This window comes from Canis lupus, chromosome 15, assembly GCF_048164855.1.
Source record: "Canis lupus baileyi chromosome 15, mCanLup2.hap1, whole genome shotgun sequence".
NCBI lineage: Eukaryota > Metazoa > Chordata > Mammalia > Carnivora > Canidae > Canis > Canis lupus.
The window spans coordinates 57,282,513-57,570,870 of record NC_132852.1 but is presented as its reverse complement, the minus strand read 5'-3'; the positions used below and the strand labels follow the sequence as shown (position 1 = coordinate 57,570,870).

Below are 288,358 nucleotides of genomic sequence, written 5' to 3'. Positions count from 1 at the left end.
TCATAGGCTGGGGTGGGGGGGAATATTTCAGAGTTGAGGCAGAACATGAACAAACTTTCCAAAAGTAGGGATGATGAGAGTTAAAGTATAAACAAAATTTAAGTGCCTATTTTTGTACTTACCAAAGGATATTTTTGTTATATTAAAAGTCAAAATGAAATTCACTGACATTCCATACCAACTTTGACAAAATCAACTAATATGCTAAGATTATTATACACTAAATATATGTAATTATCAACTTTCTCCACTACTACCTCTATCATTTACAAGATTTTTTGACATCTTAAGCACTCTATTTCAAGTACCTGTTAGGTACAATAATTATTTTGTTGGCATCTGTCTTTGATTTGCATGCAGATTACAGGTATTTCTTTGAAACAATGTGTTTTGAAAAGGGCAGTCAGGCTTGGCTTCTAAGGAGTCTGACCAATGATATGGCTTAAGTGAAGTACAGAAAATGCTACAAAATAGAGCCATGCAGGAAAAAGGTTGAAGAAATTATAGAGCTTTCATGGCACAATTTCATTATTTCCCTTGAAACAATTGATTAATATTCATGTATAAATGATGGTAAGTATCTGTGTTTTAACCTTTAAAAATAGATGTTTTGCCTTCCTTCCACTGGCAGTATCTCCGGATAATTTCTCACTCTATCATCAAATAATTGAAGATGACTTGCATTTATTTGTCATCATGCCTTGTCAGTCCAAATAGAAAAAAAGAAAACTTATTATTTTCCTATAGTTATGCCTTTGATGAGACCAAATCACCAAAGGGAGGTGATAGCATCAAGAGGCTCCAGAGTTCTGAGACTTGGACCATAAATGAGTTTCCTCTAAATCAGCATAGCTAAAATAGGAAAAGTATTTCAGAAGGAGAGAATAGAAGTGAGGGCACACAAGAGAAACCTGATTGGAAACAGTACATTGTACAGGAGGAACTGCAAGGGGTTCAGTGTGGTGATGTCATGAGGTACACATGGCGAACCAGGGGAGATGACATCAAAGAGGCAAGAACCAGGAAAGCAGACTATTATGACAAGATGTATGTCATCCATGGTCAACTAGAGGAGAAGGATTGGAAGCAAGGAGGCATCCTGGGAGGTCACGAAACTTAATGTGTGGAGGAAACACTGAAAATCTTCACAAGAGCTGTGGTGTATTATATAACAACAGTTATATAATACATAGGTATCATCATTAAAACTTAGTAATGGAAATAATATTGATTCTTTTGGATACAGATGGCAAAATTTCCTTAGAACCAGTTGAAAAAAGCTTTTATTCATATCTGATAAAGCATTTCAACAAATACTTTACATAGCTTTAAATAAATATTTTTACCATACAACTAATAATGTATGCAATCTGTACCCAAAAGACAAAATCACATTGTAATTTCACTTTATTATGAATATGGAGAACATAAATGACATTGTATGTATTATTAATGTTATTATCAGTGAAACATTACGATAACAGGTTTTTCCCACTATAACTCTACACAAGCAGTTAATTAACCTTAAAATGTTGCCTAGATGCAAGCTGAAACTCAATATGAGTCAGAGAACTGGAAGTCAATGGCACAGTATTTCTCGCTCAGCTTGCGGTGCCATGGTCAAGAGCACCGACTCAAAGGATAGATCATACCGGTGGCCTGGCAAGTTGCTTAACTTTTCTGTCTGTGCACTTTTCTTATTTGCCAATTGGAGCACCATTCTGAGGACTAAAAGAGTGAATGCATCTAAAGAGTAGTGCCTGACCTGAAGTCAACACTCAATATTGTTCATATCAATGGGCAAAATATTGTTAAAGTATAACAATGTCTATTGATGCCAGGAGTTCTAGAAAAGGACGCTCGTTCATCAGTGGTGAAAACACAAGTTATTGCAAATTTGTGGAGCCCAGTCAGGAAATGTTCATTAAAGAAAAGTTATATAAACCCTTTGATCCCAGTCTTTGACGTAGATCCCACACAAATGAACACATCAGTGTATAAATATCCGAATGAAGCTGTTTATTTTTGCATCCTTAATAGAAGTAATGTAAATACCCACGGCACATTGATATCTTTGACACAGTATTATGCTTGTCAAATGACATAATAAAACGGTTATTCTCGATCCCATACTCCAGACAGCCAAAAAACTTAATTCACAATACTAGCATCTTCTTTATTTTTATTATTTTTTTTTTAGCATCTGCTTTAAACTAGCCATGAGATACTTACATGCTTACATTAAGGTATCTAAATAAAATTTACATATACTACAGATACACATGAGGCATGATGAAATTTTTGGAAATCTTATCATTAAAAAGTTCTGCTATGAGGCAGGTATAACTTTGCATAAATATTCTTTTCATAGGAGAGCATTTAATATTAATCAAGTGATTTAACTGAAAAATGTGTTTTAGTATTAACAAAAGCTGAAAATTTCTGTTGATGGTATATATAACATGAGTACAAAATAACGTTTTATTTTATAGAGCAAATCTCATGAGATTATCCATAGTTGTATTGCAGAAAATATGATTTTATGGCCATATTCAGATTCACTGAGAAAAAAAATGCCATGATAGATTAACAACATTTGCCTTGATGGTGGCATCAGACTCATGCGTTGTTGTGCCTGTGGGCACATTGAAAGAAAAAAAAAAAAAAAGGGGATCATATGTTCTTAGATTGGTTGACATTAAAATCATTAACCTAATAGCATATTCATTTAATCATCTGAGAAAAATTAATATTCACACATGATTTTGCAGACATACTAATTTTTGTTTGATCCAAAAATGTTTCATATATATGACATAAGTCAATAAATTTTAAGCTAAAATTAGCAATTAAGTAATTTAATGCAGAATAGGCCTTTGTTAATGTGTAATCAAAAATGTTTAAACAAATGATATTCTTAAAATATGCTTTTTGCCATGTGACATACTTAGGCTGAAATTTTTTCATGCAGTTCTTCTGTTCACATATTTTGCCCAATATCTGAAAAAATATATAAAATATATGAAGGTAAATATCTACTTGTAAAGTAGCTTACTAATTTGATTCTCATTAAGAGGTGGCTTCCTAGTAAAATGAGTTAACAAAGCAATGCAATTTAGTCAACATATGTTTTATGGTAGTTCAACATAACCATTTGAGTCCATACAATTTACCAGTAAAAACAAACACCCTCTATCTTAAGAGAATATTCTTAGAGGTAAATGTATTATTTCCTCTGGCAAATCATGGTATTTTACCACGGAATATACTGTTTTATTAATTCAGCATATATATATTATTTGAAAGAATATTATAGTTGAGTAGGTAAAAAGAAAAAATTGAGTGGTAACATCTTAATAGTAGTTAGAAAATCAGAAGTCAAAGCAGATTTTTTTCTTTTTACCTACTTTTTGCAACATGACATCTAATGCATAGAACTGAGCAATTCCTTGCTGAATTTAGTTAAACTCTATAGAACCTGATTCCAGTGTAGATGCCCCCCCACACAATACAGATTCCGGGGACCCAGTGTGTGAAAGTCATACCTCCACCACCGCTTCCTATAATACACGTTCCCAGGCTGCTTAAGACCACCATGCTAGTGCAAACTAAGGAGGGGGTGAATGTATTTGAAAAGGGAAGGAGAACCTTATGTGCGTTTGAGGGTAATTTTTCTTGGTAAAAGTATTCTCAGAAACTAGTTTTACCTCCTTCCTAAACATGAAAACATTAAAGGATATATCAGCATGCATGTTTATGAAGATATTTTAGACAAACTTAAATCATAAGTAAAAATGCAGAATATGGCCCTTAGGAGCTCTGCTGTACTCCTTCAGCACTTTTACTGTATACCAAAAATATGATATCTTCCGCAAGCAAACTCAGAGCCAATGAGTACATCTTTATTTCCAGATTTCCTACTATCATGGGAGGTTTTAAAATCTGGAGTGCTATAAAAAAATCAGTTACTTCAAGCTGTTATTGTGAATAGTCTACCCCCAAAATGAATAATGAATTAAATAAGAGTTTAACAGGCTTTTTATCAAAATTTACAGTTGAGGAAATTATCAGCTTCATTTGCAAAGTGCAAATGACTTTTTTTTTTTTTAGAATAACTGACCCAAAATACCTAACTCTTCATAATTGTGCTGAAGGAACCTGGACATAAAGTAGCTACCAACTCAAGGAATGTCAATTCACCTGATACTTTAAATAGGTAAGATTTAGTTAAATATGTAGCCAGTAAAGTCTATAAACAAGATGCGTTTAAAATGGCAATATTATTGAGCCATTGGTAAAGAAATGGTATTCCAAATATCTTTCTAAAATAAATATCATAAATAACAGAAATATGAATGAGTGAATGAACAAATAGGCAAGCTCTATGGGTCATGGTCAGAATAAATGCCACTGTCCAACTCAACATCAAAGGGGAAAATGAGTCTTATTTCATTGCTGGTTTTTAAAACATGCAAAAATATTCTCATGTTCATTTAGTTCATTACTAAATAAGCTTATTACTGACATCTTAATATCTTTGGGTTTGACAGGGTCCAATAAATAGCATTCTCTTATCTGCCTGAGTTCTAGGTTAGAATAGGAGTCACAGGGTGGAGAGCCAAGTATCACCCTTTACATAATAATTGCTGAATAGGGTTTAGCTGTGTGGCAACAATGGGATGCATTAACCTTAATTCTGAAATTAAACTTTCTAGCCATAGGAAGAACCAAAACACCCATATGGCTTTTCATTTATCAAACATTTTATTGCGGAGGCATAGCCTACTCTCCCATATCTTTCAGCTAGAATCTATACCTTCTGCAGGTAGCCTAGAAGGAAGAAGGAGGGGCTCAGCTATGCTAGGTCCTTAATCCAAAGTCTCCTGGCAGGTTAGTCCCTCTACTTCTTATATAGGAAGGAACGAGTGAACTGGAGAGACAGAGGCTAAGAATGTCACAAGTGAACTTTCCTCCACATAAAAGGAAAAATTAGCATGGAGAAAGAGGTAGCACCTCCACATCCCAACATCTTTAGTTGGTTAGAACTAAAACATCCAAGTTCTACAGATAACAGAACATGGGGAGATCCAATGTTTGAACTGATAATTTTGTTCGGATTCTCTTTTAAGTTTCGCATTTGAAATGTTCTCTTTATGAAGATCATTTCATCACTATTTGTACATATTAAGATGGCAAAAATAAACACATAATTTTAGTATGTGTGCTGCCGAAGCGAGCACAAATAAACACATAATTTCTTCCAATGGCCACATATTACATGATTATATAAATGTCTTATTTTTCTAATAGCTACTTATCCTAAGTATTTCTGTAGAAATACTGACAACATTCAATTTCAGATACTGTTATACATAGGACTATGGCATTCACTTTACTTCAATAACATTATAGTTTTGAGATTTAAATTACGTACTCTGTTCTTTAACTTTGCAAGTAGCAATAAATGACAAAAGAAAGCACTTCTCAAATCAATTAGATATAGGAAAATTTTGAAATTACATGTTTTATTTCTTCATCCCTTAACATCAATCACCATGCAAACACGCAGAAGTTTAATACTCCTAAAATAATCATCCACTAGATATGATGAGTTAAGAATTTCTGAGCCTAGAATCTCTCCTTATTCTATACGTTATTTTCAACAAATAAGATTTCTTTTAAGTCTTAAAAGAGTAGCAAGACAAAGGGATGTATATCAAATTCCTTTTATGTTTCAATGATAAAAAGGATACATCCGACAAGAAGACTTATTGGTTCACTTTTAAAGACTTAAGATTCTCTAGAAGAATTTATAATTAAGACAAGTGATTTAAAATCTTAAAAGAAGTTACAGAAGTTGAAACATCCTCCAAATCAGAATAAAAATAAAATTAGAAATGTGATTTTTAAAATATAATGCACATCAAACAACTTCAGTGTTACTTACCTCAAAACGATATGTGTTATGTTTATAACTATATAGAAGTTAATAAAAACCTACATTGAAATCGGGGATTCCTTTCTTTAGCCAATTTTACCATACATCAATGTTAATGGAGAAAATTAAGATTCCTGCCAAAGATTCCTGTTGCCTAAATATCAGTGTCTACAATAAAATCAGGATTATGCAGTTCTCTTCTATGAGTAAATAACACTTTCTTATTAACAGTTTAAATTAATAGTGTACTACCTCTTATCAGCCAATGATTTTTGCTGGCCTAAAGCATTTTTTAATTTAAATTCATTTTATTAAGACAAGCTCGTTATTATATTTAAGCTCAGTGTAGACTAATAGTATTTGCTTTCATATTCATTTATATATTTTACATTCACTTCAATTATTTCAAAGATGACGTTTTAGAGTGGTATATGAATTGGAAAAGAAAGTAGATCAATATACTGTTGTTTTGATATTGTTGCATTACTTACTTGAAATAATTGCTCGTGAAAAGATCTATCTATAAAATTTTAAGTGGGTTTAATCCCTTGAAAGATACATTAGAAGATATATAAATATATACATATATTACATACAATATATAATACACTATATTAATAATATATATCTATATATTATATAACATGTATTCAAAGGGTTTCACCAAATATATGTGTATATATTTATATGCATTTGTGTTTAACTATGCTTATATATGTAAAAACATATTTGTCAGAAAGTATTTGATCAGTTGAAAACACATTTCTCAAATGTGACAGTGAAATTATAGCTTAATGGATATACAAAATAATGTAAAGTGAAGTTTATCAGAAAGCACTAAGTCAAAATTTAGTATACTTTAAGATAAATTCATTAAACACTAGCTCAAACTCCTCATCATTTAGAACTGCCCTGTCAGCGTCTTTCCAGTATGTTCAAATAAGTGCAACTCCCTAAGAGAAAAATATACTCTTTACATATGCGTCCTGTATCTGCACATTTGCAAGAAGAGAGGTGGTATGATTCCATCAGCTCAGCAGCAGCTCATCTGCACTGTCAAGCAATTAGATTCTATTTCTCCTTAATCCTAGAAATGAGCTTTTTAAATTTATTTTAGTCCAGCTATAGAAAACATAGTATTAGCAGTAACACCATTTTTATATGTATTTCAATAATAGAGAAAAAGAAATAAGCCAGAAGCAAATATATATTTAAAATGGTACTGTTGCCAAATGAAAAATATTAACTGCATTTTCTAGAAACGTCCATCATGTTAAAAAGTTATCAAGGGACAGAAAGTTTTAGCACTGTCATATTTTTAAAAATGAGTAGCAAATAAAAACATTACGTTTGGATTTTCATGCTACTTTTTGTCTTGTGATGACCTCTCCTGGTTGAGTTGTTCATTATCTTAGATTCATGTAGTTACCAATTTTTTTCTCCTTTGAGCGTTTTCAGTATTAAGAATATAACTCTCCCTCTTTCTCAGAGTTGTATAAATATAAATACAAATTGTCATTAAGTGTCAAATTATAATTTAAAGTACTGAATTTGTGAAGCTCACTCTAGTCAACAAAGTCCACATCATTCTTATCATTTAATTGATTTCCAGGATGCGGGGCAACTTTGGGTTTTAGTCAGACAATTTAAATTCAAAGGAAACAAAAAGTCATCTCAATTAAGCCATTTTACATATTTAAACAATAAAGAATAAGAGCTAATAAATACATCTTAATCAGACATAAGTGTCAACTACCTTAAAAGTAATACTCTCTGCTCTTCCCCAACATCTAATTCTAACTAAGTTGTAAAAGCTAGGAATATATCTCGGCAACAACTTTTCTATTCTTAAAAAACATTAACCCCGTGGCTGCATGTGTGCCATTCATTCTTGATACATGGCAAATGTTTCAGAGGGATCCATCACATTAATGTATACATAAAGATGCAATATAAAACTCAGGAAAAATCCTGGATATGAGAGCCATTAATCAGTGAATATAATTAATTTATAATCGATTTAATTTCTGAAAAAAAGCGGCAGTTAGTTCTATATGACCAGATCTTGAAATGGAAATCGAAATTTCATCAGATTACTTTTCTCCGGATGTAGTCACATATTTACATAAATATTAATACTGAGCACTGTCTTCAAAATTTGTTTAAATATATAAAACCGGAATACATATGTTAATAATGTATCACTTATTTGAGGTTCAGTCCGTTTGTGAAAAAGCTACAAAAATGTTTTTCAAGTCCATTACACACTGCCACTTAGTGACTTCCTATACTGCAAGAAAAGAGAAGCAAATACAATACTTGGGAAAACATGTCAAAACTGCAATAGCGGTTCATCACATGACATTATTGTGGGGTAGATTCTTTAGCACAACTTATCAAGTCCTTTTTCAACGGTTATTCTTATTAATATGTATACCCCGGAACAAGAACATTAATATTAATGTATAGATAAAGATGCATCAATGCATCCCAAGACCTCATCAGCGGAGATAGGACCACACATACAATGAATTCTGGAAAACACTAAACTTTTTTTTTTTTCTAAATGGAAAACACTTCAAACTAAAATCTCCATCGTTATTCTTTAATAAGTAGCTCATTCTCACAGACCAGCACTATGTGCCTGAGATTCCCACGGGCAAGCTCTCTAGGGTTTAACTCTTTCTGAATCAAAGGAGCGATCATGCGTCTCCTCTCTAGATGCACAGGATGCACTTCTGAAGCAACTCAGAAGATGGGCTGGAATCTTCTATTCCTTTCTACTCTTGCTAACCGCATGAAAACATGAGCAACCTTTTCTTTAAAAAGAAAAGGGGGGGGGGGAGCCTGCTGGAACACAAAGACTTGAATATATTGAACAGCATCCTTTCCCCGAGAACTCTTTAGGGATGCCTTCATGACTACATCCATTCCCCACGGCCTGTTTGCCCTGCCTGCCCCGAGTCCTAGGCTGTGTCACCCCCAAAGTGCCAAAAATCAAAGCAATTTCAGCCAGCACGCTGCATTCACTGTCTTCCCCTTCCAAGAAGCAAGTACTAAGTGGTCATTAACTTTTTGGGGGTGGGCGGGTAAGGGAAGTCCGCGGTGCCCCAACTGCTCCAAATGGTCTCCTCTTGCACCCCCACCCCCGCAACCCGTGCGTCTTGAAGTCAAAACCATATGCAAAAACAAGAAACTTTTTTTTTTTTTTTGCCCCAGCCTTCACTTTCTTGCAGCGACCTACCCGAGCCCAAAGCCCCGAACTCCCTCCAACAACAAACACCCCGAAGTGGAGGAGTAACTCCTAAGAAGCTGTCGCCCGGCCTCGTCACTCCAACCAAGCAGTTGCCAACCCCCCCTTGCACGGCCGGGGACAACTTTCCAGAAGCATCAGCAGCCTCCAGAGCCCTCGCGCCACCGCCCCCCCCCCCATCCATCCATCCCCGCCCTGCAAGCCCCCCAGCGCCCCGGGGCGCCCCGGGCTTCGGAGCTCCCTGCGGCAGCGGCTGCGAGACGCCGGCGCACGCAGGTGGCGGGCCCGGGAGGACCCCGACGCGGCCCCGGGCGGGCTGGGCGCTCGCGGGGGCTACTTACGGGACGCGGCCGGGGCGGTCCAGGCTCTGCAGAGGATGCTGCCGACGATCCAGAGCGGCAGCGCCGCCCCGCAGCCGGCTCGCGGGCCCGCCGGCATCCTCGGCGGCCGGCGCGCGGCACTCGGGGAGCTCGCTGGGCTCGCTGCGGAGGCGCCGGCCGTGCCCCCGGGGGCTGCTCCGGGCGCTGCTCCGGGGCGGGCCGGGCGACGGCAGGGCCCCTCCCGCGGCGTCCTCTTCCCCCCGCGCCCCTGCAGGCTCCAGCTCGGCCCGGGCCGGGAGCCCGGGGAGGCGCAGGCTGCCTCTTGCCTCCGCGCGGCTGCTGCCTCTCGCTCCGGGAGCCAGTGAAATGCCAGGGGGAAGAAATTCAAACCGCGAAGGGAAGGGAGGGGGAGCGGAGGAGGGGACCTACCCCGCCCTCCCTCCCTCTCTCTCTTGCAGGAGAGAAAAAAATAAAAAATAAAAAATCAGCACAGGACGCGGAGGCAGAGCAGAGGAGCTGGGGATGATGCAGCGGCGCAGGGCGGGCGGGCGGGTCTGAGGGGCTTCCCGGCGCCCCGGGCTCGCACTCGGCACTCGGCGCTCGGGAGCCGGTGCGCGGGGGGCACGCAGCCCCGCGGGCGGGAGGGGGGAGGCGCAGGGAGGAGGGACGGAGGGCGCACGCTCGGCCTCAGCGCGGCGGCATCGCCCCGGCGCCCGGGCAGCGCAGCAGCGGCCGGAGACGGAGCTGCACACCGAGCTGCAGACGGAGCTGCAGACGGAGCTGGAGAGCGAGCTGCACACCGAGCTGCACACCGAGCTGCACACCGAATTGCACACCGAGCTGCAGACGGAGCTGGAGACCGAGCTGCACACCGAGCTGCACACCGAGCTGCAGACGGAGCTGCAGACCGAGCTGGAGACGCCGCCGCCAGCAGCGCCTGCACAGCCGGGCGGCGGGCGAGGCGGGGAAGCCCTCCCTCCTCGCCCCCTCCAAGTCCCCACCCCGGCTCCTCCTCCTCCTCCCCCTCCTCCTCCTCCTCGCCGTACCCCTCCGGCTGTCACCACCCCTCTGCCCTGCGCTCGCGAGCGGGAGCCAGAAGGCACCCACGGGCCCGCGTCCGTGCGCCGGGGCGGGGGGGGGGGGGGCGCCGAGCCAGGGGGCGCGCGCCTCGCCCCGGGCGGGGGGCGGTGCTGAAGTTGGGAATTTGCGGGGTGATCTTGGAGCCCGGCTCCAACCCCGGCCGCCCTCTCCTCACCCCCACCCCCACCCAGCTGCGGGGAAACCGAACCCCTGGGCTCGGAGGCCTGCTCTTTCCCTCCTCCCCTCCCCTGCAGAGGGAGATGGTACAGGCTCCCGGAGCTCGGCCTGCCCCCCGGGAACCAGCACCGGGCGCCCGACAGCAGGTCTTCCGAGTGGTCCTAACACCAAGGGACCGAGCTGAGCATCCCGACCCGAGCGGCGGGGACTGCGGACGCCGCTAATGCAGATGTTTTCAATGTGCAATTAATTCACACTCATGCGTATATGCACACGCACACCAAACACACGCTGCCGCCAGCAAAACTACATCCAGGCAAACACGCTCATCCACACACACAAACACAAAACTGAAATACATAAGCAGGCGAACGGATAAGTACTTCAGGGTGGCTGATGCATTACAAGGACTAAGAATTGCGAATATCTAGAGAGACCCAGGTTTTCTTTTCACATTTACACAGTTTCGATAATAAATCTCCAGCTCTCCCTCCACACACGCACCCCCCCACCCCCTGCTCTCCAGCTCACACCTCTCCAAACAGGTTCCTTCCATCCAGGCTACATAAAGTACTTGGATCCTCATCTCTCTGCAGAACCAATCCTTTTACTGACTTTACAGACACAGTTAAGAATTATTGGTCATCTAACTATCTAACGATGTTTAGGGAGGGCAAAGTAGGAGTAACCGTGTCTTTCAATGTTGTGCAGTGAATAAGCATTTGCCTTTCAAGATAAATAAACATTTTTTTATGGAGATTTGCCTACTCCTGGAATAGAGTTTAATGTTACGGTTGGGTCGTGGAAAGGTCCACTGTAAACAGTACTGTGTGATGGCTGCATAAATTAGTATAGTGGGAAGGGGCCTGATTCAGCATTCTTTATTAGAGCTTTGTTTCTTATTGATTTAAAGGGGTGTTTTGTCCTAGTAAGAACTGCAGATTGGGTACGATCTGGAAAATGAAGAAGCACACAGATGACTAACGGCGGAAACACTGCATACTCATGCTATAAAATTCACCTCCTATAAAATGATACAGTAAATGCATTCTTATGGGTTATAAAACGCCCCCTCTCTGAATTCCCACAGACCGTCAAAAGTCAATGAACACTTGCAAAAACTCTGTGGTAGAGAACTGCCATCATCAATTCGTAAGCGTTTGAAGAAATCAGTCGCCAGGGGGGAAAAATATTGTGAGGTAACACAACTTTTCAGAAGTCAGTTTTTTTACTGTGTCTGTTTTAACCATTGCACTAAACTCCACTAAAGTGGTATTTAAAAGTTTTATTAAAAGAATAGAAGGAAAACAATTGAAAATGTTACCATTTCCATATCTCAATAGAGGCCTTTCAGAAGTATCTATCTCAAACAGATTGAACTGATTCCATTTCTTAGGGTACCAAACAGAAAGAGCCTGCACTAAGTGTCTATTTCATTGTTTCATAACAGAAAATAATATACCTGAGGGGTTTTTTTTCCTCCAAAAAAGCATCCTGACTAGTTTGTAATTATTCCTCTTAATGAATAAAAACAAGCAAAACATAACCTCATTTTAATGACACATTTATAACTGCCCTGCATCACCACTGTGATACAGTGTGAGCTAAGAACCTGCCTTCATCTGTTTTCAATGCACTTCTCCTCATCTGAAAGTAAATGATGTCACCTGCTTTGTAATACAACTACCTTTAAGTATATAATTTGATGCACACATTGGAATTCACGGTATACTTACAGAAATAGGACTTGGTACTTTCAGGATCAGACATTCCTTAGATTCTAATTCTAGATTTTTCCCTGTCCAATCCATCATTTTCATCATTACATGTTAAAATTAAACTTCCTTTTTACTTCAGTTATGACTATAATTATTCATTAGAAGGTAGGAACTAGTAAAGCCTGTTTGGCTTGGTCAACCTTCAAGTTCCCAGTAAACTGTGGTGCCAATCTATGGACTCAGTTCCATGAGCTGTCTATTAGCCATGGCAAACATGAACCATCTTGTTCTAAAGATCCGTTATCCATATGTGCATTACCTCCTATTGGCAAATACTGTAATTGAAGATAGGACATGACGATCTTATATATGCTTCTTTGGTTAGTTATAAGGTTAATCAAAGCTTGAGAATAGTAAAAGTCAATGGACCAAAAGCACACAAAGAATAAAACAGAAGCTTGTTGTGGAAAGAAAGGCAAGTTGCATTATTTTGGATGTGGAGTAATATAAATTAAGAAAGGTTAGGGGCACCTGGGTGGCTCAGTCGGTTAAGTGTCTGCCTTCAGCTCAGGTCATGATCCCAGGGTCCTGGGATCGAGTCCCACTACTATTGCTGGCATCCAGGGCTCCTCGGTCTGTGGGGAGCATGTGTCTCTCTCTCCCTCTGCCTGTCACTTCCCCTGCTTATGCTCTCTCTCTGTCAAATAAATAAATAAGATCTTAAAAAAAAGAGAAAGGTTAGACATTCCCTGTTTCCTACTGCTCACATCCTCTTCTTCAACAGCAATTATTGGCCTCTATTTTTTAAATGTTAAAATGACCCCATATTTGGGAACAAGTTATTGCTTCACTAGAAATATATCCATCATTCATTTATATCATAAATATTTGTTGCATATCTGCCTATTATTGAGCTGTACATTGTGCTAGATACTAGGATTTTACGTCTAAGCAGGAGAGACAACACTTTTGACCTCAGAGTTGGTGGCCAGTGGTTGAATAAAGAGATCAACATAAGTCTGCATCACTTTGATACTAACATCTATTCAAGTAAATGTTGACTAGGTAATTATTCTGCCATCTTCATACATTCTTCAGAAATTAATAAGATCAAAAATAGAAAATATCAGTGGCATCATTATCATTCCAAAGATCTGTAAATAATCTGTTGCATGGCAAATTATCTCAAAAGTCCTCCCCAAATTTTGGAACTAAAATGGCAAAAAGAGTCAAAATATTTTTGTTTTAATGACAGTTTGAAGTGACTAACTGTTGAATAAAGCACTGAGAAAATTCAGGACTTTTCAATAGGAAAAACATTGGTGCATCTCTAGGTGAGGTCCTCGGAGTGTAATTTCCTTCCGGAAAGCAAGCTGATCAACTGTGCCCAGAATTCAGTGAATTCCCACAGGGGGGAGAAGGTGTCTAGAATAGAAACACTTGCCAGTCTGATTGCACACTCCAGGAAGAATTTAGCACCTGTTTCTCTGGATGTATAGGATCTGTCTGGGACGCATCCTCTACTCAGAAAGAACAGAATGAGGTTTAGTCTAATGGGAAAGCTTCTGGTGTAGAGAAAAGCCACCTAGAGTCTGGGCTTTTGGCAAAGCTAATTGACCCTGGGCACAATGAGATACTTCACATCATACTCAAATGTTAATTGTATGAAAGCCTGATTGAGGAAGATGGCATGAGATAAATTTGACCTCCACAGCCCCAGTCTACTTGAAAGTTTTCAGGGAAATATATGGCAATTAGTGTTATTTGGACTAAACCCTCTGAAGACATTTGTTTAGAAACAAGTCATGTTTATATCATTTAACATTAATGGAAATGGTATAGTTAGAAAGAGGTGTTCTTTAATGCATCTTTGAAATGAATAATCACATTGAGCAAACAAGAAGGAGGATAGCTAAACAAATTTGTAATATTCCGAACATGGAACCTGGCCTTCATCTTTATGACATTTTTCACTTTCTGGAAACCCAACTTTCCTTTAACTATACTCTTTCTTTTAGACTATAGTTAAATCATATAACTCAGAATAAATGTTCTTCCAGAATTGCAGTTAAAAACTACCTTCCATTGTGACATTGCACAGCTTTGGCTCTGACAAATCTAACCTACAATTTATATAGTGATTATTTCCAAAAATATTCCATTATTTATCTCACAGATTAAGGAAAATACAATTTCAAATGAGTGTCTCCACAGGAAAAAAAAATGCCATAACTTCAAAAACATAAAATATACTATCTATCTTTTGGACAAGGAATTAATATAGTATTTGAATAAAATGCATATACTTTGAATATCAAAGTGTGTAGTAATTTCCTATTAATACTATGGGTTTAAAGGGGGAGGGAGAACACTCTTAGTTTTGATTTACATTTGTACTGGCTTATCATTTTTCCTTAAAGTGTTGCTATATTAAATCACAAATCTAGAGAAGAAAGGGAACAATCAAGAAAAATAGTGAATAGGCCAAAAAAAAAAAAAAAAAAAAAAAAGGCCAGAAGAAAGGTTTAGTGCATACCTATGAATTCCTAGTTGTAAACTCTTATGAAAATACTCAATTACATAAAAGGACAATAGCTAAAGTATAATCACTTAGCAGTTTGCATGCCTTTTAGGTTTTTGAAAATTCAAGTAACTTTTTAGTAGGCTTAATGTTTGTAAAGTCTGTTTGATTTATAAAATAAAATTTTATTTACACAAGAGATTAAACTACTTAGAAATGGATTGCAAAAAAAGAATGTCAAGAAATAAGTTATACCCAAGGAATGAGAAAATTTCAAAAAAATCCACGATGATATTATGTGGATTGCTTTTGAGTGCTATAAGCGTATAGAATTTAGGAAAAATTAGATGAGCATACAGGAAACAGTTTAGAATGGATGTTGAGTCTGGTCTCTGGGATCTATGTATTGGATCTCTATAACCCCCTCTGTAATGCCTTAATTTCCTTATATATGAGATCAGAGTAATATTTATATCCACGCAATTAGATAATTTTGAGATTTAAAAATAATTTATACATCTGGTACATACAAGTGCTATTATTATTATTATTATTATTGATATAAATGAACATACCAAAATTCTAAACTAAAGTCCCAGAATTTCAAGTTCATGTTTCAACATATGCACATTCCAAAATCATTTGGACGTTTCTAGATTAAAAAAAAAAAGCTTCTATCAAAAAATATTTGAGACCGAACATATAGAAGAACAATGTATTAATTGGTGCTACAACTGTGGGAAAAAATAAAATGCATATTGAAATAAAATTTTAGATATTTCTTTTGAATTTGAGAGGACTATGAAAAAGTGGGATTATGGAAGTATAGGGCAAGACGTGGGGCATGTGAACTGAAGTGCATATTTGCCAACATCAGAGCCCTTTTTAAGATTGAGAAAAGTACCATTATTTTAATTAAAAGAGTAAAACACTGTTGTTTTCAATAATTCCAAGCATTAAGGTGATAGGACCCTAATAAGACTAGAAAAGATATAGAAGTAGAGATTTTCCTTAGCAACAATGGGGACCCATTTTCAAAGCAATAGTTCGAGGAGAGAGAGGAGACAAAAGAAGAAAATTTCACAAGTATAGATAGGCTGGTCACAGAAAGTAGAAAATTCAATTAGAGTGGTGATGGTCAAAGGAAATTTGGAAGAAGTCAGTTCAGCTAGAAGAATTTGCAGACTGTCCCCCCCCCCCCCCCCCACACACACACACACTGGGTTGGTCAAAGTTTTTCAGTCTGTCTCATCCTCAAGGTCTTTCGGGGCCATTATCTACTATAGCATCTCCAGTTGCTTGAAGAAGAGAAAATCCTTCCACTAAGAATCGTTTAGTGTCAGTGAAGGAAGAACCATATACTCAAGCCAGAGTGCTTCACACTCTCTCCAAATAAGAATGAACTCTTTTCTGAGTCATGGAGTCCGTAATGATCTTGGGTAGTCCCGCTTTCCTCTGTCTTTCTAGACATCTTTCTAGACACTTAGCAGATTAATGAGCATACAGTAATAGTGGGGATCCTGTGAAATGCAAAACTGGACTTTTCAGTAGCAGCAACAAGATCAACAATAAATTGAGGTTAAGAAAACTCGCCAGGTAGCACATATAAATTATAAACATTTAACCCAATTTGGGAGATAGTTTCCATGTTAAATTACATCTTTACATGCTGTAATAATACATGACGCCTGCATGTTGAATGCTCCCAAACTAAGATCCTCAAAGTTTTCCTTAAGTGCTTCTTAGACTTCATCTTTCAGTTTCTTCTTACTAGAGTTTGATAATACCAGACCTACTGACAAAGCTGAATGGCATCAGGTGGCATCCAAAACCCTATCCAGGTATTAGATTGAACTAGTAGCCAGCTTGGACCGGGGCATTTTATACTGAGGAATCTGTGCATTTTAAGAACAAACAAGCAGAATGACAGAGACATTCATTGTTCACACTGAATTGACATTTCTGATTTGAAACTAAAGATTGCTAAGAATATTATTTTTACTGTTCAGGCTTTCTGTTCTGGGAACTGGGTTGATTTAAACCTCTCTACCATTCATTTATGTCCTCAGTTTGCAGTGGTGAAGATATTAAGTGGAGCAGGCTTGGAGGTAATGAACACTGTCCATACAGTTTAAGCTAGTTTGCATAGTTGCTGCCAAAACATTTAAAGCTAGATTCCATAGTTCATAGCGTCCCTAAATTCCTGTGGGGATGCAATGCCTCATTCGGCAGTAGGAAATGATAAAAGTCCTCTTTAACTTTTTCGGAGTTGAAGAAAATTATGGAACTGATAGCTATCTTTTATATCATTTGCATAAAACCAAGAATAAATTCTATTTGAGTTTGTTCCATATGATAAGCTGAATTTTAGAGATAGTATTAACTACATGCGTCAGTATAACATGGTTAATTCTTCTTTAAAAAATGTTTTTTATTTGATTATGTAAATATTAAAGTTCTATTATGACAATTCTAACATACAAATATCTCTGGTGTGTAGTTTAATGATACTCAAGCTAGCTCAAGTGTTAATATAATAATTAATGATCTCTGGGTCTATTGAACTTTCTACTTGATTATTATTTAGTCAGGAATGAGGAGGAGAGAGGGAAACCTAGTTTTGCCAGCTATATCTTGTTTCCCAATATTTCTAATATATATTAGCACACATACCTGCTTTGGTATGTTGAGTAGAGTGACATAATTGAATCCTTCTTTGATAATTCATGAAATTGATAATGTTACCCTTCATTTTAATTGCATATACTGTAATTGAGGGTATGAGATTAAAATTCTTCTGATTTCAGAGTTAGTGTGACATTCTTTTAAATTTGCTTTTCCTGATCTTTTGTTCATCCTCTTAAACACCTGAGTGCCCACACATGAAGTTGAGACTGAAATTTCTTACTATTTTGAAGGCAACTCTCTACTCACTTAAGAGAGATGGGAGTGAGGTTGTGTCTAAGGGCCAAAATGTATACAGGTGGATGATCTTCGAGATAGGCTGATCTCTTAATTTATGTCAGCATTTTGTGACGCTTCTTTCTTTCTTTCTTTCTTTCTTTCTTTCTTTCTTTCTTTCTTTCTTTCTTTCTTTCTTTCTTTCTTTCTTTCTTTCTTTCTTTCTTTCTTTCTTTCTTTCTTTCTTTCTTTCTTTCTTTCTTTCTTTCTTTCTTTCTTTCTTTCTTTCTTTCTTTCTTTCTTTCTTTCTTTCTTTCTTTCTTTCTTTCTTTCTGAGTGATCCAATTCCATGGACCAAGAAGTAGTATTCAATGGTATTCAATGGTAGAAAACGACTATTTGACTATTTAGTGTTATTTCTGCTTTGGAACCATGGTTGTAGATAATTGTGGAAGATTCTATCTCTTTCACAGGTAACTTCAAGTCATTGGCATAATAGATGTGCCAATTTTCATATTTTCAATTTAGATCGTTTTCTTAAATGCCAAATACAGAAGACAATGCTGGTTTCTTTTGAGTTCCAGTCACTGACTTAAGCTAATAATTAGTTGTTACTACACAGATTGTGGGCTTAACTGTTTGTATTTTTTTTTCTCAGAAGGTTCTGTAACCTTTTGTTCATGAAATTGACAGTGGAGAATAAAAACCATTTACGGGCCCCGCCTCCACCCCAGCCGGAATAAAATGTTCATTTTATTTTATAAAAAATAAAAAAATAAAAACCATTTACAGATTTCCATGTTGGGAGTCACTGGAATGAATTAGCTAAAAAACTTTTATTTCCTGAGGTGATTTAAATTGTGTGTGTGTGTATGTGTGTGTGTAAAAGAAGGGCAAAATGCACGTGTGTTGAATTCTTATAAGGCTATGCATTTTCTCATTTTATATGGAATCTTTATAAATATCTGTTACATTTAATAAATAATAAGTAATTTTATATGACAACATGAAAGTACTCTCCAATGTATACCATACTTTTCACGGTTATGTAATTTGAGAGTAAAAATCACTGTTATTTATTTTTAACACATTTGAAATGTGACTGGTCATTTTTATAATTTCTAATATCTGTAGTTAGTGAGAAGAGCTTTCATCACATTACTTTTTAAATTCATGTGCTGTGGAAGTGTTGTTGTTCACTTTCACTTTGGCATAAATAACCAGAAAGACAGGCTCAAAGGAGACTTTCCTGTTTTCTCTTCTGCTAGAGTCCATTACTTAAATTCCACCAGATGTTGAAAGGGATGATTTGGGTTGGGAATGCCTTAAGCTAACAGGTAGTAGACTCTCAGTATTCTCGATTTATTAAAATGTAGCTTTTGTTCCAACTCATTAGAGTTATTAGTTCACATATGCAATCAAAACAACCTAATGGGGTGCCGGGGTGGCTCAGTCATGAAGTGTCTGCCTTGGGCTCAGGTCATGATCTTGAGGTCCTGGGATCAAGCCCCACACTGGGCTCCCTGCTCTCCTGGGGAGCGTGCTTCTCCCTCTCCCTCTGCCCCTCCCTCTGCTTTGTTGTCTCTCTCTCTCTCTCTCAAATAAATAAATAAAATCTAAAAAAAAAAAACAGTTTAATAGAATTCTCTCAGTTTTATTGATGAAGAAACTGTGCGGACATTTTTAGCATTTGTACTCCTTTTTTTTTTTTTAAGATTTTATTTATTTATTCATGAGAGACACAGAGAGAACCAGAGAGGCTGAGACATAGGCAGAGGGAGAGGCAGGCTCCATGCGGGGAGCCCCACGCAGGACTCGATCCCAGGTCCCCAGGATAATGCCCTGGGCTGAAGGCGGCACCAAACTACCAAGCCACCCAGGCTGCCCTTTACTCCTTTTTAATGTTGGCTTTCTGACAGGAAAAATCAGAAGGTAACTTCCGCTAAGATTGTCAAACTTCACCCTAAAAAGATCAACTTGGCCAAGGTAGTCAACTCTAATGATTGTCCAGTGCCTCCTTAAAGAAGATGAGCACACAGAAAATTAAACTGAACTAGTCACAAGATGTCTGGTGACATCACAAATATGTTTGAAAAAAACCAAAACTGTCCTATGAATAAGTCGGTGACCCATGCTCCTCCTCCCAACCTTTGCTCTCAGGTTACCATCATTGCATCAGACACCTCATCTGACTTGGTGTCTCTTATCAGAATTTGCTTGGAATTTATGACTCATGAGAGATACAATAAGGACAAGCGGAGAAGTGAATAAAAAAGACAAATCGCACGTAGGAGGTCTGTCCTAGGGAAATGGCATTGACACCATTCCCTAAACTATGAATTGGGATTTGAATTTTATCATATAACAGACACACAAAAATACAGGCTTTTGCATAGTTCCTGAGACTTCTGGACAGAATGCTTCCAAAGTGCCCATTTGAAAATGAAGTGGGATTTCATAAACCTAAACTCCAGTTTCAAATCTGAATCATACTTGACTGCCTTCAGTGGAAGAAATCAATAATGCAGTTGAATTTCCCTTACAATTTGGTGAGAACCTTTTATAATAAATATTTAGTTAAAGCATTTACTTCCTAGATTCATTCTGTGTAAATCCCTCGGTGTAAAGCATTCTTGTTAATTCATTTATCAAATTTTAGTTTCTCGACTGAATTCCATTTCTCTAATCATTGCACTTGAAGATTACTTAAGACCTGATAATATTGTTTTATGATAATTAGCAAACTAATTATCTTCTGGAGACTACTCTGGAAAGAATGTAGAGAGAAATTAAATAAACTTTTTCCCTTATTTGACTTTAAATTTCGACATGATCCTTATTTTCAGAAAGGAAAAAATAACCACAGCATAGATGTTTTAGTTTGTCTAAGCAAAGTGAAGAAAGAAGATACCCAGATGATCTCAACCATCATATATTCTTTGCTCATTTATCGCTGCTAAAGGCCATCATCTGAGTGACACTCACTTCCGCCACAGTCTAGGAATTGCTTAAAGTACAAAGAAGTCAAATCAAAGGAAGATGACCATACCCTAGTTCTAATACTTGAATAAACCTCAATAATGAAAACAAAAACAAAAACTGTGTTAACAGAATATTATCAGAGTGTAAAATAGTTTGTAAAGATCTAAGGCTTAAAATTTCTACTCCTGAATTCAGAGCATTAGCTTATATTCCATGGTGTCTGCAACATCAAGTACATAATACCAATGGACAAAAACTGGGTGAAGGAAAAAGAACTTTAATACTGGTTTCTGTGGATTTCAAAAAATAACAATATTAATTTTAAACATAACTTGAAAGACATAAAATCCAAATATTACCTCAACCTTTGTACTATTTTACTTTTCACATAGTTCTGTGAATACGGAGCGATCAGTTAACTTTTATGTAACATTCATTAAAACATTAGAAAGGATTTCAAAGATTTTAATATTTAAATTAATCACCAAATTATTAGTTTGGAATAGCACTTAGGATTTTCGTAAAGCATATCCTTAGAGAGGGAATCAGAGGAAGAAAAGAAATTAAATTTAAAACACATATAAAAAGCAACTTATGGTTCATAGTCTTATAGCAGGCAGAGAAAAAATTAAGACCACAGTGAAAAGATTGGTTTTAGGGGAAAAAAGTAGAGGTAACTCTTCCTTTGCTCCAACAGGAAATACGACTAATGAACATGGATATTCCAAAATACCAAGGAAAGAAAATAATGTATGATTTGTCTAAAATACATCATTAATCCATTATTCTGTCAAATTCCGGTTCCTCTGTTTCATGAGCAAATAATCTCCGCCATACACCCCCTCACACCAGAGACAATAAAAATATTTTTGTTGCATTATTTACATTCAAAATAAAAATATATTGAATTAATGTGAAGAAAATAATTTTATGATTCAGATAACATTTATTGAATAGAATTCATTAGGAAAACTGGCACTTCCTAAATGTTAATATCTGGGCTTTTTAAGAACTGGCAACATGGAGACTATTTCCTTTTTTTTTTTTTTTTCTATTTCCTTTTTTTAACAAGAACATTCACATAGCATTTCAAAGTTCATAAAATACATTTAAATCACTCTCATTTCAAACTTAAAACATTATTTTCATTTCCATTCAACTGTTTGGGGAAAATATATCAGATAAATAAATGATGCAAATATCTCATACAAGGATTCATTCATCCATTGATTCATTTCATTCCACAATTTCACAAGGATTAGTGACTTCCTTCCATGATTTAGACATTGTTTTAGGTATTGAATATAGTGTAATGACAGAACCATTCAGATGCCTGATTCCTATATGTTATATCATAATGGGGTGGGATGAAATACTATGCATAAATCCCCTAATAAATGATTGATTAACATTAAAATTAAAGTGATTCAAAGCCTAGTGGGCTACCAGAGATTGAATGATTTATAAGGACTTCTACTGGAGGTTTTTGCGTTTTCTCAAGCTGAAACTCAAAGAGCAAGAAGGAATTAATCATGTGAAGATGCTTCTTCTTTCTTTTTTTTTTTTTTAAGGATTTTATTTATCGATTTGAGACAGAGAAACAGACATCACAACAGAGATAGAGAAATAGTAAGAGCAGGGAGGAGAGGGAGAAGCAGGCTTCCTGCTGAGCAGGGAGCCTGACTTGGGGCTTCATCCTAGGACCCTGGGATCATGACCTGAGTTGAAGGCAGATGCGTAACCGACTGAATCATAAAGGTGCCCTGGTTCTTTTCTTTCTCTCCCTTCCTTCCTTCCTTCCTTCCTTCCTTCCTTCCTTCCTTCCTTCCTTCCTTCCTTCCCTCCCTTCCAACCTTCCTTCCTTCCTTCCTTGAAATACCTGTGCAAGCCTCTAAATTGGAAACATATATGTATAATTGTTAGAGACCAATGAGCAAGCAGGAAAGGAGTAGGTGATGAGGTATTCAAGAGAGACAGAAGTCAGGTGGAGTTACCAGAGTAGGAAGAAGATAAATCAGAAAGCGACTGTAAAGTCCAACAAGATAGTGATACCTTGAACTGCTCCAATCCTAATGGAGATGGGGAAAAATGGATGAAGCTAAGGTCATAGGATCTACTAATGGATTCAATATGAACAGAAGAGGAAATCAAGTATGCCTGCCATTTTTATGCATTTATGTATTTATTTTTAATTTTTTATTAAGTAACTGAATGCCTAATGATATGACTTACTGAGATGAGGAGGACTGGGGCAACAATTGTAGTGAAAACAATTATTCTCTTTTGGACAATGAAAATTTGTAATGCCTATGAGAAATGCAAGTTTGGATGTCAGATATGTAGATAATGTAGATAAATGTCTGGTCTGGAGTTTCAGATAGAAATTAAGGGTGGAAATAAATTACATAGAATTGCGTCTATGAAGACTGTGAAAATTGAGAAAGGAATTCATGTAGGAATAGAGTCTTAGAGCACTTCAATATATATATATATATATAAGCTAAACTGGATGGTAGGAGGAAGCAAAGGTAGTTGAGGAAGAGTGGCCAGTGACTAGGAAGAGAACCAGAAGAAGCTGTGTTATGAAAATGAAGAAAAGAACGAGTTTTGAAAATTGAGGTAGGATGAATTAAATTTTCTTAATTTATTTCCCAGTTATTTCAACATTTATGAGGCCTGTTTTATTAACCTTCTTCTCCCTCCTTCACCTGGATGCAACCCTGCCATTCTTCAACTTGTACTAGTCTTTCCATGCTTCAACAGTGAACAGAGAAGCTGCCTTTACAAGGGCTTTTAGGGAGACATCTCTCCACCAGCCCCAAATGTGCGCAGGGAGAGCGTAATAAGAAAAGATGGGCTTCTTTGTTTATTTTCTGACATACCATGTGAACATCAGCATGAATTTTTTAAATGGTGGGGGTGCACTCAGGTGGAGGGGAGATGCCATCCTCAATGCCCTGGTCTGTATATTTATCTCTTCAGACTCAGTCTGCTTCTGACCCCAGGGGAAGATAACCCATGGGTTGTGGGAGTCAGCATTCAGGTTGCAGGACAAGAAGCAACATGGAATCTCAGAATAGCTCCTATTGCCTTTCTAGGTAGCAGAGGCATATTGTTGGAGAACTTTGCTTTATTTACTGTCTCAGATAGTTCTTATTATGCTCCTTAATGATCTTTTATAGCAATCACAGGTAGGTAGTGCTGTGGGTTAAATTGTGTTTACCCTCAAAACTCATATATTGAAGTCTTCCCCGTAGCCCCTACAAATGTGACTGGATTAAGATGTAGAGTCTTTAAAGAATTAACTTTAATTGAATTAAAGTTTTAATTAACATAAAGTAAGGCCAAGAGTGTGAGCCCTAATCCAACACGATTGACGTTCTCACAAGAAGAGGAAATGTGGGCACAGAAAGGTCCAGAAAAAGACCACCTGAAGATGGTCACCTACAAGCCAAGAAGAGAGTCCTTAGGAGAAATGAACTCTATCAGCCTTGATCTCAGACACCTAGTCTTCAGGGCCCCAAGGAAATGCATTTCTGTTCTTTACGCTGCCCAGTCTCTGGTACCGTATCATGGCAAGTCTAGCAGACGAAGACTGGGAGAAAGTGTTCTGTCTGCATGCAGTTCCCGTAAAGAATTACACAAGTTCAATCCCGAGCCCTAAAGACAACTTCCTATTTCTCTTGATGTATAAGGATGAGAATTGAATGAAACAAGAACTAGGCTATGTCACTTAGTTGAGTAGTCAGGCATGGCATCCACGGTCAGGAGCTCCACTGCCTTTCCTGCAATACGTCATATTTGGTTAAGTGTTCAGTGAAGCTGGTCTTTATGATAGATTGCACCAGACTGCTAGGGTAGAAGTATGGAAATGAAGTCAACCCATCTGTAGTCGCTAGAGTCCGTTGTCGAGCCCCAGCAACAGGAGGAAGCCCTTCGCTGTATGACAGTCATCTTTAAAAACAGATCAATAGCAAGTTTCTTCCTCCCTTCAGAAAGTTAAACTATTCTCAGTTTCAACAGTCAACTATTTCCTTTTTAAATTTCTAATATAAACCTTTTTTAAAGTGAGGGCTTATTATATAAATGGGGACTTTTCCTGCCGTGAAAATGCATCATCTATATAACTGTATACTTTTTCACTTTAAATATATATATATATATATATATATATATATATTTGAGTTCGATTTGCCAACATATAGTATAACACCCAGTGCTCATCCCGTCAAGTGCCCCCCTCAGTGTCCGTCACCCAGTCACCCTATCTCACCTCCCCTTACACTACTGTTTGTTCATTTCCCAGAGTTAGGAGTCTCTCATGTTTTATCACCCTCTCTAATTTTTCCCACTCATTTTCTCTTCTTTCCCCTATAATTCTTCACTATTTTTTTATATTCCCTATATGAGTGAAACCATATAATGTTTGTCCTTCTCCAATTGACTTACTTCACTCAACATAATACCCTCCAGTTCTATCCATGTCGAAGCAAATGGTGGGTATTTTGTCATTTCTAACGGCTGAGGAATATTCCATTGTATACAGAGACCACATCTTCTTTATCCATTCATCTGTCGATGGACACCGAGGCCCCTTCCAGAGTTTGGCTGTTGTGGACATTACTGCTATAAACATCGGGGTGCAGGTGTCTCAGCGTTTCACTACATCTGTATCTTTGGGATAAATCCCCAGTAGTGCAACTGCTGGGTCATAGGGCAGGTCTATTTTTAACTCTTTGAGGAACCTCCACACAGTTTTCCAGAGTGGCTGCACCAGTTCACATTCCCACCAACAGTGCAAGAGGGTTCCCCTTGCTCCACATCCTCTCCAACATTTGTGGTTTCCTGTCTTGTTAATTTTCCCCATTCTCACTGGTGTGAGATGGGATTTCATTGTGGTTTTGATTTGTATTTCCCTGATGGCCAGTGATGCGGAGCATGTTCTCATGTGCTTGTTGGCCATGTCTATGTCTTCCTCTGTGAGATCTCTGTTCATGTCTTTTGCCCATTTCATGATTGGATTGTTTCTTTGCTGTTGAGTTTAATAAATTCTTTATAGATCTTGGAAACTAGCCCTTTATCTGATATGTCATTTCCAAATATCTTTTCCCATTTTGTAGGTTGTCTTTTAGGTTTTTTTTACTGTTTCCTTTACTATGCAGAAGCTTTTTTATCTTGATTAAGTCCCAGTAGTTCATTTTTGCTTTTGTTTCCCTTGCCTTCATAGATGTATCTTGCAAGAAGTTGCTGTGGCCAAGTTCAAAAAGAGTGTTGCCTGTGTTCTCCTCTAGGATTTGGATGGATTCTTGTCTCACATTTAGATCTTTCATCCATTTTGAGTTTATCTTTGTGCACGGTGTAAGAGAGTGGTCTAGTTTCATTCTTCTGCATGAGGATGTCCAATATTGCCAGCACTATTTATTGAAGAGACTGTTCTTTTCCCAGTGGATAGTCTTTCCTGCTTTGTTGAATATTAGTTGACTAGAGTTGAGGGTCCATTTATGGGTTCTCTCTTCTGTTCCATTGATCTATATGTCTGTTTCTGTGCCAGTACCACACTGTCTTGATGATCACAGCTTTGTAGCACAACCTGAAATCCGGCATTGTGATGCTGTAGTCTTTGGTTTTCTTTTTCAATATTCCCCTGGCTATTAGGGGTCTTTTCTGATTCCACACAAATCTTAAGATGATTTGTTCCAACTCTCTGAAGAAAGTCCATGGTCATTTGATAGGGATTGCATTGAACATGTACATTGTCCTGGGTAGCATAGATATTTTCACAATATTAATTCTTCCAGTCCACGAGCATGAAATATTTTTCCATCTCTTTGTGTTGTCCTCAATTTCTTTCAGAAGTATTCTGTAGTTTTTAGGGTATATACCCTTTACCTCTTTGGTTAGGTTTATTCCTAGGTATCTTATGCTTCTGGGTGCAATAGTAAATGGAATTGACTCCTTAATTTCTCTTTCTTCAGTTTCATTGTTAGTGTATAGAAATGCCACTGATTTCTGGGCATTGATTTTGTATCCTGCCACACCACCAAATTACTATATGAGTTCTAGGAATCTTGGAGTGGAGTCTTTGGGTTTTCTATGCACAGTATCATGTCATCTGCAAAGAGGGAGAGTTTGACTTCTTTGCCAATTTGAATGCCTTTTATTTATTTATTTTTGTTGTTGTCTGATTGCTGAGGCTAGGACTTCTAGTACTATGTTGAATAGCAGTGGTGAGAGTAAGCATCCATGCCGTGTTCCTGATCTTAGGGGAAAGGCTCTCAATTGAGAGCCATTCTCCATTGAGAATGATATTTGCTGTGGGATTTTCATAGATGGCTTTTAAGATGCTGAGGGATGTTCCCTCTATCCCTATACACCGAAGAGTTTTGATTGGAAATGGATGCTGTATTTTGTCAAATGCTTTCTCTGCATCTATTGAGAAGATCATATGGTTCTTGTTTTTTCTTTTGTTGATATGATCTATCACATTGATTGCTTTATGAGTGTTGAACCAACCTTACATCCCAGGGATAAATCCCACATGGTCGTGAATAATCTTCTGAATGTACTGTTGGATCCTATTGGCTAGTATCGTATTGAGAATTTTTGCATCTGTGTTCATTAGGGATAGTGGTGTATAATTCTCCTTTTTGGTGGGGTCTTTGGTTTTGGAATTAAGGTGATGTTGGCTTCATAAAATGAGTTTGGAAGTATTCCGTCCCTTTCTATCCTTCAGAACAGCTTTAATAGAATAGGCATTATTTCTTCTTTAAACGTTTGATAGAATTCTCCTGGGAAGCCATCTGGCCCTGGACTTTTGTGTCTTGGGAAGTTTTTGATGACTGCTTCAATTTCCTTGCTGGTTCCTCCTGTTCAGGTTTTCTATTTCTTCCTGTTCCAGTTCTGGTAATTTGATGTTTTCCAGAAATGCATCCATTTCTTCTGGATTGCCTAATTTATTGGTGTATAGCTGCCCATAATACGTTTTTAAAATCCTTTGTATTTCCTTGGTATTGGTTGTGATCTCTCCTCTTTCATTCATGATTTTATTACTTTGAGTCTTTTTTTTCTTTTTAATAAGGCTGGCTAGTGATTTATCTATCTAATTAGTTCTTTCAAAAAACCATCTCCTGATTTTGTTCATCTGTTCTACAGTTCTTCTAGTCTCTATTTCATTGAGTTCTGCTCAAAGCTTTATTATCTCTCTTCTGCTTGGTGTAGGTTTTAATTGCTATTCTTTCTCCAATTCCTTTAGGTGTGAGGTTAGCTTGTGTATTTGAATTTTAACCAAGTTTTTGAGGGATGCTTGTATTGTGATGTATTTCCCTCTTAGGATTGCTTTTGCTGTATCCCAAAGATTCTGTATGGTTCTTTCTTCATTGTCATTAGTTTCCATGAATCTTTTTAATTCTTCTCTAATTCTCTGGTTAGCCCATTCATCTTTTAGTAGGATGCTCTTTAACCTCCATATGTTTGAGTGTCTTCCAAATTTCTTCTTGTGATTGAGTTCTAGTTTCAAAGCACTGTGGTCTGAAAATATGCAGGGGACAATCCCAATTTTTTGGTAATGGTGGAGACCTGATTTGTGACCCAGTATGTGGTCTATTCTGGAGAAAGTTCCATGCACACTTGAGAAGAATGTGTGTTCAGTTGCATTTGGAAGGAAAGTTCTGTATATATCTGTGAAATCCATCTGGTCCAGTGTATCATTTAAGGCCCTTTTTTCTTTGGTGATGTTGTGCTTAGAAGATCTGTCATTTGCTGAAAGTGTCGTGTTAAAATCTCCTACCATTAGTGTATTATTATCTGAATGTCTCTTTACTTTGGTTATTAATTGACTGATATACTTGGCAGCTCCCACATTAGAAGCATAAATATTCATGACTGTTAGGTGTTCTTGTTGGAACGACCCTTTAAGTATGATATAGTGTCCCTCTTCATCTCTTACTACAGTCTTTGGGATAAACTTTAATTTATCTGATATGAGGATTGCTACCCCAGCTTTCTTTTGAGGACCATTTGAATGGTAAATGGTTCTCCAACCTTCTATTTTCAGGCCTGAGGTGTTTTTAGGTCTCTTGTAGACAGCAAATAGATGGGTCTTGCTTTTTTATCCAGTCCAATACCCTGGGCCAGATGGGATCATTTGGCCCATTCACATTCAGAGTAACTGTTGAAAGATATGAATTTTTTGTCACTGTATTACCAATTCATTCCCTGTTTTGTGGTTTATTTCTTTGGGCATCCTCTTTCTTTTACAGGGTCCCCCTTAATATTTCATGCAGAGCTGGTTTGGTGGTCACATATTCTTTCAGTTTCTGCCTATCTTGGAAGCTCTTTATTTCTCCTTCAATTCTGAATGAGAACCTTGCTGGATAAAGTATTCTTGGCTATGTGTTCTTCTCATTTAGTACCCTGCATATGCCATTCCAGCCCTTTCTGGCCTGCCAGGTCTCTGTGGAGAGGTCTGCTGTTCATCTGATATTTCTCCCTATATAAGTTAAGACTCTCTTGTCTCTCACTGCTTTAAGGATTTTTTCTTTATCTTTAGAATTTGCAAGTTTCACTATTAAATGTCAAGATGTTGAATGGTTTTTATTGATTTTCAGGGGGGACCTCTCTATCTCCTGGATATGAATTCCTGTTTCCCTCCCCAAATTAGGGAAGTTCTCAGCTATGATTTGTTCAAATATACTTTCTGGCCCTCTGGCCCTCTCGGCATTTTCTGAAATCCCAATTATACGTAGATTCTTTCTTCTGAGGCTATCATTTATTTCCCTTAACCTTTCTTCATGATCTCTTAATTGTTCTCTTTTTTTTTCCTCAGTTTCCTTCCTTACCATCAACTTGTCTTCTATGTCACTCTTTCTTTCATCTCATTAACCCTAGTTAGGACCTCCAGTTTGGAATGCATCTCATTTAATTTATTTTTAATTTCGGCCTGATTTGGTCTAAATTCTGCAGTAACAAAGTCTCTAGAGTCCTTTATGCTTTTTTTCCAGAGGCAGCAGTAGCTTTATAATTGTGCTTCTGAATTGGCTTTCCAACATGGAATTGTAATCCATATTCTGTAACTCTGTGGGAGAGTACTGTTTCTGCTTCTTTCTTTTGTGGTGAATTCTTCCTTCTAGTCATTTTGCTCAGTGCAGAGTGGCTATATGAGCAGGCTGAATCAAGAATATCAACCATGACTGAAGAAAATTTCACCCTAGATGATTCTGACGAGGTCAGAGACCAGAAAATGAAAACAAAGATCAGAACAAAATAAAATAAAAGGACCACTAAAGTGAAAAACAAATTTTAAAACAAAGTAGTAAAAAATAAAAGGCCCAAAATCCCAAAGAAGAAGAAAAAAAAAGAAAGAAAAAGAACGAAAAGAAAAAAACAAAAGAGAAAAAAAAAAGAAAAAAAGAGAAGAAAAAAAAGGAGGGAATGGGAAATGGTGGTGAAGAAGTTGTAGTGGAGGGAGAATGTAGTCTACCTGAGGGGTCCTAGAGGGTGATTCTCTTGGCTCTGAGTGTATTAAGTTCTATATGTTAGAAGATGCTCAGTCCCAAATTTATATACACAAGCAATACTTGTTGAAAGCCCCAACATTGACCACCAAAACATAAACAAGATAAAAGAGGAGGGCAGAATGGGAAGGAAGAGAGAATATAATTTCACAGAATGAACCAGCATGGTATTCCACTTGGTTTTGGGTCCATGCTGGTCATATTTTAGAAGGTATTAACTCCTGCCATTGTAGAACAAAATGAGGCAGAGAAACAAAACAAAACAAACCAAACAGACAAAAAACCATATCTCATATATCTCCCAAAGATAAATTGAGTATGTTAAAGGGAATATAGAAGTGGAAAAAAATTTCTAAGAAATGTAATTATAGAAATATGGACGTCAGAAAGGAAGAAACTTAAAAATGAAGAGGTGGTAAAATATTGTAGTTAAGGTAGGAAAAGAGAAAAAATATTGGAAATGTTTAGTCTGATATAAAAACGAGTTGTAATGGAAAAAGGAGAAAACTAGAGGGGGACTCTCTGGTTCTATATGCTATATTGCCTTGATTTCCTCTTGGTCCTGGAGCTTCCAGCGCTGCTCAGTCCAGAACTTGCTCTTCCCCTGTCCTTCCAGCTAGTCTTCTGGGGGAGGGGCTGCTGTGCTGATTCTCTGCCCACCTGGGGGGAGCGCAGGATCCTGGGCTGTACCCCCTGAGCCCTGGGATCTGGGGCCTGCGCTGCTGGAATCGTGTTTATTTTTTATTTATTTATTTATTTATTTATTTATTTATTTATTTATTCACATTTTTAAAGTTTCTGCATCTTCCGGGGCTGGGCTTTCCTGTCCCCCAGGCTGTCCCCGCACCCTTAGCCTGGCTCCTCGCAGGGCCCCTCCCCCACAAGAATCTTTCTTATTTATTTATTTTTTTCCATCTTCCTTCCTTGATAGAAGTGCAAACCCTTCTCTCTGTAGCATTCCAGCTGTTCTCTCTTTAAATCTCAGGTCGAATTCATAGGTGTTCAGTCTGGTTTGCAAGTTACCTAGGTGAACTGGTGGGGACAGGTGACTTGGGGACCCTACTCCTTTGCCATCTGGCCCCACCTCCAGTTTCATTTTTTAAAGATGTACTTCAGTAAAAAGTTCACATCTTTACTCAAATCCCAGAGTCTAAAGCCATGGTTTCTAGTAATAGAGATACTACTTCAAGGGAGGATTTTCAACCACTGAAATACTCTGTTGCTCATGATACCGTAAAGGGGTTTTGCACATATTGAATGCAGCATGCTAGGCACTGTGCATTGTGCATTTACAGCTGGACATTGGTTTATAATTGCTGAGTCCAGAGCCCAAGTTGGTTTTGCAATAAATTCAAGTAACTTTCTGTACACTTTAAAATACTCTGAATTTTCTCAAAATACAACCACAGTGTAAATTGAGAGAAAATTTTAGTTTGTCTTCTTCCCCTAGAACTTATCATTATTCATCATTTCACAAAATCAGGTTACTCATGGGAACACCACTTATGGGACTAATAGCTGACCACTAGGAGGATCTCTATCTTCACCACATGTGCAATCCACACAATCATGGAGACTCTGAATACAGCAGAGGCTCTGCAAACTTCATAATGTTTTCCAATCTCAATGTCCTTGAGTATTAATAAATAGAAATTCATGTCACTTATTATAAATTACACTTTTATAATAATTATAAAATAAAAATATTTTCTATAACTTTTATATTTATAAAAATAATTATAATTTTATAATGTAATTTTTATAACTATGTACAGAAAAGATTTTTATATAGTTAATATAGAGAGAGTAAGCAAGAGAGCACAAGCAGGGAGAGCAGTAGGCAGGGGGAGAGAGAAGAAGCCCTATCCCAGGACCTCAAGATCATGACCTGAGCTGAAGGCAGGCACAACTGACTGAGCCACCCAGGCACCCTATAAATTATTCTTTTATACTTTTACATTAGAGTTAAGGCATTATTTTGATTGTAGTAAGTTGCATAATCTATGAACTTTCTTTCAGAAAGTGTTATGATATTTTGCGTTTAAAGTAGCATTTCACTGGCTGAGGTTGACCTGATTCTTATCATCATGATATTGGGGTTTGCATTAAACTTAAGTCTTCTTGTAGCCAGGTACCTCCAAATCGCTAGACCAGAAAAACAGATCTCTTGTTATTTATACGTATTTTTTTTAAATTTATTTATTCAGAGAGAGAGAGAGAGAGAGATTGAGAGGCAGAGACACAGGCAGAGGGAGAAACAGGCTCCATGCAGGGAGCCCGACACGGGACTTGATCCTGGGTCTCCAGGATCAGACCCAGGGCTGTAGGCGGCGCTAAACCGCTGCGCCACCGGGGGTGCCCTCTTGTTATTTAAATCTCTACTTAGTTTTCAACTTAAACTCATTGGAAAGGAAGAAAATATTTATTAAAGGTCTGCAAAAATGACCATTTTTATTCGTATGTGCAACCACTTGAAGAGTTTTGAAGAATGGAAGGAAGGTCATTATTTCAGTGATGTGACTCTAGATATACTCTCATTAGCAAGCATATTTTTTCATTGTTTCAGCCTTAGACCTAAAACAGCATAATTAGTGGTATCTATTTTGGCTGGTCAGAAGCTGGTTCATTACCTAGCTAAATTCCATGGAGTTAATAAGTTTTTTGATTCATTATTTAGCAGATACATATAGCATTTCCCAAGTGTCAGGAGCCATTCTAAAACTTCACAGATACTAGCTCATTTTAGCTTTACAACAACTACCTTATTATCCCCATTACACAGAAGAAACTGAGGAACTGACAGGTTGATTTTCTCAAGGTCAGTGATATCCAATAAGTTGCAGAGCCTGGATCCAGGCGATTTGACTCTAGAGGCTATGGGCTTGCCTTTACATTGCCTTCTAAAATTGCCATGCAGCAAATGAGAAAAAAAAAATCACATAAAAAAAGCTAATGAGCAATCTGTTAGGCTATATTGGTTTTTATGTTAAGGGATCCTTAAGTCTCCACATACATTACATAAAATTGATCATCTTTTATCAGGTATGTATAATTAATTGAAAATCATATTCAAATAAATATCAATTTAACTGTTTTGAATAAATGGAAAATCAGATAAAAGTTTTGAAGGAGGGGTGCCTGGGTGGCTCACTGGTTAAGCATCTGCCTTTGACTCAGATCGTGATCCTAGTGTCCTGGGATCGAGTCCCACATCAGGCTTCCCACCGGGAGCCTACTTCTCCCTCCGCCTGTGTCTCTACTTCTCTCTCTGTCTCTCATGAATAAATAAATAAAATCTTAAAAAAAAAGTTTTGAAGGAAATTTCCCTGCAACGGTAAAGGAGGAAATAAAAAACATGATAGGTATCATTAATTAGACTTATGACAATTTGCAAAATGAGGAGAGAGTGGGAGGGAGAGAGAGAGTATGTAGGGTAAAACAGAAGAAACCATGTGAGGAGAGCAATGATGAGAGGCAAATCTATTTCTTGTCCACCTGGTCCTGGCAAATTTCCAGTGTTTGACATTCTTTTCTTTTCCCATCCAAAGATTTGTTAAAAATGGCATCTTGTTTTGGAACGTTTATCTTCAACCTCCTCTGTTTCCAGGATTCTACACCCTAGTATATGGTATACCATGTGTATACTTGTATACACATATATACGTATATTTCATTGTAAAACAGTTAAAGCTTTGTTCACAAGGCTCCTATTTTCTATATATGCACGTAATATTCTAATTTGATTTGATCACGAAATTATGTAACCACTTAAGAAAAAGATCTGGAATCTGTGTATTGGTTGCTTATGAATGGAAGTTAGTTGTTGTTGGGACATTGCTAGGGAAAGCAAGCTACTTGAATATATCAATTAAAATCATTGTGAGAACAGTCTAGTGAAGCAGCAATGATGGAAGGTGAAAAATAAAAAAAGAAACTTTCTACCAGATGGAAACATTGTCTTTATTGTTGTAATTGATTTTGTTGCTCTTTCTAAGTTTCCTTTGCTTTTATTTTTTAAAAATTGTCAAGCTTTGCTTAGCCTATTATCCTTTGTTGACTTCCAAAGGCATCATTTGGTCATTATTTATATTTTGATGTCATTTTTCTTTCACTTTACAACAATCCCTTTTGGATATGACAGCCATATAGTTTTGCTTGATTTATCTGAGAGCTTAGAATTTGGGGTCTGTATCTCATAATTTTCTTTTTTTCTTTTTCTTTTAGATTTTATTTATTTATTCATGAGAGACACAGAGGAGGGAGCCCGATGTAGGACTTGATCCCAGGACCCTGGGATCACGACCTTGAGCTGAAGGCCGACGCTCAACCACTGAGCCACCCAGGTGCCTCCTCAGAATTTTCCAATATTATTATAGTACAGCTTTGGTATTTTTTTCCATCGTTCTCACCAATATTTCTTATACTTTTTTAAAACTCTAAACAAGATTGTCATGAGTCTCAGATGGAAATAGTCACAGGTTCTACCAATCAAGATAATATGAAGTAATATAGTAAGTCTACTTTCTTAGGCTAGGCAAAATAATACATTTCTCACATTTTTCATTGTTAAACCCAGATGAATATTTAGCCAAAGAAATTGATCCCCGAAGAATAAACACCTATCTACACATGAGGATCTTTGAATATTTAAGTAATGAAATGTCCCAGGTACTTATATGATGACATTCCATTGTAGAGAATGTGTATTGTTTTCACTACATCATCACCTAGTATCCTACTAGTTTCATTATAGTTATCAGCTGAAAAAAATTACAAAATGTTTTTCAACTAAAATTTGTACAGGTAGGAAAAATAGGGCAGATAAAAATCAGGAGCTATAGATACCAGTGTATTATAATGACAAGTAATCATAAATCTGGATCGCAAGATGTCCATTTGTTTTAACTGATTTTATGTGATGATGGTCAACAATTTACATTTTTTATAACCTGTTTTCTAAGCTCAAAGATACATTAAAACTGGGACTATTAGTCAAATATTTCTCTACCATCTGACCTAGATCTAGAGGACATCCATACTTTACTCAATTGCTTTAAGTTTGTTCTTATATGAAAAAGAAAATGCATTCAATGTTCATGAAATCATAATGTCGATCCATTTCAACACAAAGGCCCTAGCCCCCTCTGCCCCATGATTCTATTTGATTTTGAAAGAGAATAAATAATACTTACAATTCCTTAAGGATGAATGTCACTCTCATAAGTAGATTGACCCTAATTCCAACCTAATTTAAATCCTTCATTGTAGGCCTGGCAAATCAATTTAGTTTTAATATAAGCATTACTGTAAGTGTGTAGTTATACATATATATTTCTATTTACACAGAGGTATACATATATAAACATGTACATATTTTATAGCTTTCTCATTTTAACAATCTATGAATATGCCCATTTGCATTTGAACACCCATTCTTTATACCGTGCTTTTAAAGTCATCCCCCAATTTTCAGTTGAAAAGTTATGGGTCACATAAAAAAATTGACTTTTCTAGTATCATGCCACTGATTCCATCATTTCCCATATTTACATTTATAAATAATGCTGCCACTAACATTTTGTGCCTACACTTTTGTACAAAGTTCAGCTTCTTTGTTTAGAAATGACTTGGGAAATGGGTTGATTATTCTGTTTCATATTCTCCTAGGATCCGTCTGCTTTCCTTCTCCGTCATGTATGGTGCCCAGGGAGGGCACTGTGAGAAGCCTCATCTCTTAGGACTTTGGCTTTCCATTGGTTTTGTGCAATGGGAAAGCATTGACACAGGCAGATTAGCAGGTGGGAGAAGAAAGAACTGGGGACATTTATCCTACCCTGCTCCCACCTCCTACTGACTGGACATGGGGCTGACAGTGACTGCATCCTGTGGTGCACTCTCTTTCCCTTCTTCATGTGTGAGTACCTTCATTCACCGCTTAAACCTCTTTGTCAGAGAGGTGGGAATGCCTTCCCCATGCTGTAAGTCTATAAATGCCTTACAGTGTTTGGGTTCTCTTCCCCATGACCACACCCCTGTAAGGAGCACAGTCCTTAGTCTGTCTTCATTTATACTCTTTGAGTGAATCATCTATTTTCTGTCTGGACCTGCTCAAATAGGCAAAGGGATATAGTCATAGTCTTTGTGCGTTTGAAATATATTGTCACTTTTTTTCACAATTCAAATGTACCACGAGTGATGTATAAGAAATCAAATATCTCTATGACGTTTTGACTCTGGATTTTATGTTTAATTATTGTCATGAAGATATGTGAAATAGAAAATAATAAACAGCATCTTTTTTTTTTTTTTAATTGGAGAGAGAGAAAGAGAGCGAGCGCAAGCGGGGTGGAGGCAGAGGGAGAGGCAGAGGGAGAAACAGACTCCCCAGCTGAGCAGGCAGCCAGAGGTGGGGCTCTATCCAGGACCCTGGGATCATAACCTGAGCCTAAGGCAGATGCTTAACTGACTGAGCCACCCAGGTGCCCCACATAGCATCTTTTGATGATGAAAGAGGATAAATGTTAAGAGTGTGTGTGTGTGTGTGTGTGCATGCACACACATTTACAGATCAAATTACTAGATAGTAAAGTGTCTAAAAAGCCCTAGCTGTAGACTAGTGTTCAAATATCAGCTCAAGCACAAACCAGCTATGTGAATTCAGGTAAGATCTATCCCCTCTTCTTTTGAAACATCTCTAAGCCTTCTTTATTTTTTTGTTTTGTTCTGTTTTTAAATTACATGTGAGGTAGAGACAACAATGATATTTGAAGCAAAGTGTTTCGATTAGACCTCTCCTTTGAACCTTATACCTGTGATCTTATATCTCTGCCAGTAACACCAGGACAGAAAGAAACGTTGTATAATTTGATAATGCATGACTGATAAAGGAAACTCTACCCCCTGTTTTGAGTTGCTGAGGCACTTATACGGCAATTTTTTTCACTTTATTCCTCCAAAGAGTGATAAATATTAGAATATTCTTTACAATGCCAAACGAAGCCAACCTAACACTTTTCTACATTTTAAAGTCCTATTCTGTTAACCAAAAGCAGGCATGCCAATAAGAGAAATGGAATCCCATATCCCCATTGATTCACATTTACTTATTTATTGCTTTTCCTGAACTCCTTTGTCAGCCCATTTTGTTTTGCTATCCTTAAGTTATCCAGAAAGGGCTAGAAATGCCACCTGAAATTATATACCTCACTTAATATCACACAATAGGTCACATTATTTCTTTCAGCAAAGGGAACTTTAGAGGAGTTTAGAAAGGCTAGGGGTCTTGAGGCACAGAGAGGAAATGGAATATTTCTTGGAAGATGAGAAGCATGAACCTCAGAGGTAGCTCATTTGTACTCGAGGTAATGGTGTGAGAGAAAGGTAATGCTAGAGACTTTGAGAGTTTCAATGAAGTGGAAAAGGTGGATAGAGGGCGTGCAGCATTTTCTGCAAATGTATAAAATTTTCAACATAAGGACAAGGGCTGGTAAGAACCCCCAGCATGTAATGTACTTGCTTTGCATATAGGTGTGGTGTTATTGACTCACCTTCAACAGGTCTTGCGCTTTAAGTTGTTGTGTGATGGATTTGCCCTGCTGTTCTGCCCATTGTCCATGAGCAGAGCATGGGTTTGTGAGACATCTGTGCGGGGTTAGGAGGGCAGCTGAAAGCTGTTGAACAGAATGGAACTAACAGGCTTCTGCACAAATTAAACTTGTAAGTGTAGTGCCATCAGGGCTCTGCTGAAATGCTGAGCAACCAGAGCTGAGAAAGGAAGAGAAAAGTCTTCAGCGAGATGATTGGGAGGATTAATGACTATTTCTTGTCTGGATGGGAAATCTACTAATAATATGTCTGTGCATTATTTGCAAGAAAAATAACGTACTGAAATATCACAGCACATTTCAAAAGGACACGTGGATGTTTGGAAACATACCTGGGCTCCTATATTTAGGAAACTTAATTTTAAATGTTGCTTCTGACACTTAGAGGATCTGTCTTCAGGATGAACTATTATTGAGAGAACAAAATTCCCCTCCGCCCTCCAAAATAAAAAGTGCAAGGGGTCCCCAGCAGGAGCCTCAGGTGAGCAGGTGAGGGGAAGAGGAGGCCAAAGAACAGGCCCTGTGCTGGGTGGCAGCCAGCCAACTTGGCCAGAATTGGCCAGGGATCCATCCGTGACCCTTTGGGTCTCTTGGGAGAGTGTAAAGCTCAGTCAGCTCATCCATTCGGATAATTAGCAAAAAGATATTATTTCCCCGCTCCATCTGCTTGCATTTTTGCTGATAATTGGAACGCTGAATAATGTTCCCGAGTCCTTCAGCTCTCTGCCACTACCACTGAGCACATCTCTGGGGGAAGGCCAGGGACACAGAACACTCAGGCTCCTTAGTCCTCTTGGGTAAGGACAGCCATCAACCCCAAGACCAGCTTCTAATCTAAAGGCAAGTCAGGGCTCACTGGTCAAGGAGTTTAATGAGGCCAGGGTGGCAGAGACATTTCATCCTGCCAGCCACAGCTTGTCCCCTTAGCCACGGGCAGCTGCCTTGCACGGAGGGAGCTTCGTGAGTGTAACATGTACAAAAGGGAACGTGTAAAATCATTTAATCCATCAGAGATCAACTTTAAGAAATCGTATTATCGTGGTGGGCTGGAAGTGTACACTATTTTTAGAAATCCTGTAGCAGCCCTCTTGTGGGTATTAGATTACGGATTTCTCCAGACAGGGACCTCGCCTCCTCCTTCACTCTGCATGGTAACTCGTGCAACTCAATGCACAATGGCACACTCAATTAAGTCCAGTTGGCTTGCTGAAAGCACTTCAAACCAGCGAGGAACAGACTGAATAGAAGCAGAAAGAACATACTTTTGCATTTTGAAATGAATGTTAAATAATCTTTTCAACTCTGAAGCTCCTCTCACGTTTTCTTTCTTTTTTTTTTTTTTTTCACTTGAGGCAGTGAGCTGAATCTCAATTGAAGAAAATGCTTCACACCGGCCTAAGCATTTGCTCATGCTGTGTGTTTTATTGAGTGTCTACTATGTGCCAGGGTCGGGTGCTGGAGATGTCTGATGGACTCCCATCGCTGCAAGGCAGGAAAATAGTGATTTTTTTTTTTTTTTTTTGCAGGGTCAAGGGCTCTAGTGTGTTACCAGTATAGATACATTGAAAAATAAGTTAGTAGTAATTACCATTTGCTGCTGTTTCCCATGACATTTAGAAGATTTCATTACTAATGAATTATGAGAGGAAGTGGTTATTAAAAAAAAGCCAAATTCATTCTCCTGATCATACATGTTTTTACTGAAAATTCATTCTACTAAAGATACATGATTTTTTTCTTTCTTCAAAGGGCTAATAAGTGATAAAACAGGGACTGGAACATAGGACTTTACTTTTCATGACATCAGATAGTGTTACTGTTTGTACTCCTTTTATTTGTCTTAAAAGAGCCATTCAATTTTTAAAAATGATTCTCTTAAACAGTGTTTTCATGTTGCAGTTAAGAAGTAATAAGCACTAGAATAGAAAGGTCTTTATATTGCAAAGCAAAGTTGCTTTGTGTCTATAGCAGAGAGATATGAAATCAAACATCACAAATGAATTTCAGTGGTCGATTTAAATACTACAGTACATTTACATAATGTTTAATAAGTTTGAACTACTAGTGGAAAAATATCACTTGTAGGTTTGTACTTTGAGTTTCAACATCTCTAAAAATTACAATGCCACAGAACAAGTGAATTTTCATGAGATCATAAAATTAATCAGATAGACAAACTTAGTTATGTTCTTCACAAAATAGAATCTATTGGTTGATCAATTTACCCAGATTTTTTCCTTAAACATCCCTTTTTAAAAATAAAACTCTTGACAATGAAGTTAACACAATATTAAGATAAACTGTATGCCTTTCTTTTTTTATGTCTTTCCGTTAGAGTGTTAAAGTGGTGTCCCTGCTTTATGTTACATTTCTGTCCATCAGGCAACTGAGTTGGATTTATTTTAAAACTTGATGTTTTATAATGCTTTCAATACTTCTTTGGAGATGAGTATAATGTGGCTTAAAACAGTAAAAAAACTGGCCTATATTACAGAGATAGGTCTGAGCTGGGGTCTTACAGACCCATGTTACAGTTTATCTGCTGATATCCAGGTAGTTGTTTGGCAACCAGCTTTCTGGAGAAAAAACCTTGAATTGTAGCACATGCTGATTTCCATGGTATATGTGATTTTGACCATGGCTAATTTCAAGATACCAACATGATTCTGAATGAGGAGCTGCAAAGTGATGTGTAGTAGCTCACCATTTTGCATTATTCCTAAAGTATGAATTTGTGTCCATATTTTTGTATTTATGATAAAATACAGAGAAAACAAGTAAATAACTTGAAACATGGATAACAATGCAACATATTAAACTAATTAGGAATTGAGTATTTATTGCTTTTGTTTTCAATATATTTATTTAACTGAGAATTGATGTAATTTAACATTAATAATGGTTTTGTTTAATAACCAGTCACTGAATTGCTAAATATTTTTCTTTTTAAAGGTATGTCTGCAACTGTTTGTTATCTTTTTTTTTTTTTTTAAGATTTTATTTATTTATTCATGAGAGACACAGAGGGAGAGAGAGAGAGAGGCAGAGACACAGGCAGAGGGAGAAGCAGGCTCCAATCAGGGAGCCCGACGTGGGACTTGATCCTGGGTCTCCAGGACCACACCCTGGGCTGAAGGCAGCGCTAAACCACTGAGCCACCCGGGCTGCCCAGGAATTGCTAAATATTTAACAGTTAGCTCAGTTGGCTCTTTCAAACTGGTACAAGCCAGCCCTAGCACTGGATGACAAGAGCATGATAAGTCATTTTGGTTGGTTGAAAATGTTTCTGATGTGCTCTCCACCCTTTTTTGCAGTATATGTGGTTGTATATGTGTGTGTGTGTGTGTGTAGTGTGTATGGTATATGTGTGGTGTGTTTGTGGTATATTTGCATGATGTGTGTATTGTGTGGTGTAGTGTGTGTGTTTGTGGTATCTGTGTGGTACATGTATGTGTGTGATGTGTATGTGAGTGTGGGGTGTGTGTGCATGTGTGGCATGTATATATGTGTCTGTGCATGGTGTGTGTGATGTGTGTGTGATAGTATATGTCATAAAAAAATCATTTCATACATATATCAAATCTGGTACAAGTGATGGCATGAATTTCAAGATTATAAATGCTTACATTGCACATCATTGATTAAAGTTTCTGAAAAATAATACATCTTAAAAATTTTTTATTTAAGTTAAAGTTAGTTAACATATAGTATACTATTAGTTTCAGAGGTAGGATTTAGTGATTCATCAGTTAGTTGCATGTAACAGCCAGTGTTTTTGATCACGTTCTCTCCTTAATGCCCATCACCCAGTTACCCCCTCCCTACAGCCCCCTCCCCTCCAGCAACGCTCAGTTCATTTCTTAGAGTTAAGAATTTCTTGTGGTTTGTCTCCCTCTGTGCTTTCATCTTATTGTATTTTTCCTTCTATGTTCATCTGTTTTGTTTCTTAAATTCCACATGAGTGAGCTCATACGGTATTTGTCTTTCTCTGAATGACTTATTTCGCTTAGCATAATACCCTCTAGTTCCATCCACCTTGTTGCAAATAACCCATGTACTTTTAGAATAGTAAATATGCCATTTCATGCTCTTCTGTCTTGGCTCTCTGGAGATTCTCAACCCTGTTTAGTCCAAATACGCATTTGCTATGATTCAATCCTAGATTTTTCACAGAAAAACTTTTATCAACTAAATATAACATTTATACCACAGAATTATTGCCACACCAGCATGTCCAAGAGAACTTTAATTGGTTACGTTTAATAGTAAACCTGTAACCATATTGTCATTGTTTTAGTTACATATTAATAACATTGCATTTTATGAACTACATCATTTTTCCAGATTCTATTTCATTGTGACCGTTTTGTGCTGAGTGAAATTGTTTATGATATGAGTTGATGTTTGATTTATGTGGTTAAAATTCATACTAAGTAAGCAGATAATAGTGTAGGGGAATTGATACAAGTATTAGGATCAAAACAGAAGAGAAATTTGGAGTGATGAAAAAAAGTCCTTATAAGAATGATTGTAGCAACAACTAAGCCACTCATTAATAACAGGCCTCAAATACAGGTACATAGTAAGGGCTTTTATGGAGGGATGTAGAGTGTTTATATAACATATACAAAGCATACATGTGGGAACTTCTAGGTAACTTGCTGTGCATAGTATGGGACAGTTAACAGTCAATGAAGAACTATATGTCATGGATAGCTGGTATTCTAAGGGTAAAGCAGAAAAAGTTTCATCATCAGATATGACGCTTGTTGAGTTGACAAGTGTATCAAGCATTGTGGAGACTGGTAGCAGACATAATCCAGCTGCAAAATCCGTTACAATTCTCCAACTCTAATTTCACTATATTGATGTTGGGATGGTGATTACTATCTGGGGAGGCAGTCCTGATGTGCCAGATGGTAGCATGAAACTCCATGGCCACGAGTAGCATTGCAGAAAAGCAGATTGGCAGCCCTCCTGGGATCTGATAGGTGTCCGGAAGGCCTGCAAACCCTAACAGCTGGTCTCTGGTCTGCCATCATGCTTACATTCCAAACATTAGAGATATATTTCTTTGGGCCTTGAAAGACTGCCTGGATAAAGAGGTAACATAGTGGGAGGAAGCGTGGAAAAGAAAAATACAAAACTGCATTAGTTATTCTCGACTAATAGCAGAGTGGTAGTTTTTCTTCAAGTCAAGACAGTTGAATGAAAGAATGCAAACTCCACTCCCAACCCATGTGGGATGCCGCCTTGAAACCCAACGAATGCACAAGTGTGAACAGTGCATTTTAAGCCGCCGCAGGGATAGGCAATGGCCATAAAGAGAAGGAAGAAGGACTAGCAGTAGAAACTTTTACAACGGCTGGTTCTCTATACAGAACTTGATTAGTTTGACCTCTTCACAGAGGTTATATTAATTTGCTTAGGAGGCCTTTCTTTTCACATGTTGTGAACTATTTAGATTGTAAAATACATGTTAGAAACCACTTGGCCATAGTTTCAAGAAGCACATACAACGCACCCTTTCGTTTAGTATTTTGAAATGTAGGATTCGTTTAGTATTTTGAAATGTAGGATTCATTTAGTATTTTGAAATGTAGGATTTCTATGCATCCTAGAAAAAAAAAGACTGATGCAAAATAAAGAGAAAAATTACAAGGATTACAAGGAATATCCACTAGGTGGCGAGTGTGCTATGTAGTGTCCAGGTCACCTAGGTAAGGTTGGGGCTGTTTCATCTTGTGCATCAACGAATCATACCAGATTATTCTGTGGCCAAACAGATGTCTGAAATAGATTTTTAGAAGCCAGATAAAAGTTTACAATTATTAGAAAGCGACTCACTTTGTGAATTAGATGCCTTCCCCAAGTATTAAGCAGTATGATGAACTACATATTAGATCATATATGTTTTAATGCCACTGGTCACTGCTAGGTTGCTTTCCATCTGAATTCTCTGTTCTGGTTACACTTTTAATACCATGAAATCTGGAGGTAAAAGCTCCTTGTTGGGCTACAGTTTCTTTCCTGTAATTTTCCTATGTACTATGCACTGTTAACCAAATAGACCTGAGATGCTCTTCCTTTTGTACTTTACAAGTCTTTGTTCTCTCTTTACAGTCCTCTTATGTGAAGTACCACATTTTAAGCACTACACACAGAGGACTAATAATTGCGGGGTTGGAAGATAAGATCGGCTGACATGGGCAAGTGCACAGCCAAAGTTACTCTGCGATGAGGCTTCTTCCTTAGAAAACCTGTCATTTCTGAACCTTTTTTGGGGGATGGGGCATAATTAATTTGATGAACCAATTAGGCCAATTTTAAGAGTGATCTTTAGACTCTCTAAAGTACATTTTCTTCTAATTTGACTTAATAAGAAGTATTTTCTGTCTTACAATGAATTCTAATTAATCTTATATTCTTAATTTTTTACTGTTTTGATTTATTAATGTTTGATAATAGAAAAAGTACAAAACCAATATAATTCTCCCTTTTTAAAGTTCATTAAGAAAAAAAAGTTCATTAAGATTTTTGCCTATTGTGATTTCTGAGGACTTTAATTTGTGCAAAACATTATAGAAAAGTCCAAACATAAGGAAAAAGTTCATTAGGAAAATCAAGGTAGAAAAATATTCATAATCTTGGGGATCCCTGGGTGGCGCAGCGGTTTGGCGCCTGCCTTTGGCCCAGGGCGCGATCCTGGAGACCCGGGATCGAATCCCACGTCGGGCTCCCGTTGCATGGAGCCTGCTTCTCCCTCTGCCTATGTCTCTGCCTCTCTCTCTCTCTCTCTCTCTCTCTCTGTGTGACTATCATAAATAAATAAAATTATTAAAAAAAAGAAAAATATTCATAGTCTTACATGAGTCAATCATTAGATTGAGATTTTGTCCACGTAAATATCATGATCGATGAATAGACGTAAAAGAGAATTTTTAGTCTTAAAATCTATTCCCCTAAAATGCCACTTTTTCCTTGTAAGTGCTCTGATTTACTTGCCTTTCCTCCTTTGACAACGTCTTCACTTTCACAAGGATCTTGACAGATTTTGTCACTTAGAAAGCAATGTGTTAATTCACATTATTAGTAACTCATAAACTCCTATTTTATCCTCAGGAGGACTGACTTAGCAATAAAGAAATACCTTAGCCCAAAGGAGGAATTTTCAGCAATAATTTCTCAGACAATAGAGTATTTTTCCACATTCCAGGCTCATCAATGTTGGCAGGCCCCCAGTCAGATATACTCTCAGGATGTTCTCATTAACAGGAAGCTTAGAGAACTTTGGCCAGAGAAAGTCAGCCAGTTAGAACCTCGGCTGTATTGCTTGGCAGAGTGGTTGTGCGCACTACCCTTAAACTCTCTGAACCTCTGCTTCCTGCTCTATTAAAAGATGGGTGGTGATGCTAAGGAAATAACAATAATTAATCCATAGGATTGATGGGGGGTTAAATGAGATGATACCTGCATTTAATATGTTGCTTGGTACAGAGTAAGTTCTGAAGCAGTAGTTGAATTATTAGCTGCATTATTTTGCTAGTATGATGGATTAGATAAATTTCTAAGAGGCAAGATTATCACCTTGTAATGTACCAATTTTTTTCAAGGAAAATAAATTTGAAACATTTTTAAAACTCTATTTTTAAAGTAATACATGTTGCAAAGTACATAATTTTGTATGTTTTTTAAAAATTTCAAATGATCAGAAAAGGTTTTGATCAAGCCATCTGATATTTGAAGACTGTTCTTAAAACTTATTTAGATACAATTAATTGTCCCAGTATCCCCCACACTTGAGTCATTTGCTTCTCTATGTCAAAAACAATATGAAGAGAATATAACTTAAATATCAATTGAATATGTTTGAAGAAATATATAAGATATAGTTTAACGTTAGCTTTGAAAAAAAGAAAATGTTTTGATTGTGGTATCATTGTTGGAGAAAACCTCACTTAAAAAAAAACTTTTAAAGAGATAAAAGTTAATAAAATAATTTAAACAGTTAATAAAAGATAATCAACTAACATTGAATAGATAGTTGAAAACAGACTTTATATTTTCATAATAGAAACTGTGAAAACATAACCATTTGATAAATAGGATTTATTAGAGGGTAAACATATCTAGAGACACATTCCAGAGACAAAGAATTCTAGCCAATAAAATCATCATTAAGTGCATTGTCTAAGAAAAGTGCATTAAGTGATTACAATTTTATAATGATTGTGATTCATTCAGATTTGCCTTTCTAGGAACATAAAAAAGAATTTTTCTCTTGAAATCTAGCAACAGCCTACTACAAGAATGCTACTTAAAATGCAACAAAATGCCATATTTTGTTTTAAAAATTCTTTCAATGGTATTTTCATATTTTAACAATATTTTACTTAAAAGCATCACAAATTATTATGAAAACATGTTTGAAAACATATAGTTCAAATATCTTTAAAAAGCTAACTTGGAAAAAAAAGCTAACTTGGCATATTGAACTTTGTATTTTTATTAAATTTTTTCATTGGAACATTTGTAAGGTTACAAAGAAATTTTATCTGGTATATATATTCATAATTAAAAATAAAAACAGATTTATATATCTCATCCATGGGCTTCTGTATCTACTTGACTTTTCTAGGATCTGTTTACACATTTGCTTACCTGTCTGTTTCTCTCTAGTGATATGGGTATTATATGCCACGTGACTTCTGTGATGAATTATATGCATCGCTATAATCTAGATTTATATCCATCTGATGACCATAGCAGAATGCTCACTTGAAATGCCAATATCCATAATAAGATACTTTAATATTTATAGACATGCACCCCAAAACACACACAGTGTAATGTAAAGTCATATGGCATGAGTCTTGGACAGTGATGTTTGGCCCATAGACAGAGAAGGGAAGCAAACACTGTATGCTAAGAGGAAAAAAGTGAAGACAATGGGCCAAGAAAGAAAAGCTTCCATTCCTGATAGCTTTTATAATCTTATTTCCAGGCTTCCTGAAACTGGCTATATTTTCCTTCGTCTTAGATTCCATGAATACTCAAAATATCCCAATAGCATATTTGTATATTTTTGCTTCAGCTAACTTAAGTGGGTTTCTTATACATGTATCTAACTAAGCAGTTTTTCTTAGGAATATATAATGGCATTAGAAATACATAGTATCTCTAAAATAAACAATTATAAACTATAGAATTATTATTTTAATTATATATTTATATATAAAAGTATGTTACAAATACATATTTACATTTTTGTATATAATTATGTGTATAATTTATAATTTTTTTTAGAGATAATGTGCATATTGTGTATTTCACTAAGCTCATGATAGGTCAAACCCCTTAAAAAATGATGCCATTTTGAGACTGAAAATAAATTTCCTTACGCATCAAAACTATATAACTACAACTCTCCTTTTTTCCCCCATGTAATGATGTACTGCAAAAAAATATAGCACAAATCACTGCTGGAAGAATTATTTAGTGAATAAAAAGCAAACTAGCCTAAAGCAATGAGTTGGTTTAGGTCCTCCTGAAGAATTAGGTACTTATTTTTTTTATAAACATATGTTATCTTTTATTAAATCCATAGCAGAATAAATAAAGATTTATGAAAGGCTGATGCTTAATGTAACTTATTAAATGATAGATGCTTTTATTGGGCACACTGGATATTGAGATTCATATATAAACATTGTTATAGAAAAGGAATAAAAATCAGAACTGTTATTAAATATTATTTTTTTACATGATTCCTGAAAAGGAAGAGGGACGGATTAATTTTCACTCACTAATATGGCCCAGAGTTTTGGAATCAAAGTGGAAGAATCACTAAGAACAAAAAAAAAAAAGGGAAAGAAACACCAAGAAAATCTTGGATATATTGCGGATAGGAACAAATTTGGAGATGATGAGAAGATAATGTATCTAAGAAATTAATAATAATGTGATTGTTTTTTCAGATTTTCTCATTCGAACTAGGTTTAGAAATTTTGAAAGTTAGTTTTAAGATTTTTGGAGTAACACTTAAGCATTTATTTATCGAATTACTTACAGAGACAATTTTCTTCTATGGTCAAACTCTGACTTTGTATCTGTTGGCCATCTGTATGTCTTCCTTGGGGAAATGTCTATTCATGTCTTCTATCCATTTTTTAGCTGGATTGTTTTCTGGGTATTGAGTGTTATAAGTCTTTTGTATATTTTGGATACTGATCCTTTATCAATTATGTAATTTGCAAATATCTTCTCCCATTCTGAATGTTTGTTGCCTTTTAGTTTTGTTGTTTCCTTCTCAAAATCAGTCTTTGTCAGGGAAATACAAATCAAAACTACAATGAGATGTCACCTCACACCTATTGGAGTGGCTAGAATTAACAACACAAGAATCAATAGATGTTGGAGAGGATGTGGAGAGAGGGGAACCCTCTTACACTGTTGGTGGGAATGTGAACTGGTGCAGCCATTCTGGAAAATAGTATGAAGGTTCCCCAAAAAGTTAAAAATAGAACTACTCTACCATCTAGGAATTGCACTACTAGGTATTTACTCAAAGAATATAAAAATACTGATTTGAAGGGATATATGCACCCTGATGTCTATAGCAGCATTATCAACAATAGCCAAATTATGGAAAGAGCCCAAATGTCCATTGACTCATGAATGGACATATATGATTTATATATATATGACTTCTTTATCCATATATACAGGAATATTATATATGACTTCTTTATCATTATATATGACTTCTATATCTATATCTATATCTATATCTAGGAATATTATTCAACAACCAAAAAAAGAATGAAACCTTGCCATTTGCAAGGACATAAATGGAGCTAGAACATATTTTGCTAAGTGAAATAAGTCAATCAGAGAAAGACAAATATATAACTTTATGTATACGTGGAATTTAAGAAGTGAAACAGATGAACATAAGGGGATAAACAAGAAAGAGGCAAACCATAAAAAGACTTAACTATAGAGAACAAACTGAGGATTGCTGGAGGGGAGTTAGGGGTGAGGAGATGGAGTAACTGGGTGATGGGCCTTAAGGAGGGCACTTACTGTGATGAGTACTGGGTGTTGTATGTAAGTGACGAATCACTAAATTCTACACCTAAAACTAATATTACATTGTATGCTAACTGGAGTTTAAGAAAAAACTTGAAAAAGGAAAACAAAAAAAAAAAACCAAAAAACTGTGACTTTGGGAAAATATGCTGCTACACAAGTAAATTTAAACAAATAAGAGAATATATTCATATGACATGGAGCAGAGGGTGGCTTAAGCATACAAAGTTGCCATTTTTTTGTAGGTAAAAATGGCAAGGTCCTTTTGTGCAGGTGAGAATTATTTATATATATGAAAATCATTTGTATATGATTATAACAACACGTGTGAATAGAGACAAGTTCTGGACATCAATTTGAAAAAAAAACAAAAATAGATATATTTCACATGTAGAAGCATCAATGATTTAGAAAACGGCTTTCAAGATTTATTTAACCTCATAGATATGTCATATATATCTCTTAAGAGTATATATTTTAGTTGAATTTTTGATAACTTTTGCCCAACCATCATTCTAAAAGGCTTCTTACTATTATTTGATAATCTGCTATTATGAAGCTGACTTGAAGTCTCTGAGTCAGAGTAGATAGTAACTTTGATATATGATAGTTTGTGTGCTTGCAGAGCATTGTTTTAATGGAATCTAGATTACTTATAAGGAACGAACTTAAAATTGCAGGTAGGAGATTCAGAAATTTGTTAATCTATATTTATTTAAACAAATACCAATTTATTTTTAAATCCTAACAAACAAACCCCTTCAGAAGCTTAGAACATTTCAGCAGTTTGTTATTGCAGAGATGCTACATCTGGTATAAATGATTATTAGTGGTTGGCAGAAATGCATTATTAATTTGGTGGATCGTACTTTTCAATATTAATTATCCGTGGCAGGGTTTTTCAGATCACTTCTCATTAATCATAAGCCCTAGGCCAGTATGCTAATTTGAAGTCTATGAAAAGATTAGTAAATATTTGTTCCTTGGCTATACAGTGATAAAACTATGAACTAATGTATATCATGTCCAAGGACCGTTGCTGAGAGGGTCATATATTGAATAACCCTAGCCAACTTGAAAAAAATCTTTATTTTTCCGTAGGGCCTCTAATAGCCTAATAGCTTGGAACTAATAAATTAGATTATTAATACGAATCAGAGAGCGATCTCCTGGGTTTGTTCTTGTGTGTTCTCTTTCTTGCTTATCGCTCTTATAGTCCAACAGTATTACTCAATTAATTCTCGATTCATCTACAATTTGAAATATGAAATATAATGAGCATTATGTGAGCCAGGATCTTAGTTAAGGAAGAATCACTCTTAATTACAAGGATATGTACAAGGAATCTTCCCTGACCTGTTTAGTTGACTGTTATGTTATAAATAACTGATACATTCCCTAGAAATTTTTGAAGATGCTATGTAAGGAACTGGCTCTTGGGACATAGGCATAAAGGATAGTCAGGTCATCATTCTTCATGAATGCTTTTCCCATATAAATCTGAAAACTGTCTCTGAAGAACGGTTTTTCATTTCTTCCTCATCATCCAAGGAAGTTTTTGTTCATTTTAGTTTTGACAAACTAGACTGTGCTGGTTGTTAGGAGTAGGCTAATACGTTATCCCTCCAAGATGTCTTATTTGCAAACTAGCCATGCTATAACTCAAAGAAGTGATTCCGGTTGAGATTTTAAGCTGGTCACGAGGGTATTTCCATAGGTCTGAGCTGTTTATGCCCAGCAAAGCTTTTACGGCACATTTGATCTGTGCAGCTTTGGTTGGTTTTGACTACACATTTAATTTCTCAAACCATCAAATCTTCTCCCATTATAAATTCACGGCACTCCTTTTGCTTAAGGTTTAAGGTTTTACTTCCACATTTCTGGGTCACATTTCTCTCATTTATGTACTTGGTCATTGTTCTCTTTTGATTTACGCCTAACAGGCATTATAAGGCCCATGGCACTGATTTCCTGGACTGCTTGCTAGTGCTTTGACTTTCGAACCTCCTGAGAATTCTTTCCTGAAAATTTATGTTTAGGTAATGCTTTTGACATTGAGCTCTCTCTGTTGGATTTCTGAATCTTAATTTTTCCAACCAACAGTGATTCAAATGATTAACTTGCTTTGTCTAATCTCTTTGTTCACATTTGGGTACCTTTCCAATTCTTTCTTTTTTTTTTTTTCGTTTTTTCTTTTCTTTTCCCTTTCTTTCTTTTTTCCTGTTACATGTTGGAATCAATTTTAGATTGGAACCAAAGCAACCTTTGTTATTTCCTGGCCTTTGGTGACTTTGAAAAAGTCATGAAACTTTTGTGAGCTTTAGTTTTTTCATCTGTAAAATACAGTATGTAGTCTCAATCCCATAGGCTTTTTGTAGCAAGTAAATGCATGAAGATACACATTTCTGATTACATAATGACTCAATGAAGAATTTCCTTCTTCCGTGTGGAAACTATTGGCATTAGTTGTTATGTCCTTTCTTACCAAAACATGGGCTTAGCAAAGCTTCTAGTTTTAGTTCAACAACCTACCTTTAATAATGATTCCAGTTATTTCTGTTATAAATGATCCCTTCCATTAACCTACAGACGACTTCAACAAATACCCAATTAGCCTTTTTGCTTTCAATTTGGTTGCCCTCCACTCATTTATCCATCTGATAGCTACAGTTGATTATCTGTCTATATATATTACTCTATATTTATAATTATACAAGTACATTTATGACTTAATAACTTTTAATTATGCACATAGTTTTATATATATCCTACTGTGTGTGCATGTTAAAAATTAAGCCATAAATGTACTTATATAATTATAAAATTTCTAGTCAGCAATTTTTGAAAATTAACAAAATAATTTTTTTTTCCTTTGTGTTTTTTAAGAAAATAATCTCATGCGGCAGGAAAAGGAGAGGGATCAGGGGTTGGGGCCGCCGTCACTTTGGTCTGTGGCTGGGGAGGGGGAGGTTGGCTCGGGGCTGGAGGGCTCTGTAGGCTGTGGGGGTGGAGGTTGGGTTCCAGGGCCAGATCCGAGGCTTGGAGAGGAGGGTGCCTGAAGCTTCGGCCTCCGCTTGAGGACAGGGGAGCGCTGCAGCTGCAGGGGCCTGGAGCTGGTCCTCATGCACACACACTGCTCGTTGCCCTGCCGAGAGAGGCCTCGGCCTCAGTTGGCCATCTTCATTCCTGGGGCCCAAGCAAGGGTCCTCCGGGAGGCCCAGGCTGTCTGGGGAGGGGCTGGCTCTTCGTGGGCTGTTTAAAATTCTCTTAAGAAAAGTTGATATCCCTTCATCTCTCTTTCTGAAAAATCAATAAGAAAACGATGAGCGATGCAATAGCTGAATGGACAAAGAACATGAATAAGCCATTCAAACAACCAATGAAGCTATCATATAATACTGATCGCATTCATGATTTAGTACCATTGAAAGGAAAGGGTTTTTTTTTTTTAATTTTACATATGAATTTATCAAAGATTAAATGTTTAACAATGCCTAATGAAGTCTATCCTCTAACTTGGAGTATATGCCCCCCTCATTTGGACCTCCTTCCTGTCCCTCCAGGGTTTCCAGCATCCTCTCCCATGCTCTAGCCCCAAAGACCTTTACTGTGTTCATCTAACAAAATACATTATCATTAGTTTTCATACAGATTTTTTTTCTCCCGCCAAAAGGTGTTTCTTCTTTCAATTCAATTTGTTAACACATCCATCCTTATGTTTCATTAATTTTGAATATTTCTGTTGTAAGAATCCTCTGTCTTCCAAAGATGAGGTCAGATGGTCTTGCTTCCCATAGGACCACTAATCGCTCTTGTCTCACTTATATGTATTGTCACTGTTTGATTTTAACTATCCCTGATAGGCCCTAGGATTTCTTGCTCATTTTTATATCCCCACCATCTGAAAGATGCCTGCAATATAGAGGGTGTTCAAAAAAATAGATACTTAATTTGTCAACTGTTAATATTTGAATATTTTCACAAATAATAATACTTGATTATCTACAGGTCAATAGACCTGTCATGAATGCCCCAATTGTGAATGAGTATCAGCCCATTCAGTATATTGCTCTGTCCATAGGCTTTTTTCCCCTATAATTGTAATACTCTTTCCTAAAATTATAGTATAAATATTTAACTAATCATCATATGTTATTGTTAAAGATAGGAGCAGGATTGAAACATGGTTTTGTAAAGACGTGTAGTCGACAACTGCTGGTTTTACATTAAAGAGCCAGTTAGTTTGTGGTTTTCTAAGACTGTGAATTGGGTCTGCTGTGAGCGTTGAGACCAAGATGACTCTTTATTAAATAGGTTCTAAAGATAACAAGTAACAGGTAAAGGAAGAGAGGGAGGGAGAGGAAGAGAGGGAGGGAGAGAGAGGGGGAGGTAGCTGAGGTATATCGGGTGTTTCATAAATGGAGAAGCTAGATTCAAGTGTTGTTACCCAATGACCTAGAACCATTCAAATTGCAAAATTACTAGGATACGGATTCCTGAACGCTAACAAGAACCAGTGCTCTTTACCCACTAGAATTGTCCCACAAATTAATAAAATTTCCTTGGGACTTGGTGATTTTTTTTGACATGAAAGGACTAAAGTAGAAGCTGAGTGACATTTGTTTGCATTATTATGGAGAGGATTCTTTCCATAGATGAGAGGTTGGACTAGTTTCTCGAATCTCTCAAATTCTGAGATTAATGAGTCCGGGGATTTGTGAAGACACTGTAATCAGTTTGCTGTGATCACAAATGTTATACAAGCAGAATTCCATCTCAGGCTCATAAAAGTTTTAGCTTCCTTGTAATGAAGATCTAGTTGATAGGATTAACTATACTCTGTGCAAAAAATGACAACTGACCTGAGGATAAGCTGTTATAGACCAGTGTCTCTTACATTTCCTACACACAAATTAGAATACATTATAACTCACAATCCGTGCTTGCGACAAAAGATGTTCTGAACCAGTGTGAATCCATTTTATGAGCGATCTTAATTTTAAATAGCGTGTGTATCTGTCTATACCTCAATCTTATTTTAAAACTTAACAGCAAAGGTGTCTATTTTTAAGGTATTTGTAGATAGGATTTGTATACTCTATAAAATAATTAGCCATGATAAATATTAAAAAGTACCAATATAATTAGAATTATTGTTAGAATATAAGATATTTTACCATGTTTATTGTTGTCATGCAAAGTTTCTGGGTGGATATTTCACTAAATTTACAAGGGCCATTAAAGATAGTCTCCTACGATACAGAAGTTATGTGACAGGTGCCAAATTCACTTTTGGGACCCTGGAGTCATTCTCTTGCAGCAGTTAAAGTAGACATTCAGAAAATTGTCCATTTACCTGTACATCAGGAGAGACATTCCACATATTAAAGTACTATACAAAATAACAGTTGTTTTAAATATTAGCCCCAAATAATAAGCCACAAAGGCACATGCTCTGAATTGGGTACAGTGTTCTGTCATTGAGGTGTTTTTCAGATGTCAACATTTATACATAATGCATAGCTGGGAAGTAGTAGGAAGAGGAAATTTAGTATACAGGGAGTTTAAATTTAAAATTGATTAATGGTTTCAAACAATGAAGAAGAGACCGGTTAGCAGTGAGTAAGTGGAGTTCACTTTTCTATAAACCACTAAAGGTCAAAAATCACATTGCTGTGGCCAGAATTTGGCAATGTGCCTGCCGTGTATAAGCTTGTTTACTATGTAGGGTATTTGGGCGTGCATCTGTCTCACACTGCTGGAATGCCATTTTGTCTCACAGAAAGGTTAGTTGTTTGATCATGAAAGCAAATTGATCCTGAGATTTTTGAAAGTTATACCTTCAAGGGCTTAAATTGTGCATTAAGAGAATATGAGTTACCTGAAGATATTATTTCTAAAAATCAATTTCAGTGCCGGAATTACAGATTGATAGCAAGTGAGTTATTTCTGGAAGTCTGCTGGAAGGCTTTATGTATACACGCATTCAACAATTAATTTTAAGTTAATAAACTCAATTGCCCAAGTGAGTTAGTCCAGCTTAAGAGGCTTACACATATAGACAGAGGTTAAGATTGCTCAGTAGGAAGTGCCTAATAGCTTAAAGTATAAAGAAGAAAGGCCAGCCTAATGGATTTTCTTTAAATACATTGAATGGTCTACAGGTGCTTCACTTGCATGTATCTATCTGATCATGGGAAGCAGAACCATTATATTTCTCTTGTCACATCCCCTCTTGCCAATATTCTCACTCCTTTCCATGTTTCTCTTGATTTCTCTAGCACAATAGGTTGTCAGAGCAAATTCCCAGGAACCTAGCTACTACCCAGCACCAATCTTGACTATGATTCAGGTGGTGCCAGTACACCTCAAATACAGCCAAAACAATCTTTTCAGGGGAAGACAGAAACCCTCAGGCAACATCCAAAAGTGTCCCCTTTCCTCCTTCTTAGTTTATTTTTGTTCACAGAGAGATCCACTTCAATTTTTGGGGAAAAAAATCTCTGTTATATACACTATTTATTACACAACTAACCCCAATTCCCCAAGTAGCTTCTGTGGCATAAATCAACAACACTATGTTAATGTTAAATATTGCAGTCTTGGCCATTGAGATATATCCTGATGGGGCCATTTACCAGATAAGAAATTCACTTTTCTTTTAAAGATTTATTTATTTATTTTTGAGAGCAAGCGAATGAGCGAGCACATGCAGGAGCGGGGGGAGGGGCAGAGGGAGAAGGAGAGAGAATCTCAAGCAGACTCCCTGCTGAGCACAGAGCTTGGTGCCAGCCCTACTTGGGGCTTGATCCTCGGACCCCAAGATCAGGACCTGAGCCAATATCAAGAGTTGGGCGCTTGATTGAGCCACCCAGGTGCCCCAGGAACTTCTCTTTTCTATATAAATATTATATCATGTTAATAAGGGAGGCTGAATCAAGGTCAATAACATATTTATGAAGGAGATCTGGCAAGGGTTACTCACTCCCCTGAACTCTCCTAACAGGAAAGGACTAGCCACAGGCCCTTTCTTTTCCTAGTACCCATAAAGTTAATTTTATTTTGTTGATGCATCCATTTTTCCTATGGATTCCCAAAGACATAGCAGTTTCTATCCTATTCTGGAAATACTGTTCTTACAGGAGTTGATAAGAACTTTATCAAAATTTTTGAAAATTTATCGAACTGTAAAATCTTCAAAAAGAGATGCAGTAGAATGAACATGATAGTGAGCTCCAACAGAACCTGAGTTTGAGTTTGAATTTCGTAGTCTATTTGCTCTATAGCAGCAGGAACATTGTTTAAATTTTCTGAGAAGTGGTTCCCTCCTATGAAAAAAGACAAAATGATAATACAATTTTTGATGTTCTTGATGGATTATGAGACATAGGACATATGAAAAGTACTAGAAAAGTGTTCAGCATGTAGTATGTGTTCAATAAACACTTCTTTGCCTTTATATGAAGCTAATCAGACCTCAAGTTTTTCCTCTCTGATCAGTGATGTTTATAATTTTTCCTTGTTCTTGTTTCAACTATTTGAATACTTCTTTCCTATCTTCTTTGCTAATGTTCTTTTCCTTCTCCATTACCTTAAATCTGGACATAAAATTTTCAAATTATGTTCATAATCATTTTCTCTTATGCCACATTCCTATTTTTAGACTCTTGAGTGTATGGCAAATATTTTATTTTGAAACTACATGCATAATATGAAATATCACTTTTATTTAAATAAGGCTAAAATCACATCTGGCTCAAAAATACAGTGTTTAGATAAAAATAAAAGCTAATCTGTGAAACGGATATCTCTGATCACACTCTCAACTCCTATTCTGATTATGAGAGATTTGTACTTACAATTTTATTTAATAATTTATCATTTGAAAAATTTAGACATTAAAAAAAAAAAAGGAGGCCAGAGGAGAGGAGGATGGGAGAATGGGCGAAATAGAAAAGGGGGATTAAGAGTACATTTATCTTGACAATCACTGAGAAATGTATAGACTATATTGTATGACTGAAATTAATATATGTTAATTATATTTTAGTAAAAAAATGTACAAATGTTTCTCATGTAATTGCGCTTCTTCGTTTATTCTTTGGCTCAAAAGTATTTGTGTATCTACTGTATATCTGCTTCTGCATTGGGTGTTACATGTGATGGTAACCAAAAAAAATAATGTTTCTTACACTCAAGGAGTGTATAGATTAAAGCCATAGTAAGACATTAGTCAAATAGCCACCTAAAATATAACTGCAACTGTAATAGATAATGCAAAGGAAAGAAAGGAATGTTAGAGTTCATTTTGCAAGATACCATGACCTAGTCAGGTGTCACACTGAGGAAGTGAACTTTGAATTGATAAGATAAGGACAGATTACCCATGATGTGGCGGTTAATAAGAGGAGAGTCCCAGATTCCTACGGAAAGTTTGTATTTTGCTGTTGTTCATCATGACCAGTAAACCTTCATCTTCTCTTGTCTGGAATATGAGAATCAGCTGGTTGTTGAAGATGAACAAGATAAAAAAGATTCAGAGGCTGCCAAGAACCCCAGAATGCATTGATTTATTGACACCACTTGTAACTGTCCAGGTAATACTTAGACGTGGCTATAACAGTAAGATCATCACTGACATGCTCCACTTGGCTCTGCTTTTATACATCTAACACCTGCAACTTACTTCCAAATATTCTCTTTGCTCCTTCCATCCTCCCCACTTATTTCCTGGGAAGGGTTAAAACACACTGATCTAAACTGTTTCTAGTTTGGCATCACTTCGTTCCTGCTACAATATACCTTTTGGTACTAGAGGTCTAAGATCTTCACCTTTATTTTATTCCTGTGGGAAAATAATATTCTTATATTTCTTGTATATATACCATGTGTACAACTTAAAATAAATTTCTATAATCTTTCATCATATTAATCATTGGTAGGGTGGTTTCTCATAATTACACACAGATAGTATTTATGAACAGTTAGGACTTTTCTTTTATCTCAGAAAATTAAAAAAATATATATTTTTTGTATGATCTTACAGACAACCTGTAAAATTTAACCTTCAAAGAGTCTGCTGGTCTGCATATTTGGCAGTGTTAATGAAAACTTATACCTTCACTCAGGGCACTGCCTCAGCCTGGAAGTCCCTCCACCCTTGCTTCTATTAATATAAATTCGTGATCCTCAACGATCCTAGTTCTATTTTTTTAAAGATTTTATTTATTTATTCATGAGAGACACAGAGAGAGCCAGAGACATAGGCAGAGGGAGAAGCAGGCTCCACACAGGGAGCCTGATGTGGGCCTCGATCCCAGGACCCCGGGGTCACACCCTGAGCTGAAGGCAGGCGCTCAACCACTGAGCCACCCAGGTGTCCCTCAGCTTAGTTCTATTGATAACAAGCTTTCAAATAATGCCATTTTTGGTTGGCACACTTAAAGGACTTTAAAAAGACTAAAGTCATTCACAAGCCAGCTATGATAGTTCAATCACTGTAGATGCCGCACTTGCCTGGATGCCCCGTGATGCAATGAGAGGAGGACAATTCACTGCCTCTCTTGCTTTCTCTTAGTCCTGAGACAAAGCCCCTTATATTGCAAACAGTCTTACCAGAATATACCTTTTGGGAGAAATCCTAGTAATTAGCTGCTGTTTTCTTCTTGTGAAGGCAAATGTATATAACCTGTGTACACTTCCCAAGTGCCCAACCTCCTATTATGTCATGTCTTCTCTCTCTTGCAGGTGCTCCCGTCCAGCCATTGTTCTAGTTTGTTCCGATCAGTTCAAATATATCATTTGTCCCTCCCCCCAGATATGACTGTAACTATGTTTGTCTTTAATTATTGCAAAGACCAAGTGTACATATTGATCAAAACATAAGGATCATACCACAGCTTGACAAATGGGAACCAAGTTTACCCTTTATCAAGACTTAGCTTAAGTCACAGAATATTCTGAGGACTTACTCTCTCCTCTCCATCCCCATAATTCTTTCTTTCTATACCACATATTGTTCATTTACCCTAGTCTAGTTTGTGTTGCCACTGTTATCTTCCTTCGAATCAGGGAATATTTCTCGCACTTTTAGCACAGTCAGGCTTCTGAGAAATGTCAAATTAAAGATATTTCAACTAATTATTGCTTTATATTGCCTTTTCCCCTTACTCTATTAGAGTGTGAGGGATGTTGACATTTTACTCTCTTGATTAATCCTTCATAGTTACAATTATAAGAGTATTTTAGAAAAAATTGGAGTAGAAATAAGCATATGATATTTAAAGACTGGAAACAATAAAACGCTTTGATATACACAGAGTGCAAGAAGGGATATTTTATGGGCTCTATGCTTTTTAAAATTTTCTGCAATATGATATACTTTCCTGCATTTAAATATACTTTGTAAAGCTATATTACCTTCTGTTAAAACCAAACAAAACAGAAACCCCAACCTATCCAATTAACACTTTTTTTTCTGACCATTTTTATCAATGACTAAAGCTTACATAATTGGTAATCAACAAATATGTACACAAACATGTTTAAAATCTGTTAGATCTGAGAACTTGTGCTATAGGCTATAGAGAATATGAGCAACCATGTTGTAAAAATGTCCTTGTCTCAAAGAACAATATAACATAGTGTGGAGACAGGGATAGTAAGATTTTTTTTAAAAAATTAAATGACCAATGAGACAAACATAGAAGATATTACAACCTATATAATCAATCTTCTAAAAATAAATATTGTAGGGGCACCTGGGGGGCTCCAGGTGGTTGAGCACCTGACTCTTGGTTTTGGCTTAGATCATGATCTCAGGGTCATGGAATCAAGGCCATGCATCGGGCTCTGCGCTCAGTGAAGAGTCTGCTTGAGGTTCTATCCCTCTCTCTCTTCCCCTCTCATCCTGCATTCTCTCTCCCTCTAAAATAAATGAATAAATCTTGAAAAAGCAAAGAGTCTGCTTGAGGTTCCATCCCTCTCTCTCTTCCTCTCCCATCCTGCATTCTCTTTCCTTCTAAAATAGTTAAATAAATCTTGAAAAAAAATAAATATTGCACCTTGCAAGGAAACAGAAAAAAATGAGCATTTCATACAAGTATGAGTAACAAAATTAATCTAGAAATATTATATTTTAAAAGGAAGATCAAAATTATATTAATCATAATGAGTACTGAATAATGGTGTATAGAATTGTTGAATCAGTATTTTGTACACCTGAAACTGATATAGCACTGTATGTTGCTGGCATTAAAATAGAAAGCTTAATTACAAAAATAAATAAAAGGAGGAATCACGGTGAGTTGCAATTATCTGGAAAGTTTCAAGGAAAAGGAGGAAATACATCAGAGAAGGGTAGGCTTCAGAGGAGTAAAGGGAAAAAAAAAAACAAAAAAACAAAAAAACACCACACACTAACAATAATGCAGAAAAGACCTTTTTCATGAAACACAATGAGAACGTTTTGGAGAAGAACTGTAGGGAGACACCAAGGTTAGAGAGGTTATTTAGACATTCTACCGTGATGTTAAAAAATCTGAATTTACGCTCTGTCGTATTTGCCAAAGGAATTTTTTCTTTCCTGCTGTGGTTGATTACTTACTTACCAGAAGTTTCATATTCTTAGGGGTGCCTTAGAGGTAACTCATGACTTTTAATAGTTTTAAAGTGAAATATCAGATTATTGTAGTTCCACCTGTCGATAATGCATTCACAGGACGTTGGGGTTGTCTCTTTTTGGCTCTGCACGCTGCTTTGATTTTTATTTTGTATTAGTAAATGGCAGACTGAGATACGAGAAACCTAAGGATTTGAAAACCATTTTCATATATATATATGCTACCAACCAGCTTATGCCTTATATAACTTGCTCTTCACTGTTACATTTCATAATACGGGTTGTTACCCTGTGTCGTGAGATACTTGGATGAATGATGAGTTACACAATTCTGGAGGAAAATACAAAATGTCTAAGCCATTCATATGATATCTGTTCAGAGTTCCAATTCCATTCAAACCTATAAAGATTTGACTTCTCTTTTTGAAAACATGTAAAACTTATTTGTAAAGAATACTTTTAGAAAAGTTTAGTTTAAAGGTTATAAACATAGCTTTGATAGGAGAGATTACTAAATTAACCCTAAGCATCACATTAAAATGTCAACCAAATGAATAGTAAATGAACCTAATTTTAGGAATTTTAAATCCAAAGCATTTTGTAAGCGGCTACACAAGAAAATATGCGAGACACACATATATAGAAATTTATTTATGGTGATTCTAGTGGATTCGATAAACAATAAATCTCTAACATATATACCTAATTTTCCATATGTACGTTGTTGTCAGGTTTTTTTTTAAGAATGTCAGTTTTTAAATAATACCTCTTAATTTTGGATGTTTTATAGTATTAACTGATACTACTATTTATGTCTCCTTATAGTGGAAAGAAAATACCTGGTATGGTATTTCTACAATTTAAGGCTTTTTATTTATTTATTTTTGTTTTTTAATTTAAAAATTTTTTTAAAGATTTTTTTATTCATGAGAGACATAGAGAGAGAGAGAGGCAGAGACACAGGCAGAGGGAGAAGCAGGCTCCATGCAGGGAGCCGAATGTGGGACTTGATCCCAGGACTCCAGGATCACGCCCTGAGCTGAAGGCAGATGCTCAACCACTGAGCCAACAAAGCATCCCTAATTTAAAACCTTTTTAAAGTTAGAACTTTAATGATAAAACAATTATTTTACAATAATAATAGCCATCATTTATTGTATCTAATATTACATGCTTTTTCAGCAAAGTAAGGACTTTGAATCAACTAAAGCTATCGTGATTGTGATAAAATGGTTGTATACCAGGCAATACACTATAATTTCTCCATAAATCCCATTTTACAGATGTGAAGGAGAAGGATTAAGTAAGTTGCCGAATCATAGACACCTAGAAAACATCAGAAACCAGATTTACAATAAAATCCTAGTTCACTTTGGGCCTGACTTCTCTCTCTTAAGCCACAACACCTCCTAAGGCATTCTTCTGTGTATGGTTTTTATTTTTACCACAAATGTTTTTTAAGTCAGGGTTTGTAATTCACAATTACTCTTTCACTGCAGTGTCTTCTCTGCCTCTTCACTTGTGACTCTATCAACAAAGACCACTCAAACCATAATAGCATTGACTACTTTAACATCGTGGTGGGAAAAGATGATGCTCTTGAAAATACAAAATGACCACTCTCCACGAGGATTAATGTAAGGATTACTTATTCATCTCTGATGAGGCCACATTTTACAAGAGAAATGACTGCTGGAGGGTCCCTCTGTCTCTTCCTCTTCCTTATTTTTCTTTTACAGACTGTTCTGTTTTCCACTTCAGAGCATACCTATTGCTTCTTGTACTTAAACAATAGAGTCAAAGAAATTGTAAACTGCAGGTCCGTGATTCTCAGCATTGTTAGGTTTAACGTATTTCTGGAAACTGTATGGATTATATGTGCACGTTGCTAAGTCTGGAGCTGTGAAAGTGGAGTTGGGAGTAGGGATTGGTAATGCTAAGCACTTCATTTGCCTTTGATATTCTTTCCATCTAGTTTAGGAGAAAAGACATAAAACTATGAACCATAAATAAAAGTGAGACAACAGGACTCGTGATGCCACCAAATGTTTTAGAATTTAAAGGAAGAGAATACACACTCATAAGTATATATATACACACATATCTCCAGATATACATATCTTGATATATATACTTATACACACCCCAATACATATAATATATATATATCATATTTCCTTACTACTATATATTACCTATTTATATCACTTGACTAATTAATATATTAACTATTCCCTTACCAATCCATATATATATGAGTTAGGTAATCCTTGAAAGAAGAAGTCCGGGTTAAATCCTTGCAGGAATGAAGATCTGCTGTCTCCAGTTGTGGTGTGGGGGATATATGATAACATGTCTTTTTCATTTGTTCAAGTCCCTCATGTGCCTTTTGAAAGAACTCTCTAATCTTTCTCATATATCTTTTAAATATTTCTTCCTAGGTTTATGTCAAAGTATTTCATTTCACTCTATCTAGGTGTTCACGGAGCACACTAGTGTCCTGCCATTGGTGGCTGGCCTCATGCACTCTTACTCTGCATCATGGGGGCACCATTGCAACTTGCTTGGGTGAAGTTGCTCTCTTCTAGTTGCTTTAGTATTTACTAATAGGGAAATTTGTAGAGGTTCAAAAGATCTGTTGACATCATGGTCTTATTCTGACCAAAAATCTGTTCTGTGATTATTGCTTTTTTATTAAAATATATTTAACATATAACATCATGTAAGTCTAAGATGCACTATATGTCAATTCGACACATTTATATATTGCAATATTATTGCCCCTGTAGAATTAGCTAGGACTTCTATCTTGTCACATAATTATAATTTATTTTATTCAATAGCCAAGACATAGAAACAATCTGGGATGCCTAGGTGGCTCAGTGGATGAGCATCTGCCTTTGGCTCAGATCATGATCCCAGGGTCCTGGCTTCAAGTCCCACATAGGCTCCCTATGGGGAGCCTGCTTCTCCCTCTGCCTATGTCTCTGCCTCTCTCTCTGTGTCTCTCATGAATAAATAAACAAAATCTTTAAAAAAAAAAGAAACAAGCTAAGTGCCCATCAGTGGATGGATGGATAAAGATATTCTTTGACTATTTTGGCAATTCCTTTGTTTTGGAAGACTTGACCTGACTGTACTTTAAATACAAAGAGAAAAATTAATGTTGGCTTCATAGTATTTTCAAGTAATTGATAAATAATTTGTTTACTCTATTGTTATTTTGATTTATTATCAATTATTAATTTATGAATTGAAAAATAAAATAGTTATGATGACAAAATTACAAGAGTATATTGACCTGTAGAAAAAGTATAAATAGATGTAAGTATCAAGGACTTATATTGATCATATTTTCAGGTCCACAAGTTGTACTTGTGAGAATCCAGTCTGAAAAAAATATTAGGAATTAAGATCATTATTTATACACTGGATATTTCTTATAGCATAATTTATAATAGTAAAAACTCAGAAACAGAGTGAAAGTCCCCAAATAGAGAAATGGTTAAATACATAGTAATAGCTATAGAATAATAACACATCTCCTTTTGGTCAGAGCTGAGATTCATATAAATTTGAGGCATTTCCTGGGGAAAGTTAAACCCTATTTATCATTAGTTTTGAAATATACAGAGAAGTGCCTAGTAGATTGGGCAGAAAAAAGATTGGTCAAAAGGAACCCAGAGCAACAATGATTTGCAGAGAAATTGAAGACAAAAATCGTGATCAAGGAAGGCTCTTGCTATTCCAAATCAAATAGTAGAACAGGGCTTATGAGTCAAATGGGGGTAGTGGTTCCAAATATAGTACAGTGTCTCTTGAACTTGTCTGATACAGACATCCTGGCTGTGAGCAGCTCTCTTGGGGGAAATGGTACTGTTTCATTTCTGAGCCAGCTACATAAATGGAAGGAGCTCACCATGGCTAATTTGAATTTATACTTAAAAAAAAAAAGCCCTGATTAAATAGCACATGCTTACCTGTTATGTTTACTTTAAATTTAGTTGCATATATATTTGAAATATTAAGTAATGGATTACCATGAAAAGATAGTTTTATACTGTCAACATTTTCTGAGCTAATTTTATTCAAACTCTTCTATTTAAATTTTGACATCAGTATTTTTGTCATCATTACAGCCAATTTTTGAATCATCTATCACAGTTTTCAATAGCACATTATCTTCAATTCTCATCCAAGTTGTTTTAAGTACTGCGCTTTCTCAATTCGTGTATGTTAGTGTTTTTGGAAATTGTATCCTAATTGCCTAAACAACATCCAATAATTTGCATAACATGATGTTTTTATTTTTTTCAAGAATCTTGTTGATATACGTATATATACCTGATTTGCGTAGGGTAATTGATTTAAACTATTTTAAAGTTATTTTAAATAAATATTGTTATTTTTGATTTATCAATTATTAATTTATGAATTGAAAAATAAAATAGTTATGATGACAAAATTACAAGAGTATATTGACCTGTAGAAAAAGTATAAATAGATGTAAGTATCAAGGACTTATATTGATCATATTTTCAGGTCCGCAAGTTGTACTTGTGAGAATCCATTCTGAAAAAAATATTAGGAATTAAGATCATTATTTATACACTGGATATTTCTTATAGCATAATTTATAATAGTAAAAACTCAGAAACAGAGTGAAAGTCCCCAAATAGAGAAATGGTTAAATAAATAGTAATAGCTATAGAATAATAACACATCTCCTTTTGGTCAGAGCTGAGATTCATATAAATTTGAGGCATTTATTTAAAGCCCTTTATTTAAAGCCCCTCATATTTATAGTGGTATCCAACATTTGTAAGTAAAGGCTTCAAAAATGGGGGGAAAATCACCAATATCTATTAAATGTCTCTCCCAACTTTTTGCCTTTATTGTGACTGAGGGTGGGGAAGTTTAGTATGACCCTAAGGACGGCAATAAAAGTATATATCTGTCAATTCAAAGTGAATGCAAACTGATCCTCCTTTTGTCCAATAGGGATTGATATTAATTATCTTGCCATGTCAGTGACTAAACATCAGGTTCTCAGCTTGCACATTGGGATGCTCCAACAAATACAAATCTAGCACAACAGCAGTGACTGGGGCCACCATTTAGTTAGGTTCTGACAATTCTGTCATCTAACATATTCCACATGAATTTTTCAATGACCAGACCAGAGAGACCAATGCAGACATAATGGAGACCACAACTCCTGCATCTTTTACACGTTGGAGGGTGGCACTAATATCCGCCATTCTACTCAAGACACAGTTTTGATTCCAATTTAAAGTATTGGCTGAGGAAGAATATAATATCAGAGGCTCTTAATTGGCCTGTGTTACATTATGTATCTCACGACGAAGGTTAGGAAATCAATGTGGGGATTTTGCTAGCCTGCCTTCCATAGGGTGTGATAAGGGAGCCATAATCATATTTTAGGAGACCTGGTGTCATGTTAGCTCAGACCCTTCATCCAATAAGTTTTGAGACAGGTAGCTGTTTTTTTTTTTTTTTAAAGTAGAGATATATCTGACAATTAAAAATTGTACATGTTTAAGGCGTACAATTTGATGACTCGATATACATTTATATTATGAACAAAACTGCCACATTCAGGATTACTTAACACACCTGTCACCCCAGATAGTTACCACTTCTGTGTCTGTGTGCATGATGCAAATACTTAAGATCTACCCTGTTAGCAAATTTCAGTACAATACAATAAATACAATAAAATACAGTACAGTATTGGGAACTATAGTCACACTGTATGTCTGGTAGATCAAGGACTCACTTTTGCATGACTAAAACTTTGTATCCCTTGACCATTACTTCCCTACTTCTCCTTCACTGAGCCCCTTGAACCACCATCCTATTCTCTGCTTCTGTGAATTTGATCACTTTACATTCCACATAGAAGAGAGATCATACAGTATTTATCTTTCTGCATCTGGCTTATTTTACTTAGCATAATGTTCTCCAAGTTCATCTGTGTTATCACAATGGTAGAATTTCATTCTTTTTAAAGACAGAATAATATAATATTTTCTTTATTCATTCACTGATGGGCATTTATTGTCATTTCTAAATCTTGGCTCTTGTGAATAATTACGAAATGAACATGAGAGTACAGCTAAGTCTTTGAGATCCTGATTTCATCTTCTTTGAATATATACCCAGAAGTGACTATTTTTTTCAATTTCCTGACATTCAAGTAGCCGTAAGTTCTTTTGGAGAAGGAAGATTGGGGAATCCATTCTGAATACACATGCTTTATACTGCAAAATCCTTCCTCTCAACTTACGTTTTATGGATCTGAGGACTGACTTACATCTGGGCACAGGGTAAGGATCCTGCCTTTTCCCTTGCGGTAAATAACCTCAGCTTTCTGCTCATGTGCTCTTGCTTTTGTTTTCTTGCTTATATAGGTCAAACAATGCCCTTGTGGACTGTGCATTTTTCTTCCACTCCTAAGAACCAGTGACTATTAGATATTTCCCTGGATTCTTGTTAGAGAGCTTACATCCAGCTTGCCTCTGATGGTTAAGTGCTGACACTTTGCCACTAATTTTTGGAATCGTCTCATCTCCACTGACAGTAAGGAGCCCTTTCTGTAGCAGCCTCCTCTACTGTCTACCCTGGCCTTTGAAGGGCAGATGACACGAATGTTCTCAATAATTGCTGGGGCCCCTCTCACTGGGATATTATTTAATATTTGAGTGCAGGAGCATTCTCTGGGTTCATCAGAGAACATGGTCAACTTGTAGGTTTGTCTTTTCTTATATAATACATCCATTCCACCATGTCCACCTGCAGGCCCTTTGGTGAAGAATTTTTCCCTCTTACAGAAGGAACAACATCACCATAGGTGACCCATACTGATATTTATTTCTATTATTGGTGTAGGGAGGTGAATACCAATCACCCTGTGGAGGACAAATGTTTCGTGAGGGACATGCCTCACATTGGGCCTCTGCATCATCTACAAGTAGGTAGGAATGGGATACCTCTGATGACTTAAAGGGTTCGGGGGAAGGTGACTTCAAAGTCATAGTACATCCTTAGGTGTCCCTGTTTCCAAACCTTAGTATTCTTCTCTATGAAGGGTCTGGGTTTCTAGTCAAAGGAGCTTGTTTAAGGTAAGAATTTAGCCTTCTCTTAATCATGTAATGGACCTGCTTTTCAGTACCATTTGCCTTATGACTGCAGGATCTGAAAATTTCTTCGAATGTTACCAGAGAAGCTTTCTGGTCATGTCCTGAGCTGGTAATTGACTGCCCTAGGCTTGCCATTTTCTTTCTTCAGCGTTTCAATTTCATTTACGGATAAACAACATTTTGGTTACCATCGCTACCATTACTCTTACATTTTTAAGATATTTCATGAGCTGCTACTCTCCTTCCACCTGTGTCTGTTCCAATTCAACACGGGTAAAGGTCTGAATAATTGTGATGTTAGAACAGATAATGAAATATCTCCCCTTCCTGAATCACCAGCAATAGAGTCCTTATCGCCTGGCCAGCACACAACCCGATTCTAAAATCCCATCCTGAAGGTCTGTATCCTGCACTTCCAGTTGTAGCAGGAACAAACCCTGAATGAGGATTCAAAGGCAAGTATTTATTTTGGGAAGTGAAGGAACCACCAGAATGGTAATGGGAAGTGAAAGAAGAAAGGCAGGCAGCCAATAAAAAAAATGGTTGTCTCTCTGAAAAGTTAGTGGATTAATTTGCTGGGGAACCTCCGAAATGATTGACCTTCAGGGAGGAGTGAGGTGAAGCATTTACACCCCAACTTTTAATAATCATTGGTTTGGTGCTATGTATGTGATGAACTGATGGTACCATTGATTTTCTAGCACTTCCGTCCTTTCGCACCAGCAGAGACAGGCACTGGTAGTAGGAGAAATGCCTCTGTCAAAGAAATGTAGATGATTGCGATGGATAGGCTGAGAGGCACTAAAGGTACGAGTGAGCAGATATGGGCATTGCAACAACACAATCTCTTTTATACCCCACACTCTATAACCTAGGTTTGATCCCCTTACATTGGCCATCCAATTATTCTTTTCCAATACATTTGCCGATAGATTCCTGCCCACACTGTTTTCCTGTTCATCCTCTGTGAAGGTTGTTTTTTCAGATACCAAACACATTCAAGAAAAGTATCACTACACTACACTACAGACACTACAATGTCTCTTTTATTTTTTATCCTTGCTTAGAGAGGCAACATTTATTATAAAAGGGAATAATACAAATGTTTGAACTGTATAAGATTTTTATTCTTGCGATTTTATCATGGAAGAGCTGTTGATTAAGAAAAACAGATGAAACTTGCTCTTTTTTCTTATTGTTCAAGGTAGAAATGGTTATAATAGTCTGAGAAAAGTCACCTATGCATACACCGCATTTTCTGAACTGTATGAGTCTCAACACACTTTAGGAGACTTGGGCATATGATTTGAAGCTTCTGGTGATACGCCTTTGATGACTCTCAAAAAGAAGGGGAGGGGACTTCAGCTCTCCCGGTGATAAAGGCAGTCTTTTTGGAGGTGGATTAAAATAGAATCACATGAGTCCTAAATATTAAAAGCTGTAGTCAGTCCTATATGGTATAATGGATAAATCAGTAGCTCTTAAAGACCAAATCAGTTATTGATCAGCGCAGTTACAATGAATTGTGAGTACAACGAGGCACATTTATCAATGATCTAGGGTGGAATATAAGACATAGGAAAAATAGAAATTTTGTGTGGCTATATCGACACTACAGTGATATGTTTTAAGTTCAACCAACATAAATAGAATGTTTGTAATAGGTCCTGGTTTTTATAGTGTGACTGACCAAGTTATCATGCACTTTATGATGGCTGTGGTTGATTTGTTATCCCGAGAATTTTATTTCTAATAATGTTGAAATAAAACTGTTAAAAGAAGATATCTTGAGTGATATTTAGGGCAAGTTTAGTCAGAATGTAACTGGGAGATGAAATCACTTTGGTTGTTGAAATGGAGAGAATATACTACAGGGAATTGTTTGTTACACAGGTGATGAAAACCCGAACAGAAGACAGTGAACAATCCAGAATCTAGCAACAGCAGGAAGCTGCAAAGCTGTGGATGCTAGAGGGAAGAAGGGAAGCAGCACCATAGCTCAGGGGCAGAATTACCCACTGGAATTGTGATGGGCTTATCTGGCCGGTGGTGGAGACAAAAAGGAGATGCAACCTCTGCTGGAGACGCTACAGAAGTCCATGAGCTAGCAGAGAAATGACCCAACTCCTCCATTTCCTTCTCTCCCCAGTTTTCCAGCCTCCACTTTCTACCAGTGCCTTCCACTGGGGCAAATGGGCAGGATGCCGGTTGGAATGGATACCTAGGAAATGTTGTCTTCAGAGGAAAGGAGAAGAGAGTCAAAAAAACAGAGCTGAAACTGAAGACTGACATGAGAAAGATGTGATTTCCTGTCAAAGAAAGAACTATATTTCTTCTTGTGGTATATAGTTTGGAGCGTTTTTGTTTTGTTTTGTTTTGTTTTTTTTCCTGCACAGCAAAACAGAAGGGGTGTCTGAAGGGTCAGTTTCACTGAGAATCAGGCAGTTATGTCCCAAACTGGAGGAAGTGTTCTTGATGCTACTTGAGAACATTGGTTCTAAGAACAGTCATGGCTGTGAGAAAAGCTGCCATGGTCACTGAGCAGCTCTTGAGACGACATGCTTGGTAGCACTGTGTGTGCTTCAGAATAGAGAATTTATGAGCCAACACGTGGTTCTACCATTGTTCTTTTCCCTCTGCCCTGAGATCGTCAAACCACAAATCAGGTACAGCTGACCTGTGAAAGACATCTAATCTGATTGCCAAAACTCCCTAGTTGTCATAAAGCCCTGAGATGGTAGGGTTGTTGAGCATCTGTTCTTATAGTGTGACTCAGTGACAACCAACTGGAGGGACCATTCTCTTCCTCCCATCCACAGAACAGTTTAGGTCACCCCCCTCCAGCTTGTGAGCACCTCGTGGTCTCTGCAATGTCATTTCACTTACATTTCTCCTAGCAACATTTTTACCCTCCCTGCCCCCAGATCAGGCTAGCTTTCTTTGTTTTACCTACCGTAGACATAGATTTCTTCTTTTGAAAACAGCTATTATTTTTGCATTTTATCTCACATCTTATTAGATCTTGTAGTTCATTCCAATGGTTCACTTGAACATTGCCCCTGAAAAACTTTGCACTTTGAGGCAGTCATAATTATTTAACAATCATAATTTATTTCACAAAGTCATAATTTCAGGCGTCATAATTATTAAATCATTCACTGAGTCCTCTCTATCCATTCCCCTTTTATTTTTTATTTTTTTTCCATTCCCCTTTTAAAATGCTTCCATCATAAATATGCATGTACTTTGAGCAATTAAAACTACACAGCATGATGGTCTCTTTCCTACAACACAGCTATTATATCACCCATCTGATCTTTTATGCATTTTAAAAATATATCTGTAGTTGTGCTTTTTATGTTCCTAATGTTCTCCTTTCTAGATTACTTTATTAAGGCATAATTAACATGCATTATATTAATTTCAGGTGTACCACATGATTCAGTATTTGTATATATAGCAAAATAATCACCACAATAAGTTTAGTTCACATCCATCACGGCACATAGTTACAGAATTTTGTTTTCTTGTTACGAAAACTTTAAAGATTTGCTCTTTTAGCAGATTTCAAATACACAATGCAGTATTATTAACTATAGCCACCATACTCTCTGTTACATTCCCATGATATTTTTAAATATGCAGATGTCTTTAATCCAAAGTAAGTAGCTTACCAAAGATTAGAACTTTATATTTGTTATTAAGATCATAAACAAACAATTCCAAGACCATTATTTTTCAAAATCCAAGATCCTGATATGTCTACTGCTATAGTACCAACGGATGTTGTGGACTATTTGATTTGTACTATTTCATTTCAGCTGATGCAAGCCCACAGAGTTGGACTTATTGATCTAATTTAGAGAGTGTCAGGTGTTTGGAGACCTCTAAATTTCTCTAATGTCAATCTTATGCCTTTTTCCCTTTATTGTTGCTTCAAATTTTCATTTCTTCGGGATGTTATATATTACAGACAGATCAATTTATATTCAGAATAATTAGTAGCTTGTGTTAAAGAAAAACTCTTCAATCATAAGTTAAGTGACATTAAAATAAAATCAAAATAGTTTGTGCCCTCATGTGCTTCAGCTGTTTGTACAAAGATAATTTTTTTTTGGAATATGTGTTGTGGTCAAGAATATTTCATTGATTTTATTTTCTCTCTCATCTGGAGGGGACATTGAGAGAGAGAGATAGTGAAGGAATGCTATGAACAACTTGGTTTTAGGTAACAGTAACAGTCCACTAATTAAAAGCTTAATAGTATTTTTTATAGAGGTACTAACATTCACTATCTTTCCCCATCACAATTACTCTTAGCTTTTTCCATTAATCATAAATATCAATGACGTATCAAGTACAATGTATCTTATCTAACTGGCAAAACCAGAAATGAGGAGACAGAAATCATTTTACTTACTCATAAGTGTAGGTGGTGACGTTAATTAAAACTAAATTAAAATTTACCTTCCTTATGGTGCCCAAAGTCCATTTCAATATATTTTTTAAAGTATGTATTTGTAAATTTAAAAAATCCATTGTATGTCTCTATATCAGCATCGAAAAATCGGAATTTAAAACATTTTTAAAGGACAGTGCCATTTGCATTAGCACCAAAATATATGTATACACTTGGGTATAAATCTGATAAAATATGTGCAGGATCTATGCTGCAAACTGCTAGCTGCTGATGAAAATCAACAAACATGGAAATAAAGGAAGAGATAAAATGTATTTATAGACTGAGATTAATTACAGTAAAAGATGTCACTTCTCCCTATTTAGAGGTATAGATTCAATGCAACCCCAATCAAGTTCTTAGTAAGCATATTCATAGTAAGCTACTAATAGTTCATTAGATACATCACCTTCTGTCAGTCATTACTAATCCTAATCCTCTGCTGTCTTTATTAAGTCTCAAGTTAAGGAAATAACGTCAGTGCTGTTAGATAAAATATCCCTGATGTGGGTGTAACTGACAGCTTCTCTCCTAGACTCCAAACTCGTTAGACTCTAAATGAGCACAGGATATTCTTGTTTGAGGTCTATTGACGTAATTATAGACACTACTATTATGAGAGTGTTTCCTTCTTCCTATATAATTTATTGGGCATTTAGAAAGACTATTTTATAGTCATTTGGAAGAAATTAGAAGAAATAAAAGTAAAAAAAAGAAAAACCTGAATAACTCGTAAGTTAGTATTAAAGGGAAATTCAAATTAAGTATATTGAGGTGGCTATGAAAGGAAAATAGAAAAATCAGATTATCATTATATGCTTTTATTTTATACAAATAAATTCAGTTTCCTAAGGGAATAGAAATTGGTAAAGGCTATAAGTTTTCAGTCATCAAATATAGCATATAAGCATTTTCAGTGAGTTATTTGTCAGGGAATGTAATATTAAAAGTTTTTGCATGTGTTACCTTGCTGATCTAGAAGACATGCATACATGCCGAAAGTGAAAATAATTTGCATAAATATTTTGAGCTATTTCTAAATGAGAAAAATACAGGATTCATTTCTGTTGTGTGCCTATCAATGTGTGTATACATTATTAAGAGCATGAAAGTAAACCTATTCGGCGCATATGTTTTTCTTTAGCATTACCCTTTGAAACCTGGAAAGAACAAAGGACGCAGATTCTCACCAAGACAGTGATTCATATAATAGCATTAATAAGTATTAATCATTTTGAAACAGGTATTGAAAAGAGTGAGGTGAATTACAAGAGATCTATTCAGGCAAGAAATTTGTTTCTTGATTACTCAGCAACACTTTAATTTCAAGCATCTCATTCTTTCTAATACCAGAAAACCATGGTAGCCAATTCTAGGTTGTCTGAGTATTGTAGGGTTAAGCTCAGTCTTTCCAGAAAGGTCCAGTCCTATCCCCACCCCACTCCACCCCTACCAGCTCCCTCCTGGTGTATCCTTCTGGAGTCAAAATGTTGGAACTTGGGATGGATGAAACAGCCTTTCTTCTTTGGTCTGCACTTAGTTTGTGCTTGTCCATATGTGTGCATCTATGTGCTTTGCCCCATCCAGGCCTCAGAATGATCCACTCCAAACCCTGGTGTCTGCTGAGAGACTCAGTATTTATTCAGACTTTCACGTGTAGTTCATGCAACATTCACCACTTGATCTCCATGGTCTAAATCAAACACTCTTTCAGGTGTGTTCGTTCTCTCTCAGGTAACTTCTGTGCTCTTCTCCCAAGCACGAAGATGTTTTGGAGGTTTTTCTATCCCTCCCTGAAGCCACATCACCCAACATCTCCTTACCTGGTCTATTTCCTACCACCTCACCTCCTCACCTCCAGGCTTCAGCTTTCATGCCTGGAGTTTGCTCAGAGGCAGGTGCCACCTACGTTGCTCTCATTTAAATCTGTTTTTCTTTTTTTTTTTTTTTTTTAATATTTTATTTATTTATTTATTTGACTTAGAGAGTGGGAAAGAGCAAGCACAAGCAGCGGGGAGCAGCAGAGGGAGAGGGTGAAGGCTCCCCACTGAGCAGGGAGTCCCTCCCCACTGAGCAGGGAGTCCTACATGAGGCTCGATCCCAGGACCCTGAGATCAAGACGTGAGCCAAAGGCAGAATGCTTAACCGATGGAGCTACCCAGGTGCCCCCATTTTCATTTAAATCTTAAAATATATATTTTAAAAATGTCCTTTCCAAATGTAGCCAAAAGTTGTTTTCCCAGAATGCACAGTTTTCCCACTATTTGAATTCTTTGCATATTTATTCTTCCCTGTGTTTGAAGAAAAATCAAGAAAAATGCTTCTTTTGCAAAGTCCTCTGTCTGGCCCCCACCCCCTTGCCCTGCTTCATACCTGCTGTCAGGAATCAAAACAGCCTCCGAGGCAGTCAGCTTCAGAGATGCTGAAGGAAATTCCTAGCTGCCATGGCCACAGCAGTAGTGTTGGATGATACTGAGAAAACCAAATTATCTTTTTAGAGTTCAGAAGTAGGAGCCTGCTTACACAGATATCACCAAAAGCACACACTGAAACTCAACGGCCACTATTTAAAAAAATGTTATTTTATTCTTCTCAACAGAGATTTCTTAAGACTATAAACCAATCTCTTAGATGCAAAGGAATGTAGCTAAGCATTGTTTCTTTTGAAATGAAACTTTAAGAAGTGACTAAAAGAGCTAGATTACAATTATCCTGCCAGTGTTTGCTCAGTGACTTTGAGCATGATAATACTTTAAAGATGATATAAAGTATACTCTTATGAAAGAGACTTAAGCAAAATGATAGACATTGTCCTCAAACTTTGACAAAGCAGTTTAGTAAAAGGTGAAAGAATGCACATATATATCCAATTTCTGGAGGCTTCCAAAGTTGAAAGTGTTCAAAAGAATTGGTGGGGGGAGAGGGGAGGGATGTGTTTTAACCATCTCCTGCTCAGCCCATTGGTGAAGAGGGATTCCCATCCTAGGGTTATGGGTGTGGGGCCACTAGACCGAGATGAGAAAGCAGTTTACTAGTTGTATAGACTCAGCTGTGGGGAGGAGGACAACACACGCCACGCAGGGCTACACGATGTTGCATTTGGGAATAGAGAGAACAATAAGTCCTGCGGGAGGTAAGCTGCTTAGTATTAAGAGGAAGATCTGGCTCTTGGTTCCCAAGAGGATGAGATTAGTTTGGCTGAATAATCCCACAGGCTGGCAGGGAGTGAAGCCCACAACTGAGGGATAATCAGAAACTGGGCCTTGTCCCCATCATATATGGAGAGTGGCTTGTTAGGTAAGGGGACTTTATCAATGGGAACAGCGTGGGGAACTTGTGGTTAAGCCATTCTAGGCTTTCCTGGATTTTCTCAGATGTCAAGAGACACATAATACTGGGCCTAAATTTTAGGCCCAGGGTATTCTAAATCCCCAAACTTTGACATTTTAAAAATCACAAAGTTTCCAAGGAAGCAAAAGAGGGTGCCACATCTCTACAAAAAGTAAAGTGTCATGTGAAGCCATTTGCAATTGACTTATTTTGAAATAGAATGTGTGTTATAGAATGAGCAATTCATAAACATCTAAGGACAGGTACAGACATGATAGCCCGAATCTGTGAGAATAATGTCATTAAAGGCAAAAGTAGGGGGAAGTGTTAGCACCAGTAAAAATATGTAAGCATAATCGCCAAATCAACTACTTGATAAAAATAAGGAGAGATCCACTCTGGGTAAGCTGGCATAATGTTAGTATAAACCAGGGCCTGGTAACTTTTTTTTTTTTTTTTTTTGATAATAGGCCAGGTAGCAAATATTTCTGGGTTTATGGCCCAGAAGTTCTAACTACTGAGTTATAGCATGAAAGCAACCATAGATGGCATATAAATAACTGGGTACGGCTATGTTCCAGTAAAATTTTATTGATAAAAAGAGCTAATGGACCAGGTTTGGCTTATGGGTGGTAGTTTGACCACCTCTGAATCATGTTTAAAAGATATTATAAAAATGTTTATCTGAGTATTTTAAATTTTATTTTCTTATTGATTCTAATTATTAGTGTGCTCTTATCATTACATATTTAAAAGGCTTTTTTTTTCCCCTGTGCCTAGAGATTTAAATTGTGGTTTCAAATTCAGAATTCTTTATATGTTTCGGATACTGATCCTCTATCAGATTTGTCATTTACAAATAACTTCTCCCATTCTTGGGAGTCTTTTAGTTTTGTTGACTGTTTCCTATGCTGTGCAGATTTTTATTTTGATGTAGTCCCAATAGTTTATTTTTGCTTTTTCCCCTTGCCTCAGGAGACATATTTAGAAAATGTGGCTGTGGCCAATGTCTGAGAAATTACTGCCTGAGTTCTCTTCTAGGATTCTTACGGTTTCAGGTCTCACATTTAGATCCTTAATCCATTTTGAATTTATTTTTGTGTGTGGTGTGAGAAAGTGGTCCAGTTTCATTCTTTTGCATATAGCTGTCGAGGTTTTCCAACACCATTTGTTGAAGAGACTTTTTCCCACTGTGCATTCTTGCCCCCTTTGTCAAAGATTAATTGACCATGTAATTGTGGGCTTATTTCTGGGCTCTCTATTCTGTTCTGATTTATGTGTATATTTTTGGACAGTACCATACTGTTTTGATTGCCATTGTTTTGTAGTATATATCTTTCTATCTGATATTGTGATATCTCATAGGGCAGCTCTATTTTTAACTCTCTGAGGAACTTCCACACAGTTTTCCAGAGTGGCTGCACCAGTTCACATTCCCACCAACAGTGCAGGAGGGTTCCCCTTTCTCCACATCCTCTCCATCCTCATTTCTCATCACATTTGTGGTTTCCTGTCTTGTTAATGTTCCCCATTCTCACTGGTGTGAGGTGCGATCTCACTGTGGTTTTTATTTGTATTCCCCTTATGGCAAGTGATTTACCCCAAAGATACAGATGCAGTGAAACGCCGGGACACCTGCACCCCGATGTTTATAGCAGGAATGTCCACAGTAGCCAAACTGTGGAAGGAGCCTCGGTGTCCATCGAAAGATGAATGGATAAAGAAGATGTGGTCTATGAATACAATGGAATATTACTCAGCCATTAGAAGCTTTGCTCTTTTTCAATATTGCTTTGGTTATTCAGAATCTTTTGTGATTCCATATAGAATTTTTTGTTCTTGTGAAAAATGCTGTTGATATTTTAATAGGAATTGCATTAAATCTGTAGATTGTTTTGGGTGGTACGGAAATTTTAACAACGTTTCTTCTTCAAAACCATGAGAGTGGAATACCTTTCCATTTGTTTATGTTGTTTTCACTTTATTTCATCAAAGTTTTATAGTTTTCTGACTACAGGGTTTTCACTTCCTTGATTAAGTTTATTTCTAGGTTAGAAGTACCCATTTATTTTAGACAATAAAATTTGCATAGTATGAAGAAATTGACTAAGCCATTTTTAGCCATCTTTAAGAATGGTAGACAATTATAATGACAAGTTTTCAAATTTCAAAAGGCTACTTGGAAGTGGAAAAGATGTATGACATTTTTTTTCTTTTTGTTAAAGCTATTATTTTACATTTATCTAGACATGCCTGCAGTGTTCTTCACAAGAAACAGCAATGAAAATTAAGGGTGATCAGGATATAAGTAAGAGTCATGTTAGAGGATCATCAAAACCCTTTCAAAGTTATATACTTACTCTTTTAAGCCAATTGCTGTGAACTTAATTGTGTCCCTCCAAAATTTATATTGAAGCCCTAACCTCCACTGTGATGACATTTGGAAATGGGGCCTTTGGGAGATTAGTGGGTTTAGATGAGGCCATGAAGGTGAGTCCTTTTACTGGCACTAGTGCCCTTATAAAAAGAGATACCAGTCAGCCTGCTTCCCCTTTCTCTATCTCTCTGACATGTGTGAACTCGGAGAGAAGGTGGCCATCTACCTTTAGGAAGAGGAGTCCTCCATACAGAACCAAATCAGGTGGCACCTTGATCTCAGATTTTTGGCCACCAGGACTGTGAGAAAATAAATTTTGCTTGTTTAAGCTACCTAGTCTGTGATATTGTCATATGGCAGACTGACACATCAATGATTTAGTTTCAATAAATAATGCCATAGAATATAAATGTATTTTGCTTATGCAGTTCGAAATCCTAGACCTAAACCAAATATTCTAATGATTTCCTTTAAGTCATTTATTTATATAAAACTTCCTTTATGTTTCTCTTAATTCCTCTGCCCATTGCCTTTTTATTCTGCAGTGTTCACTAGAGTTAGTGTGGTCCATCACAGTGTTTTAGAAATAGCTAATGTGCTACATTTTATTCCTGGAGTTATTTTAGACAGTTCACTGAAAATTCAAACCAAAAGCCTGAAGCAATTCTATTAGATTTTAGAAACTTAAAATATCTTATTAGAGAGAATAGGGCAGAGAAATTCAAATAGATTTTTTAGTATTTCAGCTACAGATATTTTTAGATGCATGAATGTTCAGGTGTCAATGTGATAAATCTGCTTGGACCAAAAAATGTGCATTATAGGTTAATAAAGGTGTGATTATTAAAATTCACTTCTTAAATCTCTTATTTATCTATTTGGCACTCTTTTTGCACGTTCAAATATTGGTAAATATTCAATCCACTGATTCTCATGAATTGTGTGTTTTCTGGGGTAGAAATTAGCATTTTATTTATTTAGCATTGTCTTCTAAATGTCCAACTAAAAATAAAATAAAAGCAGAAGTGACGAAGGTAATATCAGTGTGGAATTATGATAAGATACAAAAATACCTTCATAAATCTAAAAGCAACTCAGCCGAACTTGAAGTTCTTCCAAAATGGACACAAAGATCTGAAAGTTTTGAGGATATTTTTCATACCTTCATACCTTTGTAAGAAAGTCCCAGGAAACATAAAACAGGTGAAATTATTAATTTATCACAGATTTTATATCAGATAATATGTAATTTTAAAAAATATATGCCCTCTAAATCTACATGTATAGTGAAGAAGCATGGAGGATAGGCAATGTACCTTATTTCCAAGCCATAAGTCTTAGAACTATGAATTTTAAAAAAACCCAATAAAAATACTCAGAAAATTTATAAGATGTAGTCCCTGCCCTTAGATACTTCTCTTCCATAAAATCTGAAAGTAAAACTCATATGCATTTTATTATTCATAAAAACGAGCCATTGTTGACTACATAGCAAAAAGCAGGAGCAAAATACTGTGAGAAAAGCAAGATAGTTGATCCGTGAACTAAGCAAAGCAAATGTATCTTCACTTCCATGGTTTTGAATACTCATTTCCATTGGATAACAAGATGAATGTTTGTAGGACACTCAGAAAAAGCAACCATAAAATAAACATACAAGCAAACTTTCAGTTCAGGGACTTTCACTATCCCCGTTTTATTTGGTGGAAATAATGTGCTGCTAGCCAAAGACCTGTTTTTTTTTTTTTTAAGTTCTTTTTGGTAATAACTTCAAACCTACAGAATCGCTGCAAACTTACAGAATAGTTGCAAAAAGATAGTACAAAGAACTCCCCCAAGCACTTGGTGTTATGCTATATGTTGACAAATTGAACTCCAATTAAAAAAATAATTAAAAAAAGAACATTCCCATTATTCTTTACCAAAAATGCTCTTATTGCTAACACTTTATCTCATTTGTTTATCCTTACCATTCTCTATTTACACCCACACACATGATTTTATAAGGTTTTATTTATTTATTTATTTGACAGGGAGCATGTGTGCATGTGCATGTGTATGCGTGCATGTGGTGGGCTCTCAAGCAGGGGGAGGGACCAAGGGGGAGAGAGAGAATCCCAGGCTGACTCTACACTGGAGAGCCAGCACTGTCTAGATTTCATGACCATGATGAGATCATGACCTGAGCCAAAACCAGCAGTGGGAGGCTAACTGACTGATCCACCTAGGCACTCCCCCCACCCCACACAATTTTGTAATTTACACACATAAACACATGCATAATCTTTTTGTGAATCTTTTGAGGAATCAGTTACATATGTCATGGCTTCTTGCCCCTAAACACTTCAGTATGCGCTTCCTGAATACAACAGTACTTTCTTACCTAGTTGCAGTACTATTATCAGTCTCAATAGCCTTAACATGACTACCATATTAATACACAAAAATATTTTAATCAAATTCACCAGTAATATTCCAATTTTGTCAGATGGCCCAATAATGTCTTTTATAGGAGTTTTTTTGTTTTTTCCCCCTCTCCATGTAGAATCCAGTCTAGGGTCAGGGATTATTTATATATTTATATATATTTATATGTATATTTATTATATTTAGTTGTCATATCTCTTTGGATTTCTCTAATCCAGAATATTTCCACAGGTTTTCTTTGTCTTTTATGACATTAGCACTTTCAAAGAATGCAGCTACCCCTTTTTTGGTATGTAATAGAAATATGATTTTGTGTTTATCTGGTGTTTATTTGTTTTCATTCTGAGCAGGATTATTGCACAGGTGATAGGTCCTCAGGTCATCATATGTGAAGACACATAATACCCATCTGTTCCTTACCGTAAAATTCATTTTGGTCACTTGAACCATTACCCTTATTTGTAATTACTATTTTTTTTCTCTCTTGTAACCAATAAGTAGTCATTGGGGAGAGATTTTGGGACCATGAAAGTATTCTGCTTCTCATCAAAGAATTTCTTTAGATGTAGTATTCATTGATGATTCTCGCCTGATCCAATCTCTCCTATGAGAAAAGCAAAATGGTGATCTTCCCACTTCATTTATAGCTAAACATTTACCATGTGTCCTTCCCCATTCTACTTAAGCAAAATACTCTCTCTTGTTTACGTATGTTTGTATGCATACATGTATGTACACATTCATTTATATACTTACTTTCAATATAGGCTCTTGAATCTCTATTTTTTCAGTAGTTTATAATTCAATACAATACTTAATTTTTACAATGATCCGAATTTTGACTAGTGAGAATTCATTTTAGCCGATGTAGATTCACAACCCTCTTGGGAGCAACCCTGGTATAATCTGAAACCTGCCACCCTACATAGAGTAGGAAAAAACAGAGAGGCAGGCCATTCCATGTTGTGAGGTGGCAGTTTTAGTAATAGCAAAGGAAACTTACATAAGAGACTTGCCTTGGGGGGCAGCAAGGTGAATGGATCCCTGCACCACCCTCCAAATTTCAAAAGTTTTAAAAGAGGTCCTAACTGGGTTTAGTCCTGTATATTGTGCAGCTGTTTTCAACAGCACATCAGTATCTCAAGGCTGTCCTTGGGACAGCCTGTGGGAGCAGGAAGGGCAAGTGAAGCCCTCATTCTAAGAACAGAGGTGGAGGTGAGGAGCCTCCCAGGGCGCATGTCCAGCTTACAGGTCAATTGGTGGCTATGTCTTTTTCTTTCTTTCTTTCTTTCTTTCTTTCTTTCTTTCTTTCTTTCTTTCTTTCTTTCTTTCTTTTTTCTTTCTTTCTTTCTTTCTTTCTTTCTTTTTCTTTCTTTCTTTCTTTCGTTTTCTTTTTTAAGATTTATTTATTTATTTGAGAGAGATAGAGAGAGCAGGGGCAGAGGGAGATGGAGAAAAAGAATATCAAGCAGGCTTCAAGCCCAGCACAGAACCTCACACGGGGCTTGAGCTCATGACCTGAGATCATGATATGAGCTGAAACCAAGAGTTGGACGCTTAACTAAATTAGTCACCCAAGTGTCCTGGTCATGTCTTTCCAGATCATGTTCCTCAACATTTCTACATCTATGTATATAATGACCACACTACACCTGCACTTTTATTGATTGATTGATTGATTGATTGCACTTCTTTACTTTCTGGAACAAGATGGTGTCTGTTCACCTTGTAACTACTCTTCCTCAACCTTGGAATCAATGACTATCTGAGGAATCCTGTTTGCAAAGACTCACTTTAGAGATCAGTTTGGTCATTCAGAGTAGCTCTCAGGTCATTTTTCACATTTTGTGACTCTGCTCAAGATGAAGCAGTAGGTGTTGTAGAAATGATAAATATTAATTGTTAAATTAATAAATAATAATTTGAATAATAATTGCATTTATTTACTATGTGCCAGACACTGCTACTGGTCTTATATATGCTAATTCAAATATATAACATTAGCCTACAAAGTATGTGTTGCTATCTCCACTTTAAAATGATAAAATGAGGGGTAGCCCAGGTGGCTCAGCAGTTTAGCGCCACCTTCGGTCCAGGGCCTGATCCTGGAGACCTGGGATCGAGTCCCACGTCAGGCTCCCTGCATGGAGCCTGCTTCTCCCTCTGCCTGTGTCTCTGCCTCTCTCTCTCTATCTCTGTATCTCTCATGAGTAGGCAAAGAAAATCTTAAAAAAAAAGGAAAATTAAAAAAATAAAATAAAATGATAAAATGATACCCTTTCCAGTTAGGTAATTTGTCCAAGGTCATTTAAAAAGTAATTGCCAAAGCCAGTTTGAACTTAGTTTTGTTGATCAGCAAATCGGGTCCTTATTCTCTGATACTCAGTTCTGCTGTGATAACAGTATGCATTAATTGAGGCAGAGTATAACCTAAAAGCAAAATTTAAGAGGGTAAGTCTCACAGATTGTCCAGAATTTATTGTATTATAAGTAGTCTGTGAGTCGTTTTATAAAATATTCAATAGAGTTGCAGTTATGAGGTTTTTTTTTCTTTAAGCATATAGACGGCACAAATATTTTAAAGTATTTTTCAATGATAATTGCTAGAAAGAAAGAATGAGATCAAGTTAGAAAGATCTTATCTAGAAGACAATTAGGGTACACTTGTCTGGATACCTCATCTGCTTAAGCTTAGTTCACACAAAACTCACTGGATGTTTTCAGCATGTTTTCTAGTTTTATGGTTTCCCTCACCTCTCATGAGTTGACAGTGACTTTTGCTTCTCCAAGCTCTCCTCTACGCAAATCTCTCGTGCCAGAGTTATCTGGTTTTTTCTTTTATCTTTTGTTGTTGTTGTCGTTGTTATTGAAAATGCAGCTTTGATCACAGAACTCCTTCCTTCAAACTGTGTTCTATAGAGTACTATGGAATAAGAGTCTCAGCTAACAGAATCCTGGGCATGCTTTTCCCTAGGTTCAATGAGGCAGCTTTGCTTTTATCTGATGCACCTGTCAGTAATTACAGGCAAGCCTTATGATGAAGTAAACCCTGAGCATGGTGTAAGAAAGCTATACTTTGGTCTACATTTACTGAAATAGGGAGAACCAGGCCACTGCAATGGGCTTTAGTCTTTTCAGCCTACCGTGGGTATACTAAAATCTCCCCTACGTCACAGAGGTTTTGATGTAAAGAAATGGAATAATTTATGTGAGGGAATTTTGGAAGTTGTGACTTTCTATGCAAATGTATTCTATTTTTTTGTGTGTGGAATTGTCATTATTAATATCCAGAGCTGGAGAAAAAGCCTCATCAAATTAATACACATATGAATTATTGCAGAGCATTTACAAATGTTGTATCTGGAGATGAACACTTTCATACACTACTAGAGAAATCATTTTATGTACACCCTCAAAGGCTACCCAATACTATATTTCCAAAACAATTTGATAAATATATTATTAGGGAATGATAATATTTTGTTCTTATGCCTGAAAACAAATTGTTTCATATATCAGCTGCTGGCAAGGAATACCAGAAACAGGTTTCACACACGTTCTGGTTACGAAGGCCCTCCCTGCAACATTTAATGATGATGAATTGCTCCCAACTGGGCAAATAAAAATGGTGATTGTGGACAATTTGATGGATAGAACCTCTGATGATCTGATGATCTGCTGGAAGCTATTGCTAAAATTGCACTTAACACACTAAAAGGAAATTTACTTTTGTCACCACAGAAAAATTCATGCCTTAAAAAGACACCTTCACATAGTTTCAAAAAGCTTGAGAAGCAAGCAGTCTGTATATATGACGAAGCAGGGGTTTGGGTATCGAAATGAAACGCAGCATGTAACAGGCTCAGCAGGGCGATGTGGGGGGTTAAGGCCAAGTATTTTGCAGGGAGGCAGTTAGTGAAGTCCAGGTGCTAGGGTTGATTTGCAGAGCAATCAAATAAGGTAGAACGTTGTCCTTTTTGGACCGTAAAGACTCACAATTCAGACAAGGTCAAGTAGCTCTAGAATGAGAAAGCGGGAGGAAGAGAATCTGGGGTATATAGGCCGAAGTTGCAGCCACAGACTGTCAAGCCTCCTGGAACAAAAAGAGCAGGTCGAAAGCCCTAAGAAATGAGAATCCAACAGGGATTTTGTGTTATAGCACAGATCACTCACAGCAAGCATGGACTTTGATACTGAAATAACCATCTTCTGAGGCAGCTTAAAAAAAACTCCCTCATTCCCAAGATAACATTTTTGTCTAAAAGTAGGGGCAGTTTAATACTCAAAGGATTGTGTAAGATCAAGATAAATTATATATAGCGCAGGAATTCATCAGAATCACTCCCCAGATTTCTTCAATAAAGCACCTATGCCTTCAGAATTCAACTCTAACACTTAAATATGTAGCATGGCTTGATTCAATTGCAGAGCCATGCGGAAGACTCTTGAATATCCGTCCTTCGTCTTAAGTGCCATGAATAGTGTTCTACATACTTCTGTCTATATAATTCTTTTACCATTTGCAACCATGCTGTGAAGACTTCCCTCTGTTATTAGGTGGTGGGAGGAGGATGAGGAAAATGAGGTTTGGCTGTTTTGAGGCCTTTCGCTGAAGGTCAAACACCCAAGCAGAAGGATGAAGCTGGGGTTTTCCACTATGTCCATCATAACACTTATTTTCCTTCTCTACTTACTAAGGATGTAGATACACTAGGAATCTCAGATATTAATAGGAGTTCAATTACTCCAATGGCTGCTTAGGCTATTTGAAACTGGGGCACCGGGACATTCAGGGAAAATTTGAAAATGTCCACATCATAGATTAAATAATATGAAAAATATTCAAATCCTCAGTCATGGCAGGATGCATTTGATATTTTATTTATTCTGGTCAAGGTGTTATGAGCATATTTTCTTTGGCATTTACTTTATTTGAAATCAAGAAACAAATTCTAAATTTGAAAAAACAGATAATTTAAATGGGCTATTGGCCTGCACATTATAGAGGGTAACTCTTCTCCTCAGAACTCCAGGGTTCCAACTAAAGTCCTGCCCAAGTTGTTTAGGAATTTCAACTCTTTTTTCTCCTTTAATATTACCTGCACATTCACCCTTGTGGTCTCATTCCATAATAAAGGATGACAGGAGAGATACATACAGGGACAGTATATATTCCTTAAGATGGTCTTGACATGAGCTTTGATAAACTCATTTTACAAATGATACCTGAAGGCTATTTTCTGAATTAACCACAGTTATCTCTGACAATTTCTAATAGCTTGCATAAGAAGACTGTCATTAGGGAAGAATATGTTAGGAAGTGTAAATGCAGAATATGAAATCTAGAATAGTGATTCCCAAACTCAGCTGTATGAAAAAGCCACTCAGAGATTGGCCTGTAGGTGTGGGTGATGTTGGAAATCAAAACTCTAGCAAACACCTCTGGTGAATCTAGTGATGGTTGGGCCCTAATAGGTTCTCCAAATGTAATTCCCATAGAAAATTAAAGTATCGGGGGCTTTTTTTTTTTTTAGAAGCTTTATTCCATTGGAAGTTGCTTCATTGAAATATTTTAATGCTTACCAGTTCATATATTAATTATGTACTTGTTAAATGCTTGTGATATACAAGATTCTGTACCGTATAAAAGGAGAAAAAGACACAGTGAGTCATTTCCATAAGGCAAAGGGAGGCTTGTGGGCTATCTGTAGATGAGTTATGTCATGTGTTTTGTTTTGTTTTGTTTTTTACAAAAAAAAAAGATTTCAAGGTAGCAGCCAGAACCAATCAATAAGAATCTATGACGTGGACCCCAGATGTATTAAACTTTTCAAGACCTGTGCAGGTGATTGTAATACACTAAATTTGAGAACCACTTGCTCTCTGAGATCACGTGACCGTAGAGTGCTGAATGCATGGGTTAGGTGAGCAGGATCTGGGCAGAATCACAAAGGATTGGAAGGAGTTTGCTGCATTAATTCAGAGAAGGACACGGTAAGTCCTCAGAATTGCAATTACCAATAGTTTGGAATATGAAGAAGAAGAGTGAGAATGGAGGGAGAGAGACGGTGTTACTAAAAAGACTCTATTTATGATGACTCCCAGATTTCTCTGAGAATCTGGGGAATATCCAGGGTAATTCAGGAAGATGGCTGTATTTGAGGAAGTGAGGACAGGAGCAGATTGTGCAAGGAAAAAATAAAGCTTAACCCTCTCTGCCCTTTCTAATCTTATGTGAACACATGGCAATATTCTTATAAATGTTCCAAAAGTAAGATTTAATTTATTCTTGTTTTTAAAGAAGAGTCTCCAAATTTTATAAGCTTAGCTACCACACAGATTCACCCCAGAACTGGGAAGCTCTGGCGTTAGACTTATATAGCACCCAAGTGATTTCCAACTAGGCTTGTCTTGTAGGAAATATTGTATACTTCTCTAAAATCCAAAGATAATATTTTCTTACAACCTGAGCATTCAGAAATAAGCAATACACAAACATAACATAGTTGTACTTTGCTCCAGGATATTGCCCAATATAGTATGCAATGCAGCTTATGTGGATATTTAGAAATTAATTCTTCCTAGAATTATCTGTCAAGAAACTGATATATTCAGAAAAAATGCATTTATTTTCTGTATCAGTGAATGAGTATTAAATAATTTAGCTTTTTTCCCCTTTAGTCTAAGTCCCAAATTACTATGCTCTAAATTGCAGAAATTATAGTAGTTGGTACATTTTAGCATTTCATGATTTTAGTATATTTTTGAGCCTTTTAATGTTGCCTTAATTTTCTGCAAAGCATTATTTTTAATTTTTAAAAGATTTTATTTATTTATGAGAGAGAGAGAGAGAGAGAGAGAAAGAGAGGGAGAGGTAATGAGCAAGGGGAGGAGTAGAGGGAGAGGAGAGAGAGAATACCAAGCAGTTTCACACTGAGCGCAGAGACTAATGTGGGGCTCAATCTCATGACCCTGAGATCATGACCTGAGCCAAAGCCAATAGTTGGACACTTAACTGATTGAACTACCCAGGTACCCCTGCAAAAGCATTATATATATATATATATACACACACACACACATATATATATAATATAATATAAACATATATATCATGTATATATAAACTATATGTGTGTATATACATATACTCATATTCACACATACTGTTCACACAGGTTCCAAACCAATATTTTGGGGGTTGTCATGTCTGCTTAGATCTTTTTTTTTTTTCATAAATTTATTTTTTATTGGTGTCCAACTTGCCAACATATAGAATAACACCCAGTGCTCATCCCATCAAGTGCCCCCCTCAAGGCCCATCACCCAGTCACCCCAAACCCCCACCCACCTCCCTTTCTACCACCCCTGGTTTGTTTCCTAGAGTTAGGTGTCTCTCATGTTCTGTCTCCCTTTCTGATATTTCCCACTCATTTTTTCTCCTTTCCCCTTTATTCTCTTTCACCATTTTTTATATTTCCCAAATGAATGAGAACATATAATGTTTGTCCTTCTCCGACTGACTTATTTCACTCAGCAAAATACCCTCCAGGTCCATCCACGTCAAAGCAAGTGGCGGGTATTTGTCGTTTCTAATGGCTGAGGAATATTCCATTGTATACATAGACCACATCTTCTTTATCCATTCATCTTTCAATGGTCACCGAGGCTCCTTCCACAGTTTGGCTATTGTGGACTTTGCTGCTAGAAACCTTGGGGTGCAGGTGTCCCGGCACCAAATCAATTTTTAAATCTTATATTTTTAAAACCCAAATAGAAGATCCTTATAAAAACATTTATCTTGGTTATTATGAGCCTCTATTTCAATTACTTTAAAATGTATGCTCAGTACATAAATCCTTAGGAGACTAAAAGTATATGGTCTCCAGTTCACTATACTTTTTGCACTTGTTACTTTATTGAAAAGTATCTATAATTTTGGTTACCTTCTGAATGCATATTTATAATATTATAATCTTGACAAACATAAACTCTTAAAGCTCTGGTTTGGGGGGGCAATATTCACCAAGTCTAATTTTGGGTAAAGGTAAGTTCCTTCTAGACTATCTGGTTGGAAATATAGTGGGGAATATTAACATTGCAAGTAAAAGTATCTCGAAAATAAGAAAGATCTATAAGGTGATGTATACTTTTTTTCCTGAGGAATATTCATAACACTAAAAATAATCTTGTAAATCCACTTTAAGAAAAATAGGTTTGCTAGCTGCACACATTGTAGAAATTAATGTTGACCACAAGATAGAAGGCCATTGCTGCTGCCTTGGAAGCAAATGTTGGATATTAGTCATTTCATTAAATACTTGATCATTTTGATATCCATGTCAACATATGTTTAACAACTATGCCACTAAATGGCTTTCCTGACAGTGTACAACCCATACTTTAACAAGTTTTTGTTTCCTTATTTGTTTTTTGTTTTGTTTTGTTTTGTCAGAAGGGCCCACTCCCAGGTGTTTTTCAGTGTAGAGGTTCTATGTGTCCTAATCTTGAGGGTATACAAGGTCCATGCAAGTCTAACGTGATACTGAGTGTGAAGACACTTAAGCAAAAATCAGCTGCAAGTCATGTCTAATGTGACACGACCAATATACTGAAGCCAGAAGTAGAAAGTTGTAGGAGAATGTACTTAATGCGTCATTATTCACAATAAGCAGAACAACAGTCAGAGGCGATCATTCCAGATTTGATCCTGCAGAAGTGCCACATGCATTCCTTTCTGTCTGGTACAAAGAGGAAAGAGAGTCCTAGTGTAGCTCAAATGTAATGTGCACCATGCAGAAACTCCAAACCGAAAGCTGCCCATTATTGGTCTTTTTTTGTGGTTTAACAATTTTTCTGATCGCCAAGTAACTCTCTGTAAAGGATCAAAAGTCTTAAGTTTGTTTCTCTCTTTTAAATGAGGGATACCATTATTGTAAAGACAAGATAAGCCTGTGAACTTTTGCTTTCCCCCTATCCCTGAGTGACTTTATAAAGCCTCTCACATAAACTTTATAAATGATCTAGAGGTGGGGGGGGGGAGAAAAGGGTAAATAGAAATCACACCAAGATGTGCAAAGTGCTGCAGTAGATGTTAACAATGAGATCTACAGAACACCAGGCTGGCCTTGTGTGGCAGAAAGATCCACAGAGGTGAAGTTAAACTTCTCCTGGAAGATAAACAGAGTGAACATGGTAAAAACCTAAAGAGTTTTGGGGTATACCATATATTAAAACAATAGAGTGTCATCAGCCTGATAAGGCTCTTTAGTGAAAATTAGTTTGAAACACCTAATTGTATGTTCCCATGTCACTCTATCTAGTTTTGTTCCATTTACCAACCAGACATTGGTGAGTATAGTATAAAACAGGAAATTCAAGTCAGAAGTAAGTTAGAAGTATAGATTGGACATTTACTACCTTTGGAAATATATTCAAATTATTTCACCTCCCTCATCTTTGATTTTCTAATAAATACAATTGGAATATTAATGCTTTCATCATTATTCATATTTTGGTATAAAATTGCATGCAATATATCTAATATAGTGTGACCACATGTTTGGTGCATCATAACTATACCTCCCTTATTTTATTGCAGCAGACTTTAAAGAGCAAAAGAAGAGCAATTTGTTGAAAATAGGGTATTGTCTGATCATGATATTAATGATTTGTGTATATGTGTATGTTTATGCTTCTGATATAAATTATGTTTAAATAACTTTGTATTCTGGGGCACCTGGGTTGCTCAGTTAAGTCTCCGACTCTTGACTTTGGCTCAGGTCATCATCTCAGTGTCGTGAGATCAAGCCCTGCGTCAGGCTCTGCACTCATAGAGCAGAGTCTGCTTGTCTCTCTCCTTTTGCTCCTCCACTGGCTCATGCCATCTCTCAGGTAAATAAATGAACAAAATCTTTAAAAAAATAAAAAATAAAAAACTTTGTCAATAGAAAGTACCCTCATCCTTTTTTTTTTTTAAGATTTTATTTATTTATTCATGATAGTCACAGAGAGAGAGAGAGAGAGAGAGAGAGAGAGAGGGGCAGAGACACAGGCAGAGGGAGAAGCGGGCTCCATGCAGGGAGCCTGATGTGGGATTCGATTCCGGGTCTCCAGGATCGCGCCCTGGGCCAAAGGCAGGCGCCAAACTGCTGCGCCACCCAGGGATCCCCACCCTCATCCTTTTTAACATCAACCCCTCCATATTCCTTACTCGGTAGAAAGTACCCTCATCCTTTTTAACATCAACCCCTCCCTCTGTGTGCTTTCCTACTAAGTGATTTTATAATGTTTAGTTGAGTGCATTTTTATGGTAATTTTTAAGTTGTATGTTAGATCTGTTTGCTGATGTTCCATTGTTTATATAGTGGCAGCTACATAAAAAATGAGTAAACTAATCATGGACAGGGTGCTATAATTAACAATGATGAGAGACAATATTTCATTTGTAATAGCTATTTCCCCATGAGAGCATTGGTCTATAAAAGGATACATTTATTTTTATGCACCACATAAGATATAATATCTGGAAATTCTGGTGCTGAAATGGATGCCATGATTTTTAGCTTTGGCAGTCTCATCTGCCCACTCTGAACAAAAATGGACCATCTGCCTTGGCTTGTTGATATACTGTCATTTCATTGATTTTTTTTTTCAGGCACATGCTTTCAATTACAATTCATCCTCAAATTGTGGGGCCCCTCCCTGTCAAGGTAGTTTCTATTGCTACTATTCAGCCCCTCTATCAATGTTGTAATAATCTTTTCATGTTGTAATAATCTTTCTTGAAAAATCATCAATACAAGTTTGATCAATGATACAGGGCTTTAGAGTATATATAAGGTATTTTACCATGCATTTCTGTATCTACATAAAAACATCTGAAAAAACTTTTAAGTACTAGAAGATACTGGGAGATTTGTATTGCATTGTACAAGTAGACATTTAATTACATAACATCATCAAGTCAAAGTCAACGGTGTAGGGGTAAGCCAATCTCAAGTAAGTGCTTATTTTTTTACACTGAATTATTCAAAAGGCTATTTTGGTGGATATTAAAGTCAATTTGTGAGGCGTGCCTGGGTGGCTCAGTCAGTTAAGTATCCAATTCGATTTTGGTTCAGATCGTGATCTCAGGGTCATGAGATCAAGCCCCATATCAGGCTCCTCAACGCTGAGCATGGAGCCTGCTTAAGATTCTCTCTTCCTCTCACTTTCTGCTCTTGTATCCTCTCTCTTTCTAAAAAATAAGTGAATAAATAAATTAAGTCAATTTGTGAAGTTATTTAAAATAAGAAAAATTTCGAATTCCAGCTGAATAACCTTGGCTTTTTAACTTAAGGAATAAAAGTAATAAAATGAAGAAAACATATGTATTAAAAAGTTATTTGAGTTTGATCAAAATACTGAACACTTGCATTCCTCAAGTGAAAAATTCTGCTTTGTGTTCATCATTTCATATATATCAAGTTAGGTAAAAAAGCAATTCTATTAGCTTACTTTGAATTACTGGTAAAATCGATGAAGTATTAATAATAACTATAAGTTATTGAGTGTTCAATCTGCTTGAGGCACTGTACCACATGTTTAATACACAATAACTAGTTTATGCCTCAAAATAACTTTATGATTTGAGTATTTCCTGTTCCTTATTTTACAGATAAGATATATGAACTTTACAATTAGATAACTTTCCTAATATCACATTGCTTACTCTTGTGGTCATAGGTAAGGATAGGATTCACAATCAGAAATCCAAGCTCTGAAACCTGCATTCTTAACTGCACTGCCATCTATGATTAATATGTTAATCCCAACTATCAAAATTTGTCAAAAATCAAAGTTTAATTCTGTGGCCAATTTTATTGATGCTGTAGTAGCAATATGCCAACACCACAGACACATACTAAAAAATGTTTCAAGTTTTATATTTTTTATTAAAAGTATAAAACACGATAATGTAACTTTTAAACTTTGATTCTTTTTAAATTTTTAATTTTTCTAGACTATTATGAAGAAAATTGAAAAATAGACTATACATAATTTGAACTTTTTTTTCCTTATTCAGGACTAAAACTAAATTTTCTACTTATACTCAAAACTTCCTCTTCATAGAAATTTTCTTTTTTAGCTGTTACTGTCTTTCTGAAACCTGGGTTTGAAATCTTGTGGTGAGTTCCGAGGGCTGGAGCCCAGGGAAAAGATACACCTGAACTTAAAAATGATACAGCTCTTCTCAAGAAGCTGAAGGAAAGAGAGTGGAAATGCACACATACATATAGATAACATTTAAAAATGGGAACAGTTTAGGAAAATAATACTGATAGTCTTAACTTTTCTCAGCAAATCTGGGACCTGGCTGTATCCCGAGAAATAGAAATATGGGTTTAGATTAGCCATTGTGCAGGTGGAAATAGGTCTAAGCAGGATCATGTAAAATGATGTCATAATAGTGGCTGAGCCCAGCTGAGCTTGGAGACCATGACCTAATAGTGACACTAATCCCAGACTGATGGTGTTCTACTATTCAGCCAGACTAAGAAACCTACTTATCAGACAATTTGGGTGGATTAATCCAAGGCTGGGGATTTACAAGGTAAATGAATCTAGGAAGTAAGGGTGATGACGGTAAGTGGTTGAGTTTATGAACCATGAGTCCCATGAGCTATAGGAACCAGGCCGTGTAAAAGAATAGAATCATCATGAGAAGTAGGGTTCAGTAGAAGAGAGCCTAGGAAAAAAGAAAGAAAGAAAAGAAGAAGAGAGCCTTGGTTTCTAAGTAGCATAAGATGAAGAGTGAAAAATGAGATTTGCTGTCATGGAAATAGAGATTCAATGTAGCTACAGATGAGGGAAATGACAAGCTCTGAGGTATGATCGCGAGAATTTGTGGAGACGTAAGCTCTTGTCCAGGGTCAGAAATCTTTGGCTTATCGCTATTTGCTGGACTGGTCACATAGATACTGAGGTGGTTCAAAGTGGTATCAGAACATGCAGTGGAGGGAACTTCAGGGAAGCAGGTGGTCCGTGACTGAGAATGAGTGTCCAGAAGGATTTCTGATTATCTCAACAGAGACTTTTACCTGCATGTCAGAACACTCAGACAAGAGAGGTATGGAGCAGAAAAGTAGAAGAGTAATGAGTGGTCTAAGTGGTCTAAGGATGCCACTGCCTTTCCCCTAGCCCATGTCTTATGAAGTAGAGAAGCAAGTAGCTTCATGATAGGAAAGCAGTGTCCTTGGGTAAGAATATGGTTTCCATGAAGGCCAGGGTTTAGAGGAAGCATTCTGAAAAAAACAAAAACAAAAACAAAAAAAACAACTCCAGTTGTAGAATTTTAAAAAAAAATCTAATTCAATGAGAATTTTAGCAAGTGCCATGGAGAATTTTGAAAAGAATTGTATGAAGAAGGTGTGAAACTTAATGGGGATGAATAACTGAGTAGTACTCTAAAGAGTCTTCAATTATAGGTAGTAGCAAAATAAAAGTGAGGAAGTGGGGCAGCCCTGGTGGCTCAGTGGTTTAGCACTGCCTTCAGCCCAGGGCCTGATCTTGGAGACCTGGGATAGAGTCCCACGTCAGGCTCCCTGCATGGCCTGCTTCTTCCTCTGCCTGTGTCTCTGCCTCTCTCTCTGTGTCTCTCGTGAATAAATAAATAAAATCTTAAAGTGAGGAAGTGTACCCTTTATCTCAAATACCATGATATAACCTTATTTGACTCTTCAATTCATAAAACATCTCTAGGTATTTGTGAATTTATAGTGTTTAGTATCTGATTCATTCATTTAGCTTTTAATACAAAATCACCATAATTTAGGAATCAAAAAGACGTAGGTGTAAATTTTCTGATATGGGCATAGAGGTTATACTCCTAAAGAAAAGAACTTATGTATTAAATGGGATACTGGTTATCCAATATTTTTTTAATTTATAATAAAAATAAATTTTTATTTTTCAAGTGCATCTCAAAATAGTTAATGTTTTTCTTACCTGTCATGATTTCCATGTTTCACTTTCTTTTGTTAAAGTATCATACTTGCTTTTTGCATATATCCTAATCATTAAGCATAAATATGTCTTTATAATGTGCCTGATCACTCAATGATAATCATATTACGTGAAAAAATAGTACTAAAATACTAATTCCCTAAATTCTTATCTTCTATAATACCAAGAGTCTAATCTGCTGAGTGCTATACAGAAAATGTATCAAGAAAATTATAGAAAGTTCAGGTTTAGGTGGGCGGGGGGTGGGGGTGACTGGGTGATGGGGACTGAGGGGGGCACTTGATGGGGTGAGCACTGGGTGTTATTCTATATGTTGGCGAATTGAACACCAATAAAAATAAATTTATAAATAAAACGTTCAGGTTTGAGGAACTCTATTTTTTTTTTCTGGGCCTCATCCTTGTTTTAACTATATAATATATAAAAAAAGTATGTTTCTTAAAGATTTTTTTATTTATTTTAAGGAGAGAGTGAGCAAGCAGGGGGTAGGGGCAGAAGGAGAGAGAATCTTAAGCAGACTTCACACTGAGTGTGGAGCCCAATGTGGGGCTAAATCTCATGATCCTGAGATCATGACCTGAGCCAGAACCAAGAGTTACGTGGTTAACCAACTGTGCCACTCAGGTGCCCCTAAAAAAAGTATTTTAACACAACCGAAATGACCCCAAAATCATTTACTGTGTCAGTCCCTTGGAGGGAAAATATCATAAAAGTGAATCTAAGGAACAGTGGCATTCATGCAGGAAATAGATTATTTCCAACATTTTATTATGAAAGAATTTTAAACATAAAGCAAAATTGAACAACTTTTACAATGAAGTCATCACCTAGATTCCAAAATTAATATTTTCCAATAAATGCTTTATCAAATATCCATTTATCCATTCTGCTATCCAATTAGTAATCCATCTTAGTTTTTGATGCACTTCAAAGTAAACTGCAGACATCAGTAAACTTCCCCTAAAATTTCTCAGCATGTGCATAATTAAAGCTCCTTGGCTCAAGTACTTTCTTGGCTCAGATTAAAGCTGTTTCTGAGCCAAAGCCCTGTGTGTGTGTGTGCGTGTATGTGTATGTATGTTCCAAAAATGCTTCATTTTTAGGATACCTAGCACCATACTGGATACTTCACTTAATAATATTATAGATGCCACATGTATAAAACTACCTTCTAAAAATTAATCCGAACAGAGCATTTGGTTGCTAAGTTCCCTCAAAACCTTTCTTTTGGAATTAAAGTTAATGCCTTGTGCGAGGGCTCATATTTTATTTTTTATTTTTTGAGGGTTCATATTTTAATCGGATTTTATCATTAAAGAATATCTGCTGTAGGCTGGATCTTCTCATGTGTTTTCATTTCTGATGATATTTTCTTTTCATTCTGGTTTAGCCGCCCCCCCCCCCCAAATTAATAGCATCTGAAGACAGCAGCCTGAGTGTTAAGAAAGGAGTGTGTGAGAAGTATCAGCAAATGCAGTGGCCCTTCTGCGACATGGCCTAATATGGTGTACATTCAGTTCCTCATTCTGTGACAGAGATGATTTATTTTTTCCAATCAAGGTTGTCTTTAATTTAAAAATCCATTAAAGTTCTAATTAATCAAAGTGATACTGTTTTTGAATAATTTATATAGTAATGCAATGGCATGGGGACAGTAAAATGTTAAATTCCATGTGTGCCAAACAGACTGAAGTAGCTGAGAGGCTAAATTTCATGAGCTGACTCATGTTCAAATTATTTAACAGCTACTTATCTAGTCACTGACCAAGTGGGATAAGCTCTAGCTGGTAATGGGTCCAGGGGGGCACTTGTCTGACATTTTTATTGCTGGTTGGTAAAGAGGTCAGAGTATACTGAGGGAGTGGCAGGGCTGCAAGGTGGTGGGGGACAGTCTGGAGGTTTGCAGCAGCCTATTTGTCAACAAACATAGAAGTCTTTCAACGCTTCAATGATTGGTCCAGCCCTGGTGGTGTGTGCTACCTGAATGCCAGTCCTGCTTTTTAAGTGAAAAAACAGTATGCTTGGTCATGGAAATATACTTCTAAAGTTTGGGAGCCCTGACAAGTTTTCTTCTCAGTATATTTAATTCTTTGCTGGGCTTTGTGTTTTTTAAAATGTCATTGCACATTCTGCTTTAAGGGACAGAGCTATTTCCTCTAGAGCAGGAAACATGAAATATGAAGTTAGCCAAATTACTAAAGAAGACATTTGGAAATCAAGATAGATCAGTGAGATCAGGACCAAAGTAATTAGAGGATGAAAAGAAAATAGAAAAAAGAAAAGTCAGTTAATCTTGATACTGTTTGTTATAACCTTAGTATTTTCTATTGCTATCAATTAAAAATAAACAGCAGCTCATTATAGGAAACAGAAGATTATTTCAGCAAAACATAGGACAAGTAAAGTGTTTTCAGATTGGAAAGAAGAATGTCCAACTCTGTACCTGCTATAATGTTTACTCTGCAAGCAACTTTTTTTTTTTTCATAATCTGACTTGCTGTACCAATTCAACTCTATTTTCTTCCACTGCTTTTTAGAGGGTAAATCCTTGAATATGTGACTATGTTACCCTATGATTAGACTCTCATACACACACACACACACACACACACACACACAGCTGCTATAATGGTATGAAGAATACACTATTAAACTGTTTAACTAGGGCACCTGGGTTGCTTGTCAGTTAAGCATCTGCCTTGGCCCCAGGTTATGATCCCAGGGCCCTGGGATCCCATATCAGGCTCCCTGCTCAGCGAGGTGTCTGCTTCTCCCTCTGCCCCATTCCCCTTGCTTGTGTGTCTGTGCTGCTTTCTCTCACAAAAATAAACAAAATCTTAAAAAAAAATAACTATATTGTTTTGGAATTCAAGTGGCATCTAAAATACCTCAGCAAAAAAGAGAAACCTAATCATATTAGCAACCAAATAACATATAACAAAAATGTTTTACCTAGGAATTTCAAATTGAGAATTGTTTAGCAAATCAAAGAAATGAGTCACAGGGATATTCTGATATACATATGACATGTTCGTATACTCAAATATATGAATATGTCACATATATAATATATACATGATGTGTTCATATATTCATAAAAATATATATGTAAGCAGTGGTAGTCAAAGAAAACATGAACAATTATGATTTCACTAAAAGTAAACATACATGCAGAGAGAAAGAAAGGGGAGAGAGACTCCCGGGGAAAGCAGGCTAGGCAGGAGTAACACCAGCCATAATAATGTGCAGAGGGAGGAGTCTACTGAATTCATTACATCTTTCTTTGTCAAACCAGCTACTGCTCTATCTCCATACTCCTATGTACTCAGTATCTGTAATTTCCCTTTCAAAATTAATTACTTAGAGCTGTTTAATGTGCCGGATTATTCAGATAAGAAAGTAGTCTTTAAGAATTAATTTCAGAGGTTAAGTTATAAAACTGTCTGTGGAGACAGACCAGTAGGAAGTTGAGCTTCAGATATAAAGCTATTATATATCTCCATTTTCAAAGATCTTCTAAGGGTCAACCACACAGAATGAAAACACAGATATTACCAGCAGTCTCTCTTTGAGGGATGGGAGGCGGGGATGGGGGGCAATCAAAGAATTAGAGATAGCATTTGTTAAGATGTATGGGAGGAGGTTCATGGTAGCCATGACCACTTGAACTCTGATAGATTAAGAAATAAGACAAATGACAAGTATCTTTGGGAAGAACTATATGAAAGTATCTCAGTGATGGAAAATATACCTTTATTTGTTCAAAACTTCTCTTTCCTGCATCCATGTCAGATATATGGATAAAACTTCAGATATTCTTTTGAAATAGTATGCTAGGCAACCACTCACCATCGACTGGAGTTGGCACAGGAGTTGAACCCTATTTGCCCACCATAGTCTTGTAAAGATATATAGGTTAGAGCAGCACATAATAACGAAGGTGTTGGTCTATACCTTATATTCATGTGAATCTTATTTTAAATATTTATTCAAATTATTTCAATATTATGTTAATGCAATTATTTTAATGAGGAATTACGATAAAGGAAATCTAAACTACATTGAGGATAGACATACATCTGAAATATATGCAAAGTGCTATTAGTCACTTTGTGGAAAGAGCATTAGAAAGATTAAATGCATAATCATATGCTTTACATCAGAATTATTCTTATTAAGAGAATATTATATTTGTACCACTAATGTGGACTATTGCTAAACAAAAATCTTTAGCATGTTTTCTGAAATAATTAACAATAAATATATTTTATCATATATTCTATTCAGTTCCCTAAATAGAGTTTTTCAAAAGCAACTTAAGAAGATATTGCTTTTTAGGAAATCCCAATTACACAAAATGTTGTACAAATGAACAATTACAGTGTTTATATTATGCTTATGACATATTGGTAATTCAAAACTGTTGAGAGTAACACAAAGCAACAATAACACTACTTTCAAAGTTAATAATATCATCTGCCACTTATCACCTACTTTTAGTTTCAAAGAGCTTTACCTTACTCTATCAATTATTGTCATAGTTTGAGGTGCATTCTTGATGAACATGGAAAAAGTAATACTGCTTTTCTTCAGAAAAAATAGAGTACTTTTAATGTTTTATTATATTACAGAGATGGGTGATAAAAATTAGGATTTAGGGTCTCCTGGGAAGAAATGGTAGTGTGTTAAATATTTGTTGGCTTTTCATTATTACCTAAGAGGATAAATCCAAGGACTAAGAGGAAACCCAGCATGAGACAGTGCTCCCACTAACTGATTCCTCTAGGCTTCTGTCCTCTGGAAGCCAGAGTCATCCTCACTAGTAGAAGCTAATAAGAGTAAGAGCCTCAGCATGTCTCTATTAATGTTAGTACACATTGTCCGGCACTAGTATAAAAGATATACAAGAAGATAGATTCAACATAAAACAAGAGAATACCAGAAAATATTTACAAAGTCATGCAGAAAATGAAGATGACTGACTAATCAGACACCTATTAAAGTAGCCAGAGATAAAGTCAAGCTTAGCATGACCAAAAAAAAAAAAAAAAAAAAAAAAGGAGAACATTGTGAAAAAGAATGTAAGGAACATTGGGGATATAGTGGAAGAGTCTAACACAATGTAATTTGAGTCTCAGAAAGAAGAGGAAAGGAGGCAGATAAAATATTTGAGAAGAATTTCCCCAAACTGAGGAGTCCTATCAAACCTAAATCCAAGAAAATTCAAGAACTATACACCTCAAAAAAAAAAAAATCCGAAGAAAACACCCATGCACACCATGAGAACCGCTTAAGACCAAAATTCAAGAAAAAAAATATTAAAAATGGCTAGGGAAAAAAATCCTTCCTTCATGTGAAAAACAGTAAGTTCAACAGCTGACGTCTCATCCAAAAACAAGGAAGCTAGAAGACAAGAGTGTAACTTCTTCAAATTGCTGCAATAACAATCAACCAAGAATTCTATACCCATATATCCCTCAAGGATAAAGGGAAAAAAAAAGATCATTTTAGACATAAAGAGTCTAAGATAATCTGTCAGTGGGAGAAACATAAAAATATTAGTGTACTCTTCCAGAAGGAAAATGGCTATGCAGATGCTTTGCCAATATACCCTATTTCATCCATGGCACACCATAAACATACATACAATCCCACTTCTCCACTGAGTGTGGTACATAAGGTGTTCTAGATAATTTGATTATCTATTTAACTGAGAGCGAAGTCAGTAGTTCTACTTTTCATTATTTGTGATTTACCTCTATTTTGTTTTTAGCTTTTGTTTTTAGCTATTCAGTCAACCTTGAGAGGAAAAGGCAAAAATGTCAAAGTCTTTCATTCTGTTTTTGACATGTTTTTGAATAAAATAATGTAGCTATTCCTCAAGAATTGGGGAAATGTGTTCAGTTAGGGCTTTTAACCAACTAAAACTATTCCTATATGAATAAACATTCGTTCATATGTTCAACACATTATTGACTACCAGCTATGAGATGAAATGTTTTAGGCAATGTAAATAAATTAATACATAAGCATAAAGTAACCCTTTGTCTTCAAGGAGCTTATGGTCTCTTGGGGCATGTAACAGAGAAATATTGTAAGTTAAAGTGGTAAGTGCTATTAGCACATGAAGCAGGAAAGAGGTTAGGGGATGTGGACATGGATATTAAGTTGTGATTTAATTAGGATATTCAGAGAATATCTCACTGAGAATGTGACACATATCAGAACCTTAAAGGAAAAGAAAAAACAGATCACGAAAACCTAAGAGGTTAGCATATAGAAGAATGTGGTTCCAGCCATGGGAAAAGCAAATGCAAAGGCTCTGAGGCACTGATGCACTTAGCACACCTGCCTGGCTGAGGCCATTGAATGATGGGATAGAAGCTGAGTTCCAAGATGTAGAAGGAAGGGAGGGTGTGGTGTTGGACATACAAATGGGGTCTCGTCAGCTCTTGTAAAGATTTAGTTTTTTCCTTAAGGGAAGTGGCAAAGTATCATAACATTTTGAACAGAAGAGTGACAATCTGACTTGCACTTTAAAATGATCACTCTATCTGCTGTGCTGGGAATTGACTAAGGCAGTATTGACTAAAGGAAGAAACAATGGCACCTACTGGAAAGCTGTGGCCATGTTCCCTGTGAGAGGATGGTGTCTTCCAACAGGCAGGTAGCTCCAGAAGCCAGCCAAAGTAGAATAATTTGGGCTCTATTGTGTAGGTAAAGCTGGCAGGTCTTGCTGGTGTATCAATATCAAGGATGACTTCCGGGGTTTTTGGCCTAAGCGACTCTGGAAGGATGAAGTGTTATCACCAATTGAGAATGACATCGGAAGAGCAGTTTTGAGAGGGCATTTTTAGCATGCTTTCATTGTTTTTCTAGATGAAATGGTATCTTTTAAGAATTTGCTGTGCAAGATTTTAAGTGTATTTCAGAAATGACCACTTAGATAACTTAGATATAATTCATAATGCTTACTCCAATAAATGATTTTAAACAAAACCTAGCACACAACTAATCTCATGAGCTTCCATTTTATAATCTATTTACAGATTCTATGAAAATAAAATGAAAAATGCATTTAAAGCCTTTGGCACATAGTAGGTATTCTCTTAAGATATTCCTTTGTAGCTCTATGACATTTAAGGTCATTACTTTTGATGGCCTAGTGTTCAGTTCCTCATAATGTCCTGGAGAAATACAACTTTTTCTTTTAAAAGATTTCATTTATTCATGAGAGACACAGAGAGAGAAACAGAGACACAGGCAGCAGGAGAAGCAGGCTCCCTCCGGAGCCCGATGTGGGACTCAATCCCAGGACCCCAGGACCACGACCTGAGCCAAAGGCAGATGCTCAACCACTGAGCCACCCAGGTACCTGAGAAATACAACTTTGAGGATGGTGTTTCAGGTTAACAAAAGAGATAAACTGAAAAAAAAAATAATGATGTACAGATGCTAAAATTCAGTAAGATGTCCCAAGAGTGTTTGGGTGACTCAATTGGTTAAGTATCTGACTCTTGATTTCGGCTTAGGTCATGATCTCAGGGTTGTGGGATCAAGTCCTGCATCAGGCTCTGCACTCAGTGTAAAGTCTGCTTCTCCCTCTCCCTCTTCTCCCCGCCCCCACTCATAAATAAATAAATAAATAAATAAATAAATAAATAAATAAATCCTTTAAAAATCTTTTTTAAAAATTCCATATGAAAAAAAATTCCATATGATGTTACAAACCCAGGTACTGCTATATGAATTACAAGGAGATAGGATTCTCTAAGTTGATAAAACAGTATGGAAGCCTATTTCCTTGTAACTCAGGAATTTAAAGCTATCTTGGGCCTATGCACTTAACTATTAAAATATACTGCATTAAAAACAAAGCAAAATCCTACATGGAAATGTCAAACACAAAATTTTAACAGTGATGATGAACAGCCTCAGCGCCAAAGATTAATTTTTTCTTAAATCTTCATGCACTTCAAATTATTTTCAACAATGAGCATGTCTTATTTTGGTAACCAGAGAAAATATAAAGTAAATCATGCTAACTAAATACTACAATGATTTAACTAGACTTTTAATTTATTACCTGAAGTCTTTAACAATGCACAGCACGATTATTCGGGAATGTTCCACACATAAGCACCAAATTCTTGTAGAATATTTCATCTGTTTCTTGGCTGTTCAAGTATCCTTTGATCAAGGTCTCCCTGCTTCGATTTTCACTGGCCCTGAAGTAACCTCTTTGCTGCTTCCTTTATTTAGAAACCCCCACTTTTTTTTTCACCTTAAGATGTTTTTCACCTTCCCTGCTCACTCTCTTTAGTTCTTCCAGAACTGATCTTTTATATGACTTCACGACGTATTGAACCTGGTCTTTATTCCATCCCCTGCTCTTCTTTCATTTTAGTGCTAATAGCCTTCTCTGCCTTTGCTTGACTTCCTGTCTTCCTCTTTGCCCACTATAACAATTTCTAGGTCTAAGCACTTTCCAGAATTCTAGAAACAGCCTGTACACCCTGCTAAAGAAAATAAACTTGAATAAAGAATTTTCTTGCTAGCTCTACACCCCGTCTTTAACATAGTTAGCTGGACAAATCTTGTGAGGGAAATAAAGCCTTCCTAGGGGATGATCTCTCAGGCTGGGTGGTTTCAGACAGAAATGCAAAAAGGCAAGACTTTTGATATTATTCTATCAAGTGTTTCTCTGAGTATACATTGACATATATGGACACATTTCTTATAAGATATGAAAATATAAAATCCCAGTATTGGAAGAAGCCCTGAGTATCAGCTCATGGAGGTCCAATCACTCAGTTGATGTTGGATGACTTCTGTACTTTCCTCCCTTGGAGAACATTCTGCTGGTGCTTGGAAGACTCTAGTAAGCCCCAAACAGGAGACATTGCTGCCCAATATGTCAAATTAGACAGCTTTTTCCCAATGTGATATTGAAACCTGTCTCCCTACAGATTGTAGCCATTTATTCTTAGTTCTTTTTCCTAGATTTGTGCATGGTAAATTTCACCCCTCTTCTGCAGAGTGGACAGCTGTATACAACCCCCGCCCAGGCTTTTCTCTTCACTCTCTGCCTCTGTTTCTTCTACCTTTGAAGTCATCTTTTTTTTTTTTTTTTTTAAAGTCATCTTTAAAATCAGCAGAAGAAAACCTTTAAACCTAACATGTACCTTTGAATCTACTGTGTGGGCAAATACAAATAAAAAATAAGGCTGATTTCTCCCTGTTGAAAAGAGAGGAAGTATCCTACCTAACCCCTCCTCCCTTCCCTTAGAGCAATTGCTTTAGAAAACTTGTGGGCACCTTCTCTGCCTCTTTGGTATGTGTGTAAATTTTTTTTTTTTAAAGGCTAAATAAGCAGCCCAGGATTGTTACCTCAAAGAGCTGGGAGACATCTCTTTGAAATGTAATCATCAAGGAGCAGGGAGGCCTAGCTCCCAGCTTCCCAGGATGATAGGAGCCTAACCTCACCTGGTGTGTGGCTCCAAAGTGCCAAACCTCCTCTGGTCATAAAAGTAGGAGGCATTTACTGTTTTATTTCATGACAGCAAACACAGGTGATTATCGCAATTACAAAATGCACTTAGCATGAGCTGTATGTGATAAATGGTGCCATCAAGTTCTCTAACTTGAAGACAAGTTATTGTTTGAGAACACATGTATAATGGGTTTTATCTGCTTGGCTATCTAACAGGGTGAGATTTATTCCTTCTGCAATCCCTTTAGCAGATTGTCTGGGATGTGCATCACATTCCGGTTTAATGCTTATTCAATGGAGACACTGTTCCCTTTTTTTGTCTACTTTGTGGAGATGCTTTCTGAAGTGGCAGCAAATTTTGTTTTTTAGATACATTTGCCCATAATTACTGCACGGAATCTCATATATTCAAATCTCATATATTTAATTGACTGATATGGAATTTATTTATAAATATGATCACATAATCAGAGCCCATTACTTATGATGGGAGGCAAAGGGAAGGCACGTGTTTTCAGATTACTTTAAAAATATGCTTTTAAAAACAACTTCATCAAGTTGTTTTTAAAAACAACTTATATTGACGTATATTGAAAGCATTTAGGAATTAGCTGATACTATTACTGAGCCATTAGTTCTGACAACTCACTGAAGATATAGAAATAATTTGAAGATTACAGATAAAAAGTGGAGATATATATGTTTTGTATTACACCTATTTGAAAGTAATTTTACGATGAGTTTGGAAATTATATACTGATTAAGCTAATGTTAAATTTTCCTGAGATTCTAGAATAAAGCAGCAGGCTAGCATTTCAGTCTCAGAAAAACAAAGCAAAACTAAAAGAAACATGTTTGGAAGGAAATTATATCAGATCAATAGAGTACATGACAAAAAAAAAATAGGTACATGACAGTACAAATTCACAAGGCAAGGGAATATGAGATATTATGTAGAATTATATGTCTCCTTTACATTCTTTTCAACACAATTGAGGACAGGTTAAAATTGATCTTTATTGTGTAGTGAACATCTATCCAATGAGCAGAATGTTTTGAGCTTACAAAATTCCATTTAATATTTCAGTCAATGACTTGCAAGTCTGGATGGTACATATGTTAATGAGCACAGAAATAAAAGATAAAATTATAAAAGTAATTCCTTTATTTATTCACCTGATAACTCTTGCTTGGCCATGTACTCTATGTCAGGCACTATAATAGATATCAGGAATTCACTGAGAGAAGACATTCTAGTTATTCAATACATGAAATTATCAAGGAGATATGATCAAATAAAAACTGAATAGCAATAGTTTAAAACGCCACACTTCAAATAGTATTTTTGTGTTTAAAAGAAGCCTAAAGATTAGCTTTGAAATCTTGAGTGCATTTTAAGCCATATTAAAGAACACAAAATATGTGGCCAACACGAACATTTGAAAAGAAACATTTATGTTTAAATAAAAAGAACGCATTTTTACTACCTTATTTATCAAACTGTCTCAAGGGACTCATTACCATTGCTCAGGTTAATGTTGAATTTTAACATTTAAAATGTTTTCCCCAAACATTTATTGTATTGAAAAATTTAGCAATAGTATGGAAACAATGCAGAGCAAAGCAATGTAACTAAAAGTTATAATTAAGCATGATTTCACATGTAACTGTCAAATTCTTATGGCTTACTCCACGAAGGAGGATAGAGTCCACAATTAGATTCTATAGGGTATAAGGGATTTTAACAGGAAAATAAGTAAATGTTTTTCTAGAACTTGATAGCAACAATTGTGCTTTTGTGTCTTTCCATTTTTCTCTTTCAAATGGTGAACACAATAGAGGTATTGAGACCTGAACTAAGGTTCAGGATTTATTTGTTTTAGAGTGTTTCTCCTTAACTGGGAGAAACCAGAAGTCCAAAGGAGTTACTGCCAAAATAAAGTAATGGAAAGTGACCTAAGTCAATGTGGCCAGTTGGAATATTGGTCAGAAAGACTTCACCCTCCTCCCATCACTGCCACAGAAAGTATGTTCTCCATGGTCTCTTCATGTTAGGCATGGATATTTGGCTTGCTATGGCTAATGGAATATTAGCAGACATGACTCCCCAAGGACTTGAGATCATCTACACTTTGGGGACTTGTCTCTGGCATATCTGCTATTGCTAAAAGAAGAATTTGCTTTGAACTAAAACACTTGTGTCAAGAAGATGAGAGAAACATGTAGCAGAGCAGTACCACCCACCCAAACCTGGCCTAGAACAATCAAGCTCCTGATAATCCCGATTACATGTGTTAAATAAATGCTTATTGTTTTATGCTGCTACATTTTAGTGGCTGCTTGTTATGCATCATTATTGTGGTGTAGCTAATCAGTAAATACAATAATACTGTTTGCTAATATAGTAAACTCTGAAAAGTAGACCTCAGGGAATGCAGAAAAGATGAACGACTTAGTGTTTTTGTTTTTTCCAAATAAGTAAAAAAATTCTGAGAGACCCAGTAGTGAGACAGAATAGTCTAGTTGAAAAGGTAGGAGGCATGAAACTACTCTTCCACACTTTAAAGGGGATGTTAATCTGGGGGATTTGGATAACATGCACATTCCCAGGCCTCTGGTTTCAAGTGTCCAAATTAGTAAGTCTGAGATGGAGCATTGATACCTGATTTTAACCATAATTTCAAGTGAAATGAAGATGAGTAGGTAGCCCAGAGATCCCCATAGTACATGGATTTCAACATTTCAACATTCAGCAATCAAGTCTTTCTAATGAAGATGAGACTTTACTTGCAATGTTCCCTCATAAGCTGGTGTAAACAAGACGATCTGTGATTGTGGTTCTAGCTATGTTTATTGTACTGTGTGAAGTTCTGTGATATCTGCCATAGGAAATAAAAGTGAACCCTAAGAACTCATTTATGCCCTCAAAGCAAGTGAATATTATTCAATGAATAGGATGAGCGCAGGGTGGGTAGAAATTGTAAACTATGGAAGGAAAGGACAATAATACAGTAATCCCTATGGAAGAAACATGGATGTGCAGAAGTAACTGGATAATAGTTATTCTTATAGCACAGTTTTTTCAATATCTCTACAATATTAGTAACAATAATAGAAAATACATCTAGCACATATAATGTGATGTTCTTTAAAACTTCCTCCCCCTATAAAACAACAACAACAAAATCCTTTGGGAGATATCTCACTTTTGCTTGAATTTTCTGGGTGAGAAAACTGACAAGTTGAGTGACTTGCCCATGTTCATACAGCTAAAGTGGAGTAAAGCTGGAACTTGAACGCACAGTGCACCTCAGGCATCCTTGGTCTTGTCTACAACACTGTAGATAGCATCTTTGGCCTACAAGGAAAAACTTTCAGGTCAAGGTCAGGTGGCCTTTTGTTAACTGCCATGGTGCCATGAGTGAGCAGATAATTAATCCCTACATGAGGAGTGAAGGAATGCATCCGACTCCCCCAAAATATAAAGACTTCACAATTTGTAAGAGCCATGTGTATCTCAGAGATGCTACTATAAATTGAGCTGTAAAGCTACCTAAAAATAATGTAAACATTTTGACATATATTTTAAATATAATCAGGAATTGTTTATTTGCAAGTCTAAGCACTTCAACACATTAGAAAATGGCACTTTTCTAAACAATTTATGAAATAGCCGCTATCCGTAGTTTAAATCTTTCCACTAAAACAACAAATGGATGATTTGCTTTTTGATGCCTCTCGTGGTGAAGGTGTGATCAGGTGGGCTGAGCATGGCTGGTTGAGGCATCACAGCAGATCCATCTGGCCCAATCCTAATGGACAGATCAAAAATGATTCTGTCAGAGACTATTTTATGTGGTGAAAATCTCGTAAATTTAATGGAACAAAGACAATTTACTACTGAACAAGAAAGACACTAGATATATGTTCTGAAAGTGAAATTTGGAAAGGAAAGTTGTAGCAAGAGCAAGCAGGTGACGGTGATGGATATTTTCAAAAGAACTGCTGTATCTGCTCTACTGCAGTGCCTCCAGATTTGGTTGCTACAAATCCTGCTGGTAAGCAATTTTGCCACATGATCTTTAAAAGAGCAACACAGATATCTGGATAAATAAGAAAAATTTTGATATATGCTGCTTTGTAAAATACTTTTAAGAAAAAAAACTTGCAAATTCTGGATTTTGCTTGGCTAATTTCTCTTTTCATGTCACTAAATACATAGGCCATGTATAAATTGTACTGTTCCTTTCATTAGGAAGCATACCCGGAAGTCTTGATATATTCAGAATAGCAGCAAATACTTAAGATATCTCCAAAAACATAATATATTTTAGTACATTTTAGATAAGTTCGTTTTAAGACAGAAATTGTCAAAATGCATTTATTTTGAATGTTATAATCCAATGCAGTTTATGTGCTCATTGTATTCTCTCAATCTTTGTACTCCTTAAAATTAAGAACTTAACTCAGTAATATGTCAGTAAATGTGTAGAGACTGGGTCTGGGGTGCTTACCAATTCTGTGATATAAATCCTCTCACTAAGGTTGGTTTCAAGCTACTGATATGCTGCCAAGTGGCTTGCAAAATTCCTGAATACCTAACGACTGGCCCTCTACAGCAGATGCCAATCAGTCCCAGCATCCCACTGTGAAGCTTCAGAAATGTCATGCATCTTTAAGAGGCTGGTTCTTAGATTTAAATATAATCATCTATGGTAATAAGAACATTTTGTTTTCAAATGCCTCTGTTCTCTTTGACCTTTGTAAAATTAGTGGTGAGACTGTTTTTATATTAAGAAAGTCTGACACTAGAAAAGATCTTTCCATGCAGAAGATCCATGGGAAGACTTTTCTCTTAATAAAGGTCATTAAAAATCAAATAGTAAGAGGACAAGAAGTCAAAGCTACTCCATGAGCGAGAAGTTATTCATTTATTCTGTAGAAATGTCTAATTAATATCGAATGAATGTGTATTGCTATTGCTTATATAGGTTATTACCATATTTACTAGAAGTAATGATTCAATAAGCAGCCTGAAAAAAAAAACACCCTGATAAGTTTTTTTTAATAAAATCTAATTATTTCCATGTGATAGACTCCTTAAATGGCATTACTATGCCAGGATAAATTGTACTTCTCTCCAAAATTTGTCTGGGTTCTGATTATTTCTCTCCATCCCCTGTGCTACCACCTGGACCAATGTACTATCAGTTTTCCCAAGATTTTTGCAATAGTTTCTAAAATACATTCCCTGTTTCTATGCTTGTTGTTGACCTTTACTGTCAAATCATTCATTCAGAGTGATCTTTTAAAGCCAAAAAACTCATCATAATACTTCCTTGTTTTATAAGGGTTTTGACCCTCCAACTTATTCTCATTTCACCTCTATTGAAACCAGAGTTCTCATAAAGGTTAGGGATCTCTTGTCTCTTGCTGCTTTAAGGATCTTTTCTTTATCTTTGGAATTTGCAAGTTTCACTATTAAATGTTGGGATATTGAACAGTTTTTATTGTTTGTAAGGGGGGATCTCTCTATCTCCTGGATCTGAATGCCTGTTTCCCTCCCCAAGTTAGGGAAGTTCTCAGCTATTGTTCAAATACACTTTCTGGTCCTCTGTCCCTTTCGGCGCCCTCTGGAATCCCAATTAAACATAGATTTTTTTCTTCTGAGGCTGTCATTTATTTCCCTTAACATTTCCTAAAAAAAAAAAAAAAGAAAGAAAGAAACCAGAGTTCTCACAATGTTTTAATGGCTCCCACATTACTGTATGATCTAACCCCTTTCCATCTAACTTTAAACTAAGGTTTCATTTCACTCATCGCATTCTAGACACTCTCTTTCTTGCTGCTCCACTCTCACCAGAATCCTGCTCAGCCCCTTTGCATTTGTGGTTTCCTCAACCTAAAATGCTCTTTATACGTGACTTAGCTCTTTACATATCTTGTTTAGATTTTTGTTCCAAATCACCTTCTTAGTGATTTAAAGTAGCATTTATCTTATCCTTATACTTTCTATCTTCCTTCCTTGGTTTATTTTTCTACTTGTGCTTAAACTAAGTTAATGCCCTTAATGTTTTGCTTTTATACTTATTATTTGTCACCCACCACTGGAGTATAAACAAAATGAGGAAAATTATTTTTCATTAGTGTACCCCAAAAGTTGCCTGATATGTAATAGGTGCTGGATAAATATTTGAGGAATCGATACATAAATTGTTCACAACAATATTCCCCAGAAAATGTTGTCATTATTTACCAAATATTTCATTTTATGTGCTACACTATAAGTCTATACTATTGTCTCCCTGTTTTTACTTCCCTGACTAATGAAACTCAGAAGCCTAAAAGAAGAGTTGGTTACAAAGAGAGCAAGGAAAAAAAAAAACAGATTTTTTGCAAGTCTTCTCAGTATCCACTCCCCCAGCAATATTCTATCCCAAACTATTATGTGGGAATAGCATCATGAGAAATAGTGGAAGAGAGAGCTTTAAGAATAGAATGCTCCACTGAAGCAACTGTTAAAGCAAAACAAGGCAAAATAACCTAAAACAAATGAATAATAATAATAAAAAAACTTGAAAGAATAAACCGTATCAGATTTCCAAAACTTAACTAAGAATTTAAAGCATCAGGTGGGTGCTTAATGAAGCAAGTGACTACAAAGTTTTGGTGTTGAAGAACATCTCTGTCAAGTCACATACTGCAGTGGAGACTTTAGTGACCACACAGAAAAAGGAAAACAGCTTGTGAAAATGGTGTGGAAAGTCACTTTAAAAAAATGACTGGAAACCTCAACAATCAACAACAAAAGTCACTAGAGTGGAGGGAGAATCTAATTTCCAGAGTCATCATATTATAATGTCCAGAATGTCTAGTTTTCAGAAAAATAAGTAAATAACAATTTTAAAGTAATGAGACATTAAAAAAAAAAGACAAGAATGAATGGCCCATTCACTGGAAAAAAATACATTTATAGAAGGCCTCCCCTAGGAAGCCCAGACATTGGATGTACCACACAAAAACTTAAATCACTGTCTTGTGTATGCACAAAGGGCAGAGGCAAATTGTCAGTGAATAACTAAAGGAAACCGGGAGAACTATATATGAACAAATACGTCTGGAGCTACTGGATTTCCCAATGCAAAAGAACAAAGTTAGTTCCCTACCTCATAGCATATAGAAAATTAACTCAAAATGGATGCACATCCTAAATGTAAGATCTAAAACTGTTAAAACACCTAGAAAAAGCACAAGGATCAATCTTGATGAACTGGATTTAGCAAGGGATTCTTATGTACGACACCAAAGTATTATCAATGTGAAATGATAAAGACAATGAACTTCATTGTAACCTTTTCTCTATTAAAGGATGCTATCCACAAAGTGGATATGGGAGTAAAGCTAAAGGATGGGAGGATATATTTGCAAATCACATACCTGAAAAGGGTCCCAAATCCAAACTATATTAATAACATAATAATAAAAAGATAAAAAAAACAATTTTAAAAAATGGGAAAATGACCTGAACAGACATTTCTCTAGAGAAGATATACAAATGGCCAAAAGGATGTTCAACAACATTGAGAATTAGGAAAATAAAAATGAACACTGGGGCACCTGGATAGCTCAGATGGTTAAGCATCCAACCCTTGGTTTCAGCTCAGGTTGTGATCTCAGGGTTGTGAGATCAAGCCCGATTAGAGCCTGCCTAAGATTCTCTCTCTCTCTCTCTTTCTGTCCCTCCCTCAACTCATGCTCTCTCTCTCTCTCTCTCTCAAAACAAAACAAAGCAAAACAGTAAACCACAATAAGAAACCACTTTATACCCAGTAGGATGCCTATAATTCAAACAAACAATACATGTTGGTGAGGATGTGGAAAATTTAGACACCTAGTACATTGTTGGTAGGTTTATAAAATGTTGCAGCTGCTGTGGGTATCCACAGGAGGTTAAATGTAGAATTACATTATGACCCAGCAATTCCACTCTCAGGTATGTATACCAACCAAGTGAAAACAAGTACTCAAACATATGTACAAAAATAGTCATTATAGCATTATTGAAAATAGCCAAAAGGTAGAAACAACCCAAATGTTCAATCAAAACCATCATATATGTACAATGGAATATAATTCAGCCATTAAAGGGAATGAAGTACTATGATACATGTTACAATGTGAGTGGACCTCAAAAATATAATGCTAAGTGAAATAAGCCATAAACACAACATTACATGTTGTATGAATCCATTTTTATGAAACATACACAGTGAGAAAATCCATAGACAGAAAGAATGGAATAGTTTGTTGCCTGGGACTGGGAGGAACAGGTCAATGAGAAGTGACTGCTTTGTGGGTATGAGGATTTTTGGGGGGTGAATAAATGGTTTCAGAACTAGATAGAAGTGGTAGTTGAACTACATTGTGCATATACTAAACCCTCCTAGCCAGTGAGTTATATGCTTTAAAATGGCTTATTTTGTGTTCTGTGAATCCCACTCCCCCCAGGGGAAAAAAAAACACACCTATTTTTAGGATTATTTTGGAGATGAGTTTATCAGCATCTTTCTTAGGTTGCCTGAAGTGTATTCCAATCTTTACTAAATAGCTACAAGATTATATGCATCTACCATATATGCTTTAAGGAAAAGACAATATAATCTTCTGTGGTAACTGTGGTAATTAAAACATAATAACAATACATTAAAAAAATGTCCTCAGTATTCTGATATTTACAAAAGACCTATTTTGCACCAGTGTTTCACTGAGTGTTTCTCCAGAGAGCTAAATAAAGGGGGTACTTGGAGATTTTGAAAAAAAGTGTTATTTAATGTGATTTAACTCAAGTGGAGAAAGGCAATTGGAAGAAGAAACTTTTATTATTAATTTAAAAGTCACCTGACATTGTCTAAACAAAACGAAGAACAACAGAAATCTATGTAGAAATGTCTTAAGTTGAATAGCAACCTCCTCTGATCTGCCTCATTAAAAATAACCATTTTTATTAGTGGCTGGATTTGGGCTCTTCTAGTAGTCATCTTTATAAATTTAAATAACATGTATATGGCAGTTTCTTGGGTTGAATTTGGTTGACTCTACTTTTAAGAATAGGAATAAAATGTGGTTTTAGCATTCACTTAATCCTGTTTCTTTTTGTTTTAAATCATTTTATTCCATTTCTACACTTTATCATTTTTAAATGTTTTTTGATTCATCAACTTCAGATACTGTGTAAAAACACAGTCAACACCCAAGTCAAAAAGATGAGCAAATTATTCTCTATTTCTAACATCTTCTTTTCTAAAATGTTAGCAATTTAAAGGTCTTCAAAATGTCAAGGTTTGCAGTATTTAAATTTTATTCTGTAACAAGAATTAGATCTTTGCTTTGTCTTTATGAATTGAAAAATGTAAACCCAGTCAATAAGATATTATGGTTATCTGAGTATTATTCATGGCAAAACCGATCGTTAACTGGATGCATAAATGAGACATTGTAATTCTCTTTCACTAACGGGATTAGTTAAATGTCTATCACATACCACTGAATTTAAAGTACTTAAATTATGTCAAGATTAAGATATGTAATTTCAGTCTTGGAATTCCTTTCATTTTCTGACTGTTTTGATAAAGCATACATATTTGAAATTTGATCTCTTTGAAACTAAAGGGGCCCTAAACCCTCTCTTAATCAATATTCAATACTAATCCATTGAATTAAAGATTTATTAGTGTATTTATTGCCTTGGTTTAAGCACTTTCCTTTTTTAATAGAAACTCTATTTGATTTTAAAAGTTTTGCTATTTAGTGTACATCTATAGAAAGTACTTGAAAATGAGTACTTGAGGCCATGCCATGTTAATAGTTAATCTGTACAATCAGTAGCTTATATGGACATAGGACTGGAATTACAACAATGGGGCATCCCAGAATACTAACACAAGCATTATGAATATATTATAATAGGGCAAATGACATGTAATTATGCATATTTATTTAGCTGATGGCATTTCATGCATGTGTATATTAGGGAGTGGTTGATACTCACATTTTTGAGGGAAAACATTAGAAAAGGTCTTGGGTCCCAATTCCCCAAATTAATATCAGAATGACAGGAAGTAAAGGTCCAAGAATATTGGAAATCATTCATCTATGTATGATAAATGTATTTAGTTACTAAGAATTATGCGTATTATGCTTTGACATGATAAACCATATACTTAATAAGCTGTGATGGCAAGAAGTTTTTGAACTTCTAAACTGGTTTAACATGATCTTTTATCCTCTTTACTAGAAAACATTTAGGTGTGTGGAAAATGGAGGTAAAGATCACTGCCTTGAAATCAAGATGTTTGTGGTCTTTCTGAGGTATCCACTCCTGGATATGGTGTTATCCTCTCTAATTCCTAGTGTTCCTCATCTGATGAAGGTAATCATCAAATAAATAATATTACTATGTTGCTGCAAAAATGAAAGATAAGGCATTATAATATCTAATTTGGTCAATAGTAATCATTATTAATGTTTCTCATTGTATTTTCTTATTAAAAAAAAAAAACTAGACCCATTACCAACAATCAGAGGCAAACCAGGCAAGATATATTTGATACACTTTCATGCTAGAACCCCTTTGTCTCAGATTTTTCTTTCTAATATAGGATTATAATATCTATCCCCTAGAGTGGTTGTGATCATTACATTAGAGAAGAATGTAGATTATGTGAAGCTGTGTGCAAACTATAAAAGCTCCACCAATGTTAGATATTTTAATGGGTTACTAGGATAAGATGAAATATATCAAAAATTCAAAACAGGCATTTTGCAAACATTGTGCCTGCGAGACCCTAAAACAGGCTGCATCATTTTTAAAACCATGTTGAAGCTTAGAATATACTTCTTTTAGGTGTATTAAGTGATTATGTTAGTATTTGAAACAAAACTCCACAGAATAAGTAGAGTACAGATTAGGATTATGAGCCACTGAGGGTTGAAATCACTTGCCAAAAATCACAGAACTAAAAACTACTGGGCTAGGATTCAACACAAAGCAGGCTGACTGCGGGACCAAATTTTTTGAAAGATACATTAAGAAACCTATTTTTATGTGGAAGAAGTAACAAAAACCTCACATAAAGGGCACAGCTTTATGGCTCTTCCAGAGAGCTTCGTTTTGATTTTCTCTTAAGCAATCTAAAAGGCATATTTCACATTTTCTTTTTTAAGTTTTTATTAACCTATTTACATCTCTGTTGTATAATTTAAGGTGAAGAACAAGATTGGAAAATTTTCTCCTTAACAAATAATCATTTGTTACACTTATTTATTTGAATATCTGTTAACTATGATTTAAAAAGAAGAAGGTTGTAATTTTGGAGCACACTGTATTTAGAAATAATGTTTCTCTGGAACTGACATGAAAGAGTTAATGCTGCCAGTATAGGGTAGAGTCCAAGTCCAGGAAAGATAATATTGGCAGGCACTTGAATAAAAAGCAACTACAGACCTGTCATGACTGTGTCTTGAGTAATGGGATTCATTCATTTTGGTATTTTTAATGCAATTGTAAACTGCCATTTTCCTCACGGTTTAAAGCAGTTTTTTTTGATGATATAGCTATAAATGTGAAAACCAAATTAACTTGTCACATTTGACTGGCTAAAGTATTTCCCAATCCCATTTTTAGGGTATTGATAAAACCTCAATAATCAGGGTTTAAATCAGGAGAAAGAATGACATTTTGCAGGATCACAGAAATGTCCCAAAGATGAAAAATATGAAGAAAGTTGGTTAATATATGGTTGTTTATGAAGTACAGAATCTTATATTAAAAATAAGAGCACACAATCCTGGGATTAATGTCAGTAAGTCAATACCCACTATCTGAAACAGCACTATCACACAATATTGACTGGCACTTGTATTTCTATTCTTTTATTAAATTAACTCTAATGTTTCCTTAGGGGGTTCTCTATTTTAATAACTGAAATTCACTCTTTCCATTTTAACCCAATTGTTTCTGAAGGTAAGGATTCTTTTTCCTAGGTGGTGGTAAACATTAATTCACAGGTCTGCAAAGTAATACCCAGACAATGGAACAATTTCAGCTTGAGAAGAAGGAAGCTTCCTTGTGGAGATGTACCTTGTTCAGTGAACCTTATTGGTCTAGATTAAAGACCACTCCCACTAGTGTTATCAAAGCCTAACTTATGGAGCTTTTCCTGGGGAATTTTTACAAAAGAAGCTTCTCCAGTATTCAATCACATAAAAATACTTCTATTGCACAGAATCAGCTAAGTGTATGCTCTCTTAATCTACCTAACTTTATAAGGCTTGTGTAATAAATACTACTAAGATACATGGGAGAAACGCAGAAGCTAGGATCTCTTTAGCAAGTGCCATCTAGACCCTATTTTCATAACATTCTGATCTATCAAAAACAGACCCAAATTAAAACAACTTTTTTTTTTTACAATTTTGCTCTAAGCTTAAATTTGCTCTAAAATATGAAGTTTATTAATTTAAAAAAAGAATGCCATAAAGAATTTGCTAAATAAATGCCAATATCACCACTAAAAAAGAAAAAGAACTGATACATGCTTCTACAGCATAGAAGAACCACGAAAATATAGGCCATGTAAAAGAAGCCAGTCACAAAACACCATATATTACATGATTCATTTTATATGAAATGTCCAGAATAGGGAAATCTACAGATAAAGTAATAGGGCTGGGAGTGAAGTTCCCAGGGCTGGGAGTGAAGGGCAGGAGGAGTTGGGGAGCAATTGCCAATAGTTATGGAGTTTCCATGGGAGGCATGTTGAAAATGTTCTAAATTATTGTAAAGATGAGTGCATATCTCTGAATGTACTGAAAACTTGAATTATACACTTTAAATAGGATAATCTATAGTATGCAAATTAAACCTCATTAAAGCATTAAGTAACCTATGACTATCTTAAAAGTGCTTTGGTGTAATATCTACTTCATGACAAAACATACAATAATATCATATTAAGAAGTCTTTTTGAGAGATACCTTGTTCTTTCAAACAATCGCAGTCTACTTCTTTCATATTCTGTGATTTATATTAGATTAATTTCTCCCTTGGAAATGTATATCTGTAATACAATCTCATACCCAAATAGTCTTTTAGGGAGCACTATAAAAATGTTTATACATTTTTAAAAAGGACATTCAAGTCTAGTGATGTGAGTTAAAGGGAACTATGCAGAGATGGGTGGATTAAATTCTATGTGGTGATTTCCTCCCCAAAAAAATCAGTTAAAATCACATGGTTCTCAGTACATATTTAATCTTCCATGGAAATACACAACTACATGTTTAAACATTATTCATGATTAAAGACAGGAAATTAGGAGATTTGATCTGCAGAAAGGATATCAGAGGCAGAGATTACTGACTTTCAAGGTGTAGAGCCTTATTTATCCTTATTCTGGGTTTGAGGATAATATACTATTCTGGTTTCCCCTCTCACCCTCCTGAATGGTGCTCCCCAGTCTTTCCTAGATCATTTTCCTTTCCTGAATTACAACATTTGGTGTGTTCTAAGCAAGGCTCAGTCTTCAGAGCTTTTCGTTGCCATACCTACATTCACTCCTTAATGGTCACACAGAATCTTGCTTTGAAATACAGTATTTATAGGATAAATCTCAAATCTAAATCTCCAGTCCAGACAGATTTACAGTACTGTGCCAAATCATATTGGAGCCTGAGGCAAAAGGAAAACTCAGTAATATTGATCCTGCCTGTATTAGTTTTCTATTGCTATCGTAACAAATAACTACAAGCTTAGCATCTTAAAACAAAGCAAAAAAAAACCAAAAGCAAACAAATTTAGTATCTCATAATTCTGTGGGTCAGAAATCTGGTAGGCTGATGTGGTTTCTTTGTTCCGGGCTCCACAAGGCTGAAATCAAGATGGCAGATGGACTGGGCTCTTAAGACTCTAGGGGAGAATCAGCTTCTAGGCTTACTCTGGTATTGGCAGAATTCAATTCTTTGGAGTTATAAGGCTGAAGTCCCTGTATTCCTTGCTTGCTGTTGTCCAGGAGTTGTTCTTAGCTTCTAGTGTCCACACCTTGCTGTCTCCTGGCTTACGACTCACTATGGCTTATCTTCAAAGCCAACAATAGCCAACTATAGCTTTCTCATGCTTTCCTGACTCTCCTTCCACCACACATATCTGACTCTTTTGGCTTTCTTTTCCACTTTAAAGGGTTCATGAGGTTATAGCGGGCTCATTTAACAATCCAGGGTAATACTTCTGTTTTAAGGGTGGCTGATTAGCAATCTAATACCATCTACAAAGTCTCTTTTGACATGTAATGTAAGAAATCCATGGGCATAACACTGAGGAATAAAAATCATGGGGCCCAAAGTCCTGCCTACCAAACTATTCTTATCTGAAAATTTTGCTATTTTGCTCACCATGTATTGTTCACATTAATTTTTTAAAATCACATTAAAGTATTACTTATCATGATTAATGAGTGTTTTTGTGCTTCACTAAATTTTGTTATCTGGGGCAAGTGCCTCATTTGGCTCACCATAATTTTGGCCTTATAATATCACCAATTGCCTACTAGATCTTCAGCTGGGTATCTCAAAGGTATCGTATCCAGAATCAAACTATTGATTTCTCCTCCAAAACCTGCTCTTCCCAAAGTGATTCTTATTTCAATAAATAGCACATCCATTGACCTCATTGTTAAGGTCAAAAAAATATTCCGAACTCATCTTTGATTTCTCAATTCAGTATCTTCCAATTATGCTCAAAGTGAAATCCAAATCTCTATTTTATAGTCTATATGCCCCCTATTATCTGGCTCCTGGCTATTTAACATTCTCTCCTGTGTTTATTCTAGCTACAACCTCCAGCTGTTTTACCATTGTTCTAAATAAGAACGCAAGTACAGCTATTTCTTCTGCTGGAAGTTTTGTCTCCCAGATTTCACTCAGTTCAATCCTTAAATTCATTCATGTCTCTACTCAAACATCACTTTCCTGACCTATCTTGAATCCTTGTCTCTTCTTTTTTACTTTTGTTATAGAGTTTACCATTACCTGACAAACTACTATAACATTTTAAGTGTGTTGTTTTCTTCCATATAGTGTTTCATAAGGACAAATCCTTGCTTTGGTTCATAGATGTATTCCCAATGCTTAGAACACTACTTGTAGCATAGTGGGTACCCTAGATCCTAAAAAAATACCTGTCGATTGATTGACAGTTGCATACAACACATTAGCATAGACAATAATGTTATGTATTTTTATAGAACATAAAGATAGGCTCATAAAATCTAAAATCTCAATGATATGTATGGGAAACTGAGTTCTGAAAAATCATTAATCAATTTGTATCATGTGGTCAAAAAGCAGACCATTAATGGACCTCTCCTCAATCAGAAGATGTCTACAGGTCCAGGGATCATAGATTTACTGCTGTTCATACTAATAAATTCTGTGCATCAGGTCAATGGCATTATAAACAATTTATAAGCAGGAAATTGATGGGTAGGATATTAATAATTTATCTCAATCTTACATAGCCCCACTTACTGTACAGATAACAAAAGATCTAATAGTAAACAAAATCATAAAGAAATTACATGATGCTGCATTAGATTATTAGTTTCAGAGAGCTCTGGTAGGGTAGCAATTTGTGGTCTATGTTCCATTAAAGAAAATTAACTTAAAGATATACTTTGCTCAGGAATAACCACATCCTCATTATCTCACTAGAGGTTTATTATGTTTATATATACATTACTGAGTTAGGCCCTATGTGGATACAAAGATATAACAAATGTCTCTGGACTAAAAATATAATCTGGTTGTGAGATATGGCATATGTGTAATAAAAACTTACCTATATATATAGGAATCAAAAATATAGAAACTTACTTAAATTAACAAACAGTTATTAAGTACCTATTATGTTCAAAACAATTTTGCAGAAGGCATGGAAATATTTTAAGTACATTCATTATTCCTAGTTTACTTAAAACCATTAGATTTTAATAATAATATCCCAGGATAAAATTCCAAAGGGGCCATTTAAGAAATAAGAGTGCTGTGCCATGGGAGATAAGTCCATGTGACTGAGGAATTTTTTTGCAAGGAGAAGTATTTGAACAGAGAGCTATTTAAAGGGGTAGAAAGGAGCTTGGTGGATATTCCAGGTTGAGAAATACTAAATACAAAGTTATAGGTATATTGTAATATTTGTTAATAATATTATCCAAAATGTATGTAGAGCTTTAGATTTAATAGAGTGAAGTAATTCTTGATTTAAAATGAGAGAAAATTCTTATATATTGAACTTAAATTGTTTCTTTGGATACAGAGAACAGATAAAAATTTAATAGCCCTTTTTATGCCTATAAATACTCTGACCCCAAATGCTTATTCATTTCTGAAAATTTCAGTGTTTGAAATAAATCCCTTGTTCAGGAATGTTCTATAAAGTTATCATTATCTGGAAGATCATGCCTTTAACTAATAATAGATTATTGAGCAGTCTGCTAAGATAAAAATAGTTTTATTAAAAGAAGTAAGGATGCTGAGTACAGTATGGAGCACTTTGAACTTCTTTCATTCACTCTTCCTAGTATATCCTAAAAGGGCTAGTATGAAGGAAATATATGAAATATGCTAGTCTTACTTTCAGGTTTTGCCAGAGATCGGCTTTTCAAGTGTGTATGAGGAAAGTGATTCTGCCAAATACAGCTCAAATTATAAGTTCCACCCAAGAGGCAGCATTCATGGAGACACATCTCCAGAAACAAAGGAGCTGGCTGGTACCATTACCCTCCCCTGCCCTTCAGCATATAGAACCAGAAGACCAGCACAAACCCCTGCCTACACCACATCTCCTGACCACAGAGTTTTACAGGGTCTATGATCCAGTGCAGATGATGTAAGGTCTCATTTCACAAACAGACCAGAGCATACCTCACTAAAACTTGCCACATTCAGGCCAGGGTCAAAACAATGCCCACAGCAAACAAGGAGAGCCTCTACAGAAGACTAGCCTGCAGGATAGAATATCCATAATAACAACAGAGCACATGCAACACATGCTGGAGATATTCCCTGAAGTGCCAGGTCCTGGGTGCCTCATGACCTCTTCTTCATAAGGCCATTACTTTCAGGAGCAGGAGACATAACTGGTTTTTCTAAGACAGAGAGGAAAGGCAGAGACTTATTGAAATGTGAAGACAGGAATTTATCCCAAATAATAAACAAGATAAGGCCATGGCCAGATATCTAAGCAAAACAGATGGAGAATTTAAAGTTGCAATCATAAAGATTGATAAAGATACTAGCTGGGTTCAAGAAAAGAAGACATTATTAATACCTTACCACTGAGATAAAGAATTTAAAAAAGAGTCAGAGATGAGGAGTGCAATAAATGAGATTAAAAACATTGATGTTTGATGCAATGAACATTACATTTTCTGGCAGGCTAGAAGAAGCAGAGGAAGGAATTAATGACTTAGAAGACAAAAAAAATGGTAAGCAACGGAAGAGCTGAACGAAGAGAGAGAAAGCAGAATTATGCAAAACGAGAGTAGATTTAGGGAACTCAGTGATTGCATAAAATGTAATAACATTCATATTATAGGAGTCTCAGAAGAAGAGAATGAGAAGAGGGCAGAAAATTTATTTGAAGATATAACACCTGATCTGGGGAAGGAAACAGACATCTAGATTCAGGAGGCACAGCAAACTCCTATCAAATCAACAAAAGCAGGCCAAGACCAGCACATACTGTAATTAAATTTGCAAAATATAGTAATAATGACAAATTCTTAAAAGCAGCAAGACAAAAGAAGTTACTAAATTACAAGGAAAAGCCCATTAGTCTAGCTGTAGATTCTTTTAACAAAAATTTGACAAGCCAGAAGAGGGTGGCATGATATACTCAGAGTGCTGAATGGGAAAAGTCTGCAACCAAGGATACTCTATCTAGCAAGGCTGTCATTCAGAATAGAGGGAGAGATCAGGGGTTTTCCAGACAAACAAAAATTAAAGGAATTCATGACCACTAAGCCAGCCCCACAAGAAATATTATAAATAAGAGACTCTGAGTGCAAAGGAGAGACCAAAAGTGACAGTATAAAGGAAGGAAATGCAAAAGCACTACAAATAAATATTTCTGTAAAAATCAATCAAATACACACACAAGAAAGGATATACAATAATAACATATATCTAAAATGTGGGAAAGATAGAAAAGAATGGGTTCAAATTTGAATGGCCATCGACTTTATACCTATTTGCAAAAGATGTTGTAAACAACCTACTGGTAACCATATATCAAAAGCCACGAATAAACATGCAAAGACTAAAAAGAAAGAAATCCAAATATATTACTAAAGGTAATCAGGAAAACATGAAAGAGAGAAAGACAAAAAAGGATCAGGGTAAAGCTCTAGAAACCACCACAAAAAAAAAGGTAATAAAATGGCAATAAATACATATCTATCAATAATTACTTTGAATGTAAATGGACTAAATGCTCCAATCAAAAGACATAAGGTGTCAGAATATATATAAAAATGACCCATCTATATACTCAATTTAGATCTAAAGGTATCTGCAGATTGAAAGTGAGGGGATGGAGAAACATGTATCATGCAAATGTATGTCAAAAGAAAGTCAGAGTAGCAATTCTTATATTGGACAAACTAGATTTCAAAACAAAGACTGGAACAAGAGACAAAGGGCACTATATCAAGAAAGGAGACAGTCCAACAAAAAGATATAACAATTGCAAATATTTTGTACCCAACATGGGAGCACGGAGATATATAAAACAATAAGAAACAATAAATGAAATAATTAATAATAACAATAATAATAGTGACTTCAATATCCAACATACACTAATGGATAGATCATCTATGCAGAAAATAAATAAGAAAACAGCAAGTTTGAATGACACACTGAGCCAGATAGATGTAACAGATATATTTAGAACATTACATTCTAAAGCAGCAAACTACACAGTCTTTTTGAGTACACATAGACCATTTCCAGAATAGATCACATGTTACAATACATACAAAAAAATTGAAGTTATACCATGCATCTTTTATGACCACAATGCTATGAAACTAGAAATCAATCAAAAGAAAAAAAATGTGAATAGATCACAAACACATGGAGGTTAAAAACATGCTATTGAACAATGAATGAGTCAACCAGGTAATCAAAGATGAAATAAAAAATACATGGAAACAAATGAAAATGAAAACATGGCAGTCTAAAACCTTTGGGATTAAAATAAATAAACAAATAAAATCTTTGGGATGCAACAAAAGTGGTCATAAGAGGGAAGTATATAGCAATATAGGCCTACTTCAAGAAGTGAGAAAAATCTCAAATGAATAACCTAAACTTACACTTAAAGGAGTTGGAAAAAGAACAAAAAATAAAGCCCAGGCCAGCAGAGGGAAGGAAATAATAGAAATTAGAGCAGAAATAAGTGATATATAACTTAAAAAAAAACAACAATAGAACAGATCAATAAAACCAGGAGCTGGTTCTTTGAAAAAATTAATAAAATTGATAAACCTCTATCAAAAGAAGAGAGAGAAAGGATCCAATAAAGTAAAATCATGAATGCAAGAGGAGAGATCACAACCAACACCAAAGAAATACAAACAACTATAAGAGAATATTAGGAAAAATAATATGCCAACAAAATAGGCAATCTGGAAGAAATGGACAAATTCCTAGAAACATACAAACTACCAAAGATGAAACAGGATGAAATAGAAAATTTGAACAGACGCATAACCAGCAAAGGAATTGGATCAATAATCAAACTCTCTTAACAAGCAAAAGTCCTGGACCAGATGGCTTCCCAGCGGAATTCCACCAAACATTTAAAGAAGAGTTAATATCTATTCTCAAACTGTTTCAAAAAATAAAGGAAGGAAACTTCCAAACTCCTTCTATGAGGTCAGCATTAGCTTTATTCCAAAACCAAAGGCTCCACTATAAAGGAAAATTACAGGTCAATATCCCTGATGAACATGAATGCAAAAATTCTCAACTAAATACTAGCAAATTGAATCTAATTCAGTACATTAAACAAATTTTTCACCACAATCAAGTGGGATTTATTCCTAGGCTGCAGGGGTGGCTCAATATTCATAAATCAATCAATGTGATACCTCCGATTAATAAAAGAAAGGATCAGAACCACATGATCCTCTCAACAGACACAGCAAAAAAGCATTTGACAAAACAGAGCATCCGTTCTTGAGAAAAACCCTCAATAAAGTAGGGATAGAAGGAACATGCCCCAACATAATAAGAGCCATGTACAAAAGACCCACAGCTAATGTCATCGTCAATGAGGAAAAACTGATAGCTTTAAAAAAAAAAAAAAAACTGATAGCTTTTCCTCAGTAGTCGGGAACAAGACCATAGTAATTTAACATAGTAATTTAACATAGTGGAAGTCCTAGCCTCAGTAATCAGACAACAAAAAGAAATAAAAGGTATCCAAATTGGCAAGGAAGAAGTCAAACTTTCACTTTCATCATTGGCAGATGACATGATCTATGTAGAAAACCCAAAAGACTCCACCAAAAGATTGCTAGAACTGATAACTGAAATCAGTAAAGTCACAGGATACATGTACAGAAATCTGCTGCATTTCTATGCACCAATAATGAAGCAACAGAGAGAGAAATCCAAGAATCAATCCGATTTACAATTGCACCAAAAACCATAAGATACCTAGGAGTAAACCTAACCAAAGATGTGAAAGATCTGTGCTCTGAAAACTATAAAACACTGATGAAAGAAATTGAAGAAGACACAAAGAAATGGAAAGACATTCCACGCTCGTGGATTGGAAGAACAATTTTTTTAAAGATTTTGTTTGTTTATTCATGAGAGACAGAGAAAGAGAAAGAGGCAGAGACATAGGCAGAAGCAGGCTCCCCACAAGGAGCCGGATGCAGGACTGGATCCTGGACCCTGTGAGTTTAACCTGAGCAAAAGGCAGATGCTCAACCGCTGAGCCACCCAGGTGTCTCTGGAAGAATAAATATTGTTCAAATATCCATACTCCCCAAAGAAATCCACACATTTAATGCAATCCCTATCAAAATATCAACAACATTTTTCACAGAACTAGAAAAAACAATCCTAAACTTTGTATGGAACCACAAAAGACCCTGAATAGCCAAAGCAATCTTGAAAAAGAAAAGCAAAGCTAGAGACATCACAGTTCCAGACTTGAAGTTATATTATAAAACTGTAGTGATCAAAACACTATGGTACTGGCACAAAAATAGGCACATAGATCAACAGAACAGAATAGAAAATCCAGAAATGGACCCACAATTATATGGTCAATTAATCTTCAGCAAAGCCTGAAAGAATATTCATGAAAGAGAGAAGACTGTCTCTTCAAGAAGTAATGTTGGCAAACTGGACAACATGCAGAAGAATGAAACTGGACCACTTCCTTATACCACACACAAAAACAAATTCAAAATGGATGAAAGACCTAAATGTGTGACCTACAACCATAAGAATCCTGGAAGAGAACAGAGGTAGTAACTTCCTTGACTTTGGCCATAGCAACATTTTCTAGATATGTCTCCTGAGGCAAGGGAAATAAAATCAGAAATAAGCTATTAGGACCATAACAAGATAAAAAAGCTTCTGCACAGTGAAGGAAACAACCAACAAAACTAAAAGGCGACCTAGTGAATGGGAGTAGTATTTGCCAATGACATATCGGATAAAGAGTTAGTTTCCCAAATCATTAAAGAACTTATAAAACTCAACACCCCAAACATGAATGATCCAATTGAAATGGGCAGAAGACATGACTAGACAATTTTCCAAAGAAGACCTACGGATGACCAAATTTGAAGAAAGAAATGAAGTAATCTATAAGAGCATAGATCATTTTATAAGTCACCTTGAGGATTAATGGGCAGGGATCGGTAGGGTCATAATCTTAACAGTTGAACTGTAATGTAATTATTTCAGAGTCAAGAAAGTAGTCATTCTGCCAAAATACTTTTGCTTTCCTCATATATATGCATTTTAAGTTCTGTCTCATTCCAGCGTTTTTTGTCTAAGGCTTTATTCTTTCTGTATGAAAATTCAGTTTCTTTTTGCAAAGGTTACAGATTTAATCTTACCAGTTTTTGTAGCTTTGTGTTGCAGGGACATCTAAGGGCATTTTTTTCTGAGAGCCCATCTGTACAGTAAGAATGATGAAGTGTGCAAGTGGAAGAGGAGGACACTACCAAAGTATCCAAGTGACCAAGAACCACAGAAAGCAGAGGATTAGGCCAAGACAAGACACAATTACAGTAAAATTTTGCTCAAAGCTTCACTTGAGTTAGTCACCTCCTTTATAATAAAGTAAGTTACATTTATTGGCAAGGGTGGTGTACTGTGTATAACCTTGGTTATTCTATCCACCTCAGTGAAACAGCATTGCACAGGTTCCCCCTGTCAAACAAAACAAAGAAAAATATGTATTGATTCCATTATTGGGATTGTTGACTATCTACTATGTGCCAGACACTGCTAGGCCCTTGATATGTAATAGTGAATAAAAGACGTGAAGATCTTTGACCTAGTGAAACATAATTTCTAGCAAGAGAAAAAATAATGTGAATTAGCCTAATTAAAAAAATATATCTGGGATGTTAAATTGTGATAGATGCTATGGAAAAGAGGAAAAAGAGCAGGGTAGAAGCGTTGGGAGTGCAGGTTGAAGGGGAGAGATTCAAGTTATACAGAAAGAATGGTTACTAATTAATCTGTGAACACTTATGAATTTAGGCTCTTGAATTTAGTTAGAAACAGACTTTTTTTTCCCCCAAGAAGTTGTAGGGAGTAAGCTAAGTAAGGAAGTCGGCGACGTCTATCAATTTTAATTTACAGCAATCAATACTTAGACAACTTTTCAGCTGCGAGGACTCTGCTCTGCTGTAATATATAACTAAGGACAGGGGATCCCTGGGTGGCGCAGCGGTTTGGCGCCTGCCTTTGGCCCAGGGCGCGATCCTGGAGACCCGGAATCGAGTCCCACGTCGGGCTCCCGGTGCATGGAGCCTGCTTCTCCCTCTGCCTGTGTCTCTGCCTCTCTCTCTCTCTCTCTCACTGTGTGCCTATCATGAATTAAAAAAAAAAAAATTATGACTAAGGGCAATGTATAGTGTATTTTTTTTTTGGTTTTTGTTTTTTGTTTTTTTTTTACAGAATAGCATTCAGAGGCAGATCTGAAAGTAGGTCTTTAAATATGGAGAGGATAATAATGAGACTAATAAGGATGAGTTCAAAGTACTCTGGACAGCTCATGGAGCCTAGAGAAGGCTAAGAGGATGAGTTCAGAAGAGAGTCATTGAAAGTCTAAAGTTGTCTGAAATATGAGAAGCAGAATAAAATTGAGAGCTCCTTAAAGTCATCTCAGTGCAGAGTTACAAAGGACACCATCTTGACTTACAATGGCATGAACTTGAAATGACAGACGAGCACTAAAGGTGATATTTTGATCTGAACAGAAGAGCTGTTTCAGTCTGAAGGTGATTGGCAGGATGCAGAGGCCTGATTAAATTGTAGGCCAAAGCAAAGCCCATGTTTCAAAATATCATTTGTCCTTTAAAAAAGACAGGCAGAGAGATTTTTTAATGTGGTAAAAGAATGAGGACAGCTGTAATTTACACAGCCCTAAAATGATAAAGAATAAAAAGACCACTAAATTGGATTTTCACCATAGAAAATGAATACCAGGAATGTAAATTTTCTTAACATGTTTCTTATTATCAGAAAGACTACAAAGGGATTCTGGTGAAGATGAATTATAGACAATGCATAAGTCTGTGCATGGAAATTAATAACTTACCAATAAATGTTTTGTGAATAAAAAAAATGAATGCAAACATTTGTACTTGAATCTTCAGGTAGAGCTTGGTTTGATTTTAACACATTTTTGTAAATGGTAAAAAATAAAAGATTTTCAAATTTGAGTTTAAAAAGAGGGAATAAGAAAGAAGGAGAATTAAAATGTATAGATGTAAAATCTGATGCCACGTGAACTGCCAAAGAATTCCTAAAGAAATTCTCTGTGATTAAAGTGTTAAATGATATCATGATGTCTACAACCCCAGGTTTAAAATAATGGCAGGTCTGAGATTTGTCCCCAGGTAAGACTGCAAGAACCCTGTTCTTTTCATGTCATGCTGTCATCATTGAAAGGAAGGGATTTTGATCAAGGCAAAAGACTTGAAAAGTCATTTAATTTTGATTTTGTTTTATTGCACTAATATATTTTTATTGAACAAAATATACTGAAATATATATTCAGATATATATGAGGTAGAAATCACAAGAAAGAAAACCCATTTGCAATTTCATCACTGTATGAAACGTATCTTTGTTTTTTTATCTTCTATCCATCCATCCATATATGTATACTACCTTTTATGTACAATCATGTGATAGTCATGCTTACCTTACGTAAGGTAAAATCATAAGCATTTCTAATTTTTCAGTTAAGTTTTTTTTTTTTTTTTTTTTAAAGAGAGAGCAGGAGTAAGTGGGGTGGGGCAGAGGGAGAGGGAGAGAGAGAATCTCAAGCAGGCTCCATTCTAGGCAGGGCTGTTCTCACAATCCTGAGATCATGACCTGAGTCGAAATCAAGAGTTGGCCACCCAGGCACCCCTTGACTAATCTTTAAAACATCATTACTAATGGTTGCAAAATATTCTATGGAATTGCTGAGCCATCTTTTATATATTCATTCTGCCTTTGGGAAATTTCAACACCCCATAATTGTTTATTAGAATCATGATAAAAATGAGTTTCATATATTATTTGTTCCCCTTCTTTTCAATTTGTTACAACAATAACAACAAATCGCAGAGTTCCTCATTCCAAATTGTGTTATTGCTTCGCTGTGGTGGCATTAACATATTCCTTGGCATGCTGTTTTGCCTATAAATGGGTAGTTAGGGGTCTGCAGCTAGTCAGGTTAGCCCCTCCCAAGAGCACTCCATAGGTAATGTAGTGTACATAAATTGGGAAGGATATGATGTCTACTCTCACTTACTGTAGGGTTAGAAACCATGGTCGCTGCTCACATCATTTATCTCATTAGGGATTGTAAAATAGTGATCTAATTTTATCCTCATTTCAGTAGTTGCTATACATCTGTAAAGAGATATTTTACCTCCTCAGCCATTTGGTTATTTTGAATTCTTACAGGAAAAGTCATTTCCACCCATTATCATTTTCAAAATAATGAGTTGAATCCCCAATATCATGAGAAAATGGCAACCTATTAGTATCTATCTATCATCTATCTGCTCTGCATATATCTCTGTATATGTAATTACTATGGATTCATGTATTTACCATTTTGATAATTTTCAATGCACTGCAATTCTTATTCCTCATGATGCTCAAACTGATTCATCATTCGTTAGTAGGAGCATCAAGTTGAAAAAGTAGTCTGGAACCATCTGACTCATTTCTTTCACTGTTTCTAAAACCAGGTATACATGTTCAAGGACTTCTTGTTCACTTACTGCTGTCCAGAGTCAGAAATATGGCCATTGGGGTGCTTAGCGTGTTGCTCATTGTTTTTAAGTGTTTTAATGGAAAGGGCTAGGAAATACGTGGGTTTAAAAAAATATAATACAGTATGAGTTCATGATGATGCTTCTGATGCAAAATCAGAAGAGATTGAGTTTTTTAATATTTTATTTTATTTTTGACCTGAGTTCTTCAATCCTGCATTTGTACCCCCTTTTTTCCATGACCGTAAGTGAATGCTCAATGAAATAAACACAATACTTATTAGCTCTCTTCCACAATGCACAACAAAAGAATCTTAGATTAAGTCTATCAACAATACCATCAATCATACATTATCAGAAAACAGCACAAAGGTTTGGTTTTTTTTTTCAGAACTTTATTATCTTTAAAGTGAATGCTATTAAGAGATGTATAGTAAAATTACTTTTGTAGGTAATTTGTGTGGAGTCACTTGGCATATTCTTCTTTCGGTGGATTTGGGTGGGAGGGCTACCAACTAAATAAATAGATTTATTTCTTTTAATTATTCCTTTATTATTAGTGATTGTTCATTTTACCTACTTTTAAAATTCCACTGTAGTTTACATACAGTGTTCTATTAGTTTTAGGTGTACAATGCAGTAATTCAACAACTCTATACGTTACTCAGTGCTTATCATAAGGATACTCTTAATCTCATTTACTTATTTCACCCATCTCCCCACCCATCTCCCTCCTGGTAACCATTAATTTTTTCTTTATAGTTAAGAGTCTGCTTTTTGATTTCTCTCTCTCTCTCTCTCTCTCTCATTTACGTGTTTCTTAAATTACACATGAATCAAATCATGTGGCATCCATCTTTCTCTGACTTATTTCACTCAGCAGTATACTCTCTAGATCCATCGATGTTATTGCAAAAGGGAAGATTTCATTCCCTTTGGATGGCTGCGTAACATTCCGTCATACAAAAGCACACACATGCACACACACTGCTTCTTTATCCATTCATCGATTGATTGACATCTGGGCTGCTTCCATAATTGGGTTATTATAAATAATTCTGCAATAAACATAAGGATGCATATATCTTTTCATACTAATGCTTTTGCATTCTTTAGGTAAATGTTCTATAGTAGAATTGCTGGATAATCTGGTAATTCTATTTTTAATTTTTTGAGGAACCTCCATATTATTTTCCATAGTGGTTGCATGAATTTACATTCACAAGAAAACAAAAAGTTTCCTTTTCTACATCCTTGCCAACACTTGTTTATTTTTTATTTTAGCCATTCTGACAGGTATAAGTTGATATCTCATTGTGCTTTTGATTTGCATTTCCCTGATGATTAGTGATGTTGACCATTTTTTCATGTGTCTGTTGGTCACCTGTATGTCTTCTTTGGAGAAATGTCTATTCATATCATGATGTCTACAAATGTCTATTCATGTCTTCTGCTCATTTATAATTGGATTGTTAATATTATTATTTTGGTATTAAGTTGCATAAGTTCTTTATATGTTTCTGAATTAATCTCTTATTGGATATACAATTTGTAAATATCTTCTTCCATTCAACAGGTGTCTTTTAGTTTTATTGTTTCCTTTGCTGGGCAAAGCTTTTTGTTTGATACAGTCTCATAGTTTATTTTTGCTTTTTTCCCCTTTGCTATAAAGAAGTTATTTATTTATTTATTTAGATTAATTTATTTATTTGAGAGAGTGAGAGCATGGAGGGAGGGGCAGATGGAGAAGGAGAAAAACAGACTCCCTTCTGAGTGTGGAGCCTAGAAGGGCCTCGATCTTATAACCCTGAGATCATGACCTGAGCTAAAATCAAGAGTTGGCCACTTAACCAGCTTTCCCACCCAGGTGCCCCAGAAGTTTTTATTTTGGTGTATCCCAATAGTTTGTTTGTTTGTTTGTTTTTCCTTTGCCTTAGAAGACAAATTCAGGAAAATGTTGCTATGGCTCATGTTAGAGAAATGATTGCTGGTGCTCTTTTAGGATTTGTATGGTTTCAGTTCTCTCATTGAAGTCCTTCATCCATTTTTAGTTTATTTTTGTGTATGATGTAAGAAAATGGTCCAGTTTTATTCTTTTACATGTAGCTGTCCAGTTTTCTCAACACCATTTGTTGAAAAGACTGTCTTTTTCTCATTTTATATTCTTTTATTCTTTTTTTTTTAAAGATTTTATTTATTTATTCATGAGAGACACAGAAAATGAGAGAGAGAGGCAGAGACACAAGCAGAGGGAGAAGCAGGCTCCATGCAGGGAGCCTGATGTGGGACTCAATCCCAGGACTCCAGGATCATGCCCTGGGCTGAAGGCAGGCGCTAAACCACTGGGCCACCCAGGGATCCCCACATATTCTTTTATTTTTTAAAGATTTTATTATTTTGAGAGAGACAGAATGAGCGTGAAATCGGGGTAGGTGCAGAGGCAGAAGGAGAGAGAGAATCTCAAGCAGACACCACGTTGAGCATGGAAGCCTATGGCATGGCTCAATCTCATAAGCCTGAGATCATGACCTAAGCAAAAAATAAAGAGTGAAACATTTAACCGACTGAGCCACTCAGGTGCCTCTCTCGTTGCATGTGCTTGTTCTCCTTTGTCAAAAATTAATTGACCATATAATTCTGGGTTTATTTTGGGGCTGCATTCTGCTCCATTGATCTATGTGTCTGTTTTTGTGCCAGTGCCATATTGTTTTGTACAATACAGCTTTGTAGTATATCTCAAAATCTGAAATTAGGCTACCTTCAGTTTTGTTCTTTTTCAAGATTGCTGTAGCTCTTTTATTTTAAAACTATTTTTTTCTAGTTCTCAAAAAAATGCTGTTGGTATTTTGACATAGATTGCATTAAATATGTAGATTGCTTTTTGTAGTGTGGACATTTTAACAATATCTGTTCTTCCAACCCATGAGTATGGACTATCTTTCCATTTGTGTTGTCACTAATGCCTTTCATCAATGCTTTATAGTTTTCAGAGTACAGGTCTTTCGCCTCCTTGGTTAAGCTTATTCCTAGGTATTTTATTATTTTTAGTGCAATGGTAAATAGGCTCTTTTCTTAATTTCTCTTTCTGCATCTTCATCATTAGTTTATAGAAATGCAATGGAATTCTGTGTATTAATTTTGTATCTTACGACCTTACTGAATTCATTTATCAGTTGTAGGTTTTAGGTGGAGTCTTTTAGGTTTTCTATAGATAGTATCATGTCACCTGCAAATAGTGAAGGTTTTACTTTTTCCTTACCAACATGGATGCTTTTTATTTCCTTTTCACCTCTGATGGCTGTGGCTAACACTTCTAGTACTCTGTTGAACAAAAGTGGTGAGACTGGGCATCTCTGTGTTGTCCCTGATCTTAGGGGAATATCTTTCAGTTTTGCACATTGAGTAGGATGTTAGCTATGGGTTTTTGATATGTGGCCTTTACCATATTGAAGTATGTTCTCTTTAAACCTATTTGGTTGAGGGCTTTTATCAGGATGGATACAATGTATGTTGTACTTTGTCAAATGATTTTTCTGTATCCATTGAAATGATCATGTTTTTTTTTTTCCTTTGTCTTGATGTGATGTATCACACTGATTGATTTGTGAATATTGAACCACACTTACACACAAGGAATAAATCCTTGATTGTGGTGAATGTTTTTTTAATGTATTATTGGATTCTCCTCTATTTTGAATGATAGCCTTGCTGGGTTAGAGTGTTCTTCATTGCAGATTTTTTATTTTTCAGTATTTTGAATATTGTATGCCACTCTCTTCTTGCCTGCAAAATTTCTGCTGAAACATCAACTGATAACATTATGGGGGTTTCCCTTATTTGTAACCATCTTCTTTTCTTTTTTTAAGATTTTATTTATTTATTCATGAGAGACACAGAGAGAGGCAGAGACATACATAGACAGACTGCTTCTCCAAGCAGTCTCCCTGTGGGGAGCCTGATGTGGGACTTAAACACTTAAACACACCTGAAGGCAGATGCTCAACCACTGAGCCACCCAGGTGCCCCCATCTTCTTTTCTTGCCATACTTAATAATTCCCATTCTCACTATTTTTTGCCATTTTAATTACTATATGTCTTGGTTGACCTCCTTGAATTGATTTTGTTGGTGGGTCTCTGTGCGTCCTGTTTGAATTTCTGGTTCCTTCAGATTTGGGATGGTTTTAGCTACTATTTCTTAAAATTTCAACCCCTTTTCTCTGTTTTCTCTTTCTACTATCCCTATAATGTGAATGTTACTGTACTGATGGTATTGCTGCATTTCCTGTCTATTTTCATTTATTGTTCTTTCTGCTGTTCACTTGATTACTTTTCATTACTCTGTCCTCCATGCTGCTGAACCATTTTTCTATTCCCTATATCTACCATTTATTCCATGTAGTGTATAATTACTGAGTTCCCCATCTCTGATTGGTTCTTTTTTAAATATTTTCTATCACTTCATTAAGGATTTCACTGAGGTTCTCCACTCTTTTCTCAGGTCCAGTGAGGATCTTTATGACTATTACTTTAAATTCCCTATCAGACATATTACTTATCTGTTTCATTTAGCTCTCTGTATTTTTTCATTTGAGACATATTTTTTCTGTCTCCTATTTTGTCTAACTCTTTGTGTCTGTTTCTATGTTAGGAAAGTCAGCTATGTCTCCTATTCTTGAAAGTACTGGCCTTCTGAAGAAGATACCCTGCAATGCAATGTCCCCTTTCTCCATAAACTGATGCTTCAGGGATGTCTCCGATATGTGTTGCCTGCACCCTGCTATTGTGGTTGAGCCACATTTTCCTTCAGTCCGGTTGTCTGCAATGGCTCTCTTTGCCTGTTGTTGGCAGGGTTTGGTTCCTGTGTTGTTAGTGGGTCAGTCTGGAGCTGCCTTGGGCTTGAGTTGGGTCAGATGTTTTCCAGAGATGCAGTAGCACCAAACTGATGGGCCTTTCTAATTTTGTCCTTTGGGAAGCTTTTGTTGGTGGGCAGGACCTGCAGTCAGACCAGATGCCGGCCTCTATAAGATGCTGGGGCCAGAGTGAAATAAGTGTGTGAGGTCATCTTCCCCTCTCCCCAGGACAGGAGTCTCTTTGGAATGGTGTTGGCCCCTGTTGGGGATGCTTGTACACTCTCTGTCCTATGGCACCATTTTGGATAGGCTCTGGCCAATAACTTATTAGAAGGCACATGGCCATAGGAGAACACAGGGGCAGAGTGCACTTTTAGTAATTTTGGTAGAGATCACTGGAGCTGAACTGGTTCCTGTAGGTATCCACGTGTCTAAGCTGGGGTAAGAAGTAGGAAAGTTGTGCCTGTTAGCTCCTGTTTCCCTGGGTAAGTTTCCTAAAAATACTTGTCCCTCCAGTGTATGCTCTGAGTAGTAAATAAATCTCCTTTCTATATACCTCAGGCATTTTTCAAACTGCTGCCCTATGCAGTATCTCAGTGAGTCTGTTTGTTGTACTCTCTCTTTAATGGCAGGGATTGCTTCCTATCACTCTCCTAGGGATTCCAGACCTGAGGTGAGTGTTCTTTATAGTTCCAGGTATTAGACCCTACTGATTGTATGAACTCACAAAATTATGTCCCTCTGGTTTTCCAAGCCAAATGTTATGAGGATTTTTCTTTCCTGTGTGGGTTCCCCATGTCTGGGGTGCTTCATATGAGGGTCTATTTCTGTCCCCTCTCCTTGCCTGTGGCTTCCCTCCTTCCCATGGATAGTCCCATGAGTCTGTTTAGCTCTGGACAATGTCTTCATCCCTCCTACCCTCTTTGATATGGTCTCTTTTCTGCATTTAGTTGTGGGGGTAAGTTCTGCCAGTTTTGGGGTTGTTCTAGTTATTTACACTGATATAGATGTTATCTAGTTGTATCCATGGGATGAGGTAAAGCCTAGGATCTTCCTAAGCTGCCATCTTGCTACATGGGACGACTCTGCTTAACTTACCTTTTGTAACCTGTTTAACATATATCTGAAGTCAAATCTACAAAACAAAGTATATTTAATAATTTATAGTTTCTATTTTTCCTTCCATTCTATTCTTACCTTCTTTGAAATGTTCTATCTATATAAATACACACCTTTAAGTCTTCTTTAATTTCAGAATGCATTTCTTCAGAATAATTTCTTCTTTAATTTCAATGTTATTGTTGTTTTATTCTCATGCTTTCATTTTACTTCTTCATTCTTTTAAAAAATTATTTAGGGATCCCTGGGTGGTGCAGCGGTTTGGCGCCTGCCTTTGGCCCAGGGCGCGATCCTGGAGACCCGGGATCGAATCCCACGTCGGGCTCCCGGTACATGGAGCCTGCTTCTCCCTCTGCCTGTGTCTCTGCCTCTCTCTCTATCTGTGTGTGACTATCATAAATAAATAAAAATTTATAAAAAAAAAAGAGGGAATGCCACATTAAAAAAAATAATAATAAAAAAATAAAAAATTATTTATATGTATTTCCTTAAACTGTTGTCTTTCTTCATTTGTTAATGTTGCTTATTTCCTTTTTTTCATTTTGTATTTCTTTTATGACACTATTTTGTTTATCATGTTTATTTACTCTTATGTTCTTCCTAGCTTATCCTTTACTACATATTCTTTTGCCTATTATATAAGTAGTTTAAACTTATTACATGAATTTTTAGTTCCAATTCTTTCTCTGTGTTTTCTTAGCTCTTTTTTCAATGATTCTTCTTGCCCAATAGTTTTATTTCATATCTTCTCTAAATAGTTTTTTTTTGCAGTGCTTTTATACCTTCTTTTTAAAAAATTATTTTAGTTCATTTTTTAAATGTTAATTCACAGCTTTCATTTGTGGGGCATATTTTTCTGCCATTTCTTTGTCTGTATACATATTTTCCTGCCCATTTATTGCTTCTCATACTAATTTATTATGGGATTTGAAGGTAACCCTTTCAATTGCATGTGTTTAAGTGAGGTGGATTTTCCCTTCTGCATTCTTAGAAAGGGAGTGTAGCACATAATGATAGTGCTCCACTGGATTCCAGCTTCAGTGTGATTGAGTTCCAGCAGCTTGCTCCTGTGCCCCTTTCTCAGATATTCCTTACTTCATACCATGAACTCTTGTGTATTTATGCTGAACCCTTGCATGCCAAATCCTTGAGAAAAAGACCTTATATGATCCTATTCCAGGATATTCTTATATACCATTAACACAGGTAATAGGCATAGAAATTTAAGAGTATTTTGGTAGAGGATAGATGAGATAAGAGAGTGATAAAAATGTGCAAAAACAATTCCAATATATGTTTTTTTAAGAGAGCAAAGCATTTAAACTTTTCTTCTGAGTCATATCTTTGACATGTCCTTAGTCAGCCATGCAGAAATACTCAGTAACCTCACTGGGTGCTTGATTAGAAAAACACACATATCCTTACCAAAAAAAATAGTGACTTAATTAGAGATAATTGACCTTTTTATATACATTTTAGAGGATAAGTGAACACACTGAAGACTTATTTATTGACACCATATGGCACTATCTCACAGTGATACTCAAATTATGTAGAACAAGGCTAATCAAAACTAAATAGCTCATCAAAAGGTCTTCCATTTCTAAGATGCTGCTATTTAATTCTGGAGGCTTCTCGATATTTCCTTGGACACAAAAGTACTTTATACATTCTTTTTTTCAAAGCATGCCGTTTCTAGTAAAGAAGCCTGCAAAAGTTATCTATAATTTTCAAATCATGAGTGTAATTTTAGCTTACCATTTATTTATTAATTTATCAAATATATATGCTTTTTTTTAGCTTTGATATCTGATCTTATTCATTTGTTACTTTTAGAAAATCTCATTTTTGACTGGACTCAGATTTGGAGGTAGAAGCTCTCAGAGAGAACAGCCTCTGTCTCTTGGCAATCTATTCCTGCTATTTTTCTTTGGCCTCCTTCATTCTCTTGGCCAAAAGTTCCACATATTCTTTAGTCTCTTCCTTATTTTTCTTAGTAAGCTATTTCTTCAGAGTGACAAAGCAGAGTAGTATTAGTGAGTCCAGGACTTTATCATACTGACCAAGTTGAGAACACTGAGTTTGGCAGCCACAATGGAACCCCAAACAGAACTACACTTTCTTTCTCCAGTCCACCTTGGTCCATAGCAAGAATGCTGCTTACTCAACAACAGGAGGATATGGCCATGGTCAAGACACCTTCCTTCGTAGGGAAGACTTGTTTGTCATTGCCAGCAATGATTTGGACAATATAACCCTCCATCCTTCACCTAGGGCATCAGCAGCAATTCTGTGGCCATATGCTTTTCATAAAAGGTACAAAGTTTACGTTCATCATCTACTTCACTACCCCTGCTCTCAAAGAGTTGACATACTTTGCATTTGAGATCTGATTTTCTTTTTTTTTTAATTTATTTTTTATTGGTGTTCAATTTACTAACATACAGAATAACCCCCAGTGCCCGTCACCCATTCACTCCCACCCCCTGCCCTTCTCCCCTTCCACCACCCCTAGTTCGTTTCCCAGAGTTAGCAGTCTTTACGTTCTGTCTCCCTTTCTGATTTTTCCCACATATTTCTTCTCCCTTCCCTTATATTCCCTTTCACTATTATTTATATTCCCCAAATGAATGAAAACATATAATGTTTGTCCTTCACCGACTGACTTACTTCACTCAGCATAATACCCTCCAGTTCCATCCACGTTGAAGCAAATGGTGGGTATTTGTCATTTCTAATAGCTGAGGAATATTCCATTGTATACATAAACCACATCTTCTTTATCCATTCATCTTTCGTTGGACACCGAGGCTCCTTCCACAGTTTGGCTATCGTGGCCATTGCTGCTATAAACATCGGGGTGCAGGTGTCCCGGCGTTTCATTGCATTTGTATCTTTGGGGTAAATCCCCAACAGTGCAATTGCTGGGTCGTAGGGCAGGTCTATTTTTAACTCTTTGAGGAACCTCCACACAGTTTTCCAGAGTGGCTGCACCAGTTCACATTCCCACCAACAGTGTAAGAGGGTTCCCTTTTCTCCACATCGTCTCCAACATTTGTTGTTTCCTGCCTTGAGATCTGATTTTCATGTAAAAAAATGTATCAATGCAGGATACATGCAGGCATTAAATGTTTAGAAAATCGTTTGAGTGGCTCATGGAATTTCTGCAAGCCCAGGCACTTGGAAGAACCAAACTCGGAGCAGGAAGAAAGAGCAGCTGTCAAGGCAGATCCAGAGTGAAAAGTCACAGCTCATGATCCCACTGACAGTACACTTTTGCAACTGTTCCTCTAGAGAAAATACCTCTTCAGATAAAACAAAGAGTAACAATAAGGAAAATGCTCCATCCCTGCTTTCCTGCATTTTTTTTGGTTACTGCCTCCAGAATTAATATTTTAGGCAGGTACCTAGGTCATGTGTTCATCCAAGCTTTCAGGAGATATAGCTTTGTTTGTGGGTGGCAGTCTCAAGATTTAGAAAATGGGTAACTTCCCAAACAGTAATAGATGGTTCATAGAATATGGAGAAATTAAGATGATGAATATCCACTCTGTACCTTTAACATGCTCAAACAAAATTCTAGGTAATACAGAAGAGTATATTGAAATGCTTTCTGATCTTTAAAAAATAGAAAAATACCTTAGTCTGGATTTAAGACACAAATGCATTTATACATTCTGTGGCATAAAGTTACTATTTTACAGTTTTCTCCATGCAGTAAATGAGTACATTTTATTCAGATCTTAGTATGTTAAAAATTTTTCTTTGTCTCTGCAGTTATCTATAGAATATTAAATCTACGTAATAGTATATATTATCAATATTATATGTAATGTATATGTAATATATATTACATGTGTATTTTATTATATATTATCTGTGGATTATTTCATACTTCATATTTTTGAGGAAGATCTAGTCACAATTCATCTGCTCTTAAACTATGCAAATATAAAATCTAACTTGTTAGAATGGCATTAACAGCTGTAATCTGTGGGGTGCCTAGGTGCCTCAGTTGGTTAAGCCATTTGCCTTTGGCTCAGGTCATGATCTCAGGATCCTGTGATCTATCCCCTCAGTAGGCTGTGTTCAGTGTGTAATCTGCTTCCCCCTCTTCCTTTGCCTCCTTACTCTGTGCTCTCTCTCTCTCAAATAAATAAATAAAATCCTAAAAAAAAAAAAAAAAACAACTTTTGTAATCTGTTCCCAACCTATCTTTCTGAAACCACATTCTTTTACTCTCTTCCATAAAGTTTATACTCTAACTTAACCTATTTTCTAACTGTGGCATATGTTTTTATAATTCTATGCATTTGCTTGTGATTTTACCTTGACCTAGAGGATTCTACCTGTTATTTGATCTCCTGAGAGAATATAATTGATATGTTAAAACACAAGATGCCTCTTTCCCTGTGAGCCTTTGTCAACTTTTCTGAAAAAGAAAATAGATACTATCTGGGTTGATTTAACTTTTATTTTTTACACTGTAAATGTAGTTGTGGAGGCCAAGAAAATTAAGGCCATTCCACCTTAAGTTTAGCGTTAGCACACCCACCTCGGGGTCCAAGTCCCTGCTCTGCTGTGTCCTGTATACTCGGACCCAAGCTCGAGCTTGTTGATAAACCCTCATGTACTTGTATTGGTGTCAGCTCCTTGGTGGTTTCTCAGATTTGCAATCTTGGGCACAACAATAGCAATACATTTACAATAGCTTCACAGGGGAGTTCTTTTGCAAGAGTATGAGGTCCTCAGGACCTGGAATTGTGCCTTCTATTTAATTGTGTGTGTGTGTGTTTGTGTGTGTGTGTAAAGTTGCCGAGAAAAATGTAAATGTTTACTAAATATCTGTTAAGTTAAATATCACCAAGGAGTGGTAAGTAATTAGAAAATATTCTCTCATCTGCTGATTCTTTAAATTTTACCAAAATTCTAAGGTGGTATAATTTTTAAATTTTTATGTGAAAGTTTTCCAACAACACATGAAATAGAGAATTTCCATAGCCACAAAATAAAATTGTAATTCTTAAGGGGTACTGTGTTCAAAGATTAAATTATGTTTGTCTGAAGTGGGAAAATTGATAAATATTAAACTAACAAGAATGCAAAATTAGTCATTTATTGACTCTAACTATGCATATTTATGCAAATATTATGCACATTCTCTGTGTTAAATGCTCCTTCTTGCTTTCATTCACTACCTGCATATACCACCTTAGAACCATGCAGAAAGTGAAGGAATTTAGGTTATGCTAGAAGAGTAAGTTTCAAATGAATTATTTTCTCAAAATATACTAGTGTTTGTTTGGGACCAATGTGAATTTTGTGCTTTCTTCTCTACTCCCTCCAAACCTCCAAATAATGCTTCCTCCTGCTTTGTTATCTTTTAATGTGCTGGCACACATTATTAAGTTGCCAGGCCACTTGTGAATATTTGCCAGGAAGTGATGTCATTTGGTGGCTTCTGCTATCCAGCCAAATAGTTGCATTCACCATCAGTTAAAATAATAATAACTACCATTTACTAAGTAAAGAGTGAGAGCCAGCTATTTGATAAACGTGCTAAATGAATTAGCTGTTTTAATCCTTAAATATTTTAAAAAGGATTGCTATGATATCATTTTAACTCATCAAGATTAATAGTTGGAGTGATGAGGGAAGGCTAGCTGAGGACAGAGCACAAGCTGACACCCCAGAAATGAGCCCCTCCCCCAAATGGGATATGTGTGACATTCCTCAGACATTCCTGGCTCCCCTAAAGCTAAGGGAAAGGAAAAACAAATACTTAATTTATAGAAATTACAGTCTTGTAGACATGAGTCTCAGTTTACAAAATGTCTTTGTGATTTACAAGAAAAAAAGCATTCTTATTAAAAACCTGATTTCCAGAAGAATACTCCCAACTATCTTAAAGTTAATGCTTTATTAGAAGGAAAAACAACCTTAACTTGACAATGGCAAGGCCTCCTGTGTCTCATAGGCCCTCTTTAGCAGGCAAAAATTCTTTTGAAAACCTCCCTTTTCCTTACTTCCCCCAACTCCTAAGTACATACTCAGCCAGCCACTCCTCACAACCCTGGGGTAGCTGCTCTTCCCGTCCGTGGGTCTTGTCCCTGTGCTTTAAAAAAACCACCATTTTGCATCAAAGATGTCTCAAGAATTCTTTCTGGACCTCATCCCAAACTGTACCTATATTTCAAAACTGCATCGGGACAGTTACAATATAGAATAATAAGGATTCAAACCAGGTTTCTACTGGATTTGTAAATCTGTGAAGACTTACTCTTTTCACTGCATTATCACTCATGGAAGAAAAAGTAATTAAAAAAAAAAAACAGCTCTGCAGGCTTTTTCAGATTCTGATATCTAGATAAGGCCTCTCTCTTAACTGAAGTCTATGGTATGGTTTTTATGCGTGTGTTTCTTCTCAGATAAATTACTGATGCCCAACTCATCTGCCTATGCTGTTTCCCCATTGAGAGTTTGTACTACCACACCCATCTGGTTATTAACCACACTCAGTTTTTAGTACTATAGAATGCCAAATGATAAGAAATATCACTAAGGTTGTCATTCTAAGTAGCAAGTAAGGATACAGAGTTTGCAAACAAAACCTATTATTTGTTAACAAACATAATCTATTTCCTTAAGATGTTGGAACAGAATAATTGATGAATCAAAGCAACTGAAGGCAAACTTCTGATCTTGACATGATGAAGTAGCTGGTTTTAAACTTACCTCTTATAGAAAACAATTATATAACTGGAAAAATTTATGAAGAAACCGTTATTATGCAGCAGATAATGCAAGACTGCTAGTCTTAAGAGAAATGAAGTAAGCTCTACATTTACTGCAGCCTTTTGCCTGGGAGCATTTTCTAAACTATGATGCAGAGAAATAAAATACAAGAACAAAAGCCAATCTCACTGGATGGAGAAAACAGAGAATGGAATGTGGAATTGCTAAGGCAGCTGGAATTTGCAAGACATGGTATTGGAGAGAGTTTCAAGATTTATTATAAAGCTACTGTGTATAAAGCTGTGATAATTAAGAGAAGGTGGGTATTGGCATCAAAATAGAAAAATAGCTCAAAGGAATAGACCAGAGAATCCAGACATGGATTTACAAATGTATGGCCAATTTTAATTTTACACAACAGCACCAAAAGAAATCAATGAGGAAAGAGAATTATTTTCAACAACTAGTACTGTAACACTGGATACTATATGAAAAGAATGAAGTTTAATTTCTAATGGCACCAAAGAAAAAATTACTAGAAATAAATCTTTGACCTAAATATGAGAGCTACAATTTGGGGAGTTTTTAGAAGAACGTGTGGAAGAATACTTTCTCACATTGTGGTAAGTAGAGATTGTTATGACACAAAAGGCACTGTTATGGATTACATTATGTCCCCCTCCTCAGATTCGTCTGTTGAAGTCCTAATTCTCAGTACCTCAGATTATGACCTTATTTGGAAGAAAAATTTTGCAGATATAATTAGTTAAATTAAGATGAGGCCATTGAAGCAGGCTTTACTCCAAAATTATTGGTGTTCCTATAGGAAGGGGACATTTGGAGATAGACTTACTCAGAAAGATGGTATAAAGACACAGGGAAAAGACAGCTATCCACAAAGCAAAGAGAAAGGCCTCAGAGAAATCAACCCTCTTGATACCTTTATCTCAAACTTCTAGCTTCCAAAATTCTGCCAATAAATTGCTCTTGTTTAAACCAATCAGTTTGTGGTACTTTGTTATGGCTGCCCTAGTGAACTAATATAGGCCTAACCATAAAAGAAAAAAAATCCTAAAATTATAAATTGCTTTTCCCATAAAAATTGAAAAAATTTTCTCAGCAAAAGGTACAATTAAGAAAGTGAAATGAAAATGAAAGCAGTAGCAGTAGACTGCAAGAAAACATCTGTGATACATATCACATCTCCTTAACAAAGGACTCGGGCAAAATATATAATATTGTCTTATAAAGCATAATACTCAAATAACCTAATTTAAAAAATGCGCAAAAGCCATCAACTAGTATTTAATATAAAAAAAGATGTCAGAATGCCAAACACATAAATAAATACTCAATATCATTTGTCACTATGGAAGTGCAAATTAAAATCTCAAGACACCACCCTATGTTCACTAGAATTGTGAAAATGAAACACACACACATAAGCACATACATCGACCATATCTATTGCTAGGAAGGATATATGGTATAAGGATAGAGCCCAAAAAGTGACAGTTCGTATTTAAAATAATAGAACTTCTTTCAGATAGTATCTTTTAAAAATATCTTATTTATTTATTTATTTATGAGCGAGCGAGTGAGTGAGAGAGAGATAGAGCTAGAGAGAGAGACAGGGAATCTGATGTAGATCCATGCTCAGCACAGAGTCTGACCTGGGGCTTAATCTCATGACCATGAGATCATGACCTAAGCCAAAACCAAGTCAGGTGTTTGAGCCAAACAGATGCCCCTCAGGTACTATTTTTTAGTGTTTTATGCATTTAATCTTATGCTAACCTTATGACACAACAATTCTACTTCTAGATTTATTAAGCATATATATGCAAAAATAATCATACAAAAAATTAGATTAGCTTTATTAATAAATACCCAACCTAGAAATAACCCATATGTCCATCCATTGCGGAATGAATGGACAGACTGTGGCATTCCTGTACAATGGAACACTATTCTGCAATAACAAATGATTCACTAATATATGAAGAAACATGGATAAGTCTCAAGAGCATTGGAAACTGTGGAAGATGGCAGACACAGAAGACTGCATATTATGTTTCTCCACATATGTAAAGTTCGACAATAGGCAAATATTTTATAATGGAAACAGAAATTTGAATGGTTTTTGTCTAGTAGCAGAGGAGCCATTAACTAGAAGGGGCCCTGAGCTGTATTAAAATACATCAGTACTAACATATAAAGATCCAGTACTGAAATTAAAAGCCTAAAATTAATATATTAAAAATTAAAATTAGCAATGAACTAGGGCTGAGTATGTGGAGTTTGAAATTTCAGAAGTGATAACATCTCTATTTTTATGACAATGATTTTGATTTATATGGCAAAAAAAATGGCCTTTATATCTTATTAGGTTGAAAACCCTTATAACCAAGGGTGACTCAAAAAATTGAAATATTTATGAAGCATGGTAAAGCAGACTGTAGAAAACTGCTATATTTAGGTAGTCTATGTACACTTATCTATGTATTTATATCTACAACTATATCCATTTCTTTTTTTATATCCATTTCTTTATTGATATATAACTTGCCATGATTTAGAGAATCATAGGAAGAAGAAACAGCAAATCAAAGATTATGTTTCTTATTAATTTCTTTGGCATTGCACAAGTTTATTTTTTCCTATTCTTAACACATTTTGACTTTGAGTTCCACAATCTACCTATATGAGTTCAGAGACTATTTCTTGATTAATTTCTTTTTTTATTACTGTTTATATGTATACAGACTTAAATAGGTGGCATATAACTTCAATGGTTTTTATAATCAAGTGCATTTTAAAAATGATTTGTCCAGGACCATATGTTCAGCAACTTCTGTATGTAGGCTGCTGAAGACAACAGGGTGTTTTTTTTCTAGACATGCTCAATGACCCCAGAGTCTACTTGACTCCTTAACTGATGTTTTGCTATTTTTCTCGTATCCATCTGATAAAAATCTGTACAGAGTTAGATGAACTGGAAAATACTAAATATAAACTAACTTTTTTGATAAGTTTTGGTGGCACACCAAAGCTCAAGGAGCCCTGAGGGTTTTAGTTGGCAGGTGTTTGCAAAGGGTCATTTACATCTGATAAGGTGCAAACACCTGCTTCCACTTAAATCACTTAAAGGAAGGGAGGAAGAAGGTGACTTCTGCCATCTTCCTTAAACTTCCTAATGACTTCCAGGTGGTACAAAAGAAACCACAGAATTTTATCAAAAATTGTGCTCTAAATTTTTCCATTTAGTCAAAATTTGGAATTAACTTTTCCATATCTCTGGGAGAAAGGAAACTATAGAAGTGTATTTTCAGTGGTTTCAATATGACCTCTGCTTTACTTTAGTTTTTAAAGTTAAATGAGTGTCTATATTATGAGTGAAATACAACTATGGCTTGAAGCCACTTCTATACAGCCTTCAGACTTTATTCTGATCAAGAGAAAGATATTGGACTTTATGCAGTTAACAAGGAATTTCATATGAAACTATGCGATATGGTCACTACTCCTATCATTTCCTTTGTCTGCCTTACTATTTTTTTTAATATTTTTATTTTTTATTTATTTATTTTTTTTAGTTTTATTTTTTATTGGTGTTCAATTTACCAACATACAGAATAACCCCCAGTGCCCGTCACCCATTCACTCCCACCCCCCCCCCCCGCCCTCTTCCCCTTCTACCACCCCTAGTTCATTTCCCAGAGTTAGGAGTCTTTACGTTCTGTCTCCCTTTCTGATATTTCCCACACATTTCTTCTCCCTTCCTTTATATTCCCTTTCACTATTATTTATATTCCCCACATGAATGAGAACATATAATGTTTGTCCTTCTCCGATTGACTTACTTCACTCAGCATAATACCCTCCAGTTCCATCCACGTTGAAGCAAATGGTGGGTATTTGTCATTTCTAATAGCTGAGGAATATTCCATTGTATACATAAACCACATCTTCTTTATCCATTCATCTTTCGATGGACACCGAGGCTCCTTCCACAGTTTGGCTATTGTGGACATTGCTGCTAGAAACATCGGGGTGCAGGTATCCCTGCGTTTCATTACATCTGTATCTTTGGGGTAAATCCCCAACAGTGCAATTGCTGGGTCGTAGGGCAGGTCTATTTTTGACTCTTTGAGGAACCTCCACACAGTTTTCCAGAGTGGCTGCACCAGTTCACATTCCCACCAACAGTGCAAGAGGGTTCCCTTTTCTCCGCATCCTCTCCAACATTTGTGGTTTCCTGCCTTGTTAATTTGCCCCATTCTCACTGGCGTGAGGTGGTATCTCATTGTGGTTTTGATTTGTATTTCCCTGATGGCAAGTGATGCAGAGCATTTTCTCATGTGCATGTTGGCCATGTCTATGTCTTCCTCTGTGAGATTTCTGTTCATGTCTTTTGCCCATTTCATGATTGGATTGTTTGTTTCTTTGGTGTTGAGTTTAATAAGTTCTTTATAGATCTTGGAAACTAGCCCTTTATCTGATAGGTCATTTGCAAATCTCTTCTCCCATTCTGTAGGTTGTCTTTGAGTTTTGTTGACTGTATCCTTTGCTGTGCAAAAGCTTCTTATCTTGATGAAGTCCCAATAGTTCATTTTTGCTTTTGTTTCTTTTGCCTTCGTGGATGTATCTTGCAAGAAGTTACTGTGGCTCTACTCTTTAATAATTATGGAAACCTACTGAGAAAGAACCCAAGGTCAAAAAGTCCAAATTCTTCACCTTAACAAGTAGAATATGTAAGGGGAAAATAATTAATGATTAGTAGAAGACAAAATTTACATGATAGGTATTTTGGTTCAGTCCCACACTTATATCATAACTCAGTGCTTCTGATCTGCCATTTTATCCGTCATTTCAAATATAAACCCATTTCTGCACAAAATATTAGCAGTTCAGCTTAAATATATATTCATGCAGTTCATTAAGGATCTGATGTTAATTTTTCTAAGAAGGACATACTGCCTGGCCTACTTTTCACAAAATTAGAATGGGGAAATTAATGAATAAAGTCCCTCAGAGTTTAAGACAATTTTTTTTGCCCCCATTTAGTTCTTTAGTTTAAGGTTGTAATATTTGTTCTGGAATGAACCCTGGATTAAGCAGTTAAATATGTATATTCGTTAGAGAGGTGCTTGTCTTAGGTTGGAAGACATATGTCATGAGTAGGAATCATATAGGCCACTTTTGGAGAAACCTAGCTCACATACATGAGACATTTAAAATGCCTTCCCATATAAAGTCCTTGTCTGGTTTCCAAGAATTATTGTTAGTGTTGGTGCCTTTGAGGACACTGGGCACTTCACATGACCAATGGCTTTCATATGTGCTTTCTCACTGTCCCTTTCCTGAACCTCTAACAACAGATTCAATGGGAGATCCTTTCAGAAAGCAAAAGAGAGATATATTTATCCATCCAGTAGGTGCAGTACCTCACTTTTTCCCCTAAAGTATCACATGGGTTGTTCTAATGAGATGCTTTGAAATCCATAGTCTTAAAACAAGAGTTTATTATTTTTGATAAAGATGAGCCATAGATTACCACGGAGTGAGCAATGATTTTCTCTGCCCCTCATAGGTACATATTTAGCACCAGATCCCATAGGTTCATATATCCATGGATGTAGAAAGTACTTTAATGGCACGCACATTTCTACAGACAGATCAAGTGTTATTAACCAAAAATGAGTCCCCCACCACTGTCTTAGAAGGCATAGAAGAGCCAGTCAGATCAGAACCAGAGTAAATATGATGGCTTGGAGATGCAACTTACCTTTTAGCAAGTGCGTTTTGTTTCTTCATTCCTCTACTTTATGAAATCAAAAATATAATACTTTAAAATATTGACTAGAGCTTGGGACAACTGTTTGGAGGTGACCTTTGGCCCATACATTGTATTCTTTATGGGGACACTGCATGGCCACCTTTGAAAATTGTGTTATTTAAAAAATCCAAAATTCAAAAATTGAATTTTGAACTCAGACATGAATTTAAGTTCAAATTATGCTTTTCCTGTGTTGTGAGGTAAATAAATGGTTCTCATAGAACTCAGAAAGAACTAGTTCATTGAATCCTCTGTCCATTTCCACATAGGTAAAGGGGAATAAATAAAAGTAACTACTTCTTTGAATGACAGTGTAGGATAAATAATCCTTGTTTTAGTGATCATCGATATTATCATGATTTTGATGATTTGATATGGAACATCTTAACTCCCATAGTTTGGTCATGTTGAGATGCTGAAGTTTTTGGAATATCTCTACCTGTACTCATCCGTATTTATATTCATATTCATACACACATACATATACACTCACCACACACATGTTCCAAACTTGAGCAGTCAAGCATTACTTTTTATTCCTCTTTTTCACCCAACACAAATACATCTAAGATACTATAAGGTGAATGAATAAATATATAGTATTTGTTCATCAATGTCCACAAATACCTGAGTTCCTATTGAACTTTAGAATCCTGCCAATACTGAGTGCAAATTTTTGTGAGCAAAGTTAGACAATAAATGTACAAAAAACTAGAATAATTTCATATATTGTGAGGGCTAAAGTGTAAAACAATAATGTGATAGATACTGTTTGAAGAAGTACTAACAATAGTGTAGTGGAGCATTGTAGTGGAGCATACAACCCATTTGCCAAATTAGGTATAGAGGGACTGATATTTCAGTTAACTCACAAATGATGACAAACAGCCAGCTGTGTGAAACAGTGTCCTTGCTCAAAGAAATTACATTTAAGGGGCACCTGAGTAACTCAGCTGGTTGAGCACTGGACTCTTCGTTTTGGCTTAGGTCATGATCTCAGGGTCATGAGACCAAGCCATATGTTGAAATCCACACTCATAGGGGAGTGTTTGAGATTCTTTCTCTCCCCCTCTCCCTCTGCCCCTCCCCTGCTCTCTCTCTCTCTCAAAATAAATAAATCTTTAAAAAATTACAATAAAACATTAAAGGCCAACATGCAAGAAGCCAATATGGCAATAGAGATCAAGTAAGGTCACATAGGCTTTGATGAAGCATATAAATGTTAGTCTAATAACAATGGGAAGCAATTTAAAAGCACTAGAAATGCATTTTTTTTAATTATTTCACCTCTTGAACATTTGTGAAAGTTCCACCTTTCCATTTCACTGCTTTTTTGGGAAAAACTATTATTTTTCACTACAGTATAATCTATCAAGAAGTCTCTTGGGTTCTACATTCATAATATGTTGAGGATATGACCAAACTCCCATTTTTACCACTTTGGTTCAAACCACCATCATCTCATGTTCAAATCACATCCTGTCTTAGGTTACATTCCCAGTAAGCTGAATCAAAGGCAGAGCTTCACATGGAAGAAGTTTATTAAAGACAGTCGTTGGGGACCCCTGAGTGGCTAGTGGTTGAGCGTCTGCCTTCAGCTCAGGGCATGATCCCAGGGTCCTGGGATTGAATCTCACATCGGGCTCCCTGCAGGGAGCCTGCTTCTCCCTCTGTCTGTGTCTCTGCATCTCTCTCTTTCTGTCTCTCATGAATAAATAACTTAAAAAAAAAAATAAAGACAGTCCTTGGAGTTAATACCCATGAAGAAGTAAAGAAAGTGGGATCAGGTGAACATGAACTGCTGAGCAATCACAAAACAAGATTATAGCTGATATTTTAAGGTTCTAGAAGCTAAAATTTCTTCATAGTTGTCCCATCTTCAGGCAAGCATCCCAGGCTTTTCTACTTTCTATAACTAGTAGTGACTGTTTTTAGAGTAGCCTCAAAGGAGGTAGCATGACTTTAGGCAAGGCGGTACTCCTAGGCTGATAGCAATCCCTGCTGAGAGATTCAGCTGAGACCTCTCAGTCACAAGTAGTCCACAGTAGCTGGAGCAATGAATACCCAGGTCTGAAATAAGGATCTGGGTGATATACCACAATGATCACTTAATCTCCTTACTTCAAATAATACATTCTGGGAAAAGCTCTTTGAGGATTTAGTTGGTTTCTTTTCCTGGAAAGATGAACATGAAAAACATTAGTGGGTGAACTCATGATCTTGTGGATCCCATGGTCAGGCACTCTCCTTTCTGGAGCCAGTGGTAAGTGAGGAACTGTTTGTCAATTGATGCAAATCTTCCACTAAGAATAGCATGTCCTAACTTAGCGCACTGTGAGTCTGCATTGTGATTGTACTTTTGGGCTTCCATAACTTCTACACTGGGTCTTTCCTCCTCATTGATATAGCACAGTTTGAACATAGGCTGCGGAGTCATATCTTACTTTGTACCTTACTCAAAGTGGGTAGACTTATGTCAGTAAGTTGGTTAGAGTGATAGCCTCAAGTGTGTAATATGCGTCTTCTAAACAATGCAGAAACTGAAAAAAATTTTGGAATAATTTTAAGTATTATTCCAAGTATTATTTTGGAATAATTTGAAGTAATTATGAATGTGAATTAGACTGTGTAAAAATTTATCTTTGAAAGTGATGAAAATAGTTAGAAATGTGGTTTTGATCGGACATAGATTTATGGGGAGTTAAGGAATGTGATATTAATGGGACATCAATTTATGAGAATGACTCTTAAGTTCTCTAAAATCTAGGATAATGCATATTGAAGAAATAGGATGTATATTTTTAAAAATTTATTGTATATTTTTAAACTACTTTCACAGATTCTTCACATACAAGGATTATATGACTGGTGGGCCATGGCCAGGCTAATCACATGGGAGCATCTAATATATATGAAGACTTAGCAAAAAAATGTATTATTACCTAATGATGGTCTCGCAAATGTTTCCTTAATGGAAATAGTATGGATTCTTGAGTGCTGACACACCCTTCTGACCCTTTAGGCACTGCTATCCTATCTTTCCTCTTGTTGTAGTCCATTCTTTAGAAATTTGAGTTTCTGTCTTTTACTCTTTATATTTCCAGATTTCTTTATTTAATTCAATTTTCTTTCCATCCTAAATATTTCACTAAAATAGTTTTTGCTAAAGCCACTAAAGTTCATTTTCAATCCTCATCTTTACCACTCAGAGGCATTCAATGGTATTAACCTTTTCCTATTTCCTTAAGCAATGTTCCTTTATTTTTTGTCATATCAGATACTCATTTTACTTCTTACTTCATCACTTACTCTTGATAGGTTTTCTCCCTTTCTCTAAAAGTGGCCTTAGGCCTTGTTTAATTCTTAGTCTACATTCATTTCCTATAAGACCTCATCTGAACCTTAGTTTCAAATACTTTTTCTCTGTTAATAATCCTACTTATTAGGCCCATCAGATATCTCACAGTAATCTCAAATTCAACCTGTCCAACAAGTATTTGTTAATGTCTAAATGTCTTATAGTTTCAAATGTTTCTTGCCTCAGTGAGTAAGACTACTATCAGTTTATAACAGAAGATTATATATATATTATATAGTGGGTGGCTAAAACAATGAATTTTTTTTTTCTCACAGTTCCAGAAGCTGGGAAATCCGAGATCAAGGTGCTGACAGAGTAAGGTCTGGTAAAAACCCACTACCTGGTTCCTCCTAGTTTGCAGATGTCCATCTTGTTATATCTTTATAGGAGGAGGAGAGATCATCTCTTTCCAGTCTATTTTTTTATATGGGTACCAATTCTAATCCTGAGAGCTTCACTCTCATGACCTAATCACCTTCCAAAGATCCAACCTCTAAACACCATCACATTGGAGATTGGGGCTTCACAGTTTGGGTGGTAGGGGGAACACAAATATTCAGTTTATAGAACTCATCCTTAGTGCTTCACTCTCTCAAAAACAGCAAAAGAGCCAAGAAAACAAACAATATAATGTCTAGGTTCCCTTTATTATCCCTATCAAATCTACGTATTTGTATTCATCTCTACTGTCACTATGGTTTCTGGGTTATCATCTCTTCATGGACCGCTGTAAAGACCTCACTACTGGGCTCTCTTATTAATAGGATCACACTTTAAAGTCATTACTTACAAGTAGGCAGAGTAATCTTTTAAAATGCTAATATGATCTTATTGCCTAGTTTCTAGAAACCATTTAATGTAGTCTCATTGCAGGCTTTATTCAGAATTTTCATTAAAATCCAAGTCCTTCCTCCCTGCCTTCATCTCAGGTTAGCCACTCTCATTTTAGCCACAATGATCTTCCCATTCTTCAAATACACTAATTTCTTCCAAGCAGATATTTTGCCCCTACTTTTTCTTTTCTGCTAGAATGTTTTATTCTCCCCACTCCATCAATCAACCCCAATTTGCCTAATTAATTTCTATTCACCCATCAATCATACTTAATCATAATTTTCAAAAGGAATGACTTCCATAGCAGCATATCCGATCAAGTCTCTTGGTTCTATGGTAACATATATGTTCCTTTACTTCTGAATACTAAATATGTTCGAATATTAATATGATTGATTGATTTCCTTCCTTATACTTCATTAAAATAAAAGCTTCATGAAAACAGGGTCCCTGTTGATTTTTGTTAAGTTGATTTATTTCCCCAAATTTAGCATATTGTTTGACATAATGTAACTATTCAATTATTCCTTTGTAGACAGAATAAGTGTATGAATAATTCAGTCTGTAACCAATATTTTATGTGAGCTAGGGATAATTAAAATGGTTCATAATGAAAAAAATTACATATCAAAAATAATGCAAGAAGAACACTCTACTAAAAATCTATTAAGAAGGCTTAATTAAATCCTCATAAACTTCCTGAATGGATTATATTTTGTCACATTGCATGACTTAATTCATGGCTTTTTGAACACAGTCACTCCTTCACTTGAGTACTGACCAGTGAGAGAGGGGAGATATGCAGAGGCTGGTATGGGAGGAACACTGGCTTTGAGTTGGAAAGGGCCAGGAACCATGGATTGAGATTAAGATGGAAAAGTGAGGCATTGAAATTGTTATTCTTCATCTCTCATGCACAGTCCTGGTCAGATCATTGCTTACCATTGGTTAATACAAAGGAACAAGACAGCAAAGCCAGCTAGGAAAGAAAAAAAAAAAAAAGTTCACCACCTGCTATATGGAGGAATGGAGGATGGTGTAGAGATTTAATTGCAAAGAAAGAATTCAAGTGGGATATATGCATATGAACATACAACACCAATTAATGATTTAAGAAACAAACCCAGAAAAGTCAGAATACCAGGGGCTTCTTAACTTGATAAATTTGGAATATAAGAATACTACTGCAAATACCATTTTAAATGTAGAAATGTTGATGAATTTCTTTCCAGTATGAAAAGAAGGTTGCCTTCTTACTTGTCACTAGTAGTGTTCAAAAAGATGCTGGAAATCTTAGAGTAAACAATAAAACAAGTGAAGTGAAATAAGTGGAAAAAGGATAGCGGGGAAGACACTATATTATATTTTATGTGGGCTCAATACATAAATATCAATAGCATTCCTCTCTAATAATCAACAAGAAAATAAAAACAAAACTATTTCAAATAACAACACAATCTATAGAATATCTTGGAAATTATCTAAAATAAGTGAACACAATTTTATGGAGAAAACAGTTACATGTTTAGATTTTCTAAAGCAAATTGTGTAGATCTCAAATGCATAAAAGTTTAAGAAAAAGTGGAAAATGTAACATATTTATTATTTGTAATGTAATAGCACACCTGTATATTAAAGTATATGTAAAGCAGAGGAGAATATCATTCAAAGGTTTACATCTAAACAAATATCTGGTGGACTTAAGAAACTCTACATATATTACAGGAATTACTTAAACGAGCAAGGAGATGAGATTGGAAGTGGGGATTAAAAGAAAATATACACTTTAAAAATAAAATCATTCTATCTATATTCTTGAAATTTTGATTTTATTAGTTCTTAAAAATAAATGGACCATTTTTTATATACCCCAAATGAATGAGACCATATAATGGCACTGAGGTGGGCACTTGATGGGATGAGCACTGGGTATTATTCTATATGTTGGCAAATTGAACACCAATAAAAAATAAATTTATAAAATAAATAAATAAAAATAAATTAAAAAATAAATAGACCAGTAACACTAAATCAGAAAAACGTCTTTGTCTCTGAATCTCAGTCTTTAGGATTTCATATTATTTATGAGTTTTTAATGTTAGACTATCAGCTGCTTTTTTAACCATCCTCATAATATATTTGTCAATTTCAGATTGCCATTTATCAATTGCCTTGATATTTTATCCAGATTTCCTTTTACTTTGCTATCATGATGATTTAAATGTCCAAAACCAATATGAATCATGAGAATTTTTTTGCACATTTCTATAGTTATCTCTGCCACAATATTTATTCACTTAGTTGCTTAATGTTTGTTACTAACTGCCATAAATCAAGCCCTGGAGTGATATTCAAAAATGCTTTCGAGCATACCTCTATGACAATCTTTAAGTATGTAAGTTACAAATTACAAATTAAATATTCAATATAAGAATAAAAATAATATATTAGTAGAAATCAGAGTGAGTACGTCAGAATGATAGTAATACAGGATTCAGAATTAATAAGTATGTATTTATTAGTATATGCATATATATTATGTATTTTATGTTTCACCTTGCTTAATTCACCCAAAATTCTCGTAACGCAAGTTTTAATTTCATTCCCTGTGTGAAAGGCTTAGAGAAACTGAGTTAATGGTCTGCATTTAGATTTTCAAACATTGAGTCAGAATTTTTTTTTTAAGATTTTATTTGTTTATTCATGAGAGACAATGAGAGAAAGGCAGAGACATAGGCAGAGGGAGAAGTAGTCCCCACAGGGAGCCTGATGTGGAACTGGATCCCAGGACTCTAGGGTCATGACCTGAACCAAAGGCAGACATTCAACCACTGAGCCACCCAGGCACCCCTGGAGTCAGAATTTAAACTCAAGAACTCTCCTAACTCAAGCATAAATTGACTAACAGGAGGATAGATAATTTTACAACAGCCAATAGTTTGGATGGTCTGGAGAAACAAACTGCAAAATTCAAAGAAGAATTAAGAATTATATATGTGACTTCCCATAGAATAAGAAATCAGACAATAGTTTCTTTCCATATAAAAAATTTAAATATTAGGCAGCCCAGGTGGCTCAGCGGTTTAGTGGCGCCTTCAGCCTAGGGCCTGATCCTGTAGACCCAGGATCGAGTCCCACATCAGGCTCCCTACATGGAGCCTGCTTCTCACTCTGCCTGTGTCTCTGCCTCTCTCTCTCTCTTTCATGAACGAATAAATAAATAAAATCTTTAAAAAAATTTAAATATTAAGTAAAGTTATTAAACAAAGTAATTTTTGTTGAAAAAGAATCTCTTTCAAATACCTATTCTTTTCTACAGACTGGACAGCCCTAGACAGAAATGAAAATGGAAGCATCCAACTGTGGTGGACTACATGGCCAGGCTAGCAACATGGACACCTCTAATTGATACAATGACTCAGTAAAATATAAAATGTGTGATTATATAACTATGGCCCTGTAAATATTTCCTTACATGGAAAATAGTGTGGATCCTTGAGTACTGACATATCCCTCCAACCATCTAGCCAAATGTGGTACAAAAAGCTAAGGCTCAGGGTCTATACCCCTGGGTTCTCTCACCTGTGGATAAGGGTTCCATCAGGGCTGCTTAGATCAGAGAAAATTGAATATATTTTTATGAAGAATAAAGGAAAACAGCAGTGAGCCACACCACTTCTATTAAACTTAATATTATGTGAATCTTTTGCGCTTCTTGTGTGCTAAACTGATAGTAAACTAAAATTAAGACAATTTGTCTTCCTCTCCAGTTCTTCAACCTGGAAGAGCTTGGAACTGGTCTGCTTTGGCTGAATCATATTTTGTTTCAGGACCTGTCAATAACTGCCTTAGTAACCTCCTGTGTTTTGAGAATTAAAAGTCTCATGTTTCCTCTTATATTCCAAAAATTCTCTTTCAGGTTTCTGTGAGATCTGCCCTAACCAAATAGCATCTCATATCTGCATGCTTTTGTTCCTTTTCATTTGCATTGAAATGGGTCTGCGTCAGGTCCCAAATCCCTTATGGTCCTTCTGTGTGCAGTCAATTACACTGAAAAAGCTAATTTGTGCTAAGTTTTTAATGGTCCATTTTACTGCCCTTCTGAGAAATCATATTTATCTGCAATACCAATCCCAAGTAATATGGTCAACCTGAAGGAATTACAGTATCATTGGAGGTTGAGACTAATGAAAGCATTCCACAGAATGACCACACTTATTTATTCTCCTAAATCTCAAAGAGGTAGAGAAGAGGCATTTAGAGCGAGAGTTGCGGAAGAAAGTGGTTGATATGGTTGCTGCTGCTAGATAACTAAACACAGTAATTTCTCGGAGGATTCATATTACAATCTTATGCTTGTCTGTTGTAGCATCTTAATATGAACCTAAATGTATAGAGTCCTCCCATTTCATCACACAGAACGTGGTCCTTCCAACTTCTGTGCCTTATCATAGACTATTTTCTTGCTATGTCCTTTCTTTTCTTATGAAATTGTGTTCATTCTTTAAGACCCAGTTAAAACATTACCTCCTCTGTAAGACACTCCTGATGTTCTTAGGAAAGTTCCATCTTGCCTTTCATCATCTTATTATAATGTGGTTTACAAGATAAATATAGTAGTCCTCACACTGTATGATAGTTAACTGATAAGGCAAATAAATGAATGAATAGATGAATATAAGATCTTACAAAAATGTAAAATAATGAGGAAAAACAAGGAAGCTGCTTCTAGCAGTTACAATAAGAAGGATTATTGTAATGGTTAACTTTATACGTCAGCTCAAGAGGGCCACAGGGTGCGCAGATATTGAATTAAATAAACATTTCTGGGTATGTCTGTGAGGATGTTTCCAGATGAGATTAGCATTTGCATTGGTAGGCTGAATAAAGCAGATTGCCCTTCCCAATCTGGGTGAGCACCGTCCAATCTGTTGAGGGCCTGATAGAACAAAAAGGCTGAGGAAGGGCAAATGTACTCTATCTGCCTGACTGCTTGAGCTGGATATAGGTCTTCCCTTGCCTGCAGACTGAAACTTATACCATTGATTTTCCCTATCCTCAGGATTTTGGATTTAGACTGGAACTACACTGCTGGACTGCCTGGGTCTCCAGCCTGCAGGTAGAGATACAGACTGTGAGACTTCTCAGCCTCCAGAATCATGGGAGCCAATTCCTTATAATAAAACATCTCTCTCTCTCTGTATCCATATATACATACAATGGTCCCTGACTTATTATGATGGTTCAACTTACTGCTTTTTGACTTTAGAATGGGGTGAAAGAAATAGACATTTAGTGGAAACTACTTTTAATTTTAATCTTTTCCAGGCTAGAAATATGGTAGGATATTCTTTCATGATATTGGGCAGCAGCAGCAAGCTGCAGCTCCCAGCCACAGAATCACAAGGATCAACAACTGGTATGTTTACAACCATTCTGTACCCACAGGAACATTGCTTTTCACTTTCAGTATAGTATTCAATAAATTACGTGAGATATTCAATACTTTATTTTAAGACAGGCTTTGTGTTAGATAATTTTGCCCAACTATAGGCTAATATAAGAGTTCTGAGCACATTTAAAGTGGGTGAGGCTGAACTATGATTTTCAGTAGGTTAGGTGTATTATATGCATTTTCACCTTTATTTTCAAATCATAATGGGCTTTTGGGAAGTAACCCCATGGTAATTTCAAGAAGAACTGTATTTATATCTCCTGATGGTCCAGTTTCTCTGGAAAATCCTAATATAATTACTCTCTTAGTCAATTTGGGCTGTAACAAAATACCATATCCTGGGTGGCTTTGACGACACACATCTACTTTCACATTTAAGGCCAAGAAGTCCAAGTCAAAGTGCCAGAAGCTTTGGTGTCTGGTGTGAGCCCTCTTCCTTACCTGTAGACAGACTTCTTCCTGCTATGTCCTTAAATGAGGGATTGAGAGACAGCTCTGGTTTTTCCCTCTTCTTATAAGGACACTGACACTATCATGGGGCTCCATTTTTATGACCTTATCTAAACCTGATTTCCTCCTAAAGGCCCCACCTCCAAATCTCATCACATTGGGGATTAAGGAATAGGACTTCAATATATGAATTTAAGAAAGAACAAACATTTGATTTATAGCAGTTACTTAACTGATTTTAAGCACTTACTTTTTAAAGAAAAACATCTTATTCCTGTCATAGAGATATTCTACATATCAACATTAAGATATGTTCATAAATTATGAAATAGGGTTAAGAAATTGCAGTGAGCTTTTTGCAGTGAGCAATTACAGTGGAGTCCTGTGTCTTGATGACAGTATCTCAGTTCTCTTTTTGTTTCTCAAGCCAAGAGAAAAGAAAGAAAGAAGAAAGAAAGAAAGAAAGAAAGAAAGAAAGAAAGAAAGAAAGAAAGAAAGAAAGAAACTAAGAAAGAAAGAAAGAAACTAAGAAAGAAAGAAAGTAAGAAAGAATTCTGACTGCATTTTTCAACAGAAGAGAATGGCAATTTAATTTATGACTACTTTCATAAGAGTTGAAAGAAAGAGAATTTTGTAAGTCTACTTGCTATTAATTCATGTCTCACTCATTTATGCCTCACTAGCAAATTTGGAACAGTTTTTGCTCCAAAGAAACTGGAACACAAAAATTTGTTGAAAACTAATGATAATCAATGAGTCAACAACCTACCAGGTTGTATGATAACTTCATGATGCATTTTGTCTTTACTGATATTAGTAAGATATTAGTCTTTACTGTTCAGAGCTTTTTAAATTTACTTTTGATCAAACAAAGCTATTATTCTTTTTTACACTTTGTGAATATCTGCTGCTTAATTATTCCCATTTTTGTTATTACTTTAGTTACTTCAAGAGAAGACGAGGTATTTTAATTGTAACTAGGGAGCAGCCATTTATATCTACATGTAGATATATATAATACAAAAGATTGTATTAAAATCTGGGAGCAATTTTAAGAGAAAGACATTATCTGTTATAAAATCTAGAACTTTTTGTATCTTGTGTAACATATTAAACATATTATGTTTAAATTAATATCATAAATAAAGAACATATATGGCTTAGTGGGTATAGTTTATATTAAAATATAATTGTTGGATCTTGTTGTACTATTTACAACACATTACCAAGTCTGCAGATATCTACATTCCTGGAGATGAAAGTCTTTTCATTCCAAGATGTGGTGTAGTCCATGTGGATAGACCTATCCTGAAGATACATAATGCACTCTAAAATACTGTTTGAATATAAGATATTTGAATAGAATCACTAGACCAAAATATCTGAAATTTGTCTCCAAGTTTTAAAGGTACCTTTTAAATGATTTTCTCTATTAGCCTAATTAAGCATGACAAATAACACAAATTCATAACAATTTTGAATTTGGCTTTTAAAAATACATTACTTTGTTATATTTCTAATTATATATTGCAGATTTCTAGTCTACTTAAAAAAATTCAAATATATGTATCCTAGGAATTTATTCAGTACCCGAACTAGTCAGCTATTTAATTTTCCTTGAATATGATTCCTCAACCATTGAGCTAGACATCTTGCTAATCATGCAGTTTATCTGCAGAATATGAATAGATAGCTTTAAGGATTGTGGTGACCCTCAGGAATGATATTTTTGATGATCACACAAATCCTAGGAATTTCTCTCCTACTCTTTCTCTGCCCATGAGTAAGCACAGCTGTGGTTATTAAAATACTGGAAAAAAGTAATGCTCTAATACTAGCCCTGCTAATCCCAGGAATTAAGTAATGCTTACTTTGCAATAAAACCAGCTGTTAGGGAGTCACAAGACAGGAATCCTCTTTCCAGGTTCTCTGTCAGTGACAAGTAGGCTGAAATAAATTAATACTATCTTTGCCATGCCAATTTGCCACACACAGGGGATATTTTCACATTTTCCTCTATTCTCTGGAAACAATCTATCGTTCAAAGTTGAATTAGCAGCGTATCTATGTTCTTGACACACATGTGCAAATTGATATTATTTTGCTAAGATATGATAATGTAGATATACTGGATATGAAATGATTATGCAGCTACATCCCCTTGACACCTGTGGCTAGGGACTGGATTGTTTTTTTAATGTTGTTAGGATGCGCCATTGTGTCCACTTGTCTAGTGGGAAGGGACAGGAAGTGAAAATTCCTTTCACCATGATGCTAATTGGAAATAACTCTTAACTGTCAATGTAAAATAGTAGAATATTCTACATGTAGAAAGTTGACCATCACTTCTCAGAGTAAGCAAGACAGGCAAAATCATTGCCCAACAATGAAGAAGTGTTATGATTTAAAATATGAAAGGCAGGGAAGCTAAAATAGATATATTTTCCCCTTATCTCCTACTTACTACAGCTAAATATCCCAGAAAATTATATATAAAACAAATACTAGAATACCTTGACAGGTGGGGACAAACAGGCAGCTTGTTTAGGAACTTCCAGGAGCCAGAGAGTAAAAGCTACCAGTTCCCTGGGTTTTTATTTTCCCTTATATGGTCCACACTTGAAGCTAAAGTAGCTAGAAATTCAGAAACACCAATGTGGGCAGGAAAAAACAAAAATCAAGCCTCAACCAAAGCTTATCTGTGCTAGACCTAAGACTGGGCTCAAAGTAAAGCTATCCATTCTTACCACTCTTCTTAATATAATGCTAGAAGCTCTACTGAGTGTAATAAGACAAGACTAGGAAATGATAGGTGTATGGTTTAAACAGGACTTCTCTTGCTCCTAGTGATGTTTGATTTCTTTTTGGGAAAGGAGAAAGAAGGCCTTGAAGCATGGAGGAAGGAGACAATGCCTAAAGTCCATCAAGTGTAACATGAAAGGCAGGATGCCAAATGGCTATGTCTTATGGGAATGGGAGCTCTCTGCCCTGCAGAAAGAAACAACAGAAAACTTGACTAATACTCATATCAGTTTTGCCAACTTGTTAGTTTGTTGCCTAAATTCACAGTACCCTAGGGACTCTCAACCTGAGGACCTAAGTGGTGTTGGGTTAGTAGTAGTCCTAAGAACCGAAAAAAGCACATGCAGATCTCTGAAGGAGTGCATGTTCAATCCAGGCCCTAAAAATTTTCCATGGATCTACTTCTATGGAACACAAGCTCAGAATTGAATATCCCCAAATACATACTAAATATATTGCATACCATTTTGAAGAACAAAGCATCATGAATGTTGGTCAACAAAAATCAACTAGGATCTCTAGTTGAGATCAAAATTAATTTTGTCACTAGAATGACAAAGACTGGAGGTGACAAAAATTATACAAAGCAGAATATAAATTGTTTATTGATTTAAAAATCACTATCAAAAGTATGAGTTAAGAACAAGAGACTATAAAAATCGGCCAGAAAGATTTGAAAAGAATCTATAAAGAGATTCTAGAAATGAAAAACAAATCACAAAATGGTAGGATAATGAACAAATTAGAAACAGCTGAGTAAAGAAAAGAAATTAGTGTATTCGATAAATACAAATAATTGTATGAAACATACATATTATTTTCGAACTTTGAAGGTTAAAAATAATAGAACTAAAATTCTGAGAAGTTGTAACATAGAATTGGTGAAGAGTATGATCTGATTTTGAGTCTTCCCACGGCCTTGTACCAGTTAAGTAGAGGGAATGTGTTGTTAGCTTTGGATACTATTGGTTTTGTATATTAAACTTTGAAGGCTAAACACAAAAAAGAGTAAGGATAACCACCAAACTAGAAAAGTTTTTTTTTAAAAAATAGAGAAAACACTCAAGCCAAAATAAAACAAAATGAAAGAAATAATCCCGAATATATGATTAGTCATAATAAGTGAAAATGTACTCAACTCTCCAGTTAAAAATTTGAGATAGATAGAATTGGAAAGAGAAACAAAGCCAGCTCTGGGCTTTTACCAATAGTCAAAATAAATAAAAGTGTGTAAAAATGGTATAATAGGTAACTATTAACCAGAAGAAAGCTGGTATATTGATTAAAGCAGAGCAAAAGAAAAAAGTGGGAGACAATGCATTTCTAGATTAAGAGGAATTTTATTGGAAGTTGCAGCAATTGAAAACAGATATCTAATTATATAACCTTAAGGTATTTGAGACAAAGGTTGACAGAATTATAAAGGTGAAATAAAAATATCCCATTATAGTGATAGTCTAATACCAGCTTTCAGGACTACAGCAAAGGAAAATGAATTACAAAAGCATAAAATATTAGAACAAAATAATTAATAACTTTAGTACATATACTTTTATAGTACTTCGTACTACAAATGGAAAAAAAAAGTTTCCAAGCACTACTGAAATAAATACTATAAACAAACAAACAAATAGCACCTACATTTGACCATAAAGGAAGAGTCAGAAATATTTCTAAAGATTTTTAGCATTGATTGCTATGATTAAAAATCACATTCTCTGGCCAGAATACAAATGAAATGAGAAATAAATCATAACAGCCCCCTAAAAGCATCATACACTGGGGCACAATAAAACACAATAGTTAATTAACTTGTACAAAGAAGAGAATAAATATTATGGAAATGAGAACCACTCATGGAAGATAATACAAATATTATTGTGAGACAAAGCTATAGCAGAAGTTTTATAACACCCAATACTTAGAGTAGGAAAGAGAAAAGGCTAAAGACCATCCATATTACTTAGCTGGAACTAAAGCAATAGAAAAAGTCAAAAGTAGTAGGATGAAATAATCCAGATAAAATTAAAAATTAATCATGTAAGTAAACAAAGAGGCAATATGAATCAACCCACCCCAAATCAGTTATTTGGAAATACTAACAAAATTGAAAAACCTCTGGTGGCATTGCTTAAAAAAGAAATGAGTGATAGAAGACAAATAATATCACCAGTAAAATGAGACATAATTGCAGCAAATAAAGTAGTAGCTGGAACAGAAATGGAATCTGTTATTTAATTATTAAATATTAGGATACTACAGATGATTTGGATAGTCATATAGGTAGTAAAGAGATAATGCAGAAAAATTAAGGGATAATTACAGAAATGAAATCCTCAAGTATGTATATCCTATTTACTATAATGGAATAATTTACAAATGAAAGAATTCTGAAGTGTGCACTATTGCACCAATCACAAAAAGGTTTATTCCCCACAGATACCAGGAAATTGATCGTTTTATTAGGACAAGTTTAATTTTCCTCATTTACTTTGGAGAAAATAAATATTGCTAAAATTTCTCAGAATGCTGAATTAAAACATTTTTGTGAAATTTAAGAGAGCAAGTAACTGGGTCTCAGATAATTTATTTAATGTTTATTTTTTCACCTGTCTTTATTGACTAATTCATGTTTTTTATATCAGAAATATATCATTTTAGCTATAAATTTATCTAAGTGATGTCTTTATTAACTTATTGAAATAGCTTATATCATGCTTATATGGTAGAGGAACATAATTTAGGAAAAGTAGAATTAAGATGTTAATATTATTCAGCAATCGGAAGCAGGGTCAAAAACTCCATGAAAAAAAGTTTTATTTTATTTTATTTTTTTTGAAAAAAAGTTTATTTATTTAAACTTTTTAAAAAATTTTTATTTATCTAGGATAGTCACAGAGAGAGAGAGAGAGAGAGAGAGAGAGAGAGGCAGAGTGTACCCAGGCAGAGGGAGAAGCAGGCTCCATGCACCGGGAGCCCGACGTGGGATTCTATACCGGGTCTCCAGGATCACGCCCTGCGCCAAAGGCAGGCGCCAAACCGCTGTGCCACCCAGGGATCCCAAGAAAAAAAGTTTTAAAGAAAATTTCCATGGTACTTTAAAATGTTCCAATAGCTCAAATACATCTTGAGTGCTAAATAGTTGCAGTTTGTAAAAAGACCTCAGATAAGAACTGTTTACTTTTCAACATTCCAGTTTATCATGCATATATATTATGGGGCATAGTCAACATGAATACAGAAAACAAGAGAAAAATAAGTGGGAATAGTTGCTTGGGGGTATGAGGGTTTATAGAGGAGGAATTGAAATGATATATTGAAAAAACTTTATTTGGGGAGAAACTGTATACTTATACTAAAGTTAATTTTCCTTCTTTCTACCAATTTATCTTCAAAATAGTCTCCCATAATATTTCATCTTAAAAGATGATTCTAACAAATTAATCTATGAAGTGATGCCACGGGAATAGCATAGCATGAGTATGCAGGGCAAAACATGACTTTTGAAACCTTAAGATCACTTCACCTGTCAGGAAATCATGTCTGGAAATCTCAACTAAGGAAAATAGAGAAGTTTAATAAATATATGTCACAGTGTTCCATTATCTTACTCATGAGACTAACAATCATCAGATCCTCATTCCAAGACTATTTGTATACAATTCTCATAAGCTTGAACATAAAAATGTACATAGCTATAACAAAATATAATGGATTTGAGAGACAATTAAGAGATAAAAGAACAATAAGTGATAGCAAAGATCCTGAAGGTAAAGAAATTATAAAGCATAAGAGTAGTCAATTAACTTTAATTGTAGCTTTTCTAGAATCAGAGGCAAGAATTGTATTCAGAGTCTCAAACATATCATTAAATTATCTCAACCATTACCATGACTGAAATTTGTAAGGAAAACAGATCATCATGTAAGCATTAAATTATGCTTACTAAATATGTTGAATTTATTTAGAAAATCACATATTATCAGTGTCAAAATAGAACAATATTACTCCATACTATAAAGCAATATCTATTTATATCTACCTTTCATCTCTCCATCATCTTTCTAATTTTTTTATACAATGACATGTTGGTATCTAGATGTTTGTTTTACTTCTCAAATTAACACCACCTGTAAGAGTCATTAATCTAACCATTACTTCCTGTCCCAGCTAATTATAAATGCTGTTGAAAAAGACTTGACCTAGCATTGATCCATAATTGTTTTACTATAATTTTCTGAAAATTCAATGTACTGCTATTCATCATGAAATTTGCTTAGAAGGTATTTTATGTTTCATTTCATGCTACAGTGCTCATCCCCAAGCTGATAGTTGGACTAGATTTTCGGCTGGTTTGAGTACAAGTGTCAGGTCAGAGAACCAATCCTCTTAACTTGGCTAACTTTTCGGGGAGCAAATCTGCTCCCTACTCAAAATTATATCTCTCTCTTTAGTGGACAAAAGTGTTTCTATGTGGACACAGAAACCTCTGAGGAAGTATTTTTAAAATTAGTTTAAAAAAATGATAGCCCTCTGAAAGGAAAAATTTTACTTTTTAAAATTTTAAATTTAAAATTTTAAAAGTTTTTATTAATTATTTATGAGAGACACACATTGGGAAGCAGAGACACAGGCAGAGAGAGAAGCAGGCTCCACGCAGGAAGCCTGACGTGGGACTCAATCCCAAGACCCTGGGGTCACATCCCGAGCCCAAGGCAGATGCTCAACTACTGAGCCACCCGGGTGTCCCAAAACCACCAACTTTTGAGTTGGAGTTTCTTGGTTTGAATCCTGGACCTACCACATGTTAAATTTATGACTTTAGGAAATGTATTTAACCTTATCATTACAAATGAATTTTCATATATGTCAAGTAGAGATAATGTAGCATCTACTGCATGGAATTCTTATAAAGATCAAATGAGTTAGTGCATATAAAGCCCTTATAACAGTGACTGAGCACATGGCATTTTTGTTATTATTGTTTTTGTTGTTATTATTATTATAATAGCATGAATGAATTAGATATTTCCTTAATCGTGTTGTTAAAATATCAGAAGTGTGGCTTTCCTAAGTTTGATATGATGACTGACTGTTCTAATTGCCCAGATTTATAAGAACATTTTCAAAAATGTCTTATTTCAAAATAGACACAATAGGATTATTACATAGATAGTCTTAAAAGCTATACTTAAATATAATTGTTTTTAATTGAAGTGTAGTCGGCACTTGGTGTTCTATTAGTTTCAGGTGTACAATATAATGAGTCAATAATTCCCTACATTTCTCAATGCTCATCACCATTAAATGTACTCTTAATCCCCTTTATCTCTCTCACCCACCCCCCACCCACCTCCCTTCTGGCAACTACCATTGTGTTCTCTGTATTTAAGAGTCTGTTTTGTCTGTTTTTTTTTTTCTCTTTTTTTTTCATTGTTTGTTAATTAGTTTTATTTCTCAAATTCCATATATGAGTGAAGTCATATGGTATCTGTCTTTCTCCATCTGACTTATTTCAGTTAAAATTATATTTTTTAGTTTCATCCATATGGTCACAAATGGCAAGATCTCATTCTATTTTATGGCTGGGTAATATTCTATTCTATACATATATCAAAACATCTGTATCCATTTATCTATTGATGGCCAGTTGGGCTCCTTCCATAGGAGGGCTATTGTAAATAATGCTGCAATAAATATAAGGATGCATATATATTTTTGAATCCATGTTTTCATATTATTTGGGTAAATACTCAGTAGTATCCAGGATCACTGGATCATATGGTATTTCTATTTTTAATTTTTTTAAAAATAAAGATTTTATGTATTTATTCATGAGAGAGAGAGAGACAGAGATGGGTAGGCAGAGACACTGGGAGAGGAAGAAGCAGGCTCCATGCAGGGAGCCCAATGTGGGACTCAATCCCAGAACCCCAGGGTCACGCCCTGAGCTGAAGGCAGATGCTTTAACCACTGAGCCACCCAGGTGTCCCTCTATTTTTAATATTTTAAGGAACCTCCAAACTGTTTTCCAGAAGAGTGTGCCATTGCATTCGCACCAACAGAGGGTTCCTATTTGTCCACAACCTCAACAACACTTGCTATTTCTTGTGTTTTTGATCCCAGCCATTCTGAGAAGTAGAAGGTGACTTCTCCTTATGGTTTTAATTTGCATCTCCCTGATTATCAGTGATGTTGAATACCTTTTCAAGTGTCTGCTGGCCATTAAATATGTTTTAAGACAAATATGATTAAGTTACAAATACAATTAATTTTACTGTCTTATTTAACTGTTTTATTTTAATTTTCCTAAAGATTTTATTTATTTCTTCATGAGAGACACAAAGAGAGAGACAGAGACACAGGCAGAGGGAGAAGCCGGCTCCCTACTAGGAGCCCGATGCAGGACTTGATCCCGGGACTCCAGGATCAGACCTGAGCCAAAGGCAGATGCTGAACTGCTGAGCCACTCAGGTGCCCTGTTTTATTTGCATTACACAATCTTTTCATCCTATTTATAAAATGCCACCTACTAGATCCTTTTCTCTCTAGTTTACTGGAAACCTAAAAAACCTTCCAGCCATTTATTTTTCTACTCAAGGGTCAGCTTCGGTTGATTGAAGTCTTTTCTATTCATGCCAAAATTCCTGGATATCTTTTGTTTCCTCAGTTCATCTTTAAGTTTGTAGGGGGGGACAAAAGCCTGTGTGGAGACGATGAGAGGGGAGAAAAGGCAAAATAAGCATGTTCATCACAGAATAAGTTTAAGAGGAATAAGAAAGAAGAGAAGAAGTTGGATGAGGAGGAGGAAAATTTAGAGTTTTTAGATGTCTGTATGTGTGCCAGATGCTATTTCACATGCCATAGATGCCTTCACATGCTTGCTCCCTGCAAGGATGATAAACATTAGTGATATTGTCAACTCCATTTTACAGGTGAGGAAGTGGAGGCATAGCAATCTCAAAACATTGCTGAAGATAGCACAGCTATTAAGTGGTCAAGCTTGGGTTCACAGTTCAAGAATTTTGGCTCTTAGCCTCTAAGGACATTTACTCTGGGTGTGCAATCCACTCAATATCCTTGCTGACATCTGTATTTTTCCCCTGAAGAAGCACACAAAAACCTTAAGTATAGTACTAAGAACAATGAAATGCTAGCTGCTGTAACAGATAAATCTAAACCCCCCCCCCCAAAAAAAAAAACCACAACACTCACAGTAATATAACTTAGTAATTGTATTTATTGCCCAAGTTCCTTTTCAATGAGGTATTTCTGGTTGGGTGGTGCTCATCTGAGCAGTAATTCTGATGACAAGTTTTCTTCTGTATTGTGACCAGGCCATTTTCTGTTTGTAGTTGTCACAATCTCTCTGGAGTTTGTCTACCTGCCAGGTACTCAGAAGTGGAAAAGAATATGTAGTCTTGCATGTCTTCACTAGCTAGGCCTGAAAGTAGCACACATCATCCCACAAAGCTCATGACGTGAGCACTCCCAATTTCAAAGGAAGCTAGAGAAATAAAGTAGCTGAGTTGCCCCAGAAGGAAGAAGAGAATGTTTTGTTGAATATTTAGTTTTTTCTGCAACTGGGAATATTCAAATTCTATAATTGTATTGTTTCCAAGTAGAGAATAATTTTTGCGGTTTATCTTAATTGTTTTATTATCTATATGTCTGTCTGCTTACCTATCATTCTACTCTATATTCCATATTTATATATTTCATGGTTATAATTAGGCCATTCTCTAACTCATAAACTGGCAGATGGGTCCAGCCGTGTTAATTGCAAGAAATTTGTTCTGACAAAGTAGGGGCAAATAATAGGAAGTACTTTTTCACAAATTTGTAGTCAATTTTGTGATCAAACCTTTTAGTAGATATTATACAGAATTAATGCATTAACAAAACTACAAGATTGTTGTCAATTTTGAAGTTTGTACAAAATTTAAGCAAGATTAAGTAGTAAATTTAGTTTCCCAAACAAGTACCTTCTGTATATATTTTAAATATTCAAATTATCATCACCGCCATATTCTTCTCTGTAAATTTGAATCAATCATTCATATTCATATTGCTTCTCTCTTGTTTCTCTGTTCTGTAACAAATTACTCCCAAAGTTAGCAGTTTGAAGCAATGCACATTTCTTTTCTCACAGTTACTGTGGGTTAGGATCCTGGTAATGGCTAAGCAGGTGGCTCTGGTGCAAGATCTCTCATTAGAATGTAATCAAGTGGTTAGCCAGGGATAAAGTCATAGCCAGGATGAAGGCTCAACTGGGAAGTAATCCACTTCCAATTCACCGACGTGGCTGTTGTCAGGGTTCATGTCCTCCCTGGCTTTTGAACATATTGGTTCTTTTCCATGTGGACAACTTCTTCCCTTAGTCCAAGAGCTTCAAGAGGGTGAAAGAGTAAATGAGGGCATCTATGAAGAAAGCTTCAACGTTTTTACAATCTGATCTGAGAATTGACATCCTGACACTGGTGCTATATTCTATTCATTAAAAGTGAGTCATGGGAACTGCACACAGTAAGGGGAAGAGATTTCAGGCAAGGTCATATCAAGAGACAGAGATCACCGGTACTATTTTAGAAATCTACCATACTTTTAACATTCATTAAATTATTTAATACTATAAACCATGCTTGCTAGAAAAAAATTTAAAAAAAATGCTACCTTAGAAATTAATCAAATATCCTGATATGCTTCCATTAGAATTCTCTGTATTAATCATATACCCTGCACACAATTCTAAGCTTAATATGTCCTTCCAGCATATACAACAGAATATTTTCTTTGAGATAAACTACTAAAACTTTGTGATTTCCTGTGGCATCAATTTACTTTTATTCCCATTGACATTTTATAGCTTACTTTTTTTCTCTTTTCTCCCCTGTGTTTCCCTTCATTATTTGAAAATCCCAAAGTGGCCTTGCTTTGATCTTTCTTTCTGGACTGAAAGTTCTCTTATCTTTGGGATTTTTAAGCTAATGCATATTTTAATGTACAAAAGATTATTATATTTTCAGGGACCTCTCAGAATATGCAAATCTGATCATTGACCTTGTTGTTTAGAAGTATTTGTTTATGCAGATAAAAGAATGAGTTATAAAATAGTAATGATATGATGGTTCTCAGTGGCCATTCAGGAATACTGTATTAAATATTCTTAAAAACCTCAAAATATATTATAAATGGTATAGAGTCTTCCATAGACACTATATTATACTACTTGGAATATCTCATAGTTCTTTTTTTCCTCAAAAGAGAATATTTTCCTTTTGAAGTGAATTTAATGAGCTCATCATAATACTTCCCATTTTTCTTATTTTAATTAATAATAAACTGCTATTTGCATACAGCCTATTGTGATGCTACTATAAGGCAAATATATACCACTTTATTATATGGCACTTAAAGAAGAAACATCACTCTAATGCTGAACATTTTAACCAAGATTAGGAAATATAACTCTTTCCTGAGGGGTCTGGCAATTCTTTATATTTGAAAGAAAATTAGAAGAACATTAAAATGAATTATAATGGTATATGTTTATAGCAATGTCAATTTATTCCATGATTAAGAAAAAAATCAAATGCCACAGTGCAGCTAATTTATATAAAGTAATGGTGTCTAATATATTACATAATATTTGCAACATGGTTCAAAAATATTTTTGTTTCCTCTATCTTTATAAATCTTGTGATGTAGCTTACCAAAGTAAAATGAGGTTTGTTTTTGTATCTATGAAAGAATAATTAAGTCTTAATAATAGAAGGGATTTTAAGCATCATTTAATCTAATCAGTTTTGGGGCAATCTGGTGACAAAAACCACACAATATTTAGAACAAGAAAAGTTTAAAACAAAAAAATATAACTATAATAAGGACTCAAATAATAGAGGATTGAATAATGAAAAGTAGTGAGAACTGTAGTGAGTTGAGGAATCACAATTAAAAAGAACAGCCACTATCCCTAAGGCTGAAGCAGAGTACCTGAAAAAGGGTCCCTGGAGGGCTGAAATCCATGTCTTCTCAGAGAGGGCATGACCATGTCCACTGAATGGTGGAGAAATCAGGGAGGTACTGTGCCAATGGAACTGGCTTGGAATATTCTTTGTAATCCTATGCCTTCTCAGAGGGGGCATGTCCATGTCCACTGTATGGTGGATAAATAAGCCAGGTACTGTACCAATGGAACTGGCTTGGAATGTTCTTTTTAATTCCATACAAGAGAACTCACTGGAAAGATACCGAATAGAATGCTATTTGTGGGTGGCCCTTCACCTGTGGCATTCCATGGTGGATGTGCTGAGGCATCTGCAGGCACTAGGTTCTGGAGAAGGCTTGCACTTTAGGAGAATTCATACTCTACAGGAGCTGAGTGGCTGGTGCAGTTGTTCACTGCAGGAGCTGAAATAGGAGGACATCTGAGCTGCAGGAATTCAGCACTGGAGAAATTGCATGGTATAGGAATCTGGCAAGAATGATACACTAGTACTAGAAAGAGAAAATCTCTTTGCATCTTCAGTGTTCCTTCAACACTGCCTTTGGCAATATTTAACATTGTACCAACTGACAAAGGAGCAATCTTTGAAGGAACCAGATGTACTTTTTCAGAGCAAGCAATGAAGTGCGGATTTGTAGTTGAGATGCACTGTTGATATATCTGAGGAAATCCATCCCTTTAGCTACTCTTCTTTTATATATAACCTCCTACACACATTTGTATGACAATTAATGTCTAACTACTGAACAGGGTATAGCTAACCTTATAAGTGAGAAAGTTATCATAGTTACCCCTAAATTAAGAGAGGCATGGCCTGGCAGTTATGATGTCCTTTGCTGACAATATTAACTATTCCTTAAATTTCATCACAGCCCCACTGAATACTTACTTACCACCCTACTTTAAAATCTTTGGTGGTGGCATTAAATCTTCACAGTTTGCTCAAGGATGTCATATTGCTTCAAGTTCATGTTCTTGCTAGGGAGTAAATGTTCCAGGGACTGTCACCTAGACTTTTCTAACATAATGAACCTCAGTCAAAGATCAGAGAGACAATATGGGGATTCTACAGTACCCAAGAATGTTTATTTCATTTTCACATTCAGGCACTAGGGGAGTAACTATGGAGTGAATCTGGGGATTAATTGGGCTTACTGAGTCAGACTTGAACTAAGACTACAGCTCTCACTCACCTACCATAAAATTATACTTGAACAACACTAAAATTTTGGGTCCCCAGGAATTAATATCTTTTAAAACCCAGTGTCTTATAATCCTCAAGAAGTCTGTTCTTCTATGAACAGTTCCTCTAATAAATGGCCATAGGCTAGTTGGGGAAGGTTTAGAGAAACATTTGTGGTATTATTTTGCAGGAATGGTGCAGGATCCTTCCTCAAGAATCCTATCCTCCTTTTCAATTTCTGTATTAATTTAGATATGGGAACTGGAAAGAGGTTGAGACTCTCCACTCTACAAATCAAATCAGGGGTTTTTGTTTGTTTTTGTTTTTACTATAAGACTAAAGTTTTTACTGTTATGTAGCTCAAGTGTTATTCTAGTGGTTTTTCCATCTATTGCATTCCTAAGGGCACCATGATCAATTAACCACGCACTGCTAAGATCTCTGAGGGTCAAGGCATTCTGTATACCACTACATCTCTGATTTCCTTTGCGGTGTATGTTTCTACCTCATCTTTGGCAGTTAAGTTCTGCCACTTGTCCTCTGCTATTTTAGGATCTCATCATTCAAATTAAATTAGGGAACTCACCTGAATGCTGGCAACTATATCTCATCTAAAAAGGAAAACTATCTCAGAATTTTTTAAGGATACAGATGTTCATTAATGAATTTCTCAATGCCTTATTGGAGGGTATGTCTTTGAAATTTTATGGAATGTATCTGGCAGATGGGTATGTATGTCATCTATGACAAGTCCAATCTTTGGATTTTCTCTTTTCTTTTATACCAAGAAAGATCTGGCTCCTTGACCTCATTAAATGTAGGGCATCTTTGTTCCCAAGGTTTAGTTAACCGATAAAGAAAACAGTTAGAGTTACCTCCAGATGAATTAGCCAGCATTTTAGATCCAGAATCTCCATTATGTACATTCATATTGATAAACTTGGCCTGTTCTAACACTCTTAGACTCTCCCCTCATATATGTTCTCTAAGTTTCTGCTAATATATTTTAAATTCTTTGATAATTATTTTGATGTATAAGCTCTTTAAGGGGGTCAGTTTGTTTTCTTGTCTCTCAAAGCATACCTACAGGTTATGGGTAAAGTAACCACAAGGAGTAGTTATGCAGAATTATAAGAATGATCATTCTTTTTCAAGGCATCTGCCACAGTTGAATGTAACAGTTTTTGTTTGTTTTTTAAGCATAAAAAGTCATATCTCCTAAGACATTGGAGAAAAAGGTAAAGAAGGGTCTTTGTGACATAGAAGCTCAATACTATTTTCTAGATCCAACCAAATGTCCTCATTCCAAATTTCAGGATCACAATTTTTTCCAGTTAATACTCTTTTACATGATGAATTAGTAAGATTTTTGAATTCAACTATTTTTGTAATCCAGCCAACTGCACAATTAAATGGGTTTTATGTACAACAATATCAACCCTGTAGCTATAAGAAATAAGAGATTCATTTTGGCTGTCATGGAAGCATTCCGGTTCTGGCTCTCAAATCATGACTTTCATTAAAGTTGACAGATCTGAACTTATCATTTTCTTTTTGTATGTGCTTGAGTGCACTGAAAGATATCCATCTCATACTATAGTCCTGATGGTCATTATCACTGTTATTATAGTGCAGTGCAGTAGACATTTGGGGTCTAGTGCAGTAGACATTTGGGTCCCAAGGCATTTCCTTCAATTAGTGCTTCATCACAGTCAACCATGGGACATAGCATGGTTAATTACACCATTGCATCTCATTGGTTACTAGAACCCCTTTCCCATTGTCAAGTGACAAAGCACTATCCTCAAGCCTAAAACCACAATCAAAGAATCACAATAAAAAAAAAAAATCTCACCTTTCAGAGTCCTTCCATCTTTTATCACTCCAAGTCCAGTCCAGCCAGGAAATAGACACCACATAGTTCTTGGATAGGAAAAGTTTAATATAAAGCAGAGATGGGAAAACTATGCCCAATGTGTCAAATCTAGCTTTCTCCCTGTTTCTGTATAGCCTGTGAGCTAAGAATCACTTTCAAATTTTATAGGATTTGTTAAAAAACAAAGTGAACAATTATAGGTATGTGAAAGGGACCATATTTGGCCTGTAAAACATGAAGAGAGAAGTCTCAAAATTAGAAATTAAAAAGTAAACATTACAAGTGGTGACACAAATAGATAGTATAGAAGATCACCATGAACAACTATAAGCTAGCAAACTGGAAAATATAGAAAAACATGAATAAATTCTTAGAACTATATAGCCTACCAAGAGTGAATCATGAAGAAATAGAAAGTCTGAACAGACTTATAACTAGTGTGGAGACTGAATCAGTAAACAAAAGCTTCCTAAAAAGAATATCCTAGGACCAGATGGCTTCATTGGTGAATTCTACCAAACATTTAAAGAATTAACACCAATCCATCTCAAACTCTTCCAAATAATTAAAGAAGAGGGAACACCCCTAAACTCATTTTATGAGGCCACCATTACCCTCATAAAATACCAGAGCATTAAAAGACACAAGAAAAGAAAGCTACAGGCCAATATCCCCAATAAATATAGTTGCCAAACTTTCAACAAAATACCAGCAAGCTGAATTCAGCATTACCTTCTCATTAAAAAATCCCATCCTGCGACTGTAGGATTTATCTCTGGGATGTAAGAATGATTCAATGTATGAAAATCAATGAATATGATATAACACATTAGCAGAATAAAGGATAAACATGAATGATCATCTCAATATATGCAGAAAAATTGTTTGGTAAAATTCAACTTTTATGACAAAAACCATTAGCAAACTAGAAATAAAAATAAAGTACTTAAAAATAGCAAAGGCTGTATGTGAGAAGCCTGTAGCTAACATTATACTCAGTGATGAAGAACTGAAAGCTTTTCATATGAAATCAGGAACAAGGCAAAGATGCTCATTCTTATCATTTTTGTTCAACATAGTACTGGATGTCCTAGGTAGAGTAAAGAGGCAAGAAAAAGAAATGAAAGACATCCAGATTTGAAAGGAAGAAGTAAAATTGTTCCTGTTTGCCAATGGCATGATCTTATATATTAAAAACCCTAAAGATCCCTTAAAAAAAACTGTTAGGACATTCATTCAATGACTTCAATAAATTGCAGGATACAAACCAACATACAAAACTCAGTTGTACAGAACAAATATTGTTAAAATGTCCATCTACCCCATGCAATCTACAGACATAATACAATCCCTATCAAAATAGCAACATCAGCTTTCACAGAACTAGAAGAAACAATTCTAAAATTCAGATGGAACCACAAAATATCTGGAATAACCACAGCCATCTTATAAAAAGAAAACTGGAAGTGTTAGGATTCCAGATTTCAAGTTATATTAAAAGCAGTAGTAATTAAAACATTATAGCACTGACATATATAGAATAGAACAGGGGATCCCTGGGTGGCGCAGCGGTTTAGCGCCTGCCTTTGGCCCAGGGCGCGATCCTGGAGACCCGGGATCGAATCCCACGTCGGGCTCCCAGTGCATGGAGCCTGCTTCTCCCTCTGCCTGTGTCTCTGCCTCTCTCTCTCTCTGTGACTATCATGAATAAATAAATAAAATCTTTAAAAAAAAAAAAAAGAACAGAAAACTCAGAAATGATACTACAATTTATGGTAAATTAATCTTTGACAAAGGAGGAATGAATATACAATGAAAAAAGACAGTCTCATCCACAAATAGCATTGGGATAACTGGACAGCCACATGCAAAAGAATGAAACTAAACCACTTTCTTTCACCATACAAAAAAAATAAGCTCAAATGGACCTAAATGTGAGACATAAAACCATAAAAATTCTTGAGGAGAGCACAGGTAGTAATTTTTTTGGAAATAATGAAAAATATGTTTGGATATATATTGAAGACAGAGTCAACATAATTATTTATGATATGATAAAAGGATGACTCAAAGATTGTTGACTTGAGAAAATAGGTATGAAGAGTTGTCATCAAAGAAGACATGAAATTCTGTAATTAGAGTCAGTCATGTGGGGAGGGTCAGGAGTTCACTTTTGGGTATATTTTGTTTGAAATGAATATTATATATCCAAGTTGAGATATGGAATAATCAATTGTCAGGGTAAGTCCATCTGGAGTTAGGGAAAGAAGCCTGTGTTAGGCATGTAAATTGGCACATGAACAGAAAAAAAAAGGTATTTAAACTTCTTGGACTGGATAGTATCACAAAGGGGATAGTATTAATAGAGAGGAGATAAAATATATTAGAATCCAAAATAACGAAAAGCGACCAGTAAATAAAAAGAAGGATAAAGACAAGAAAGTGAGTTAAGGAAAGAGCAATCAATTAGATGTATTAAATGCTAACAATTGGTTGAATACTATGAGTACCAAGAATTGATGTTATATTCAGCTAACTGGCAAGCTTAAAGAACACAGTTTCACTAAGAAATATAGTGTCAAAACTTAGATTAAAATGGTTTTAGGTGAGAATGAGAAAAAAATCAATTAGACAAACTAGAGACAAATTTTTGATCCAAATAATGGATCAATAGTTGGAAGAGGAGCAGTATGCCTAGATAATAATAAGTAGAGCATGAAAAACTCATGATGTACAACTTACATATTCATTATTGTTCTGTGGATCTTGGGCAGCATAACAGAAGAAAACAAAGAAGAGAACAAAAAAAATATTCACTTGAAGAAAGGAATTACTCAGGAAATACACCCACTGGATAGATTGAAAGTCAACGGGTATTCAAGGTAATGGATATACCTTACCCAATCTCTTAATCACTATTTTTTTAAATCCTCCTCATCTTTTTTGAAACCCGTGTTAAATTCCTGTTCTCAATATCATATTTGAACCCTTATTAGTTTTATCATCAATTGCATGTGCTTCTGTGAGTCGTTAAACTTGGCCTCCACATAACTCTTAATTTCACACAGCATTTTCACACCAAACATACTGCACTAGGAACTGTTTAGTACTGTGATAGGCTCTCCTACAGAATCCACAATGCCTGTCTGAATCTTCCCAGGCTTCTACTGTGGAAGAGAAACTGGTCAACACTGAAATAGGCACGGTAACTCTTTCCAGGTTTTTCCACTCCTATTTTTGTGGCCTTTATTAATCATTTTGATCATCATTGAAAAACTGTTGCTTGAAAATGTCTTTGAAAACATTGAATTAAGAAAATCATATTTATTATTGATTTTTTTCCTGAAAATTAAATAAAACGTGCATTAATCAATATCTGGATTGATGAACAATATGTTTGTCTTCATATGCTGCCTTATTAAAGGTTTTGTGATTTGTGTTTTTAGGAGTATGCCTATAGCTGAGATGTTCACTTATTCACCATTTCCCCTTTTTTCCTTTGGTAATACAATATCTCAATATTAGTTGGACCCAAACTCATTTTATGTTTCCCCTTAGAGAAAGGTGTCCCCTTAGAGAAAGGCCCTGCACATTCTGGCTAATAGGATATGAGCAGAAGTGATTTATGCAGTTCCTACATTGCATTCTTTAAATTAAGGGTTATTTTCAATATTTTATTTTCTTCTTTTTATGCATTGGTTCAAGTACAGACAATATCACCAGAGCCAGAGCAGCCATCTTGTTCTATAAGTTGGAAGCTCAAGATAGTTTGGCAGTACCGTTAGATAGGAGAATCTGTCTACCCAGACTTCTCAGGTAAAGGAGGTATTAACTTTTCACCTTATTAAATTCACTAGTACTTCGAATCTCTCAGTTATGCTGCTGAACTGATAACCTAGATAATATGCTCTTTTAGCCTCTATTTTATAGTAATACTCAAAGATTGCAAGGAATATTGAAGTTAAATAGAACTGGAATGTTCTCTAAGTCAGAAATTAAATACTTCGGAGTAAACTCTGACAATTTCCAAACCAGAAATTTTATATTTTCTATTTATCAGCAGAGTTTGTATGTTTTATAAATAATCATTTAGATCCGATAGTGAGTTAGAATAATGTTGAGTATTCGTAGATTGCTGATTTACTGCATTTTGAATTAGGTGATTGGAGTCTGTGTATGGTTAAATATGTAATAATTTCTTAGCTGTTTCAGATGATTAATACTGGAACTGGCTCAACATTTCACTCATTGCCTATGTATACTTGTCTACCAGGATGATAAAGCACTAATAGATTCTTATTACTATCCAGGGGCAAAATGTGTTTCTCTTCAGCATTTCTGTGACTATCCTAACATTTTACAATGAATGCCCAAGGCAAAATGAAAGATTTGGAATATAATAGAGATGAAGCAAAAAGTAAATGACAAGGCAGGGTGCAGATAGATACTTTTTTAGATAAAAATTATTCAATATAACTCTTTTCTTCTGGGTTATTAGAGTATTTCAAATTACTATTTTATAGAATCATAGATGTTAAAGCTAAAAGGCATGTTGAATAATAATCTGTTGCAAACCTCAGGTCTCAAGCAGGTGAGGCATTAATATCCTTGGTCCACACACTGGTTTATAGCTTTTGCCAAGATTACAAAGTAGAAAAGTCAGCATTAGATCTAGATTTCTAGACTCTTGATACATGAATGCTTGTAACTTCTTGATAAAGTAATGATGTAAAATTAGATTTGTTGATTTGTTTATTTTTATTTATTTATTTACTCAATTCACTTACTTTTAACGATCTAAGGATATACGTAACACAACAGATAAGTAGCCAAGGAATGATGATACTAGGTGGCCAGTGTAACAGTAGAGTATATCAAAGTGTTAAGGGAAACTTTGTAGAAGCTAATTCAATTTTAGAAGTAATCAGGTTTTTTTAAGCATCTAATAATCTTTAGTCATTAATTTGATTTTGTTATAAGCTAACATTTAGATGCCAAAAACAGAAATGCATCTTTAAAAAAATGATTTTAGTGGTAACAAAAGATTGAAAATGAGAACTGAATGAATCTCTAGTGGGGATTCAAACAGAAACAGTCAACAACTATTGGTTCCATTTTTTCAAAAGACCCCAACTATGTAGTAATTCAACACATTGGGGTGCCTCGAGTGAAGTCTCAGTTTGATCTAACTCTACAACACTTTTCAAATTGATGACCACGTGATTTTTACCTAGAGTTAAATATTTGTAGTTTTTATAAATATTATAATTATAATATGTGAAGTTTTTATATTGACAATTATTCGTTTTCTCTAAAATTTTAATTTTGAAAATACTCAAAGAAGCATTTGATATGATCAGGCTTTACTTTCTTAAGTAAAATTGATAATCAGCTAAGTTTTTACAAGAAGGGATAGTTCTGAGCTTATTATTAAAAATAGTTGATGTTTTAGATGGGAGAAAAGAATAAAGAAGACCATTCCAACTAAAAGAAGTATCCTGTGCAGAGCAAAGGAACCATGAAAGCCCACAGTGTGATTGAAAATCTGAGCAGCCTAATGCAGCTCAGACATTAAATGAATTGGTGGAGGTGTTCCTTGGTTCGAAGTGTCAGCAGGAACGGTGTGTAGCCTAATTGTGAGTTGCTTTATAATGCAGCTAAGAAATCTGGATTTGTATCCTGTAGGAAATAAAGAAGTAAGAAGGATTTTAGGTATGAAAAAACATGATTAGTCTTTTTTTTTTTTTTTTAAGATGACCTCTGTTATCTTCAGAGCTGAAGGTTAATTGAAGTGGAGAAATACTTAGGGTATAAATAACATACCAATTTTAGACATAATACAAAATTTTCCTGAGGTATGAGAGGGCTGATGGAAGGAAAAGGACAGGCTTGATAGGAATTTCTAAATTAGAATTTACAATTAAATATGGAGTCTAAAAATTGGGGCAACAGTGACATTAATAGAGATTAAGGGTATGAGATGTGATTGAGATTGATTGAGAGGTGGTGAAAACACATTTGTCTCTGCTAAATATAGATTTCCCAAATTACTTAATCTTTTCTGAGCCTCAGTGCTTTTTTTTAAAAGTAAACTAGGAATAAATATCTATCTCAAAGGATTATTAAACTAGACACTACACACTAAGTAACCATGAGTGTCAGCTAAGTGGTAGGTATTGAATAAATGGTAGTTATTGTTATTACTATAATTTCTTATTTTATCATTGTTATTGCTACAGTGAATTTAGAAATAAGCATGCTACTGGAAAATGGAAATAAGCTGAACCTTGAAAGAGAGGTCAGGGATGTAGATGTCTATTTGACAGCCATTATTGTAAAGGTGTAGTTTAAAACACAAGATTAGACATAATTCTAATAGAATTTTGTTCTTTAGTTATTTTGTTGAAAAGGAAATTGAGTTTTATGAAATTTGAACATCTTAAGTTAAATGAATAAGCACAAGAGCCTGTTAGCTATTAGCATTGAGTCTACAGAAACAGTGGAGCTACTGCATTTGTGCCTATGCCTGAATAAATAAACTTCAGCCTTCAAAGCATTCTCTGAGTAATAAAGCAGGCTGGCTTTAGGCCAAAATTCAAAATATGCAAAGTTTGTCTTCAGATGCTGCCTTTTCAAATCCATTGCAGGGAGAGGAGGGGTCGGGTTTATAGAATAAGACTTGACAAATCCCTAAGGGTTTTTAAGTTTTAGGCATATCATAGCATATTCTGTTCTTTCCACCATATATTTTCATCATAGTAAAATCAAGTTAAATGAATATTTGAAATTGACTTGAAGGAAAAAGGAAATCACAGAAGGGAAACAGTATTAGGTAAGCATAGGGAATTGTATAGGAGACTTCACTTTTATAGGGATGGTGGTATATAAAACTCAAGTCATTTGTAGCAGCTGTTGACAGAATCATATCCTTTGCTGACAATGGGCTTAAGTCACTGCTTAAACTTGAGATTCTGATGAGCTCAAGACATGATCTCCAAAGACAACATTCCCAGTATGTCTGAGATACATATTTGCTTTCCATGACCAAATGCTACAAACAAATGAATCTCTCCTTCCATTCTTAAAAGGAAAAATCACCCTCATCATCAGCAATATCAACGTAATCAAGTCACAGACACTTACAAGACACTTTTGTTGAGGCAGACCCTCTTTTAGTTACTGTTCAATTCTTAACTCATTTGATTCAACAACAACCTTATAGCATAGGCACTATTGGTAGCTCTATTTTACAGAAGAGGAACCCAAAGTTTAGAGAGTTCACAGAACATTTCCAAGGTCACACAGGAAAATTCCTTCATTTAGTTGGCTATCATTTCCATGGACCGAAATTATCTTATGGCTATTTTGACTATCCAAGGTAAGTAATCATTTTATCTGTTGGAAGAGGCAGTGCTACAGAATTGTTAAAGAGGGTTGCTGAAGCCCTGACTAACCTGCAGGGGAAAATGGATCATGCTCTGACTAGCTCTATGGTCTTGGCAAATATATGCACCCATTTTGCACCTGAATTTCTTCATCCGTAAAATGAAGACACGGGTAAAGGGGAAAATAGAATTGTGTTAAACCATTGCAAATGCCCCTAATTGGACCTAAATAGAAATCCCCTAAGTCTTGACATACAAGAGTAGATAAGGGGAGATGGCCCCAGTGTTTTAATAGTAAGAATTCCCAGACCCAGAAGCCACATATATGGTCATCATATAGAAGCAACTCATTGAGTAGCAGAACTGCTTTTGTTGATGACTGTAGAAATTCTTTCTGAGAGATAATATGGCTGGCATGTAATGGCAGGGAACCCACAGTTCCATAATTCTCTAAACTCATTAGTGTCTGTCTATAAAAGCCGCCAAGGCCACCAAACTTCAGGGGCATTGCTTTGAGATATGAGACAGACAATGGGGAGGCTTGTTTATTTGCTAGCATTGTTATCTGGTTTATGTATCTTACCTTGTTTATTGAATGACTTCCAAGAATAAAAAGTTAAAATAATGAACAAAGTCTAAGTGATGTTTTCACTCATACTTGAATTTGAAAAAGCCTGTGTATTCTAACCCGGCTCAGTATATCAAGTACTTAGACAGGACTCTACTAACTAGTACATATCTTGATAATGGCTGTAATATTTTAGGAGAGGAGGGGCTTTAGAAGACTTTTCAGATCTATTACCTCTGTATCTTCCTAATATAATTAGGATATCCCTAGTTAGTAGGTGGATTCCTATAAATAGTAAGCAATGCTGTATTTGTTTTTACAGATTATTAGGCTGAAACTTTTCTTGGTTTGAAACTTCACTCTGAAATTAATGACTCTTAACTCTTTCAACACTCTCTAGTACCCTAATGGGCTACTATAAATCACTGCTAAACTACCATCAAATCAAGTTGAATTCAGTTGAGCATATCTTTTTTCTCTCCTATAAAATATGTTTTTATTCATTAGCTTATTTTTCTTGTACTTGCTTGCTGGATTTGTGATCACTGAGAGTGGTAGTATTATGTTTTTTTTTTTTTTACATTCCGTGTATAAAATAAGACTTTCAATTGATTACAAGTCTGAAAACTTTAAAAAATTTACTTCATCATTTGTATTTTTCTCCACAAACTCCCTGAAATCAGTAAACATTCTGAGTTGGAGGAATTGGGAAACAGGATTAAATTACTTGCAAAAACTACAGAGTAAATTAGAGAAACAATTCACAATCAAGGTGAGGTAAAACCAATCAATCCTAAATTAATTTAATTTCATTTTTATAAATATTGTTAGATTGTGACTCTGAAAATTAACTGCTATTCCATTAATGGAATCATTGCATTTATCAGTATCTTCACTAAATATTTTTGGCAGATTTAAATCCACTTTTTGGACTACTTTAATCCTAATTGCAATCCTGCTTGGATTATATATGAATTCAGATTGCGAGCCTTAATCTAATCAAAATTGCAAGATGGGTTAAAACCTGATTTTGTTTGTTTGTTTGAATAAAAACTAACACTACTTCTGGATCATCCTAGCCTATTATCAATCTGATATAAAATGTTTACTCTTTCTATCTGCTCTTATATCTGCATATATATTCTGTATCTTAACAGAGATATGGAAACAAAGAACATGAGTTTTCCCTTAAAGAATGATTAGGAGGAGGGAGGGTCTCATAATGACTTCCCTAGTAGTTTTTTACACAGTCATTTGCAAAATATCTGACATCTAGGATCATACGATAATTCTTTTTCTCAATAATTTTTTATTGAAGCATATTTTGCGTCAGATACTCTATTAGACATTGCCTTCAAGGAGATTAATCTCAGACTGTTTGATGATTACAGTTTAGCTTCTTTAACTTAGTTACATATTTGGAGATGTATTCATATTGTTAAATATATCTGTTCTTTTTTATTTCTGAGTATTATTTCCTTGTATGAATATTACACAATATTTTATTCATTCATTAGCTGAAGGACATTGAGTTGTTTTTAGTTTTTCTGATTATGAATAAAATGGCTAGAAACATTTGCACCCATGTCTTTGTGCAGAATTGTGCTTTCCTTCTTTGGGATAAATTTCTAGGACTGAACTAGCTGTGGTAGCATGTGTGGTAGCATATGGTCGAAGATATCTCAGTATACAAGAAACTGCTAAGTTTGTTTCCAAACTCACTGTACTGTTTTGGATTTCTATCAGCAGTGCATGAAAATCTCAATTTCTCCACGTGCTTATCAGCACGTGGTGCTGACAGTCTTTTTAATGCTAGCTAATCTAGTCTGTGTAAAGTAGCCTCTTACTGTCATTTCAATTAGAATTGCTATAGTGGTTAATAATGTTAAGCATTTTTCATGTATTTATTTGTTATCTGTATAACTTCTTTAGGTGAAATGGTGTTTATTTTATTTTGCTTAAACTGGGATGCTTGTCTTTGTTTTATTACAATAAAGGTTCTCTGTATTCTGGTTTCAAGTTTTTTATTTAAAAAAATGTCATTTGCAAATATTTTCTCCCAGTCTGAGTCTTATCTTCTTATTAACCTGAATGTCTCTCAAGGAACAGACCTTTAACATTATGATATTATTAATTAAATTTATCATGTCTTTTTAACTATTTCATGCTTTTCTTTGTATCATATGTAAAAATATTCAGCTATCTTTATAAAGATTTCTCCTATTTCTTCTAAAAACTTTACAGTTTGAGCACTTACATTTAACTCTATGATCAATTTAAAATTAATTTTTTATATGGTGCAAGATAAGGTATTTGCTGGTGTATGGATCTAGCTATGTTTTCCTTGTACTGTATGGGATATCCAAGGTTTTTGCATCTGTGGTTCCATGTCTAACATTAATTTTGGAAAATTTTTGTCCATAGGTCCTCAAAAATATCTTCTGTTGGGGCAGTCCAGGTGGCTCAGCAGTTTAGCGCCACCTTCAGCCCAGGGCCTGATCCTGGAGACCCTGGATCGAGCCCCACGTCAGGCTCCCTGCATGGAGCCTGCTTCTCCCTCCCTGCATGGAGCCTGCTTCTCCCTCTGCCTGTGTCTCTGCCTCTCTCTCTCTTTCTCTGAATAAATAAATAAAAATCTTAAAAAATATATATATCTTCTGTTTCCTCTCTTAAACTCTGGGACTCCAAATGTATAGATATTAGCTTCCTTAATGTTGTCCCACAGCTCTTTTTGCTCTATTCTGCTTTTGGTTTCTTTGCTTGTTTGATTTGGGTTTAGATTTTTCTCATTGTTTCAGTTTGCATAATATTTAGTTTTCATTGTTTAAGTTCATCAATTCTTCACCTTGTGGTTTTCATTCTGCGGAAAAGCCCATCAAAGAATTTTTTCATCTATGATATTACAGGTTTTATTATTATTGTTATTGGTAGCATACCTAGCTGACTTTAAAAAAAAAATAGTTTCAATCCCTGCTCTCAAATTTCTCATCTGTTCATAGACATTGTCCATGTTTCACACTATATCCTTTAAATATCAATCATATTATTTATAATCTCAGTTTGACTGTTCCGTCATTAGGACCATTTCTGGCTCTAGTTCTGTGAATTCCTTTATCTCTTAGCAGTTGTCAGCAGAGCCACATCCAAGGATGTGTTGTTCTTTTAAATCTTTCTGTGTCCTATAATTTTTCATTTTATGCTGAACATCATGTGCAGGAGAACAATAGAAACTGAGGTATAATAGTTTTGCTTGGCCTTGGACTCTCTTCTTCCCTCAGGCTGTTAATATGATGGATGCCGCCAATGTAGATATTGGTCTATCTGGTTTGGATGGAGTTTGTTGTTGTTGTTGTTGCTGTGGCTATCTTCAGCACTCCACACTTTTAAATTCTTCCAGCATTGGGCAGCAGCTCTTATGTGTTAAGTGTGAGGCCTGGAGAAACAGAGACTTTTTTCTCCGTGTCTCTGCACCTTCCTCAGTCTGTAGCAGGGATTGCCTTCTCAAAGTTTCTGCTTTTTTTCCTCTTCTGATAAATAATTTTTGCCATATATTACTGTTAGTATTGTTTTATTTTGAAATATACCTTCTGTTTCATGTTGTATTATTTCTATTAATTTTTCAGTAATATATTTAAATTTTCCTAGCATTCTATCTTATTTCTATGTTTTGCTTTTTAAGGTGATACAATACTTTATAATCTCACCATCTACATATTTGAAAAACTACAATGCACAAACATAAAAGCAATACACTGTGTGCTTTAGAAGCCATGAGGCAGCTGCACAGATATTGGTTACTGAGAAATGAAAACAGCAAGTTACAGAGCAATGTTTATATTTCACTCTATTTGTGTGAACAAAATTGATCTTTGTGTTTATATATGCACAGACCATCTCTGAAAGACTGTAGAGGAAACAGGAAGAGTGACTCTGAGAGGTACAGGGGAATCTGAGAGGCACAGAAGTTAGAAGACTTGCTTTTCACATCACACGTTTAGATACTTTAAATATTTTATCGTGTATAAATATTACCTACTCAAAATTAGCTAAAGACAATAATGTAAACAGAACAATTTAGTGTTTGAATCCTAATGTATTCATGGGTTATTTATGTAAATAAGTACTTCAACTGATTCTATAGAAAGTGTGTCTTATAATACTCCTAAAACATCTCTAAGGCCCACAGAGTTCTTATGTAATAGTTGGGACCTTCTGGCAAGATATGTGGTTTGCAACTCTGGATATATATTAGAATAATCCACACACCTTTTCTAAAAATTCTCAGGTGCATCACAATCTTGATTAAATTAGTATCATATATGAAGCATGCATTAATTTCTTTTATTGGACATTCCTTTTTACTTCTCCATTTTGGGGGTATAAATCGGGAAAATTTCAAAAACAAATATAAAGAGTATAATAAAAAATGATAAGGAAGCCTCGGGGAGTGTGTGTGTGTGTGTGTGTGTGTGTGTGTGTCACCCAGGTCAAGGAAGGGAACATTGGTGTCCTTCCAATCAAAATTCTCCCTATTTCCCATTTTCCTCCAGTCATCACCTCCCAGTAATGACTATCCATATATTTTTTGCATATTTTTTATTGGAGTTCAATTTGCCAAAATATAGTATATAACACCCAGTGCTCATCCCGTTAAGTACCTACCTCAGTGCTCATCACCCAGTCACTCCATCCCCCACCCACCTCCCTTCCACTACCCCTTGTTCATTTCCCAGAGTTAGGAATCTCTCATGTTTTTTTACCCTATCTGATTTTTCCCACTCATTTTCTCTCCTTTCCCCTATGATCCCTTTCACTTTTTTATATATTCCCTGTATGAGTGAAACCATGTGATAATTTATCCCCAGGATGCAAGGGTGGTTCAACACTCGTAAAACAATCAACGTGATAGATCACATCAACAATTGAAAAAATAAGAACCATATGATCCTCTCAATAGATGCAGAGAAAGCATTTGACAAAATACAGCATCCATTCCTGATCAAAACTCTTCATAGTGTAGGGATAGAGGGAATGTTCCTCAGCATCTTAAAAGCCATCTATGAAAAGCCCACAGCAAATATCATTCTCAATGGGTAAAAACTGAAAGCCTTTCTCCTAAGATCAGGAACACAAAACGGATGTCCACTGTCACCACTGCTATTCAACACACTTCTAGAAGTCCTAGTCTCAGCAATCAGGCAACAAAAAGAAATAAAAGACATTCAAATTGGGAAAGAAGAAGTCAAACTCTCCCTCTTTGCAGATGACATGATACTGTACATAGAAAACCCAAAAGACTCCACCCCAAGATTTCTAGAACTCATACAACAACTCAACAATGTAGCAGGATACAAAATTAATGCCCAGAAATCAGTGGCATTTCTATATACTAACGATGAGACTGAAGAAAGAGAAATTAAGGGGTCAATCCCATTTACAATTGCACCAAAAGCATAAGATACCTAGGAATAAACCTAACCAAAGAGGTAAAGGATCCATACCCTAAAAACTACAGAACACTTCTGAAAGAAATTGAGGACGACACAAAGAGATGGAAAAACACTCCATGTTCATGTATCGGAAGAATTAATATTGTGAAAATATCAATGTTACCCAGGGCAACTTACACATTCAATGCATTCTCTATCAAATTATCATGGACTTTCTTCACAGAGTTGGAACAAATCATCTTAAGATTTATGAGGAATCAGAAAAGACCCTGAATAGCCTGGGGAATATTGAAAAAGAAAACTAGAGCTGGAGGCATCCCAATGCCAGATTTCAGGTTGTACTACAAAGCTGTGCTCATCAAGACAGTGTGGTACTGGCACAAAAACAGACACGTATATCAATGGAACCGAATAGAGAATTCAGAAGTGGACCCTCAACTCTATAGCCAACTAATATTCAACAAAGCAGGAAAGAATATCCACTGGAAAAAGGACAGTCTCTTCAATAAATGGTGCTGGGAATATTGGACAGCCATGTGCGGAGGAATGAAACTGGACCATTCTCTTACACCATACATAAAGATAAACTCAAAATGGATGAAAGATCTAAATGTGAGACAAGAATCCATCAAAATCCTAGAGAACACAGGCAACACCCTTTTTGAACTTGGCCACAGCAACTTCTTGCAAGATACATCCATGAAGGCAAGGAAACAAGAGCAAAAATGAACTATTGGGACTTAATAAGGATAAAAAGCTTCTGCACAGTGAAGGAAATAGTCAACAAAACTAAAAGACAACCTACAAAATGGGAGAAGATATTTGCAAATGACCTATCAGATAAAGGGCTAGTATCCAAGATCTATAAAGAACTTATTCAACTTAACAGCAAAAAAACAAATAATCGAATCATGAAATGGGCAAAAGACATGAACAGAAATTTCACCAAAGAGGACATAGACATGGCCAACAAGCACATGAAAAAATGCTCCAAATCACTTGCCATCAAGGAAATACAGATCAAAACCACAATGAGATACCACCTCACACCAGTGAGAATGGGGAAAATTAACAAGGCAGGAAACCACAAATGTTGGAGAGGATATGGAGAAAGGGGAACCCTCTTGCACTGTTAGTGGGAATGTGAACTGGTGCAGCCACTCTGGAAAACTGTGTGGAGGTTCTTCAAAGAGTTAAAAAATAGACCTGTCCTACGACCCAGCGATTGCACTATTGTGGATTTACCCCAAAGATACAGATTCAGTGAAACGGCAGGACACCTGCACCCCAATGTTCATAGCACCAATGTCCACAATAGCCAAACTGTGGAAGGAGCCTCAGTGTCCATTGAAAGATGAATGGATAAAGAAGATGTGGTCTATATATGCAATGGAATATTACTCAACCATTAAAAAGGACAAATACTGACTATCCATATTTTTTGATTAATTATGTCCTGGGGTGCCTGGGTGGCTCAGTCGTTTGGGTGTCTGACTCTTGGTTTTGGCTCAGGTCGTGATCTTGTGATTGTTGGATCGAGCCCTGTGTTAGGCTCCATACTTGGTAGGGAGTCTGCTTGAGATTCTATCTTCCACTGGCCCTCCCTCAAATCTCTTCTTCTCAAATAAATAAATAAAAATAAAATCTAAAAAAATTATGTCCTTGTTTTTTTTATTATAGTTGTGCCACTAAAAATATAATTTTGCATTCCTAAAATATAACTTTTTTTTTGGGGGGGGGGGTACAGAATCTCAGGAAAAGAGAATCTTACTATATTCATGTGTTCCTATTTTCAATCTACTTTATATCTGATTTATCTGTTGGGAGGTAGAAGACAGTAAAGTATTCCCCAAACTGAGAAGGCACTTTGAGACCAGAAAACAAAGCAGGTTATTCCATACAGTTTACACAGTTTTTTATTCAGGGCAACTTACTGACAGGAGGAGATCAGGTGGAGGATGATCCATGGCAACTGCATAGTTAAGCTCCACAAAATCCAGACGTTAGTCCACATATTTTTTAGAGCCAGGGGATATGCAGAAGGGCACTATAGTGAAATCAAAGGGATCACTTAAACTTAAGGGTTTATGTGTACCTAATTAACAACAAACCTTTAATTAGGTCTCATGGCACCACCTGTACATCAGGAAGGGGAAAGACTATGTTATTTCTCATAAATTCATGGGAAGCCAAAACAAGTCTCCTCCATCCAGGTTTGGTGGGCATTTCTAAGATATGTATATTACTCTCCAAGAGGCCGGAACATGTAATCCCAAGAGAGGTCACTGGGCAAGCTTGAACAACATACAGGGCCAAAGACAAAATCAGTGTAATCTCTTTTTAAAGTAACTGTATCCACATTCAATTTTCATTACTGTATTATATTCTGTTGTATAAGCATAGAATGATGGGTATATCTTTTCTACATTTGATAGGCATATGGATTGTTTCTTGTTTAGGGTTGTTAAAGGTAGAGCTTTCATAAATTTTCATATAAATTTATCCCTCTGTTCCTAGGTAAAATTTTTTCTGGGATTTATATCTAGGGGTGGATTTGTTAAGCGAAAGGTATGCGTATTGGGAATTTCACTATAGTAGGTCAAACTATTTTTTCAAAGTGATTGTTTTAATATACACTCACACCAACAGTGTATAGGAATAAGCATGCATCCATAATTTTGCCAGCTCTTGACATTGCTAGGTAATTTTTTTAAAATTTTGGTGGATGTGTAATGGTAAAGTGAAGTGCAAGGATATGTAAAGTTGGAGACAGCAGAATTGCTGATTGTCTCTGGAGCCCTGCACTACGAATTTGACAGTCTTTAATTCAAAAACGGATGACGGTGGGTATCAAATCATTATGAAACTTAAATGCTATTTGATACATTTGAAAGAGTGATGTCACAGTTCTGTTTCTAAATGTCAACCCTAATAACATACCAAAACTACATCATTTGTAACTGTATTTATAATGAACATGTTTATCTTTCAACACAAAATGAGGAAAGGGGTACTCACTTTTCCGAGCCAAGGATTTCTTCTTTTGTGAAATATATAATCATGTCTTTCTGTCCATTTTTCTATTCAGGCATAATATAAATAATGTGTTTCACTTTTTTGTTTGTAGGAGTTCTTTTTCCTCAATATACACTCTTCTTTGGTTATATTATCCTGTATATATTCTCCAAGTTTGAGATTTGTCTTTTTTACTTACTTCATAATGTTCTCTGAAGAACAGATGTTTTTAATTTTAATTAGATTAATGCATTGATTCTTTTCCTTATTATTAGTGTTATTTCGTGTCTTGTTTAGGAAATCCTTCCCTACGTCAAAACTATAAACTTACTCTCCTGGGTTATCTTCTAGGAATTTTATTGATTGCTTAAACTTGTTATGTATACTCTCTCTGGAGTTGGAGTAGTTTTGCTTCAGGTTTGGCTTGGGTCATGATCTCAGGGTCATGAGATTGAGCCGTACATTGGGATCCCTGCTCACTGGGGAGTTTGCTGGGAATTCTTTTTCCCTCTGCACTCCACACCCCCGCCCCCAGCAAACACACACACACACACACACACACACACACACACACACACACAGAAACATTCTCTCTCTCTCTCATTCTCTCAAACAAACAAATAAATAAATCTTTTTTTTCAAATAAATAAGTCTTAAAAAATAAAATAGTATCTGTATTTTAACCAATATAGTTTGTTGTGTTTAACAGACTATTTATTCTAAGTGTTTTATGTATCAGCTTGGCTAGGCTATAGTACCGAATGAACTGATAAAATACTAATCTATGTGTTTCTGTGAAGTTCTGTGAAGGCACAGGTAGATGTTAACGCCTATCATCAGGTGACTTTAAATAAAGGAGATTGCCCTTGAATCTCATCCAATCTCTTGGTGGGCCTCATCCAATCTTTTGAAGGCGTCAACACTAAGAACTGAGGTGTCCTGGAAAAGAAGAAATTCCACCTCAAGACTGCAACATCCACTCCTTCATAGGTTTTCACTTTGCCAGCCTGCCTTACATATTTCATATTTGCTAGCCCTCACAAATGCTTGAGCATCTCCTCAAAACAATATATGTATGTATATAACATACAATATCTTATATAATATTGTATTATATTATATATTATATATTTGTGTATGTGTGTGTGTGTGTGTGTGTGATAGATGGAAACATAGATGATACATAGATACATAGGTAGATATAGTTCCCTTTCTTCTCTGGAGAAGCCTGATTCACTGAGCTATCTTATCATTAATGAAATTGAAGTCCTCCTCATTCTCTCTACTTCTTTCTAATTTTGCTCCTGGAAGTGATATAGCTTCAAATATCTCTCATAAGACCCCAAATAGCCAGGGGAATTTTAAAAAAGAAAACCATAGCTGGGGGCATCACAATGCCAGATTTTGGGTTGTACTACAAAGCTGTGGTCATCAAGACAGTGTGGTACTGGCACAAAAATAGACACATAGATCAATGGAACAGAATAGAGAATCCAGAAGTGGACCCTCAACTTTATGGTCAACTAATATTCGATAAAGCAGGAAAGACTATCCACTGGAAGAAAGACAGTCTCTTCAATAAATGGTGCCGGGAAAATTGGACATCCACATGCAGAAGAATGAAACTAGACCACTCTCTTGCACCATACACAAAGACAAACTCAAAATGGATGAAAGATCTAAATGTGAGACAAGATTCCATCAAAATCCTAGAGGAGAACACAGGCAACACCCGTTTTGAACTCGGCCACAGTAACTTCTTGCAAGATACATCCACGAAGGCAAAAGAAACAAAAGCAAAAATGAACTATTGGGACTTCATCAAGATAAGAAGCTTTTGCACAGCAAAGGATACAGTCAACAAAACTCAAAGACAACCTACAGAATGGGAGAAGATATTTGCAAATGACGTATCAGATAAAGGGCAAGTATCCAAGGTCTACAAAGAACTTATTAAACTCAACAGCAAAGAAGCAAACAATCCAATCATGAAATGGGCAAAAGACATGAAGAGAAATCTCACAGAGGAAGACATAGACATGGCCAACATGCACATGAGAAAATGCTCTGCATCACTTGCCATCAGGGAAATACAAATCAAAACCACAATGAGATACCACCTCACACCAGTGAGAATGGGGCAAATTAACAAGGCAGGAAACAACAAATGTTGGAGAGGATGCGGAGAAAGGGGAACCCTCTTACACTGTTGGTGGGAATGTGAACTGGGGCAGCCACTCTGGAAAACTGTGTGGAGGTTCCTCAAAGAGTTAAAAATAGACCTGCCCTACGACCCAGCAATTGTACTGTTGGGAATTTACCCCAAAGATACAGATGCAGTGAAACGCCGGGACACCTGTGCCCCGATGTTTATAGCAGCAATGTCCACAATAGCCACACTGTGGAAGGAGCCTCAGTGTCCATCGAAAGATGAATGGATAAAGAAGATGTGGTTTATGTATACAATGGAATATTCCTCAGCCATTAGAAACGACAAATACCTACCATTTGCTTCAACGTGGATGGAACTGGAGGGTATTATGCTGAGTGAAGTAAGTCAATCCGAGAAGGACAAACATTATATGTTCTCATTCATTTGGGGAATATAGATAATAGTGAAAGGGAGTAGAAGGGAAGGGAGAAGAAATGGGTGGGAAATATCAGAAAGGGAGACAGAACATGAGAGACTCCTAACTCTGGGAAACGAACTAGGGGTGGTGGAAGGGGAGGAGGGCAGGGGTTGGGGGTGACTGGGTGACGGGCACTGAGGAGGGCACTTGACAGGATGAGCACTGGGTGTTATTCTGTATGTTGGCAAATTGAACACCAATAAAAAATAAATTTATTATTTAAAAAATTTAAAAAAATAAAAAAACATATCTCTCATAAAACTTATTAGAGGATTCTTTTTTATAAATTATCTCTTTTATTTCTAGTAAGCTTTTCTATTGAATCTTTCTCCAACTTTTTCATATTTCATACTTTCTCAAATGCTGAGTGATCCTTGTAAGGCTGATTGAGAATACCTAAATACGTGGGCAAGTCTTGTTGCCTGGGAAGCTTTAGCTTAGAGAAAGTCTGGGAATTGAGGCTTTTTAGGCAAACCCTCAATGTTTAAGTTAAGAGAACATTACTCTGGTGTTTTACCATTCTTATTCTCTATATATCATTAGATCATTTACAACTTTTTCTACAAGAAAACTACTGATCATTCCATTGATGTTATAATTCCCACTACATTCAGATTCACGTGTTTTTCTCACCTTCTATCTTTGTGTTCAGAGCTGCTTCAGGTTTAAGCAAAATAGGTTGAATTCATCTTCTACCTTCTCTGTAAGTAGCAACTTCTGCTTTATTTATTTACTTTATATTTCATAACCTTGTTGTCATTTCTGTTTTATTCTTTTTCTGATACTATATATATTTAAATTTTTTTCTTACATTGAAATTCAGTCTCTAGAGAGAGTTATTTTATGTATGTATATATTACATACAATATTACACAAATATAACAATGCAATATCTTAAACGGAAAGCCAATTTTATGTATTTAAAATGATATTCAATAGTGTAGAATTGTTTTTTTATTTACTATTTTACTGGAAAAAATGCCTTTTGTCTGTGCTTTCAATTTCCATGTATGTCCCATTGCTTACCCTGTTGTTAAAAGATATGAGCTGATAAAACAGGCTGCATAAATTGCTATTTTCCTGCCTTTCTAGTTTCTGCCTCTTCAATTATATGATAAAACTTAATTATGTCTGATGAAGCTAATGTGGGCACAGAAGAAGAGACTTGGTAAAGCTCCTACTATACACTTGATTAAACATAAGCCCAAAGCTGATTATTAATACTGATTGCACTGCTGAAATAATACGTGTCTGAAGGCATAGATTCAGTTGTAATATGTGCACTTACAAAGGAAAGACAAGCTAAACTACACTGCAAGAATAATAGCTGTAATAAATGCAATAAATGGTTCTATATACACAGTTTTAAGTCACATATAGACTTCTGAGCCAATTTGCAAAATCAGAATCTTTAAATTCAGCATTCCATAATTTCAGAGTTTATGCCATTACATTCCAAGTTGTATAAGCATCCAGACTCAATTACCCATCTCTTAAATTATTCCCTACATTACTTTGTGTTTACTTAAAAGACATGGAGAAATTCTTCTGAAATCCAAATGATCAATGAGTGTAGTATAGCTCTGATTTCATCTCTAGAGGCATTAAAATAAAAAAATAAATAAAAACCAATATATGGAGGATTCCAGGAAGATGACAGCAATGGTACTGTCGGGAGTGTCCTAGGGTTCTCTTGTTAAGCAGAGATAGCAGAAGCAATAGCTCAAAGGCATCATGTGTATTTACAGCAAAAACTGTTGACAGGGTGTCCTGATGAACCCCGAAATACAGACATGTAGTGAAAGCCTTCAAAATTTATGACTTGTGTGGAATCAGTTTTGTGTAGAAGGAAGCAGAAGAAAAAAATGGAGGAATATGAAAGATCTGGAAAGAGGAAACATTCAAAATACTCAATAGGTATTCACTGAAAAACCATGGCTACAACTGGGAGGGGTTTTGCATGATCTCATAGATGATGAGTGTGAAGGATCTGAGGTAGTGGCTGAACGAGCTGGTGCAAGTGCAGCTCCTGTGCTTTTGCAAAGCTAATTAGCCAGGGCTAACTTCCAAGAGAAGGGTTTTGAGGAGAAAGCACAGAGCATGGCCAAAAATTAAAAAGCACAGAAGTGTGCCTGGATGGCTCAGTTGGTTAAGTGTTTGCCCTCTACTCAAGTCATGATCCTGGGGTTCTAGGATCAAGTCCCACGTTGGGCTCCCTGCAGGAAGCCTGCTTCTCCCTCTCCCTCTGCTCCTCTCTGCTCATGCTTGCTCTCTCTCAAATAAATAAATAAAATCTAAAAAAAAAAAAAAAAGCAGAAAGGTAATAGAAAGGAAGGAAACATCTCAGTAACAGTAAGATAGTGGAGCAGACACAGTGATCTCAGAAAATAAACCACTATACATACATATATGTGTGTGTAAACTATCTATATACTATATAGATATAAATACACACAAATAACACAAGAAGGCCATATCAAATTAGAAAAGTTACCTAAATGACAGGTCCTTCTAAAAGTTCAGGGAAAAGAAAAAGTCACACACATTAAAAAAGTCATAAAAATTGTACTTAACTCCCCGATAAAGTAATTAAGAGTTAAATGAGAATGAAAAGCCAAACGATCTGCTTTGCTTATAGAATAAATACTGAAAGTAGAAGACATATTTACAAACAGAACAAAACTATAACTTATTATTTCAGAGTGACTTACATGGATGAAAGATTCTCTAAAGACTTCTACAAACTCTGACTGATTTACATTTTCTTCCATTAACATGATCCTTTTCCTCCCCTTTTGTTCCCACCTCAGATCACGATTAGTAGCCTCAATACGTCTGAACTAGATACTACAAAGCATCATTTTCTCCTCAATCTTTAAGACCTCCCTTTCTCTAGTCAGTCACTAAATGCCAGAAATGCTTCTTCCTAAAGATTTGAGACCATTATGTGTAAGGTTAGCTTTTGTATTTGAGTTCTTTCCAGTTTTTGAATGGATGCTTGTATTGCGATGTATTTCCCCCTTAGGACTGCTTTTGCTGCATCCCAAAGATTTTGAACGGTTGTATCTTCATTCTCATTAGTTTCCATGAATCTTTTTAATTCTTCCTTAATTTCCTGGTTGACCCTTTTATCTTTTAGCAGGATGGTCCTTAACCTCCATGTGTTTGAGGTCCTTCCAAACTTCTTGTTGTGATTTAGTTCTAATTCCAAGGCATTATGGTCCGAGAATATGCAGGGGACAATCCCAATCTTTTGGTATCGGTTCAGACCCGATTTGTGACCCAATATGTGGTCTATTCTGGAGAAAGTTCCATGTGCGCTTGAGAAGAACCTTACACATAAAGGAGCTAGAGAAAAAACAGCAAATAGATCCTACACCCAAGAGAAGAAGGGAGTTAATAAAGATTCGAGCAGAACTCAACGAAATCGAGACCAGAAGAACTGTGGAACAGATCAACAGAACCAGGAGTTGGTTCTTTGAAAGAATTAATAAGATAGATAAACCATTAGCCAGCCTTATTAAAAAGAAGAGAGAGAAGACTCAAATTAATAAAATCATGAATGAGAAAGGAGAGATCACTACCAACACCAAGGAAATACAAACGATTTTTAAAACATATTATGAACAGCTATACGCCAATAAATTAGGCAATCTAGAAGAAATGGACGCATTCCTGGAAAGCCACAAACTACCAAAACTGGAACAGGAAGAAATAGAAAACCTGAACAGGCCAATAACCAGGGAGGAAATTGAAGCAGTCATCAAAAACCTCCCAAGACACAAGAGTCCAGGGCCAGATGGCTTCCCAGGAGAATTTTATCAAACGTTTAAAGAAGAAATCATACCTATTCTCCTAAAGCTGTTTGGAAAGATAGAAAGAGATGGAGTACTTCCAAATTCGTTCTATGAAGCCAGCATCACCTTAATTCCAAAGCCAGACAAAGACCCCGCCAAAAAGGAGAATTACAGACCAATATCCCTGATGAACATGGATGCAAAAATTCTCAACAAGATACTGGCCAATAGGATCCAACAGTACATTAAGAAAATTATTCACCATGACCAAGTAGGATTTATCCCTGGGACACAAGGCTGGTTCAACACCCGTAAAACAATCAATGTGATTCATCATATCAGCAAGAGAAAAACCAAGAACCATATGATCCTCTCATTGGATGCAGAGAAAGCATTTGACAAAATACAGCATCCATTCCTGATCAAAACTCTTCAGAGTGTAGGGATAGAGGGAACATTCCTCGACATCTTAAAAGCCATCTATGAAAATCCCACAGCAAATATCATTCTCAATGGGGAAGCACTGGGAGCCTTTCCCCTAAGATCAGGAACAAGACAGGGATGTCCACTCTCACCACTGCTATTCAACATAGTACTGGAAGTCCTAGCCTCAGCAATCAGACAACAAAAAGACATTAAAGGCATTCAAATTGGCAAAGAAGAAGTCAAACTCTCCCTCTTCGCCGATGACATGATACTCTACATAGAAAACCCAAAAGTCTCCACCCCAAGATTGCTAGAACTCATACAGCAATTCGGTAGCGTGGCAGGATACAAAATCAATGCCCAGAAGTCAGTGGCATTTCTATACACAAACAATGAGACTGAAGAAAGAGAAATTAAGGAGTCAATCCCATTTACAATTGCACCCAAAAGCATAAGATACCTAGGAATAAACCTCACCAAAGATGTAAAGGATCTATACCCTCAAAACTATAGAACACTTCTGAAAGAAATTGAGGAAGACACAAAGAGATGGAAAAATATTCCATGCTCATGGATTGGCAGAATTAATATTGTGAAAATGTCAATGTTACCCAGGGCAATATACACGTTTAATGCAATCCCTATCAAAATACCATGGACTTTCTTCAGAGAGTTAGAACAAATTATTTTAAGACTTGTGTGGAATCAGAAAAGACCCCGAATAGCCAGGGGAATTTTAAAAATGAAACCATATCTGGGGGCATCACAATGCCAGATTTCAGGTTGTACTACAAAGCTGTGGTCATCAAGACAGTGTGGTACTGGCACAAAAACAGACACATAGATCAGTGGAACAGAATAGAGAATCCAGAAGTGGACCCTGAACTTTATGGGCAACTAATATTCGATAAAGGAGGAAAGACTATCCATTGGAAGAAAGACAGTCTCTTCAATAAATGGTGCTGGGAAAATTGGACATCCACATGCAGAAGAATGAAACTAGACCACTCTCTTTCACCATACACAAAGATAAACTCAAAATGGATGAAAGATCTAAATGTGAGACAAGATTCCATCAAAATCCTAGAGAAGAACACAGGCAACACCCTTTTTGAACTCGGCCATAGTAACTTCTTGCAAGATACATCCACGAAGGCAAAAGAAACAAAAGCAAAAATGAACTATTGGGACTTCATCAAGATAAGAAGCTTTTGCACAGCAAAGGATACAGTCAACAAAACTGAAAGGCAACCTACAGAATGGGAGAAGATATTTGCAAATGACATATCAGATAAAGGGCTAGTTTCCAAGATCTATAAAGAACTTATTAAACTCAACACCAAAGAAACAAACAATCCAATCATGAAATGGGCAAAAGACATGAAGAGAAATCTCACAGAGGAAGACATAGACATGGCCAACATGCATATGAGAAAATGCTCTGCATCACTTGCCATCAGGGAAATACAAATCAAAACTACAATGAGATACTACCTCACACCAGTGAGAATGGGGAAAATTAACAAGGCAGGAAACAACAAATGTTGGAGAGGATGCGGAGAAAAGGGAACCCTCTTACACTGTTGGTGGGAATGTGAACTGGTGCAGCCACTCTGGAAAACTGTGTGGAGGTTCCTCAAACAGTTAAAAATAGACCTGCCCTACGACCCAGCAATTGCACTGTTGGGGATTTACCCCAAAGATACAAATGCAATGAAACGCCGGGACACCTGCACCCCGATGTTTCTAGCAGCAATGGCCACTATAGCCAAACTGTGGAAGGAGCCTCGGTGTCCAACGAAAGATGATGGATAAAGAAGATGTGGTTTATGTATACAATGGAATATTACTCAGCTATTAGAAATGACAAATACCCACCATTTGCTTCAATGTGGATGGAACTGGAGGGTATTATGCTGAGTGAAGTAAGTCAGTCGGAGAAGGACAAACATTATATGTTCTCATTCATTTGGGGAATATAAATAATAGTGAAAGGGAAAATAAGGGAAGGGAGAAGAAATGGGTGGGAAATATCAGAAAGGGAGACAGAACGTAAAGACTGCTAACTCTGGGAAACGAACTAGGGGTGGTAGAAGGGGAGGAGGGCGGGGGGTGGGAGTGAATGGGTGACGGGCACTGGGTGTTATTCTGTATGTTAGTAAATTGAACACCAATAAAAAAAAAAAAAAAAAAAAAAAAGATTTGAGACCATTTCCTCCTTTCGACTCTCCCTGCCACTGACTTAGTTCAAGAATTTACCATCTTTCATGTACATTATTGAGCTATGCTCCTGTGTTCTCATTTCCAGTTACAGTCATCTCCTATCTATGTTGAAATTGATCCATGGAGAAATGATAGAAAATCCAATCTAAACTAATATTTAACAGATCGTGACATTACTGACCTTTTATTTTCTTACGGTAGTATGTTTCTCCATCTCACTTTCCATCATTCCTTCTAATGCAGTTTATAGAATATTTAATTTATTTGCATAAAACATTATTTTTCACATTGTTATATTTTCTTCTTTAACTTTAGTAGAATTCTTTCTTTTTCTAATTTTATTGAGATATAATTGACATATAGCACTGTATACTTTTAAGGTACAGCTTAATGATTCGACATATATATTTTGAAATGATCACCACAATAAATTTAGTTAACATCCATTATCTCATTAAGTGTATAAAAAATAAAAAGAAATGGTTTCTCCTTGTGAGGAGAACCCTCAGCCTTCAAATATACCAGACAGCAGTGTTAGCTATCATCATCATGTTGTGCTATATCCCTAGTACTTAGTTATCATGTACGTGGAAGTTTGTACCTTTTGACCCCCTTAATCCAATTCCTCCACCCCCAGGCCTCACCCCCCTCCCACACTCAACTCTGGTAATTACAAATCTGATCTCTTTTTCTATAGTTTAAATGCATTTTGAAATTTGTTAGATTCCACTTATATGAAAATTTGTTAGATCATATAGTATCTGTTTTTTTCTGTCTGACTTATTTCAGACAGTATAATGTATACTCAAGGTCCATCAATGTTTTTATAAAAAAGATGTCCTTCTTTTGGGGGGCTGAATAACACTGTGGCAAATACTACATGTATCACAACATTTTTTTTTATTTTTTATTTATTTATGATAGTCACACACAGAGAGAGAGAGAGAGAGAGGCAGAGACATAGGCAGAGGGAGAAGAAGGCTCCATGCACCGGGAGCCCAACGTGGGACTTGATCCCGGGTCTCCAGGATCGTGCCCTGGGCCAAAGGCAGGCGCTAAACCGCTGCGCCACCCAGGGTTCCCACAACATTTTTTTTTAATCTATTCATCCTTCAATGGACAATTAGGCTCTCTGCATGTCTTAGTTATGTAAACAATGCTACGATGAATACAGGTATGCTGTCTTAAAATTTTTTATTACTATAGGGACTTCATTAATATAAAAATCTTCTGCACAGTGAAGGAAATAACCAATAAAACTAAAAGGCAACCTTCAGAATATGAGAAGATATTTGCAAATGACATATCTGATAAAGCATTAGTATCCAAAAATCTATAAAGAACATATCAAACTTGATACCCAAAAAATAAATAATCCAGTTAAGAGACATTAAGAGACATTTTTTCCAAAGAAGATATACAGATGGCTAACAGACATATGAAAAGATGCTCTATATCACTCATCATCAGGGAAATATTTTATAATTATTTTAAGGACTTTATTTATTTATTCATGAGAGACACATAGAGAGGGAGAGAGACAGACACAGGCAGAGGGAAAAGCAGCAGGCTCCATGCAGGGAGCCCAATGTGGGACTCGATCCCGGGACTCCAAGATCATGCCCTGGGCTGAAGGCAGTCGCTAAACCTCTGAGCCATCCAGGCGTCCCATTTTATAATTTTTAAAAATATAAATTGTATGTATTAAGGTATGCAACATGATGCTTGGATATACATATGCACAATGAAATAATTAGTATAGTCAAGCTAATTTACATATTATCTCCTTACGTAGTTACCATTTTTGTGTGTATGATGGTAGCACCTGAAATCTACTCTCTTAAGAAATTTCCAGTATTTGGTACAGTATGTTAACTATAGTCACCATGCTGTTCATTAGCTCCCTAGACTTATTCATCCTATATAACTGCCACTTTGTTCCTGTTGACAAACATCTCCCATTTTTCCCACCTATGATAACCACTATTCTCTTTGCTTCTAAGTATTTGACTGTTTTTAGATTCCACATACAAGTGAGATTATGTTCTTTCTGTGTTTGGCTTATTTCACTTAGCATAATGTCCTCCAGTTTCATCCATGTCATTGAAATGGCAAGAGCTCTACCTTTTTTTTAAGGCTGAATAATGCTCCATTTTTTTATATATATCATAATCTCTATGCATTTTCATGTGTGGTGCACTAAGCTTGAATTACCCTTATCCCCTCTTATCCACCTGGCAGACTCAATTGAAATATCTTCTCCCTTAGGAAAATTCTCCTGACCTTATAGGTAAAACATGATACCCCTTTTCCATCATATTTTATATGGTGGAAATATTATATAATATTAATATTTTGTTGATATTATGTGTTTGCCTGAAAAAGTTGCCTTCAGTTAGATCTGCAGTCAGCAAAGGTTTTTTGTTTTTGTTTTTGTTTTTCTGTAAAAGACCAGGTAGTAAATATTTCAGACTTTGTGGGGCATACAGTCCCTGTCACAATTACACAACTTTCGTAGTAGTGTAAAATACTATGCCTCTAGCAATAAAACAACCATAAACACAAATGGCTATGTTCAGGTTAAACTTTATTTACAAAAAATAGGCATCCAGCTAGATTTGGCATCTAGGCCATAGTTTGCCAACTTTAGAATGAACAGACTGAGATTTATTTGTGAAAATTCCTCTAAAATTCATATGATGAGGTATTAGTATTTATTACATCTTAATAAATAAAGACTGCAGTCTATATTTATCAAGATATCATAGACCTTGACTTCCCAGTGAAGACACTTTTAAGTGGCTGTTTCTCATCATCAACAATGAATTCTTATATACCATAAAACTAAAACATAGGTTTTATGAAAAATTATATATACTATAACAAAAATTAGGCATAGTTCATTTTGTTATAATACTGTTCAGAAAATGACTGTGAAAGGAAATAGCAAAAAAAAATGTACATTCCTGTTATATGTGAGACTTCCTGTATGCAGATCATGGTATCAGATGGATGCTGCATGGTGCTATACTCAGAGTACGGCTTTATCCAATCTGCCTCACAGTGTTACAGTTTGTTAAAGAACAATGCAAGGAGATAAATGCACACACACTAAGAAAATGGCATTAGCTTCATTGTCATATAAATTATTTTCCTTTATAATAGGATAATTTTACTATAGGCATAGTTTCTTTTTTCCTAATGTTATTTGCACTGGGTGATTTTATGATCACAGTAAGTTATTCTTGAGTCGTGTCAACAATCATCTTTCTAGCCTTCAGGTAGTTATAGTTCTGTTTTGACCTACAAACTAGGACAAGAGCAATACAGAAAACATTAATGCATGCAATAGAAAACCTACTGTAACAGATTGCTTTATTTTAAAGATTAAAACCTTTAAAATCTAATACTGGCTTCATTTAAGTACAATAAAGTAGAAGTTAGTGAGAGTTTGAATTCTATAAAAACATACATTTCCCAAGACCTTTGAAAATGACCTAATAAAGGTTAAACTAATAAGGCAATCACTGGAAGACTGCTATTAAATGGAAATGAGGGAATATTAGTGTTTACTATATTTCGATAAATATAAAGCCCCAGAGATATTTTCTATTCTACATTTAAATTACTTTTATTCTCAAGGTTTTCATGAGGGACATTAAAGTTAAGATGAAGTGGACTAGTAATCACGAGGATTTCAAGTGTGCCTCAGTGAATGTTTGCATGTGTGTTTTCAGCACATTTACAAAGACTCATTTGAAATAGGTATTTTTTTACCCTTGCCTGAGATAGGGTCCATAAGCTTTGGCCTAGTTTCCCATTGCTACTGTAGCAAATTGCAGCAAACTGAGTAATTTAAACAACGCGTATTTACTATCTTAGAGTTCTGGTGGTCAGAAATTTGGTATGGCTCCCACAGGCCTAAAATGGAACGGTCATTGAGTTCTTTCAGAAAGTTCTAAGGAAGAGTTAGTTTCTGTACTTATTTGGGTTGTTAGTAGAATTTTGTTCCTTGTGGCCACAGAACAAAAGTCCCTGTTTTCTTGCTATCAGCGAGGGCCATTCCCAGCTTCTAGAAGCCACCACATTCCTTGGCTCAGGGTGACCTCTTTTCATCTTCAAAACCAGACAAGGCGATAGAGTCTCTGTCAAGGTGCCTCTTTCTGCCCCGACCCCCCACTTCTGCTTTTAAGAACTCATGTGTTTACCTTGGGCCCACCAGGATAATTTTTCATATTTTAAGTTCATTCCACCTTCAACTTTCACTCTCATTTGCTTTGCAACATAACACATTCACAGATTTCAGGATTGGGGTTTGGACATTTTTGGAGGGACCATTTTTAACCCATCATATTTGTTAATTCCAATTATCAATAGCAGTAATAGTCAATCCAATTATTGACCACAAAGCATTGGGATAATAATAATAATGGTAGCATTTTGTACTTTCAGCTTATAATTCTCATAATAAGTTAATAAGGAACTACAAATACAGCAGATACTTAAGAAGGTACTTGATACAGATACTGGCTATATGAATTGTGATCAAATTTTATTGTAATGTTATCAACTGTGTAATAATTGATTCTAATTTTTATAATTTAAAGGGAATTATATTTATAACTAATAATTTCTAGAATTGTGACAGTGCTGCAGGTGAAGAAAGCTTATGTGACATTTTCTTTTGTTTTGGAGTAAAAGTTCCATTGCAGTGTACATGTGGATCTTGGAGATTATTTCTTAGTTAATATCACAAAACTTTGGTATTACCACCTAAGAAACTATGCCTGAAAATCTGTTATTCTGTGACATATATGCCTGTAGTACTATCTTACTGGTTATTTGAAGGTATAGATTTGGCTTCCATTTTATCTTTGGATCATCACTATAAAATAAATTCATAACATTTTGTATTGGTCATGTTCCTCTACTCTGAATTTCAGGGGATTATTAGTTAATTGGTTAATTTTTTTAACTTAAGTTTATATCCTTAGATGAAACTTTTGCTACCTCAGTGGTTCTAGTTTTCCATGACAGAATGGATCAAGAACATGATGAATGAATGAGCTAATGGGACTTTTTCTTTCATTAAACTTGAACACTGATCAGACCATTTGTTTTATACTGTGTTAATTTTGGAGTATTATATTTAGGAAACAATAACACACTGAAGTATGTCCAAAGGGGAATGAACAATATAATTAGGAAGTCTGACAATTACATTTTTAAAAAGGTTTGATGAAATTACAGTAGAGGTGCCTTGTCTAGAAAAAAAAGTGACATGTTACTTTTCTATATTTCATAGGCTTTATTATTGAATGTTGATGTTTCTATTATTAAAGTATTTTATTATAAAGTGTTATTAAAGCATTTTAAATGTCACAATGATACTATGACATTATTAAAATTGTGGAAGATTGCTCTCTAAAACCCTGAAGATGTATAGTTTTTGGTGTTTAGCAATGTGCTTAGAAAGGCCTTTCATACATCATGAATATTTGTTGAGTACCTACTTACACTGTATTGGGATACTCAAGGCACATAGGATGCAATGTTGTACTAAAACATAGCACAAGCATAAGTAAAATAAAATAATACTCCTCCCCAGAAACTACATTATAATGGGGCAAAAGAAAATGAACAAAATGGATAAGAAAATTGTGTAATACATGTACTAGAGCCTAATGGTCACTCAATATCTATTTCATTGGCTGGCAACATATCAGTCAGTTATAATCTATATTTTTCCAGTTTCAAAGGCAGCAATATGGAGCCATGTGCCTGAATTCTTATTAGTGAACTACTACAGGTGAGCGTATGTATAAAACTTTCGCATCTAATGCCTAAGGGAAATATTTTGAAGGATTTTACTTCCAGCAATGGGAGACTGGCCCATTTAGAACAAATCTACTCAATGTGAGCAATTAAAATAGTTGGATAAAATATACAATGAAGAGTTTCAAGGCCAAGGGTACAGATAAAAGAGAACTCCACAGAGGTAAACCTTAACATCTGATGCCAATATCCCCCTTCTGATATTTTACCATTTAAAAGCATCGTGTCAGGGATCCCTGGGTGGCTCAGTGGTTTAGCGCCTGCCTTTGGCCCAGGGCACAATCTTGGAGTCCTGGGATCGAGTCCTGCGTCGAGCTCCTGGCTTGGAGCCTGCTTGTCCCTCCTCCTGTGTCTCAGCCTCTCTCTCTCTATGTCTATAATAAATAAATAAATAAATAAACAAATAAATAAATAAATAAATAAATAAATATTTAAGATATCTTAAAAAATAAATAAAATAAAAGCATCATGTCTGAGAGACTAGTTGAAAGCAGCAGTAAGAAGATGAGATAATAAACTGAACTCAGTAATTTTACAGGGAAAGAGTAACAATAGGAGTTTATAGCTTGATAAGAAGAAATCTGATAAGAAGAAACTTACAGCCTCATAAGAAAAATAAACAAAAACTGTGCTTCCAGTCATGACCACCAAGGGCCTGCACCAGAAACAAACCCACATTCTAATAACCCAAGCCTTGTTTCATATCAGCTTAATTTCTGAATTAATTAAGTTTATCTATTACTAGCAAGATGATCTGAAAAAACAAAATTACATCCCACATGGGGTGCAAAAACATCATCTAAAGCCTCCTCAAAGGAGCTCTATTTATTTATCTTCTCATAAAAAGGGGGTATCCCTCAATTAAACTTAAGCAGCCATTAGGATGAAATAGAAATACGGAAGAAAAAATACATAATAAAATAGAAATATAGAGGATACTTACATTGGAGTTATCAGTAATAGTTTAAAACCATTATATTTAAGGGGCACCTGGGGGGTTTGGGTGGCTAACCCACTGACTTTTGGTTTCTGCTGAGGTCATGATCTCAGGGTCCTTAGATGGAGCCCAGCCATGGCTCTGACTCAGCACAGAGCCTGCCTGAGATATTTTTTCCCTTTCTCTTGTCCTCCCTACTGCTTGTGTGTGCATGTCCTCTATCTCTCAAATATAAATAAATAAACTCTTTAAAAAATTTTAAATCACTATATTTATTATATCCAAGGTATTAAGTGGCATGATGGAGACTTTCACCAGAGAAATGAAAAATATAAAATCCCAGATATTATTTCTACAATGGGAAATAAAATTAATAGCTCAATGATGGTTTCAATAGTAGATTAGGCACAGTTGAAGAGAAAATGAGTAAACTGGAAAAAAAAAGATTAGAAGAAAATACCCAGATTAAAAGATGAACGAAGATTGTGGAAGATGTATTTTTGAAGACATGAAGACCAACAATTTCCAAACCTGATGAAAAACAGTTTGCCTACCCAAGGAACTTTACCAGAATAGTTACAAGAGAATAATTACAAGAGAAACTACACCCAGGCAGACATTTAGAACAACTACTGAAAATTAAAAGAAAAAAAGAGAATGAAAATATCTTTCAGGTTGTTAAAGACTGACTTTCTAGGTGTTCTATTTGATGCTCTTTCCAACCCTTAGGCCGCTTTTACAGTTTCATGATTCCTGAGCATCTTCTTCTTTCTTTCTTTCTTTCTTTCTTTCTTTCTTTCTTTCTTTCTTTCTTTCTTTCTTTCTTTCTTTCTTCTTTCTTCTTTCTTTCTCTTTTCTGATTTTTATTTACTTATTCATGAGAGACTGAGAGACAAAGGCAGAGACATAGGCAGAGGGAGAAGCAGGCTCCACTCAAGGAGCCTGATGTGGGACCTGATCCCGGAATCCTAGGATCACGCCCTGAGACGAAGGCACATGCTCAACCACTGAGCCACCCAGGCGACCCCTGAGCACATTTTCAAACTTAACTTTAGTGTTTTTTTGGAAGTAGTGAGCATTATTGATTTGGTCTGAAATCTTTATAGCTCCTCTGTTGTTCCAGCTGTGAACTACTCAATACCCCTTCTGCACCAGTAATCATTTCCTGCAGGCTGTTCATTGTCTAGATTATCCAACTGGCCTCTCTGAGACAGAGATGAAGATGCCAACCACCTAGGAAGGTATTTAGTGAATTAAATTTTCCAAACCATCTAATTTTTTTTCTAAATTTTGTTTGTTTATTCTGTAATTTTCTTAGAGATCTGTAACTATCTCTATGTTCCTATGACTGTGGTTCTTTGAGCTCTTTGAGATCTATGTTGAGGCTTATAGACCATCCAGGTGTCGAGAATTCAGGCTTGGCCTCAAGAAGCTGATTAGCAAGAACCACATTATAATTACAATGTCTCAGGGGAGATAGTACCCCCCCCCCCCCCCCCAGTATGAACTCAAGCATTCTTTTCTTTGTAATTGCCTGAGTAATATTTATTTCTGGTTCAAACCAAAGTATAATGACTCCTCTTTTGCTCTTAAGAAACTCCATCTTCAGGAAAAGGTACTTTGTTTTAATTTTTGTCCTGCTTGCCTCATAAATCCTTCAAAACTAAAGTTCAATTGTGCCTGGCTCAAGGCAAAAGTGGGTTAAACGCTCCTTGTATTTCTCTGAGTTCTGGTTTTCTCATGGATTTTGACTGGCTACTTCCTTATTATTCTTTCAGAATTTGGATGCATTAAGATTTATTTTAAATATTGTATCCAGGACATTAAAGTCTTCATTTTTCCAAATGAACTATCAAATTTCCCTCAGAAAATATGAATTTGGCTCACAGCTTTATTGCTTTTTTCTCCTAAATATTTTTAGTTTTATGCTCGAATTTCTTTGTTAAAAAAACATGACTTTTGTTATTTTATTTTTCAAAAACATGATTTAAAAAAAAAACGTTTTAGGTTTGCAACAAAACTGAAAGGTAGAAAGATTTCCCATATATACCCTTTGCTGTTACATGTAGCCTCCCCCATTACCAACATTACCCACCAGAATGATAGAGTTTTTACCAAGTGTGAACCTACATTGACACGCCATAATCACCCAAGTCCATAGATCAATTTAGGGTTCATTTTCAATGTTGTATTTTCTATGAATTTGGACAAAAGTATAACGATATATGTATATTCATCACTATTATGTATATAGAGTATTTTTACTTTCATAAAAATCCTGTGTCCTGCCTCTTCATTCCCTGAAACCACCCTGAATTTTTTTTTCTTTTATAATCTGTTTTTTTATTTGTTTGCTTTTGGGGGGAGGAGGGGATAAGTTCATTACCTTCAATGTGCCACCTTGGCAGCATCTCCTAATTTTAAAAATTTTATAAGATTTCTCATTTAGTCTATGTATTATATTTTTAGATTTCAATTTATTTTTGCTACCATTTTACTTCTTGATCTCTAACCAAAGTTGACAGTGAAGAAAGAATAAATTCGTCAGGCAACTGATTATTTTAAAGTTGTAACTAATTTATTTTGTGACCTCTAAAACTGTCAATTTTTAGAAATAGAAAAGTTCATCCTTGGTTGGGTATGAGAGTTTTCTCTCTGACTCTATATGTCAGTAAAGTTCATTAATTGCTTTTTTTCCCAATCTGCTACATATTTTCTATTTTTTGTATCTAGTCAGACTATCATTTTTTAGAAAAAACATCTTAAAATCTCCCATTGTGATCTTAAAAATTTACTGAGACTTTGTTTTTCATGCAGTTTTAGGTTTATAGCAAAATTGATGGGAATTTCTGATTTCCTACATAGCCTCTGCCCTCACACTCACATATAACTCCTTTATTATCAGCTCCCCTCAACAAAATTTTATGACAGTTAATAGTTGATGAACCCATACTGATACATCATGATCATCCAAAGTCCATAGTTTATGGTTCTCTCTTGCTGGTATACATTCTATGGGTTTGGACAAATGTATAATAATTGTGTCCATCAATATGGTAATATATAGAGTATTTTCACTGCCCTAAAAATCCTCTATGATTTGCCTCTTTGTCTCTTCCCCCACCAAACCCTGGCAATCACTGATCTTTTGAATGGGTCATGAGCATGCTCAGAAAGTGCCTATGTGAGTTGTGTTTATTCTGTCATAAAACAAGGTTAACATAATTAGAACAAAATTCTTAACAGGTTAAGAATCCCAACCTCAATGACATCTCACTGTGTATTTGACTTGGCTTCTTACACATCACACAAAGCAAAGCACAAGACAAGTCATATAACAATTAAGATAAAATGAATTTTGAGCTTTTGCAGACTTCCTCTGGTTCTGCTGGTTTCAGTTCTGAGTGTCATCAGCTGGTTCTGGTCTCAGCTGCAATGTCCTTAGCTGCTTGGCCATTGCTTGACACAGGCCACTACATGACATGAATGACTCCATCTTGGTCTCTACACTATCTTCATAGTTTTGTCCTTTGCAGAATGTCATATGGTTGGACTAAAATGGTATGTAGGCTTTTCAGACTGGCTTCTCTCACCTAGTAATAAGCATTGATGGTTCTTGCATGTCTTCTCATGGCTTGATAGCTCATTTCTTCTTAGTACTGAGTAATGTTCCACTGCCTGAATGTCCTATAATTTATCCATTCATCCATTCATCTATGGAAGGATATCTTGGTTGCTTCCAATGTTTGGAAATTATAAATAAGCAGCTATACATATCTATGGGCAGGTTGTTGTGTAGGCATAAGTTTTCAATTCCTTTGGGTAAATAAATGCCAAGTGGACCAATTAGTGTATTGTATGGTAAGACTAGGTTTAGTTTTGTGGGAAACTGCCAAGCTGTCATTCAAAGTGGCCATAGCATCAGCATTTCCACCAGCGATGTATGGGACTTCCTGTTGTTCCACATCTTATCAACATTTGCTTTAGTTTGGCAGCCCAGGTGGCTCAGCAGTTTAGTGTCACCTTCAGCCCAGGGCGTGATCCTGGAGACCTGGGATCGAGTCCCACGTTAGATAATGTAAGTTAACTTGGGCCTCAGTGTGAGATTTTTCTATGAATCTGTCTAGCAGTTGGGCTGTGTTTAATGCTCACTGTATCTGTGGGCGCCAGAAGCTCCAGATTCCTCTCCTACCCCCTTTGTTTCACTACTCTTGCTCTGGACCTCCCTAAGTACTTCTCAGAGGGTCTGCACCTTTCCATTGTTTCAGGTATAAATCATTATCGCTATACTGGTGTGGTGGTAGGGTGTGGGAGAGCAGGAACATGCTATAATTTAATTTTTCAATTAAACCTTAGTATTTCACTGTGTTGTGTTTCTGGGATATACCTCTCACAATCTTTTTTTGAGGGATAGAGTTGGGGCTGCTGTCCATCCCTTTAAGACCAGAAGGCCAAATGAGGCTAAAGTGAGAGGAAGAAGAAGAAGGGATTTCCCCCAAGTGGAATAAGGTTCTGATAAATTATTTTCTTCCAAGCAAAAATTTTTGTTATGGAAGATGTTCTGGGAATATTCCAAAATTATTATTTTGCCCCTCCCTCTCCTGAAGCCACAAGAAATCCTTCTTGGTTATTCACATGAGAAATTGGTAGAAGTCCTATAGATATAACCCAGGAAGGTTTGGGGGCCACTAAGACTGGCGTTCTAGAGGTTTTTCACTTTCGTGCTGGTCCACACTCAGACTCCAGCAATTCATCAAAATTGCTGTTTACTTGTTCCTACCAGTTTACTGCTCTAGTAGCTTCTGCTCCAGGGAAGCAGATCTTGGTTGGGATTCTTGGGATTCATCTCTCTTTCCAAATTTCAGTGCCAGTTTGCCTTGTGGTCTCAGTTCTCTGATTGTCCATATGTTCAGCTTTTCTGTGTAAGAAGGGGGTAATGTTTTCCTACCTTTTCCCCACATTAGAATTGTAACCAGAAGTTTTCATCACTGGATTTTTAGGACTTAGTTGAATGTGTTTTATGTTTATTTTTATGTTTTGATTTTTTTTATTTAACATGCAAAAACATTAAAACAAGTAAAATATATTTTCTCTTTGATGTTACACTTAAGATGTTGCTAATTCCAAAGCAATTTATTCAGAGTTGATTTTCATTTTATTTGAATAGCATTCCATAATATGGATATGCCTGACATGTATAAACAATTTGTTATTGGCATACACTGAGGTTGTTTCCAAACTTTTACTATTACAAAAGTTCTTAATTGAATAATCTTGTACATAGAACATTCCTAATCATAATATCTGTGGGACATGTTCCTAGAAGTGAAATACCTGGAACCAAATGTATATTCATTTGCAATTTCGAGAAATATTGACATAAGGGTTGAACAATTTACACTTTTTCCATTAATGTATAAGTTTCTTTTGGAACTACTTTTCTAATGTGCCATCAAATTTTATGTTTTTGCCAGTGTGATTGGTGAAAATTATATCTAAGTGCAGCTTGAATTTGCATTTATCTTATTTAAAAAATCATTTAATATAGTTAAGAGGCATTTTTATACACTTACCCAGTTTTAATTAGGCTGTTGCTCTTTTTTCTCACTGATATTCATGAAAATTGGAATTTTTCACTCTGTGGTATGAATTGTAAATATTATCACTTAGTTTATCAGTTCTCTTCCATCTTGTGTATGTGTGTGTTAACTTTTTTTTTTTTTTTTTAAGAGTCTAGGGCTTCTGGACTTTGTGGCATGGTGAGATAATCTGTTTAACTATGAAGTGATATAATAATTCTCTCATCTTTCATTATTTACATCTAAGTCATTGAAATATTTGGAGTTTATCCTAGTGTGAAGTCTGAAGATGCAGAGGTATAGATGAATTCTTTTTTGAGATTTCTTCCCTCTGTCCCCAAATCATTTACTAAGGATTCTGTCTTTTTCCCCACTGATTTAAAGATGTAATATACCACCACTGTCATATATTATGTATAAAGTCCATTTCTGGATTTTCAATTCATTGATAGTATATACATTGATGAAATAATACTATAATGTTTTAATGACTTAAGATTCATGTTATGTTTTAATATATGACAGGACAAATCCTACCTTAATACTTAGGTTTTAGAATGTTCCTGGATATTCATGTATTATCTTTAAATTAGTTTTTATAATCCTAGGAAAATGTAATTTCATTAAGGTCTTATTAAATATATCAATTAAATTGGGAAAACTGATATTAAATATAATGTTAAAAATTGAAGTTAAAAGCATAGTAAGTTGTTTTCTTATTTGTCCAAGAATTAGTGTTGTACTTGATAGGTTTATATAAGCCCTACACACCTCTTCTTTACCATATTCCTAAAAAATATCTTTCATCATATTTCCTAATTTATCAATAACATACATACAAATCTTATTTGTTCTCTTCATATTATTGTGTCATCCAATCTAACCAAATTATTTATTCTCTAGAGTAATGTTTAGATATTTTGTTGAGTTTTCCAGGCATATGATCATATCCTCCACAAATAAAAAGAATATTTTTTTCTCTTTCAAATTTTTAGAATTTTATTTTTATTAATATCATTATTTTTCCTCTTTGATAATGTTGCCTTGTACTTAAAATAATCATTTTAATAGTTTTGCTATGGGAACATACTTTTTTGTTTGTTTTTGTCTTTGTTGGTAAATTATTGTTCTCTTTTAAATATAATGCCGGTTTTGCTGTAACATGCTAAGGAAGTTTTTATCAATTGTATTGTATTGGTTTATCCTGAATTCTTTTTATTTTTTATTTTTTTATTTTTTATTTTTTTGCTGTTTATCCTGAATTCTTGTCTTGCTAAATGCCTTTTCACCATACATGTAGTCATATGACTTTTAAAAATTCAATTATATTAAGGATTTCCATAAAACATTAACTATCCTTTGATTTCTAGAATAAACCCTATTTGATATTAAGCTGTTATTTAAAAATTTTCCTAGATTATATTTGCTAATACTTTAGTTATTTCGCTTTCATACTCATGTGAGGATTTGTTTGGTTTTATTTGTGAGCAATATTTTCATGATTCAGCATTATTGTTATGCTCACTTAAAGTAAAAGTATCAGAAAATGATCTTTCCTAATTTATGATTTTAGGTAGCTAAATAGAATATCTCAACATATTATATGAAAAATTTCAATTTTATGGAAAAGTTGAAAAATGTAAAGTGAATCAATATATAATAACCACATAAATTCTATAATTTACATTATGCTAGATTTTCTTTACACACACATACAGATACACATCTATTATTTCTTGGATGCCTTTTAAAGTGAGTCTTAGATTTCATTCAATTAAGCATTACTATTCATAATTGTTAGCAGCATTATTAAGTATATTTGATATGTAGTTAAATTCATGTATTTAAAATATAGAATTTAATAAATTTTGGATAAAGTCATCACCACCATCAAGGTAATGAACATAAACGATCAAAACTAAAAGACAACCTACAGAATGGGAGAAGATATTTGCAAATGACATATCAGATAAAGGGCTAGTTTTCAAGATCTATAAAGAACTTATTAAACTCAACACCAAAGAAACAAACAATCCAATCATGAAATGGACAAAAGACATGAAGAGAAATCTCACAGAGGAAGACATAGACATGGCCAACATGCACATCAGAAAATGCTCTGCATCACTTGCCATCAGGGAAATACAAATGAAAACCACAATGAGACACCACCTCACACCAGTGCGAATGGGGAAAATTAACAAGGCAGGAAACAACAAATGTTGGAGAGGATGCGGAGAAAAGGGAACCCTCTTACACTGTTGGTGGGAATGTGAACTGGTGCAGCCACTCTGGAAAAGTGTGTGGAGGTTCCTCAAAGAGTTAAAAATAGACCTGCCCTACGACCCAGCAATTGCACTGCTGGGGATTTACCCCAATGATTCGGATGCAATGAAACGCCGGGACACCTGCACCCCGATGTTTCTAGCAGCAATGGCCACAATAGCCAAACTGTGGAAGGAGCCTCGGTGTCCATTGAAAGATGAATGGATAAAGAAGATGTGGTTTATGTATACAATGGAATATTCCTCAGCCATTGGAAATGACAAATACCCACCATTTGCTTCAACGTGGATGGAACTGGAGGGTATTATGCTGAGTGAAGTAAATCAATCGGAGAAGGACAAACATATGTTCTCATTCATTTGGGGAATATAAATAATAGTGAAAGAGAATGTAAGGGAAGGGAGAGGAAATGTGTGGGAAATATCAGGACGGGAGACAGAACATAAAGACTCCTAACTCTGGGAAACGAACTAGGGGTGGTAGAAGGGGAGGAGGGCGGGGGGGGGAGGGGGGGGTGGGAGTGAATGGGTGACGGGAACTGGGGGTTATTCTGTATGTTGGTAAATTGAACACCAATAAAAAATAAATTAAAAAAAAAAAGGATCCTATCTCTGCACCATCCCTCTCTCCCCTTCTTCCCCAGGCAAACACTGATCTTTTTGTCAGTGTATATTAGTCTGCATTTTATATTATGATTTTATATTATGATTCACATATTTTATATTTTTGTCTCTTTCATTTACTATAATTTTTTGAGGTAATTTATATTATAGGAAATATCAGTAGTTCATTCCTTTTTTATCCTGAGTATTATTCTGTTATATGGATCTGTTGCAGTTTATATGACATTGATGGAGATTTGGGTTGATTCCAGTTATTGGCTATTGAAAATAAAGATGTTATGAACAATCTTGTACAAATATTTGTATGGGCAAATGCTTTCTTGGATAAATCCTTAGTAATTAAATGATTGGATCATATCATGGTATATATTTAAAGAAAATCCACCAACTTATTTTCCAAAGTACTTGTACAATTGCAATATAAAAGGATTCCATTTATACACATTCTTCCCAATACTTGATGTGTTCAGTCTTTCTCATTGTAGTCATTCTAATAGATTTGGTGTGGCATTCCTTTGATTTAAATTGCATTCTACTAATGACTAATGTTGTTGAGCATTTTTTTTGGGGGGGGGGATCTGTAAAGCTTCCATAGCTGTTCAAGATTTTGCTCATGTTTTAATTAAATTGTTTTAAATTTTGAGAATTGTAATGTATATATGTTATATATTCAAGTCTTTTTATCAGATATGTAATTTGCAAATATTCTCTCCCAGTCTGTAACAGAGATATTGTCTGCATCTGCTGCCCACCCCACTGATGTATTTAAATGATCTGTTTTCCACTGTTTAAGAACAAAGAAATGAAAAAAAAAAAAAAAAAAGAACAAAGAAATGACCCATGATTGTTTAGTTTTTGTCTGGGGAGCCAGAGAACTGAGGCTTGTGAGCAAATGACTTAATAAGATTCAGTTTTAAAGGTTTAAAATTCTATGGAACTTAACATTAATGGCATTAAAAATCAGTATTCCAAAAATGTTAAAAAACAGTGTTATTCTTCAAGTCAAACAGGAAAAAGCAAAAGAGATTCTGGTACTTCCAGTGTCACATAAGATAGGGCAGGAAAGACTTTTTCAGTATCTTCAGTTAATCAAGTCAAAACTAGTGGGATAATGTAGCACAGTACATTTTTGAGATACTTAAGATTTGATTGAGATAATTTAATTAATTATCAAAATCAGTTTCACTCATTATAGTATAAAAATACATTATGACTATATTAAGGGTTGCAGTATTAGTTACATAAAAGTAAGGAAATTGAAAATTGAGTATTTCACCAGCAATGTTATCTTGGCCATGTATTAAGTTTAATGTATATTTACTATCAAATAAAATTATTCAACTAAATTAATCATAAATTAAAATAAGTGGTATTCTTTCCCATACAGAATTTGATCAAGTTGTTTTATTTTCATTTCTTTCTTTATTTTTCTTAAGATTTTATTTATTTATTTGAGAGAGAGTACATGTGAGAGAACATGAGCCAGTGGGGAGGACAGAAGGAGAAGAACCAGGCTTCCCACTGAGCAGGGAGCCTGATTCTGGGCTTGATCCTACAACCCCTCACAACATAACCTAAAGCCCAAACCAAGAGCTGGCTCTTTAACCAACTGAGCCACCAGGTGCCCCAAGTTGTTGTTTTAGAAATCCTGTCTGTTTAACTGAAATACTCTACCCTAATATTTAATTAAGGGAAAAACCTTTATAATTTTTGCATCTGCATCACATAAGGTACACAAAATGATTGAAGACAAGTTAAATTAATGGCTAAAACTTTGTCTGACCTTGAGTTTTTATTCCATTCCAAATGCTAGATTTGTGACTGTGGATAATCATAGGATTTTTGTCTCACTCTGTCTCTATACTCTATCACTTTTTAAATTTTAGTTAGCAACACTGTTCAACTCCTTCACTTAATCACTGACTTTCTGAATTCTTTACTTTGTCTAGAAATAAAGAAACTTTCCAGGGCACCTGGGTGACTCTGTCAGTTAAATGTCCAACTCTTGATTTTAGTTCAGTTCATGATCTCAGGGTTGTAAGCTCAAGACCCCAGTGGGGCTCCACACTCAGTGAGAAGTCTGCTTGAGATTCTCTCTCACTCTTCCTCTGTCCCCCTCCCCACTTGCTCTCTCTCTCAATAAGAAAATAAATAAATAAATATGTTGACTGACTTTTTTTCATTTTACATTTATCATGGTTCTTCATTCAATTGGGTTACTTTTTTTATTAAGAGGAAACTTCATTTCCTGCATAAAAAAATATATTTTTAAAGATTTTATTTATTTTAGAAAGAGAGTGAGAGACAGCATGAGCAGGGGAAAGGGCAGACGGGTAGGGAGAGAGAATGCCAAACAGACTCCTTACTGAGTGCAGAGCCCAACATGGGCTTGATGCCACAACCCCTGAGATCACAACCAGGAGTTGAACACGTAACACACTGAGCCACCCAAGTGTGCCCTAACCCTGACACAAATACTTTTTAAATGATGGATTAATATAAGGGTTTAATTTTGATTTGTTTCCTTGGGTAGGAAACATGCTTTTGAGGAAATCAAAGATTTTCATTTCTCATACAGTAATATTTGAGTCTAAAGTAAGAAAGCATTTAATCTCTATAAGGTCTAGTTTTAGTTCTATAACTGCATCGCCAGCTATTATTTTCATATTGATATTCATATTAATTTATTCTCTGCTTTTAAATGTACTGTCATCCTTTTTAACATATCACTGCTTTCAGCTATCATTATTCAATAGTTACAGTCTCACTAATCTTTCATTTCCATTCTTTCCCTTCTAAACTTCACGTTTATTTACATGTTTAGAGTGGCTACTTAAAACTTTCAAAAAGGGCAGCCCGGTGGCTCAGTAGTTTAGCACCACCTTCAGCCCAGGGTGTGATCCTGGAGATCCAGGATGGAGTCCCATGTTGGGCTCCTGCATGGGGCCTGCTTCTCCCTCTGCCTGTGTCTCTGCCTCTCTCCCTCTCTCTCTCTCTCTCTGTTTCTGTCTCTGTCTCTCACGGATAAATAAATAAAACCTTTAAAAAAAACAACTTTCAATAAGATAATAACACTTTTACTTATTGTTCTCTTCTGAATATGTTGAATTCCTATTATCTAAATGAAGAGATAAAAATCCATATTCCACTCTTGACTCATTCTAACCTTCCATATTTTAACATTATCTAACTAAAATTAAAATGATATTTCAAAATTGAATACATTTACTTTTATTTGCATCTTAAAACCACATTCTGTGGTGTTCGTGTACAGACTGATTGTAAAGCTGAACACTACTGTTTGCATTGTTGTCATCATGCAGATATTTTTCACTGAGAAGTCAACTTGTATGTAGGTAATAAAGAACTTCCATGAACTGTAGTGTCACAATCTCTGTGCAACTCAGGCTTTTATTGGCTTCTTTTTATGTTTTCACATACATGTTGCAGAAGAACAACTCATTTATCTTCTAATTCTTTTAATTTTTAATTTGTTGATATATTTTTAACTGCCAAAATTTCTCAGTTTTTGGAGAGTTTTCACTCAATTCTATTCATGACTCTTGTTTCATAGAAACATCATCTAGAACCCTTCTGAAGATAATAAATTTTTAAAAATTCTCTCCTGTTGTGACCGAAAATTCCTCTTTTGGTCATAGTTTTGTGTGTTTTACTGGGTTTTCTCCTTTCATGCTGCTGATTTTCTTTATATATTGATTAATACTGTTTTTTCATTCTAACTGAGGAACAAAGAATTCGAAAGTTAGTTCTACATATCTTGTCTGCTCAACTGTTGGGTATGCAGACTAAAATTTTTCACTAGCATTCTTTCTTGAATAGAATGTCTAATCCATAGGTACTGAGCTGACTGGTAAACTTTTCTTCATACTGAAATGGTAGAAAACTATCTCTAAAATGAGAGGCGCCACAAATTCAGAATCAGAAACACATTATTCTAGAAAAGTAATGTACAGTCTACAGGTTAATTCTAAGGTGTTTATTTAGGTTTTTTTTTGGAGATGGATCAACAGTTCAGTTCTATGTGTGTCTGTGTGTATGGTAAATGCAAATGGCTTCATCTTATATTTCACCAAATATTTCAGTTTTATTATTATATCTAAATCCAAGTAGAAAGACTTTCTGGGTTTCAGCTGTGCAGTTCAGTCCCCTTATATTTGCATTTCTCATCTACCATAATCTGGAATTTGAACTACATGTTTCTTTAACTAATATGATACCATATGCTTTACTTTTACAGAAAACATAGTTTCCCCTGTATATTAACCCTGACTCATTTTGTTCTTTTTACACTTATGGGTTTGCCCTCATTTTAATCATTTATAATTCCTGTAGGGTCTTTTGAGAATGGAGAAGTCCTAATTCATTGAAGGGATGTCTTCACACTATAACAATGCCCTCCATCTACTATGTTTTTTGAGAAAGTTCTAGCTCTTTTGAATCTCACACATTCTGCTTTTTTTCTTAAAGTAGCACTCTTGTAGGGCTGCCATTTCTGGAAGGACTTTCAGAGTGGATACAATGCTCTGTCAAGTCTTGGTCTTTTCCATGGATTTTTAAATCCTGTGGCTGAATCCCAGGCCACAAACTCAGATTTTTCCATTCTCTGTGGGTTGAGTTTCCATTTTGTATGCTTAGTTTTCTTTTTTCTTTTTTTTTTTTTTTTTTCCCGATTAGCCTTAATTAAAAGCACTCTGGTTTTCCCTAACAGATTTCTTTAACTCAGTATCTCATGGATGAGCTGTTGAAATTTAAGTCCCTTGGATTTCTTAAGAATCCAGGTTCTTTGTAAAAGCCAATTCAATACTTAGCCAGAGCTCTTTTATTGAAGAACACTGTCAATCAGTCATCTTTTTAGAGTTTTGAGGAGCATTCTATGCAGACTTCCTTTGGCCAAATTACGGAGAAGATGAAGGAAGACAAATTATGCTTTCAGATATTCAGTGAATGTGGAACTATTAGCATCTGATATGTGATCTATATTATATATAACATAATATATTATTTCCAATGGACCTTTTATTGCATTAATCATTCATGAAAACAAAATAAAAATACTAAGAAAGAGGTGTGACCAGATAAAGTAAATCCAAAATAAATCTATTTATAAAGCAAATTACATGGCTCTGTTTGAAAACTATCTAAAAGAATATCTAATTAAATATAGGAATTAATTATTGATATTTTGCAAAGTTATTGTATAAAAGAAAGTTATAAAAATTGGATCCCTGGGTGGCGCAGCGGTTTGGCGCCTGCCTTTGGCCCAGGGCACGATCCTGGAGACTCGAGATCGAATCCCATGTCTGGCTCCCGGTGCATGGAGCCTGCTTCTCCCTCTGCCTGTGTCTCTGCCTCTCTCTGTCTCTCTCTCTCTCTCTCTCTGTGTGATGACTATCATAAATAAATAAAATTAAAAAATAAAAATAAAAAAAATAAAAAATAAATAAAAATAATCAATCAGGGGTGCCTAGCTGACTCAGTCAGTGGAGTATGCAACTCTTGATCTCAGGGTTGTGAGTTCAAGCTCTACATTGGGCATGGAGCCTACTGGGGGAAAAAAACACAACAACAACAAAACCATCACAAAAATAACCAGTTAAATTTATGTATACTACCTTCAAGTTAAAAAATTATGAGAGTTAATAATAACCATAGCATTATTAAATACATATATTAATAACAAATATCCACAGCATATAGAACTGACCCCAAAATTGTTAAATATCTCTTTACATAAAATTATAAAACAAATTTAAAGAACTAAATAAATGGAAAAACATGTCTCAGAGATTAAAAGACAATATTTTAAAGATAGCAATTATTCCTAAACTGATTAATGAATTCAATTCAAACCCAATCAAAATTTCCCCAGTAATGTTAGTCTGAGTATTTGATTATTAGTGGAAATTGATAAGCTTATTCTAAAATTTAAGTGGAAATAGAAATGGCCAATGATAACCAAGTATCTTAAAGGTGGGTGGCCTCACTCTAATTATAATGAAGTTAACAATAATTAAGATAATAAGGCAGTAGTACAAGGAAAAACAAAATGAACATGATAGAGGGCCTACAACTAGAATCTAGCATATATAAACATGTGATTTAAAATAATTGTAGTCCTGTGGGAAAAGTTTTGAGGAAAAATAGTACTTGTACCATATGTAAAACTACTATACATAATTTCAGGTCAGTGGTACATCTAAATGTGAGAGGCAAAACAATTATCTATTTCTATAATAGATAGAATTTCTATTTCTGATAATCTAGACGATATCATAGGAACTTACCTTCATTATCTTAGAGTAGGCAAAATTTATTGAGCTTTTTTTAACCAAATATTTTCAATCTCATTTAACTACAAAGTATGTGTGTGTGTGTGTGTGTGTGTGTGTGTGTGTGTGTGTGTTTGACACATTGGAAAAATAATTTTTCCCTGAAACCCTTTAAGAAAGGCTATTTTGCGTCTCTGCTTTCTTAGCAAATTAGCAAAGGCCAATCTCTGTAGTTAAAGGATAATGATAGTTTTATGAACTATAAAAGTTTTTAAACACAGTTTAAGAGATAGAGCTGGGCCCTGGTCTGGAAAAAAATAATTGAGACAAGAATCTTACATTTTTTTCACAATAAGATCATAATATAGGATGTATTTTTGGCTTTATGTCTAGATCCATTTCTAGTCTGAAAATAAAAGGATTACTAAAGTCATATAAGTGTGTATGTAACAATTTATGTCACGAAGAAGTGTTAAGCAGAGAACCGAACAAAATTTAAGCTTTTAAGTTTTTTTATTATTAGAAAAAAACAGTGATTAAAAAGATATATTTGTATCATTTATGCATAGGTTGTTGAAAGTGTTCTACACTAAAAGTAGTTCAATTTTACCCTATTTAAAGTAGATCACATTAAAGGTACCAGCCTCTGTCTAGATCCATTACTCATTTTTTCTAAAAGGCCTTTAATGGTTCTAAAACTCACATATCTACTCTATAAACTGAGGATAATGTTACCTGCCCTTAATTAAATGATAGATATATATATTTCTACATAGAACCTATGTCCTTTAAATAAACATAACACAATAACAAGCGTATTCAACAGGAAGAGTAATTACCCAAATTTGCATGCACAATGGGAACTTCCTTTGTAAAGTAGTTGGCTATGAAACAATATATCATGAATTCCATTCAGGGGGGGAGTAACCAACCTTATATGGCACAAATTGGCTATTTAATGCAGGTCCTGAATAATCAACTGATGGGAGTTCTAAGTCAGGTAGTTGGCATGTAACGCAGAGACTTCTCTTCTGATGGGAAAGAACATACAGTTTATCCTGGTACTAATAAGAGAATCAGGTTATATGTCTCTCAGTTACCACCAAGCCAATGGGATTGAGAGGGAGCCTATTTCCCTTCTATTAATACTCCATTCCCTGCAATGGGTCACCCTCACTTCCAGGTTACATATAACTTATTTGCTTTTTTCTTCTATTTCTTCTGAGATTTATTTGACCTCATTTAAGTATAATATGCTTGAAATATGGGTGATACACTAATATGGATTTTATTTCCTATTTTGAAATTAATAATTGTGAAGTGTTTTATAAGTATGTGAATGTGCCTAAAGTAGTGCCTCACAAAAAATATAATAAAAGCTAAATTTAGGGGATCCCTGGGTAGCTCAGAGGTCTAGTGCCTGCCTTTGGCCCAGGGCATGATCCTGGAGTTCCGGGAATGAGTCCTACATCAGGCTTCCTCATGGAGCCTGCTTCCCCTTTTGCCTGTGTTTCTGCTTGTGTCTCTGCCTCTCTTTCTCTCTGTGTCTCTGATGAATAAATGAGTAAAATCTTTTTTTCTTAAAAAAAAAAAAGCTAAATTTATTAAGCATTTATCATGTGCTGAATTTTGTGCTAAGTAGTTTTATGTGTATATCTCCACTTAATCCAACTTGGAGCTGCATAAAATTTATCTTCATTCTGACAATTAAAATACAAGATCCATAGAAATTGAATATGCTGTCCAGAGTCTCATCACTTTTTTTTATTTTTTAAAAAGATTTTATTTATTTATTCACGAGAGACACAATGAGAGGCAGAGACATAGGCAGAGGGAGGAGAAGCAGGCTCCATGCAGAGAGCCCGATGTGGGACTTGATCTCAGGACTCCAGGATCACACCCTGAACCAAAGGTGGATGCTCAACCACTGAGCCACTGAGGCGTCCCAAGAGTCATATCACTTTTAAATAAAACCAGACTTTTATGCTCAGATTTGAGGGATATGTGGGAACCCAAATATATGCAAGAAAATTCTAAAACAAATTGGGATAAACAATATATTCATATGATGCTAACAGCTATGTTGCTTGGATACACTTAAAATTTTATATTTGAATTCAAAATTCATTTCAAAATACTAGTTTCCATCAATAAAATAATATAGCTGATAAATTAATACAAAGTTATAGGTCATAATTTAACTTAATGAGCTTAATCAGAATCTATATGTTTAAAATGACACAAGGTTTTTGAAATTCTGTGTATAGAATTAGAAGTTTGTAGATACTACTACTGACTTTTTTTTAAAAGCTGAAAGCTTTTACCCTTTTATCAATTTCTCCCTATTTTGCCCATTCCCTAGTTCTTGGAAACTACTTTTCTACTTTGTTTCAATGAGTCTGCCTTTTTTTCCACATTCATCATATAAATGATACCATGCAATTTAGTCTTTCTCTGTCTGACTTATTTCATTTAACACCATGTCCTCAAGTTCCATCCATGTTGCTACAAATGGCAGGATTGTCTTCTATGTTATGGCTGAAATAATATTCCATTGTGTGCACACCACGATTTCTTTACCCATTCATCTGTCAATCATCTGTGAACAGTTAGATTTTCCCCATATTTTGGCTATTGTAAATAGTGCTGCAATAAACATTGAGGTGCATATATCTTTTTGAGTTAGTGTTTTGTTTTCTTCTGATAAATATCCAAGAGTAGAACTGCTAGATTACAAAGTGGGTCTGTTTTTAATTTTTTAGGAAACTCCATACTGTCGTTCAGAGTGCCTGCATCAATTTGTATTCCTACCAAGTGGACAAGGGTTTCCTTTTCCCCGTTCCTCCCCAACGCTTGTCATTTCTTATCATTTTCGATGTATGAATTTTGTATATATATAATATAAATATATAAATATAGTATAGGTATTAACCCCTTATCAGATATATGGTTGGCAAATATTTCCTCCCATTCAGGTGGTTGCCCTCTTATGTTGATGATGGTTTTCTTTGCTCTACAGAAGACTTTTAGTTTCATATAGCCCCACTAGTTTATTTTTGCTTTTGTTTCTTTTACCGTGGTGTCAAAAAAAAAAAAAAAATCATTGCTAAGACAATATCAAGAAGTTTACCACCCATAATTTCTAGAGTTTTATGGTTTCATGTCTTATGCTCAAGTCTTTAATCCATTTTAATTTTGGAATATGGGGGGATCCCTGTGTGGCGCAACGGTTTCGCGCCTGCCTTTGGCCCGGGGCGCAATCCTGGAGACCCGGGATCGAATCCCACATTGGGCTCCCTGCATGGAGCCTGCTTCTCCCTCTGCCTGTCTCTGTCTCTCTCTCTCTCTCTGTGTGTCTCTCATGAATAAATAAATAAAAAATCTTAAAAAAAATGGAATATGGTGTAAGATAATGGTCTAGTTTCGTTCTTATGCATGTGGCTGTCCAGTGTTCCCAACACCATTTATTGAAGAGACTAACTCCTCCTCATTGTATATTCTTGTCTCCTTTGTTGCAAATTATATAAGTATGGGTTATTTCTGAGCTCTCTATTCTGTTGCCTTGATCTACATTTCTGTTTTTATGCCAATACCATATTGTTTTAATTACCATAGTTTTGTAATAACAGTTTGAATTCAGGGAGCATGACTCCACCAGCTTTATTCTTTTTTCTCAAGATTTCTTTGGCTATTTGAAATCCTTCGTGGTTCTATACAAATTTTAAGATTCTTTTTTCTACTGTGAAAAAGAGAATTTTGATAGAATTTGGTTGAATATGCAGATGGCTTTGGATAATGTGAACATTTTAACAATAATTCTTTCAATCCATGAGTATCTTTCCATTTATGAAAATCTTTCCATTTATGAAAATCTTTCCATTTATTTATATCTTCTTCAATTTTCTTCCCTTAATGTTTTATAGTTTTCAGCATATAGGTGTTTCATATCCTTGATTAAATTTATTCCTAGGTACTTCATTCTTTTTTAAAAAAATTATTTATTTATTTGAGAGTGAGAGAGAACACAAGCAGGTGGGGGAGGGGCAGATAGAGGGAGAAGCAGACTGTCTGATATGGGGCCCAATTTCAGGACCCCGAGATCATGACTGAGCTGAAGTGTATCTATGTTTATCAAGGATACTGGCCTATAATTTTCTTCCTTGGTGGCATTCTTGTCTGGTTTTGATAGCAGGTTAATGCTGGTCTTGCAAAATAACTTTGGAAGTGTTCCCTCCTCTTTAATTTTTTAGAAGAATTTGAGGATTCGTATTAATTTTTCTTTGAATGGTAGACTTTGCCAATAAAGCTGTCTGGTCCTGAAATTTTGTTTATTGAAATGTTTTTGATTACTGATTCAGTCTCCTTACTAGTAGTTGATTTATTCAGATTTTCTATTTATTTATGGTTCACTCTTGGTAGTTATATGTTTCTAGGGATTTCTCTATTTATTTTAGGTTGCCCAGTTTGTTGACATATAATTGTAAATAGCTGTATTTTTTGGTTCTTTGTATTTCTGTGGTTATCAGTTGAAATAGATCTTTCATTTCTGATTTTACTCATTGAAGTCCTCCCTCTTTTTCTCTTGGTGAGTTTAGCTGAAGGTTTCTCAATATTGTTTATCTTTTCATGGAATAAGCTCTTTCATTGTCCTTTTCCCTTGTCTTTTTAGTCTCTATTTCATTTACTTCTGCCCTAATCCTTGTCATTTCCTTCCTTCTACTAACTTTGAACTTCACTTGTCCTTCTTTTTCTAGTTCCTTGAGGTGAAAAGTTAGGCTGAGACTTCTCTTGCTCTTTGAAGTAGGCCTATGTCATTATGAGCTTCTCTCTTATTTTTTTTTAAGATTTTATTTATTTATTCATGAGAGACAGAGAGAGAGAGAGAGAGAGACGCAGAGACACAGGCAGAGGGAGAAGCAGATTCCATGCAGGGAACCTGACATGGGACTTGATCCCAGGACTCCAGGATCATGTCCTGGGCCAGAGGCAGGCGCTAAACTGCTGAGCCACCCGGGGATCCCTGAGCTTCTCTCTTAGAATTGCTTTAGCTGAATTTATAAATTTCGGTATATAATATTTCCATTTTTATTTGTCGCAAAGTTTTTTTTTTCCCTTTCTTCTGATATCTTTTTGAACCATTAATTGTTGAGTAGCATGTTATTTAATCTCTACATATTTGTGAATTTTCCAGTTTTCTCCATACAATAGATTTTTCATTTCATACCACTGTGGTCAGAAAAGATGCTTAATTTGATTTCAATCATCTTAAATTTATTAAGACTTATTTTGTGGACTGTAATCTATCCTGGAGCATGTATACTTGAGAAGAATGTGTATTCTGCTTTTAGATAGAATGTTCTGTAAATATCTGTTATATCCATCCAGTCTAACATATCATTTAAGGTCAATATTTCCTTAATAATTTTATCTCTCAATGATATATCCATTGATGAAAGTCACTTGATATTACTATGTTGTTGTTCTCCTTTTAGGTCTGCTAATAATCACTTTATATATTTAGGTGCTACACTATTTTGGGTATATAAATGCTTAAAATATTATGCTGTCTTGTTGGATTGATCTCATCATCATTATGCAATTCCTTTCTTTGCCTTTTAATACATACAGTCTTTATTTTAAAGTCTATTTTGTCTGGTGTAAGGGCAGCTGTCCCAGATTACTTTTGGTTTCCATTTGCATGGAATGTATTTTTCTATCCTTTCTGTTTCAGTCTGTGTGAGTCCCTGCATCTAAAGTTCCTTACATTTTTTTTTAAGATTTTATTTATTTATTCATGAGACACACACACACACACACACACACAGAGGCAGAGACATATGTAGAGGGAGAAGCTGGCTCCCTGTGGGGAGCCTGATGCAGGACTCAATCCCAAGTGCTCAGGATTATGACCTGAGCTAATGGCAGATGCTCAACCACTGAGTCACCCAGGCACCCCAAGGTCGTTACATTTCTATAGGCAACATTTAGATGGGTCTTGTTTCTGCTGTTGTTTTTTTTAATTTTCATTTTTTTCTAAAGATTTTATTTATTTATTTGATAGAGAGCATACACAAGCAGATAGAGCAGCAGAGGAAGAGGGAGAAGAAGACTCCCCACTGAGCAGGGAGCCCAATCCCAGGACCCTGAGATCATGACCTGAGCTGAAGGCAGACACCCAGCCAGCCATAGATGGGTCTTGCAGAGTAGCTAAATGAATAAAAAAAAAAAATCTTTTGATTGAAGAATTTAGTTCATACACATTAAAAATAATTATTGATAGATATTAACTTATTGCCATTTTGTTAGTTATTTTCCAGCTGTTTTATAGTTCTTTGGTTCTTATCTTGCTCTCTTCCTTTGTGGTTTGATGATTTTAGTGGGATGCTTATGTTTCTTTCTTTTTATCTTTTGTGTATGGACTCTAGGTTTTTGCTTTGTGGTTACTATTTGGTTTGCATATACCAAGTTGTTTCTAAAATATAAGTTAGATATTTATATATATCTACATAGTTGTAACACTATAACAGCTATTATTGACAAATGTTAGCAATGACAGAGCCCAAGATTGTATATATTAAATACAGTGGTATAAAAGTTGTTAAAATATTTAACAAATTATTAACTGTACATGCTACACTTCAGAAAACTCTCATGAAATTTATGACTTCCATGAGGATCAGTCCATGGATAGCCCCTGACAGAAGAGTCAGCACTGGCTCACTGAGAACTGTTTACTATTGTTTCAATTTAATAAAGCCTCACTTATTATGCTTCAAAAATGGTTATCTTTTATCTAGTAGAGATATTGAAAAGTAACAGATAAGCAATAAAAAAATATATAAAATATACTTTTAAAATCTGGCATATTTGTATATAAGAAAATTAACACAAATACAAGTTTGTGTCATCATTCTTACTAAGTTTCAATTTTGATATTGCAAGTAGATTTTGTTTTAGTGCTTACAAGGTAGATTTCTAGGAATCAAAGCCATATTCATCATTTTCTAAAAAAAAATTTTGGAGAAGCATAACAACTATGGTATATATTCAAATGACTGTGAATATATATCAACATGTTATAAAAATTATGGGTATTTTTGGTGACTATCATAGTCTGAATATTTTGAGATATAGTTATTTTCCCCATACTAGTGTTTAGGGCATTATATTTGTGGTTGAAGTCATAAAAATTAGTGGGCCAGAGGCTACTAATACAAAAATATTACCTACCTATAAATTAGGTGTTTTGATATGGGTATTATTACCTGAATATACCTAAAATAAAATTAAAATTACAGGAATAGTAATGCATCACTTGACTCTTAGAAGCTTGAGAGCTTTCTAAAGACCTAAATATTTCTTTTCTCAGTTTTCAAACTTGTTTAAAATTGTGTTACATTAGTTTATGGAATCTAATAGATCTATATCTTAACACTTCATGATTTTTTATAGTTAAGCAGTTATTTGGAAAACCCAAAGCAAGCAAGGAAACATTTTGTTTCAGTCTTATATATACTCATACCATAAAGTCATAGAATATTAAAGGTCATGATATAGTTAAAGATTCTAACATATTAGAAATATTTTAGAAAACATTTTATATACTTAAACATTTCAGGTAAAGGAAAAAGTTTAAAACAGACATTTTCCCAGCACCATTTATTGAAGAGACTGTCTTTCTTCCAGTGGATAGTCTTTCCTCCTTTATCGAATATTAGTTGACCATAAAGTTGAGGGTCCACTTCTGGGTTCTCTATTCTGTTCCATTGATCTATGTGTCTGTTTTTGTGCCAGTACCACACTGTCTTGATGAGCACAGCTTTGTAGTACCACCTGAAATCTGGCATTGTGATGCCCCCAGATATGTTTTCATTTTTAAAATTCCCCTGGCTATTCGGGGTCTTTTCTGATTCCACACAAATCTTAAAATAATTTGTTCTAACTCTCTGAAGAAAGTCCATGGTATTTTGATAGGGATTGCCTTAAACGTGTAAATTGCCCTGGGTAACATTGACATTTTCACAATATTAATTCTGCCAATCCATGAGCATGGAATATTTTTCCATCTCTTTGTGTCTTCCTCAATTTCCTTCAGAAGTGTTCTATGGTTTTTAGGGTATTGATCCTTTACCTCTTTGGTTAGGTTTATTCCAAGGTATCTTATGCTTTTGGGTGCAATTGTAAATGGGATTAATTCCTTAATTTCTCTTTCTTCAGTCTCATTGTTAGTGTAGAGAAATGCCACTGACTTCTGGGCATTGATTTTGTATCCTGCCATGCTGCCAAATTGCTGTATGAGTTCTAGCAATGTTGGGGTGGAGGCTTTTGGGTTTTCTATGTAGAGTATCATGTCATTGGCAAAGAGGGAGAGTTTGACTTCTTCTTTGCCAATTCAAAAGCCTTTAATGACATCCACATGCAGAAGAATGAAACTAGACCACTCTCTTGCACCATACACAAAGATAAACTCAAAATGGATGAAAGATCTAAATGTGAGACAAGATTCCATCAAAATCCTAGAGGAGAACACAGACAACACCTTTTTTGAACTCGGCCACAGTAACTTCTTACAAGATACATCTACAAAGGCAAAAGAAACAAAAGCAAAAATGAACTATTGGGACTTCATCAAGATGAGAAGCTTTTGCACAGCAAAGGATACAGTCAACAAAACTAAAAGACAACCTACAGAATGGGAGAAGATATTTGCAAATGACGTATCAGATAAAGGGCAAGTATCCAAGGTCTACAAAGAACTTATTAAACTCAACAGCAAAGAAGCAAACAATCCAATCATGAAATGGGCAAAAGACATGAAGAGAAATCTCACAGAGGAAGACATAGACATGGCCAATATGCACATGAGAAAATGCTCTGCATCACTTGCCATCAGGGAAATACAAATCAAAACCACAATGAGATACCACCTCACACCAGTGAGAATGGGGAACATTAACAAGGCAGGAAACCACAAATGTTGGAGAGGATGCGGAGAAAAGGGAACCCTCTTACACTGTTGGTGGGAATGTGACCTGGTGCAGCCACTCTGGAAAAGTGTGTGGAGGTTCCTCAAAGAGTTAAAAATAGACCTGCCCTACGACCCAGCAATTGCACTGTTGGGGATTTACCCCAAAGATACAGATGCAGTGAAACACCGGGACACCTGCACCCGGATGTTTCTAGCAGCAATGGCCACAATAGCCAAACTGTAGAATGAGCCTCGGTGTTCATCGAAAGATGAATGGATAAAGAAGATGTGGTTTATGTATACAATGGAATATTCCTCAGCCATTAGAAACGACAAATACCCACCATTTGCTTCAATGTGGATTGAACTGGAGGGTATTATGCTGAGTGAAATGAGTCAATCAGAGAAGGACAAACATTATATGTTCTCATTCATTTGGGGAATATAAATAATAGTGAAAGGGAATAGAAGGGAAGGGAGAAGAAATGGGTAGGAAATATCAGAAAGGGAGACAGAACATAAGGACTCCTCACTCTGGGAAATGAACTAGCGGTGGTGGAAGGGGAGGAAGGTGGGGTGTGGGAGTTAATGGGTGATAGGCACTGAGGTGGTGGAAGGGGAGGAGGGCGGGGGGTGGGAGTTAATGGGTGACAGGCACTGACGGGAGTTAATGGGTGACGGGCATCCCCCACTTGACGGGATGAGCACTGGATGTTATTCTGTATGTTGGCAAATTGAACACCAATAAAAAATAAATTTATTATTAAAAAAATAAAACAGACATTTTTACTAGTAAAATTCATTTGATAAGCTTTTTTTTTCTTTTTTAAAATTTAAATTCAATTGCCAACATATAGGACATCACTAAGTGTCAGATGTAGTATTCAAAAATTCAACAGTTGAGTGTAACACCCAGTGCTCATCACATCATGTGCTCTCCTTAATGCCTATTATCCAGTTAGCCCACCCATCGCCACCCACCTTCATCAACCCTCAGTTTGATTCCCAAAGTCAAGAGCCTCTCATGGTTTGTTTTCCTACTTAGTTTCTCCTCCTTCCCTTATAGTCCCTTGCACTATTTCTTATATTCCACATATGAGTGAAACCATATGATAATTGTCTTTCTCTGGTTGACTTATTTCACTTAGCATAATACTTTTCAGTTTCATCCACATCAATGTAAATTGTAGGTATTCATCCTTTAGGATGGCTAATACTCAATTGTATCTAATACCACATCTTCTTTATCCGTTCATCTGTCAATGGACATAATAAACTTTTAATTAAAATAAAATCTACTGATGATTTTAAGTGCCTATTTTATTTTAGGAACATTGAAGATGCAGAAATGGCATATATTCTTGTGTCAAGGAGTTCATGATCTAGTGAGAGAGACCATAAGATGGAGTGAATGATATGCCAGGAAATACAAAGTGATGATGATATCACAGACTAAAAGGCAGCAACTAACCTATACTAAAGATAAAGTAGCTAGGATGGATTTTGAAATAACCATACGTATCATAAACTTACACAGCTGGAGACTCCAATCAGCCATTATCAAAGATGCAGGGACTTTTCTAGAGGATATAGATAGCCCCTAGTACCTGGCAACTAATGATGCAATAAATGCTTGTAATTCTTTTCCTGTAAATATAGACAACCAGACCCATTTAATTTCACTTAGAAAGGGAAAAATTGTTGTGTTCACTTTCTTTAGGGATCTATCAACTCTCCATCTTTTTCTTGAAATGTAGTATATAGGGAGCTCTATAATTTTACCAATTTATGAGACCTCATACTGGTCCATTCTATTAATGATACAATTCTGATACATTGAATGCCCCAGAAACCTTGGTAAGATATGTGCCTGCATAAGGATGCAAAATAAAACTCATCAAAATTTAAGTTCTGACCCTTTGATTAAGTTCCAGGGTTTTCCTTGATCTGAGCCATGAAAAGATACCTACAATAAACAAATGGCAAGAGACTTACCTGGAATCTCCTGCCATCAAGAAAATAGTATAATGCCTTTTGTATTTTAAAGGCAACATATAACAGAAATATGTAATAGCATGCTGCTGCAATGCATCTACCAAATAATCCTAAAACTTACTGTTTTGACTGAGATCAGACTGATAGAAAGTTCTTGAATTCTGTAAAAAGCACCACCAGTTAGCAATATGAACCCTAGTATTTAAGGACATTTAGAGTGTCTGTGTCAGTTAGGTTATTTTATACAACAAGCACCCTTTATGAAACTATAGCACATATTCTTATAATTTTGAAAAAAAGCCACTCCATATTCTGAAGACAATTCTTTGAAATTAACAAAAGTAGCAAAATAACTGGTGGTTTAATATTAGGTCCTACGAAAGAAGGAATATTTGACCAGGGACCCTAACATATTTTCTATCTAAGCTGTCTATCATAACCTGGCTGTTTTCTGACCACAGAAGCCATAGAATTTGGCATTTTCAGTAGCATTCCATCATTAGGTGGAAGAGGTATAGATTATATTGGGCTTGAGCAGATTCTTTAGACACAATTTCCATGAGCAAGATGCTTAGACTCTGGTGCATCTACTTTGAAAGCACTGTCTCCTTTCTACGAACCCATGTGTGTGGTTTTATGAGGGTTTTCCTATGACAAGTTGTCTGATAAAGAAAAATATAATATTTAGTTTATAGGTGGTTCCACATGATATATTAGGAACACTTAAAAGTGAATGACTATAGCATTCTCTCCACTCAGGTGTGATACATAAGAACATAGGTGAAGAAATATTTTCTAGAGAGTGAACTTGAAGGAGATACCTGGTTGCTTACTTTTTCTAGAAAAAGAAGTAAAGAAATACCAGATTCACACTGATTTTTGAGCAGGAGCTAATGATTTAGCTGGGTGATCGTGAACTTAGAAGAATTTTGGAAAATTGGTGACAAAGAGGCTTGAGTAGACCTCATGGAATGGGCCCAAAGTGTGAGGATATTTTTGTCTTATGTAAATGTCCACAAACAGCAAACACAGTAGACAAGGCTCCCAATAGTCATGTGGACAAGATGGTCCATCATGTGGCTGTAAGTGAATCTCTTTGCTTAGCCATTCCAGTCATTGTTAAAAGGACTGATGAACCAATTGGCCATGGAAGCAGGTATTGCAGTTATGCATGGACTGAACAGCATGGCTTCTACTCACGCAAATGATGTGGCTGTAACTATTGGTGAGTACCCAAGATGTCAACAACAGAAAGTGACATTGAGTCAACAATATGGTAATGTTTCCCAATGAACAAGCGAACCACCTGGTGACAATTTGATTGTATCCAATTACTTTCATCACAGAAAGGGAGGCAATTTGTTCTTTTTGGAATAGACACATTCTGGAGATAGATTTGCCTTCACTGCCAATAGTTACCCTGCCAAAACCACCTTTTCATGATGTTGCTTTACATCACTGTCAGGAAATTATCCACAGTGTTTCTTGTGAACCAGAAACTACTTTTGGGGCAAATAAAGTATACCGATAGACCAATGGCCATGCAATTCATGGTTCCTTCCATATACCATCCCCTGCCTGATAGAATGGTGGGAATGACCTAGTAGCCCAAAAAGAATGGTGGAGTGGGCTTCTGAAGACTTATTTAGAACACTTTTCAAGTATCTCAGGTTATATCTGAGAGTTTATTTCTAATCTCCTATACTAATATGTACTTCTATTTCTTTTATAGCTATAATGTATGGGCTTAGGTTCTAAAAAATAAAAACAGAGGAGTCATTCCTCTTACCATTACACACAATAAAATACAACTTTGGCCTCTGATGGTTCTGAGGTCTTAGTTCCCTAAGAAGATGTGTTCTCACTAGGGACAATTTCAAGGGGGAGCTGGCAAATGGCATTTCAAGATTTCATTTTCGTTAATGTTAAAATCTGCTAATTGCATGAGATTTTGAAGACAGGAATAGAATAGAATCCATGATTCTATGGGGACATGTGTTCCCAGATAAGAGTATTTATTCATTGTGACTTCTTAAATTCTTTAGTTAACTCATTTTCACTAAAATCCATTATTCATTATACTGTAACATTTTATTTGACCATATTCTAATATTTTTAAACTTTTTATAGTTTGTTCATTTGTTTTATTGAATAATTAAAATTCAAAATTATGTGATCCACATAGTAGCAATCTGGTTTCATAATTCCAATTACTTTAGTGGCTACTTTTATTTTCTTCATTTTTTTATTTTTTATTTTATTTTATTTTATTTTTTTATTTTTATTTTATTTTTTTTTTTCTTCATTTTTTTAGGATTATCTCTCCACGAAAAACTTAACCATGCCTGTAATATGTCAAAACCCAAAATTATCTTGTATTGAAAACCATTCATTTGGGTAGGCCAGGTGGCTCAGTGGTTTAGCGCTGCCTTCAGTTCAGGGAGTGATCCTGGAGACCTGAGATTGAGTCCCACGTTGGGCTCCCTGCATGGAGCCTTTCTCCTGCTGCCTGTGTCTCTGCCTCTTTCTCTGTGTCTCTCATGAGTAAATAAATAAAATCTTTAAAAAAAAAAAAAAAAAGAAAAACATTCATTTTCTCTGTCTTCAGTAGCATCCATAGTCTATTAAAATGTAAAATATCCTAAGAGACTCAGCTCAAATGCTACCTCTTCCATGAAAACTTTCCTTACCAGGATTCTTCTCTCAAAGCACACAGCCTATATTATACAACACAGTGCTTACATTTTTCTTGGAACATCTGGAGCATAGACTCTGTCATTGGCAGGCCAGCTGCATCAAAGATTGCATGTAAGACTTGACAAAATTTGGGGTCCAGCATATCCTTTTGAGAACCTCTGAAAATCCATTCTATTTTCCCCATTGATGAAGTTTTGAAAAAAGCAACAAAGATTGACTAGCAGGAAAATGATTTCTAGGTGAACCCTCTGTTTGGTCATCTTCTTTGGATAGATTAGGTTAGAAGTGAGTGACGCAGAATCAGGAAAGTCCAAGTACACCAGACAAACTTAGCTCACTTAAATACACAGTATTGAAAATTCAGTCTTGGCACTACTCTGTCAATTTCCCATTCTATTGGGCTCTGAAGCATCCCAGTGAATCAAGGGAGGGATATTCTCTAAATTAGAAGGCATATGCAGTGTATGCACTGGAGACCAGAGGATGCTTCCACGGCTTGCATCTGAACCCTGCCTCAGGCATTGGCAGCAACTACAGAGGCAGTGCATTGACTTTACAACGGGAAATAAAAGCCCCTGACATCATCTATTTCTTGATTTTGCCTCAGGCTGATCATCAACATTTATCTATTTGTAAGTAGTAATGACTGAAAGATTTATCTTAAGGATTTCAACAGTGCCTTATAGTTCTTTGTGGAGGTAGAAATCTAAGAGAAAAAATTTAGGTAAGCCGATCCAACCTTGAGGAATGATATTTCATTTCCAGTTATTCCTCATATACAGTTTTTGAAGTGAAAGCAGGTTGAACCCAGGAGCTACCAGACAGCAATGGGAAGGAAGAAACAGTAGTTTGGCCAATTCCTTTTCTGTTTTTAGCAGCACATATTTGTGCATGTCTTCAAATACCTTTCATGCTTAGCAGCTAAGATTGCACAGCAACAAAAATTACTGTCGTGGTTGCCAAGTATCACTGAAAATGAAAGTATGTTTTGTTTTTTTGTTTTTTTTTTTTTTTTTTTTTAGCTTACAAATTTATTTTTTTTTTTATTTTTTTTTAATTTTTTTTATTTATTTATTTTTTTTATTGGTGTTCAATTTACTAACATACAGAATAACACCCAGTGCCCGTCACCCATTCACTCCCACCCCCCGCCCTCCTCCCCTTCTACCACCCCTAGTTCGTTTCCCAGAGTTAGCAGTCTTTATGTTCTGTCTCCCTTTCTGATATTTCCCACACATTTCTTCTCCCTTCCCTTATTTTCCCTTTCACTATTATTTATATTCCCCAAATGAATGAGAACATATAATGTTTGTCCTTCTCTGACTGACTTACTTCACTCAGCATAATACCCTCCAGTTCCATCCACGTTGAAGCAAATGGTGGGTATTTGTCATTTCTAATAGCTGAGTAATATTCCATTGTATACATAAACCACATCTTCTTTATCCATTCATCTTTCGTTGGACACCGAGGCTCCTTCCACAGTTTGGCTATCGTGGCCATTGCTGCTAGAAACATCGGGGTGCAGGTGTCCCGGCGTTTCATTGCATTTGTATCTTTGGGGTAAATCCCCAACAGTGCAATTGCTGGGTCGTAGGGCAGGTATATTTTTAACTGTTTGAGGAACCTCCACACAGTTTTCCAGAGTGGCTGCACCAGTTCACATTCCCACCAACAGTGTAAGAGGGTTCCCTTTTCTCCGCATCCTCTCCAACATTTGTTGTTTCCTGCCTTGTTAATTTTCCCCATTCTCACTGGTGTGAGGTGGTATCTCATTGTAGTTTTCATTTGTATTTCCCTGATGGCAAGTGATGCAGAGCATTTTCTCATATGCATGTTGGCCATGTCTATGTCTTCCTCTGTGAGATTTCTGTTCATGTCTTTTGCCCATTTCATGATTGGATTGTTTGTTTCTTTGGTGTTGAGTTTAATAAGTTCTTTATAGATCTTGGAAACTAGCCCTTTATCTGATATGTCATTTGCAAATATCTTCTCCCATTCTGTAGGTTGTCTTTGAGTTTTGTTGACTGTATCCTTTGCTGTGCAAAAGCTTCTTATCTTGATGAAGTCCCAATAGTTCATTTTTGCTTTTGTTTCTTTTGCCTTCGTGGATGTATCTTGCAAGAAGTTACTATGGCCGAGTTCAAAAAGGGTGTTGCCTGTGTTCTTCTCTAGGATTTTGATGGAATCTTGTCTCACATTTAGATCTTTCATCCATTTTGAGTTTATCTTTGTGTATGGTGAAAGAGAGTGGTCTAGTTTCATTCTTCTGCATGTGGATGTCCAATTTTCCCAGCACCATTTATTGAAGAGACTGTCTTTCTTCCAATGGATAGTCTTTCCTCCTTTATCGAATATTAGTTGCCCATAAAGTTCAGGGTCCACTTCTGGATTCTCTATTCTGTTCCACTGATCTATGTGTCTGTTTTTGTGCCAGTACCACACTGTCTTGATGACCACAGCTTTGTAGTACAACCTGAAATCTGGCATTGTGATGCCCCCAGATATGGTTTTCTTTTTTAAAATTCCCCTGGCTATTCGGGGTCTTTTCAGATTCCACACAAATCTTAAAATAATTTGTTCTAACTCTCTGAAGAAAGTCCATGGTATTTTGATAGGGATTGCATTAAACGTGTATATTGCCCTGGGTAACATTGACATTTTCACAATATTAATTCTGCCAATCCATGAGCATGGAATATTTTTCCATCTCTTTGTGTCTTCCTCAATTTCTTTCAGAAGTGTTCTATAGTTTTGAGGGTATAGATCCTTTACATCTTTGGTGAGGTTTATTCCTAGGTATCTTATGCTTTTGGGTGCAATTGTAAATGGGATTGACTCCTTAATTTCTCTTTCTTCAGTCTCATTGTTAGTGTATAGAAATGCCACTGACTTCTGGGCATTGATTTTGTATCCTGCCACGCTACCGAATTGCTGTATGAGTTCTAGCAATCTTGGGGTGGAGACTTTTGGGTTTTCTATGTAGAGTATCATGTCATCGGCGAAGAGGGAGAGTTTGACTTCTTCTTTGCCAATTTGAATGCCTTTAATGTCTTTTTGTTGTCTGATTGCTGAGGCTAGGACTTCCAGTACTATGTTGAATAGCAGTGGTGAGAGTGGACATCCCTGTCTTGTTCCTGATCTTAGGGGAAAGGCTCCCAGTGCTTCCCCATTGAGAATGATATTTGCTGTGGGCTTTTCGTAGATGGCTTTTAAGATGTCGAGGAATGTTCCCTCTATCCCTACACTCTGAAGAGTTTTGATCAGGAATGGATGCTGTATTTTGTCAAATGCTTTCTCTGCATCCAATGAGAGGATCATATGGTTCTTGGTTTTTCTCTTGCTGATATGATGAATCACATTGATTGTTTTACGGGTGTTGAACCAGCCTTGTGTCCCAGGGATAAATCCTACTTGGTCATGGTGAATAATTTTCTTAATGTACTGTTGGATCCTATTGGCCAGTATCTTGTTGAGAATTTTTGCATCCATGTTCATCAGGGATATTGGTCTGTAATTCTCCTTTTTGGCGGGGTCTTTGTCTGGCTTTGGAATTAAGGTGATGCTGGCTTCATAGAACGAATTTGGAAGTACTCCATCTCTTTCTATCTTTCCAAACAGCTTTAGGAGAATAGGTATGATTTCTTCTTTAAACGTTTGATAAAATTCTCCTGGGAAGCCATCTGGCCCTGGACTCTTGTGTCTTGGGAGGTTTTTGATGACTGCTTCAATTTCCTCCCTGGTTATTGGCCTGTTCAGGTTTTCTATTTCTTCCTGTTCCAGTTTTGGTAGTTTGTGGCTTTCCAGGAATGCGTCCATTTCTTCTAGATTGCTTAATTTATTGGCGTATAGCTGTTCATAATATGTTTTTAAAATCGTTTGTATTTCCTTGGTGTTGGTAGTGATCTCTCCTTTCTCATTCATGATTTTATTAATTTGAGTCTTCTCTCTCTTCTTTTTAATAAGGCTGGCTAATGGTTTATCTATCTTATTAATTCTTTCAAAGAACCAACTCCTGGTTCTGTTGATCTGTTCCACAGTTCTTCTGGTCTCGATTTCGTTGAGTTCTGCTCGAATCTTTATTAGCTCCCTTCTTCTCTTGGGTGTAGGATCTATTTGCTGTTTTTTCTCTAGCTCCTTTATGTGTAAGGTTAGCTTTTGTATTTGAGTTCTTTCCAGTTTTTGAATGGATGCTTGTATTGCGATGTATTTCCCCCTTAGGACTGCTTTTGCTGCATCCCAAAGATTTTGAATGGTTGTATCTTCATTCTCATTAGTTTCCATGAATCTTTTTAATTCTTCCTTAATTTCCTGGTTGACCCTTTTATCTTTTAGCAGGATGGTCCTTAACCTCCATGTGTTTGAGGTCCTTCCAAACTTCTTGTTGTGATTTAGTTCTAATTTCAAGGCATTATGGTCCGAGAATATGCAGGGGACAATCCCAATCTTTTGGTATCGGTTCAGACCCGATTTGTGACCCAATATGTGGTCTATTCTGGAGAAAGTTCCATGTGCGCTTGAGAAGAATGTGTATTCAGTTGAGTTTGGATGTAAAGTTCTGTAGATATCTGTGAAATCCATCTGGTCCAGTGTATCATTTAAAGCTCTCGTTTCTTTGGAGATGTTTTGCTTAGAAGACCTATCGAGTATAGAAAGAGCTAGATTGAAGTCACCAAGTATAAGTGTATTATTATCTAAGTATTTCTTCACTTTGGTTAATAATTGATTTATATATTTGGCAGCTCCCACATTCGGAGCATATATATTGAGGATTGTTAAGTCCTCTTGTTGAATAGATCCTTTAAGTATGAGATAGTGTCCCTCTTCATCTCTCACTACAGTCTTTGGGGTAAATTTTAGTTTATCTGAAATAAGGATGGCTACCCCTGCTTTCTTTTGAGGACCATTCGAATGGTAAATGGTTCTCCAACCTTTTATTTTCAGGCTGTAGGTGTCCTTCTGTCTAAAATGAGTCTCTTGTAGACAGCAAATAGATGGGTCCTGCTTTTTTATCCAGTCTGAAACCCTGCGCCTTTTGATGGGGTCATTAAGCCCGTTCACATTCAGAGTTACTATTGAGAGATATGAGTTTAGTGTCATCATGATATCTATTCAGTCTTTGTTTTTGTGGACTGTTCCACTGAACTTCTTCTTAAAGGGGAATTTTAAGAGTCCCCCTTAAAATTTCTTGCAGAGCTGGTTTGGAGGTCACATATTCTTTTAGTTGCTGCCTGTCTTGGAAGCTCTTTATCTCTCCTTCCATTTTGAATGAGAGCCTTGCTGGATAAAGGATTCTTGGTTGCATGTTCTTCTCATTTAGGACCCTGAATATATCCTGCCAGCCCTTTCTGGCCTGCCAGGTCTCTGTGGAGAGGTCTGCTGTTACCCTAATACTCCTCCCCATAAAAGTCAGGGATTTCTTGTCTCTTGCTGCTTTAAGGATCTTCTCCTTATCTTTGGAATTTGCAAGCTTCACAATTAAATGTCGAGGTGTTGAACGGTTTTTATTGATTTTAGGGGGGGATCTCTCTATTTCCTGGATCTGAATGCCTGTTTCCCTTCCCAGATTAGGAAAGTTTTCAGCTAGAATTTGTTCAAATACATATTCTGGCCCTCTGTCCCTTTCGGCGCCCTCGGGAACCCCAATTAAACGTAGGTTTTTCTTCCTCAGGCTGTCGTTTATTTCCCTTAATCTATCTTCATGGTCTTTTAATTGTTTGTCTCTTTTTTCCTCAGTTTCCCTCTTTGCTATCAACTTGTCTTCTAGGTCACTCACTCGTTCTTCCACCTCGTTAACCCTCGTCGTTAGGACTTCTAGTTTGGATTGCATCTCATTCAATTGATTTTTAATTTCTGCCTGATTAGCTCTAAATTCTGCAGTCATGAAGTCTCTTGAGTCCTTTATACTTTTTTCTAGAGCCACCAGTAGCTGTATAATAGTGCTTCTGAATTGGCTTTCTGACATTGAATTGTAATCCAGATTTTGTAACTCTGTGGGAGAGAGGGCTGTTTCTGATTCTTTCTTTTGAGGTGAGGTTTTCCTTCTAGTCATTTTGCTCAGTGCAGAGTGGCCAAAAGCAAGTTGTATTGGGAAAAAGAGAAAAAGAGAGGAGAGAAAGAAGGAAAGAAAAGAGAAAGAAAAAAAAAAGGGAAGAAAAAGAAAAAAAAAAAAAAACGAAAAAAAAAAAAAAAAGAAGAAAAAGAGAAAGAAAAAGAAAGGAGAAAAAAAGGGGGTGGGGGAAGGAAACAAATCAAAAAGCAAAACAAAACAAAAACAAAAACAAAAACAAACAAACAAAAAAAGAACCACCGGGGAGTATCTTCTGATTCTGTGTACTTTAAGTCCCTTGGCTTCTCCTGGAGGTTGTCCGTCTAGCTGGTGTTCTGGGGGAGGGGCCTGCTGTGCTGATTTTCAGGTGTTAGCAGTTGGGGGAGCTGCTGTGCCCCTCCTGGTGCAGGGCTCGGTGGGGGTTGTTTACCCCGTGAGGCCGCAGGAGGAACAGCCCCAGTGGCGGGGCAGCTCTGGAAACCTGGATTCAGCTCCGGCAGGAACTCCGTCTGCAGGGCCTGGAGGCTCCGGGGCGGGGCCGCTGATCTGCTCAGCTGGGGCAGGAGCGTCCTCGCTGTCCTGGGCCCTCCCGGCCTCTGCCTGTCCCGGGGGAGGCGGGATCCTGGGCTGTGTCCCGGCGCCCTGTGCTCCGGAGCCTGCGCTGGTGGATTCGCGCTCCCGCCCCGCAGCCCCCTCCGCGGAGCCGCCGCCCGAGCCCCTCCGAGCTGCTCCTGGAACCGCGCAGCCCCCTCCGCACGGAGCCTCTTCCTCTGCCCGAGCCCCTCCGAGCTGCTCCCGGGGCCGCGCAGCCCCCTCCGCGGAGCCGCCGCCCGAGCCCCTTCAGCTGCTCCGGGTCCCGCCGGGTCCCGCCGTGCGCGCTGCAGCCCTTAGGGAGCTCGGCGCACTCTCCTGGGCGCGCAGTTGCTGTTACTGTCCCCGGGAGCCCGAGGGCATCCTCGCCCTCCTGGGTCCTGCTCCACCTCCCCGCGAGCCCCTTTCCGCCCGGGAAGGTCGGTGCAGCTCCTGCTCCTCCGGGACGGGGCTCTCCTGTCCTGGGGTCACTCGCCCCGGCCTCAGCCCGGCTCCTCGCGGGCCCCTCCCCCTTGGAGGCCTTTGTTTCTTTACTTCTTTTTCCCCGTCTTCCTACCTTGATAGAAGCGCGAACTCTTCTCACTGTAGCGTTCCAGCTGGTCTCTCTTTAATTCTCAGGCCGAATTCATAGATTTTCAGGATGATTGGAAGGTTTTCTAGGTAGTTTGGTGGAGACAGGTGATTTGGGGACCCTACTCTTCCGCCATCTTGCTCCTCCCCCCCCGAAAGTATGTTTTGACTGTTAATGGAGCTCAAGGTACCCACAAGACAGGTTTTTGTGGAGAACTGACCTGAAAGGTAGGAAATACGTAGCCTCCTATCCCAACTTGCTTCTTTCATAAAATTTTCCATTTCCTGGGGAATGACCTTTTGTGGCATGACAAATAAAACCCTGTGATGAACCAGAGTCAAGAGAGGTGCCACTGGCAACAAGCTTTGGGTCAGGAATTTAAAGGAAAAAAAAAATCAACAGGTAGTTTTAAAGGGTAAGCTAGATTTTGTTACAAATTAAGCTCCACTGCAGGAAAGACCACACTGAGTCTTCTCATAAAATTCACTTTTTAAAATGCTGCCAACTCTGACATAAAATAAACCAGCACTAATTAGAATTATGCCACCATTTATTCCAAGCAGGACTAGATGTGCATAATGAATTAGCCAGCAAATATTTATATTTTAATAGTCGCAAATGTTATCCTAGGTATAAAGATAAAAACCTTGTCTCTAAATGTTACAGAATCCAACAGAGTCTAAAACTTGCAGATTTAAACCGAAGTCTTAAAATAGCTATAATAAAATTGAACCTATATTTAAAAAAAATATCTATTAATTTTGTGTCCTAGGTTTTTTCCCTCCTTTTCCTCCTTCCTTCCTTCTTCCCCTCTGTTTCTCATTTCTTTGTTCCTCCCTCTTTCCTCTTCTTTTTTAACCTTTAGTAGCTGTAGGGTGTGATGCACCCCCTTTCTTCCTTTCCAATGTTGTACTGTTACAGGTATGCTCAGATCAATGAACTTTCCAGGCTCAAAATAATTCATTGGGTTGAAATGAGATAACATGATAGACAGAAAAAAACAGCAAAGTGTGAAAGGCTGAGAGGCACTTTAAAATTTATCTCTAGGATTATATTACACAGATGTGCTGTGACTTTCTGGTGCTTTAAGTGTTTAAATGTTATATATTGAAAATAACTGCCTTGATGTTGGTTGCCATGTGATTAATTGGGCTAACAGCAGAAATGACTTTAAAGGTACCGCAGGCTAAAGATTGCAGTGTTGGGAACTTGGTTATGTAATCCACAGAGTTCTTTCTCATGTACAGCATCCTTCTATCACAATTCCCCTAAATCGTAGATGTTCGTTGAATCCTTAAATCCATTTGATTTGTCCTCTTGCTTTCTAAATTACTCTTTCTGTTTTTTTTTCCCAAATTCTCCTGTCCTGTTAATTTCTCTTAGATATGTTTTTAGGTACCTCTTTACTGTTGCTTCTCATGCCTTTTCATACTCCATGTTAGGTAGTCAATACATTCACTGTTCAAGATGGAAATTCCATACCTACTCCTTGGAAGGCACTTCTAATCCATGGCTTTGTCTAAAGCCCAAGTCTCTAACAACTTTGCAGTATAAAGTTTATAACAATATATACTAACTGAACCACTTGGGGTTGGAGGAAGATAGGGAAATGATTTCACACAGATCCCAAACCCAAGGCAGGAAGGAAGATCAGGATATGTTAAAAAGAAAACATTGTCATCTCACTTTTTAGAAGAAAAAATTTAGAAGAAGCATATGTTTATTGTTTTGCTTAGAATTCATAAAGTGAGAAAGATATTAAGTAACCTCACTTCTCTTTTCAATGTGTCATCCTATCACATTTCCTATTTATCAACTAAAACAGTTTTAGGGCATCCAATATTGCATGGTAATAGTAAAATGAACAAATATTGGGGAATCACTGTGAGGTTGAGTGCAGATATCATTATAATTATTATATATTTCTGGTGAATTAATATTTTTACCACCTATAATGGAACTAAAAATAATAAAATACTTAGGAATAAACTTCACTAAACAGGTAAAAGACTTTTACATGAAAACTACAACACATTGATGAAAGAAGTTAAGACACAAACAAATGGGACAACATCCTGTGTTTATAGACTGGAAGATAATATTGGCAAAATATCCACACTATATAAATCAATCTGCAAATTCAATGTGTTGCTTTTAAAATTCTAAAGGCAGGGGTGCCTGGGTGGCATAGTCAGTTAACGGTCAAGGGTCTACCTTCTGATCAGGTCATAACCCCAGGGTCCTGGTATGGAGCCCCACATCATGCTCCTTGCTCAGTGGGGAATCTGCTTCTCCATCTTCCTCTGCCCTGCTTATGCTCTCTCAATCTCTCTCAAGTAAATAAAATTTTTCAAAAAAAATTCTAAGAGCAGTTTCTTATAGAAATAAAAAAAAAAACATTGTATATCCATATGGTACCACAAAAAACCATAAACAATCAAGTCAGCTTTGAGAAAGAACAAAGCTAGAGGCTTCACATTTCCTGATTTAAAATTGAAGTATTAAACTGTTATAAAATTGAAGTAATTAAGCGTATGGTAGAGGTATAAACACAGTTATGTGGACCAATGGAACAGAATGGAGAACCTAGAAATAAATCCTTGCAGCAGTGGTCAGTTGATCTTTGAGAAGGGTGCCAAGAATCCAGAGTAGGAGAAGCATAATCTCTTCAACAATAGTATTGGGAAAAGTGGGTATCGTTATGCAAAATAGTAAAATTAGACCTTTATTTTATACCATATGCACAAAAAAACTTATAAAACAAATGAAAAACTTAAATGTAAGACTAAACCGTCAGAGTCCTTGAAGAAGACAGAAAAATCTTCATGACATTGGACTTGGTAATCATTTTATGGATATGACACCAAAAACATAGACAACAAAAACAAAATTGGACAAGAGGGTACACATCAAAATAAAACGCTTCTGCAAAGAAGAGGAAACAACTGACAGAGTGAAAGGCAACCTTATGGAATGGGAGAAAATATTTGCACACCATATATCTGATAAGATGTTAATTTCCAAGATGTATAAGAAACTCCTACAAATCCATAGCAATAAAAACAAAACAAAAACCTAATAACCCATTCAAAAATGGGCTAAAGCTGTGAATAAACATTTGTCAAAGAACATGCAAATAGCCAAAAAGTATTTGCAAAGATACTCAGTGTCACTAGTAATCAGGGCAATGTGAATTGAAATCATGATAAGCTATCACCTCAGGTTTGCCATTACCAAAACAAAACAAGAGGCAAGTGTCGGGATGCAGAAAAATTGGAATACTATATACTGCTGGTGGTAATGTAAAATAGTGTAGCTATGAAATGGTAAAAACAGTGCAAAAATTTCTCAAAAAACAAAAGTTCGGCTACCATATGATTCAGTAATCACACTTCTGGGTATTTTTCCAAAAAGAATTGAAATCAGGATTTTTTGTTGTTCTTTTGGTTTGTGTGTTTTTTTTTTTTTTTAAATCAGAATTTTTAAAAAAGATTTATTTGAGAGAGAGTGTGTGTGTGAGTATATGTATGTGAGAGGGGGAGGAGGGGAGAGAGAGGGAGCGAGGAAGTAGACCTCCCACTGAGCAGGGAGCCCCAGCCCCAAGGTGGCTCAATCTCAGGACTCTGAGATCATGACCTGAGCTGAAACCAGTCTGATGCTTAACCGACTGAGCCACCACTCAGGCATCCCTGAAATCAGGGTTTTGAAGAGCTATTAGCACTACCATTTCATTGCGGTACTATTCACAATAGCCAAGGCACTGAAGCAACCTAAATGTCTATTGAGTGGGGAATGGATAAAGAAAATGTGGTACATGCATGCAATGGAATAGTATTCAGTTTTAAAAGAATCCTGCAATATATGATGACATGGGTGAACCTGGAGGACATTATACAACATGAATTAATCCAGTCACAGAAAGGCAAATAATGCATGATTAAACTTAGGTGTTGTATTTAAAAAAAAAAAAATGAAATTCATAGAATCAGAGAGTGGGCTGGTGATTGCCAGTGACTGGCAGGAAAAGAAATGAGTTGCTAACAAAGGAGCATAAAGCTCCAGTCAAGCAAGATGAGTAAGTTCCAGAGATCTTATGTACAACATTATGGCTATATTTAATTATATATTGTACACTTAAAAATTTAAGAGGGTAGACCTCATGTTATATGATCCTACCATAATAAAATTAAGTTAAGGGGATCCTTGGGTGGCTCAGTGGTTTAGTGTCTGCCTTTGGCCCAGGGTGTGATCCTGGAGTCCTGGGATTGAGTCCCACATCGGGCTCCCTGCGTGAGGCCTGCTTCTCCCTCTGCCTGTGTCTCTGCCTCTCTCTCTGTGTGTGTCTCTCATGAATAAATAAATACAATATTTAAAAAAATTAAGTTAAAACACAGAGAAAGAGAGACAGACAATGCACTCATAAAAATAAATCCCTTAAAAAAAAATAAATAAATCCCTTAGTTCAGGGCTCCCCTGAGTCTTTTTCCTTTCCTAATACTAGACTGGTAACCCCTCATCATCAGTTTACCTTTGTAATGATCTTCAGGTGAATTTATTTTACATTTTGTGCAGCTCTTCTATTTGCCTTCAAAGCAAGGAGGAGGGAGGTTGGCCTGAGGTATTGATAATCTGCTATCACCAAAATGGTACATTTACTTTTAGTTTTTGCAAATTTGGGGTTGTGGTTGTTGGAAAAAGTTTCTTCTCTCATAAATTTGTTTTTAGTATCATACTTTCCCTTATTGCCATATTAATAGCATCATAATGTTAGAATAAGATCTATGGGGCAACCCTGGGTGGCTCAGCAGTTTAGCACCGCCTGCAGCCCAGGGTGTGATCCTGGAGACCCGGGATCGAGTCTCACGCTGAGCTCCCTGCATGGAGCCTGCTTCTCCCTCTGCCTGTGTCTCTCCCTCTCTTTCTCTCAGTGTGTCTCATAAATAAATAAATAAACTATTAAAAAAAGAATAAGATCTATGGTAAACCACAGCCCTCATGGTATAAACAATTCCTTGTACAAAATCATTTCCAAGTGGAAATAATCACTTAATTACCATCACAGGAGGCAGCCACAAGCTTTTTCATCATGATCAATTGTTTCCTAGTTTCACCTCTGCTGTGAGCTAGCATTTCAAGAACTTTCTATCCAGAGAAATATGGAGTAAAGTACCAAAGGTTCATAAGTTAACTAATATCTTTCTTCATACATATTGACATTTAAAACTTCTATTTATTAATTATGGCACATCTCATAATTAAATACTAAGGGCAACTCCAACCTCTGAAATCATCAGCCTTCAAAAGAAGGTCAAATTATGGTGATAATTAACTTGTTCCCAGATGCAAGACATTTCTTCCATGCCACCTAGTCATTCCCCCATTTTTCATTTTCCCTGGAGGACATAGACAACAATGCTGGTTGGAAAATAAAGTTTTATCTCTTTTAAGAACTCCTAGATAAATGCCATTTTCCCTAATTATTAAATTAGCTATTCTTTGATGCCTCTGAAAACTAGGCTGAAATGAACAAAGCAATCATCAAAGACACAATTTTAATATCCTTTCTGATTTTCAGCAAGTTTGATTGCCACTTTCCAAAACTTTCAGAAGTTTGATTGCCACTTTCCAAAACTCCAACTGCTTGGATCCAAAGTTAATGCCACATGTTTTTAGTTTTTATTGTGTCATTCCACTTTGGGGGAATCTATATAACCAGTTTTCTAATGCTCTGTAATAACTACACCAAAACTTAGTGCCTTAATAAACCCCATTTTATTTTTTGCTCATGATGGCTTGTCCACCTGCTGGTCTTACCTTGTTTCGCTAAATGGAGTTGTGGTCCTCTCGCTCATCCATGGGGTTAGGTTGTCCGTGATGACCTCATCCTCATGTGTGGCAGTGGGTGTTGGCTAAGCTACATTGTGGTAATGCTGAGTCATGGTAATGGTGTAAATTTGCAAACAAATTAAGGTTTAGGCTTAGAAATTGCATAATTTTACCTTACTCAGTCAAAACTAGTCACAAGGCCAGTCAAGATTTAAGTAGTGGGTAAATCAAAGCCCCTCTATTGAAGAGAGGAGGTATAAAGAACTTATGGCAATTTTTAATCTATGTCCCATTTATTCTAGGTGATCTTATTCACAGAACTCCATTTCCTTGTATCCACATGGATATGAATTCATAGGGAATATTCAAATCCTGGTTATGTTTGATATTAACTTTATCACAGGTGTTCTTACTTTGTTTTAGAACAATTTATTTTTATTCTTATTTTTTCAAAATTCCTTTCATTTTAATAATTCCTAAAATTAATATTTTTTTAATTTGTCTCCCAGAGCAATATTCTTGAAATCATATTTAACTCCTCTTTATTCCTTATTTTCTATATTTACTGTGGCAAAATCCATTTGAACCATCTTGAAACCCTCTACAGTTTCAATCACCTTTTGCCACCATTATCACAGCTGTATGTACATTAGCAAAAGACTGATATTTGGCTTTTCTTTTACTAGTTTCTCTCAGTTTTACCCATATTATTTGATTAAACATCCTAATCCGCTGCTACTTTAATTATCACTCTCTTGATCAGAATACTTGATCTGTTCTCATTCATACTGCTGGATATTCTAAGATTTCCAGCTTTTGAGACTTTTTTTTTTAATGATGTGGTTCTATCTTATCCTGTTTTATTAATAATCAGTATGTACCTTATTTTTTTTACTATTTTCAGTAATTTTTTTACTGTTTTACTGTGTTACTATTTTACTGTTAATCAGTATGTATCTCTATGTCCAAGTTTTATCACTTTGTATTTTTTATATATATAGCATATTCATTTCTGAATCTTTACATTTGCTATTCTTTTAATCCCAACATGAAATGTTTTTTTTAATTTATTTGCTTATGTGAATATAGAGCCAATGCCAAATTTAATTAGAGTATGTTCTCTAAACTTTCTCCTACTCCTCAAACTAAAAGTCTCAGTTTATTTATACTAACAAGAATACAGTTTAATACTAAGTTTTCACAATTGTGTGTTTTCTTTTCATTTTGCTAATGTTTATCTAGTTATCACTATGTGACAGGCATTGAGATATGGATCTGGGATACAAAGCTGGGCATAGACACACCAAAAAGGGGATACCTGGGTGGCGCAGTGGTTTAGCGCCTGCCTTTGGCCCAGGGCGCGATCCTGGAGACTCAGGATTGAATCCCACGTCGGGCTCCCGGTGCATGGAGCCTGCTTCTCCTTCTGCCTGTGTCTCTGCCTCTCTCTCTCTCTCTCTCTCTGTGTGACTATCATAAATAAATAAAAATTAAAAAAAAAAAGACACACCAACAAAATGACAGTGCTCTTTTGTATCTCATAATTTAGTAGAGTGGGGATATATTAATAACATAATCACATAAATACATATAGAATTGTTAGTGGATAATTTCTTTCAAAAAGAGCATACAATGCTTGACCTCATCTTTGAGTTAGGGAAGGTTCCCTGAGGAAATGTTATTTGATATACAAAAGATTAGTTATAGTTAAAATTAGTTATAGTTAAAAATTATGAATAGTAAGTGAAGAAGAAAGAGAGATAGTCAAGAATAAAGAACATTGAGTAAGTCTCTGTGGTGAGAGGGAAGAATTAAAAACTCAAAACGACCAATGTGACCTCAGTACACAAGGAGTAGCATGGTATTCTGAAGTGAGGCTAGAGTGAGAGGCAAGATTTTGTTCAGTAGGTTTATTTAGACTATATTAAGAATTTCGGTCTTTCTAACAAAAATGTGAAAACACTGGGCGATTTACATAGAGAAATAATAAGGTTAGATTTGCATTTTGAAAGGTACTAGAGTCGTGGATTAGGGCACTGATCAGAGGGTGTCATGCTTGTTATAACCAGGGTGTAAGTGATTTTGCTTAGTTGCCTAACTAAGGATGGGTAGGGATGGGAACCACGGTGAAGCTGGAATGCTAAGTATTCAAAGGCCAGAAGAACAATGCTATATTTACTCAAGAAAGATTAGGAAAATAGTGGGAATAAAAGGAGGAAATCTTGCTGTAACCCAATAGAGGGAGTTCTTATTTAATGACTTAGCTTTTATTTCTTAAACAAAAGCAATGTCATATGCCTCTGCTGCCCCCAGTTCTCATCAGGTAGTCATGATCTCCAACCCAGCCACAGCTTTGGCAGTCATGTGTGGGCTTGAGTTCAATTACACCCCCAGTGTCCCAAGCATACACTCTTTACTTTCCTTCAGGACTCCCTGATGGCTATGGGCATAGGCTAGAGTCTGTAGAATAAACATATTGACAGTCTTGAAAGCTAGGATAGTTAACAACCCCAACACTAACTCCTTAGTCAATGTATTGAGAACCAAGAAAACAAAGCAAATCAAAACAGAAAAAACAAAAACAAATTTCCTATTCAATTATAGAGTGGACAATTTCAAGAAGATCATAGGCACAGTCAAGTCTCAGTTGCCCACAGCTTTGAACTTTATAACATACACTCCTATTTGGGTTTTTCCCCAATAGGGGAAATAGTTTTTCCCTCAGTTTTCTGTTCCCTCTCTGTTATCTTTAAGTGGACTGTGGGCACATATGTCTTTGTCTAGAACTTTGAGGAAAACACAGGCTAAAGCAGTAAACAGATTCTTTTTCTGAAAATGAGAAGGGTATGCTGTAGTCAGAGGTTTGAGATAGTTGATTTGGATAGGGAAAACTGAATTATACAGAAAAACATAATAGAAATAAATGTGATTTTTTTCCCCTAAAATACATGTTTGTATTTTCTCCTCAGCTTATCTCCCTGAAAGTAGACTCATACTTAATAATTCTCATGTTTTTCCTATAGCATTTTACTGAATACATGACAGATACTAATAGATTTTTGTAATAAAACTGATTGATTATGAATCGCTGTATTTTTGTATGGACTATGAAATCCTATACATGTAAGTATTATATTTTCATTAAGGAAAAAACCTATACCAAAAGATAAATACTATTAATCCAAAAGGATATATATATTTTAATATAGAATGATGAATTTGGGATTCTTGCAATTTTGGCTATTATGATTACCTTTTGAATCCTGGGAAAATGTAATTGTTATAAATTCAGAAGATTGAACTGTTTTTACATTTATTTTTTCTGTCCTAAAGCAATTGATTTTGTTTAGTGGTTTTGTGAAACAGTATAAGAGAAACAATAAGGCATTAATGAAATGAAGCACCCATAAAAAAAGCACTCAATGCATCCTTTCAGTATGCCCAAATAGTGCTCAATTTTAGATTACCTAAAAAAATATTGTGAACATTTTTTTAGTGGTTAAAAATGTAAAATTGGGGACAGTTTCTAGAATAGTGATATGAGAAACTTCATGGATCCTCTTCTCACCAACTATAACTGGTGAAATTTATTTTAAAAATCAACCATTAAAATCTGTGGAAATTGTTCAAGGGCTTATAGCAAATGGCTGAATATTTATTCAAGAAAATCTACCAAATCTCAGAAGAATAGTGAGAGTCTATGGTGCTTAAGCTATGACCTACTCCTTCCCAACCATCCCATCTTAGTATGACAAAAGGCTCTACTCTGAGTATGACCAAGAAGATGGGGCTCCCTCTCCCCAAAGTTCCCATCAAGGGCAATAGTATCACCCTCGGATGTTGAGGTGGCCAACATTATTCTTTCTTTTCCCCCACTTCCATGTTGTAGAGGCTAAATATCCAGGGAGTGAAACTGAGAGGTCCAAAGAGTTCTTCCTCCACCCAACCAACATTTTGGCGAGGTGGTAGGCCAAGAATTGTGGAGCCCTGGTTGCCCTTGCCTAGTTCACTCATGATATGGATGTTCTAATCTGGGAGAGACAAGCCAAGGAGGCCAGAGGCTGTCACTTTGATAGAAGCAGGCCAATCTTCCCATCCCAGCTCTGGAACAGTGGTGCAATATTGACACATGGTATAACATGGATAAACCTTGAAAATATTATCCTAAGTGAAAGAAGACAATTACATGATAGTGCATATCATATGATTATCCATGAAATTTATGGAATAGGCAAATCTATACAGAGAGAAAGTAGATTAATGGTTTCCTTTTGGAGTGATGAAATCGTTCTAAAATTGATTGTGGTGATGTGGTCCAATTCTGTCAACATACTAAAAAAATATTAAGTTGTACACTTTAAATAGGTGAATTGTATACTATGTGAATTAGATCTCATAGTTGTCATATAAAAAGTCATCTCAAAATGGCTTATGACATGTTATTGTAAACATTTAATGTAATAGATAAGCATGTAATTATGTGAGTAATTTTTAAATTTTTACAACATATAGGTGAAAATAGAAAGGAGATGAGGAACGCCTGGGTGGCTCAGTGGTTGAGCGGCTGCCTTTGGCTCAGGGCATGATCCTGGGGTCCTGGGATCGAGTTCCACATCGGGCTCCCTGCATGGAGTCTGCTTCTCCCTCTGCCTATGTCTCTGCCTCTCTCTCTGTGTCTCTCATGAATAAATAAATAAATCTTTTTTTCTTTATTTTTTTGGCATAAATCTTTTTTTTAAAAAAAGAAAGGAGATGAAGTTTAGAAAGTTATACATCCTAAAATTTATAGTAGACTAGAATTTTCGTAACAATTCAGCATACTTTTTGCATTCTAGAGTACTTTTTGTTAAAACTCAAGTCAAAATAACTACTCTTTCAACGATAGCATGGAAATCATTAATAGCTTATTATGTAATTTTTAAAAACTTTGTTAGTTTTTTAAAAAATTCCAGTATAGGGCTATTTTAGTTTTAGGTGTACAATATAGTGATTCAATAATTCTGTACATTACTTAGTGCTCATTATGTTAGGTGTACTCTTAACCCCCATTACCTATTTCACCTACCACCCCCACCCCCTGACCCAGCCACACCGATAACCATCAGTTTGCCCTCTATCAATTCAGCGTATTTTAAAGATAAGCTATGGAGCCTTTATATCAATATAAATACATGGTCGATTTGGGTGTGACTATTACCCAATGTATGAATCAACTGAGGAGCCCAGCTCCTGGTCAAAAGCCTATGTGCGGTTTCTCATGACCAATAACAGGTAATTTCAAAAGTTTTACCTGGTGTGCCTCATGGTGGGAAAGCTGCCCTTCCACACCACATTTCGTGCATAGCCAGTGCACTGCAGTTTCTGGAAGGAGCTGCAGTCAAGGATTCAGGCATCCCTGGGTGATCAGGCTCTGTCACAAACTTGCATTTTTACCCCTTGGGACTTCATCTTCCTCTCTCTTTATCTGAGGCCTTGGCGAAGTCTCTCTTTATGAGAGGAGGAGGGCAAGCTGATGACACTTTTCTGTACTCTGACTCAGTTCCCAAAATTTTTCTACTCATAGGACCCTCTTGCCCTTTGCCTTTGACCCGAAGGTCCAAAAATCTGCCAGATTCTCTTGTCTGGGGCTCCTGTAACAGGGAGATGACCTCTACATCTTTGTTGATCTACTTGACCCTTGATCAGGGCACCAATCCATGGGGGGAATGGAACAGATGGCTTTGGCACCTGCTCTAGTTTTAGACTCTTGCCTATAACCATTGCAATAAGTGAATAAAGGCTTAACTCTTTCACGTTTGGCTATTGCTTTAGCTGACTACTCTGACACCTGACAGCCCAGCTCTCTCTCACAGCTCAGCCTATCTGACGTCTACTAATTGACTCGATCACCTGTTGTATTTCTTCAAGTTATAATCTGTTCATTCTTGACTGTTTCATCTTTGCTGAGTCTCTAACCCATTGTTTCTGAGCCTTTTCTGAGTCTCTGAGACTGATTATCTGTTGAGTATCATTACCCTCTTGCCAGAAAAGGCACACTAAAATAAAATTATGCATACATTGCTAAGGATTTTAGGACTTGCAAATATGAAATTGGTTCTATGATTGCATATTCTTTTAGTTGCAAGAAGTGGAAATTTCAAGACACTAATAGAAGGAAATTAATCCAAGTTTAATTGTCCCTTGCTAAACAACATTCACATATTACCTGGAGCTCTTCCAGTCTGCCATTAAAAGTAAGTTTTCTGTGATCCAAAATTTCAGGATCCTAGGCTTCCATGGAATTAGACAAAGACACAGCCAAGACCTTGAGACAAAATCCTGAGCCAGAACCAAAGCGGAGAAATGTTTTGTCTGCATTTATCACTCCTTCCAGTTAAAAAACAGATGCCAATCATTCTTAATATTATTTGAGGCTGTTTCATTAATTCCAACTAATTGGTTGGATAAGTGTCTTATCTCAGCTGAAGAAATAAGAGTGAGATTCCTCTGTTTTCTCTAGCAGAAAAAGTTTAAAAAACGGATGACTGTTTTTTGGCAATGAGAGAATACTCAAAGAAACTTTATATGCTTCATCTATACTCTCCCTCTGGTGCAGTGTGTACATTTTATGTTCTGCTTGTTGTATGTGGTTTAATAGCTATAGCAATTATGTCAAATATCTGAGAAAAGTCAGAGTACCGAAAATGCAAGATAATGCCATAATATGGATCCTTTAAATTTAAATCCCATCTATGGAAAGAGTTCATTGAATCAAGGTCAAAATTCATGTTCTAAACTTTCAGGTTAGATTTTCCAAAGTACAGTTCTTTGAACACTAGTCCCTTAAAAGTTTATACACATATAGATGTAAATAAAAACAGCAACACCTGGGATCCCTGGGTGGCGCAGTGGTTTAGCGCCTGCCTTTGGCCCAGGGCGCGATCCTGGAGACCCGGGATCGAATCCCACGTCAGGCTCCCGGTGCGTGGAGCCTGCTTCTCCCTCTGCCTGTGTCTCTGCCTCTCTCTCTCTCTCTCTGTGACTATCATAAATAAATAAAAATTAAAAAAAAAAACAGCAACACCAAGAAACTTTGAGTTTGAAAATTGCTTTTGAATTATAGCTCCATATTGGAGATTCACAATGCATATTCATATATAAAGCCTCTTTTAAATCTGTGCCTTTAATGCTGAATACTCAAGTCTGTAATAAAGATATACAACACTCTTATCTATCCCAAAGGGAACAACATTTTTACTGGCTTTGTTTTCCCCATACCAGATATTAACAATCAAGAGTTTAGGATAAACTATTCAAAGGCTTGTTTTTCAATACTACCTATTAATAGTGAAATATATCAAAATGAGATGCTCTCAGAAAGCATCAGATGACTACTATTTAAGAATAAAGACTTTGCCTCTCATAGGTGTCAATTAAACACGACTGTATTTTTTTTGGCTTGAGAATAGAGATACAGTATATAGTAGTCAGAATAACAATTTCTCACAGGTTTCAAAAAGATTTTTAGATACTGGCATGCAGGAAGATATGACTAGTCTCATTAAATGGCCAAATGGACAATTTCTGGCATAGTTAAAATTTGTTAAACTGATATGAAATATGGATGGAATAGTTTAAAATATTGCAAAGAGCTAATGAGAGTAACAGTCATGCCCAAAAGATCTAGGCTGACTCCAGCAATAGAGTCTTTATTTTTTCAAAGACAGATATTGCAAAGATCAAAATACTAAAATGAAAAAGCTGTAAAAGTGAACACTTAGTAGTGTGCTTTAAAAATAGATGGAATCTTATTACTTTTCTTATTTTGATTTTTCTTTAAGTAAAAAACACATATGTTCTTATAGTCATGAAACTATGGAAAGTGTTTAAAAATAAAATGAGAATCAAATAGTTAAAAATAAATTAGGAAATCTTGTTTGGAAAACTCATGAAGATGTTGAAAAAATAACACACTAAAATGTTTGGTGGGAAAGAATCAGTTCACTTTCAATGAAATATTCGCAATATTCCATCTGTTAAACGGTAGTTAATTTATCCCCAATGTTGCCGCTTTTTATTTTACTTTTGATGTCTGGAACTAAGTAAACAAGGATCTTCAGTTTTTATAAGGAAGCTAAAATGCTGTGGGGAATTCTTGGGCTATTTTCAAGGTTTTTGAGATACTAGGAAGAACCCACTAAACTAGTGAAATGACATTCCCTATATCTCGGTCCTCAATTTATTTCCCACTATTCTTATTTTACACACATTAGACTCTGTGTTTGATCCTTTTGTGTTTTCTCTCTTTTGAATGTTGTTTTAATTCCTTTACTGATAATTATTGAGTCAGGTTAAAATTGACATTGTCCAGTTAGGGAACTGGAGAAATATGGTATTTAATCAACAGAGTAGAAACCGAATTCTAGCCTTAGGACTGTTACTGTCTTCTTCTATGATTTAGGGGAGACTCCTTATATCTCAAATTGACTAGAAAATAGTGTGAAGAGAATTCGTACTTGTTGAAATATTGATGCCTATATTGAAGGGTGTATAATAAGAAAAGAGTTTTATTTCTTTCATTTTAGTGGAACACTATGTGAATACTCTTATGCTCTCCTATACTATTATCAGAATACCTTTTTAGTAAGTTTCAAATGGTGTCAATTGCATGCTCCACCGGATTTTATTGACTAGATTTGGGATACTAATTTATCACATATGAATATGAATCTGTTAAATTAATCTACTTTAAAATTCCATCAGTTCATTTTGAGAAAATTCAGTATTTGAATTTTAGGGAGAAATACTGTTCTTTGGTAGTTTTCAGTTAAACTTCTTTCAGCAGTAATGTCTTTAATAGCAGTTTAATGTGTGCTGGGTTTGGTTTTTTTTGTTTGTTTTTGTTTTTGTTTTTTGCATTTTCATCAAAGCATATGATCCTAATAATTTAAACTTTTACAATTATTTTTTTCTAAGCTAGTATCTGATCAAATTTTATAAATTTCCCATGAATAATTAAAAATAACATTAGCCTTGGGGGTCCTGGGTGGCTCAGTCAGCTAAACATCTGCCTTCAGCTCAGGTCATGAGTTGCTGGCATCCAGCTCTGCATCAGGCTCCCTGCTCAGCAAGGAGCCTGCTTCTCCCTCCCCCGCTCCCCCCACTTGTGCTCTGTTTCTCTAATAAATACATAAAGTCTTAAAAAATAATATTAGCCTTGGACTCTTAAAGAGTCTTGAAGAGGTGGAAGTGGCTAGGAAAAAATGCAAATTAGTCTCTTCCTTCGCTCAGTCTGCTTGTCAGTGAGATGCTCATTGCCCAAGGCAAAGTTGTCCATTTGAGCTCAACTCTGTAACAGGACCATGACCAAGGCTCCAAAATCTGTAACAATGAAGACTTAATCACACCTAACAAATAGCTCTATCAGGAATTTGTCCGTGTGATAGGACACTGTGAAGGAACAAGGCAGATATAACTCCTGAAGGAGAACAGCTACATTTGACTCAATGCAATAGCATATGGATTTAATTTGGACATTCATGTGAACTGATTTCTCAATCCATAGTCATTGTTCTTTCCAAATTATCTAGGCTCCACAATTTGGGTGCATGGATATTCCTGCTCACGTTTGTGGATTTTCTCTCTTAAAATAGGATAGAGTGGAATCTACTCTGGAGGCATTCAGGTGGCAGCACAAGAGGTGCCATGAGGATGGCCAACAGAGTAGAGGCTCTTCAGGTACTCCCATGATCTTTCTGAAACCATTCTCTTTCACTTCAAGACCCAGGCCAGCATGTCCCACAAAAAGGTAAAAATTCTCCCTAAGCCTTTGCTGGTATGGAAACAGGGTAGCCTGCATCCCTTTCCGTGTTTTAAGGATTCCAAACAGCCCTTCCTTTTGCCTGATTAATAGCAGGTTCTCTTTGGAGTATTAGCAGCCATAAGATGTGCATCTTCCTCATAAGCAAAGAGGAGAAAGAAGCGCTTGTACTTCCCTAAACTGAGCATGATTATTTTTTAAATCTTTCCTCTCATTAACTTGACAAAAGTACTCCAAATTTTGCTGCAGGTGCAAATCATCTACTTCATGTTACAGTTTCTCTGCCGGTGTCTGAGGCCATCAGATCATCAGCAGATGAGGAAAATGCCCATGTTGCCCATGTTTGCACCTACATCACAGGATTGTTGTATGGATTCAATAAGGTAATTTATGTAAAGTTGCTAGAGAGTGCCTGGTGCAGTTATAAACTCCATATAAGCATTTGCTATTATTATCTTTAGTATTATGGCTATTGTTACTAAGAGGATTCATTCACCTAATGGGGTGTCTCTCACATGCCCCAATGACAGATGCTTATACTAACCCTTCTGAAATGCTATAAAGTCAAAATCAGAGTTTTGATTGTTAGGATAATTCCTAATCACTTTTAGCTCCAGGGCTGACCCCATTCTTGTTGCTGGCTTCTGTGACTCATGGAGACACTATGCCATTTGTTCCTCTTCCTCTGCCTTTTCCAGCTTCAGAAGATGGTAAAAGTGAGAAAAAATATGATATGTAGTCAGAATGAGCTTGGAGTTGAGGGTCATTTTCCATTTACTTTCCATATTCCTGCTTTAATAGTTTAGATCCACCTTTCTTGGATTTAAATATGTCCAAAACAGCACACTCTGTAACAATTTTCCCAAAGGGGTATAAATTCAGCCCCCTGAAAGAGATTCATGAGGCTGATCTACAAACCTTCCCGTTTGATTAAAAGAAATTATTCCCAAAAGCTTTTCTAAATGTTTCATATATGTAGTTACAATGAGATGCAAATCTCCTAGTGTGAACACAAGACCTCAAGGGGACCAGTTGACCATTTCTTCAGGTTTTAATCCTTTGAACATCAAAACAGTATTAGTATTAAAGCCTCTTGGTATAGTCTCTTACCTGACACTCAAATGCCTATGACTTGCATGTCTAATTTCTGGAACGCATCTTCTATATCTGACAATTCATTGTTTCACTTTCTGGAAGGTACACAACCTTCCCCAGCCTGAGTCAAAATTACAGGCTATGTCTGTAATCAGACTGAGTCAGATTGGATATCATTAGCTACTGTGAATCTTTTCTCTATAAGGAGAAATTCTGTTTATTTTAGAAAATCAGAGACTGAGATAAGGGTCTTAGAATCACTTTCAAGTCCTATCATTTCTCAATTTCTAGGCATCTGTGAGAAATTAATTTTGCAAATTTCACTATGACTGCACTGACCATAGTTTATTTCTCTAAATGCATACCAATTATTCTGAAATTTCCCAATATTTTTTAAGCACACAGTAGTATACTTTCAAATTCAGTTTCATTTGAGACCACTGTTTTCTCTAAACATGAGATTTTTGAGAACCTTTGTATTTTTCCTGGATTCAGTTTTCCATGCACCTTAAATCGACTATATCAAAAAGTCTTTTGGATTAAGTCCTGGGCATTAGTAAGTATGCCAGATACTCCTCTTCATGGATTGTCCACTATATAGGACAAAATTTCCCTTCCTTTAATGTAAACACTGAAGATCCCCTCCACAAAACAAATGTGTAAGAAGTATCCCCTTATTTATTTCCTAAAACAAATAATTTTATTTAGTATCAACCTTCCTGACGGGGGAGTTCACTGGTAGGGGTTGGGGGAGATTTGAACTCGGTCATGAAAGTGGAGGCTCTACTTTTCTACTATTCCTACAGCATTAAATAATCCCCCAATTTTGAGAATGATCCTTTGGTTTTAGGTCAACTCTGAGTGCCATTAAAGCATTTATTATCTACATCTTCAAGGTCTATTTCAAACCAAACTATATCGGTCAGAACACACATTGCATCCTTGTTGTACAATTGCTGGATATGTGCTGTTTTTCAAAGCCCACAAGGCTATCAGAGATCCTGCCACTTGAAGTGTGCACATATCTACGCGTTGTAAAATTTCATAACTTGTAAGAGATTCTAGTATCAGTGTGTACTAGTTATCTAGGGCTACAGTAATAAAAGTTCCCAAAACTGGATGGCTTAAATTGATGGAAATTTATTGTTCCAGAGCTCTGGAGGCCAGAAATCTGAAATGCAGGTATTTGCCTAGCTACACTCTCTCAGAGTCTAGTGAAGTATTTCTGTCCTTTCCAGGATGTGTGGTTGCTGGCATTCCTTAGTTTGTGGCAGCAGGCTGCAATCTCTGTCTGCATCTCCACGTGGCCACCTTCTCCTGGGTATCTGTATCTTGGTGCTCAAATTTCCCTCCTTTTATAAAGAAAATAGTTTTACCTGATTTAGGGTCAACATTACTCTGGTGTGACCTCATCTGAACCTGACATGATCTGAAATGACCCTGTCTCCAACTCAAGACACATTAATAGCTTCTGCATAGACACAGATTTTGAAGAGGCACTACTCAAATCAGCACACAGGAAATCCAACTACTCTATAGGTTTGTGCTGTTCAGTCTGTCTGCTCAAGATGGGAGATTTTTCCCCTTCTCTGATAATCTTGTTTGTCTGAAAGGTCAGTTTTCAAAAAAGCTCTGCTATATTTCTGCTAGAGTAAAGGAAATATCACCCTCTGGGATAATAAACTGCAAACTAGGGCACTGATTTTTGAAGTACCATTTTGTAGCACACAAAAACATTCCAAGGGGTCTAGAGACAAGAGTATTTTAAGCAAATCACATTCCAGAAATTCAAATTCCCTACCTGTTCTTTCCTAAAATCCATCAGCCTAGAATTGTACCATCCAAAGAGCTGTAATGCTGATTTTCCTTTCTGTCTTCCTACTTGACAGAAGAAAGGATTTGCTAGAATGTAAAACAAAGCAATGGTTTTGAAATAGAAATTATTTTCAGAAAGATTCCTTTAATTAAGGTATGATTGTTTTTCCCTGTCTTAGGCACATCTCTGTTTCTAAAGTGGCCTTAGGAACAGAGTATTTTGTTGGATTTATATATATATATTTTAGAGCACAACAGTGGAGAAACAATGACAAGTTTAATTTGGAGAACTTGCCTCTTCCATTCACCAGGTATAGTAAAAAAATTAATTGCTCTTGGGAGAATCCCATGAAGAAAAGCAAGGGAGCTTCAGTAGGAAATACTGAAGATAGCACAATGTTTCATCCATCTAAGATATTCATGGAAAAACTGTCTTATCTTAGAACTAGAATTCAGAAATTAGGCGGTTGTCATAAAACTGCATATTAATATGTTTATTTGAATTGAAAAATGGAGTCAGATTTTCTCTGACAAAGAATTCCGATCTGGCTGATTCGTTTGAAAATATTGACTGGCTTTGCCAATTGGGTTATATAGCTGACATTTTCCAAATTGAATAAGGTAAATCTGTAGGTCCAAGTTTTGACAAACATGTATAATAAAGAATGCGCTAAGATTAAAACATTTTATCCAAAACATTTATTGGCAAAGGCATATTAAAATGAATAATGTTCCAATCTTCCCAGACATTTCTAAGTATATTGGGTTAATTGAAGAGTGTCAGTGTTAAAGATTAACATATAATTAAGAGGCATTTGGTAAATCTCACTAAGGTATTTTGTTTTTTGGTTTTTGGAGTCTTAAATCGGTAATAGGATGACTGCAAAGTAATAAATTCATTTACAGATAAGGTAGAAGTTTCTACAAATTATGTCCAATATAATTTAAACTTGTGCATAAATCTGTCGGTATAAAGTTAAACTATTTGTTTATTAAAAACTAAAAATATATTACAACTATTTAAACCGATGCTGAATAAGTTTAGATTCCAACTTAAAAATGTGAGGAGCCACACAGTGCAATTTTTTAAAGTACAAACTGGCAAAAATTTGTAAAAAAATACCATTCTGAAAAATGGAGACTGGGTTATTATCTATAGATGTGAATGTGGAGCAGGAAAGAGGTACAGGGAAATTAATATACTTCTCATTCTTCTATGATGAACCTATAGCAAACAATTAGGTGCACATACTTATTAATCAAATCATTCAGTTACTTTTTGTAACTTGGAGCCTTTTTTGTGACTTTTTGATTATTTTTGTTCTTGTTTTTCCATATATAATGACTCCTGTTTCACTTATATCTTTCAGAATTGACTAGGACCATGTTCTTTTTAGCACTCTATAAAAAATATGTCTGTGTTTTTTGTCTTTAACCTAGGACAAAGAATTTTGATTATAACAGTCAAGTAGGACTTATCAAACCCAAATATTTCCATATTGTGAAATATATACCTCATATATTAAATGGGCTAGTCTTAGTAGACTATACCCAGCAAATACTTTTATCAAATATATTGCATTTGCTTCTTCTACCACTTGATAACGTCTTGAAAACATGTCAATTGTAAGTACTGCAAAGGACTAATCTTAATATACACAGAGCACCTAGAAATTGAGAAGAAAATACTATTAAACCAACAGGAAAATGGGCAAAGGTATTAAGACAGCTCTTTGAAGTGCAGGGGCCTCAAACTATGAAGAGAGATAATTCCACTCTTAACTGGAGAAATGCAAGTAAAAATGAGGTTAAATATAATTTCTCAGCCTACTGGCAAAAAAATTAACATTATTGGTTACATAGGGTGGTGGGAAGTAGATATACTGATAATGTTCTTGGAGTTTAAAATGGTACTGTGCACTATTCCTATGAAATGAAATTTGGCAATATTTATCAAATAAAAATTGCATTTACCCTTTGACCCTAAAATCTCAGTTCTGGGAATTAGCCTAACTCTGCTAAGTCAGCTTTCATAGCAGTAATAAACAACTCGGAAGTCTCAGTAGCTTACAACAAAAGCATGTATTTATTGCTGGTATTACATGGAGGCCACAGGTCAGCTTCTGTTCATTCCTGGATCAGGCTGAAAGAGCCCCCACTCTCTGGTACATTTTGTTCTTATTGCTGGATCAAAACTAAAGAGACATAGCAGAAACACAGAAGACTTCTTAAAGTCTTTTTTTTAAAGATTTTATTTATTTATTCACGAGAGACACACACAGAGGCAGAGACACAGGCAGAGGGAGACTCAGGCTCTACGCAGGGAGCCGGATGTGGGACTCGATCCCAGAACTCCGGGATCACACCCTGGGCCAAAGGCAGATGCTCAACCACTGAGCCACCCAGGCATCTCTTAAAGTCTTTACTTGACATTAGCACACTGTTACTTCTGTCCACAAAGAAGTCATATGACTAAGACCAAAATCACCAGAGCAGTAAAATATACTCTACCCACTAGGGAAGCACTGCAAAGTCACATGGGCAAAGGTTTGGGTGTCTAATCCTATTACAGAGAGGAAGCAAAGCATCGGAGATTATGCCTGCCTGCCCATTGATGATAAGAATTATATACAAGGTTATTCATTGCAGCATTGTTAGTAATAATGAAAGCACTGATTTGTAAACATTTGTGACAAGGTATCTGACAGTCTCTCCCTCTGTATATATCTATCCTGTCTCTCAGAAGAATGCATGGTTGACAGTAATGTTCTCTGTGTTAAGAATTTCTCTTTCCAGCAGCAATTGTTGAGTTATTTCAAAGCACACAGTGATCTTTCCTGGACTACAGATCTTCCATCATTTAAAACATGAAATTGTGCCTCCACTTCATTCATTCAATAAGTATTTATTGAGGGCTTGGTATGGTACAGGCTGATTTATATTGAGGAAATCTGATGGATTGGTATATGTGATAAGCATAATTAACCCACAGGAAACACAAATTTAGTATCTCTCAATCCCAGATTTTTCTCCTAGTGTGCACCTGCCAATCTCTCCGAACTCAGGTTATAGGCACAGGAATTCGAGGGTGTTAAGAGGTTAGGCTTTTGACACCAGAAATGAGAAGTCTATGAGAAGAAATTATTTTAAAGAGAATTAAGTCAACTTAAAAAAATACTTGAAGATATTTGGGCCTGACATTACTGCAAAAACACCTATGGAAGTCCTTGTTATCAGAAAATAGTGAGCCTAAATCTTTTTTGAGGATTGTGGGCGTGAGAAGTCTCTAAAGGAACATTCTAACTTGGAAGGCAGGCAAAATATTTTATAGGCCAATAGATATTCAGGCAAAATTTGGCTTGTTTTGCATATAGTTGGCCAAGGATGTTTATCAAGACAGAGAGAAATGATACATGTTGATTAGTGGCCATCATTCAAGTATAGAATAACCTAATTGTTAAAGACATGTGAAGAAGCAGGTGTAGAAGAAAAGATGCTGCAGGTAAGAACACAGGAGGACCACAGTAAAATATTTTCAGTCTCTTAGTGTCTCACACATTTTACTGGAAAGAAAATATTCAAGTTTCCTTGGTAATGTTGGTAATGGGATTTCAGGTGTCTGCCAGAGCAAATGCTTGGGGTTTATTATTGATTCAAGGTATTATTACTAATTTTTTTTTTGAGAAGGGATTGGCAAACTCTAGCTTGGGAGGGGCAGAGGGAGAGAGAGAGAAGGCTGGATCTCACAACCCTGAGATCATGACCTGAGCTGAAATCAAGAGTCAGACGCTTAACTGACTGAGCCACGCAGGCACCCCTTGATATTTTTTCTAAACAAAGTTTTATTGAAACACAATCCTACCAGTTATTTACATAGTATATATGGTTGCTTTCACAATACAGCAGCAGACTTGAATAGTTGACACTTTTTTTTAATAATCCACAAAGCTGAAAATCATTACTATTTATCTCTCTGTAGAAAATGTTTGAAGATCCCTATTCCTGTGTTATGTTAGTGGTTGCATTAATCTGCTAGGGCTGCAATAATAAAGTACCACCAACTGGGTGACTTAAGAGAAATGTTTTCAGTTTTGGAGGCTGGAAGTCAAAGAGATCCAAGCACCATCAGGATTGGTTCCTGATGATGTGCCTCTTCCTTTTGATGGCCACCTTTCTGCTGTTTTCCTCTGTGTGTGCAGAGACAGACAGAGATGGGAGTAGGGGGTTCTGAGTACAGGCTTTGGTCTCCTTTCTTTCTTTTTTTTTTCCTATAAAGATTTTAACCATTTATTCATGAGAGACACGCAGAGAGAAGCAGAGACATAGGCAGAGGGAGAAGCAGGCTCCCTGTGTGGAGTCTGATGTGGGACTCGATTCCAAGACCCCAGGATAACGAACTGAGCTAAAGGCAGACACTCAACCCCTGAGCCACCCAGGTGCCCCTTCGTTTCTCTTCTTAAAATGTCCCAGTCCTATTGGATTAGGACCTCACCCTTATGACCTCATTTAACCATAAGTATCTCATTAAAAGCCCTATCTGCAAATACAATCAACACTGAAGTTTAGGGCTCTAAATAAATTTGGGGGAATCAAAATTTCATCCACAACAGTGGTTCTAACCTTGATTCAGGGAGCAAATGGGAAGGTCACTACTATGTGCATGCTGCATATTAGGACTGCACTAAATATCTCAGAAATCTAAAAAATTAGTTATTAAAGACTAAAATAGAACCAAAGGCATCAGGTTAAAACATTTGTCAAACTTTCTTTTCTTTTTTTTTTTTTTTTTTAAAGATTTTATTTATTTATTCATGATAGTCACAGAGAGAGAGAGAAGCAGAGAGACACAGGCAGAGGGAGAAGCAGGCTCCATGCACTGGGAGCCCGATGTGGGATTCGATCCCGGGTCTCCAGGATCGCGCCCTGGGCCAAAGGCAGGCGCCAAACCGCTGCGCCACCCAGGGATCCCTCAAACTTTCTTTTCACGCTAAAATTGTGTTATCTTTATCTGACATGTTCCCTTTCTGAGAGAACTCGGTTTTAAGGGATTGCATAATTCATGCTTTTTCTAATTTCCTTCTTTCTCAGAAAATATAATATTTGATCTTCTAGGGCCTCCTTCCAGGGCCACCTAGGAATGAGTTAGAGGTTGAAAGCAATTAAAGGTTTAAAGGTTCATATGGAATTCGGTATATATTCTTGAGCTGCTAAGTATTAGCTTTTGTAACATTCAGAAAATTATTTTTACTTAGAGTATTTATAGTATTCGCTCTGGCAAAATAACACAACAAAAACAATACTAATCATGTGTGTGGTATGGAAATAGCATATGCCAAAATACTTGAAAATTAAGTGCTAGTTCAAAAAATAGTTCCCTCTTTTTTTTTTCCAGAACAATTGCCATCATAGTTCTCTAAACATTTTTATGAATCGACATACTTTAAAAGCCTTACTCACTGATAAATTATACTCCTTTGATATTTAAAATGATTAGAAATATTTTTTTCTAAAAGATGACAAAGATCTACTCCTTACTACACCATCAAAATTTTTCCACTTTGGCAACCCGTTGACAATATGGGAATACTTTTTATTTCTTCAGATACTTCCCTCCAACCCCTGGGATTTCATGAGATCAGCTAATTGTTGTGAAGAAGACTACATTATGTGTTTTTAACTCTTAATTAAATTAATACAACTTCCCAGTTATATTATCTTTTTTTTTTAAGATTTTATTTATTCATGAAAGACACAGAGAGAGAGTCAGAGACACTGGCAGAGGGAGAAACAGGCTCCCTGTGGGGAGCCCGATGTGGAACTCGATCCCAGGACCTCAGGATCACGACTTGAGCCAAAGGCAGATGCTCAATCACTGAGCCACCCAGGTGCCCCCCAGTTACATTATCTTCGATGCTTTTCCCCCAGTTTCTTTTCCTTTGTCTACAAGTATCGCTTTGGATCCAATTATCTCTTTGTTCAACTCCTTTCTCAAGAAGACTCTGAAGATATGAAACATAAGTGTATAGATTTTCTAAATTCTTAAAGAAACCAAATATCTAACCTCCCAGTTAGATGAATTCATTCTAGGGTGACTGCAGGGTTCTTATGTTTTTCTTAGGAAGCATTTTCATTCTCTTTCAGACTCTTCCATTGCTTTCTGATTCCATGTGCTGCATGTAAAGAGTAGGAACGATGTTTGATTTCCACATTTTGCCTGGAAACCTGTAAAATGTTTTCCCTTTTCTTTCCATGTCTGGAATTTGACCAGAGTATGTTGATTTTGTGTAAGCTGTATTATTAATTCTGTTACTTAGGGGATCTCTTTCAATCTGATAATACAAACCCTTCTGCAGTTGAGTGAAGGTTCATGATTGCTGTTGATCATTATCCTGTTCTCTCTCTTCATTTTATTTTCTTTTTGGAGAACTCTTCAGGAACTCCCCATTGGAAATTCTCTTTATGTCCATATTGGTCTGTTCAAGACTTTTTTCGGCTTTCAGATTTTTTTCCTTTCTGATGTCTCCTTCCTCTTCAATCCACCATTAATTATATTTTCAGCAATGACAGATCTCTTTCTAATTCATCTATAGGATTTTACTTAAAATGTTTTTTTTTTTATAATTTCTGTAAAGTCTTTCTTCTGAGCCCTAATCACATATCCCTGAGAGTACTGTATTTTAGATTTTAATCTGTCTCTTCCTTTGGTCCTGAGGGAACCCCTTTCACACGTCAGCTTGTTTTTTATCCTACAGGTTTGATTCCCTTGGATGTAGGGTTTTGTTTTGTTTCATTTTGTTTAGTTTTTGGCCATCCTTATCATTTTGCTACCGTCTCTAGAGTTCAGCCAGCTGGTGCTAAAACCACAATGATTTGTCCTCCTGAGGATTAACAGTAATAGGCTTTGTTGAGCCAACTCTTCCTGCCACCCCAGAAACTGGAGACAGGTCTCCTTTCTAGTCTTCTGGGCAGTTTCTCATCCCAGGACTGGTAGAACTGGCAACTTGTTTTGGAAGCTCCAGCATTAAAATGATAGTTGGGACTCTTTCCCAAGAGGATTTGCAAGACTCTGCCCCCTGACTCTGCTGGGAGCCAGCAAAGCATTAGGTCTGCCTGAAGCAGTGGTTCTTTAACTTCGCTGCAGATTAAAATAAGTCAGGAATCCCTTAAAATTTCCAATGCTCTGGTCATACCAAAGACCTATCAGAATTCCTAGGCTTGAAATCTGACCATCAATTTTTTTTTTTTAATAGCTCCCTAGTTGAGTCTCATATGCAACAAAGTGGAAAACACACACACACACACACACACACACACACACACACACTGGCCAAACAGCTCCCAGGAAAGCAGACCCTCTCCTTTACCTCTGAAAACCTCAGCTGTCCTCCTTCACCAGCACCCTTCAACTAGTAGAATTATCTGTTTGGCTACTCCAGACATACATGGAAACAAGAGTTGGAAACTGTTCCTTTAGTTGTTGCCTTCCCAGAATTCCTCATGCCATAAGTTCCCTTTTTAATATTTTTTAGATTAATTGCTTTTAAATTTTCACATATATAATCACTTCATTAATGTTTTTTTGTTGTTTCTTGTTTTTTTTTTTTTTTAATGTATCAGTGTCTCTTTTGAGAAAAGAACTTACTTTGTTTTTTCTTTAGCAGTACAAGTTAGAGGTCACTCCCAAGTCTAATATTCTTTGATTCAGTGTTTTTATTCCCTTAGCTCTTGGACTTACTTTGCTCTCATGAAACCTATTTTTCTTTTTTTTAAAGATTATTTTTGGAGAGAGAGAGAGTGAGAGAATACAGCAGTGGGGTGGAAATGGAAGAGTATAGGGAGAGGGAGAAGCAGACTCCCTGCAGGGAACCCTATGTGGGGCTCAATCCCTGGACCCTGTGATCACAAAGGCAGTCATTTAACCAACTGAGCCACCCGGGTGCCCCATGAGATGTTTTTCAATCTTACAAAAGTTGAGGAGAAACCTCTATAATTTATATTTTTATATCCCTGGTATAAGAGTTTTTTTTCAAGTTCTGGCCTACTATTCTCTCTAGCTTAGTAGAGTTAATTTATCTATGTAAATAAAGGAAATAATTTCTCAAAATGACAGCATGACACATCCCCACCAATTTTTATTTTTTAAAATGCCTTTCTATCATTCAGCTTGCCATGGAAGTACATCAAAGAGTTTTTCTCCATCCTTAACATTTCTACCACTATTCTTTCTAACTATTCTCTAATGTTTAATGAACCATATACAATATACAGTTTAAGAGTCTGGAAATCCCATTGCTTACTTTTTAATTAAATTTAACTCTAGAAGTTTACAGCATTTATACCATTGTTGACCTAAAATATATAATCTTTAAGGATAGATCGAATGAGATTTAATGAACTTCACCAGGAGCCATTCTCTCTCTCTCTCTCTCTCTCTTAATAATTATATTGCTTTAGAACAAAGAAAAAAATCAGTATCATAGATTTTTACATTGATAATATGCAAAAAAAAACAGTCACAACAGATATCTTGTTTTATTTGCCACCTTCTACTATGAAGAAATAGCCAAGTCTTAATTTGGAGGGAATTTACGAGGAAAAACTTACAGAATATAACAAAGTGAATTCATCTTTTCCCCAAGAACTGTCTATATTATGAGCACGTATTTAGAAGCCCAGCAGAGCATATTCAAGCAGATTTCTTGAAACTCATTGAAAAAGACAATTATCCATAGGCAGCATAAGGGCTAACAGCAGGGGACCAGCAGACTTAACACTACTATACATATGTATTATTTGCACTTTGCATACCCAACACACTTTATTTGACACATGTATTGCTGGTTTGTCAGTTGATTTGTTAAACCTTGGAATAATTCAATGCACAAATAGCTAAATAATAGTAACCATATTTCTTTCTTATTCCTTGATTTTAAGTTGTCTTATTTTCAAAATTTCTTAAAAGATTACAATCCTAGCTCCATGACTCGTATAATAAGTTGGCAGTTGTAATATAAGTAGATATAGTACAATAATTTCTAGTGGGATTTTGAAGGGCCTAGAAGTATTAAATTTTTATTCTGAGAACTCCTTATTCAATGAGAAATCATTAAGAAAATGAAGAGGCACATTTTAAATATATTTGTAAAATTCCAAGTTTATGTTAACTTGAAGATTAGTTCTCTATCATTGATGCAATGCAGTTTTTTTCTATGTACGTAAACTACACCTTGGAAGGTTTTTAGTAAATTCACTATAACTACAATTGACTCCTACTTGTAATATTTCAAAAATGAGTTAATTATAAAGTCAGTGAGCTGCCAAAGTCTTCCACTGCTGCTTTTCCTCTATTATTTCTCAGCACTGATTGGATGCATAAGGCTCAGTCCGTCTGGGAGCAGTGGACAGCAGTGTCCAGTATCCACTTAGCTTAGAAAATCTAATGCAGCACCGCATCTGATCTTTATCTCTAAATGTGGTCACACAAGATATTCGGTTCTCAACTGTGCTAACACAATTGGCACAATCAAACAGGGCAGAAAGATCGAAGTTCACCCTGTCCCCTCTATTCCCCTTTTGAACAATTGTGGAAATAAATAATGGTAGCTAGCACACATGACCAAGGAGACAAAAGTAAAACCATTTTTCTTTTCCATGACTTCCATTGCGAAGAAAAACTATTAAAAAAAAAAAAAAAAGGAGCACAGTTAACATTTACATCTCATACAAGTTTTTTTCCAGCTAATCTTTTTCTCTAGATGACCCCTAAAGAAAGTTATCTTAGTTATATGGAGAGAAATTTTCACTCGAGCAGTCATTTTCTGAAGGATATTTCATACTGAAAAGTCTTTGAAATACCATTTTTCATCTACCCTCTAAACCTATTGAAAATGTCTCCACAGTACCTGAAACATTTTCTCTGTTGAAATATATCATTTTACATTACTCAGATGTTCTGAAAATTCATAAAGTGGCAATCATAATTTATTGAGATTTCTTTCTGCCAGTCAGAAAGGAATAAAACTATATAGTGCATTCAAGAGGAAAAAGAAAAGAAAAATGAATAGAGTAACAGAGGTACCCTTGGCTTAGAAGTAATGGAAGATTGTTCCGAGTAAATAATCTTAATTTCAGCAGTCTTCTGCCAATCGAAGACTGAGCCTAAAATGTGTGGCAAGCTGCGCTGGGGACCTCTAATAAATCTGTTCTTTCACTTAAATCAACAATTATTCAATATTCGTCCACTGGATTCCAACAATTTAGCTCTTTCCTTTGTGACTCAGCTCAATTTTGCTTGTTTTATTTACTTTCTGGAAGATTCCTGAAGGGCTCCCTGCTGCTCTTTACGTTTGTTGATTCTGAGCCTGGAGTGTCTGAGGATTGTTCTTACCTCTCCTGCAGACTTAAGGCTTTTGTCTTATATTATAGCTGCTTCTGTTCTCTATTAATTTACTTCCATCTGATTAATGCAAAATTACAGGACACTGCCTGGCTCCTTTTCTTATTTTATAGGATGGTTAAGGATATAAGTGCTGACATCAGAGGACAGGTATAAGGATTATATGAATCGATAGTGGTATCGGAAATATGAGCCTGGCATAGTTCAATATATGTTCTTAGTATTGATATTGTGATTATTAACATATTCTGTCATTTCAGAGAAAGGCAGTAGAATTGTTCTCATTTTTTTTTATTTTGCCTTTTCGATGTCCAGTGTCTGTGTATGATAGGAATCATATAAATTTTAGAGGTGAATTTCTCAAAAATACGAATGTATGGGTATCAAGAAATGACACCGTTTCACAATTAAACCATCAACAAGAAAGTTTATTGAATGGATTCACCATGATTTGACTATTCTCGTGTGATAGACATTACGTTTTTAAAATGTGTATATTTTTGTTATATACAATTCACAATAATAAACTTGGGTCTTTGCAAACTTCTTTAACTCTATTTATAAGGTTAAATCCAAGACACAGACTTGATCAGCTGAAGGACAGGAGACACCTTAATTTAGATCCATAGATGCTCTCTGAAGTTTGTGCCAATTTATAGCAGCTCCAAGAATGAGTGGGTGTTCCCGTGTCCCCATGTTTTTCCTTAACAGTGTTAAATATGTTTTCAGTTTCAAAAATTTAAGAGGTGAGTAATGGCATCTAGTTTTACTTTAGATTTCTCCAATTATGACTACAATCTGGTGTCATTTCATGTTTATTGGCTATTTTTAAGGGGAGGCGGCATCTACCTCAGCTGTTCTTTGTTTTAATCTTAAAGATCCCAGGTATCTTCCTGCTTCGAAGTTGCTTTGGTCTCTTTTGTACATCCTGCCTTAACTTTTTTTTTTTTTTTCATTTCATCTGCTTTAGGTTCTCATTTTTTTGTTGTTGTTGTTTTTTTTTTGTTGTTTTTTTTTTTTTTTAAAGATTTTATTTATTTATTCATGATAGTCACAGAGAGAGAGAGAGAGGCTCAGAGACACAGGCAGAGGGAGAAGCAGGCCCCGTGCCCCGGGAGCCCGACGTGGGATTCGATCCCGGGTCTCCAGGATCGCGCCCTGGGCCAAAGGCAGGCGCCAAACCGCTGCGCCACCCAGGGATCCCTAGGTTCTCATTTAATACAATTCCATCTGTTTTCTTCAAAATGTCAAGTGTATTCGCTGTTAGGATTTCTTGTTTTATAGCCCATTTAAAGGCATGTGTCTCTATTACACTGAGTTGTCCTGAGTCCTAAATGAGCACAGGCTGAAGCTTGAAACAGTGCCTGGCACAGATCAAAGCTCAGCATGGGATTTCTTTTCCTCTTCTGCATTTTTCTATGAATATCTTATAATATACTGTCATCACAGTACACACCATTAAGTTTATTTCTTTTTTTGTTTATAAAAGCTCTTTTCATTAAGACAATTCTCATGTGTTACCTTTTCATTATTGTGTTTTCTTCAAATATGAATATTTACATACTCCTTATTCGGTGTGGTTCTTATGTGTGGGATTTTTTTAAAAAGTTGAATACTTGCTAATAAATGAAATGAGAAGAAAATCTGAAAAAAATGTTATGGGGAAAATTAAAAAGAGATAAACAATATCAGTAAGAAAAAGAGTTGCTTAGCTAAAATTTAAAATACATACAAAAATCAAGAAACTAGAAAACAAAAAAGGAACTAGGTAATTTTAAAAATTAGGCAAGGTGAGGAAACAAAAAAACAAATGAAAAAATATTGTGATAAAATTATGTGTGATTCAGGGCAGCTGGGTGATTCAGTTGGGTAAGTGTCTGCCTTCAGCTCAAGTCATGATCCGAGGGTCCTAAAATGAAGTCCTGCATCTAGCTCCCTGCTCTGACAAGAGCCTGCTTCTCCCTCCCCCTCTGCCTGCTGCTCCCCCTGCTTGTGCTCTTTCTTTCTCTCTCTCTCAAATAAATAAATAAAATCTTTAAAGAAAAAATAAATTAATGTGACTCAAGAGGAGGAATTAACAGAAAAATGTTGCCCTCACCCCTTCCAAATATTATGTGGTCCCTCTGTAGCCATTAGAACGAATTCTTTTTTCCAAATATGGAGTGATATTGTTAACAGCACACCATGGGCATATCCTACTTTCATGTTTAGATGGTGTATTTAGATCTTTGCTGCTTCTCAACAACACTAGGAGCATACCAAGATGAAGGATCTAAAATCAGAAGCCTGGATTCAAATGCTGCCAACTGGGAAAATTAAACTTTGGACAGATTCGTTGAAGCTACTAAAACCATAGTAGAAAAAAAAAAAAGTAGGAAAAAAAAAAAACCATAGTAGTAGAGACACTTAATTTGGGAATCATAATCCTAGCACTTGGAAGGCCAATGTAAAAAATTAACTCAAAAATGCAAAGGACCTAATAAAATCAAGAGAATCTAGAGAAACAAAAGGTAAAAAGCTGGCAAACATATTGCCAGATTTCAGGAGTTATAAAGTGAAAGTAGACAAGATGGTATGATATAGGGATGAGGATATCCCTCCTATATCCTACATATGGGACAATGGAACACAATGGAATAGAGAGTCTAGAAATCGACCCTCTCATATAGGGAAGTTTGATTTAGCACAACACCATGGCAATTTGGTGAGAGTGAATGGCGATTTTAATAAGTGAGCTAGGTTAACTGGATATCTGTATGGTTAAAAAAACCACCCTGAAACACGAATCCCAATGCCTTCCACAGAATTTAATTCAAGATATATTATGAACCTAGAGGTAAAAAGAAAACAAAAAAGTTTCCAGATGGAAACAGGGGCAATATTTCCATGATCTTCGGTAGGAAAAAAATTTTCCCCCAAAACCGTATTATAAAAAATTTCAAATATGCAATGAAATTGAAAGTTTACCATAAATGCCTATATACAGATGCCCTAAATTGTACGATTAACCATTTACCCTATTAGTTTTATCATATTAAATTATATAAACTTTTTCTGAGGAAGAAATCCTAGGTTCTCCTAAGAACAAATCCCATAATTACTCCTTTCTTTTCACCCCATGATATAATAGTTATAGACTAACTAACTATATGTGTGTGTGTGTGGATGTGTGTGTGTGTAACCATTATGACCACAAATTATAATATTGGTCAAATGTTTTTAAGATGCATTAGGATTTTTATTATTTTTAGATGGTAATCCACTAGAGATGGAAAAACAATTATATTTTAAATTCATTTTAATTTGATAGGCAGGCATGATATGCCGGGCAAAACCCAGACCTACTGTGGATAGGTCTTTAGTCACGGGAGGGGGTGTAGGGGTAGTCCTAGGATGAAGTGTCAGGGGTTTAGTAGCCTGGGCCCCTGGAAGGTGAATTTGGCAAGTATTTCTCATTTTTTCTCTCCCCACTCAGGTGGGACCATTGGCTAGAGTGGGCTGTGGCTTGGTTTTTCCGTTCATTCAAGTGGAAGTCTAGAGACACCTGGGACTGGGTGTTCCCTTTGTCCCAGGTCCGTTAGGTTGTGATGAAAACCCAGAGGGATAAATAGATGCAGGCTCTAGTTAACTAGTTTCTCCTGAGGGCAAGCCTGGGTAGTGCTGCATGGCCTTGGCATGTTTCAAAAGATTCATTTTCCTGGTTGAACTCCAGGAGAGAAAGCCCACGCAAGTCCAGAGGCCCTCCTCCCTCCCTCAGATGGCTGAGCCTCTGGAGTTTTGAGCCTCCCAACAGTTTCTCACTTAAGATTTGCATCTCCCTCCCTGGACACTGTTTCCTGCAGAAGTTCCTGCTCCTTGGGTTTCCTGCTGGTCAGTTAACCATTCTCTGTGTCTCCTGTTTTGTTCTCTCCACAAATGGGGAGGCTCTTGACCCTGTGCCTCACTTCTCTGCGGTTCTAAGAACCATTGATTTTTCAGTTCAGCATTTTACATGTTATTAGCACAGACTGGCAATGTCCAAAGTCCTTACATGCTGGACTGGAAACTGGAAGTTTCTACACTTTGCTTCTTTTAACAAACAATATAATATAGAGTGACCTCCATAGCTGTATATAGAGATATTTTTCTTTCATTTTGAAGACTACATGGTAATGATTGTTTTCCTTTACATTAATTATGCATTTTATAAATGCATTGAATTCCCTATTGATAGACATTTGGGTTTCTTGTCTTTGCTAGTAAGAACAGTATCATGATGAACAGTCTGTGCACGTGATATTTTATGGTTTGACCAGTGTATCTTGAGGACAGAGTTTGTAAAGTGGGATTCTGGATCAAAGGATCAATAAATCATTTATTTTGCTGGATATTGCCAAATTCCTCTGCTTAGGGATTGCATTATCTTGCAACCCTACCACATCTTTGGAGGACGCCTGTTTTGCCATAGCTTTATTCAATTGTGTGCTTTGTGAAATATACAAATTTTTGCTAATCTTATAGGTGATAATAGACTCAGGGTGTTTAAATTTACATTTTTTCTTACTTTAGCAAGGTTAACCATTTTATTACAAATGTCATGGGCATTTGAATTTATTTTGAATGTGTGTTGTGCATGTACTGTATTTACCTCCTGCCCACTTGGGTCAGCATATTTTTCTGTTGATGTTCTAGTTGGAGGAGCTCTTTCTATATTAGGGATATTAACCTTTTCAGTGATATAACTTACAAATAGATAAGGCTTTGAAACAGCGATTTTATTTAAGTAGCAGCCTGGAATGTGATATCTACTGTCTATTTTTCTGTCTCTGTGCTTTCCAAGTTTTGAAAACAGGGCAAAAATAGGAATTATTGTGGAAAAATGATATGCTTATTTCCATTTATTAATAGGCATTTTTCTCCTAACTCTCATTCTTTATGTCACGGATTTTATTTCCCATGAAGAAGGAAATTTAGACTATAATTTTCTTTAAATATTTCTATTAAATTTTCCACTAACCAAGAATTCATAGCTAGAATCATAATTATATTTCTGAGCGTGGGAGATGCTTTCCCATTTTTTTTAAAAGCCAACCGCCTTGCTTGACATTAGTAATTGTGGCCCAGAGAGATCACTTAGATGCTCCACGGCCCCAAACTGGGTAGCAGTTCATTTATCCCTGCAGGTATTCTGTTGGGGTGTGTGGGCTCAGTACCAGGAGCAATAGCAGCGATGTGCTAGGTGATGGGAAGACAGCAGTGCAAGAAAACAGAAAACTATATATTTTCTTCTCTCGTTTTACTTAAAATCTAGTGGGAAAGTAGGGCATTCAGGTATATGAAATGGCATCCCTGGGCTCCCATCACCGACTCTGCTTGAGTTGATCTTAAAAGTGAGAGGAATGTGGTGATAGATCCTGCAAGATGTGACAACAGTATGTTCGTTCAGACTTGGGAGTTCTATCCCATCTTAGTACAATATGAAGCTAAATAGTTTTCAATTAAATGTTGCTGTTACCATCATCATTACTTCAACCACTACTAAAAATACTGAGTGTTAGGCAGTCACTTTAATTTCATTAGTCTTTTGTCTATAATTTTCAGATTACTTTTGTAAGAATTCCTTAGAAGATCACTGTGGGGAAGGTGATTATTTGCACCCTAACAAAGGACAGGGAAATTTACAGAGAAGTTAAGCAAATGTTTCCACTTAAAAACAGATAAGACAGTAGATTTTTTTTTTTGAAATTTCAATTATGATATGTTCAGGGATAGTATTTTTCTTAAACCTGGGAACATTTACAGCATATGTTGCAAACAATAACACAAACTTCTTTGTCCTTGAAATAATTCATTTAGTGTAGTCCTAGAGAAGAGAATATCAGATGTGACAATCTTGTTCTATTTACTCATGCATTTTAATTAGTTTTTGACATGTGCCCTACCAAAAAAGATACCTTATAGTAAATGAGCAATGAAAAACTATATTTGATACAGATAAATTTCTTATTTGTTGGGATAGTGAATCAGACTGCTTAAAGCAATCTGATAGCAAGTTTAGTGTTTCCTAACAAGTCTTTCTTTTTTCTCTTCTTAATAAGAAACATATTCTGTTGTTCTGGAAGAGTGTTTCTTAAAAGAACTAGGAAATGAGCATTGCTCTTAATAAGTTTAATTTAAAAATATGTAATCCAACATTTAAAAATATGATACTCATTTAATTTCTATTTTTTCCAAATATACATATGATCCCTTTGTTAGCTCTGGGATTGGATTTAGTAAAAAGACAGGCTGGCAGATTTAGCTGTACATTCCAATTTGGCAAACATAATGTTGTAGGTTTTAATAAAAATTGATTTTTAATTGAAATGAGTTTTTCCACATTTCTGTTTTAGAAGATAATCTAAAAAAAATTTAAGTAACTATAGTTTTTCTTCTGTCTCTCATTGTCTTTCCTCCATTCTTCTCCTCTTCCTTTCTTCAGGGAATTTTTATCTCTATTCATGTTCTAACTTCATCCAAATTTATGCCTGGAGCTCAGACCTCTGCCATGATTCTAGATAGCTATATTTAATTTCCCATCAGACTTCCCCAAATAAATGTGACCAAGAAATTTCAAATATGACATATACAACATTAAATGTAGAATTTTCTGTCAAAACATCTTTCCTACTCTATTTCTGTTACTCATCTGGTCAACTAATATGCAATGGACTCTTTCACATATTAACAATTTGTTAATTTTTTCCTCCAATTTGTTTCTTAAGTCTTGTTCATTAAATCTCATTCTTATTGCTATAATACAGGACTACATTTGGTTATTTATAACTAGGAAATGTGTTTTGTGTCTTTAAACCTCTTCCTGTTACTAAAGCATTTTTCCCCTAAATTAGAAGCCTTACACCTTATTATTATTATTCTGTGCATAAATCTTGTGATTTTTCCATAGTGCACAAAATGAAGGATAAACTCTCTTCATAACATTCAAGAAACTTCACACTTTGGCCCCCATCTCATCTCAATCTTAGCCTCCCTCATATGTTCCTTATATATTAACATTGCCTGAGTACAACTGGGGGTAGTGTGGGCTTGGCTTTTCCCATGTTGTGTCTCCTATTGGAGTATCTTGTCATTTATGACTCTTCTTTCAGGACACAGTTGTATTGATAAAGGTGTCTCTATGAAGGTATCTGAGACACCATCTCCATCCTCAAGGCAAAACTAGGACATGTCCTACTTCAAGCACTCATATACTTGTCATGCTTTATCCTGTGTATGGACTCTCATTTGCTAAACTGTGAACATTTTGAGTACCTGGTCATTTTGGCATCTCTAGCACAATGCTCATCTCCTAATAGGATTGATTGTTGCCCAAATGAAGAGAACCTGGTTGAAAGTCAAGACACTTCTTTCTTGGCACATGGCCATATTCATCTCTCTGCTTCTTTGAGCCTCAGCGTATGCTGCTGTCAGACAGGGACATTTGATTAGATTGCAATACTCTTTTTACAAAAAAAAAAAAAAATAGCTGACAATAGCTGCTCAGTTTCTTTGATCTTTGAAAATATTTCTATTCTACACAGATTTTTTTAAAATCATAATTATTTACTAATGAATAGATGGACCAGCTGAGGGAAATATTAACACCTCTTTCTCATTTGGAAATATTTGGCTTTTATTTATGAATATGACACAGTTTACAGAACAGTACACAAGCTTAGCATTGTAAGTGAAGCTAAAATTTTCCTATTTTAACACTTCCACTTGTTATTGAAATTTGGGACAGACCACTTGGCAATATTTAATGTATTCTGTATCTTTAAGCAAGCTCAGATTATTTTCCAAATATGACTTTATTACTCTTACAATATTGCTATGGAATATCAACAGATTGGCTGAACCTATTACAGAACGTATGCTATGAGAATTGTTAAGAGATTGGAGCAAGCAATACCTAGGTTTTACGAGATCATGTGAGTACATGTAAGTACTAGTATAGAGTTATATAGCATGAAGTTTTGTCCTTAAAAACATCAAATCTATGCAATATATGCTATGTAGTATAGATGCACATTTTCTTCCTTTATTCTTCTCCTTCAAAAATATTTTCAGGGTATCTAGGTTGCTCAGTTGGTTAAGTGTCTGCCTTTGCTCAGGTTATGATCTCAGGGTCTTTAAATCAGCCCTGCTTCAGGCTCCCTGTTCAGTGGGGGGTGTCTGCTTCTTCCTCTCCCGCTGCCCCCACCCCTCTTGTTTATGCTCTTTTTCTCAAATATATAAATAAAATCTTAAAAAAAAAGTTTTCAAATGTGCAAAATAATTTACAGGTGGTTATTTGAAGTAACTATATTTACATTGATATTATATAGTAGCTATGTACTGCTTGTCCTTAAAAGGTAAATTATTTTATTTTATAATTACCTTAATTAGATGGCAGACAGTTCCTAGAATTTTACTAGGTGACTTTTGTACATAAAATTGCAATATATTGAAATTATTGCATAAATAAATGTCAGAATGTATAAATTGTTCATTTATTCATTCCATATTCAAAATATGTTTTGTTTTGGGGAATAATAATTTTTCTCAATTTTGTTGGTTTGTTATAAACTTTAATCCTAGTGACAGTGTTGAAATAAATGAAATGTCTGTTTTAATGACTGAAAATGACTTCTAAGGAATTTTTGGATAGAATTGTCCATTGATTTCACCGGGAGAATGTTTTTGTAGTAAGTAGAACAGTTTTAATGAAAAGTGTTTAGGGTGTATGTGAGGGGCCACGTAATTTTTTTGATGCTTATTTTTTTGCAGTGATGATAAAATTATATTTTGAAGTAAACATTTTCATATGATCTGTTATTTATATATGTGTCAAGGATACAGATTATGTTCAGTCTTTGACTTCATTTTGAAAAGACAGGCCTTTTTTATTAAAAAAATAAAAGGATGGAAAAGCTATTTTCTGGATGTTCTTATAATAATTTTTTGATGCAAAATTTGAGAAATGAATACATAGACAAAAAACAAAAAAACAAGTCTGAAAAATTACCGAGAAGGATTGTAAATGAGAGATTATTGTCTCCCTAGAGAATTAAGAGAAAAATTTTCCCTTCTTCATGGAAAAGAATTTCTCAAAATATACAAATAGATAAAAGGAAATGAGAACTTTAATTTAAAAGTTGAGAAAACCAGGTAAATCAATATTCCTATGGATAATCATGATCGTTCATGGATTGAACACAGAGGGGAATAATTTGAAATTTATTGAGATTCTTTCTACACTCGAAATAAGACATATCCGCCCACTATACCCTAAGAAAAAGTGCTAAGATGGTTTGTCATGATCCAAATACTATGTAGGTTTATAAGCCCATGTTAACTAGGGGGAAACATTTCATGAGCTGTGTGGTCTAAAGTGGATTGAGGTTCCCCAAAGCTTGAAGATTATTTATAAGCAATCAAGGAAGATATTTAGGAATGCTTAGGACAGTGATGTGGAACAGACTGACTATTATTTATTTTTCCCTCAATTTTTATTTGAAATCTTTCAAAGATGGAGAAGAAGAAAGACCAGTGCAACCAACACCTATATTCCCCCAACTAGATTTAAGAAGTGCTAACATTTTCCTACATTTTTTTTATGTCTCACTTTCTCAATTTTCAAATCTCTCACATTACCTGCCCCCACAGTGTATTGCCCTATTCCCAACAAGGATCCATATTTCATTTGGTTGCTACAAATTTTAACTCTAGAAGCAAACCAAACCCATGTTTGTTTGTTTTTTTCCTTAAAGATTTATTTATTTCAGAGAGAGAGAGATATCACAAGTTGGGGGAGAGTTTTGGGAGGACAGAAGGAGAGAAAAATTTAAGCAGGTTATGCTCAGCATGGAACCTGGGGCTGGATCTCTCAACCTGTAGATCATGACCTGAGCCTAAATCAAGAATTGGACCCTTAAACAGCTGAGCCACCCAGATACCCTGCAAACCCATGCTTTAAAAAAAAAAATTTTTAATAGCATTGATTTTTTTAAGAGTCCAGTTTTCTTATAACTTATAACAAATACTGGATATATTTGCTTGTTTGTTCATTTTTGTCGTTCCTTTATCCCCTAAATTTCCTGCAAACTGGAAGTTAGTTATACAGACTTGAATAGAGTCAGGCATACCTTGGGCAAGAAAAATTTACAAATGTTGTTGTCTTGTATCTGCAGGCCCAGTGAGAATTCCTGCATGCTAACCTGTTTCCTTTCACATAACCCCATTAGTCTTTAAGCTATTACTTGCTTCTTGGCACCACAGGATGGCCCAAGTTGACCTGCTCCAGACCTAGATTCTTTTTATACAAGAGGAATGAAAGTACATATTTATGAATAAGAGGGCAAATTTTGATTAAAATGAAATCCTCTTCAGCAAATATACATTCATTTCTTTCTTTCTCCCTTTCTTTCTTTTCCCTGGGGCAAAGTATACTTTCCTGCCCCTGTTACTTTGTAGCTAGCCATGTGATTCGTTGGGTCAGTGGAGTATGAGCAGCTATGCAAGCAGAAGCTTTAAATGTATTCATATGGTGCATCTTGACTATTGTGATCCATTGATTTATAATGAGTATATGCCTTGGATAGGTTGTAGTTAAAGGAAAATGGGGCATACATATCTACATATATAGAGCAGAACTATATGTAATTCACAGCCTAGGGCTGAACTGAGATAATCAACAACTTAGAATAGCCACAGCTAATGTACATAGACAATGCAGAATGCATTTTATTTTTATGAAAAACAAATGAGAAAATACAATGTTAAATTTTGCAATCTTTTCTGAAGCAGTATATTTGTTATAATTCCTCACCAATGCATAGAGCAGGGCCTTTGCATCAGTAATTGGGCTGCGTATTGCCAAATTTCTATCCATACGGGAAAATAATCATGTTTTTACTCTAACCAACAATGTAAGAGTGTTTGTGTTTCCACTCATTTTGCCAACAAAAGGTATCATCAGATTTTTGTATTTTAGTCAAGTAAGGAAAAATTCTATGTAGCTTAGTGTGCATTTTTGTTCTAAATGTGAACATATTTAATGTGTTTAAGGGTCTTGTATATACACCTTCTAGACTATCTGCTCATACATTTATTTTTAACAAGTTTTTTTACTTCTTGATTTTAAATATTTATCTGTATTTTAAGGATGTTAATACTTTGTCATTTATGTAAGTTGCAAATGCCTTTATTTCAGTTTGCCTTCCCAAATTGTGTGTGTGTGTGTGTGTGAAGCAGTTTAATGTATTTTGATAAATCACACTTCTAGATTAGATAGAAAGATATTACTACCGTGTTACAAAGAAATTTAGCTACATAAATTTCTGGTGCTTATATGGTTAATTTGTAACACAACACACACACATATACACACACTTAAAATAATAATACATGAGGAAAGAAGCCTCTACTAGTGAAAATAAGCAGAGCCAACAAAGAACTGAATTATTCCTCGATGACTTTGGATACTGAAATATTCATTGTGAAATAGAAAATAAGTATTATGTCTAAGTAAATAATATATTAAATGAAAAGGAAGGCATGTGTGTTTTAAAAGATTCAAGCAGTCTTTAAAGCAAGAAATTATTTTTTAAGTTTTTATTTAAATTCCAGTTAGTTAACATACTATGTAATATTAGTTTCAGGTGTACATTGTAGTGATTCAACACTTCTATACATCACCCAGGGCTCATCACAATAAGTGCCCTCCCTAATCTCAATCATGTATTTAACCCATCATCCTTCCACCTCCCCTCTGATAACCATCAGTTGTCTATATTCCAATAATAGTAGAGGACTATTTTTTTATTTTTTATTTTTATTTTTTAAATATTTTATTTATTTATTCATGAGAGACACAGAGAGAGAAAGGCAGAGACACAGACAGAGGGAGAAGCAGGCTCCATGCAAGGAGCCCGATGTGGGACTCAATCCCCGGTCTCCAGGATCACGCCCTGGGATGAAGGCCACGCTAAACTGCTGAGCTACCAGGGCTGCCCCAGGACTTTAAAAGAAAAAAAAAAAAACAACTTATTTATTCATGAGAGACACAGAGAGAGAGACAGAGAGAGACAGAGAGGCAGAGACACAGGCAGAGGGAGAAGCAGGCTCCATGCAGGGAACCCGACGTGGGACTCTATCCCGGGTCTCCAGGATCAGGCCCTGGACTGAAGGCAGCGCTAAACCACTGGGCCACCCAGGCTGCCAATAGGAGGGGACTTTAAGAAAAAATTTTGACATTAAAATTTCAGGAGATGGATAAACAACAGTGTAAATCCATTGGAAAAAAATGATTGTTGTAGGGACGCTTGGGGAATTCAGCGGTTGAGCTCTGTCTTCAGCCCAGGGCAGCATCCTGGAGTCTTAGGATCAAGTCCCTCATCAGGCTCCCTGCATGGAGTCTGGTTCTCTCTCTGCCTATGTGCCTCTCTCTGTGTGTGTCTCTCATAAATAAATAAATTAATTAATTAAAAATGATTGTTGTAGCAAATAGATCACATGAAATTATTCAGTGGATCACGGGAGGAAAATTGGGTTGAAGATATGGCCAAATGTCCAAGATTCATAAGCATAAAATAAAGTATGTAATAACTGAACAAATAAAAGCTTTATTGAGCTTTTAGAAAAGAAAAAATGAGAATGAGAAAAAGCAAGTTCAAGAACAGTATACCTGAGAATATTCTAGAACTAATAAAAACTTGAATCCTTAGTTCAGGAAAAAAAATCTGAAGGGTTATGAAAACTAACACATACCTAAACACTCATTAGTGTAATTTCAGATCATAAATAGATAAATAAATCAGAGTGGCGAGGGAGAAAAGCTAGATTAAGAACTAGATTAATTGACAGCTACAGACAGCAGACTGTGCAGGGAGAGCAAATGAAGCCATGAGGAGATGGAATGTTACTAATACATTGTATTGACAAAGTATAAGCTTTGAAGCCAGCAAAATCATTTAAGAATATCTGTGAAGCAATATTCTTAAATAATATGTACAGTAAAATTTAGTATTATAGGGGCACCTGGGTGGCTCAGTCAGTTAAGCATCAGACTCCATTTCAGCTCAGGTCCTGATCTCAGAGTTGTGAGATAGTCTCCCTTGGGCTCTATGCTCAGTGGGGAATCTGTTTAAGATGCTCTCCCTCCCTCTCTTTCAGCCCTTCCCTGTCCTGCTCATGCTCTCTCTCCACCAAAAAACAGCTTAGTATTACATTTAGAATCCTAATTATTAAAATACCAACATTACTGCAAGAAGAAAAAAGAAGATTTCAAAGGGAAATGTAAAGTAAAAATATAAGGTAAAATGAAGAAAAATAATGGTGGGAAAACCTAAAAAGGGACTATATAAGATAACAGTATGTAAGTGAAATACATATTCAAAAAATCATTTAAGCAAGCGGTTTTTTTTTAATGTAAAGGGATTAGAAACAAAGTTAGAAATGATAATATTAAAAAAAACACATACATGGGGAAAAACAGTGCAGCCAAATAAATCACTTAGATTTATTTCAAAGATTAAAATGGCCTTATAAAATTACTAAAATAGAATGTGAACAGTATGAAAATAGGCATGTTTATTTACTTATTTTAAATATTTATTTATTTATTTGAGAGAGAGAGAGAACACAGAGGGAGAGAGAACAGAGAAGAAGAGGGAGAAGGAGAATAAGACTCCCTGCTGAGCAGGCAGCCAGATTCGGCTCAATCCCTGGACCCTGAGATCATGACCTGAGCCAAAGGCAGATGCTTAACTGCCTGACTCATGCAGGTGCCCACTAGTCACGTTCATTTAATATTTCTTAATTTGGTTACAAATGTTTCTTAATTTTTGATGCATTTTAAAATGATCTTGAAAGTATAACTCAGGTATTGTATTTTCTAAATGACATGTAAGAAAAAAATCTGTATTTACATATGCCTCTGTATGTGTATATGTATATTTAGTTTTTGGATTTTTCCTTTATATGTTATAAAGAAAATGATTTCCTTTGTTGTGTATATTTTAAATACTTAGAGATCACACTTTCGTTTTCCATGAACGTATCTAGCTATAGTTAAATTATTTGGGGGGATGTAGAAAAACATTAAAGCTATGAAAACATACATGTCTAGAAAATGAAGAGCTCTTTGACATTTTGCTCCTGGTTCCTTTATGGAAATTCTTTAGCAATATTCAAATAATATCCATTACTTTAGACACTGAAAATAGAATTTTGCTTTATAGAATTAACATATTTCTTTATATAATCAGGTATTATTTTTTTAAAAAATATAAAAAACCAAACTTCTCATGTTCTGAATTTCTCCTTAGAATTTAGATTTTAGAAAGAAAAGATTAATATTTACAAATATACATATTAACTTCTGTTGGAAGATTTGATAAAAATCCATTTTTTAAAAATTGCTAATAAAGTTAATGGTGGCTAACACACCCTTAGCCCTAGTATACTCCAAATGTTTTAAGATTCTTATATATATTAATTGATTTAATTTTCAAAACACTGTTACTATTTCACTTCTAGGTGAAAAGACAGTTCAGTGATTTAAAGTAATTAGGAACACGTGTTAGAGTTAATATTGAGCTGACAATTTAACAACATAACATGTGCTCCTTTTTTATTGCGCTAAACAAGTGTCAAAAAAATACACATTTTCCTACTCTGTAACTGGGCAGGAAAGAAGCATAAAGAAGAAAAAGAAAAGGATCAAGACTGAGGTGTCTGGGTGGCTCAGTAGATTAGGTGTTTGACTCTTGATTTAGGCTCAGGTCATGATCTCAAGGTCTTAGGAGCTGCACGCTCAGCGGGCAGTCTGCTTAGATGCTCTCTCTCCCTCTGCCCCTTCCCTCCCTGCTCATGCTCTCTCACTTTCTCTCTCTTTCAAATAAATCTTAAAAAAAAAATCTTAAAAAAAATCTTAAAAAAGGAAAGAAGGTAGGTAGGAAGGTGTATTTGAATATGAGTAAGACTTGACCTGTTTTTAAAATTCAGTGACAGGATCCAGAGGCTTAGAATAGAATAGAATCCTAGAATAATGCACAGAAGAAAATCTTTGAAGAATTGAAAAAATGCAGGTGTTTTGCTTGGTAGGAGGACTAAGGAGGAAAGGAGGTTAGAGATGCAGATATGTGTTGCTTAGGAATGAAGAGCAGCTGAAGGAAGGCTTACTTGAATATGCCCCTGTTTTCTTAAGGTAAATTTGAGTTACTGGGATTGATAGGAAGAAAACACATACTTGTTACATGAATGACAGCAAAGGAGTCAATAGCCAGGAGTCAATAACTGTGGGGTTTGCAAACTAATATTCACTAGGAGTGGGGAGAAAAGTTGAGATTAATTGGTGCAAAACTTGTTGGAGTGATTGGAGACATTTGGTATCATTATCACAGTACATTTTTCAGAGCTCAGAAGCCCAAAGCAGGCAAGATATAGGAGCAAGTAGACTTACCAGGGTCTAAAGACTGGCAGGATTGATGCAGAAGAGATAAGATAAAAGGCTTTACTTATTTAAAAGTCCCTGGTCAAAGAAATAGCAGTAATAAACTATGTAGGGCCAGAAAATGTAAAAATAATTTTCTTCTCTTATTTACTGCCAGAGAGTATTTAATAATAGAACAGTTTCATATTATCACACATCTGTATAAGACATTTTAAGAATATATATGTGATTACAGAAAATTTCTGGTGATTATAAAAACCAAACCAGTGAACTTAAGGAATAAACAGGACTATACCACTTTTTGGTTTCTGTAAGATGTGAACTGCATATGTTTATTGGTTTTGGCCAACCCAGTAAATATATTTAGCAGTTTTAGGATTTGGCATAGATTTAGGAAAAGTGTGGTGTGGCCTAAATGGAATGTAGACTAGAGTGGACCAGTTATTTTGGAGCATAGGAGCTGTGTAAGCAGCATCAAGCTGCCTCATCCAATCAAATTCCTTCCACCTGTCCTCCACCACTGAAAGTAGAAGCTCAAGTTTTACAATGGAAAGGGTTGACTAGGGATCCCTGGGTGGCGCAGCGGTTTGGTGCCTGCCTTTCACCCAGGGGGTGATCCCGGAGACCCGGGATCAAATCCCACGTCGGGCTCCTGGTGCATGGAGCCTGCTTCTCCCTCTGCCTATGTCTTTGTGTGTGACTATCATGAATAAAGGAAAGGGTTGAACTTTGCACATGGTTACCTAGAAAGTTAATTTTATTTTGAAGCAAAAATAAAAACTTTATTAAAGCTTGACTGAACTTTGTCTGAGACATGGTTTGCATCCATAGTATGGAGGAGAGTCGTGTGGTCTTTAAAAATCTCCCAATATTCTTTTCACAAATTCTATCTTCATTATTCTTACCATAGATTTTTTTTTATCAGCATTGTTAGAGTATGGGTCATTGGTATTAGAAAGGACAAAAGAGAATGAAATTAAAGCAGGTAAATACTCTAGCATAGTTAGTGAGAATTAAAATGTATATTTCTAAATAATAACAATAATAATAATGATGATGATGATGATGATGATGTATATTTCTGATCGTCTAACCCAGGCTGAATAGAGAAGCAAGTGATGGCCAACAAGCACATGAGAAAATGCTCTGCATCACTTGCCATCAGGGAAATACAAATCAAAACCACAATGAGATACCACCTCACGCCAGTGAGAATGGGGCAAATTAACAAGGCAGGAAACAACAAATGTTGGAGAGGATGCGGAGAAAAGGGAACCAACCCTCTTACACTGTTGGTGGGAATGTGAACTGGTGCAGCCACTCTGGAAAACTGTGTGGAGGTTCCTCAAAGAGTTAAAAATAGATCTGCCCTACGACCCAGCAATTGCACTGCTGGGGATTTACCCCAAAGATACAGATGCAATGAAACGCCGGGACACCTGCACCCCGATGTTTCTAGCAGGAATGTCCACAATAGCCAAACTGTGGAAGGAGCCTCGGTGTCCATCGAAAGATGAATGGATAAAGAAGATGTGGTCTCTGTATACAAAGGAATATTACTCACCCATTAGAAACGAGAAATACCCACCATTTGCTTCAACGTGGATGGAACTGGAAGGCATTATGCTGCGTGAAGTAAGTCAATCGGGGAATGACAAACATTATATGGTCTCATTCATTTGGGGAATATAAATAATAGTGAAAGGGAATATAAGGGAAGGGAGAAGAAATGTGTGGGAAATATCAGAAAGGGAGACAGAACATGAGAGATACCTAACTTGGGAAATGAACAAGGGTAGTGGAAGGGGAGGTGGGTGTGGGATTGGGGTGACTGGGTGATGGGCACTGAGGGGGGCACTTGGCGGGATGAGCACTGGGTGTTATGCTATATGTTGCCAAATTGAACTCCAATAAAAAAATTTAAAAAAGAGAAGCATGTGAATATTACAAAGAACTGATGAAAGGAGGGAAAGGCAGTGGTG

The 288,358-nt window shown here is 35.9% G+C and overlaps 1 protein-coding gene and 2 long non-coding RNA genes across 6 annotated transcripts in view; 2 read left to right on the top strand and 1 right to left on the bottom strand.

Moving 5' to 3' along the window:
* The window catches only part of CNTNAP2 (contactin associated protein 2), a 1,976,111-nt gene extending 1,966,434 nt beyond the window's left edge, over positions 1-9,677 (bottom strand). Inside the window, exon 1 of the mRNA XM_072777573.1 lies at positions 9,533-9,677. Within this exon, the coding sequence (XP_072633674.1) occupies positions 9,533-9,629 (97 nt within the window). The 5' untranslated portion in view covers positions 9,630-9,677. The remainder of the gene's footprint in view (positions 1-9,532) is intronic.
* An 83,258-nt stretch (positions 9,678-92,935) lies between these two features.
* LOC140605310 (uncharacterized) lies at positions 92,936-157,367 on the top strand. 4 transcript variants are annotated; one of them, XR_012008021.1, is made up of 5 exons: positions 92,936-93,068; positions 114,268-114,402; positions 126,191-126,404; positions 151,746-151,785; positions 155,624-157,367. It is a non-coding gene; the product is annotated as an uncharacterized lncRNA (long non-coding RNA). The 4 variants fall into 4 exon arrangements; XR_012008022.1 differs by having other exon boundaries at positions 151,746-151,790; XR_012008020.1 differs by lacking the exon at positions 151,746-151,785 and having other exon boundaries at positions 155,624-157,366.
* Positions 157,368-163,957: 6,590 nt separating this feature from the next.
* Positions 163,958-288,006, top strand: LOC140604469 (uncharacterized). The gene is made up of 5 exons (XR_012007334.1): positions 163,958-164,104; positions 167,327-167,485; positions 176,851-176,958; positions 177,787-177,892; positions 287,475-288,006. It is a non-coding gene; the product is annotated as an uncharacterized lncRNA (long non-coding RNA).
* Positions 288,007-288,358: the final 352 nt, after the last annotated feature.